This window comes from Hyperolius riggenbachi, chromosome 6 (assembly GCF_040937935.1).
Source record: "Hyperolius riggenbachi isolate aHypRig1 chromosome 6, aHypRig1.pri, whole genome shotgun sequence".
Classification (NCBI taxonomy): domain Eukaryota; kingdom Metazoa; phylum Chordata; class Amphibia; order Anura; family Hyperoliidae; genus Hyperolius; species Hyperolius riggenbachi.
In genome coordinates this window covers 209,683,403-209,971,760 of record NC_090651.1, presented here as the reverse complement: position 1 = coordinate 209,971,760, position 288,358 = coordinate 209,683,403, and the positions used below count along the sequence as shown (strand labels likewise).

The window sequence follows — 288,358 nt, the reverse complement described above, 5'->3', positions numbered from 1 at the left end:
AACGCAGACTAATGCACAGCAATACAAGGTCTCTGTGACATTAACAGTGCACACGTTGCGTTTGAGTGTAATGTGTAGCGTTATTAGAAAGTGCTGCATGCAGTGCGTTATACACGTTATTAGCTGCGTTGGACTGTTTGCACATACTCCGTAATGACTTGGAAGCCTACTTTTCATTGCCTGTATGCTCTACTGTATGCGACGAGAACGAGGCATTAAGTTGCATTGCGACTTTTTGGGGGCGTTGCGTTGTAATTTGCCTTGCAATCTTAACGTTGCATCAAAACGCAACTTCCTACTGTGAAAGAGGCCTAAGTACTGAGAGATTAAAAATGTTCCGTTTTTTTGTTAGGTCAATTAAATGATCACATCGACAATTGAACCTTCAGGTTGTGTTATGTTCACATCATTTGCTTTATCTAGAAGTTGTGATCGAACTCTGTTGCACTATAAAATACTTTCCAGATTGAGATTCTATCGATCTATCAAATAGTATGTGTGTCATACCTGGGCAATGCCAGGTCATCAGCTAGAATCTATATTCACATGAAGTGTCGAGAAAAAAAAATGACAATTGTATGTATTATGCAGAGTGCTATTAGTATTTTGTGGTGATACCAGCAAGCTGCCAATTGATGCTGCTTCCACTAACCCTGAGATTCTTGATGCCAACAACTCCTGCACTTGTTTGAGCCTCATTTTTCCATAATAAGTATTCGGCTTTTTGGTGGCATTCATGTCACCATGTTAAAAACTAGCAATCACCTGTATATGTTTATTATGCAACAATCGGTTTTGTGGGAAAAAAATAGTTCTGCTTCACACTATCTGCATGGAGTTTGTATGTGTTCCCAGTGTTTGCTTGGCTTTCCTCTGTGTTCTCCAGTTTCCTACCAATTCCACATTATATAAACCTACACAGATAGGTTGCTTGAGCTCTCTCTCTTCCTCCCCTTAAAAATGTCCTTAAACTACAATAGGAACATAAGATAATGACTGACTATGGTGAGCATTAGATTTTGCACTCTTATGAGGGACAATTATGCTGGGCATACACTGCTCGTTTCCTCCTTATCAATCGAGCCACTGATGTCTCGATTGACAATTTCCGACAGGTCCGATGACCCGCCGGATGGATACCCCGCTCGATCCCCGCGGGCGGACAATAGCGGACAATCGAGTGGAAGATGAGGAGCGCCCGCAGGGACGAGCGGGGATACGCCGGGATCGAGCCTTACTGTGTATTCCCAGCATTAGAGACATGACTATATACACTACATAGTCTCTGCACAAACTCATCCCTAGTATGCACCTTTTTAGTGGATTACTCTCCCGGTGGAGGAGAAAAACACCCCTCTATTTTTTTTATTTTTTATTTTCACATGCACTATATTTGCCAGTATTTCCCTGTTACATAATATTTTTTCTTTTTCATGTCTGCTAACTGCAGCGATTCAGGTATGTGTTTTGTATTTGAGAGTTCCTGTAACATAAGTTGAAATTGAAGAGGTACGTGCTTGATTCCTGGGAACATCAGGTCATTTACTTTATTCGTTAATTTGCAATATTCCAGCATTTCCCCTGGGGGAAAGTCACATTCTTATCCACATAAATGGCTTATGTTCTCTCCATTTTGCACTCATTGTGTTCAGTATTGTTTTCCTGCCTTTTATGTGGAAAATGTTGTTGTATTTCAGCCGGTCTCAGCTGGGAATGTTAATAAGTATTCCTCATGCTCTGGGCATTAATAGTTAACCTACATGTCCCAGTAGAGGGCCCACATCTTTGTCACTGGACTCCCTGACATTTTGTAAGATAGAGGTAGTCCTTTCTGTCCTTCTGGAGGGTCTACTCTTGTGTAATAATGTGTCTACGCTGGTCAGCCTTTTTATCTACAGGCTCGTACACACGTTCAACAAATCTGCCTGGTTATTGTCTGATTTTGGTCTGTTGGATGACAAACAGGCCTATGTATGTGTGGCAAAGACTAGTGACTGATAACTAGCAATTTTCCCGATCCACCCAGCAGCATTTCCACCTACATGATTGGGTTAATATCGGCCAAGTGTGTACAATTCGTTTGAGTGATGTGAGCTTGTTTTGATTGTGGCCATATTGTGCAGGCCATCATTCCGCATGTGCGTGCAGTATGCAAATTAGTTGATCGTTTAGTTGGTTGGTGCGCTGAAAATACAAGTCGTGTAAACATTTATTTTATGTGGTATGGGCGCTCCTCACAAAAATGACAGAATTCAGGAATAAATTATATGACCTACGCCCACCGCAATTGATCGCAGCACACAATGGGGGTATCACCTCCCTAAAGAATTTGTAATGTAATGTGTACAGCGCTCCAAGTGCGTGGGAAATGCTGGGATTATGGCTCACTGTACCCTTCTCCTATACTTCAGCAAGATATGTAGAATACAATATCATATGACAATCATGCAGCTCATGTTAGATTAAGCACAGTCCAACATTCCCTTATCCACACACTCTACTTTAGAGTCCAGCATATAGTTCCCCCAAATTCCAGATTTGCAGTTATCACACAGTTCCACAGTTAGTAGTTATACTCTCACCGATGTCCAGTGGCTGATAGCAAGATATCAGCATTCACGCTTAGCACAAATACAGGCATCAGCTCTCCTCATCAGCTTCATTCTATATGGGCTCAAACAATACAAGAAAAGCACATAGCGTAATCCAGTTGCGGCAATGCTACTTAGTGACACCCTCCACCAGTGAGCACCTCTGTGCCAGCACACACCGCTACCACAGAACTTCAGAACGCTCACCAGATTCAGAGGCTGACTGTTTCCAGATCAGCAAACACGCTTGGGTGTCATTCAGATGCCGCCTTCCGGACTTTCACTTTCCTCCTGCTCTCTCCTTCCTTAAAAACTCAGAACAAATGCCTCCATAGCATAACTCCGATTTTATTAAAACATAAAATGATAAAAGTTGCACTCACAAGTATAAGAAGATCATGCGCATATCAAAGTATAAAACTCGGCCCCTCTCTCCCATCTGCGTCTCTGCTACCGCCGTTCCTGAGGCCACGCCTGAGGCCAAGCGTGTTTGCTGATCTGGAAACAGTCAGCCTCTGAATCTGGTGAGCGTTCTGAAGTTCTGTGGTAGCGGTGTGTGCTGGCACAGAGGTGCTCACTGGTGGAGGGTGTCACTAAGTAGCATTGCCGCAACTGGATTACGCTATGTGCTTTTCTTGTATTGTTTGAGCCCATATAGAATGAAGCTGATGAGGAGAGCTGATGCCTGTATTTGTGCTAAGCGTGAATGCTGATATCTTGCTATCAGCCACTGGACATCGGTGAGAGTATAACTACTAACTGTGGAACTGTGTGATAACTGCAAATCTGGAATTTGGGGGAACTATATGCTGGATTCTAAAGTAGAGTGTGTGGATAAGGGAATTTTGGACTGTGCTTAATCTAACATGAGCTGCATGATTGTCATATGATATTGTATTCTACATATCTTGCTGAAGTATAGGAGAAGGGTACAGTGAGCCATAATCCCAGCATTTCCCACGCACTTGGAGCGCTGTACACATTACATTACAAGTCGTGTAAACAGTTTGTTGTAGGGTCAGTCATGTCGTGGAGTTGTTGTGCACTTTGTTGGACATGTGTATACACCTTAAAGAGAGTCTGAAGCGAGAATAAATCTCGCTTCAGACCTCATAAATAGCAGGGGCACGTGTGCCCCTGCTAAACCGCCGCTATCCCGCGGCTTAACGGGGGTCCTGATCCCCCAAATCCTCTCCGTAATGCGGGGGAGCGCTTCCTGGTTGGGGCAGGGCTAACCACCGCAGCCCTGCCCCACGCGCGTCTGTCAGCGCGTATCTCCGCCTCTCCCCCGCCCCTCTGTCTTCCTTCACTGAGAGGGGCGGGGGAGAGGCGGCGATGCGCCGCTGACAGACGCGACTGGAGGCAGGGCTGCAGCCGTTAGCCCTGCCTCCAGGAACGACCAAGTCTGCGACCAAGTGTTGCAGTGGGGGGTTTGGGGGGTGAAGGGACCCCCGTTTAGCGGCGCTATAGCAGGGGCATACGTGCCCCTGCTAACCATGAGCTATGAAGCGAGATTTATACACGCGCACACGCACACGCACACGCTATCCACGTAATGATTCCTGCGAATTTTATAAAGGAAAAACAGAAAATCCTATTCTAGGCAGTGGCCATTTTACCAAGCTAATGCTGACCTCATATCCTCCCTGACTCTTTTTTCCCCTCCCTTCTCTTGCTCATTGTGTATTCATTAGCTGCCTTCCTCACAGAGTCTTCAGACACTCCCACTGAGGTGTATACTAGGAAACTGCACTACATCCAGCAACGACTGGTCCATCAGACCCTCCCGCTGGACGGACGTTCAGCCGACAGTAGTGTGTGTGTGTGTACGCACTGTCGGCGGACTGATAAGGCGCTCAGCGGATCGTTCAGAAACAGCCTCATCAGCGTATACACGCACTGTCGGCTGAACGTCTGCCCAGTGGGAGGGTCTGACGGACCCGTCGTTGCTGGATGACTACAGGTGCGTGTGTATGCACCTTAAAGTATGTGATCACTCCAAACCATAACAGCAGAAAAATTTTGAATGCAGGATTAGCATCTTTATCACTTAATACACTCAGACCTATATGGAAGGGTCCTACTAATTGTCAGGGTACTACATTTTACCAAATGTGGGCCATGTTGAGATAAAACTGTCTGTAGAAAAAAGAACACATGGTTTGGGCACAGCGGCAGGGGAGTCGGGCATAGCTTCGGAGATCTCACCTTCGAACATCCCTCGCAGCCTCTTTCTACTTCCTCTCCCAGGTGTCCCTCGCGTTGGTAACTGTGCCCCATGTGTGACGTAACCACATGTCATCCCAGGTGGGGCTGGTACTAAAGCGAGGGACACCTGGGAGGGGAAGTAGAAAGAGGCTGCAGGGGATCCTGGAAGGTATGTTACTTCACTATGCCCGACTTCCCTGCCGCTGTGCCTATACCCCTGGCTACTTATACTGGAGGCACCTATCTAGCTAACCTACACTGGATGGCAACTATACTGGCTACCTATACTGGAGGCACCTGCCTTGCTAACCTATACTGGGCGGCAACTATACTGGAGGCACCTACCTAGCTAACCTATACTGGCTACATATACTGGAGGCACCTACCTAGCTAACCTATACTGGGTGGCAACTATACTGGAGGCACCTACCTAGCTAACCTATACTGGGTGGCAACAATACTGGCTACCTACACTGGAGGCACCTACCTAGCTAACCTATAATGGGTAGCAACTATACTGGCTACATACACTGGAGGCACCTACCTAGCTAACCTATTCCGGGTGACAACAATACTGGCTACCTACTCTGGAGGCACCTACCTAGCTAACCTATACTGGGTGGCACCTATACTAGCTACCTATACTGGAGGCACCTACCTAGCTAACCTATACTGGGTGGCAACAATACTGGAGATGCCTACCTAGCTAACCTATAATGGGTAGCAACTATACTGGCTACCTACACTGGAGGCACCTACCTAGCTAACCTATTCCGGGTGGCAACAATATTGGCTACCTACACTGGAGGCACCTACCTAGTTAACCTATACTGGGTGGCACCTATACTGGCCCTATACTGGCGGAGATGTGCGCCCAATAAATCGCCCATCTGCTGCGTGGATGTGGCGATTCAAGTGGGGCATTCATGCTAAAAAGGATTATTTGAGAAAAGCGGTTGAAAACTGAGACTTCAGAGTCTCTTTAAAACTAACAGTTTTGTTATATGAACCGTAGCAGTATGCCAGAGCAGTAAGTTCACCAGGCTGCCATTGCCTTTTCTCTGACAGCAGAAGATAAGAGGCTAAAGGTCTGTACACACTTGTACTTTTGCTTGACATGAACAATCTCACAAAGGTCATTTGACAGTCATTCAACAAATGCTGAACAAAAAAAGTCCAGGGGGAAGAGGCGTGAAAAGTTGTAATATTCTGGATGACAGTTTGTTGGCTGTCGCCTATATGTACAAGGGGTCCAGCATGCCAGGGGCCTCTGAAACTCTGAGGGGGAGGGTTATGAAAAACCTGTGCCCTTCCAAATGTCACTTTTCATGCAATCGCAGTTCTGTCAACTGAACAAAAATGTCCAGCAAAAGTGGTGTGGGTCTTGTTAGAGATTTGACATCAGCCATTCCAGTAAAGTTATTACATAGTTTGGTTGAATGAGAGTTCCGTCCATCAAGTTCAACCAGGTAAAACAAATATATACAAACATTGCCCTGCACCCCCACATATTCTAGTTGATCCAGGTTAAAACAAAAAATAAAACCATTATAAGGCTTAGACCAATCCTCCTAACAAGGGCAAAAACTCCTTCCCAACTTCAGATGGCAATCAGATAAAATCCCTGGATCAACTCTGTGGGAAGTTGCCTAGGAATTATAGCTTTGGATGTCTTTCAATGCAAGGACAACTCCTAGCCCTCTTTAAATGCAGCCACGACGGCTTTCTGTGGTAATGAAATAACAGAAATTGGATAAGCACCATATAACATAACATAATTAATTAGTTATGTCAAAGTCTGGGTGTTTGCACCTAAATAAGAGCCACACGCTGCAGACAAATGAGCAGATTGTGCTAATGGGTAAAATAGTATATCTTACACACCACAAGAGAAAAATTACCAAATTAAACAGCACCAATAATACCCAGCATAATTAGTTATATAAAATTACCTTCATTGCAAAAAATTCAAACACAATAAAACCATTAAAAACACCAATAGGAATTGCACTGGGTACACAATTATTACAATTAATGAAAATCAAGCGATAATTGAATCTTTGCAAAGACAGCTTGGCACCTGGGACTTGGGGATCCTTACTCCTCTACACAAAAGCACTCTTATCACTTGACTTGTCACTTTGGTTCTTATTCCCTTCAGACAATAGCAGTCTCTTGATCATTTATTCCAGCCTTTTTGGCTACTTGCACTATTAAAGAGAACCCGAGGTGGGTTTGAAGATTATTATCTGCATACAGAGGCTGGATCTGCCTATACAGCCCAGCCTCTGTTGCTATCCCAAACCCCCCTAAGGTCCCCCTGCACTCTGCAATCCCTCATAAATCACAGCCACGTTGCTGACAAACAGCTTGTCAGAGCTGGCTGTGTTTATCTCTATAGTGTCAGTCTGCTGCTCTCCCCGCCTCCTGCAGAACTCCAGTCCCCGCCTGCATCCCTTCCCTCCCTGCTGATTGGAGGGAAGGGATGGGGGCAGGGACCGGAGCTATGCAGGAGGCGGGGGAGCAGCTGAGACTGACACTACAGATGTAAACACAGCCTCACAGCACGGCTGTGATTTATGAGGGATTGCAGAGTGCAGGGGGACCTTAGTGGGGTTTGGGATAGCAACAGAGGCTGGGCTGTATAGGCAGATCCAGCCTCTGTATGCAGATAACATTCTTTAAACACACCTCGGGTTCTCTTTAAGGGTCTTTATCCCCATGCACTCATTTTGCACAGGTCCTGTTGTTCCCTATTTTTGGAAATGTACTACAATACTACGTGTTACTACATGTAACTTCAATACTACGTGTTATTTGTCACATGTTGTTTGTCACATTGATTATACCCTATTATAATATTTATTATATGGGCATATATTGTCTTAATAATTTATTCCCAATTACTGTGTGCATACTGGTTGGTTGTGTATCCCCAGATTATCGATTGATTCTCATTAATTGTAATAATTGTGTACCCAGTGCAATTCCTATTGGTGTTTTTAATGGTTTTATTGTGTTTGAATTTTTTGCAATAAAGGTAATTTTGTATAACTGATCATGCTGGGAGGTATTGGTGCTGTTTAATTGGGTACTTTTTCTCTTGTGGTGTGTAGGCTTTCTGTAGGCTTTTTAGTGTGGTGCCCAAAATTGTATCCCATAATCCAGATGTGGCCTTACAAGTTATTTTATACAAAGGGAGTAGTATACTAGCGTCTCATGATTTTATTTCTCATTTTATGCATCCCAGAATTGTATTTGCTTTAGCTCCTGCTGCTTGGCATTGAATATAGTTATTTAACTTATCAACCATATTCTCAAGTATTTCTCCAAGTCTGATATTCCCAGCTGTATGTTGTTTGTTGTATGTTGTGCTCTACCACTGGCACATCTGAGGTGCATGATCTTACATTTATCTAAATTAAATTTTAATCTGCCATATGCCTACCCATATGGCCATTCTATTGAAATCCTGTTGTAAAATGTCACTCTGCATTATTTTATATCATCCATCAGCGAAGATGGCAACATTACTCCGAATTCTGCCTACTAGATAATTAATAAATACATTGAAAATGGTTAGAGCTAGTACTGACCCTTGTGGGACTCCACTGCTGACCGTTTTATTTTGAACATTATCCATTTACCACCACTCTTTGCATTCTGTCCTTTAACCAGTTCTCTTACCTTATACAGTGTTTTTACAGTAAAGTCAAATATAGTAAACATTTGGGTATAATAAACTGTTGTCCAGATCTCGGCCAAGCACCCTTATATGTATATTGGAGTAAGGCCTGGTATAGTAAACTCTGATATAATAGAACTTCTGTTATAGTGAACCTGTTTTTGGCCCCTGTGGTATTCTGTGTCTGGCTATAGTGGAAAGTGCACGTGTCATACATTAGTCAGAGAGCTGTGGTTGGTAAGCGTCTGGCAGCAAATTGTAGCCCGATCACCATCTGCACATTACTCTGAGGCTGCGTGGATTACTTCAAAAGCACCAGTTGGTGAGGCCTATGCTTCCTGTGTAAGCTGCTGCCTGATCCGTGACTTGCTTGTGCATGGCTGCAACGCTACAGCATCATCCAGGCTGCACAGAAATGTTGAGAGGAGCACACTATAACTACTGTTCCTTCATTTACTGGTGAGATCTTTGCTTTCTTGTGCAATCTGATTAATGCATGCAAATCCCTGCATAGTTGAACATTGCATTTTGATCTAGCTTAAGGCTCATACACACATCAGACTATAGTCTTTGGAAAATGAAAGATCGCAGACCAATCTTACCACCCTTCATGTAGTATGAGAGCCATACCTTCACAGTCTTTTCTATGGAGCTGAACTCCCCATCAGACAGAAATCTTTGCAAGATGCTGCACACAAAGATGCTGTACAGACACAAAAGATCAGTATCTGCAAAAGATCTGTTCCTCCCAAAGATCCGTTCCTGCAAATTGCATTCATAGTCTGAGATCTGCAGATCATCATACACACCTTGTTTAACTGACATTCATCTGCAGATCAGACAATCATCTGCAGATCTGAAAATCCATCCTGGTGGATCTGATCTGCAGATGAATGTCTGTTAAACAAGGTGTGTATGATGAACTGCAGATATCATAGACTATGAATGCATTTTGCAGGAACGGATCTTTTGCAGGAACAGATCTTTTGCAGATACTGATCTTTTAAATGTCTACAGCATCTTTGTGTGCAGCATCTTGCAAAGATTTCTGTCTGATAGGGAGTTCAGCTCCATAGAATAGACTGTGTAGAGTATGGCTCTCATACTACATGGAAGGGGGTAAAATTGGTCTGTGATCTTTCATATTCCAAAGACTATGGTCTGATGTGTGTATGAGCCTTTAGGCACTGTGCTTGCTTGCTGAAGCATTGAAAATAAAAAATGACTCCCAGTTATTGACTGAATTAAGATACAGTACCATAGTATACTTTGTGCGTGAGTATGACAATTTCTGTCCAAGTATACTACAGCTATTGCTTTCCCAAGATCTAAATGTGCATTCACTATTTCATGAAAGCTGAGCATGTTGGTGAGACAAGACCTGTCTTTAGTGAAACCATGCTGATAAACTGAAATGAGATTATGCTGTACTATATAGCAGTGGCTGGTTATTGTAATGGTTAAAGGAAACCAGAGACACTGATGGCTAAAGTTCTGATACTTACCCGGGGGGCTTCCTCCAGCCCCATAAGCGCATGTGAGTCCCTCGCCGCCCTTTTGCGGTCTGCTGTTAAGCCACAATTGGCCCCAGGAACTGGCTCAGTCGCGTCAGTCGGGTCTTCTGTGCAAGTGCAGGAGGTACGCACATGTGCCGAAGACCACGACTGACACAACTGAACCAATTAATGGGGCTGATCGCGGCTGAACAGCAGACCATGGCAGGATGGCGAGGGTATCAAATCTTTAGCTGTCGCCATCTCCGGTACACTTTAAGGGCTCTGCCTCTGACACAGCCAACCTTAGTTTGAATCTCTGCTCTTCATTTTCAGTAAGCCTGCACCAATTCAGTAAGGAGTCCTTGTGCAAGACTCCCTAACACTGCTACTGCCTAATGAGGAAAAAAAAACAAATTGGCCTTTGCTATCTGAGAGTTTTAAACAAGTTGAACAGTTCAGTAAACCCTTCAAACTCACACGATAGGGTGGATCACGTGTATTGGTTGCACCACTCAATTTGAGGAGAGACTTCGGTAACCTAAACCCTACATGTAATCCTATAAAACAACCTCCGTCTCTGCATGTGCTTGTACAAAAAATCCTTTATTTTGACATACAAAAATGTCCAGCAATGAATAACTGTTAACCCTCCCCTCTAAAAACCGTTAAGAACCAGGTCACAACCTGAGAGCGCGATGATGATAATTCCCATTGTCATCCAGGCGGTCAAAATCTATTGAGATCGCCCAGCCGCCGCCTATGCCAATCCCATCGATCCACCAACCGCTACTGACGTGTGGGCCCACCACCGACACACACCATAATGCCTTCAATCTCACAATGTCCTCAGTATGGCCATTAAACCTCCTGTTATCTCCTGCAGAAGGGCTTAAGTTGAGGGGACTGCTTGGTACATGCAGATATGGGTAGGACAGCCACTCAGCCAAGGCTCACACCTAGAGGCATGTTCCCATGTCTGAATTGCGTACATTGCAATTCAGTCATTAAGGGGGACGAGATAATACACCCCTACAGGGGGACTACGTTTAAGATACATGGATGTCACACATGTGACTCCTCATATGTGGTGTATTGAAATGTCCATGTGGGCTTTTGTATATAGGCCAAACTACACAGAAGATGAAAAAATGTCTTTCATCACATAAACATGCCATGCGTGAGCGTCTGGTTGAACAGGCTGTCCCACACCACTTTGCTTGAAGCCAATCATCAGGTTATCCAAGTGAGGTTTATGATTATTGAACAGGTTTTACTACCTAAGAGAGGTTGTGATAGACTTTGGAGAGAAGCCTTCTGGATAAAAAAAAACATAGATACTATGGAGCCTAGAGGCCTAAATAGCAAATTGGATTTACTTCCATTCATTTCGATTTTCCTTAACGTGTGCCAGCTAAATCCTCGATTTGACAGCCAAGCCTGCTAGATTTGTGATGTTACATCTGTTTTAGGGTATTTTATGTAACTTTGATATGACCCAGCTGCTATTGCAGGCAGCATGGGCCCCTTAAAGGGAACCTAAACTGAGAAGGATATGGATTTTTCCTTTTAAAATAATACCAGTTGCCCAACTCTCCTGCTGATCCTGTGTCTCTAATACTTTTAGCCACAGCCCCTCAACAAGCATGCAGATCAGGTGCTCTGACTGAAGTCAGACTGGATTAGCTGCATGCTTGTTTCAGGTCTGTGATTCGGCCACTACTGCAATCAAAGAGATCAGAAGGACTGCCAGGCAACTGGTATTGTTTTAAAAGGAAACATCTATATCCCTCTCAGTTAAGGTTCCCTTTAAGAGGTCTTGATATGTGATATATGTTGTATGTCTCTCTGCCGCTTCCCGAGATCTACCCTCTTCTCCTTGTGCACAGTATGCATTTTTACAAGAGCTATGAGATTTTTGCGATATGTCATCTGTGTTTTTATTGAAATTTTTTTCCGATATATTAGGCCCCCTGCACACTGCATGCGATTTCAAATTTTAATCATTTTTTTTTTACATGTGATTCCGATTTTTAATCATTACTGCATGCTGCATTTTTTTCTGTGTTTTTCTGTTGATAGCATTCAGGGAAAATTGGAATGGCAAATCGGATGTGCAGTGTGCAGGGAGCCTTATGCAGTTCACCCCCTATTGGTCACCGCAGAAGCGGCGCATTTCCTTGCTAACATGACATGGAGCGCCGGCTTTGGTCTCCACTTTCCAGCTAGAGGTGGGCGGGTGTTGAAGCGATGTAGTCACGCCGGCCCACGTGACCCTGCTGTCTTCTTTCCCATTTTTGGGGAAGAAAAAGTGTCTTATATTAAAAAAAAAAGGTAATCTTGTATAGCATCTCTTTGGCTACCTTTAAATAGTTTACACACAACTGATAACCTTCCAGGTCTATAGTTTCTTGTGTAAGGGCAAAACATCAGCTGTACACCAGTCATAGGGCTGGCCCGCTTGAAAGAGAATCACAGCAAAATAAGATAAAGTGGCTTATATTGGTAACTGAACAGAACTCCTTTAATACCTAATGGGTGAATGCCATCTGGACCAGGTGCCTTATCTATTTTGCTTTTATTCAAACGTGCCTTCATGCCTCCCTGTGTCTGACAATTCATATTGAATGAGGTAGACTGTGAACGACCCAGAGCTTTATTATGAGACAAGGGCATCACCCTGGTAAAGGCAGAAGCAAAGCATGCAAGGTATTAGCAGCTAACAGTCATTGCTAGGAATCATAGGAACTGCATTTATATATAACAGGGTTTCTGTGCTACAGGCCACATTCCAAAAGCTCTGCTACTAGGATAGTTTAGTAGCTCTAGTCTAGAATGATGGTATTCAAAATTTACAATTATCTAGCAGATTTATTTATTTTAAAGTGAACCTAATCACAGATGGGTCAGGGATGTAAAAGTGTGAATTTGCAGGTGCCTCCGTAAAGTATTTAGATCATTTTATGACTACTGTCACATTATGCCATATAATTAAAAGATAAGAGAGCCAAATAGATTATACAATTAAGGTAGCCGTACATCAGGCGATGATGGGCAGATTCAACCAAGAGACAAATCTCTCTCTGATCTAATGTGATCGGAGAGAGATCTGTCAGCTGCCCTTACATCGCAGGCCGATTCCCGATCAATTCCAGCATGAAAACTTTCGGGAGTCCACCGCATGCGCCGCCTCGCCGCTGTGCCCTAGTGTATAAGTGTGCATGTGTGCATTCATACATTACCTGTCCTGGGCCACGCAGGGCCGGCTCTACCATAGAGGCAAAGGGGGCAACTGCCCCAGGGCCCTAGAGCTTGTAGGGGCCCCCAGTGGCTACAATTTTTTTTTCAAAAAGACCTTATAGTTCATGAGCAAATTGATTTTAAAGTTTCAAAGGGAAAAAAAATAACCATTTAAAAACCCGCTGACTTTAATGGTTAATAGCAAATGCACCTTAAGCGTTAGAAACCTTAAATTTGCAGGATATGTTAAGGAGATCATTGGGAATAAAAAGGAAAAAAATATTTTTCAAAAAGACCGTATAGTTTTTGAGAAAATCGATTTTCAAGTTTCGAAGGAAAAAAGTATACTTTTAAATGCGGTAAATGTCACTTTTAGTAGCAAACCTAATAGTAGTGTAATTTACATGCATCAAAAGAAAGAGCAATACATTTCCTGACGGTGTTTCCAGGGGGTCCATACGCAGCCGCAGTGCTTTGGGCAGGGATCGCTATACAGCCGCAATATGGCTGTATGAAGATCCCTGGCATTTTTTTTTTCTGTTTTCCCAATTTTTTTTTTCTATGTTTAGAGTGTGGGAATTTTTTTTTTTTCAATTATGTGGTGTCCCCCCTCCTGAAACTTTTTAACCCCTTGTCCCCCATGCAGGCTGGGGTAGCCAGAATGTGAAGCTCCGACTGATTGGGGCTTCACACCCTGACTATACTAGCTGCAAAAAAGGTCCCTTAATGCCGATTTCAGTTCCGGGGTATCTGTTGGGGGGCCCCCCAGGTTTATTTTGCCCTGGGGCCCCATTGTTGCTTAAACCGGCTCTGGGGCCACGGTGCCCGTATGCCTTATAAGTCCTCCACTCTTCCATAGCCGCATACACGCTGCAGGCGTGTGATTCATAAGACAGATGGGCACCGCGACCCAAGACAGGTCATGTATAAATGCGCACATGTACATTTATACACTGGGGACATAGCATCAGGGGTTTCATTACGTTCGTCACTCATCCGAATATCGGACGCCGTTGCTGCCGCACGCCCAACATATTGCAGCATGTCCAACCGATTAATATGACCAATTTCGTCCCAACGCTGATCAGCAGCGCTAGTTCTAATTCACCTGATGGGAAAATGTTTGCGCCGCATGATTAAAAGCTCCCAGAAGCGTTACAATGTAACGCTCTGGAACGATTTGTCTAATGTGAAAGGTATGATGAGTCAATAGACTTTTATGTTACCTTGCTTACCGCATTCCAAGTTTGTTCCATCAAAATGTACGGAACAGTTCCTAATGTGACAGAGCCATCAGCAGGGGACGCACTCGTTTTTCAGTTTTCTGCATGACTTTTCTGCACCCTATGTGTATTTGTATGCAGAGAAAAACACCTGTTTTTTCACAGCAGCTAATGTAATTGATAGAGAAAACTGACAAAATGCGCAGAATTATGTTTAAAAAATGCATTTTTTTTCTGTGCACGTAAAAAGCAATAAAAGTGTGAACCAGCCCATAGATTACCATGAATTCTCAGTTTAAATCAGTGCAAAAAACATGCATGAAAACAGTCAAGTGTGCCCCCTGCTTAAGCCAATTGCAGTTACCTCTCCTGACTCCTCCCTCTCCTGTGTCAGTGTTCAGAAGATATTGAAATTACATAAGCAAGTAGCATTTTTGAAAATTAATTCAAAATTGTCCTTCCATATTAGTTGTGAAGTGCATTGCAGTGTTGCCTTGCAGTGGTCCAGGTTTGAATCTTAACCAGGACACTATCTTCAATGTGTTTGTGTGCTTTTCCCATTTCTGTGTGGGGTTCCACCGTCACTTAGGTTTCTTCCCACTTCCCAAACATACTGATCGAATAGTAGAGACTTTAGACTACGGTAGTAAATAGCTTGTAAGCTCCTTTCAGAAACAGTTATTGCATGATTATGTGCTGTGTAAAGCACAATGGCAGCAGTATATACATATATTAACAAATGTTATGCCAGGTTCCCACCCAATAATACAGTACAGCTATCAGTTGAAGATGCTTTTTAACTATTATGTTTCTACTGCCTTTCATAAGTAGTAAGACATTTTGTTTTGCCTCCATCTGTGGTTGCAACCCTCCAAATAATCTAATCTATTTTCATTTATATCTTAGAATACTTTTACTTAATATAACTTATTAATCATATAACTATATTACATTAACACGTCTCCCAATTTCTTAAAAACAAGTCCATAATTTGATAATTAACAGCTGCTCAACAATTGCTTGAAGACTTCCTACATACTTTCTCACAGAGAACGGAAATTAGTAAAGTCTTCAGGGATTTTGAATGATCTTTGTGATGTATTACATTTTTGTGTCTTCCATTTCAGTAGCGTCTATTTCTAAAGTCACATTCTCATAATCCTGCTTAAGGTTGTCTTTGACATAATTTTCGGGGTTCAAACACAAAGCACAGTGCGGTGTTATCACTTCCACAGTCCTTCCAAAGTTGCTGAAGTCCACACGGTATTTACCCTCATTGGTTTTGGATACTATTGGAGCAAAGCGATACCCCCAAAACACTTCATCAGGGATGTACGATGTACGCACCTGGCAGGTAGCGCTTGTTGCTTCAATTGTGCCGTCAAGAAAAACCACCAGCTCAAAGTCCTGCTGTGAAATGTTATCAGCTGACATCTCAAAGAACGGGCTGTTTTCATCAATAATGTGGTAGATTGTCAGTGGAGAAACAAAAAAAAGGTTCTCATTTCCAGCGTCTACCACAAAGTCTGTATTGACTTGATCCAGGATAATGGTCTCCCCCTCTGGAGTAACAGTGGTTTTCAGCAGTTTACCATATATGTGGCTTCCTATCAGCAAGCTTTTCCTCAGATTAGCAACTCTGATCAAAAGACACAGTTTCCCTCCACGCATACTGATGGCAGCTGTTTTGCTGAAAGTCATTGTTTTTGCCCTTTGTTGGGGTCTGGAGATCTTTGCCAAGATGGCTCCGCACATGAATGCATCAATTATTATCCCTAGAATTGACTGAACAACCAGAAGGAATATTGCTGAGACACACTGCTCAGTAACGTACCTGTACCCATAACCAATGGTCGCCTGGGTCTCCAGTGAGAAAAGAAAAGCATCAGTCATACTGTCAAGATTCTGAACACAAGGGGTGTAGTTGGCACCTGGTGTAAATTGTTGAAGGTCTTTGTGCAGATAGCCAATAGTGTACCACAACAAGCCAAATAAAATCCAGCTCCCCAGGAAGGCTGTAACGAAAACTGCCATCTGATACCTCCATTTTAAGTCCAATACAGTGGTCCATATGTCAGACAAGAGAGCTAATCTGGATTGTTTTTCCACACTGCCAAAATCGATATTGCATCTTCCATCCTTAGATACCAGCCGTGTCCTGCGCCGATAATGGCCCCTCAGGCGAATGCGCAGCTTTTTCAAGAGAATGGAGAACATTCTGTCTTGGCTATTAATTGACTTGAAACAGGAGAAAGGTCAGGTTGATTACCGGTATTCCACTGGAAGAACAGTCTAGCATTGACTATGATTGTAGTATTCTAAGAATGGATCAGCAATTCTCTCCCTGAGTACACTAAATATATAACAATTGGGGTGGATGCCAGGTGTAGCTGCTCATCCTGTTTGTCCAGACAAGTATTTGAGTTTATTTCTCTACCAATCTCACCACTCTGGCAATGTGTTAACTCCTTGTCTCCGGTTTGATTGTATAAAGCAAGTTGCAAAATGAAAGTGTTGATCAACAGACATACCAGTTTAGTGAGATTGTATAATTAGCTTCTTTGTCAAAATTTGCTGGAAGTCTTTGCAGTCTAAAGTCTAATGAAATTAATCTTTGATCTCTAAGCTCAGCATTCAACTAGGGAAGCATGCCTGTAAAAAATAAATAAAAAATATAAAAATAAATAATAATAATAAATATTAATATATATTATATATTATAATTTTCTCATAATATTTGCAGCACAAGCACTCTTTTATTGTGGAGTAGACTTTAGTTTCACAGCAATAGTTTCTGTTATAAACTGTTCTATATCACCTTGCTTCGACACCACCGTCTCACAGACTGTGAGATCACTTGACTCTCAACACAGCCAGCAGGAGATAGACTTTTCTCAGGCTTCTTCAATGTTTACGTAGTTTATTCAGGAAACAGAAATACAGATAGATACATTCATCATATCCTAGCCATGCCAATCTTCATGTTGCGTTACAAGCTCTTGATTAGACTTCCTGCTGAAGTCAATCAGGCACTTCTTGCTAACCTACGTTCCACTACCTATGTACAGCATACATTATATCAGATTACAGAAAGGAAGAACATACTTAGAGGTCCCAGTCAGCCTTGCGAGCTAGTGCGAAAGTAAGGAGCAGAGTGCCCTCTCCATCGCTCACTCCGGGTTTAATACCGACTAGGAAAGAGTTAAATATGACATCATCTTCGCCATCCCCTATATCAGTCTATTGGTGGACCCACTTGTGGTGTCATCATACACACCTACTCGATTAATAATCAATGAGACATTTGACATACATGCAGGAATGTGGATATTTACAAAACATGGCTGATGTTTATTGTTCCATGCCCAGGTCAGGGAGACCTGCGGCCTTGTTCAGAGAACAGCTTCTTGGTATGTTCTAGTTCTGCTGACAGAACTGCAGATTTTCTCTCTAAAAGAAAATCCCCTTAAAGGGCAGGTCTGCTCATTAAAGAGAACCCGAGGTGGGAATTACTTTTACTATTGGGGCACAGAGGCTGGTTGTGCGCACTAAGACCAGCCTCTGTTGCCCCATCGTGTGCCTCCATGTCCCCCCTGCTCGCCGCTATACCCCCCGCATTGCTGGCGACACGCAGCGTGTCGCCAGCTCAATGTTTACCTTGCGCTGTCAGTCAGCGCTGCTCCCCTGCCTCCTCCGCATCGGCGCACCCGCCCGTGTCCCTTCCCTCCCGCTGATAGGAGGGAAGTGACGCGGCGGGTGGCGCCGATGCGGAGGAGGCGGGGGAGCGGCGCTGACTGACAGCGCAAGGTAAACATTGAGCTGGCGACACAGCCAGCAATGCGGGGGGTATAGCGGCGAGCAGGGGGGACATGGAGGCACACGATGGGGCAACAGAGGCTGGTCTTAGTGCGCACAACCAGCCTCTGTGCCCCAATAGTAAAAGTAATTCCCACCTCGGGTTCTCTTTAAGCCTTTTTGACTAACTCAGTCCAAATAACTGAGGCCTACTTAAATTATAACAATCCCCCCTAAAAAGGCTTGACCCGCAGATCCCAGCTTCTGAACCTAACCGTACCTGGTTTCTTTTCTTTATGTTTCACTTTTCGATGTTCGTGCTCACACAACTTCTCTGCTCTAGGCGGTTACCCCTTGAAGAGAGAGAGAGCACGACCTCTTGGTCTTCCTGTAACCAGGCTCTCTGGGGAGGCCCTACTTCTAAGTCCCTCTATACCACATGCTCAGCATTTGCGTCACTTGCGTATCACTCACAAACTTGCATGACCACAGAAAAGTGAAACTTGTGTGTTTATTACTCAATGGAGCAGTGCCAGGTGCTTTCTAAAAGAGCGCCTTTATACAATCAACTCCATCACTGGTACTACTGAACCTATACCCGTAACCCTGTATATCCCTTAATTTGAAAATATTGGTTCATGAGATTGTTTATGAGGCACCAATCTCTGGACCAGGTTTATTTGTTTTACGTAATTTTAACACGCAACCTCACCTGGATAATGATGCCTAAAGTTGTCATCCCCATCCAGACGACCAGTGGGTGTAGAAAGAACTTTGGAACTGCAGAGGCCCAGTCCGAGTGTCCCTGGAACATCACCGGAAACCTTTTCCACCAGGTCAGACTGGAACTCACCTGCTTATTTTTGTGTTCTACCTCGTTAAGATCACCTTGATCATGGTGAAATCTTACCTCTAACTTAGTGTACTGTTTGTTTAACCTTTGTAACAAAATGTTGTCGTCTTGGGTCCAAACCTGTTCCCCTTTGTCCCATGTCTTGTTATCTTTCAGGCTGGGAACTTCACGTGAAACTTTGAACTTTAGAGTTCTCTCAACAATTTGAGAAACACAGTCATCAAACCTGGATGACTGGATCCATATGGGATCTCCGCTCACCCAATATGTTCCCCTTGGAAACTCCCCCTTATCGGAACAATTATGAGAATATACCTTGAATGTATCCTTAGACCTTATGTTAAAAAAAACAAACCTTTCCTTCAGCCACCGGAACTATCGGTTGGGCTTCAGGGTGGATCTTTTGAATGGTAGCCTCGCATTCTGCGTTATTGAGCCCGCAGGCTTCTTCACTAAATTTGACTTGCCCCGGCCAACGCAGGTACTTCTGCAAGAATTGCCCGCATGAGGACAACTCTACTTGCTTCACCTCCCCGTCTAGCACCAAAAAAGGTTGACCTCTCAGGTCCTGGTGTAAGACACGGGTTGAGGTGGGAACTAAGGAAGTGGCGGTGCCTAAAGAAATGTTGCACCGTTTCCATTTGTTCACCCAAACATCTCGAAGCTGCCATGCAAAAGATTCTTCTCCAGAAAAATCGATATACCTCCCCTTGTCCAATCTCAGTTGCACAGGATCTTTAAGCATCTCCCTGACAAAATATGCCCCCAACTGTCCTGATTGGACCTCTTCCCCGCCTTATGTCCTGAGGCACAAAATGTACCTGAGGTCGGGAAGACTGTACTCTCTGCAATCTTTCAATTAAGAGTACCTCTTCACTTACCCAACTAGCATGAGGATAAGTGGCTGCATATGGACTGTGTAATATCATCCCCTGTGGTGACCCGTGTGGTGTGAATGGGGTTCCCTGTGTTGGCTTTCCCTCCACCGGGACCGCTCTCCCCACCCTCTTTGTCACCTGGAAATGTGGCTTGATCTCGATTTTTACTTCTTGTTTCGAGAACCACCAACCCTCGGCTTTCCAGCCTTTACGTGTGTATAGTTGTTTCAGAGGCACTCTCTGTTGGTAGCTCCAGATGTTGTCCCTTGCGTCTCTCTGGTAGGAGAATTGACGCCTCCTGCTCGTTCCCCTCCAATCTGGAACCATCTCACTCTGCATAACCAAGACAAGGTACCCCTGAATCACACACTCCACCTTTTGCATGTACCCATTGTACTGCAATGTACCTTTTAACAACTCTTTGGATCGGTGCATCGATTCTGGGAGTGTGGCATTCAATAGCAGATTTACACTGCCATTCAATTCCCACTGCCCGCACACCTGACCCTTCAGACCTTTCACCCACATTGTGCCCTGAAATTTGTTTTCTCCTGGCACAAGTGCTCTTTTCCTCCATCCCTGCATGGTCCATCTGTGCCAAGCGAAAGGAGGTGTGAAAGGATTAGTACCTTTGTCACCCAACATTAACATGCTTGGGCCTTGCATTCTCATTAACCCCTTATTATACATAAGAATGTCCTCTCTTCGTTCTCCTAGGACGAAACGCCAACCTAGGATCACCATCAGCACGGTACTCTTCATTATAAAAGCACCACCTTGGGAAAGAAAAACATTAGCAATTTGCACTATGCTTTGCTCAGTCAGTTTTTTTAGACGTTTTCCGATCTCAGGAATCTCGTGTTTTAGTCTCTTTCCAATTTCAGGAATCTCGTGTTTCTCCAAACTTAGATTGGCATCTGGAACCTTTCGCTTATCCGACTGACATCTCCATCTTTGCTGCCAGCACTGCAGCTGTCTCAATTCCATATTGCCCAACTCCTGAAATCAAAATACAAACAAATCAATTCTTCTTAATGATTTGGGATTCGCCTTGCGGCTTGTACTCTGTACACTTTAAATTGATCAATATATATCGTAATTGATCTCGTTGCTTTATGTTTCTCATGAACTCTGTTTACTCTTATTGGTAGATTGGATTTAAACTTCACCCCAGTACCTCAGTACTATCCTCAGTACTTACCTGTTTAAAATATGCTCCCACGGACTTCACCTTTGGAAGCTCTCACCTCATTGCAGCTCACTCCACATCCCCCCCCTATCTGTCCATGCGCGGCCGTCGCATGCAGATTACGGATGCCACACCTGTTGCTGCTTTGCAGGTGAGCCTGCAATGCTCTTACTCATTTTCGCATTAACTTATCTAGAACTTCATCGCGATACCAGCTCTGCTAGAAGTTCTGTGTGTTGTACCCTCTGATCAATGTTTGCCGTGCCACTACCTAAACTACAAAAAAAAATGGCTGCCTCCCTGTAGGAAGGAGCATTTAACACTTAAACTACACAGGGTGCAGGGCTAAGCATACCAGCGTCACATGCCTGTATGCAGATCCCCGAATGCCCACATGGTAGGTAGTCATATGGCAAACACCGTACTGATACACTGTCACTCTGTACATGGCAATTCTTTCATTTGTATAATTGCCCCATGAACTGCTGTCAGTTCTTGTTCTTTGTGCTACAATTGATAGGAGCTGCAAAAAACATATTTGACCAATCGGTGGACGAAAAAAAACGCACAAAAAAAACAGCCCCAGCCCAGCATAGACCTCTCAGTCAAGCTCTGGCCCTGTCCACGACAAAAACCGGAAAAAACGTTACCGCTCTGCAGCAGCGGCGATGGAAACCCGGATTGGTCAACTCCCTTTTTTCCAACTCCGGCACCCCCTTGCTGCACTGTTGGGAACTCATGCTGCAACACCCATTAAGGTGCCAAACTTACAGGAAGAATCCCATAAGCAACTCAGTACAGACCCTTTCCTGATCTGCGCTGCTACGTGTCTCCCTGCACCTAGCTGGGAAACACTTCCTATCCATGACCATGCTAGTCCAACAGCAATAGCTTGGTGCACGTATTCTGGCCTTCCTTTCCATGGACCCAGGGAAAAGCTCTGGGGAAATACTTTGAGAACCGAGACACACAGTAGAATGTCTCTGTATTTCTACCCCCCTCCCTTTCAGCTGCTCTGCCCGGAGCTGCGAGCACAGCCTGACGTGACGTGGATCCCCCAGCCCCTCCTCCCCCCTGCCATGACGTGTGGGGGCCATGACTCTTGGGGGCGGGCTCTCTCCACTGCCGCCATTTTGAGTCCTGGACTGCCAGCTAAGATAGCTGCTCCCATAGCAGCCTCTCGATCCTATAAACCTTAGGAGAGAAAAAAAACTCACACAGAACATACATTTTATGCACAATTACACAGCATCGATACACAGTGCAGAGAAAAAAAAATCAGCATTCCGCCACACACACTGTCTTCAAAACCGGAGAAACTTTGTCCCAGCTGCAATTATTCACCCAGGGACATGGAAAACTCCCTCTCTACACAAATCATCTGCAGCTTATCTCCGCCATACCTCAGAACTACTAAAGCGCGCAGCATTGCTCCAAACCACATTAACAGCTAGTACTTCTGAGACGAACATTTATCAGTCTGACGTGACTAAACAACATTAAACATATGCATACATTTAGAAACTGTTAGCAGCACTGACTGGAACTAGATAAGCTTGCACCTCTCACTACGCTATCCACTACGGACAGAGAGGAAAAAAAAACACACCGATTGCGCTCGGGAAAAAACGCCAGCTCACCGAAGAAAAAAACTTACTTCTAAGTTTTACAACTGTCTCACATTCCCTCTCCTGTCTACTCAGCTACCTCTCTTTGCCGCTGGGGACCCCCCCCCCCCCCCTGCCACATCTGGCTTCCTTCCCAGCCTCTGTAGAGAAGGGGAGAGAAGAGAAAAGAAAAAAAAAACCCAATCGACATCTTTCCAGCAAAAACATGTGCCTGAGACAAATGCAGAGATAACCACTACGTAAGTATGCAACACAGGAACATTGAATCCTAAGAAAAACATCAAAGCACATAAACTCTGAAAACAGCACTATGTATTTACATCGGAGCTGCTCCTATCCTCACCCCTCCCACCACGCACGGGAGAGATGAGAAGCCCGCAGCCTCCATGCTACAATTAACACGAAACACAGAACACATTATCCTCTCCTTGTACAATAAAGATAATGCAATATAACAACGTAAATCATACGTGCCTGATCTGCAGACTCTTCGCAATTCATCAGCTTTCGCAACTGTTCTCCTGCGAAACTTCTGTGGACTCCGGAACTCCTGAGCGTCAACTCTCTGGCCCCCACCACATTGGACCGGCTCAGGGGATCGACTTCTCCCGCAGCAAGTTGCCAGCTGGCCCCGGAGTGTCCCGCCGCTGATCCTCGAATTGCAGCCCGTGTGCTTGCTCGGCTCACGCAACGCACACTCCCCACACCACTTATCAGTCTCAGCTTGATCAGCTTTACAGTCCGCGTCTATTCCGCTTGTTTTGCTGTGGAATATCTTGAAAACTTCTACAGCCCCCGGCTCCTGTCTGCTTGTACTGCTAGACAGTGTTCAATCAGGGTTTAAATCGGCACCATTGTTATAAACTGTTCTATATCACCTTGCTTCGACACCACCGTCTCACAGACTGTGAGATCACTTGACTCTCAACACAGCCAGCAGGAGATAGACTTTTCTCAAGCTTCTTCAATGTTTACGTAGTTTATTCAGGAAACAGAAATACAGATAGATACATTCATCATATCCTAGCCATGCCCATCTTCATGTTGCGTTACAAGCTCTTGATTAGACTTCCTGCTGAAGTCAATCAGGCACTTCTTGCTAACCTCTGTTCCACTAAACTACCTACCTATGTACAGCATACATTATATCAGATTACAGAAAGGAAGAACATACTTAGAGGTCCCAGTCAGCCTTGCGAGCTAGTGCGAAAGTAAGGAGCAGAGTGCCCTCTCCATCGCTCACTCCGGGTTTAATACCGACTAGGAAAGAGTTAAATATGACATCATCTTCGCCATCCCCTATATCCGTCTATTGGTGGACCCACTTGTGGTGTCATCATACACACCTACTCGATTAATAATCAATGAGACATTTGATATACATGCAGGAATGTGGATATTTACAAAACATGGCTGATGTTTATTGTTCCATGCCCAGGTCAGGGAGACCTGCGGCCTTGTTCAGAGAACAGCTTCTTGGTATGTTCTAGTTCTGCTGACAGAACTGCAGATTTTCTCTCTAAAAGAAAATCCCCTTAAAGGGCAGGTCTGCTCATCAAGCCTTTTTGACTAACTCAGTCCAAATAACTGAGGCCTACTTAAATTATAACAGTTTCGACCTTCCCAGGTCTTTATCAAACTTCCCAGGTCTTTATCAAGTTGTATCATACAATACAATGAGACATCAATCTACACCATTTCCCCCCGGAAATGACATAATTAGCCCCTCCCACAGGAAGTGAGCAAACAAATACCATTCAAAATTAACAAAATTATGCCACATTCTTATCTGAAAAAAGTCCAGATCAAATGATGACAAGCGTCCATCCTATAGCAGTACTTATTTCACACTGTTCATCCTGCAAAATAATCACAAAAAGAGGTGCACCTCAAAATCTTTGTTTAGCCCCCTAGGGCTCAGTCTGTAACTTATCTATCCAGAATACCTCTTTCTGTTTTAGTTTCAACACCCTATCCCCACCCCTCCTCCGTTTTGGAATATGAGCAATGATCATGTAGCGCAGGTCAGTATCCAAGTGACCCTTCTCCTTGCAATGTATTGATACAGGAAGATTTTCATTCTCCTTACGTACAGTGTGCTTATGCTGTGCGATCCTATCTCCAACTCTGTGTGGTTTCCCCTATATACATAAGGTTACATGGGCATTTAATCATATAGATAACAAAAGCACTCTGACACGTAAGGAAATGCTTAATCTTAAATTCCTGGGTCCCACTGGATTTTTTTAATACATCCCCCTTTATCAAAAAATGTACACTCACTGCAATTCAAACAGGGAAAGCTACCCATGCGGGGTCTCCCTAAAAATGTGGCACGACCAACCGGGATATCCCTCCCCACATCCTCCCTCACCAGACTGGACCCGATCGTGGCATTTCTTTTATGTGCAGCTATTGGGGGGGATTGAAATTCCACTATTTCAGGATATGCCTCCTGAATCAAATACCAGTGCTTCCTGATGCTTGTCAAAACCCTGTGGGAAGAGGTATGATATTGGCATATAAAGGGACATCTTAGGGAAGGGATGTATACTTCTCCAGTGTTTCCCGAACCTCTTAACTCTTCATCCAATATCTCTTTAGGATAGCGCCTCTCCAACAACTTGTCATACATTTTCCATTTGCGCTCCTGTACTTTGCCTTCAAGCTGAACTATGTGTTCAAATCAAGTGAACTGGCTCCGAGCTACCGAGTGGAAGACATGTTGTGGATGGAAGCTATCGTAATGGAGTAATTGGTTACGATCAGTTTTTTTTTTTTTTTTGTATAGATCTATAACCAATTTACCCCGTTCCCTGTCAGCAATTACTTGTGTGTCGAAGAAGGGTACCTTAATCTGACTACAGATTAACCACTTGAGGACCACAGTCTTAAGGACCAGAACCTTTTTTTCCATTCAGACCACTGCAGCTTTTCACGGTTTATTGCTCGGTCATACAACCTACCTTCTAAATGAATTTTCCCTCCTTTTCTTGTCACTAATACAGCTTTCTTTTGGAGCTATTTGATTGCTGCTGTGATTGTTAGTTTTTATTATATTCATCAAAAATATGAATTTGACATGCATTTTGTCAAAATGATTTTTTTAACTTTCTGTGCTGACATTTTTCAAATAAAGTAAAATTTCTATATACATTTTTGTCCAAATTTATTCTGCTACATGTCTTTGATTAAAAAAATCGAATAAGTGTATATTTATTGGTTTGGGTAAAAGTTATAGCGTTTACAAACTATGGTGCCAAAAGTGAATTTTCCCATTTTGAAGTATCTCTGACTTTTCTGAACACCTGTCAGGTTTCATGAGGTGCTAAAATTCCAGGATAGTATAAATACCCCCCAAATGACCCCATTTTGGAAAGAAGATATCCCAAAGTATTCACTAAGAGGCATGGTGAGTTCATAGATTTTATTTTTTGTCACAAGTTAGTGGAAAATGACACTTTGAAACAAAAATAAAAAAATAAAAAGTTTCCATTTCTGCTTACTTGTGACAAAAAAATAAATAAATCTGCCACAGACTCACCATGCCCCTCTCTGAATACCTTGGGGTGTCTACTTTCCAAAATGGTGTAATTTGTGGGGTGTGTTTACTGTCCTGGCATTTTGGGAAGTGCTAAATTGTAAGCACCCCTGTAAAGCCTAAAGGTGCTCATAGGACGTTGGGCCCCTTAGCGCACCTAGGTTGCAAAAAGGGGTCACACGTGGTATTGCCGTACTCAGGAGAAGTAGTATAATGTCTTTTGGGGTGTATTTTTACACATACCCATGCTGGGTGGGAGAAATATCTCTGTAAATGATTTTTTTTTTTTACACACAATTGTCCATTTACAGAGAGATTTCTCCCACCCAGCATGGGCATGTGTAAAAATACACCCCAAAACACGTTATACTACTTCTCCTGAGTACGGCGATACCACATGTGTAACGCTTTTTTGTAGCCTAGGTGCGCTAAGGGGTCCAACATCCTATGAGTACCTTTAGGATTTCACAGGTCATTTTGAGGCATTTGGTTTCTAGACTGTAGTACCTGGACTCAGAGGAACTGTAGCACTCAGCGTCGAAAGTCAGTGGTAATCAGGTAAGGGATATTCCAGGCAGTAGACAGAAGAGTATCCAGTAAAAAGGCCAGTGTCAATACAGGCAGCAGACAAGGGAGTATCCAGGAAGCAAGCAAGGGTTAATCCCAGCAGAGTAGTCGAGATACAATCATGATCAGAGTGCACACCCAGCAACTAGCCAAAGCTATGCTTATCACGAGTGACGACTGTCAGCACTCTGCACATTTAAATATCAATCATTCTCCAATCAGTGGCTGACCACCTTCCACACAACCAATCACACAGCAAGGGCCTGTCAGGTGGAGATCAGCTGACACCACTCCTGTCAGCTGATTGTTTACCCTTGTGGAGGGTGTACTGCAAATGCGCCCTCCGCCTATCAGCGTGTGCAGACTGTGAGTCACTGGCAGGGCCGGCAGCGGGGAACAAGCGCCGAGACCTGGAAGTGACAGCTTCTGCCCGGGTCTCGGCGACACTTTATTATCAATAAGTACAATCCTTACAGCTCATCTGTATAATGGCCCCCCACTGCACCCAAATCAAACCCTGGAGCCAAAATCCATTACACAGCAGGTCGTTTGGCTGCTCCTACGCCCAAATTACATACGGTATCTGGTGATGCCAACCTAATAAACCTTTACTTTCAAAAAATGCTATGTTAAAGATTTTGTGCCTTCTCATATCTGTATAAAACCAGCCCAATGTAGCCTATAAAAAGTCTCTATTTTAAAACTTTCTTTCCAAATTATATATTGTGGACCTTTCAAGCACTTAGAAAACACTTCTACAGTGCACCGTACTGTACAATTTTGCTCTACTGTATACTATCAGGTAATCTTCTTCTCACAGTAGGCAGCTCAGTACATCACATTCAACTTAAAATAACAAATTATACCTGACTATGATTTCTATCTGTTCAGTTCAAGCAGTAATTGTAACCTCACTCCCAGAATAACATCTCTGAGGCTATCTGAGGTAACTGTTTGCTCTTCAGTTAGTGACTTCTGACTCATTGTAATTAGTGCTGAGGAAATAATAAAATTCTGACTAGTTTGGTATTTTATGAAGCAGAGAAGTGACCTATTACTTTTGTATAACACCCCAGTCTAATATAATACACATACTGTATATACATGTTTACCATTCAAACATTACTTTTAATACATTCTCTTTAAAAAAAAAATCATATAAAAACCATATAAAAATCAAATTCCATACAAAAATCTAATCCATGTCTTAACTTGTTATTATTATAATTACATATGTGTATGCAGTACAATCATAAATTACGTCATATCTATACACATGTCTCTATGCATCTACTGTATGTTGATGTGACATTTATAACTGGGGCATCTGTGTTGACGTGTGACATTTATAACTGGGGTATATGCATATATTATGTAACAGAATATTTAAACAAGTTATGGCATGGGATTTATTATTTTTATAAGAGAAGGTATCAAAGGTAATTTTTTTTCAATAATGGCTGAGTATGTATCTAAAACCGATTGGGTTAATGAAAGTTCCTAATTTATATTGGAGGGATCTGTGTACAATTTTAAACCTCAAAAAGCCCTGGTTTGCCAGTCCTGGGGATTTAAATTTTTCTTCAAAGTAAGACACATTTTGGGGGAATGTGTTATATTGCTTAGTAGAGCTGCTTTGGGTGAAATCTCAAGCTTGAATGTCAGCCGCTTATCTTTCAGTGATGAAACCTAGGTTTTTCACCTGTTCTACTTAAAGGGACACTTAAGTCAAACAAAAAAAATGAGTTTTACTCACCTGGGGCTTCCAATAGCCCACTGCAGCTGTCCGGTGCCCTCGCCATCTCCCTCCGATCCTCCTGGCCCCGCCAGCAGCCACTTCCTGTTTTGGTGACAGGGGCTGACAGGCTGGGGAATGCGAGTGATTCTTCGCGTTCCTGGCCACAATAGCGCCATCTATGCTGCTATAGCATATATCCTATACCATATAGCAGCATAGAGGGTGCTAATGTGTCTGGGAACGCGAAGAATCACTCGCGTCCCCAGCCTGTCAGCTCCTGTCACCGAAACAGAAAGTGGCTGCCGGCGGGGCCAGGAGGATCGGAGGGAGACGGCGAGGGCACTGGACAGCTGCAGGGGGCTATTGGAAGCCCTAGGTGAGTAAAACTCATTTTTTTTGTTTGACTTAAGTGTCCCTTTAAGTGCAATAACCTGTCAGGACAGCACTTTCAAGCACCATTATATGCATATATTACATTTAAGATCTACATTTTTATTACTGATCTGCATGCAATGTAATTAGCTGCAACTTGTTGAACATTTACCAGTGCAAATAAAAGCAAAATATTTTATATTGCCTTCCCAACTCTGTTGTCTCAGTGGCATTATATTACAAGTGCACTTGCTGGATTGCCTTTCCCCTATAACAAGTACTCAGAAGAGTTCCTCCCCCTCTCCCTCAGAAAAAAGTAAGTGACCATTATCTGGGCTCTTAGGCATGTTATGAATGATTCTACTATGAAATAATCAAGCTCTGCAACATTGTGTACACACAGGTCTAGGAAAACATTTGTATTTTGCTGATCACTATATAAATCAAAAAATACCCTCATGGTAACAGGAATAGCAGAGAAAGAACATTGGTAACTGAAAGAAAGCACTTGTGGTTCTCAACCTTTTCAGCACATGTACCTCTTTGTGGGTCATCCCTAAGGCAATGTACTCCCTATACTTTTTTTCATAAGCCTAAAGCGTATTTCACACTCTAAATGTTCTAAAGTGAAAGGCAAATAAATAAATGAAAGAAAAAAAATAAATAAATATATATATAAAATCTATCCTATCTCCTATACCTACCTACCTACACAGAAGTTAACCCATAAGTAAGCATAATTGACATTTCACCCACAAAATACCCATAATTAGGCAGTGGTTTCTCCCAAACTATTCATAATTTTGCAGCATTTCCTCCCTAAAAATACACATACAGTAATGTGGCAGCAACAGAGGGAGAACCATGCCACACTCGGGGTCCACCCTACCCTACGCCTGTGTATCACACAGACTTCCTAACCGACAGATGCCAGGTCGTCAAGCTAGGAAACCTCTCTTCACAACCTAGGATCACCAACACAGTGGGCCCACAAAGATGCAGCAATCCCCCCCCCCCACACACACAAAATACACATAATGCGGCAACATTTTCCACACAATACACATAATGAGGCAGTGTTTCCCACAAAATAGGCATAACGTGTTTCTCCCAAAATATGCATAGTGGGGCAGTTAGTGCCCAATAACATCTCTGGTGGCAGTGGCACCTGAAAATAAAACCCACTTACTCACCTGACAGATGACTCCTCTTCTCTCCTTCAGTGTCACTTGACGGTTGTCATTACAGCAGCCCTGGCTGCAAATCTCCCACGCTGACAGACAGTCCTGGGCTACAGGAAAATGGCGGCCAGAGCGTAGCACTGGAGAAACAAATAGACTCCAGTGCTGGGCTTCAGACACCATTTTCCCATTGCCCTTCTGCTGTAGTGTCACCAAGACTCCCACAGCTTCACCAACAACCGGTGGGTGGGGGGGGGGGGAGGATCAGCCATTTTGTCTGTGGCCCCTGGGGGACACAGGTGCCAATGTCAACGGACCCTAGGTTGAGAACCACAGTTTTACAGTAACTAAAACAGTGCTCTCTGGTTGCTGTTGGTTCGATCAAAAGTGTGAACCAACCTTTTGTCAATTGTGTGTTTTTAACTTTCTCACTACTTTTGTGAACGCTTCCCCACCTTGGTTATAAATTCTCTTCCATTTTGTTTTCTTGGTCTGGAATTCAGCTCAGCGTTTAACACCATTAGCCCCACAATACTTTGAGAACCTTGCCACACGCGGGGTCCACCCTACCCTACGCCTGTGTATCACACAGACTTCCTCACCGACAGATACCAGGTCGTCAAGCTAGGAAACCTGTCCTCACAACCTAGGAGTACCAACACAGTGGCCCCACAAGGATGCGTCCTGTCGCTGCGTCTGTTATCTCTATATATGAACAACTGCAGATCCATAGCCGACTCTAGCAGAGTAATCCCATTTACTGACAACACGGTCTCAACATCAAAAATGATGAGCAGGCATACCGGAACCAGGTTGATAGAATCTGTCACTGGTGCAGGGAGAATGGGCTGGTCCTAAACACCGGTGAGGCCTGGGACCCACTAGAAGCACTTTTCTGAGCACTTTGTGATTTGAAAAACTCTTGCTAATGTAATGCTATGGGTGTGATCCCACTTGAGTGGTGTGATTTTATAAAAGGCCCCCATAGCATTGCATTAGCAAGAGCTTTTTCAAATCACTAGCGCTTAGAAAGGGCTGCTAGTGGATTTGAGCCCTAAAACTGTTGAGATGATCATTGATTTTAGGAAACACGCCTCCAACCTGTGATGTTGTATATGACATAACCCTTGTGGGAGCCTCCATTTTCTGTATGATCGTCTGTTTGTGTAAGCTACCATAATAAGCAGTGTGCATTTTCATTCAATTTCCTGTAATCTGTAGTAGGAAATGTTAAGCTTGCCTCTAGCAAGAAACCTGTTAGACTATTAGCCAGCCATTGTCATGAACAGTCTGATGTGCTTGGAGCATGTCAGAAGTGAAATAAGTGAATGTTTGCATCGCTTTGAAGTCTGCCTACCAGGACAGCTAAATGCTAAAGGCCCGTACACACGCTAGACAGGCTGGATCACTCAGAAACAGCCTTATCAGTCTGCAGACAGACTGTACACACGCCGGACTGTCGCTGGAACGCCCACCCAGCGGGAGGGTCTGACGGACCCGTCGTTCCAGCCTGTCTAGCGTGTGTACGTGCCTTTAGCCTGACATCTATACAGCTACCGATTCAGCTAACCTATTGGACGCGGGCTGTCTAGTCTGTAGTAGAGTCTGCTGTCGGGAGGCTGAAAGCAGTACAGAAAACTCAGAAATTTGCATATAACAGCAAGCTGGGATGTTACAGAGGTCTTTACAGTTATGTCACCATGTGAGGACATTAGATTATTTCTGGATTTTAATATTGGGTAGCCCGAGGTTATGTTCCGTCCTATAAAAAATCAGTGTTGGATATTCAGAACTTGTACTTCTCAGGAGCTAGCCACACACTAGTGGTGCCCTGACTTCTAGTCAGAAACTGCATGCTTCTCGCAAAACCTAACTTGGACCTTTACGCTGGTAAAGTCCACTTCTGTTTTATTTCCTTTTTATTTTTTATATCAAACGGTCTTGTTGTGTGCATTTGTACTTTTTTTTTGTAAATATCTTTGTATAGATTTCTTTCTGCACTGTTCCACTTTTTGCAATATTAAATCTTTATTTCATAAGCTAGTCTTCTAAGTACTAAGCAGAGCTTTACAACTCCTAGGGCCATATGCAATTCAGTTTTCACCTAGGAGATAATTTTTCATCTTTGATTTAAAATAACTTTCCAGCACTTTTCAACTAAAAAAGTACCAAAAAGTAGATGAGAAGGCACTATCAAAATTATTTTGAGTATTTTCTAGTTTTCTGGTGGCTTAAAATGCATTTTGTTGACAAATTTAAAAATATCACTTAGGAGAAAACTCAGGTGAAAAATTGAATTGCATATGGCCCCTAGAGAGAGACTGCAGTGTAATTGTGTTACAAGTCCAGTGCCTAATTGTGTGCTCGGATTGTTCATCGATACCGTGTGAGATTGCATTGTGTGTGTGGCGTTCTCGTACTCTGGCCTAAAGCCCGTGGCTGACCCAAAGTGCACAAGTGCCAGCTTGAGTGTGAGCAGCTCGACAGCAGTGTATAAAATACTCTGAGGCCTATATGCAATTCCCCTTTTCACCTGCGTTTTCTCCTAGTGTAAGGAAACGCGGAAAAGCCGCCGCAAGTGCTCAGAGTGAGGCGGCTGTTTCCGCGTCTAACATGGCGGCACAACGTGAAGAAACCGCCGCATGGGCAGAGCGGTGGAGTCTGCGTTGGATGCAGCGGATTGTGCACATAGCAATACTACTGACATTGTGGTTGGACGCGGGGAAGCCGCCGCTTGCTTGGAGAGCGGGGGGCGGCCCCCGCGCCCGAATCAGTGGATACATTGCAAGACATGTCTGGTGTGGCTGGGACTACTAGTCCACACAGGTTCAGAAGGACGCGCGCACGCGCTGAGAGGCAGAGCTTATGACAGCCAGAGAAGAGTCAGCTGACCAGCGGGTCAGCTGACATTTTCACCACCTTCCATTGGTCCAGCACTTAGGGGTGGCGCTGGTGAGCGCTATAGTATATATACTGGATGCTGGTCATTTCTCTGGTGTCTGCCGTTGTGATCACTACGTGGTAGCACTCAGACCTTGTCTGTATCTGTGTTCTAGCATAGTTTCCAAAGGTGTTCATTGTCACAGACCGCTAGGTCGGTCTGCGGATGGGGTAAATCGATCAGCGTCAGAAATCCTCTCACACGGTCATTTGTTCATCACGAAGGGTCACCCGCGTTCGCAATTTGATGAACTGACTCGCGAAGGGAGCGTTCTGATACCAACCGAATCACTCCACACACATACAATTCAAAGATCTGCCACCAAGCGAGTTACACAGCCCGCTACTGTAATTTTACTAGGACTTCGAGAACGCTCTATTAACCCTTAGCAGTATGCAAGAATCTGGGTCAGATCGTTATGTCTGGGCCGGGTTCTCGCATACGGGTTATAAATGTATACTTCTATTAAACACAGGGTAGCGAGTTCAGGAGAATAGGTACGATTGTGTATGTTCAGCAACAGGTCATAACCGCTAAACGATTTTTAAACGTTTACTAACACAAATGCATTACATACAGTTATATACACCTATTAACATATAAAACACAGAGCTTAAAAATAAAAAGGAATAAAATCAGAAAGTTCTTACTTAGTTAGCTGAGCAGTCCATTTGAAGGATGAAGAAAATAGTCCAGTTTAAAGTAGGCATTCAGGTTAAAATCTTTGTACACAACATGCACCCGGTTCTCCTTGAGCACATGTCTGGACTTTCCTGGTAGATGGGAATTGAAGAACTGGGTGGAGTTCCTTGCAAACGCTTTTTACTGACCAGAGTTTTGGGGCGGTCACTACCTGTAAAGTAGGTGTGTTTGAGGCAGGGTTACCTCCTGAAAGTCAGGTTGCCACCCCCAGACTTGGAGCAAGGAATGTACCAATTATTAATAATTTGTGTAATTCCGCCCCAGATGGGTGCATCGCAAATGCGCGACCATATTCATAAGCAGCATGCGACTCTGTATTAAATGAGTCTATACACGCCTAGTCTGTCGAATTTGCTCTACGCAGGCCGGATAAAGTGGTTTCTATATGGATCCCTGATAGCTAGAAACGTGCACTTTAGGTGAACGATAGAACTGTTTTCTAGGTATCAGAAAATGTAATTTTGGTCTTGCTGTGCCAAACCTATTTTGAATTATTAATAAAGTAAATGTTCCCATTGTGTGAAGCTATGAGTTTTTGGAGGGAAATTTGAATCTCAACCAGTTTGAGGAGGTTTTCCTTTTGGGGAAAGATGAGCTGTAGCCAAATGGCTTCTCCCCAGGGAAGCTAGCCACGTGTGACTTTCTCTCCTGACACAGGATGTGGGGGGAAGGTTACTGCACTCAGTAAGAGAGAGGGAAATTGACATCTATTGTGCATTTACCCAAGACTGACAGGAACTGTGCACGACCATGCGAAAGTCGATGGCGATTTTGCGCACAACTTTCCGTAATGTCCGTCACATTCATGATCAAGGAACTCACACCTTAGCATTAGGAATATTGAACTGTATTATTTGTTATGACCTTCTGCCTGCCTGACTATTCCTCTGAACTCTGATTCTGTACCTTGCTATTTCTGATATCCTGTTGCCAAACTCTGCTCGTTCCTGGACTCTGTATTTGCCTCCTGATTCTGTACCTTGCTATTCTGATACTCCGTTGCCAAACCCTGCCTGTTTGTTGGATTCCGTATCTGTCTCCTGAATCTGTACCTTATCTGTCTGTGTGTTAACGACCTGGCTTGCCCGACCTCGAGAACTGGCCTTACTGTTAGAGGCAGTTCCCAGACCTGTTAGTGAGACCCTCTCACTGGTGTCACTCACGCTCTGTCCTTCCTACTCTCAGCCTAGCGCCTCCCCCGGGAGAGTCTAGGCCATCAGAAGGAACATACTTCTGTGCAGTACTCAAAGTATACTGTTGCATTGAACACTCACTTGTTATCTCAGGTGTCCAGAGGTTAGTAGATATATCTGATTATCGGTGATACTGCAGATCACCAATAATCGGGTACATTCTGTATTCTCGGTGATACTGCAGTTCACCGGTAATCAGACCCTCTCTGTGTTACACCGATCGTTACACCTAGGTGATATTTTCTTAAGTTGTCATAAAATGCTATTTAAACCACCAGCAAGCAAGAAAGTGTGCAAAATAATTTTGATGGAATCTCTACACCAACTTTTTGGTACTTTTTGAGTTGTAAAATGCTGAAAATTTCGTTTACAGAGAAGATGAAAATTATCTCCTAGGAGATAGCTCAGGTGAAAAAAATTAATTGCATATGGGCCTGAGTCTAGCAGTATTGTCCCGGACGACTGTTAGTGGTGGCAGAGTGTGGTTGAGGGGCCCTGTGTTTGCTTGAATAACTGTCTCTGCAGGTTTGTTGTGGGGCAGGTTCCTGACACACCCCACCTCCAATCTGTATAGATGGCAAGGAAGTTGAAAGAGTTTCCTGTGTCAGCCTTCTGGGCACAACCAGCTCCCTTGCACCCAGGCCACCGCTTCTTCAGCCTGCTCTTTTCAGGCGTGAGCTTTCATCTTACTTCAACTTACAAGTCAGACATTATCAGGCTTGCACTGATGCACATTGTACATAGATGCGCCCAAGTTCTTGTGTTCAGTGTGTGTTTTTTGTACAATATACCACTTTGTTTTTTTTTCTCTGCTTGTGTTGCGTTCCTTCTGATCTATTCTGTATTTGGTGTCCTGTCCTATATTTGTACACTGTACGTGCCAAGCCCAATTGCTTGGCGAAATAAAGATTCTGTTATTGAATGCCATAAGCACTTCAGAAAATAGGAATATATAATGTTCTCTCCAGCCTAATTAGCTGGGTGCTCTGTCTGGCTAATTTAGATACAGCGCACAGCAGTTAATTCAGATAGTCAGTGATTTGTTGCCCATCCATGTGGTCTTTAAGTAACTTACTTTTTACTGCTCTGTGCAGCAATACTTTGCTGTAGAAATTAGGAATTTTACACGCACGCACGCACGCACGCACGCACGCACGCACGCACGCACGCACGCACGCACGCACACACACACACACACACACACACACACACCGTCTTTAGCTCGGCTTATAAAGCCGATCAACACAGACTGGGGGCAGGAATGACTAGTATGTGACCTGTCCACGCAGGAGCAGCCTGCATTTGAGGATAAATTGGAGCTTGACAGCCAGGTTCATTTGTAGTTAACCTTTCTTCCACGGTAGCAACCATCACTTATCTTCAATGATGGCACCATCTGCTCAGCTCAAAAACCCTTGATTTCTGTTTGTGATGTTAACAATTGGTTCCTGTCATTGTTAACCTTAATTGTATAACCCAAGTTAGGCAAAAAACATGTAAACCTGGCCATACATACACACATTGATTTTGATCACTTTGATTGGATAGGTACTATTATTCTTTATTGTATTTATAAAGCACTAATATATTAAGCAAGGCTGGACAATAGGGTTAAATACAATGCTAACAAGGGGCGTCAGACAAAAATGTAGCACAAGGTTATGCAACGAAAACCGGGAACAAGATACATCATCATGTGGTTTAGGAGCTGGTCACAGAGACTGAGTAATTCAAGCCCGTGTCAATACATGGGAAAAGTGCCCAATGATCAAGTAGTACACACGCTGTGAGGACCCTGCCAAAGGCTTATCTAAAGGGAAAGTGGAAGGACACACTAGGTAGGGCTGCATAATAGGTGCTCGGCGCCGGCGGACAGAGTTAAGGTGCAATAGAAGAGAAGTGGCTCTCTATCCCTTCGGTCAGCACAATTCAATTCACACACAGCAAAATGCTCACCCTGCACTTGGACAGCATAATGCCAACTCTTAACTCCAAGCACCCCTGCGCAGTGCTTGTTCCACTGCATAGTTTTACAGTTCTATTGCTTGTCCCCTATGCCCTGTACATTTGCTTGTATCCATGTATTTCCCCATGTACCTTATGTCTGTCTCATACACTACTGCCATTGCCATGTGAACCACCAACCATTCTGGTTACATCATTTGGCGTACTTGGCACATAAAGGTGGTTCTAATCCTGAGTAGGCCGTGTTGAAGATGTGCTTCTTGATGTGTTGTATGAAGGTGTTGAAGGGGGAAAGTCTGATGCGTAGTGGAAGGGCATTTCATAGAGTGGGGGCAACTCTAGTGTCCTGCAGGCAACTATGCTGTGAGAAATGCGTGGAGCAATCAAGCAAAAATCATTGGAGGATGAGAGGTAGAAATTTGTGGACAAGCTCAGAGATGTAGATTGGGCAAGTTTTGTGCACAGATTTGTAGGCTATGCACTAATCTTGAAAATAATTCTGAAGTGGATGGGAAGCCAGTACAGGGATTTACAGAGGGGAGACGGGAGGGCGGAGAGGTGTGATTAATAGATGAGTCTGGCTGCCTCATGCATGACTGATTAAAGGGGAGCAATGTAGTTCAAGTGGAGGCCTGATAGAAAGGAGTTATGGTAGTCAAGGCAGGAGATGTTGAGGACATAGATGAGAAGCTTTGTAGATTCTTGGGTCAGGAAGGGACGCAACTTGGAGATGTTGCGGTGGTGAAAATGACTTGCTTTGGTAATGTTTTGGATGTGGGGGATGAAAGCATTGTCGAGGGTGACACCCAGGCAATGAGCCTGGGAGGTAAGGCAAATGTTTGCGTTGTTGATGGTGACTTGAATATCCATGAGGGATGTTGCAGCACGAGGTGGGAAAATTGGAAGCTCAGTTTTGTCCAAGTTTAGCTTCAGGGATCTGGCTGACATCCAGGAGGAAATAAAACGGTGGAGACCTTGTCCATGATTTTGGGGGAGAGATCAGGGGTATGGAGGTAGATCTAGGTGTCGTCAGCAGAGGAGATGACTTTGCAGATGGAGGTGTATTTTGAGAACAGTAGCGGGCCCAGTGGAACCCCATCCAAGAGTGGGTTGAGGAGAAGCCTTTGAAAGAGGCAGTGAAACAGGGATTGGAGAGGAAGGAGGGGATCCAAGCTAAGACGAGGTTGAGAATGTCCATGGACTGTAGGGATTGGAGTGGGAAAGGCTGGTCTACTATATCAAATGCATAGGACAGGTTGAGGAGGAGCAGGATGGTGTAATTGACTTTAGCTTTGGCAAGGGGTGTTCGTATTTAGCGAGCAAGCTGAAATTCAGATTGTCAAATATAGAATTGGGCCTGAGGAAATGGGTGAGGTTGGTTTGAGCAGGGCCGGCCCGCTCATGAGGCGGGGTGAAATGTTTGCCTCAGGCGGCAAACTTCTAGGGGCGGCACCTGCCCGTCCGTGGGTGCGGGGGGGCCGGGCGCCGAGCCGGAGGGGTAGCGGGCAGGACAGGGGTATTGGGCCTAGCGGTGGGGAGGGGGTCGGACCCCCCCTCCCTCGCCTGGGTCCCCCGATCTGCGCTCCCCTCCAGCTGTAATAGGAAGCAGCCGATGCCCAATAGTAAGAGGCACGGGCGGGGAAGACTCACCTTTTCCGCGTTGCAGCGTGCGCTCCACTGACGTCACTTCCTGCATCGCCATCCACTTACAATACAGTGGGCGGCGATGCAGGAAGTGACATCAGTGGAGCGCACGCTGGAACGCGGAAAAGGTGAGTCCTCCCCGCCCGTGCCTCTTACTATTGGGCATCGGCTGCTTCCTATTACAGCTGGAGGGGAGCGCAGATCGGGGAACCCAGGCGAGGGAGGGGGGGGGTCCGACCCCCCCCCTCCCCACCGCTAGGCCCAATACCCCTGTCCTGCCCGCTACCCCTCCGGCTCGGCGGCCCCCCCACGGGGGCAGGGGGGGCGGCGGCGGCAATTTCTGTATAAATTTGCCTCAGGTGGCAAAAAGTCTAGGGCCGGCCCTGGATTTGAGGCGTTTAAAGCAATGGGGAGGAGCGAGTTTAGTTGGATGGTAAGTAGGGCATAAGTGAGGGTTGTTTTCAGCGGGGGAAGTACAGTTCCCTGTTTAAAGGCTAAGGGAAAGGTCCCAGTGGAGAGAGAGAGGTTGAGCTAGCCATGAGTCGATCACTATCCAATCAAATTCAAATGGAATAGCAATCGAAAAACTAAGCCTTAATTGACCTATGGATGGGCACCTCTTATACGGGGGAACACCTTTGGCTACTTATACTTGGGGTAATGTAATTTGGCAACAGTAGTCCCCCAAACATACACAATCTGGCAGCAGTTTCCCAAAATACACTTAATCTGGCAGCAGCCGTTCCCCTAACTAGGGGTGCTCACCGCATTCCGCGGAATTCCGTTTTCCGCGTTTCTTGTTGGAAATTGGCAATTCCGTTCCGTCGCATCGGAACGGAATTGCTATAGTGCTAAGCAGAAATTCCAGAATTGCTATGCGGAATTCCGTCGGAATGCGGATTTTTTTTCAGCCAATCAGAAGGAAGACCCTAGACAGAAGCTTTTAAGTGAAAACAGGATTTCTGCATGAAAATCTGAATTTCTGCACCAATATAGTCTTAAGAAAAAACAACCAATCCTTTGTTAGCAACCAGCTCCTTAGCTACCTATCAGCAGCTACCCCACCCATTTTGTATATAAGAGTGCTGTGCAGTCACGAAGCTTGTGGGTTTCAGTCTGGTGTTGGAGAGAGAGGAGAGACAGACCCATATTAGTTGTTTTAACATAAAACACAAGTCTTTTTAAAGACTGTATATAAACCAAAAGTCTTTTTAAAGACTCTGTGAGAGAGAGTTAGTGTGAGCTATATTAGTAGTAGTACTGCTAGGTGTATTTGAGAGAGAGTGACAGTAGATTGTTAATTTGAGTGATAGATTGTAGTGTACTGTGCTAGTACTAGTTGCTGTGTGGAGAGGGTTAGACAGAGCCAGCCAGGCCGCAGGCTTAGTGTTTGACAGAGTGAGAGTGAGTTAGTTGAGTGTAGTGCAAGTTTTTTTTTTTTTTTCACCCCCTTATTTTCTGACCTGTTCTGTCGCTCATACCCCTTCAACAATAAAGTTTGTGGCCCCAAAAGAATGGAGCGAGGGCAGCAGCAATTTCCTGCCACTCCTAAAAGGAAATGGAGTGATTGTGGTGTTGGTGGAACTCTCTCTTTTCTCTTATGGTGGCCATACATGGTACCATTTTTTCATCCAATCTTACCATTTCTATGTAATATAAGGGAACTGCCTACATTATCCTTTCAATATATTAATTTAATTTACCCTTATACTACATAGAAATGGTAAGATTGGATGAAATAATTGTACCATGTATTGCCACCATTAGAGATAGACAGTTCTGATGTTCAGCAGAACATTGTACTGAACACTCCCAAGGATGTATTAGAGATATCTAATACAGAGGCCAGACTAGCTGGAGACAACCAACATAAACATGAAATTTTTTGAAAAGAAAGCAGACCAATTGGTATTAGATTAAATACACATAAGAAACCCCCATCATAAACGGCAGTTTGGAACACGGTCTATTTGGTCACAACGCCCACTGTCCAACCACTGTGGCATAGATTATTAATGTGAATATGAAGACCACCATATATGGATTCTAGATTAACAGTTCAAAAGACTGCATCAGTTAGGTAGCCTGGAATGCTTAAAAAAAAAAAGCCCAAATTGCCTCTTGGTAATAATTTGTGATGTTATTCTGATGGTAACCTCCACGGTAGGATAGAGGAGTATGCAGTAGAGCTTGCACAATATTATCAAGCGGTCAAGGAGTGATAGCAACACTTCACTTGGTGTAAGTTACTCAGTCTATATTATAATGATGCCCACTCGCAGCATCCACACTGCAGAGAGTAAACTTGTGCAGAGAAAGTCCATTGAGCAACAGTTCAGATGTCCAATCGCACTATCTTCTTTCTCAGGGACTTAGAATATATTATCAAACAAGTGTAACCATAGAAATAAAAATCCAAGTCAACAAGAGTTCCAAACTGTAAAAGTTGGTGAAAAAAGCATAGTATAGCTACCACAACGTAGGTACAGGACTGTACCGATAGAGAAACTTTTCCGTTTGGAGCCAATATGGCAAAGTGTCCAGACCTTCAGGAGAACCAACAGTGCTGGATAATGTGGGGCCGTGTGAACAGTGGAGGAAAGGCTGACCGTTTTCGCTGGGATGCCCAGCTCTTCAGGGCACTTAGCCGTGTAAAATCTGCCTCTGGGTACAGCGGAGCCACCCCACGCCATAAATGGCGTGCACGCGGAAGTGCGTCAGCCGCGCTCTGCAACGGGGCGCGGTCTATGCTTTCCACGCAGCCCGGACCATTTGCGGAAGTGATGTGGGCGGCGCATGCCCAGAGCCCGTCCCAGGTCTCTGCATTAGGTAGACGCCGACAATGAAAGGCAGGGGGCGGATGCCGGGCACTGGCTGCGCCCACAGCACCGCCCCCTTTGTCTGCGCCCATACATGACCGCTATCCCCAGGACACAGCACAACGATATTGACAATGGGAACAGGGAAAGGGGCAGGAGGGGATAAAGGGTGGGAAGGAAATAAAAATCTCTGTGTGTCCGGATCAAGGGGAAAAGACGGCCACGGTGGAGGAAAGGTCAGTTACGTGGCCGTCTTTTCCCCTAGATCCGGACACACAGAGATTTTTATTTCCTTCCCACCCTTTATCCCCTCCTGCCCCTTTCCCTGTTCCCATTGTCAGTCTCGCCCCTGCCTTTCATTGTCGGCGTCTACCTATTGCGGAGACCTGGGACGGGCTCTGGACATGCGCCGCCCACATCACTTCCGCAATGGTCCGGGCTGCGTGGAACGCATAGACCGCACCCCGTTGCAGAGCGCGGCTAACGCACTTCCGCGTGCACGCCATTTATGGCGTGGGGTGGCTCCGCTGTACCCAGAGGCAGATTTTACACGGCTAAGTGCCCTGAAGAGCTGGGTATCCCGGCGAAACCGGTCAGCCTTTCCTCCACTGTTCACACGGTCCCACATTATCCAGCACTGTTGGTTCTCCTGAAGATCCGGACACTGTGCCGTATTGGCTCCAAACGGAAAAGCTTCTCCATCAGTACAGGCCTGTACCTACGTTGTGGTAGCTATACTATGCTTTTTTCATAAACTTTTACAGTCTGGAACTCTTGTTGGCTTGGATTTTTATTTCTATGGTTACACTTGTTTGATAATATATTCTAAGTCCCTGAGAAAGAAGATAGTGCGATTGGACATCTGAACTGTTTCTGAATGGATTTTCTCTGCACAAGTTTACTCTCTGCAGTGTGGATGCTGCGAGTGGGCATCATTATAATATAGACTGAGTAACTTACACCAAGTGAAGTGTTGCTATCACTCCTTGACCACTTGATAATATTGTGCAAGCTCGACTGCATACTCCTCTATCCTACCGTGGAGGTTACCATCAGAATAACATCACAAATTATTACCAAGAGGCAATTTGGGCTTTTTTCAAGCATTCCAGGCTACCTAACTGATGCAGTCTTTTGAACTGTTAATCTAGAATCCATATATGGTGGTCTTCATATTCACATTAATAATCTATGCCACAGTGGTTGGACAGTGGGCGTTGTGACCAAATAGACCGTGTTCCAAACTGTCGTTTATGATGGGGTTTCTTATGTGTATTTAATCTAATACCAATTTTTTTAAGTGTGTTAATAAATGCTTTATATTTTTATAAATTTCACGACTCATTGAGTGCTTTGATATGCAGACCTTGGGCTGCTTTATTTTCAAAAAATTTCTTGCTCTCAAACCACTCGTGTATTGGTCTATGGACGCTTTGTTGATTTGTGGTGACTGATGTTGGTTGGAACTCATTTTTTGTATTCAACATAAACCTGAGCCATTGTTATGAAAACATTTTCATTAGAACATTAAACAATGTCCTTCTTGGAATTAGGGGGACAGTTCGTGCATATGCAGTAAAGACTGGGTTTGTCTTGATACCACGAGGGGTCGCATGGCTATGCTCGCCAATTGTAGGCTTGGGAGTATGGCTCAGATGATGTCACATTTAACTCTTTAATGACCAGTATTAAAGCAGATGACAGGCTGCAGAGAGACACTTTCAGCTTCCTGTAACTGCTGGCTTCAACCCTTTACTTTTTATTTATAATATGTCTTGCCATCTTATCTAACTGTTTGTTGTATATAGGCCATGTAGTCTAGATATCACGTAGCCTAGATGTAATGTAGGATAGACATAAGCGGAAACCTGGTTTCCATGTAAGGGAGCTAAGAGCTGCAATGCAAAGGACTTACTGCAGAACAATCTGCTTTGCTAAGATGTAACCACATGTACTGTATACTATTTACTGAATAAACTCCTAAACTTTGAAGATGCCTAAGAACTTCTATCTCCTATGCTGTTGCTGTGATGAGTCAAGTTATCTCACTTCCTGTGAGTTGCTGGTGCCGAAACAAAGGTGTAGCGTTGTTGCCAATAGCAACCAACACATAGTTTCTTACAATTGGTGCCGTGAAACCCAGTACTGTCTCGCAGAAAAAGGCAGAAAAGGGCCAGAGTTTCAGTCTATCAAAGACTTTCACAGCAAAACAAGAGAAGACGCGGACAGGCTTATCAATCAGATAAGTGGTGTGCAGGGCAGAAGGAGCCGGAGCACGGAAGTTCGAATACATACAGCGGCGAATCTCATGGACGTAATGTTTTAGCTGTGCTGTAGACACAGTTAATGCTAAAACAGAATCCGGAGGACGGAGCATTCCCGGGCAGCGGCTTGGCAAATTGCCGTGTGGGGAACTACGGATTCGCTGAGAGAGTCTCAGAAGCTCCGAGTGTCCAGAGATGTGTGAGAAAAGATTTGCCATGGCTGTATGGACTTCATTTGAAGAGCGTCTAACTTCTATCGAGGGACGTCTGATTGAACACGCAAGTATGCAGTTGAAAGTTGTGCAATTGCATGTAAGGTGTAAGTCATATGTAAACAGTGTTTTTCTTCCTCTCTCTTTCCTTCGTTCTCTCTCTGGGCAGTACTGAGCAGTGAGAGCATGGGAGAGAAGCCAGCTGTGTTCATTGCTAGTGTGTTATCTTCCTTTAAAAATTCTGCAAAGTTTTAGTGCAACATGTCATGTTATTTTCACGGTTCGAAGAGCGTAGGTTTAGCATGGTTTTATCGATAGTTGTGTGGGGTAGTACAGCGCTCCCCCCCCCCCCCCCCACTCCTCGTATTCTACAGAATGGAGGGATGTGTTATATCTGTGTGAGTGTAGACAGCAGTTCAAGGGGGGGGGGGGGGGGGGGTGTATAGAGCTACGTGTTGAGCCAGGCTGTTCCAGGCTGGCAACGTAGTGCTGCGGCTGTTGCCATTCTCAAGATAAGTTTCCATAACGAAGATCGTACCGGGCATCACGGTTTGATGCAATAAAGTTTTACTTGTTAAGGCGTTTTATTTCTGTGGAAATCTAACAGCTGTAAGTGGTTTTTTTTTTTTTTTTTCCTTTTTTTTTTTTTTCCCTTCCCCCCCCCCCCCCTCCCTTTCTCTCCCTCTTTCTTCTCATGCAAAGGAGTGTTCGGTGTGGGAATTTTCACAAACTGCTGTTATCTTTTTATGCTTTTTTCTCGCAGGCATATGATAACGAGGGTGTATATAGCTGTATGCTAATTTTCTGGAATGTGTAACTATGCTAAAGTGTCTAGTTTGCATGCAATGTTTTTTCTCTTTCCAAATGTATTAGGAGGTTGCAATGGGAAATTGCATAGCAGCCATTTTGTCTGATAGTCCATGACTCAAAATGGTGTCCCAGACGGGGGGAGGATCCCAGGCAGTCATGACAATCGTAAGGGAGAGTCTTCTGAGCCCAGGGACAATCCCACTCCCCTAGTGAGGGTAAGGGAGGGAGGGAGGGAGGAAGGGAGCGTATGTAATCCAGCCAGGCCTGTGGGAATCCACCACCGGTATTTGCTAATTTCTATGTTCTATGCTGGGCTAATGCAGGAGCACCCTGACAGGCAGGGGAGATTGTGGCGCACGACCAGTATGTGTGCGAACAAGAGGTTTTGAATCAAGTGGATATGTGTCGTTCACAGTTTAAAACTGTCAATGGGTTTGCATTGTTTTTTTTCCTTTTGTCTGTCTAGCTGATAGAGGGCTGATTGTAAGACAAATAGCAGATTTGCGGTAAGTCTGTCTGGCATGTTCCAGTTTCCAAGATGGAGACGCATTTCAGGGAAAAGCCACCCCCAACCTTCATGACGTATGAGGTTTCCGTAAGTGGGAGGGGGAGGCGAGGGATCCAGGGATCAGGGCTGTGCACACAGGCACCGTGCATGGAGCAGTTGATCGGGAGATCCATAGATGGGATCGAAACACACACACTCTACAGAGTATCTCAGATTCCAGATGATTTTCCCAGAGTCTGGTCACGGGGAAAATAATGCCAGAGATGTGCAACGGGCAGATTCTATGAGATATCATAGTTGCTCCGTGTATAGGAAGTGTCCTCCAGCAAGGTACATGGAGACACATAGAAGTCAGATATTTCCCAGGGAGTAATTTGCAAGAGCGGATCGGGGGGGGGGGGGGGGGGGCTGCGGGGGGATCTGGACAGGGTTACTTATGGGATTATTCCTTTAAAGGATACTGCAGCCGAAAGGCTGCAGAAAAATAAAACCTGCATTGTGTAGGTAAAGAAAAGGACATACTCACCGCTCCCCTCGCTCCCCGCCGTCGGGTCCCGGTCGTCAGCCACAGCTCCCGGTACTGGCCGACTCTCCTGACCCCTGACCCGGACATCTTCGCTTCTGGCGTCGCATCATGACGCCAGAAGTACGGACACTCCCCCGACTCCTGCGTGTGCGCTCCAGCGGCTCCACTATAAAGCTAGCATGAAGCAAAGATTACAGGACATACTGCGCATGTGCGGCGCAGTATGTCCGGGTCAGGGGTCAGGAGTCAGGAGAGTCGACCAGTACCGGGAGCTGTGGCTGACGAATGGGACCCGACGGCAGGGAGCGAGGGGGGCGGTGAGTATGTCCTTTTCTTTACCTACACAATGCAGGTTTTATCTCTCTGCAGCCTTTCGGTTGCAGTATCCTTTAAGTGAGGCACCTTAACGAGTGGTGCAGCATGAGTTCCCAATAGAGAAAGGGGGGAACCGTGATAAGGGTGTACCGGAGTTGGGAAAAAAAGGAGTTGATCAATCCAGGTGTCCGTCGCCATGGCTGCAGAGCGGTAAAAGCTTTTTTTCGTTTTTTTGTCGTGGACCGGGCCAGAGCTTGACAAAGAGGCCAATGCTGGGCTGTTTGTGTGCGTTTCCTCATCCACGGATTGGTCAAATATATTTTTTTTCCATCTCCTATCAAGTTTCGCACAGAACAGAACTGAAAGCAGTTCATGGGGCAATTACAAAGAAGCCAGGAATTGCCTTTTATAGATTGAGTGTATCAGTACAGTGTTTGCCATAGGACTACCTACCAAGTGGGCATTCAGGGATTCTCATGCAGGCATCTGAAACTGGCTTGCGTAGCCCTGCACCCTGTGTAGTTAGAGTGCAAAGCGCACCTTCCTACCGGGAGGTAGCCATTTCTTGTAGTATGGAAGTAGTAGCATTGGCAAACATTGGTCAGAGGGTACGACAAACAGAACTTCTAGCAGAGCTGGTTGATGATCAATGAAGTTCTAGGTAAGTAAATACGAAAATGAGTAAGACGGACAAGGTCCTTCAGCACCCAAGGCTGAGACACCAAAGTGCGCCCCTCCATCCCTCCCCCCCAGCCGTCACACACTGATTGCTACTAGACTAAGAGGAGCCCCAGGGCCCCCAACCTCCCTAATACCTTAATCTCTAGTTATCTGACTAGCAGTCACTGCCATGTATCCCCTTTTCCTATTTCTTTCTGCTTTATACACAATTGGGAATGACAACTAAATGAATTGTGCGCCCCCTCCTACACAGCGCCCTGAGGCTGGAGCCTCTCCAGCCTCTGCCTCGGCCCGGCCCTGAGTAAGAGCATTGCAAGCTCAGCTGCAGGGGTGTGGCATCCGTACTCAGTACATACTGCGGCCGAGTATGTACGGGGGGGGGGGGGGGGATGAGGTACGAGGTTGCAATGAGGTGAGAGCTTGCAAAGGTAAAGTCCGCGGGAGCATATTATAAAGGTAAGTACTTAGGACATTGTACATTAGGTAGTGGAGAGGAGTTTAGCTCCAGTCTACCAAAAAAAGTAAACAGAGTTCATGAGAACCATAAAGAAACAAGATCAATTACGGTATATATTGATCAATCTAAGGTGTACAGAGTACAAGCCGCAGGGCGAAACCCAAATCATTAATAAGAATTGATTTGTTTGTATTTCAGGGGTTTGGCAATATGGAATAGAGAAAGCTGAGATGCTGGCAGCAGAGACAGAGATATCAGTCGGATAAGCAAAAGTTTCCAGAGGCCAATCCGAGTGTGGAGAACAGCGAGATTTCCGAGATCGGAAAGAGACTAAAAAAACGGACTGAGCAAAGCTAATGTTTTTCTTTCCCAAAGAAGTGCTCTCAAAATGAAGAGTACTGTGCTGATGGTGATCCTAGGCTGCCATTTCCCCCTAGGAGACCGAGGAGAGGACATTCTCATGAACAATAAGGGGTTAATGAGAACACAAGGCCCAAGCATGTTAATGTTTGGAGAAAAAGATACTGATCCTTTTGCCCTTCCCTCTGATTGGCCCGATTGGACCGAACCGGGGAGGATGAAAAAGATCACTCATGCCAGGGGGAAACAAATTTCATGGCACAATGTTGGTGAAAGGTATGAAGAGTCAGGTGTGCTGGAAGTGTGATGTGAACGGCAGCTTAAAGCTGCTCTGGAATGTCACACTCCTGGAACCAACGTACCGATCCACAGTTTTGTTAAAAGGTACATTGCAGTACAATGGGTACGTGCAAAAGGTGGAGTGTGTTGTTCAGGATTACCTTGTCTTGGTTATCTGGAGTGAGATGGTTCTAGACTGAAGAGGAACAAGCAGTTAGCATCACTTCTCCTCCAGGAGAGATGCAGGGAACAATATCACACTCTGGTACAACCAACAGAGGGTGTCTCTGAGACAACTATACACACGTAAAGGCTGGAAAGCCGAGGGGTTTTGGTTCTCGGAACGAAAAGTAAAAATCGAGATCCAGCCACATTTTCAGGTGAAGAAGAGGGTGGGGAGAGTGATCCCGAGGAAGGGAGAGCCAACTCAGGGAACACCATCCTCACTACACGGGTCACAATACGAGACGATATCACACAGTCCATATTCAAGCACTTATCCTCATTCTAGATGGGTAAGTGAGGAGGTACTCTTAATTGAAAGTTTACAGAGAGTACATTCTTGCCGACCTAAGGTACGCATTTTGCCTCAGGACATAAGGGGGGCAAAGGTCCAATCAGGACAGTTGGGAACATCCTTTGTCATGGAGATGCTAATCAATTTCCCAGAGGAAAGAGTACCGACAGTATTCTTCTGGGGAAGGCCACAAGGGTTAGCATGGGACGTGAGTTTAATGGATCAGGGGACTTTTCGGAGTAGAGAGGTAGAATCCTGGGATACATCAGGTAGCACCCCGGGGACTCTCTATGATGGAAGGGTGATGGGACTAAAACGGGGGAGTTTAAAAATAGCGCCCTTAGTTCAGGAGGATGAAGGACCATGGACACACGGTTTTTGCATCCCACAGTCCCTAGAGTTTAAAGGTCAAAATAGATCTTGCATAATGAGAAGGGGAACCGTGACAGTAAAAGTGGTGGTTCCCATGACTCCTAAAGCTCAGGTAGTCACCCTGCCAGTGACTACCCAGGAACTCCACTTACCGTCATGTGATACACATCAAGTTGTAAAAAGTGGCCCTTTTCAGTTAAATCAACTGAGGGCAACTCCAGTTATCATGGAGGCCCAGCTTAAATTGATCATTTGGCAGATTAACTAAGAAAAGTGGGTAATATCTAATCTCTACCCTAACTGCAGCACTGTCGCTGCCACCCTGGTACAGGCTTTTATGTCATGGGCACATTCCACAGGGAATAGTGTAGCCAGAAGAAGGTCCCGGGATTTAGCAGATACAATCTTGGGAGGCATGGGCGCTGGAATGGGGGTAGCAAACAGTGTAGACATAGAAGGTATGACAGAGGTCATTCAACAATTAGGCACATTGGGACAACAGAATGTGGGTACCCAACATCATCTGAACTTGGTTTTGGAACAGTTAACACACAACACATATAAAGTTCAGGGGTACACTCAAAGGCACATTCAAATAATTCTTCAGAAGATGATTGCACATGCTAGGGGTACTGCATGGAAAACAGCATGCCTGTCAATGCAGACCGAGTTAACAGCGGATTTTAAGATAATGGCTCAAGCCTTTTCAAAAGGTAAAACTCCTTTACAGCTGAGACTTGACAAGGAGCGATTTATCGATTTTCCTGGGGAAGGATCTTTTGCATGGAGGCACCGAGATGTTTGGGTAAACAGGTGGAAAGGGTGCGACAATTCTTTATGCACCGCTACTTCCTTAGTTCCTACCGATGGAGAAACCCAGGTAGTTTTTCCAGTAGTATAGCTGGGGACACCTGTGTCCTCAGCACTTCTTACACCATGACCTGAGAGGTCAAATTTTTTTGGTGCTAGACGGGGAGGTGAAACAAGTAGATTTGTCATGCTGGCAATTCTCAGAGAAGTATCTGTGTTTGCCGGGGCAAGTCCGATGTAGCGAGGAAGCCTGCTGGCTCAATAACACAGAATGCGCAGCTGCCATTCAAAAGATCCATCCCGAAGCCAAATCAGTATCTCCTCTGGCTTACGGAAAAGTTTTGTTTTTTAAACCTGATGTCTAATGACACATCTAATGACACATTCATAGTACATTTTCATAATTGTTGACAAGGTTGATCTTCCAAGGGGAACTTATTGTGTGAGTGGAGATCACATATGGATCAAGTCACCAAGGTCACCAAGGTCAAGTCACCAAGGTTTGACTACGTCATTCCGCAAATTGTTAAGAGAACTCTAAAGTTCAAAGCCATCCTGAATGATAACACACCATGGGACAAATGGGTACAGGTTTTGACACAAGTCCACACTTTGGTACAACGGTTAAACAAACAGAACACTAAACTAGAGGTGATATTTCACCATGATCAAGGGGATCTTAAAGAGGTTGAACACAAATATAATCAGGTGAGTTCCAGTCTGACCTAGTGGAGAAGGTTTCTGGTGATGTTCCAGGAACACTCGGACTGGGTCTCTGCAGTTCAAATTTTCTTCCTACATCCACTGGTCGTAATTAGGGATGATCATTCGGATTCCGCGGAAATGCAATTTCCGAAATTCCGATCGGAAATTGCATTTCCGCATCGGAATGCGGAAATCGGTAATGCAAGTGCGTTAGGCGGATTTCCGCCGGAAATCCCGGAAATTCCGCCCGACTTTAAAATCGATTTTCTCAAAAACTATAAGGTCTTTTTGAAAACTTTTTTTGCATCTTGTTCAGGAGATTGTGTTTAATAAACCCTGAAAATTTGGTGTTTCTAGAACTTACGGGGGCTTTGCTATTAACCGCTAAAGTCGGCGGATTTTTACTGTAATGTAAAATGCAGAAAATCTGCATCTGCCTATTTTCTGCATTTACATTACAGTAAAAATCCGCCGACTTTAGCGGTTAATAGAAAAGCCCCCTTAAGTCCTAGAAGCACCAAATGTTCAGGGTTTATTAAACAGAATCTCCTGAACAAGATGCAAAAAAAAAGTTTTCAAAAAGACCTTATAGTTTTTGAGAAAATCGATGTTAAAGTCGGGCGGAATTTCCGCAATTTCCGGCGGAAATTCCGCATTGGTATGAGGAAATTGGTAGCGGAAAGCGGAATCGGTATTTGGCAATGGCGGAATGCGGATTTTACCGCCGAATCGGAAATTGGCATTTCTGACCATCCCTAGTCGTAATGATGGGGATGACAATCATAGGCATCATTACACAGGTGAGTTTGTGTGAAATTACGCAAACAAATTAGCATGGATAAGAGATTGGTGTTAGATAAACAATCTCATAAGCCAATATTTCCAAACTAAGCGACATACAAGATTAGGGGTATAGTTTCCAGCAGAACCTAGGATGGAGCTGATTGTTTGAGGCCTCTTGCACACTGCATGCATTTCAGATTCCGATTCCGCTTTTTAATCTGTTTTTACATCCGATTCCGATTCAGATTTTTAATCTTAACTGCATGCTGCGTTTTTTGATCCGTTTTTCTGTTGAATGTATTCAAGGAAAATCGGAAACGGAATCGGAATCGGAAACTGAATCGGAATCGGAAAACGGATTTGCAGTGTGCAGGGAGCCTAAAGGCGTTCTTTTAGAAGACACCTGGCACTGCTCAGTTGCTTAACAGACAAACAAGTTTCTCTTTTCTGTGATCATGCAAGTTTGTAAGTGATACGTAAGTGACGCAAATGCTGAGAATGTGGTATATAGGGACCTAGAAGTAGGGCATCCCCAGATAGCCTGGTTACAGGAAGGCCAAGAGGTCTTGCCCTCTCTTCCAGGGATAACCACCTAGAGCAGAGAAAGTGTGTGAGCACGAGCATTGAAAAGTGAAACATAAAGAAAAGAAAACTGGTGCTGTTGGAATCAGAAGCAGGGATCAATCTGCAGATCAAGCCTTTGTTTTGGGGGATTGTTATAATTTAAGTATATGTTTAGATTCGTAGACCTCAGTTACTTGAACTGAGTTAGTTAAGACTTTGATGTGCAGAATTGCCCTTTAAGGAGATTTTCTCTTAGAGATAAATAAAGACAGTTCTGATTTTCAGCAGAACATTGTACTGAACACTCCCAAGGATGAATTAGAGATATCTAATACGGAGGCCAGACTAGCTGGAGACAACCAACATAAACGTGAGCCATTGTTATGAAAACATTTTCATTAGAACATTAAACAATGTGCTTCTTGGAATTAGGGGGACAGTTCGTGCATGCGCAGTAAAGACGAGGTTTGTCATGATACCACGAGGGGTCGCATGCCCATGCCCGCCAATTGTAGGCTTGGGGGTATGGCTCAGATGATGTCACATTTAACTCTTTAGTGACCAGTATTAAAGCAGATGACAGGCTGCAGAGAGACACTTTTTCAGCTTCCTGTAACTGCTGGCTTTAACCCTTTACTTTTATTTATATGTCTTGCTATCTTTTCTAACTGTATGTTGTATATAGGCCTATGGGCCACGTAGTCTAGATATCACGTAGCCTAGATGTAATGTAGGATAGACATAAGAGGAAACCTGGTTTCCATGTAAGGGAGCCAAGAGCTGCAATGCAAAGGACTTATTACAGAACAATCTGCTTTGCTAAGATGTAACCACATGTTAACTGTTTACTGAATAAACTCCTAAACTTTGAGGACGCCTAAGAAGTTTTATCTCCTATGCTATTGCTGTGATGAGTCAAGTTATCTCACTTCCTGTGAGTTGCAGCTCTGAGTTGCTGGTGCCGGAACAAAGGTGTAGTGTTGTTGCCAATAGCAGCCAACGGATAGTTTCTTACAATTGGTTTCTTACATGTACCAGTTTTATTAAGATGAAATATGATGTTATATTTTAGGCTGTTGGGTTGCATGGTGAATAGCCATTATGTAAATTATATTATAATTGGAGAATGTATTTTTATTCTTTTGTTATGCTAATATTGTTGTGAATTGGGTATCACATTTTATTATACGTGCTCCTGAAAGGTAATTCTGATTCTCAGCAGAGATAATTTTTGGTACTTCAATGGATTTATTTATTTATTTTTATCCCATGTGGAGTTGTTGTTACCTATTGTTAATTACATGCATTCATAATGTTGCAACTAAAGTGCACGTAAAATATGATCTGTACATGTTCCGTTGTATACACATGTATCCTTGTTTTAGGCATTTTGTATTGACCTGAGGAAGCGGGCCCTGACCCGTGAAATGCATTGTCAGATTGCTTTCTGAATAAAAACTTTCTTTCCAGTTGAACTGGTGTCTGTCTATATCTTCTGGAGAGGTAAGCAATTACCTCTCTTTTTATTATATAATTTTTGAATTTGCATTTAAAAATACCAAAATAGAACATACATTGGGTACCTCCATCCTACCCACTACCAGTCAGACCTCCCTTGGAGGTAATAGCTTTGCAGTTTTTCTGGAAATGATATCATACTACAGGAGAGTGACCATCCAGTATTAAGCAGGACCTTGAGTATTGAGCAGGGACGGTTAATTCCCTGCAGGCCTATACGGTAGTTGCAGGAACTGCAACCCACCTTTTGTGAGTATATATTTATAATTGTATCCTCCCTATACCTAACGATACTGCACCATTGGGCTCCCGGTCTCTCCCTACTTCTCACCTAGGTATTCTTGGCCCTTACAAGAATCAACAAAGGAAAAAAAAAAAACCCTATAGCATTTTAGGAAAACTGAGAATGTTGGTGAGACAAGACCTGTCTAGTAAACCCATGCTGATGAATTGAAATGAGATTATTTTGTACTATATAATCTTGTATAGCATCTCTTCAACTACCTTCAAATAATTTACACACAACTGATGTAGTTTCCAAGTTCTGTTTTCTTTCCTTTCTTGAATTAAGGACAAAACAGCAGCTGTACACCAGTCATAAGGAACTGACCCGCTTGAAAGAGAATCATAGAAATTATGATAAAGTGGTCTATATTGATAACGGAACAGAACTCCTTTTTTACCTTAGGGTGAATGCTGTCTGGACCAGGTGCCTTATTTATTGTATCTTAATTTTATTTAAACGTGCCTGGCAATTCATGCTGAATGAGGTAGACTGGGGACAACCCGGAGCTTTATTATGAGAGAAGGGCATCACCCTGGTAAAGGCCAAAGCAAAGCATGGGTCCCGTAGGTTGGGCCATTTGGCGCATGCGCAGTGCGGCTGTGCGCACGCCCCCGCCACGCTCCCATGGCTGGGAGCATTCTGCACCTGTGCAGTAGTACTGTGCAGGCGCAGAACGCTCTCTCGCAGGAACATGGGGTGAGCACGGCTGGGCCGCACATGCACAGTAAGCCCAGACTGGCCTAACTTACGGAAGCTCTTAGAGGATCGAGATGGTGGGAACGGCAGCAAGGGACGGATCAGGCTAAAGGGGGCTGGAGGAAGCTCCAGGTATGTATAAATTTCTTCCACCCCCCTCTCAGGTTCCCTTTAAAATGATTTCATTATTCAGTAAAGCTTTACCCAACACCAGGGGCGTTGCTAGGATCCTAAGAGATTCAGGGCACTTTTGGGCACTCCAGTTGAAAAATGGATGTGGCCACACACCAGAATGCGGGTGTGGTCATGGGTGGAGCCAAATTTACCTGAACTTACAGCGGTCTAATTAGGCCTGCCCAGCAAAATGTTGGATGAAGCTCCCTCTCCATTAATACAAAAAAAAATGCAGCATATCACATAAATAGGCGGTGTCACTTAACTGTAGCTAGGCAGAGTTACCTGGCCTCTGTGTTGGCTGGTCTGGCTTTCTGCTGAGTGAGCTGGCCTGCTGCCAGGTTGTCTGACAGTCCCTCCATCGCATTCCCTGACCTTCTAGTGGCCCCCTACCATTTTCCCACGGCCTCCCATTGAGGCACCACCGCTCCCAGCATGCAAACCATACAGGCTCCACAGCTATATGTGTGTCCTCGCTGTTCCTGCCCCCGACCCCACCCCCAGCAGAGTAGCACAGCGGGCGGAACTACTCATATCCTCCATATGCTTTCCAAGTCTGGAGACCTCTTTTGTAGCTGGCGATTCTCCCCCTAGCTTCTGAGAATCGGATGTTTGGAGCTAGTGTCTGATTCATTCTCAGATAATAGGGGTAGAAGCTGGAAAGGGAAGATGGACCCTATTCGATTTATTTTGTCTCCTAAGGTTTCTCCTGGGAGATATTTTTTATCTTCTGTTTAAAACACTGTAACTTTTCATTACTCTGCAATTAAAAAGTACCAAAAAGTAGATGAAAAAGTCCTGCCAAAATTATTTTAAGTATTTTCTTCCTTGCTGGTGGCTTAAAAAAAGTATTGATAAGGTGCAAAAATATCACAAAGGAGAAAACTTTGGAGTGAATTGAATAAGGGCTGATGTCTGCAGAATAACCAGATCAAGCCATTCTGCCTGTGGGACATCCGGGGCACCCCAGAATAGGTCTGTGGAATGTGCCATTGATCTTTGGGGCTAGCAACGCCCCTGCCTAACTCTACTCTCACACAGAAGCCTCCCGTGGTGGTGCCAAGACCTCCTTTCCTGATGCCCTTTCAAGCATAGAAACAACATATTTGATGACGTAAAATGTGTACATACAAATGAAATATGACAAAAACTATAATGTTGCAAGTTTCAAAGCCATAACATATCTCAAATGTTGTAATGTTGAAAACGATATTTATCGGGCGTCCATTCTTCTGCTTTGGACACCGTATTAACAATCTTTGCATTAGCATCTATAGTGGTGCCCAAATTGTCCACTAGCCACCAGCGCCCTTTTCCGGCTACCCGCCTGATCGCTCCCTCGGCACCGTCCTCCACCTCCTGGATCTTCTGTAAGAGCTCCCGGTATCCCTGTCCAGTCGGGGCATGTGAAATGCGGCCATGCTTGCTCCTGCAGCCAGGAGAGTTTTGCGCCTGCGCAAAGAGCTTCCGGCGGTGCACGGCCTGTCTCCACATGTGCAGTAAGCCCCGAGTAGCCGAAGATACCGGGAGCCCTTACAGAAGATCCTGCAGGTGGAGAAGCAATCGTGGTTGGAGGAAGCCCCAGCTATGTGTGTGTGTGTGTGTGTGTGTGTGTGTGTGTGTGTGTGTGTGTGTGTGTGGTGTATGAATATATATATATATATATATATATATATATATATATATATATATATATATATATATATATATATATATATATATATATATATAATTTTTTTTTTACTTATTTTTCCTGTTACAACGCAGTTAGAATAAAATAATTCTAAGCAAAAAAGTACCCCCCACCCCCCAAGGAAAGCCTAATTGGTGGCGATAAAAAACAAGATCTAGATATTTACTGTGATAAGTAGTAGTAAAGGTATAGGCGAACTAGTAGACCTAAGCCCGTTTAATAATGGGCTCTAGGTCTGTTTTTGGGCGCGCGCGTCTACCCGTGCCCGCTCACCCGCCTCCGCCCGCTCACATGCCGCACACCCAGCCGCCCGCTCACACGCCGCCCGCTCTGCTCCCTGGCTCCGTCCCCGGGCCTCCTGTCTCTGGGTCCTTGCTGTGCACATGTGCAGTAGCCAAAAGCACGGACAACGCTACACAGAGACAGGAGGCACACGGACACAGGGGTTTTAGTATAGAGGATGAATGGAAGGAGTGCTGACAGGTGAAAATTGCTATGATTTTATAAGGGGAAAAACCCTTGGAGGTGGTGGTTAAGCAATACCAGTTAAGTCAGCAGTAGGAGGCGCCCTTGTTGTGTTGTCTGCGATTAAGTTTACATATAACACACATAAAATTGGTTGTCGATCGCCTACCTTAGGAATAGACAATCCACTCGGTAGAAAAGATGTAGTTATTTATAGGTGATAAGCACTTAGGACAACGCGTTTCGCGGCACAAACCGCTTCATCAGGTCAGTATAGTGCTGTGTGTTAGGTGTGAATATCCTGGGCGCCCAGGATATTCACACCTAACACACAGCACTATACTGACCTGATGAAGCGGTTTGTGCCGCGAAACGCGTTGTCCTAAGTGCTTATCACCTATAAATAACTACATCTTTTCTACCGAGTGGATTGTCTATTCCTAAGGTAGGCGATCGACAACCAATTTTATGTGTGTTATATGTAAACTTAATCGCAGACAACACAACAAGGGCGCCTCCTACTGCTGACTTATCTAGAATTTAGCATCCCACACCTGTGGGAGTGCTATTTTTTTGCCACAGATTTGTGACAAAAGAATTTTTCCCGAAGGAGCTGCGACCGTCTATCCCAAAGACCGAGTGGGGACGGGCTTTCCCCACACGCTTACTCGAGTGGTTGCCTCTCCAAGCAACCCACACTTGTGAGTAGTATTATTGGTATATCGTAACCAGATTGCAAAGATAATACACTATAGGGGCTCCCGGTGTCTCTGTGGTTTCTTTCTTTTTTCTGCATAGCAAGCAATACCAGTGTTCTGGCTGTCCTGCTGATCCCCTGCCTCCTAATACTTTTAGCCATACACGTAAGCATGCAGCAGATCAGGTGTTTCTGACATTACTGCATGCTTGTTTCTGGTGTTGTTCAGACACTACTGCAGCCAAAAAAAATCAGCTGGGCTTGCTAGGCAACTGGTATTGTTTAAGAGGAAATAAATATGGCAACCTCCATACTCTTCTCGCTTCAGTTGTCATTTAATAGGCTGCCACTGCACAGAGACAACAAAACATTCAATACTTTGTTAATGTTTAAAGGGACTCCGAGCAGTCCAGAAACTATGGAAAGATGCATATCATTTTAATGCTCTCTTTCTCCTCTTTCCAATGATATATAAACCGTCGCCCTACGCCTTTTAGTTTTAACTATTTTCGCGATTGAAATTGCCACGGCCGCGATTTCAATCGCGAAAATAGAGAAAACTAAAAGGCGTAGGGCGACGATTTAGGTGTCGCCAGAAAGAGGAAAAAGAGAGCTTTAAAATGATACCCATCTTTCCATAGTTACATTGTAATACACAGGACGACACTTTCCCCAGTGTCAGCAGCTCCATTCAGCAGAATGAAGCTGCTGACTTTAGGAAAAAGTTGCCCTGTGTAATACAATGTAACTATGGAAAGATGGATATCATTTTAAAGCGCTCTTTCTCCTCTTTCTGGCGACACCTAAATCGTCACCCTACGTTATAGATCATTGGAAAGAGGAGAAAGAGAGCTTTAAAATGATATGCATCTTTCCATAGTTTCTGCACTGCTCGGAGTTCCTTTAAATATACAATAAAACCATTGGTAGATTTTAGGAGTAGGAGGATAAATACAATTGTTTATCTCATCAGTTTATTTTCATATCGAGTTAACGATGTTTTGCTTTCCACTACACATGGAGCATTTATATTTGCATTTATTACACTTTCAGCATTTAATATATTTTATGGTTGAACTAAATGTTGGTGTCACAATACATGCATGTTACCCTAGCATGTACAGTAACAGTACATCTTTTTCCTGTAGCAATAGTAAGCCAGCTGCAGTTCCATCTCCCTGCAGCTCCCTCCCCTGCAGTTCCCTCTCCCTGCTTTTTAAATTATCCTTCTGCTCTACTTATCATCCCTATGCAGTGTTTTATCACATAGGGCAAAGTGCATGTGGGGTAGCCAGAAGGTATTTATTAATGTAAACAATGAGTGATCTGTAAGTCTATTGCTGATAAGAGAGCAATTTTAAGATGTTTAAACCACACCTAAATATAAGCTCATTCACATATTCATAACATGTACAATAATGGGATGGTAATTGCATAATCTGCCATTACGATTCAGTTTGACAGAAAAGGAGATGTTATCTTTTTATTGAGAAAAAATAACACTATAACACAATAACAATGCAACGTCAAATTAAAATACAGTTACACATACGGCATTTTAGAGGTTTCATAGTACCATGATAAATAATTGTTTAACCACATAGGAGGAGCTGATTACTACAGTGGTGACTTGCTAATGGCAAGTTCAAAGCTCATATAGATAAGCTCATAACTATCGGCAAAGGAAACATACCACAATTTAAATTAATAAAGTTAACACTGTGGTAAGTTACATATTGGAAACCCGAAACCGGGATCAGGTGTAAAAGACTCGCTTGGAGTCACACCTCACACCAATCCAGAATGACCATAAAATTAGCCCTAAAAGTATACCCTATTAACCACTTCAGGATCACAGGTTTTTTTCCTTCAAAAACCAAAACAACTTTAACATTTCAGCACTCCTCCCATTCATTCAGCGATAACTTTATTGTTACTTATCACACTGAAATGATCTATCTATAGTTTTTTTTTCCGACACAAATTATGCTTTCTTTGGGTGGTAGTTTTTGCTATGAATTATTTTATTTTATATGCATTGTAAAAGGAATAATAAGGAAAAAAAGAAAAAAATATGATTATTTCTCAGTTTTCAGCCATTATAGTTTTAAAATAAAATGTGCTTTGGTACATAAAACCCACACATTTTATTTGCTCATTTGTCTGGTTTATTACATTTAAATTGTGTCCCTAGTACAATGTATGATGATAATAATTTATCTGGAAATAAAGGAGCATTTTTCCATTTAGGGATTTTTAATACTTTTTCACTTATTACAAGAACTTTTTTTTTGCAAAATTAACAGTGATATACTCTCATGACATCCGTATTAGAAAAGTCCCTAAGGTAACTATTTATGTAAAAAAATAAATAATGTATTTTTTTTTTAACCACTTCAGCTCCACAGGGTTTTTTGCTTAAAATCCAGAGCAATTTTCACATTTCAGCGCTCCTCCCATTCATTCACCAATAACTTTATTGCTACTCATCAGATGTAAATGATCTATATCTTGTTTTTTTGCCACAAATTATGCTTTGTGAGGGTGATATTTGCTTTTAGCAATTATGCTATTATCTGTGCATTTTAAAGGGAAAAATGAGAAAAAAAAAGAAAAAATACACTATTTCTCCATTTCCATGCACTATAGTTTTCAAATAAACAATGTTACCATAGGTAAAACCCACACATTGTATTTGCTAATTTGTCCTGGTTATCTCAACATTTAAATAATGTTCCTAGTACAATGTATGGCGATAATATATTAGTTTCTGGTTTGTGTTTTTTGTTTTCTCATTGTACTCTATCAGTAATTAAAAAGCCCTTATCTTCATGATTAACAGTAATACACTCTCATGGCATACATATTTTAAAAGCTAAGTCCCTAGGGTAACTATGTATTCTCTTTTCAATGATGTCACTTTTGTTTTTTTTTACTAGTATTTATTTAGGGGTATAGAGTACATGTAAATAACAGTTTTATTGCTTTTCATTCAGTTTTCCGGTAAAAAAAATCACATGACTTATCCCTCAGTTGTCAAACACCACAAAATCTATTCTCTCACTTGTCACGGTTAAAATGATACCCTATATACATAATCAGATAGCTTATTGGGCATACAGCACACTGTTTACCACAAGTACGCCTATCTACTCCCCTGAGATTCAAGTAAAGTTTTGTGGGGAGTAGATAAGCGTAGCAAGGGAGGTAAAGTGGTTAACAAGTGTTTTATTTCTATAACTGTGGGGCAGGGTTGAAAGGGGTTAAATAATAAAATAAAAAAATAATAATAAACTTTCTATGTAAAACAGTATAGTGGCATAAATAGGTGTATTTTACTTTTTGGCCACAAGATGGTGCTACTGAGACCGTGTTTCTATTAATAGAACACGGAACACGGCGGAACACGGAAGTGTCGGGTCTGAGAGCTTGTATCACATTTACAAGCTCTCCGAAGACGCGGGAACAGTGATCAGGATTGAGAATCAAAAGATTCTTACATCCTGATCACAGATGGAGGGGACTGCGACGGTGGATCGACGGTAAACAGCGCGGGGATCGTGAATGCGACGGTAAGGCAGCAGTACGCATATCTACCCCCCTGATCCGCACGTGTAGTATAAAGGGGCGTGGATAGGCGTACCAAGGATCCTAAAGTGGTTAATAATTTAAAAGTTGTTTACAAACAATCCAAAAAGTCTCTTCCTGTGTCTTGGTGCCTGAGCCCACCTGTGGCTTCACTCACGATCACAGGAGAGACAAACAACTAAAAGAGGCTCCCACAACGTTGTACACTGTGGAGGAACCAACAAGGTGTGGTTAGAACAACAAGAGTGTGAGAGAAAGGAGGAACCGAACAAAAGGGGGAAAGAGAAGTAAGGGATTGTGGAGCTAACTAAAAGCTGTGCACACAATAATTATCGTTGTATGGGGTTTCGACGGATATCATGATATCTATGCAACAGGTAAGGCTATACTGCAGTCAAATTTAAAGGGCTGACAGTCATTCATATAGTTATAGTAAGGTGACCTATAGCTGCAAAGTTCTTAGGCTTATCGTCCTGGATAGCATTGATTCTATCAAAGAACAGAGCGTGACTCAATCTTGTTTCAATTTGGTCTATACTAAGGGAGTTCTTTTTCCAAGATGCTGCGATAACCTGCCTTGTAGCCGTGAGGATGTATGTGAACAACCGAAACGGTCTCTTCATCAACTGATGGGGTTTCGTACCCAGCAGTGCCACCTCGTGGGTCTTTGGGACTTGGACACCCATACAAGTGTGTATTATTTGGTATAGTCTATGCCAAAATCTGCAAGCTTTTGGGCAGGCTTATCACATATGTAGAAAGGACCCTTCTGCATCGCAGTTACACCCCTGAAAGCAGGGGTTTGCACAAGAAGGGTACCACCTTGCAACTCTGGCAGGAACGAGATATCAGTGCATCAGCACCTTGTAGTTGGTCTTGATTTTAGAAGTACTAATACAGTCAGAAGCAACTCAAATATTAGACAATTCCTTCATGTCCAGCACCATACTGAAGTCTATCGCCCATTCGGTTATATAACTGGGCTTTGAGATATCACATGGTGAGATTAAGCAGTTGCAGATCAAATAAATCAATCCAGATTGGGATTGATTTTGCGCGTATCTATTTTCAAATGCTGTTCTAGTGAGCCAAGTATCAGAATGGACCACCAGACTATGCACAAAATGCTTAATCTGCAGGAAGTGGGATGTTTCATTGTCTGGCATATTTTCGTCTCTCAGAAATAACCACATGGCTTCATGCCCCTGTCAGAAATGAGATTGTAACATGTAGTTAAACCTGCCTCTTTCCACCGGTGAAAGGCTGCTGTGCTGTGTAACCCCGATGCAAAGGTTTGATGACCCAGAAAAAAAGTCATTGGTCTATCTGGTGATAAAAGTTCCCTCTTAAAGTGATCCCAAGGGGAGAGTTATACAAAGGTTGACATATTTATTTCCGTTTAAGCAATACCAGTTGCTTGGCTGTCCTGCTGATCCTCTGCCTCTAATTTTTTCAGCCATAGACCCTGACCAAGCATGCAGATCAGTTCTTTCTGTCAAAATCTAGCAAGATGAGCTGCATGCTTGTTTCAGGTGTGTGATTCAGTACTCACTTCTATATTATTATTATTGTTATTATTATTTAGTATTTATATAGCGCCAACATCTTACGCAGCGCTGTACAGAGTATATTGTCTTGTCACTTAAATGTCCCTCAAAAGGGCTCACAATCTAATCCCTACCATAGTCTTATGTTTACGTATGTATTGTGTAGTGTATATTCAGTATTCACTACTGCAGCTAGGCTGCCAGGCAAAAGGTACTGTTTAAAAGGAAACAATATGGCAGCCTCCATATCACTCTCACCGCGGGTTTACTTTAAACTTAGTTTGTTTAACTATTAGTCTTGTGCCATAGGAGAGAGCGAGACTTTTTATTTGCATTAAAAGCAAGTCTTGTAGCACAAGAGCAACCAGCAAGGTAAAGGATAAAGAAGCTTTGTTAAAATTGTTGTTTTGACAGGTGCTATTTGCTTGAGCAATGAGATTTGTAAGGATTCTATTCCTAAGTACATCAGCTTCTAAGGTTCCCATTTGAACTCCTAGGCCGTTTAAGAATGTCTAATGTTGATTGAGGGAGAGTGATGTTAAGAGCTTCAGACTAGCTGCTGCTGTTCTGCATTTCTGACATATCCTCAAACATAATAAGCACAGAAGACTGGTTGGGCAATGCAATGAAGGGATTCATGATATACAAAAGGACATCTGCAAACAGACATAGCGTATGTTTGCTGCCCCTCATCTCCAAGCCTGTCACGAGGCAACAAGTAAGCACCATTTGCACAAAGGGTTCCATTCCCATGGTGATCAGGATTGGAGAGAGGGAGCACCCCATCTTGTACCCAGTGAAGTTTCCAAAAACCTCATATCTACTCAAAGCATTTATAGTATATGTATATGTATATGTATGTATATGTCTGTCTGTCTGATCTATCTATCTATCTATCTATCTATCTATCTATCTATCTATCTATCTATCTATCTATCTATCTATCTATCTATCTATCTATCTATCTATCTATCTCTCTATCTCTCTATCTCTCTATCTCTCTATCTCTCTATCTCTCTATCTCTCTATCTCTCTATCTCTCTATCTCTCTATCTCTCTATCTCTCTATCTCTCTATCTATCTATCTATCTATCTATCTATCTATCTATCTATCTATATAATTTTGACCCGGTAATCCAAGGGGTCCACAGGGGTGTCGCTGTCAAGCCCGCTGTAGGACCCCATGTAGTCTGCCACCATCCAGGTCAGGCGCTGGTTCTGGCTTTGATAGCCACATGCTGCTGCAGGCACCTTCTCAGTCGGCAGCTGTACCTGCGTGGCGTACAGCGCCATTGTGAGAGACAGCAGGTTTGATGGGCACCTGCTGCTGATGGACGCATGCACTTGCTGCTGTGCTGGCTGGACTGTGACAGCAGGGGGGTGGGAAGTCTGGGGGAAGGCTTCCTCCAAGCGCCGAACCAGGGACCGCAGCAAATCCTTCATTCGGCGCACAGGGTCTCCTCCTGCAGGCAGAAACTGATACAGCTTCCCCTTCAGCCGTGGGTCCAGCATCAGGGTGATCCACATGCCCTCCCGGTCCCGAGCACGCATCTGCTTGACCCTTGGGTTACTGCGCAGGCACTGCAGCAAGTGAGCTGCCATGGGGAAGAGGGCTGCCATCTCTGCTGACAAATACTCTGAATCATCACCACCAGTGCTATCCTCCTCCTCTGATTCCTGAGCCTCCCCCTGCTCTCTCCACCCCCGCTCCACTGCAGCTGCACTCAGCCATGCCCTCTCATCTTCAAGGTCAGGGACCTCCAACTCCTCCAAGTCCTCCAAGTCCTCAACCTCCTGACGCACAGAGGTGGACTGTGAAGGTTGCTGCTGCTGCTCCTGCTGGATCAAGGCTGCCTCTCCCACTTCCAGCAGAGCATCGAGGGCCTTGTCCAGCATGCACACCATGGTCACCCACTCACACAGCGATTAGGGTTGCCAGGTGTCCGGTTTTACACCGGACAGTCCGGTTTTTGTGCGCTGTGTCCGGTGCAAAAAGGCATGCTAAACCGGACAATTAAGTTGTCCGGTTTAGAGCCCCCCCCGCAGCGCAGGAGGAGAACAGCGCAGCAGAGAGAGAGCTGGGAGCAGCGGTGGAGAAGGGGGTCAATCTCCCCCCCCCCCCCTTCCCTCACCTTAGGGTGCTCTCTCTCCCCCGCTGTCTCCTCCAGGATGATGTGCAGGCTGGCGAGTGGCTGCAGGCGGAACTTACCTCTGTGTCGCTCCAGCGCCGGAAGTTCGCGTCCCGCAGCCGCTGAGATTCGACTCAAAAAAGATCCGGATCAAAGATCCGAATCATTCATGAGCCGGACAACACTAATCAGTCTGAATAGTGTTGTCCGGCTCATGAATGATTCGAATCTTTTATCCGGATCTTTTTTGAGTCGAATCTCAGCGGCTGCGGGACCCGAACTTCCGGCGCCTGCGACACAGAGGTAAGTTCCGCCCGCAGCCACCCGCCAGCCTGCACATCATATTGGAGGAGACAGCGGGGGAGAGAGAGCACCCTAAGGTGAGGGAAAGGGGGGGGAGATTGCACCCCTTCTCCACCGCTGCTCCCAGCTCTCTCTCTGCTGCACTGTTCTCCTCCTGCGGGGGGGGGGGGGGGGGGGCACCTGGCTACCTAACCTATTCTGGGCACATATAGCCCCTGGCTACCTATTCCGGGCACATATACCCCCTGGCTACCTATTCTGGGCACATATAGCCCCTGGCTACCTATTCTGGGCACATATACCCCCTGGCTACCTATTCCGGGCACATATAGCCCCTGGCTACCTATTCTGGGCACATATAGCCCCTGGCTACCTATTCTGGGCACATATAGCCCCTGGCTACCTATTCTGGGCACATATAGCCCCTGGCTACCTATTCTGGGCACATATAGCCCCTGGCTACCTATTCTGGGCACATATAGCTCCTGGCTACCTATTCTGGGCACATATACCCCCTGGCTACCTATTCTGGGCACATATACCCCCTGGCTACATATACTGGGACATTTACACCCCTGCCTACATATACTGGGACATATATACCCCCTGGCTACATATACTGGGCACATATATCCCTGGCTACATATACTGGGAACACTGGCTGTTTGTCATTATGTGCATTTACTGGTGAAAAGCTGTCTCTTATGTGCATTTACTGGTGAAAAGCTGTGTCTTATTATGTGCATTTACTGGGGAAAAGCTGTCTCTTATTATGTGCATTTACTGGCGAAAAGGTGTCTCTTATAATGTGCATTTACTGGTGAAAAGCTGTCTCTTATGTGCAGTTACTGGTGAAAAACTGTCTCTTATGTGCACTGGACCAGTACTACTGGTGAGGACAGTTAGTGACATGGCTATGTACTCTGTAATGTGCTGCAGAAGATGTCAGTGCGATATAAATACTATAAATTTTTTTTAAAAAAAGCCCATTGCTTAGCCCCACTCTACATAAAAGTGCGCTTCTGACTCCGCCCCAACTTCACCCCTAACTCCACCCCCTGTCCGGTTTTCTCCATCAGCCGACCTGGCAACTCTAACAGCGATGCACGGTCCCGGCTGACTATGTTGGTGGCCTCCAGGAAGGGTGCCACACACCAGCTGCATTTTTTCCCACTCTGCATTGAGGATGATGTCCGGGAGGTGGGTGGTACCGGTCGCGAACATGGTGGCGTCCGTGGTGGCTCTGGCCAGGTATCGGTTGACCGCCTGCCTCTGTTCAACCAGACGTTCCAACATTGCCAGGGTGGAATTCCGCCGTGTTGGAACGTCTATGTTGACAGTGTTGAGACAGTGTTGTGGCAGGTTCCAGCTCCTTCTGCACGCCTTCCAGGGCCGCTGAGCTGTTGCTGCCATCCACCAGGGAGACCTCACCCACATCCCCTGTCCGACCCACGTCCTGAACCTGGTGGTGCAGAAATTTCTGAGCACCTACCAGGGGATAGACCCCCTTTTGAAAGCGGCTCGGAAAATGGTGGGTTATTTCCGCTGCTCGGGCGGTGCGCCCAGCAGCGGAATTAACCCACTGTTTTCCGAGCCGCTTTCAAAAGGGGGTCTATCCCCTGGTAGGTGCTCAGAAATTTCTGCACCACCAGGTTCAGGACGTGGGCCGGACAGGGGATGTGGGTGAGGTCTCCCTGGTGGATGGCAGCAACAAGGTTGGCCCCATTGGCGGACACCACCTCTCTGACTCTGAGGCCGCTGGGGGTCAGCCAACTCCTCTCCTGCTCTTGGAGTTTTTCCAGGAAGTGGTCTGCCGTCAGTCTGTGCTTCCCCAGGCTGACCATCTCCAGCAGCGCTTGACAGTGGTGGGCCTTCACACTGCTGCTGAGGCGGGGGCGTTTGGCGGCGGGTTTGCCGGAGGGTGGAACCAGACCACCGGAACCTGCTGTACTTCCACCTACTGGATTGCTGCTTTGCCCGATGCTGCTGCCCTCTCATCACCCCCTTCCACCAAACTGACCTAGTGCGCCGTGAAGGACAGATAGTGGCCTGCCCCGAACCTGCTGCTCCAGGAGTCCATGGTCACATGGACCCGCACACCCACCGCATGATCCAGCCCACGCTCCACATTGGCCATCGCAAAGCAGTGCAGTGCTTTGATGGCCGTGTGTGAGAAGTAGTGCCAGCTGGGTATTTGCCAATCCGGCTCTGCAGGAGCACACACGTCGCTTCCCTCCTGCACAAAGGAGTACGGGAGGAGCTGGGAAGACATGGCCTGTGCAAGCAGGCCATTCAGCTGGCGGATGCAATGGCTGCTGGGAGGCTGAGCCCTGACCACAAAGGACTCCTCCCTCAAAAGGGACTGTTGACGTTTTTTGATTACACGGGAAGAGGAGGAGGGAGCAGAGGAGACCACTGAGGACGACTGGCTGCCTGAACAGGCCTCAGTGTCGGCAGGAGTGGCACTGGCAATGGAGGTTCTGGTGGTGCTTTTGGTTGGAACACTGCCAGCACCTCTTGAACTCCTCATGCTCATGAAGATATTTGTTGGCTAGGTGGTTGATGAAGCTGGAGGTGCCGTAGTTGGAGGGGTTGCAACTAGTGTTGGGCGAACAGTGTTCGCCACTGTTCGGGCTCTGCAGAACATCACCCTGTTCGGGTGATGTTCGAGTTCGACCGAACACCTGGTGGTGTTCGGCCAAACCGTTCAGCCATATGGCCGAACTAAGAGCGCATGGCCGAATGTTCGGCTAGCGCTGTGATTGGCCGAACGGGTCACGTGGTTCGGACCCGAACGCGCTCTGATTGGCCGAACGGGTCACGTGGTTCGGGTAAATACCCGATCCACGGCAGTTGGCTGATGGTGTAATGGTTAAGGGCTCTGCCTCTGACACAGGAGACCAGGGTTCGAATCTCGGCTCTGCCTGTTCAGTAAGCCAGCACTAATTCAGTAGGAGACCTTTGGCAAGTCTCCCTTACACTGCTACTGCCAATAGAGCGCGCCCTAGTGGCTGCTGCTCTGCTCTGGCGCTTTGAGTCCGCAAGGAGAAAAGCGCAATATAAATGTTATTTGTCTTGTCTTGTCTTGTCATTTCTCCGCCATTTGTCTGTGGGTTTAGCTTTGGGTAGGCAGGCAGGGCAGTTCTCTCTCCAGCCAGGCTAGCCAGGGTCCCCCCAGTCATTGTGTCGCTGCTGGGAACAGTAGTACACCGCTCACCCACACTATATAGCATTGTGTTTACTGCCACTCTGTGTACACCGCTCACCCACCACTGTATAGCATTGTGTTTACTGCCACTCTGTGTCTCTGCTGGGAACAGTAGTACACCGCTCACCCGCCACTGTATAGCATTGTGCTCTGTGTCGCTGCTGAGAATAGTAGTACACCGCTCACCCACCACTGTATAGCATTGTGCTCTGTGTCGCTGCTGGGAACAGTAGTACACCGCTCACCCACCACTGTATAGCATTGTGCTCTGTGTCGCTGCTGAGAATAGTAGTACACCGCTCACCCACCACTGTATAGCATTGTGCTCTGTGTCGCTGCTGGGAATAGTAGTACACCGCTCACCCACCACTGTACAATCAATTTTCTCAAAAACTATAAGCTCTTTTTCAAATATTTTTTTTCCTCTTGTACCCACTCCCAAGGTGCACATACCCTGCAAATTTGGGGTATGTAGCATGTAAGGAAGCTTTACAAAGCACGAAAGTTCGGGTCCCCATTGACTTCCATTATGTTCGGAGTTCGGCGCGAACATCGCGGCCATGTTCGGTGAACGTTCGCGAACCCGAACATCCAGGTGTTCGCCCAACACTAGTTGCAACCTCTGCTCAGCTTCACCTGGCACACGTTAGAAGTGATAAACACTGAGGGTAGATCAAAAAACTGCCAGATTGGGGATTGTAATTTTCCCTTAAGCCCTGATTGGGCTGCTGCTTTTTTTTTTCTCCCTGCGGTGGTTGGGCCTGCGGTGATTGGGGCCTGGGGTTGAGTGGTGCGGCTGGTGGTAGCGGCAGAAGATAATGCATCAGGCTGTGGGTCCCGCATTCCACGCCCACTGCTGCTCCTGCCAATGTCAGCGATGCTGATCCTCCACGCCAGACCCACGCATGCCTCCTCCTCTTTAGACTCAGAGCCAACATCCCCCTCCTGTGGTTGGTAGTCACGGTCCATCTCGTCATCCTCATAATTATCACCAGCATCATACTTCCCCCCCCCCCTCCCCCCCCTCTCAAACAATTGCTGGGATGTTGATGACCCCAACTCCTCTTCTGCTGACACCTCAGGCAAGGAATCCCCCCCCCCCCCAACAATCACCGTCACTCCTCCGCAAACCCCCAGTGTGGCCAGAATGTCCTCACAGTCAGTGGTGGTAACAGCCCTGATTGCACTCACGGTGTCTGACTCTGGACTACAGAGCGTGCTGACTGAGCTTAGGCTGCCCGCTGGGGTCGACATGATGACCGACGAGTCCCCATGTACTGCTGGGCGGCTGTTGCGGCTCCTGCGAACAGTAATGGTGGTGGGGGTGGAGGTGTCTGTTGTAGAGCTGGTGGTGGCCTGCTCATCCACCATCAGCTGCATCACAGGCTCGGCGTCTTTCTCCTCCAATTTGCGGCGCCGACCCTGCTGAAAAATGGCCGCTACACGCTGCTGTGCATCTGAAGCGTGAATCCCCCTATCAGCTAGGCGCCCACTGCATCTACGGCCAGTGACTAGCGGCGGAATGGACACTGGTGCGGCAGAACTGCTGGCGGTGACGGTGCCTGCAATGTTCCCTCTCTTGTTGCCCTTCCCCCGGCTGCCAGTACCAGCAGACATAGTGCAAGTTTGTGTGATGATGACGTCACCAGATGGATGTGGGGTACTTGCACTTTATTGAATTTGGGGTAATTGGTGTTGGACTTGAATGAATCTGCATGGAGTGACAGACAGCAGAGTAGAACACAGTTTGCAGACTAACGGTCTGTCACACACACTGACACTCAGAGTCAGCAGCACAGCAGAAATGCAGTAATCTGTACTGGTAAGCTAACACAGACATTGTGTTACTCTAACAACTAGCACTGCAGTACTAAATAACTACACAATAACACAGTAATCCCTCCCTATGCCCTAAACTATACTGTAGCTAAGGCAATAGCACAGGCCTGGCCTGTGTGCACAAACAGCACACACACAGACACCCAACTAGCAGAGCTGCTGTAGCAGAGACTGTCAGACACACACACAAACTAAAATCACAATACAACAAAGTACTATCTAAACAACAATAAAACAGTGTTATAGTACAGAGTTCCCCTCTGTGATTGGATGCTAGGGCTTCTGCTGATTGGCTCCTCTGGCTCAATGACGTCATCTCCTTAGTTAAAGTATTCGGATGCGGATATCCTGGTATGCGACCAAATATCTGCAGATAGCTATCCGGATTTGCATAGAAATCCGGAATCCGAATTGGATAGCTGAAAAAAGTTCAGATATCCGGGTTACCTGGATATCCGGAATCCGGATGAGCATCCCTACTGTTCAGTGCACCCACCTACCTACGTGAGCGCACGCAGTGTGATATTTAATACCACCAGTCACTGTACCTGTTCACGGTACCCAGACAGTTGCACCTTTGTAATACCCATCACTGCATGTACCTACCTGTTAAGTGCACCCACCTACCTACGTGGGTGCACGCAGTGTCACTGCACCTGTTCACGGTTTCTGTGTGTGTGTGTCAGGTGCACATTTGTAATTCCAATCACTGCAGTGCATACCTGTAACCTGTTCAGTGCACCTACATGAGCGCAAGCAGTGTAATATACCACCAGTCATTGCAACTGTTCATGGTACCTGTGTGTGACAGGTGCACATTTGTAATTCCAATCACTGCACCTGTTCACTGTTCAGTGCACCTACCTACATAGCTACTTTAGAGGAAGCAGTGTAATATACCACCAGTCATTGCACCTTTTCACGGTAGCTGCACATTTGTAATACCAATCCCTGCATTCCTGTTCACTGCACCTGTGTGACCGCACGCTGTTTAGTATACCAGTCCGTGCATACCTGTTAACTGCACCTGTGTGACAGCTGCACATTGTATTGTAATACCAGTCACTGCTACCTTTCACTGCACCTGTGTGACTGCACATTGTATTAGTCAAGTCAGTGCATACCTTTCACTTCATCCTCCCCGATATAGACAAAACAGGCAGAGGCAGACCCAGAGGCAGACCCAGAGGCAGACCACCCGGCAGGTCTGTTCGAGGTTGTGCTGACGTGATTTCGTGCGGCCCTGGCCCAAAGTACAGTGCTCAGAAGAAGGCACGTCCCATAAACTCCCAAGATTGTCAGGACATGGTTGACTATTTAACACAGAACACCTCATCTTCCGCATCCACCAGCGCTACTCCAAGTACCACATACGCTACATTTGACACTTCGCAGGAGTTATTTGGTGGGGAAATCACTGATTCACAGCCATTATTGTTGCTAAGCAAGTTACACCACCTCATATGTCTGAGTTAGGCGACGCTATGGACGTAAGGTGTGATGAGGAGGATGATGAAGTACCTGCTGTTGGTGCAGTTTTGGAGGTGTCTGATACAAGCGAAGCTTTGGAGGATGATTATGATGATGATACTGCCATGGATGCCACGTGGGATCCTAAGAGAGACGATGACCAAGGGGACAGTTCAGAGGGGGAGTCAGAGAGGAGTAGGAGGAAATGAGTTGCTGAAAGAAGCAGGGGGAGCTCGTCATCAGAAACAGCTGGTGGCAGTGTCTTGCGCCATGTATCGCCACCTGTGGACAGCCAGCCAACATGCCCTTCAACGTCAGCTGCTGACGCAACCATAGTGCCCACACCCCCCAGGGTGGCTCAGCGGTGTGGACATTTTTTTTAGTGTGTATGCCAAAGATCAGAGCAATGCCATCTGTACTCTCTGCCACCAAAAATTGAGCTGTGAAAGGCCAACACCCACGTAGGAACAACTGCCTTACGAAGGCACATGCAGAAAAGGCACAAACTGCAATGGGAAGACCACCTGAGGAAAAGCAGCACACAATAGCAAAGCCACCCTCCTTCTCCTCTTCCTCCTTCAGGTGCATCATCTTCAGCCGCTTTCTCCCTTGCACCTTCACAATCACAGCCTCCCTCCTCCACTCTGCCTCTCACCTTGAGCGGTTCCTGCTCCTCTGCCCACAGCAGCAGCCAGGTGTCTGTGAGGGAAATCTTTGAGCGGAAGAAGCAATTGTCTGCCAGTCACCCTCTTGCCCGGCATCTCAAAGCTTGCTTGGCAGAACTGTTCTCCCACCAGCTGTTACCATACAAGCTGGTGGACTCTGAGGCCTTCCGAAAATGTGTGGCCATTGGGACACCGAAGTGGAAGATACCAGACCGCAAATATTTCTACAAAAAGGCGATACCCAAATTGTACCATGAAGTTGAGAGGCAAGTGGTGTCATCTCTGGCACACAGCGTTGGGTCAAGGGTCCATCTGACCACGGGTGATTGGTCTGCCAAGCACAGTCAGGGCAGGTACATTACTTACACAGCCCATTGGGTCAACCTGGTGACCGCTGGCAAGCAGGGAGCACGTGGCTGTGCAGCGGACCTAGTGACGCCTCCACGGCTTGAAGGCAGGCCTGCTGCCACCTCCTCTCCTCCTGCTATATCCTCTTCGCTGTCATCCTCCTCCTCCTTGGCTAAGTGGCAGTTCAACTCTACTGGTGCTGCGATCTCCTCTCCAGCTACACAGCCCCAGCTCCCCAGGGCCTATGCTGCATGCCAGGTACGACGGTGTCACGTCATCTTAAACATGTCTTGCCTCAAAGCGGAGAGTCACACTGGAGCAGCTCTCCTGGCTGCTCTGAACAAACAGGTGGATCAGTGGCTGACCCCGCACCAACTGGAGATCAGCAACGCGTTGTGTGACAACGGCAGCAATCTCATTTCGGCTTTGAATTTTGGAAAGTTGACACGTACCCTGCATGGCACATGCGCTCAATCTCGTAATTCAGAGATTTGAGTCTAAGTACCCAGGCTTTTCAGGCGGTCTTACACGGCCATGGAACGCTTTGCCAATATTCAGCGGAGAAACAACTTGCCGGTGAGACGCTTGATTTGCGATAGCCCAACTCACTGGAATTCGACCCTCTTGATGTTTGCTACAACAGGAGAAAGCCGTCAAACAGTATCTCTACAACTACAATCAAAGGACACAGTCTGGGGAGATGGGGATGTTCTGGCCGAAGTACTGGGCACTCATGCAGGTGCATGTGGCCATTTGAGGAGGTGACAAACCTGGTAAGTCACAGTAAAGGCGCCATCAGCGACTTGATCCCATATGCCTTCTTCCTGGAGCGTGCCGTGCGTAGAGTGGTGGATCAAGCTGTGGAGGAGCATGAACAGGAACAGGAGGAAGAGTTGTGGGATCAATTCTCAGCAGAAGCAGATGATTTCTCAACACCTGCGGCAGCACGGAGGAGGAGGAGGAGGAGGAGGAAGAGTCTTGTGGGGAAGAGGAGTCAGATGATGAGGAAGGTGTTGTTTTGGAGGAGGAGGATTAGGCAGAAGAACAACCGCAGCAGGTGTCGCAGGGGGCTTGTGCTGCTCAACTTTCCCATGGTATTGTTCATGGCTGGGGGCAGGAGGAGAACTTGGATGACATCACTGAGGAAGAGCAAGAGGAGATGGATAGTACGTCTGCATCCAACTTTGTGCAGATGGCATCTTTCATGCTGTCCAGCCTGTTGAGGGACCCCATTGTATAAAAAAACTCAAGGGGAATGAGCTGTACTGAGTGGCCACACTACTAGGCACAAAGTGGCAGAGCTGTTTCCAAACTACCAGAAGGCAGAAAGGATGCAGCACTTGCAGAATAAGCTGCCAACTATGCTTTACAGTGCATTTAAGGGTGATGTCACAGCACAACGGAATAAAGGTGCCACTGCCAGTAATCCTCCTCCTCCCATGTCCACGCAGACAAGGACAGGATGCTCTAGCGATCTCATGGTGATGTCGGACATTCGGACATTCTTTAGTCCAACGTCTCGCCTTAGCCCTTCCGGATCCACCCTCCACCAACGCCTTGACCGGCAGGTAGCAGAATACCTGGCCTGTGTAGTGTGGATGTAGACACTGTGAGCAGCGATGAACCCTTGGACTACTGGGTGCGCAGGCTTAACCTGAGGCCAGAGCTGTCCCAATTTGCCATCCAACTTCTGTCTTGCCCTGCCTCAAGCGTCCTGTCAGAAAGTACCTTCAGTGCAGCTGGAGGCATTGTCACTGAGAAGAAAAGTCGCCTAGGTCACAAGTGTTCAGTACCACACCTTTATCAAAATGAATGACATGGATCCAGGAGGGCTGCTGCCCGCCCAAAGACTAAGTCAGTCCCCGCACACAGCAAGCATCTCTGCCTGCACGCCGTGTGGCTGCCTGCCCCATGATTAAGTCGGTCCCCACATAGCATCTCTGCCTGCAGGCCACTTGACTGCCTCCTCCGCCACCACTAACATGGTCCAGGAGCTATAATAACTTTTTGGTGCTTGTACATGCCTGCCTAATTTTTCTGGCTGCACTGCAGCTGCAACAACAAAACAAAAGGCATGTAGATTTGTCAATTCCCCTTCGTGATCTTTACCTTGCCGCGGTGAAGGGGCTTGCGTATAACAATGAAGCATGACCAACTGCTATGAGTGTCTCGGGGGGGGGGGGGGGGGTGGCACACCAAAGATAATAAGGTCATTGCTGCATTGTGGACAGACCAAGTTCGAGCAGCTGGACAGTCACTGCTGTTCTGTCATTGAGCTACCTCAGCCCGGCGACCATATGGGCTTGAAAACCACCATGGCCTGCACGCTGGCCATGGTGAGCACCAGTCCAGCACGGCCGTCACTACACAAACAGGTGTGTGCGGTGCGTTACACAGTGAGTTTGGTCTGTCGGTGTGAAGCAGTACTCCAATTGCACTCCCTGATTAATGTATATGTTACGGCCAGAACCCGAAGTTTGGCCACTTCTAGTTCTGGCCGGCCACTTCGGGTTCTGGCCGGCCAATGCGCGAAGTGGCCGCTGCGCTGCGGCCAATGTTAGAAATGGATTGATTCCTCTGAGGTTAATGTATCTTCTGCGCCGCAGCGCAGCGGCCAAACATATAACAACTTCGTTAATTTATTGCAGTTCAGCCGGCGGCAATGTAACAATTCAAGCCGCCGGCTTTTTCTCTGCCTCTCTCTCCTTCTCCCCCCCGCCTCTCTCTCCTCCTTCCCCCCCGCCTCTCTCGCTCTTCTATGGGCAGCCGGCGGGGACACGCGTGTCCCCCCTCCGGAGTCGTTCGTCACGGCAGGGTTATCCTGCTGTTCTTGCAGAGCGGGTGCTGGCAGAAGCGATGTCTGCAGCCTCCCCGCTCTGCTGCCCTGGCGCCACGAACGACCCTCGGGGACACGCATGTCCCCGCCGGCTGCCCATAAGAGGAGAGAGGCAGAAAAAAAAAGCCGGCGGCTTGAATTGTTACATTGCCGCCGGCTGAATTGCAATAAATTAACAAAGTTGTTATACGTTTGCCCGCTGCGCTGCGGCGCAGAAGATACATTAACCTCAGAGGAATCAATCCATTTCTAACATTGGCCGCACCGCAGCGGCCACTTCGCGCATTGGCCGGCCAGAACCCGAAGTGGCCGGCCAGAACTAGAAGTGGCCAAACTTCGGGTTCTGGCCGTAACCTATACACATGCAATATGTTTTAAAGCACTTTAGGCCTCCAATTTAGCATGCAATGTGATTTCTGCCCTTAAAACGCTGCTTTGCGTCAAATCCAAATTTTTGCCCGGGACTTTTGGCGTGTATCCCACTCCCCCATGCAAAAATTCAGATGTTAGACTCCTTGAAACATCTTTTCCATCACTTTTGTGGCCAGCATAAATGTTTCTTATTTTCAAAGTTCGCCTCCCCATTGAAGTCTATTGCGGTTCGCGGAAACCAGGCTTTTTGCGGAGGTTCACGAACCGAAAATCGGAGGTTCGAGCCATCTCTAATCGCCAGTAGCATCAATTACTCACCACATCCTCCGACTGCAGGGGGCCTCCAGGAGCAAGCCCTATTCCATCCAATGAAGTCAGGTCCATATGGAAAGTGGAGAGAGGGAAGGAGAAAAAGGGCAAAGAAGATGAAGAAACGAAAGGGAAAGAGATAAAGGGGAGAAATTGAGGGATTGACTGAGCACAGACAGTAAGGCACTCCTGTGGAATGTACAGCGGCCAACATGTGGCAGGCGGTGCCATTTGACATCCTGGCACCGTAAGAAAAGCTGTAAGGGGTGCAATGGGGACATATCTATGCCTGGGGAAACACAGGTGCATAGTGTACAATGTTTTTAGGCTATAGAACCCACCGGGAAGGAGGGAATTGTAATACCATATGCGACAACACATTTGAACATCTGAATCAACCGTTTAGGAGTGTATACAGAATGTGTCTCTACCCTTGAGGGAATTACAATACAGGCCGGATGGAGTACTAAGGGGGACAAGTCTAAGTCGAACCCAATATTGTGTAGAGGAATACGTGTTAAAAGGATCATGGACAGGGCGCAACATAAATTAGACTAGTACATATATAGAGGCCTCGTCACACCTGCAGCAAGGTGCACTGCTAGCAAAAGACTGAGCGCAGTCTCCCCAGCCAATCCTACACTTATACCACAACGAGATCTAAACCAATAGTGTTGGTGACAGGATATTAGTCCGCATATAGCAGGTTTGCTCCTGTCCAGGAGATACAGGGAAAGGGTTGCCTAGTGACGGTTGGGGTAACTTTTACTCCAAGGGTTGTAGGTTTAAAGGACAACTATCAGTTATCTAAACTTCTAAATGCCACATATATTTCCAGTAATTACTAGCAAATCACAATACAAAGGCTTTTGTTGATCTTTTCATGTTTTATGTGAAGAAAATGACATTTACAGAGAACAGTTTTCACTGTGGGCATTACTATGGAGGACTGTGTCCAGCACATCTGGCATACAGAAACCATCTTCACTGGCTCTAATACTGTGAGTATGTGTTCAGAATGATTAAAAGCAGATATATACAGATGTACAGGCCCTGCTCTTCAGATCCTTCCACTGTAGCTGACAAGACCAATCTCTCAGCTGTTCTCATGTGATCTGTGAGAAAGCGGCGTATGTGAGAAGGGCAGAAACAAACAGTAAATCATTCCTCTGTGAATAGTGACAGGGATGTGAAACCTATCTACATGGTAGAGCTCTAGCCTTGCACCAACACAAACTTTTACAAACAGCTTATAAACAAAGCATTTTTTCATACAGGCTGTTATGAGACCTTTGAAAAGCTTTCTATTGTTGCTGGCTAAAAGCTCTATAGGTATATGGGGTTTACAGAAGGACAGTTTCTTTGATGGTTGTTCTTTAAAGAGGAGTGGGGTTACAGGGGATAGTTATGCCAGAAAGACCAAGTGGAGACTGCACCAGGCACTGAAAACTGCCCATTCTAACGTTAGGAGTTACTCTCAAGTAGTGACTGTAACTATTAGTAGCTACCAGTACGTAACTACTTTAATTTAAATTTAAATTAGGAGTATCTACATACTCTTAGCTACTCATAGTTACCATCACTACTCTCAAGCTATTATTTATAGCTAACCCTGCAAGAGGGCAGAGATGATGATTTTGACAAACAGGCACTACTCCTCACTTAAAGAGCACCTCCAGCCAAGAAAAGGTTTGTATGGCAAATTGGCAATATGTATATGCATTCTATGCACTGTGTGCAGTTAGATGAATATATAAAGTTTACTTGTGGTACATTGTAGTGCATAGAACAGACTCGCATCTATATCTGTAGTAGCACTTCCTTATTTCTAAGGCCTCATTCACATTGTCTCCACACAGAAACGTATCAAATACAGGCAAAGAAGAACGCATGCATTTGTATGCGTGTTTCACATACGTTTGAGTGATTGACTGGCATGGGCTTCTGTGCGCTACACATAGACATGCATGCAAAAAAGTGTACGGATGGAACACTCTAATGTGAACGAGGTCCATAGAAAATCATTGATTTTTTTTTTTCCATAAAAAAGATTTTTATGGACCTCACAAAATGCATATTGCACGCGTTGTTGAAAACCGGACAACAACGCGTGTAATGTGAACGGGGCCTAAAGTACAACCTTAGCATGGTGTCCTCCCTTCCAACTAGGTTCCCTCCTCTGTCCTTCCCTCCCCCTGCTCTCTGCCTGCCTGGATCAAATTACTTCTCTTTTCACAGTGTGTAAGACGGAGGAGAGACAGGAGAGCTGTTGCAGCCTGTATTATCCTGTCTGTTTGCTATCATTCTTATTTCAGATGTCTGTTCTGTCTGTCTGGGTTAGATCGCATTGGGGTAGAGTTATCACATCAATTCCTTAGCATCCTTTCCACCTACGGTTTATAAAGAAAAAAAAATGCCCGGGCCCAATTTCACACCGGGGGCAGGGATTTCAAGACCATATGTGGAATATGGTCCCTGGGGGTGAGAAAATCACACTTTTTATTGTGTGATTTTATATACCTTGGCAACCTATTAGGTTTAAAGCAAACTGTAATTTATAATTTTAGGTACTGTCTAACCTCCTTGGCGGTTATCCCGAGCTAGGATCGGGGCGGAAAACCGCAGCTAAGAGCGGTGATCCCGACCTCTGCTCGGGGTAGCTGCCGGAGGCTGAATGCAGAGTATAGCGCGCAGTGGGAGCGTTTCTACATGCCTCCCGGGGATCCCGACATCGGCCGGCATTCTTCTTCCTCTCCTCCGGGGCTCTGCTTCCTGCTGGTGAGATCGCCGGCTGTCGTTATGATGACAGCAAATAGGATAGCAGGATCCGCACCGTCTAAAATCCAAATTTATTAGAACATTTTAAAATCCATAACAGGCAGTATTGAGTGTGAGCCGGGTCACCATGACGCACGGCGTTTCAGAATCTAGCTCTTTCCTCAGGTGGCTGTAGCACACACTCATGAGTGTGTGCTACAGCCATCTGAGGAAAGAGCTAGATTCTGAAACTCATGAGTGTGTGCTACAGCCATCTGAGGAAAGAGCTAGATTCTGAAACGCCGTGCGTCATGGTGACCCGGCTCACACTCAATACTGCCTGTTATGGATTTTAAAATGTTCTAATAAATTTGGATTTTAGACGGTGCGGATCCTGCTATCCTATTTGATGTTACACCCTGTGCACTCCAGGGTTGATCGCTGCACGTCAAGCTACATTGGTGCTGTCACAATTGAAGATTATACCAGTTATGATGACAGCAGGCAATTTCACTTCAGAGTTGCAGTGCCACCCGGAAGATGGAGGCCTAACTGCAGCGCTGGAGCCAGGTATTGTGAGTGATTGCTGGGCTGCTACAGATTTCCCTGGCAGCATGATTTTTTCTAGGTTTTGGGCAGGGGCGTAACAATAGACCCTGCAAGGGATGCAGCTGCATGGGGGCCCAGAAGCCGCAGGGGGCCCTGTACTGAGAGAATGACAACTAAGGGCAAGGAGACAAAACGTTTTCTGCTCTTTGGACAATTGTTCTAATGACTGCATCTGCTTAGCCACTGATAATCAATCATACAAAGTTTTGTAGACAGTCCCTATTCAGTGTGTGGGGGTAAGGGGCCCCATCCAAACTTTTGCAGGGGGGCCCAGTGATTTCTAGTTACGCCCCTGGTTTTGGGGTCTGAAAGGGTGCAAAAAAATTACACTGCTTTTAGACCCTAAAATCAGAACGCCAAGGGGGTTAAGGTGTAAGCACATGGAGTGTTAGGAGAAATCAGAAAATTTGTGCATATACAGTATAGTGAAAGTATTTCAAAAAAGGGGGATACAGTCAAGGCTGCCACTGCATGTTCTAGGTCACCATTAGTTTAAACGTCACAGCGGTGTCAAGCGTGCAGCACGGGCTGAGGGTATACTACACCACATGAGCAAGAGCTCACAAGGGGATCACTCTCTATAACACGTGTCCACTCCAAGCCTGGAGGGCCAGATCCATGCCAGTGTTTAGGATGGACCGAGAAAGAGAGAAATGTGTTCTACCTGATGGACCACACCTTTCCTGATTCAGACCCATCAATTCATTTGAGCTGTATCAAAAGTGTGTGAGGATCTTGGCCTCGTAGGAGCGGACGGTTTGACATACCTGCTATAACCTGCCTCCACCGATGCTACATGCTCGAGCAGTGCAGGAAGATAAGCATGCACAGAAAAACTAAGGTCCAGTGCTCTGTCTCCCTAACTTTGTCCAGGGATCGGATGACCAGACTATACATACACAGAGAGCCAACCTGAAGTGCATTATACATGTTCTCTACACGCCTTAAAGTGGACCTGAACTCTTGCACAGGACAGAAGGAAACCTAGAGAAACACACCCTATATGTATTTAGAAAGTTTAGTCTAATTCCCCCTCATCTGTGTCTAATCACAAGTTGTAATTTGATCTCTCCTCTAAGTCACCTGACTGCCTTGGCAGAGATGGCAGATATGCTCATTTGAAAGCACAGGATGTTATGTACGGTTTCTACCTCCTGCTTTCATGGAGGCAGACATTTTTTATGTATTGTAGGATTTGTATCAGCTGTAACAAACTGTTTTTCTTGAAAGGTTATTATGCTGTTGCTTATCTTTTAGAGCTGAGATGAAGTTCTGAGTTCAGGTCCGCTTTAAGCCTCACACAGGTTATATACGCACCACCCCAGAATTGTACATCTCCCATTATGCCATACATCTACATCCCTCCACCTACCTATCTACCCCCCTTCCCCCAAACTCCTGTTCTTGGACCCTCACCACCTGTGAGTGCAGACACTTCCCAAAAGGAAATCCCACAGCTGACAGAGGTGTGGTAAATGTGAGGAACCACAGCATCCTTTTTTACAGAAGCTAATGTAATTGATATAGAAAATGCTCATAGTGCTGCACTGCTGTCTGTTTCTTTTTCTGCTGGTGAAAAACAAGTGTCAACTGGCCCATTAATTAACATTGGTTTGCGGTTTTCCTGTGCGGAAAACTAGGCACAAAAGACAGACAAGTGTTTGAATATTGCTAGACAATGGCTGCAACCAACCCTTTCCTTCGATCGAACCAGGCAAATGCTTACTGATTAGTGGACCTAAGCCCATTTAAAAACGGGCTAGGTCTGTCACTGCGAATGCATCCGCACATTTCTGCCACACGCATGCACGCCGCGCCCGCCCACCCGCGCAAGTCTGCACGCGCCTGCCGGCCCGGCCGCCCCTTCACCCATCATCTCTTGCCGCGCATCACTCTCCCTCAGTGTTTCTGCATCCTTGCACATGCACAGAGCGCAAATGGGACACACACAGGGACATGGGATGCAGAGACATTAGGGTTTTATTATAGAGCAGGGGTCCCCAAACATTTTGGGTTGAGGGCCGGGTCAACATACTTCAGACCGCTGGTGGGCCGGAGTAAACATAAAATGATGTAGAAGTCTTTGCGGACCAGACAGTGAAGCATACCCAGGTGACAATCTGCAAGCCAATTGGACAGCAGTGTCACCTGATGTGGAATTTGATTGGAAACCAGCAAAATTTCTGCTTTCTGGCTTCCATGTGGATGGGGGGTGCTGCACTGCTATTCCATATGTGGACCACCAATATTTAAAGATGTTGCTGACTGCATTTATAAGCAATACATTTTCTGTGTGGGGGGCCGGTAAGAAAGCCTTAGGGGGCCACATTCGGCCCGCGGGCCTTAGTTTGAGGACCACTGTTATAGAGGATATGCTCATTTGGGAGTGGCTTATAATTATTGTAAACTATACACATAAACTGTTTACAGAAATCTAGCAGCCCTGGTTGACCCTTGTTGAGACACAAAACCTAAGGAAAATGGACCTTTCAATATAAAATAACTGAATTCAAAACGCTGTGGAATCTTGTGCGTTTCATAATGTAAAACTGTTGGCCCTCCTTCAAAGGGGGCTGACACTCTCAAAAAGTGAACCCCATAAATTTCTTATGCAATCTCCTTATACTGCATTGATGTAGGTCTTTGTTCATACTGTGTTTCTGTAATGTAAACACCGAATTCCCCACATTGGGGTTACATATTGCCACTTGATTATCTGTACTGTTTGATAACCAATTAAAAAAAAAAATCTTTGAAACTAAAACAAGACAAGTGTGCTCCCAGCCGTACAGATTTTCTAAGCCTTTGCAGCTGTGTCCCTCCCAAGCAAAACAAAACAAACAAAAAAACCCAATATTTTCACTACATGCCGGGCTTTAACATGAGAACAATATTATGGCTTCCTAATTGCTGTGTCCCAGGTATATCATGCTCCGCTTGAGGATTCAATAGATTGCCACATAGTGGAAATAAGCTTACAGTTCCTAGTCAAAATGTTTCATTTGCATACCTGTGCTGGGTTAGAATCGGCACAATAGCCAGACGAGCAGCATTTTTGACAATTACCGGTAATTCAAAACTGTCCTTCCATATTAGTGGTAAAGTGGATGGCTCTGTTACCTTGCATTGGTCTGGGTTTGAATCCTAGCCAGGAGGACAATGGCTATCATTCATAAAGCATTCCCGCATGCGGAAATGCTGAAAACCGATTAATTTACCGATCACTTAGCAAAGTGTTTATTCATAAAGGCTGTTACCGCATGAAAAGCGGACATTCTGGAGCAGAGCGATCAATTACCACCTTGTGCAGTGATTATGTTAACAAATGTCACCATAAATCAATTCATAAAGATTAGAGCAAGTGGTGTCCTCACTGAGATTACTCCCTTTGAGGTAGTGATAACCATGTAGAGAACAGCTTAGCTAATGATACCGACCTCCCAAGCAGCAGTTGCAGAGAGAGAAGAGCAGACAAGGCATTCCTGAATACCAAGGCTGTTTTTTTTAACCCCTTGGGTACCTGTTTTCAGATATATTTCACATCAGAAAGCCTGGCATGTGTAACATTTTTTTGAAGTTCGTCTAAGCTGCCAATTGAATAGATTGTTTAGAAAGACTTATGCTGGATACACACCATGCGTTTCCGCGTTCGATGCGTCCGTCGATTCGATTATTTCCGACATGTCCGATTCAAGCTTCAATGGATCGTTAGGTCGATTTGCCATACTTTACGTGGCAATCGACCTAAAAATCATCGAAATTTGTTCGGAAATGCTCGGAAATAATCGAATCGACGCATATCGACGGACGCATTCGACGCGGAAACGCATGGTGTGTACCCAGCATAATAGACAGATTCAGCGCAGATTCAGTGCAAACAGTGCACTGTCAATGCACATGTAAAGGGATGCTGGGGCTGCCTCTTCTATAGTAACGCTGTCTCTGGAGGAGAAAATGTATCAACTGGGCAGCTTCTCATGTTACACAAATATACCACCAGCCTACCGCCTGCCTAGTTCAGGGAAAATACCGAACTTGTATCGTAACTGTAAACATTTTTCTGAAGGAGCACACAGAAGTCTAAACTACCGAATGCGGTATTTTCCCGCACAGATTATTTTTACCGCACTGCTTTTATGAATGATAGCAAATGTGTTTGTGTACTCTTCCCATGTCTGCGTGGGTTTCCACCGGGTGCTCAGGTTTCCTCCTACTTCCCAAAAAACATACTAATAAGTTAATTGGTTTATCCCAAAAGTTGTACTTGCAGCATGGTAGGGAGTCAGGGACATTAGACTATGACTACAGTAGAGAGTAGATTGTAAGCTCCTGTCAGACAACAATCAGGGGCAAGATTATGTGCTGTGCAAAGCGATATGGAAAATGACAGCAGTATTTACATATATATTAACAATTATTATGCCAGGTTCCCTTCCAATAATACATTGATCAGTTGATGGTGCACTTTTTAACCATTAGAATTCTGCTGCCTAGTATTAAGACATTTTGTTTTGACTCTACCAATACTATCAGTGGATGTAACACTCCATATAATGTATTTACATTTACATCCTAGGGTACTGTATTTAATATAACTTAACTATATAACATTCTTACATTTTTATTATCAAAACAAGTCCATAATTTTATAATTAACAGGTGTTCAACAATGACTCTAAGTTGTTGTTTTTTTCTTTTTCTGTTTTACATTCTCACAGAGAATGGAATTTTTTTTAGTGCACTGGGACTTAGAAAAATAAATAAATTTTATATATATATATATATATATATATATATATATATATATATATATATATATATATATATTTACATTTTTGTATCTTCCATTTCAGTTGCTTCTATTTCTAATGTCACATCCTCAGATTCTGGCTCAAGGTTTCCTCTGACATAATTTTCATGGTTCAAACACAAGGCACAGTGCGGTGTTGCCACTTCCACAGTCTTGCCAAAGTTGCTGAAGTCCACACGGTATTTTCCCTCCTTGGTTTTGGATACTATTGGAGCAAAGCGATACCCCCAAAACACTTCATCAGGGATGTACGATGTACGCACCTGGCAGGTAGCACTTGTTACTTCAATTGTGCCATCAAGAAAAACCACAAGCTCAAAGTCCTGCTGGGAAATGTTATCGGCTGACATCTCAAAGAACGGGCTGCTTTCATCAATAATGTGGTAGATTGTCAGTGGAGAAACAAAAAAAAGGTTCTCATTTCCAGTGTCCACCATAAAGTCCGTATTGACTTGATCCAGAATAATGGTCTCCCCCTCTGGAGTAACAGTGGTTTTCAACAGTTTACCATATATGTGGCTTCCTATCAACAAGCTTTTCCTCAGATTAGCAACTCTGATCAAAAGACACAGTTTCCCTCCACGCATACTGATGGCAGCTGTTTTGCTGAAAGTTATTGTTTTTGCCCTTTTTTGGGGTCTGGCAATCTTGGCCAAGATTACACCGCACATAAATGCATTAATTATTACCCCTACCATTGATTGAACCACTAAAAGAAATATTGCTGAGACACACTGCTCCGTCACATACCTGTACCCATAACCAATGGTTGTCTGGGTCACCAGTGAGAAAATAAAAGCACCAGTCATACTTTGAAGATTGTTAACACAAGCAGTGTGGTTGGCACCTGGTGTAAATTGTTGAAGGTCTTTGTGTAGGAAGCTAATAGCATACCACAACAAGGCAAATAAAATCCAGCTCCCCAGGAAGGCTGTAATGAAAACTGCCATTTGATACCTCCATTTTAAGTCCAATGCAGTGGTCCATATGTCTGCCAAGAGGGCTAATCTGGATTGCTTTTCCACACTGCCAAATTCAATATTGCATCTTCCATCCTTAGATACCAGCCTTGTCTTGTGCCGATAATGGTCTCTCAGGCGAATGCGCACCTTTTTCCAAAGATTGGAGAACATTCTGTCTTGGGCATGAATTCAACTGAAACAGGAGAAAGGTCAGGCTGATTATTAGTTCCACTGGAAGAATAGTCTAGCGTAGACTTTGATTGTAGTATTCTTTGAATCAGCAATTCTCTCACTGAGTACACTCAATATATAACAATTGGGGTGGATGCCAGGTGTAGCTGCTCATCCTGTTTGTCCAGACAAGTATTTGAGTTTACTTCTCCACCAACCTCACCACTCTGGCAATGTGTTAATGTGATTGTCCTAAGTTAGTTACAAAATGAAAGTGTTGAATAATAGGCATACCAGTTAGGTGAGTTTATCTAATTAGCTTGTTGGTCGAAGTTTGCTGGCAGTCTTTGCAGTCTATAAGCTTAGTGAATCTTAGATTTCGAAGGTCATTATTCAACTAGAAATGCATGACTGTATCATTTGTATATTTGTTTGTAGGCCTTAATGGGAGGAATTAATAGATATTTAAATTATGGTGACAGGTACATACACACACGTGTGGTTGCGTAATCTTCATTCTTTGGGAAAATCGTATCTCTTTTTAAATTGTCTCTATATACAGTACATAAGTTTGTTGAATTAAAAATCCCGATGATGAAGAGACGTTAATATACCAATATTTTCCACAGTATAAGATGCTCCGGAATATAAATTGCACCTAGGGTTAGAGGGCAAAAACCAGGGGGAAAAAAGGCATCTTGTAGATGTTCTCTTCCATTTGGTGTCCCCCATGTGTCCCCTTCTGTCCCCATGCGTCCCCAGTGTGTCTCCGGCTCCCCGCGTGTCCGCTCTGCCATGTATAATTAGCCGTGTCGAAAATGTGTATCACCTAATCCATGGCTCCCTCGGTGATTGCAGACCTCTCCTGTCCTGCACCGCTCTCTCTAGCAACTGCGTCTGCTGATGACGTGACCAGCAGAAGCCAACACTAGAGGAGCCGTGCAGGAGAGAAGAGGTCTGCAATCGCTGAGGGAGCCATGAATTAGGTTAGACACTCTCCTGACACTGCTAATTATACAAAGGGGAGTAGGAGATGTCTGATGTCATGGTGGGTTACCGCTTCATGTCGGTGGGCGTTCATAAGTTGAGGATTCCCTGCATTTGGCGTGTAAAATGCAGGGGCTTTTTCTCTTCATTTTTGAGGGAAAAAAAGTGTGTCTTATACGGAAGAAAATAAGCTAACCAGTTAAACAACCAACTCATTTAAATACTGTGCGTGAACCATATCCACATTCAAGAAAAGCCGTTCAAACGACTTGTACACACATGGCCAACCTGCACGATAGTTGATCAGTTAATCCGCCGGTTGCATCAGGTAAATTGCCCAGTATCAGCCGTTCATCTAGTCATTTACCATGCGTACATACGCTAAAGCTATCGCCCAACAGACAAGATTGGACAATAGTTGGGCGGAAACGCTGCACGTGTGTATGAGTCTTTAAACTTAGACTTTCACCATTCCTAATCTCCTGCTTTCCCCTGGCCTACCAATACATTTAATTGATAGCGTTTACTGTCATTAGTTAAGCAGTCATTAGATCCAGGTATCCTTTTTACATTTCGGAGGAAGTGGGACTTCATATTAATGGTATTACCTAGCTTTTGTTGCTCTGTCAGACTTTCTCCATGACTAAAGGCTCATACACACGTACAACATAATGCATAACAAACCTCACAGCATGATCACGAAAAAAAAAAGTTTACATGACAAGTATGTACATTCATGCCAACCAACTAAACAAGCAACTCACTTAAATACTATGTGCACAAGGTAAATGACATACTGCACAACATGTCAGCATTCAAAAACAACAAAGTTGTTCAAAAGACTTGTAAACACGTGCCAACTTGCACAGTTGTTGGGCACGTTGATCCACCGGTTAGATCTGGCAAACAACCTTTATCAGTTAGTCGTCTTGTTGTTTGCCAGCCATACACATGTCCAAATATCTTCCAACAGACCAAGTTTAGAAGGTAGTTGGGCAGATTGTTTGGACATGTGTACAAGCTTTTAGGCTCGGTTCTGACAGGCATCCCCCAGCGTCTTTCAAACGCTTTTCTGCAAGTGTGCTTTCGGGGTTGCTTCTTGGGGTGCGCCATTTTTAACTCCCCTGAGGTGAAGCACTTATTGATCCTGGAAGCTACATGTTGCTTTTAGTATCGCCTAAAACATTGGGAAAAATTGGGATCAGAGCGCAGTGTTTGCGCAAACGACAAACAGTGGTAAATTACCGTATTGATATTGTCCATCTGAATGGACAGTGCTTAAATGACAAGTGCTGCAGCTGTCATTTAGTGCCACAGGACAGCCGTGTGAACCGTGTGAACAAACTCACAGGTGATTGCCACCAAATACACAATTGAAACAGCCTCATTACAATAGTGTGGGTCCGTGCACAAAGGATAACCTCTGACGATGCCGTAATGGTGAAACCTAAAAGGGTTGGAGAGCGAGCAGTAACCTATTCTGTACTACTCTGCAGCAAGCTTCTGATTGCGATCTTGCAGTAAGCACTATTCTATTGCTTGAAGTGATTTTATGAATTTGGGTCCTGTTTGCAGGGACCAACAATGTAAGTGATCCTAACAAAACTTTTATTGTGAAAATCCTATTTTACTGTGAGTTTGTTGAGCACTGGGTGACAGGCTACACTAGAGAAGCATTTAAAAATAGAAAGTAATTTATTACTACACATGATTAGAATTTTCTAACAACCACAGCTTTGCTTCACCATGTTGGTCAAACAGTAAATCCTGCAAGTAAATGCTGGTCTTGTGGTCTATTCATTCTTTGTCCAAAAGACTGCACTGTTACATATCAGTATAGGCCTGGGACGCCAAGGGTCAGGATTTTTTTTTTATTCTACAACATTCCCTAATTCAAGAACTAAAACCACATACAGACAGACCTTGCTTGTATGAAATGATTGTTGGTAATGATTATAGTTGGCAGTCTGTCTATACATATAGGTGAGGGGTTTCTTTGGTGATTCTTGTAGGGACCAAGAATACCTAGGTGAGAACTTAGTAGAGAGAGGCCGGGAGCCCAATGGGTGCTGTATCTTCAGGTATAGGGAGGATACAATTATATAGATGTATACTCACAAAGGTGGGTTGCAGTTCCTGCAACCAATGTATAGGCCTGCAGGGAATTAACCGTCCCTGCTAGGTAATCCAGGTCCTGCTGGATACTGAATGGTCGCTCTCCTGTAGTACAATAGACTTTCCAGAAAAGCTGCAAAGCTTTTACCTTTCAAAGGAGGTCTGACTGGTAATGGGTAGGATGGAGGCGCCCAGTGTGTGTTCTATTTTAGTGTTTTTAAATATAAAAAAAAATATATATCTTTGGGAGAGGTAAGTGATTAGCTCTTTTTTATTGACACCAGTTCAACTGGGAAAAAAGTTTTTATCGAAAAAACAATCTGATAACGCGTTTCACGGGTCATGACCCGCTTCCTCATGTCAATACAAAATGCCCTGATAGCATAGAGAATAGAGTGTAGGTGCCTCTAAATGCTGCATGATCCATACACTCCACTGCCCCTACACACCACTGCCTGACTTGCATATAAGCCGAAGGGATAACTTTTCAGCACATTTAATTCTGCTTATATGCAAGTACTGTATATAATGTAACTGAATATGTAAGCAAGATCAGGCATGGATTAATTTTTGAGAAAATGTATAACATTTTTAATAGTAAAGATTGGTCACAATTCACTAAGATAATGCTGGTGAGAATGAGACAAGTAAAAACTTATCACCACACTTCAATCAGTATTTTAAGTGTTTATTTATTAGAAGCTTGCCTTATTAACATGTAATGATAAGCTTTCACAGACAGTGTTGTCTTATCACACCAGTATTTATATGCATATGCTTGGTGGCTCTCTCTCCCTCCCCCTGTGTCCTTCTGCATAAACTAGTAAAAAATAAAGCAGACAGATCAGAAAGCTTGACTTGACATTGCATTCTGTAGTGACACATCACTTAAAGGAGTTATCAAGGCTAATTTTAAGAAAATAAGCAGGGATGGTCGGAGTCAGCCAGCTTCGCTACGCAATTACGCTTCGCCAAACTACGGCTTCGAAATCAAATATTCGCTTTGTATGCATTTCGTAGACTACGCGTTAAAATACGCAATTACGCTTAGTGCGAAGTGTAGTGTATGCGGACGCTTATGCCATTATGCGGAAAAATGTACGCATTAATTACTCTGCATGTGCCAGGAACTCTTCTATGTGTACATTCCCCTTTCCAATGCGTAATGTGGTAAGCATACAATCATACGTGGAAAAATAGACATGAATAACGCATTCGTAGTTTACTTCGCAATACACATGTGAACTATGCGTAGGGGCGTTAACTAAGGGTAACGATACTTCGCTACGCGTAAAATCATAAGCGTAGTTTTGAAACTACACCTATGATCTATGATGCGTAGATGTGAACTACGATGCGTAAATTCGCACTGGCGTAGTTTCTGCTCATCCCTGAAAATAAGTGCTACTTACTCCAGCCCCAATCTCCCAGCATGTCCCTCACCACAGCTCTGCCACAGCTCTCGCAGGCGCAGTACAGGTCGGCCTGACATCGCCGGGGATCGGGAGGCAGTGGCGGCGAACGACTGATGGCAGAGCTGCGGCGAGGCACATGCTGGGAGATTGGGGCTGGAGGAAGCCCTGGGTAAGTAGCATTATTTTCTTAAAATTAGCCTTGATAACTCCTTTAACAATTTGGGCCAGGTGATAACTCCTCACACAATTTACAGTTATCGCTACTATTTCTTTAAAATTCTGTTCTTGTTTTAAAGATTCAGGCAGGGAACACACTTGACTGTTTTCGTACGCGTTTTCTGCACAGAAAAACTGATAACTCATGTTAATCAATGTGCTAGTACACACTTACTGTGTTGTTCGCGCGCAGAAAAAAAACTGACATTCTGCATCCTGATTCTGCACATTTTGGCAGTTCTCTGTATCAATTACATCAGCTGCTGTGAAAAAACGCACGCGTTTTCCTGCATGGAAACACACTTAGTGTGCAGAAAAAGTATGCAGAAAAACGCACGCGGAAAACTGAAAGTCAAGTGTGTTCCCTGCCTCAAACCTAAACTTTAGAAATTACTCTATAACTTAAAGACTGGATCCTTATTTTAAGGTTTGCCTGAGGTATATTGCTTATGCTTTATCACCATGGTGATAACAGTAAAAACAGCACAGAATAGTTTTCAGCCACTTATGGCATTGTCAGCAGTATATCTACACCCCACAGGCCTTCATTTTCAGCCCAGGGGTGTACAAATTCGTCTATTGCAGCGAATGGCCGCCCCTGGCTCCCGCGCGCATTCTTGTCATCGCCATTTAGTGGGGAGATTAGTGAATGGGAATGCAGTTCCTATTCATTGATCTCAGTCCCAGTGTCAATGATCGTCGGCATCATTAAGATGCCTGCGGTCATTGTAAGAAACTAAGTAACGCATACATTCGTTACTTCCTGTTAGCGTACTAACAGTATGTACAGGAAGAAAGTGTGAGGACATTTTGTGGCCAAATAGTAAAATTACACCTACATACATATTTTTAAATACACACACACACTCACACTCACCCTCACACACACCCTCACACACCCTTACACACACCCTTACCTCACACACCCTCACACACACACCCTTACCTCACACACCCTCTTACCTCACACACACCCTTACCTCACACACCCCCTTACCTCACACACCCTCACACCCCCTTACCTCAGACACCCTCACACACCCTCACACACCCCTTTACCTCACACACCCTCACACACACCCTTACCTCACACACTCTCCAAAGTTGTAGAATATTTTGCATATCAACCATTTTAGCCGCTTGGACGTGATTGTCACGTCCGGGCGGCTACTGTAGCGCTGCTGAGCACTCCTGCACAGCCCCCCATTAGCTCGGAGATCAATGAATGGGAACATAGTCCCCATTCATTGTTCCCATTCATTGATCTAAGTCCCCAGCAGAAAGACTGAGTTTCTGAGAAAATAAAACGTTTCTCGTCCTCCCTACACTTCCTGGAAGCGAGAGCGGTTTTTGACTGTAGCCATCTTGTGGCCAAATAGTAAAACTACGTCCAAATACATTTTATATTAAACACATTATTACGTTTACAATTAACTGTTTACCTCCCACACCAAAAATTACTCAAATCAAATTTTTACTGTAGAAAAAAAAAAAGAAAAAGTTACCGAACGGTTTGAACTTTTTTCATATGCATGTGAAGATGGTGTATTACTAATATTTTTTTAAAACTATAAGCTTGTAAATAGTGATGGATGCAAAACTGAAAAAATGCATGTTTATTTCCAAATAAAATATTGGCGCCATACATTGTGATAGGGATGTAATTTACATGGTATAATAACAGACACATGGTCAAATAAAATACATAGTTTTTAATTATAGCATGTATTATTTTAAAGCTATAATGACCGAAAACTGAGAAATATTTTTGTTTCCATTTTTCTTCTTACTATTCCTGTTAAAATGCATTAACCACTTGAGGACCACAGTCTTTTCGCCCCTTAAAGAGACACTGAAGCGAAAAAAAAAATATATGATATAATGAATTGGTTGTGGACTATGAATAATTTCTAGAAGATTAGCAGCAAAGAAAATATTCTCATACTTTTATTTTCAGGTATATAGTGTTTTTTCTAACATTGCATTATTCTATAATATGTGCAGATTACACAACACTCAGCATTCAAAATGATTCTTTCAGAGCAGTCTGTGAAGTAATGACCTCTCCTCTAGCAGAGAAAAAGTAAACAGTTCACTTGCAGTTGAGATAATAAAAGTCAGATAACAGCCCTCTCCACGACTAACTTAGTCGGAGAGCTTAATGGCTTGTTTGCATAGAGATAACTGGAGTTTCTCAACTCTTCCTGTATTGGAAACAATTAGACTGATGTATCTGATCTTAATGTTTTATTTGTTAGCTGTACTACACATACAAATCATAAAATCATAATTTTTTTTTTCGCTTCAGTGTCTCTTTAAGGACCAGAGCCTTTTTTTCCATTCAGACCACTGCAGCTTTCACGGTTTATTGCTCGGTCATACAACCTACCACCTAAATGAATTTTACCTCCTTTTCTTGTCACTATTACAGCTTTCTTTTGGTGCTATTTGATTGCTGCTGCGAGTTTTACTTTTTATTATATTCATCAAAAAAGACATGAATTTTGTCAAAAAAATTACTTTTTTAACTTTCTGTGCTGAAATTTTTCAAATAAAGTAAAATTTCCTATACATTTGAGTGCAAAAGTTATCCTGCTACATGTCTTTGATTAAAAAAAAAAACCATTCCGTGTATATTTATTGGATTGGGTAAAAGTTATAGCGTTTACAAACTATGGTGCCAAAAGTGAATTTTCCCATTTTGAAGCATCTCTGCCTTTTCTAACCACCTGTCATGTTTCATGAGGTGCTAAAATTCCAGGATAGTATAAATACCCCCCAAATGACCCCATTTTGGAAAGAAGACATCCCAAAGTATTCACTGTATAATAGGCTTTGTATACATGGTGAGTTCATAGAAGATTTTATTTTTTGTCACAAGTTAGCGGAAAATGACACTTTGTGACAAAAAAAAAAAGTTCCATTTCTTCTAACTTGCGACAAAAAAAAAAAATGAAATCTGCCACGGACTCACTATGCTCCTCTCTGAATACCGTGAAGTGTCTACTTTCCAAAATGGGGTCATTTGTGGGGTGTGTTCACTGTCCTGGCATTTTGGGGGGTGCCTAATTGTAAGCACCCCTATAAAGCCTAAAGGTGCTCATTGGACTTTGGGCCCCTTAGCGCAGTTAGGCTGCAAAAAAGTGCCACACATGTGGTATTGCCGTACTCAGGAGAAGTAGTATAATGTGTTTTGGGGTGTATTTTTACACATACCCATGCTGGGTGGGAGAAATATCTCCGTAAATGACAATTTTTTATTTATTTTACACACAATTGTCTATTTACAGAGATATTTCTCCCACTCAGCATGGGTATGTGTAAAAATACACCCCAAAACACATTATACTACTTCTCCTGAGTACGGCGATACCAGATGTGTGGCACTCTTTTGCACCCTAACTGCGCTAAGGGGCCCAAAGTCCAATGAGTACCTTTAGGATTTCACAGGTCATTTTGCAACATTTGGTTTCAAGACTACTCGCGGTTTAGGGCCCCTAAAATGCCAGGGCAGTATAGGAATCCCACAAATGGCCCCATCTTAGAAAGAAGACAACCCAAGGTATTCCGTTAAGAGTATGGTGAGTTCATAGAAGATTTTTTTTTTTGTCACAAGTTAGCGGAAATTGATTTTAATTGTGTTTTTTCACAAAGTGTCATTTTCCGCTAACTTGTGACAAAAAATAAAATCTTCTATGAACTCACCATACTCCTAACGGAATACCTTTGGGTGTCTTCTTTCTAAAATGGGGTAATTTGTGGGGTTCCTATACTGCCCTGGCATTTTAGGGGCCCTAAACCGTGAGGGGTAGTCTTGAAACCAAATGTCGCAAAATGACCTGTGAAATCCTAAAGGTACTCATTAGACTTTGGGCCCCTTAGCGCAGTTAGGGTGCAAAAGAGTGCCACACATGTGGTATCGCCGTACTCAGGAGAAGTAGTATAATGTGTTTTGGGGTTTATTTTTACACATACAGATGCTGGGTGGGAGAAATATCTCTGTAAATGACAATTGTTTGATTTTTTTTTTTTTACACACAATTGTCCATTTACAGAGAGATTTCTCCCACCCAGCATGGGTATGTATAAAAATACACCCCAAAACACATTATACTACTTCTTCTGAGTACGGTGATACCACATGTGTGACACTTATTTGCAACCTAGGTGCGCTAAGGGGCCTAACGTCCTATTCACAGATCATTTTGCGGCATTTGGATTCTAGACTACTCTTCACGGTTTAGGGCCCCTAAAATGCCAGGGCAGTATAGGAACCCTACAAGTGACCCCATTTTAGAAAGACACCCCAAGGTATTCTGTTAGGAGTATGGTGAGTTCATAGAAGATTCTTTTTTTGTCAGAAGTTAGCGGAAAATGACACTGTGAAAAAAAAAATACAAATCAATTTCCGCTAACTTGTGACAAAAAATAAAATCTTCTATGAACTCATCATACATCTAACAGAATACTTTGGGGTGTCTTCTTTCTAAAATGGGGTCACTTGTGGGGTTCCTATACTGCCCTGGCATTTTACGGGCCAAAAACCGTGAGTAGTCTGGAAACCAAATTTCTCAAAATGACTGTTCCAGGGGTATAAGCATCTGCAAATTTTGATGACCGGTGGTCTATGAGGGGGCAAATTTTGTGGAACCGGTCATAAGCAGGGTGGCCTCTTAGATGACAGGTTGTATTGGGCCTGATCTGATGGATAGGAGTGCTAAGGGGTGACAGGAGGTGATTGATGGGTGTCTCAGGGGGTGATTAGAGGGGAAAATTAGATGCAATCATTGCACTGGGGAGGTGATCGGAAGGGGGTCTGATGGGGGTCTGAGGGTTTGGCCGAGTGATCAGGAGCCCACACGGGGCAAATTAGGGCCTGATCTGATGGGTAGGTGTGCTAGGGGGTGACAGGTGGTGACTGGAGGTGATTGATGGGTGTCTCAAGGTGTGATTAGAGGGGGGAAATAGATGCAAGCAATGCACTGGCGAGGTGATCAGGGCTGGGGTCTGAGGGTGTGGGCGGGTGATTGGGTGCCCTAGGGGCAGATGGGGGTCTAATCTGTATCAGTGACAGGGGGTGATTGATGGGTGATCAGTGGGTGATTAGATGGCAGAACAGATGTAAACAATGCACTTTGGAGGTGATCTGAGGGTAGGTCTGGGGCAATCTGATGGTGTGGGTGGGTGATCAGATTGCCCGCAAGGGGCAGGTTAGGGGCTGATTGATGGGTGGCAGTGACAGGGGGTGATTGATGGGTGATTGACAGGTGATCAGTGGGTTATTACAGGGGGGATAGAGGCATACAGTACACAGGTGGGGTGGGGGGTGATCAGGAGGGAGCATAGGGCAGTTTAGGGTTAAAAAAAATAGCGTCGACAGAAAGTGACAGGTAGTGATTGATGGGTGATTAGGGGGGTGATTGGGTGCTAAGTGGTCTGGGGGGTGGGCAGGGGGGGGTCTGAGGGGTGCTGTGGGTGATCAGGGGGCAGGGAGGGGGAAATCAGTGTGCTTGGGTGCAGACCAGGGTGGCTGCAGCCTGCCCTGGTGGTCCCTCGGACACTGGGACCACCAGGGCAGGAGGAAACCTGTATAATAGGCTTTGTATACATTACAAAGCCTATTATACATACGTGCAGCGGCGATCCAGGTGCTAGTAACCCGCCGGCGCTTCCGAACGGCCGGCGGGTTACAGCGCGAGGGGGGCAGAGCCAGTCGCTGGCGGCTGATTGCGTCACGAATGATGCGATCGCCGCATAACCACGCCTGCCGTCGCCTCCGCCGATGGGTGTATTGCGGTCGTTTAGGCCCAGTCTTTGCCGCCGCCCATCGGCTGGGGGCGGTTGGCAAGTGGTTAAGAAAAAAATAATTCTTAGCAAAATGTACCACCCAAAGAAAGAAAGCCTAATTTAGTGGCGGAAAAAACAAGATATAGATCATTTCATTGTGATAATTGGTGATAGTTATTGGCAAATGAATGGGAGGTGAAAATTGCTCGGATGCATAAGGTGAAAAACGACGGAGGGCTGAAGTGGTTAAAAAAAGACAATAAAAAAACCAAAACCTAAATACTATAATAGCTAAATGAATACTAAATTACTATAGAGACTGAACTTTTTTAAATATGTATGTTGTGAGAGTATATTACTGTTGTTTTTGTAAATATAGGCTTGCAATTAGTGATGGCCATAAAATGGGAAAAATACATCTTTATTTCCAAATTAAAATATTGCAGCTATGCATTGTACTAGAGAAATATTTTAAATGTTGTAATAACCAGGATAAATGGGCAAATAAAATGTGTGTTTTATCCACAGTAGAACTTTTTATTTGAAAACTATAATGGCCGAAACCTGAGAAATAATGATTTTTTTCCACTTGTTTTCTTATTGTTCCCATTAAAACGCATTTAAAATAAAATCATTCTTAGAAAAAGGTACCACCCAAAGAAAGCCTAATTGGTGGCGAAAAAAACCCCCAAGATATCGATCATTTTGTTGTGATAAGTAGCTGTAAAGTCATTGGCAAATGAATGGGATTAACGCTGACAGGTGAAAATTGCTCTATGATTAATTATTAGCTATGATTAAGGAGCCATTCTCGCTCTGATATGCGTGAGCTTTTTTATCTGTATGCTATGATGTTAGATTAAAGAATAAAGATTTTTCTACTTCACCCAACCAAACCATCTGGTGCAGCGCAATATTCCTTTGCATTTGAAAATGGCTCTGGCACAGAAGGGGAAAAAACACCTTGAAGGGAAGTGGTTCTAGATGGGAGATGATCTTAGTGAATTGTGGCCATTGATAGCCATGTTTCATCTTAAACAGATTGGATCATTGTGTACTAAAAGAGTGAATTCACCTCTAAAAGCCCTAGTTTTCTAGTCCTGGGGATTTAAATATTTCTTCAATGTAAAACACATTCTTGGGAGGGATGGCATTATAATAGAGCTGCTACAGGGGAAATCTTCCATTTATTTAAAGTAAACCTGTGAGAAACGAAAAAAAAAAGCTGCAATGTAGTATCTCCCAAAAGGGAGTGCACTTATCACGTTTTTTAAATGTTTATATCTTTTATTGGTACGACACTGAAGACATGACACTGTTATAATGTAGTCAGCGAACCGCTTGTATAACAATGCAAATTTGCTATCCCCACAAAATTACTCAACACACAGCCGTTAATATCTAAACCTCTAGCAACAAAAGGAAATACAGTACACCCCTAAATGAATGTCAAAATTGTGCCCAATGTGTCAATATTTTGTGAGCCCACCATTATTTTCCAGCACTCCCTTAACTCTCTTGGGCATGGAGTTCACAGGAGCTTTACAGGTTTCCTCTGGAATCCTCTTCCACTCCATGGCGAAACTGGTGGATGTTAGAGACCTGCACCTACGCCTTTAATTTGAGGATGCCTAATAGGGTTTAGGTATGGAGACCTGCTTGGTCAGTCCAGAAATGTTACCCTCTTTTCTTTAGCAAGACAGTGGTCCTCTTGGAGTTGTGTTTTGAGCCGGTATGTTGGAATACAGCCCTTCAGCCTGGTTTCCGAAGGGTGGGGGTCATGCTCTGCTTCAGTATGTCTCAGCATACAGTATATTGGCATCTATGGTTCATTCAAGTAACTGTAGCTCTTGCATGGTGTTATGGTTTGACTATAGGCAAGACATATTTTGTCTTTGTACTCCTCACCTTGCTTCCGCCACACACTTGAGACCATCTGAACCAAAGGAGATCTTGGGCTTATGAGTCCAGAGGATATGGTTTCAGTAATCCATGTCCTTATTCTGCTTGTCTTCATTAAACTATTTGTGGGCTTTCTTGTGCATCATCTTTAGAAGAGGCTTCCTTCTGGACTGGCACAACCGCCATGCAGACCAGTTTGATACAATGTGCAGTGTATGGTATCAGCATTGACAGGTTTAACCACCCCTACCCTTTCAACCTCTGTAGTAATACTGCCAACACTCAACTTCTTTGATTGGCCATGGCGAGGCCTGTTCTAAGTGGAACCCACTGGCGCACGGAAGGGGTTGTTCCGGGTGTCTGGAACTACCCCCTTGCACCTAGACCGGAAGTGCCTCCGGAATCTGAGCAGCGGCAGCCACTGAATGTAATAGTGCAGCTGCCGCTTGCTCATGTGTGTGCGCAGTAGGGGGGCCCGGGGCCCGCTAGCCGTGTGGGGGGGGGGAGCGCTGTCACCCTCCCTATTGAGGGACCCCCCAGCCAGATATGCTGCTTCTTCCCCGCAGCCCCGCAGTCTCCCGGAGGCAGATCAGGGCTACGGCAAGATGGCTGCCGAAGCCCTGCTCTGGAGACTGTCTCCAGTACAGGGCTTCGGGAGCCATCTTGCCGTAGCCCTGCACTCTGCCTGTCAGCGCGGGAGATGTGCTGCAGGAGGATCATCGGGGAGCTGGTGCCAGATGCCAGGAGAGGAGAAGACTTCTGTCAGGTAAGTGATTTGTTTTTTTTTTCACAGGTGCATTTTTTTTCTAGTTTCTGCTGCCCACATTACGATTTTCAGGTGTCTGCTGCCCACATTACGATTTTCAGGTGTCTGCTGCCCACATTACGATTTTCAGGTGTCTGCTGCCCACATTACGATTTTCTGGTCACTGCTGCCCACATTGCGATTTTCAGGTGTCTGCTGCCCATATTACGACTTTCAGGTGTCTGCTGCCCATATTACGATTTTCTGGTCACTGCTGCCCACATTGCGATTTTCAGGTGTCTGCTGCTCACATTACGATTTTCTGGTCTCTGCTGCCCACATTGCGATTTTCAGGTGTCTGCTGCCCACATTACGATTTTCAGGTGTCTGCTGCCCACATTACGATTTTCTGGTCACTGCTGCCCACATTGCGATTTTTAGTTGTCTGCTGCCCACATTATGATTTTCAGGTGTCTGCTGCCCACATTGCGATTTTCAGGTGTCTGCTGCCCACATTACGATTTTCAGGTGTCTGCTGCCCACATTACGATTTTCATGTGACTGCTGCCCACATTACGATTTTCTGGTCACTGCTGCCCACATTGCGATTTTCAGGTGTCTGCTGCCCACATTGCGATTTTCAGGTGTCTGCTGCCCACATTACGATTTTCATGTGGCTGCTGCCCACATTACGATTTTCTGGTCACTGCTGCCCACATTACGATTTTCTGGTCACTGCTGCCCACATTGCGATTTTCAGGTGTCTGCTGCCCACTTTACGATTTTCAGGTGACTGCTGCCCACATTGCGATTTTCAGGTGTCTGCTGCCCACATTGCGATTTTCAGGTGTCTGCTGCCCACATTACGATTTTCTGGTCACTGCTGCCCACATTGCGATTTTCTGATGACTGCTGCCCACATTGCGATTTTCAGGTGTCTGCTGCCCAAATTGCGATTTTCAGGTGTCTGCTGCCCACATTACGATTTTCTGGTCACTGCTGCCCACACATTGCGATTTTCTGGTGACTGCTGCCCACTTTACGATTATTTTCTGATGGCTGCTGGCTGCTGCCCACATTACGATTATTTTCTGATGGCTGCTGCCCACATTACGATTATATATATATATATACCGTATATACTCGCAAGCAAGCCGACCCGCATGTAAGCCGACCCCCCAACTTTTACCTAACAAAACATGAAAAAATTAATTACCCTCATGCAAGCCGAGGCCCTGGGGGAGCAGAGCAGGAGCAATGAATTGCCACCCAGAATCAGTGAGGGGTGTGCAGTGCGGACTAACCTGCTGAGGAGAGCGGCTCAGAGTGCAGCGGTGATGCGGCAGTGATCGGGCCGAAGGAGAGCGGGCAGCTGAGAGATCGGGTGCGGAGGGCGGAGATTATAGCTGCAGCTGCGAGAGCAGAGCAGATGGATGGCCACACAGAAGTCTTTTAGAGTATAGCTGCAGCCAGCCAGCCACTGGATGTCCGCGGCGAGAACAGAGCGTATGGATGGCCACACAGAATAGAAACACAGCAGGAGCGATCTTCCGTGTTCATAATCTCGCGCTTCCTGCTGTGTCTGCACCTTGTACACCCATTGGCTGGTAATAGCTGGTAATAGCCAATGGGTGTACAAGGTGCAGACACAGCAGGAAGCGCGAGATTATGAACACGGAAGAGCGCTCCTGCTGTGCTTCTATTCTGTGTGGCCATCCATCCGCTCGGTTCTCGCCGCGGACATCCAGCGGCTGCAGCTATACTCTGTGCCCTCCGCACCCGATCTCTTAGCTGCCCGCTCTCCTTCGTGACTCGCAAGCAAGCCGAGACCCCCACTTTTGGGCCACTTTTTGGGGGTCAAAAATTCGACTTGCTTGCGAGTATATACGGTACACAGGCTGTATGCAGGGGCAACTGGCTATATACACTGGCTATATGCAGGGGGATCTGGCTATATACACTGGCTATATGCAGGGGGAGGCATCTGGCTGCATACAGTGGGTATATGGGTATATACAGGGGGGGGATCTCTGGCTATATATACAGGGGATCTGACTATATACACTGGCCATATATACAAGGGGGATCTGGCGAAATACAAGGGGGAATGTACTGAACGGGGAGTTATGTGGCTATATACTATAAATGGGGATCATATGGTTACTTATCCTAACTGGGGGGGGGGCCTCATCTGGCTACCTGTGTGATAAATGGGGGTCATCTGGTCACCTATACTAAAGAGGGGTGGGGTAATTTCGTTATCCATAATAAAGGGGGGTTATCTGGCTACTTAATCACTGCCACATTATATATATTTTGGCGAAACGCTACTGCATCATGTGTATTTTGTAGGGAAACACTGCACATTGTGTGTATTTTGTGGAGAAATGCTGTGCATCATGTGGATTTTGTGGGCAAACGCATGCGCGGTAGTGTGCGTCTTGCCAAAAGAGACCTATCAGGAACCCCCCCCCCCCTTGAAAATCCTGGATTTGCCCCTGGAACCGGTCCTGTTAAACCACTGTATGGTCTTGGCCACCATGCTGCAGCTCAGTTTAAAGGTGTTGGCAGTCTTGTAAAGCAACAATTCTTCTTCTTTTTTTTTTTCTTTTTTTTAAGATCCTCAGAGTTCTCTGCCATGAGGTGCCATGTTGAACCTCCAGTGACCAGTATGAGAGAATGTGAGAGTGATATCAGCAAATTTTAAAACACCTGCTATACATTTACACTTGAGACCTTTGACACAAATACGAAATATGACCTCGGGTAGGGAAATGTCTAATTGGGTAGAATTATAACATTCTTCACTTAGGACTGTACTCTCTTTAGTTGCCAGGGTTTTCAAAATTAATCGCTATGTTAAGTTGTTTTGATGGGGCAGAAAATTTACACTGTTATACAAGATATATACTGGCTACTTAACATTGTATCAGAATATCTTATCAGTGATATCTCATCAACAGATTATAATATACTAGCAAACCTAAGCCCGTTTAAAAACGGGCTCTAGGTCTTTTTTCTGCCGCCGCCGCCAGTGCGCATGCACCCACCGCCTGCACCTGCCCGCCCACCTTGCTCCCTGGTCTTGTCCAGCTGTCCGTACTGCACACATGCGCAGTAGCAAATAACAGGGACGCAGGGACAGCTGGACGCAGCAACACAGGGAGATTATTGTAGAGGATTTACAAATAGAGATGGCCCAAACTGTTCACCGGCAGACAGTTCCTGGTGAATATATGGTGTGTTCAGCCCGTCCCCCAATACATTATAATGGAGCCAAAAATGTACCCCTCACCCCAGAATCAGCAGACACATGGCAGCCAATCAGCTATCCCCCTCCCCCCCCCCCCCCCCCCCCCCTGGACCCCTCCATCTATCAGAAAGCCAGCATAGCAACCATTTTGCAGTCTGTGTTTGGCTTCGGTGCTAGGCAGATCAGGGAGAGTGTGCGGCTGACAGGGATAGTGTTAGTTCTGTGTTCTGTGTCCTCAGTGCAGATTCTTATTGCTACCACAGTGTCCTGAACAGCTAATAGCCCTTCTTAGGGCTGGTACATTTTTTTTTTTTTTTTTGCTATTGTATTTCTGTTCTGTGTGTCCAGTGCACAAGTATACTGTTGGAAACAGGTCTGCTAGTCCTAGTAGTGCACTGACTAGATAACCTAATAATCCTTCACCACCACTTCTGGCACCTAATATCCTCTACTGTACTGCATAAGGCCTCACTGGCAGGACCTATATTTTGGGGTGATTGCACATAGCATAAACCTTTCACCTGACCTGCGTGAAGTGACAATCTGTTCCTTCCTGGCAGAGTTTTTCTGTAGCTGTGGCGACGGGGCAGCACGTGTACCCGCAGAGACAACCTGTGTGCCACCTTGGGCTTGCATGGCATAAGTTCGCCACCACTGCTCTAGATGCTTGCCTCAGTAGAGGGAAGCCTCTGCATGACCCAGAGGCTCATTCAGCCCACCAATGCTCACCAGGACCATCTTAGTCTTCACAGCCACACATGCACAGGCGCAATGATGGCCTGCACCTGTGCAGTAGCACAAGGCTGCTCGTGCATGAGTGACTCCATGCTACTGCTGTTAGCTGCTGGGGTACTGTTGACCCTCCCACTGCGGTGCGGACTATCTGAGCACAGAGTCTTAAGTGACCACGGGTCTTCACCCACGACCCCTTGAGGGGGAAGCAGGACTACAACCCCTTGAGGGGGAAGTGGATTCTTTGCTGCCTAGTGCCCACCAGGTTTCACTCAAAATAATCTCACAGTGGTTGGGAGAACAGCAGACACTAATGTGAGGAGAAGACAGGAGCAGGTCTTCAAGCCAAAGTCTAGTAACAAGCCAAGGATCAGGACAGGCGGCAGACTGGAGGTATCGGGGTCACAAGCCAGAGTTCGGGGCAGGCGGAGAGGATTCAGTTGTTGAGGTCACAAGCCAAAGGTCGGGGCAGGCGGAAATCAGAAGACAAGTGGAGGTCACAGGCCGGGGTCAAATCAGGAATCAATCAGGATAATAGAGCAAAAATTAGCAAGAACTATGAGTGTCCAACCCTTTTGTAATATCGCACTACTCCGTAAGGAGGAGCTGTACAGGTAGAAAATGTTTAAACTGTTGCAAAACAAAAAATTGAACCACCAATACTGCTGCCCGTGCTGGAAAAATACAAATTTTATTAAGTGACGCTTACCACAAATTTATGGCCATGACAAGGACAATATTATTAAAAGCTTGCCTAAAAACATGAATCAGCATGGTCAGCACATGTGGAAATAATTTAACAGACCTAGGATATGTGTAATGCAGCACTTCTCTGGTTTCGCATAAAGTCCGTGAACACGAAGGCGTGCAAGAATCTTCCTGACATGAACTCTGTGTTCCTCGAGAGAAGTAGAGAAGAGGAGTATATCATCAAGATAGACTACCATAAAGTTGTCGATAAAGTCTCTGAACACATCATTAACGAAATGCTGAAAGGTGGCAGGGGCATTACACAGCCCGAAAGGCATCACCAGGTATTCAAAATGTCCGAATCGGGAACGAAATGCAGTCTTCCACTCATCTCCAGCACGGACTCTAACTAGATTATAGGCCCCCCGAAGATCCAGCTTTGAGAAAATCTTGGCAGTGCGAAGCCTCTGAAACAAGTCTGGCATAAGTGGCAAAGGATACCGATTCTTGATGGTGATATTATTCATCTCTCAATAGTCAATGCAGGGTCTAAGAGAGCCGTCTTTCTTCTCCACGAAGAAGATACCTGCCCCGGCAGGTGAAGTGGAGGGCCGAATAAACCCCTTTTTAAGGTTCTCCTCAATATAGTCCTTGAGTACCTTAGACTCCGGTTCAGAGAGGGGATAAACTCTACCGAAGGGAATAGCTGCACCTTGTTGCAGATCGATAGGGCAGTCGTAGATACGATGAGGAGGGAGAACATCAGCTCCTTTCTTGTCAAAGACGTCTAGGAAATCATGGTAAGCAGAAGGAATGAGATTTTCTCTCGGATTCCAAACAAAAAAGACTCCCGGTTCGGGGAAAACAAAGACGGGCACAGTAACTTGAGTGGAAACTGACTTCACCCGTACTCCAATTAATCGTAGGGTTGTGGGTGCTCAGCCAAGGCATACCCAGAATGACTGGAAACAGAGGTGACGGAAGTAGATCGAAGCTCAGGTACTCCTGATGTTCCTTGAAGATGGTTACAAGTAGTGGAAAAGTCTCTGAGATGATGGGTCCGGAATGGATAGCTGACCCATCCGCCAATTGAATGGAAAGAGGATGAGACTTGTTGCGGATAGGAAGCTGGAGTTGCTGGGCCAACTGAAGGTCGAGGAAACAGGAACAAGCACCGGAATCAAGGATGGCCTTGATCTTTACGATCTCTCCTCTGGGTCCCTGCAACGAGAGGGTAAGAGGGACGTGAGAGGAGGCAGGCAGGAAAGGAACCTGGCTCAACGGGACTGGAGAGTCAAGCTTATCCGTAGGCAGTAGCGTTCCTACCTAAGGGCGCAGGGGGGCGTGGTGCACCGGGTGCCAGACAGCCAGGGGGGTGTCGCCACGACCCCCCTACACCTGACTGAGGGGAAGAGCAGCGCTAGGAGGAGGGGTGACAGCAGGGATAGCGGCGGGGAAGGGGGAAATATCCCCTCCCCCCCTCCCTCACCTGGGACCCCCTCCTGCCTCTCTTCTCCCCCCAAAAATGCGGGCAGCGGGCCGGGGGCAGTGAGCAGGCTGGCGCGGAGAATACTCACGTTACTTCCGTGTATCAGCCTGGAACGCTGCGTCGCCATCACGTGCCTCTTCTGCGCCTTGGAGGCGCAGTAGAGGCACGTGACGGCGACGCAGATGAGGGAGGGGGGATATTTCCCCCCTCCCCGCCGCTATCCCTGCTGTCACCCCTCTTTCTAGCTACACAGGGGGGAGCACTATACTACCTAAACTGGGGGCCACTATACTACCTAAACTGGGGGCAGCTAAACGCTGAAGCACCCCTTAAAATTCTCCAAGCACCCCCCAGCGTGAACTGACTTTCGGCATCTAATAGATGCCGTATCAGTTCACCGCAGTGGCAGAGCAGGGCTATAGTAAAATGTCCGAAGCCCTGCTCTGGAGACTTTGGGAGTTGCTGGCTGCAGAGGATTGTGGGAGCTGCGCACTGGACGGAGGCTGGAACAGGAGCTCTGCTGCAGGTGAGTAAATGTTTTTTTTTTTTTTTTTTTTTTTTTTTTTTTAATTTATATTAGCAGCCAGGGGTAGCGTTTATGTTCTGGCCAGGTCTGCTACACGATTGAAGTGTTTTCTGGACAGGTCTGCCACACGATTGCATGTATTTTCTGGGCAAATCTGCCGACTTGATTGCATATATTTTCTGGGCAAATCTGCCCACATGATTGCATGTATTTTCTGGGCAAATCTGCCGACATGATTGCATGTATTCTCTGGGCAAATCTGCCGACATGATTGAACGTATTCTCTGGGCAAATCTGCAGACATGATTGCATGTATTTTCTGGGCAAATCTGCCGACATGATTGCATGTATTTTCTGGGCAAATCTGCCGACATGATTGCATGTATTTTCTGGGCAAATCTGCCGACGTGATTGAACGTATTCTCTGGGCAAATCTGCAGACATTACGTGTATTTTCTTGAGAAAACCTGCACAATTATGTGAATTTTCTAGGGAAAGGGTCACCAAAACTTGGGTCCACTGTCTTTGCGTTGCACTTTTAAAGGGAACCCGAGGTGAGAATAATATTGAGGCTGCCATATTTATCTCCTTTTAAGCAATACCAGTTGCCTGGCTGCCGTGCTGGTCCTCTGCCTCTAATTCTTTCAACCACAGACCCTGAACAAGCATGCTTGTTTCTGGTGTGATTCAGTTCACTACTGCAGCCAAATAGATCAGCAGGGCAACTAGTATTGTTTAAAAGGAAATAAATATGGCAGCCTCCATATCACTCTCACCCGGGTTCACGTCAAATTACAGTTAGCTCCGCCCTCATCCGGTCATGGCCACGCCCATTTTTACCGCGGCGCGCGAAGCGCACCGCATGTTATAACGCCACCCATTTTTTTCCCCTTTACCTTTTTTGGGGGGGGGGTGGTGTCTTATAATACCCAGCACCGGGTGTCAAATGCCCTAGGTACCCCCCTGCCCGTAGGTCTCACTGGGCAGTTCAGGCGGAAATGTCCCGGGCACCACAATAGAGACAGAGGTTGGCCGTTCGTCTGCGTAGACGTTCCTCCTGAGAGATCGCTGGCCGGGCGGGGCAGGCGGAGAGGATTCAGTAGTCGAGGTCACAAGCCAAAGGTCGGGGCAGGCGGAAATCAGAAGAATAGTCGAGGTCACAGGCCGGGGTCAAATCAGGAATCAATCAGGATAATACAGCAATAGCACAACACCACAAACTGTCAGAACCAACAGCACTGCCATTGAGGGCAGTGCTGTTTATATACTGTGGGAAATTGATCTTGGTGCCAGAACTAATGCTTGCGCATGCGCAGTGCACAACACGCTATGTGTGCCGTAGACTGCGCACGCGTGCGCAACCGTTTGTGCGCGTACAGCGTAATGGCGTACGCCGTAAACCATGCAGAGGAACTACAAGACTCAGCGTGTTTGCGCGCGCGGAAGGACGTGCGCACGCAACCTCTGATGCCCGCCGGGCAGGTGAGTGTAACAACTGCACAGATGGAGGCCATCACTGCATCTGCACATTGTGTACACACACGTGCATGAAAAGGAGGTTGTGTAAACCTACAGTTAGATCCATACATATTTGGACTGAGACAACTTTTTTCTAATTTTGCTTCTGTACATTACCACAATGAATTTTAAATGAAACAACTCAGATGCAGTTGAATTGCAGACTTTCAGATTTAATTCAGTGGGGTGAAAAAAAGATTGCATAAAAATGTGAGGCAAATAAAGCATTTTTTAATACAATTCCTTCATTTCAGGTGTTCAAAAGTAATTGGACAAATTCAATAACTGGAAATAAAATGTTCATATTTAATGCTTGGTTGAAAACCCTTTGCTGGCAATGATGGCCTTAAGTCTTGGGTTCATGGACATAATCAGATGCTGGGTTTCCTCCTTTTAATGCTTTGCCAGGCCTTTACTGCAGTGGTTTCAGTTGCTATTTGTTTGTGCGCCTTTCTGGGTGAAGTTTAGTCTTCAACAAGTGAAATGTATGCTCAATTGGGGTTAAAATTAGGTGACTGACTTGGCCATCCAAGAATGTTCCACTTCTTTGTTTTAATAAACTCCTAGGTTGCTTTGGCTGTATGTTTTGGGTCTGTATCATGAAAAATGCCCAATCAATTTGACTGCATTTAGCTGGATTTGAGCAGCACCTCCGAATTTATTTGGCTGCTTCTGTCCTGTGTCATATCATCAATACAGTGTCCCAGTGCCACTGGCAGCCATGCACGCTTAAGCCAGCACACTGCCTCCACTGTGTTATAGATGCTGTGGTATGCCGTAGATAATGAGCTGTTACACACCTTATTCATACTTTTTTCCAGTCCAATGTAGCCTTTCTATTCTTGCACCTTCCAATGCACCCTCTGTACTTACTTTCATGCAGTCTTCTATTTATGGTAGACTTGGCTATCAAACTTTTCCTAAAGGCTCTGCCAATGTAAATAAATGTAACAAATTTCACAGTAGTGATTGCGATTAGCAAAATCGCAATCACCGGACATGCAGCATTTTGGGAGCGTTTGTGCTTCAATGTAAACAATTGAAATGCTGGCAAATCGCTCATGAATCGCTGCACATAGCGATATGAGTGTGATTGCAAGCAAAAATTATGGTACATTGAAAGGATCAATCAGAATTAAAATTGTAAATCGCTACACAATGGCCTCAATTCACTAAGCTTTATCAAACACTTTACCAAACATTTGATAATTTACCTCATGGGTAAAATCTCATTTTGAATTCACTAAGGTGTTATAGATCTATTGAACGTTTTATAGATAAAACATTTGATAAATATATAACACCTTAGTGAATTCAAAATTAGATTTTACCCATGAAGTAAATTATCAAACGTTCGGTAAAGTGTTTGATAAAGCTTAGTGAATTGAGGCCAATCACTGTCAAAAAGCGTACACTTTTTTTAAAATCGCTCCCAAAAGCACCAGAAAACGCTCATGAAATTGCTTACAAAACGCTGAATAAAAACGCGAGCGATTTCGTTAGTAATTTGTAGTGAGTTCCAGGCCTGAAAGTGTTGTTCACTTGGTTGGCTGTTTTGAAGGGGTTTCTCTTCACCATGAAAATGATTCTGCGATTGTCCACCACTGTTTTCTTCCATGGACATCCAGGTTTTTTGTGTTGTGGAGTTCACCAGTGCTTGTTTTCTTTCTCAGGATGTATCTAACTGCAGTGGCGTACCTAAGGAATTTGACACCCGGTGCTGGTTATTATAAGACACCCTCCCCAAAAAAGGAGCGAGTGTGGCATACTAAGTGTGGGTAATGCCAGGTATAGGTGCTCCTTGTATAGTAAAGTGGGCAGCAGTTCACCAGAAATCATAAAGTGGTCCGCATTTCACCATTAATTAATCGTAAAGTGGGCAGCATTTCACCATAAATTAATCATAAAGTGGGCAGCATTTCACCATAAATTAATCGTAAAGTGGGCAGCATTTCACCATAAATTAATCGTAAAGTGGGCAGCATTTCACCATAAATTAATCGTAAAGTGGGCAGCATTTCACCATAAGTTAATCATAAAGTGGGCAGCATTTCACCATAAATTAATCGTAAAGTGGGCAGCATTTCACCATAAATTAATCGTAAAGTGGGCAGCATTTCACCATAAATTAATTGTAAAGTGGGCAGCATTTCACCATAAATTAATTGTAAAGTGGGCAGCATTTCACCACAAAATAATCGTAAAGTGGGCAGCATTTCACCATAAATTAATCGTAAAGTGGGCAGCATTTCACCATAAAATAATCGTAAAGAGAGCAGCATTTCACCACAAATCGCAAAGTGGGGAGCACTCACCAGACAATCGCTATGTGGGGAGCATTAACCAGAAAATATTCGCTTTGTGGGGAGCACTCACCAGACAATAATCGCTATGTGGGGAGCATTCACCAGACAATAATCGCTATGTGGGGAGCATTCACCACACAAACGCTATGTGGGGAGCATTCACCAGAAAATAATCGCTATGTGGGGAGCATTCACCAGAAAATAATCGCTATGTGGGGAGCATTCACCAGAAAATAATCGCTATGTGGGGAGCACTCACCAGACAATAATCGCTATGTGGGAAGCATTCACCAGAAAATAATCGCTATGTGGGGGGCATTCACCAGAAAATAATCGCTATGTGGGGAGCATTCACCAGAAAATATTCACTATGTGGGGAGCACTCACCAGACAATAATCGCTATGTGGGGAGCATTCACCAGACAATAATCGCTATGTGGGGAGTATTCACCAGACAATCGCTATGTGGGGAGCATTCACCAGAAAATAATCGCTATGTGGGGAGCATTCACCAGAAAATAATCGCTATGTGGGGAGCACTCACCAGACAATAATCGCTATGTGGGGAGCATTCACCAGACAATAATCGCTATGTGGGGAGCATTCACCAGACAATAATCGCTATGTGGGGAGCATTCACCAGACAATCGCTATGTGGGGAGCATTCACCACACAAACGCTATGTGGGGAGCATTCACCAGAAAATAATCGCTATGTGGGGAGCATTCACCAGAAAATAATCGCTATGTGGGGAGCACTCACCAGACAATAATCGCTATGTGGGGAGCATTCACCAGAAAATAATCGCTATGTGGGGAGCACTCACCAGACAATAATCGCTATGTGGGAAGCATTCACCAGAAAATAATTGCTATGTGGGGGGCATTCACCAGAAAATAATCGCTATGTGGGGAGCACTCACCAGAAAATAATCGCTATGTGGGGGGCATTCACCAGAAAATAATCGCTATGTGGGGAGCATTCACCAGAAAATATTCACTATGTGGGGAGCACTCACCAGACAATAATCGCTATGTGGGGAGCATTCACCAGACAATAATCGCTATGTGGGGAGCATTCACCAGACAATCGCTATGTGGGGAGCATTCACCAGAAAATCGCTATGTGGGGAGCATTCACCAGAAAATAATCGCTATGTGGGGAGCATTCACCAGAAAATAATCGCTATGTGGGGAGCACTCACCAGACAATAATCGCTATGTGGGAAGCATTCACCAGAAAATAATCGCTTATGTGGGGAGCATTCACCAGAAAATAATCGCTATGTGGGGAGCATTCACCAGAAAATAATCGCTATGCGGGGAGCATTCACCAGAAAATAATCGTTATTTGGGGAGCATTCAACAGAAAATAATCGCTATGTGGGGAGCATTCATCAGAAAATAATCGCTATGTGGGGAGCATTCACCAGAAAATAATTGCTATTTGGGGAGCATTCACCAGAAAATAATCGTTATTTGGGGAGCATTTACCAGAAAATAATCGCTATGTGGGGAGCATTCACCAGAAAATAATCGCTATGCGGGGAGCATTCACCAGAAAATAATTGCTATTTGGGGAGCATTCACTAGACAATAATCATTATGTGGCCAACAGTCACCTGAAAATAAACCTGTAAAAAAAAAAAATCACTCACCTGGCCGGCCTCTGGCGCTCAGCTCCCCGACTATCCTCCTGCAGCCAAATCTCCCGCGCTGACAGGCAGAGTGCAGGGCTACAGGAAGATGGCGCCCGAAGCCCTGTACTGGAGACACAAATAGTCTCCAGTGCAGGGCTTTGGCAGCCATCTTCCCTTAGCCCTGCTCTGCCTCCAGGAGGCAGTCCCCGAGAGGCAGAAGGAGGGGACCCAGGTGAGGGAGGGGGGGAATCTGTCCCCCCTCCTCACCGCTGCCTCCCACCCCTCCTTCTAGCGCTGCTCTTCCCCTACCATGGGGGGTTGTGGCGACACCCCCTTGGGTGTCAGTCACCCGGGGCGTCATGCCCCCCCTGCGCCCAATGGTAGGGACGCCACTGCCTAACTATAAATGTTGCCACCGGTAATATTGTAGCAATTTCTCAGATGGGTTTTCCCTGTTTTCGCAGCTTGATGGCTCCTTTCACTTGTATGGAAAGCTCCTTTGACTGCATGTTGTTCACAGCAAAATATTCCACATGCAAGCACCACACCTCAAATCAATTATCTGCTTAATTGATGAGATAACGACAGACTTGCCTACACCTGCCTATAAAATAGCTTTTGAGTCAATTGTCCAATTACTTTTGAGCCCCTAAACTAAAGGGATTGTGTTAAAAAAAAATGCTTTCGTGTTTTTTTTTTTTTGTTTTGTCTCATATTTTTATGCAATAATTTGTTCACCCCGCTAAATAAAAAATGAAAGTGTGCACTACTTCTGAGTTGTTTCATTTAAAATTCATTGTAGTAATGTACAGGGTAACACTAAAAAAGGCGCCGGCAGCTAGTGGACAAAAAGGGCACCGCATTTCACTCATAATAAATATCGTTTAACCCTCCTGGCCGCGCAGGAGGATTTCTCAGGCCCTCCTGGGCCGATTTGCATAATTTTTTTTTTTTTGCTACACGCAGTTAGCACTTTGCTAGCTGCGTGTGCGTGCTGATTCGCCGCTACCTGCCATGCTGCGCCGCCCCCCCCCAGACCCTTTGCGCAGCCTGGCCTATCAGCGCCAGGCAGCGCTAAGGGGTGAACCGAGACTCCCGATGACTTCATGACGTCATCACGACTGTCGCCATGGCGACGGGAAAAGCCCTCCAGGAAATCCCGTTCTTTGAACGAAACTTCCTGATTGCAGATCGCCGGAGGCGATAGGAGCGGGTGGGGGGATGCCGCTGCACAGTGGCTATCATGTAGCGAGTCCTAGGCTCGCTACATGATTTAAAAAAAAAAAAAAAACTGCTGCGCTGCCCCCTGGGCGGTTTTTAATAGACCGCCAGGAGGGTTAATGGGCGCCGAACAGGAAAAAAGGGCGCCGGAGATTAACGTTTTACAAACGGCGCTTGGAGATTTTGGATGTTTGATAACTGTGCTTGTGGTGATTTAAGTTTAGAAAATGCGCCCGTGACGAATAACGTTTATAAAAATACTAAACATTTATCGTATTTAACTAAAACATTATTTAAAATGTTATCCCTTACTGTTTGTAAAACATTATTATTCACAAAATAAAGCGATCAGTACGTAACTTAATTTGCAATATATTTTTTACAGTCACTATTTGTAAAACATTATTATCCACATAATAAAGCGATCAGTAAGGGGGGTGGTTAGGGTTAGGCACCACCAGGGGGGTCTTGGGGTTAGGCACCACCAGGGGGGTCTAGGGGTTAGGGATAGGTACAGGGAGGGTTCTGTGTGAGAGTAGGGTTAGGTATAGTTACAGTACAATATACACCACCAGGGGGGTTAGTATTAGGCACCACCAGGGGGGTTAGCATTAGGCACCACCAGGGGGGTCTAAAGGTGCCCATACACTTGTCAGATTAGCAGCAGATAGATCATCAGATGGAATTCTTATCTATCTGATGTGTAAAAGGAAAAAATTTTTACTAGAATAGAATTCCAATAGATTTCAGTTTGAAATCTATTGAAAAACGATCTGATGGCATTTTTTTGCCATCAGATTTCTATTAGGGCCAATGCAAAATGATAAGCAATCTCAACAGATCGACCTAGATTTTCCACCCTGCCAGTTCGATGGAAATCCATTGAAATCGATCGAAATCGGCCGTCGATCGGTCGATTGGCCAACCGATTTGCAATCGATCGATCGATTTTGATCAATCAGTCGGCCAGAAAATCGGCTGTGTATGGGCCCCTTTAGGGTTAGGCACCACCAGGGGAGGTCTAGGGGTTAGGGAAAGGTACAGGGAGGGTTCTGTGTAAGATTAGGGTTGGGTATAGTTTTAGTAAAATTTTAGTATTACTTACCAATGTTTTACAACACTTATTACGAACGTAGTTATATTTATATCATTGTTATAAACCATATTTTCAGATTTAATTATAAGAATAAACGATAAATTAAGGTTATTTACAATAATATACTATTATAATGATTAAACATGTATATTATCGTTTTTTTTTTTTTAACAAACTTAATTATAAGTTTCACTTTTGAAACAGGGAAGATTAACGTTTCCACAATTGCCGATTTCATACACATTTATTTAATGATTTATAAATTTGTAAAACGTTTGTAAACGAAATACAACACAATATTTTTATAAACGGAATAACTGCTTATCGTTTACAGCTCGCGCCCTTTTTTCCCCGACACCCTTTTTGATGTACGCAATGTACAGGACCAAAATTAGGAAAAAGCTGTCTCTGTCCAAAAATATTTATGGACCTAACTGTATTCTGCAAGCCCTTGTCACATAGGTTCAGAGGATCACAGTGCTGGATCGTGGGGGTGAAGAGGATGGGGGAAGCCAGTGGATTATCTGAGGAAATGATACCTTTGGCCATTTTCCCCTACTGATACACCTTAAGCTTTTCTAATTCTTGAGCTATTGAGCTCAGATGTGGTCTGCCTATCTTTCAGCCTAACTTACCTGCTCTACTTAAGCGTAAAAACATATGAGGACTGAGCTGTCATGTGCTGTTATATGCATAAATTCTGGCTGGTTATCAAGTAAATGTACATTTTTAAGGTCTAAATTTTTACTACTGATCTGTATGCAATGAAACTCACCACAAACTATTGTACATTTGCTGTTTTACTAATAGTTAGTGCAAATTAAAGTAAAAGCTTCCCTCTCTATATATAGCGACGTGTGCAAGTGTATAACCACAAATCAGGAGGCTCTCCAGTCAGGTTTTCATGTAGCCACCCCTTCTCCCTACGATTCCCCTCTGCCCTATTATTTCCCATTCCCTATATGGCCCTTTTCCCTATAACAAGTGCCACCACCATTAATGTTATGCTGCTGAACAAATGGATACTGGCATTCTGCAGTCATGTGACAAGCAGTGCAGGGACTGAATAGGTTATTCTGACAAAGAACTCTGGTAAGAAAAAACTGCCTCCAGGTATTAAGATGACATCAACCAGAAGGCCAGTGGTGCAGTATTGTTTGTATGTGTTGGTATAATAAAGAATATACATTTTATACTTGCTAGGGTGGGTTGCAAAGAACTACAACCACTGTTAGAGCCTATGGGAAAATAACTGTTCCCATTCAGTGTTCCAGGTCTGCTCAGCAGGTTCTGGTTGGTTGCACTCCTTGGACTTAAAGAAAACACTGGGGTTTACAATAGGGGACTCCTAAGGGTATGGCTAGTCTAAAAAACCCACAGTTGGAGGAATCAAAAGACAAATGTCTGTGCACAGGATCTCAACCTTAATTGCTGCTGGAGTGCTCTCTGCTCATAGCAAGATAAGTAGAAAAAGTAGCTGGGCAGATCCAGTCTAAAACTCCGTTATTCGAAAATAGTAAAATGTTCCATACATACTTTGCCAGGAACAAAAACATGGAGAGAGGGTAGGCACGTTTAAGTCTACAGCCATTTCGCACCCAAATCTGTGGTGCTTCATCACATCAGTACATGTCCAATGTCCTGATGAAGCACCCCAGATACTGTCCTGATTGGCTGTGGTGTGTGTGTGGACAGCCACTGATTGGTGGGTGCATGGGATTTAAACCTGTCTGTGCTCTGTGATCATTGCCCGTGATAGCTTTAGCCTGCAGGTTATTGCTGGGTGCTCCTGCTTGTATTTCGCTGGTTAATATTGTTTTCTCGTGTTTTGACCTCTTGCCTGTTCCTGGATTATTCTTGACTGCTGCCTGTACCATCCTATATCTGTCCTGACTTCGCCTTTGCCTCTCTCTGTTGTACTTCGATATTCTGATACCAATCTGGAAATGTCTGACCCTGCTTTGCCTACTCCATATTGTATCTTTTTGTCCTTTGGTTACTGTGCCTGGAGTTGTTACTTATCTTGTTGCTACTTATCTTGCTGCTGGTATTATCTGCTACTAACTAGAGATGGCCCTAACCTCCGATTTTTGGTTTGCAAACCGTGAACGCGAACTTCCACAAAAGGGGTCTAACACCTGAGTTTTTGCATGGATAAGTGGGATAGACGCCAAAAGTCCCGGGGAAAAATCCTGGATGTGATGCAAAGCAGCGTTTTAAGGGCAGAAATAACATTGCATGCTAAATTGGAGGCCTAAAGTGCTTTAAAACATCTTGCATGTGTATACATCAATCAGGTAGTGTAATTAGTGTACTAATTCACACTGACAGGCCAAACTCACTGTGTAACGCACCGCAAACAGCTGTTTGTGTAGTGACGGCTGTGCTAGACTGATGCGCACCATGGCCAGAGTGCAGGCCATGGCTGTTTTCAAGCCCATATGGTCGTCGGGCTGAGGTAGCTCAATGACAGAACAGTGACAGACCAGCTAATCGAGTTTGGTCAGTCCACAATTAAGCAACACCCAAACCCCCCACCAATTCAGGAATCCGCCTGGAGTCCTGGTGGACCCTGTTTGTGGTGGCGAAGAAGGCAGTCACACGGCGTGCAGGCAGAGATACTGTGGGTGGGGACTTACTTAGTCTTCAGGCAGGCCTGTGCGTGCTTTGCAGACCAGGCATCCGTGGTCAGATGGACCCTTGACCCAACGCGGTTTGCCAGAGATGTCACCACTTGCCTTTCAACATTTACAGTTTAGGTATCACCTTTTTTGAGAAAAAAATTGCGGTTTGGTATCTTCCACTGCGGTGTGTGGCTTTGCTTTTGTGTGCTGCTTTTCCTCAGGTGGTCATCCCATTGCAGTTTGTGCTTTGTAATCATGTGCCTTCGTAAGGTAGTTGTCCCTACGCGGGTCTTGGTCTTTCCACGGCTCAATTTTCGGTGGCAGAGAGTACAGATGGCATTGTTCTCATGTGAGGCAGACGAACAAAAACATTTCCACACCGCTGAGCCCTGGGGTGATGGCACTTTGGTGGTGGCGGCCGACTGAGTGTTAAGTGGGGTGCCAGAATCAGAGCAGGAGGAGGAAGATATGTCACGCTTCCGTGCGGAAGCTGAGAAAGATGAGGTGTTCTGTGTTAAATAGTCAACTACGTCCTGACAATATTGGGGGTTGATGGCACGTGCATTCTTCTGAACACTGTACTTTGGTCGAGGGCCGCACGAAATCATGACAGCCCGACCTCTAACAGACCTGCCAGGTGGCCTGCCTCTGGCTCTGCCTTTTGTTTTGTCCATATTTGGGGGATGAAGTGAAAGGTATGCACTGACTTGACTAACCCAATGTACGTTTACAACAGGTGCAGTGAACACACACACACACACATGCACGTAGGTAGGTAGGTAGGTGGACTAAACAGTGAACAGGTGCAGTGATTGGGATTACAAATGTGCAGCTGCCTGTCACACACACACACACACACACACACACACACACACACACACACACGGACTGCAATGACTGGACGCACCCTAAAAACCTTTGCGCCGCGCGCCCAAAATGGGCGTGGTTAAGCATAGCATGGGCGTGACCATGGGTGGGGCCAAATATACATGGCCTTGGCAATAGTATAAAAGGTCTGCCAGGGGAAGTTTGAGCTCTGTTGTAGTGTATCCCCAAAAAGTAGATGTAATCTGACAGCATTTCACCAAAAATACACATAATCTGGCAGAGGTTCCTCCAAAATACAGAAAATATGGCAGTGGTTCCCCCAAAATAGACAATCTGGCAGCAGCAGTTCCCCCAATATACATATAATCTGTAAGCAGTTCCCCCAAATACGTGAAACCTGGTAGTGGATCACCCAAAATACACGTGACACCCAAAATACATGTAATCTGGCAGTAGTGGTCCCCCAACAAACACAATCTGGCAGTGGTTCCCCAAAATACACGTAATCTGGCATCATCGGTTCCCCAAAATTACAGATCTGACAGCAGTTTTCCAAAAATAGGTACCCCCGGTATAGCTAGCCAGGTCTATAGGTGTCCCCAGTATAAGTAGCCATGTGTATGTGTCACCAGAATAGGTAGCCAGGTGAATAGATGTCCCCAGAATAGGTAGCCAGGTCTATAGGTGTCCCCAGTATAGCCAGGTGTCCCCAGTATAGCCAGGTGTCCCCAGTATATGTAACCAGGTGTTCAGGTGTCCCCAGTATAGCCAGGTGTATAGGTGCCCCCAGTATAGCCAGGTGTATATGTAGCCAGGGGTATATGTGCCCAGTATATGTAGCAGGTGTATATGTGCCCAGTATATGTAGCCAGGGGTATATGTGCCCAGTATATGTAGCCAGGGGTATATGTGCCCAGTATATGTAGCCAGGTGTATATGTGCCCAGTATATGTAGCCAGGTGTATATGTGCCCAGTATATGTAGCCAGGGGTATATGTGCCCAGTATATGTAGCCAGGGGTATATGTGCCCAGTATATGTAGCCAGGGGTATATGTGCCCAGTATATGTAGCCAGGGGTATATGTGCCCAGTATATGTAGCCAGGGGTATATGTGCCCAGTACATGTAGCCAGGGGTATATGTGCCCAGTATATGTAGCCAGGGGTATATGTGCCCAGTATATGTAGCCAGGGGTATATGTGCCCAGTATATGTAGCCAGGTGTATAGTGGCCCCAGTATATGTAGCCAGGTGTATAGTGGCCCCAGTATATGTAGCCAGGTGTATAGGCCCACTTAGTGGACCACAAAAAAAAAATTCACAAGAACAACATTAGCTCTCAAAAGAGCTGTTGAGGATGAGGAGTGCTTTTTAGCAATAAGTATCAGCAAGAAAGAGCAACCTAACAAGCCTAACTGTAGCCTAACTAAGCTTTCCCTAATGTCTCTGCAGCAGCTTTCCCTTCTCTAATTACTGCAGGCACACGAGTGAGTCCAATGCCTGACGCTGCCTGCCTTTTATAAGGGGGAGTGGGGCTCCAGAAGGGAGTGTAGCCTGATTGGCTACAATGTGCCTGCTGACTGTGATGTAGAGGGTCAAAGTTGACACTAATGATGCACTATGGGGGCGAATCGAACTTCCGGAAGTTCGCCGGTTAACATTCGCCGGCGAACAGTTCGGGCCATCTCTACTACTAACTCCTATTGACAGCTGCCTGTTCACTGCCTGGTTGTGTCATTATCCATGTTCCTAATGTGTGGTTCTGGTGGCCTTTTGGCCTTTTTCTCCCCTTCAGCTTCTTTACCTTAAGCCCCATCTACACAATACGATTCTTTGTGCGATTCGATTCTGATTCTATTTATGATCCGATTAAATTCGACATGTCCGATCGGGATTCGATTCAATTTGCCATTGTTTAGCAATGGCAAATCAAATTGAAATCAAATCCCGATCGGACATGTCGGATTTAATCGGATCGTAAATAGAATCGTAATCGAATCGCACAAAGAATTGTATCGTGTAGATTGGGCTTTTCGCAATAAGTCATTGGTGCTAACGAAGTCAAGTAGACATGACTTTGGTTGTTAAGCGGGGGCACGCCGCTAGAGATGAGTGAAAATGCAAATATTCTTTTCGCCAAATTTTTGCGAAGATAAGTAAAATTTTCGCTTCGATAAGCGAAATTTCACTTGAATATTTTAGCGGTATTTTTTCACCTAATGTTTGCAGAATTTTGCGGTTAATAGCAAAACCCCCTTACGAGCTCGAATCACCAATTTACAGGGTATGTGGAGGGGGACAGTGGCTACGAAAGGAAAAAAAATCTTCCAAAAAGACCTTATCGTTTTTGTGAAAATCGATTTTAATCTTTCATAGGAAAAAAGTATACATTTAAATGTGGTAAATGACAGATAATGTAGCAAACCTAACGGTAGTGTAAATTTACATATATCAAGAGAAAGAGCAATGAATTTCATAACGGGGTTTTCAAGGGGTCCGCAGTGCGTACGGATCTCCTGGAAACCCCTCGTTTTGGCCATGGATCGCTATACATCCACAATATGGCTATATAAAGATCCCTGGCATCTTTTCCTTTATTTTTTTTATTTTAATTTTTTTTTTTTTTATGTTCAGAGTGTGGGAAATATATTTTTTTTTAAATGACGTGTCGGGCCCTCTCCCGAATCTTTTTAACCCGTTGTCCCCCATGCAGGCTGGGATAACCAGAATGTAAGCCCCGGCCAAGTGGGGTTTTGCACCCTGAGCTATACCAGCTCGAATGATCCATGGTTAGAGATGACTCGAAACTCCGATTTTGGATTCTCGAACGCAAACTTCCGCAAAAGTTCGAGGTCGGGTGAACCGCCTTAGACTTTGATGGGCAGGCAAACTTGAAAAACTACAAAAACACTGTTTTTGGCCACAAAAGTGATGGAAAAGATGTTTCAAGGGGTTTAACATCTGGAGGGGGGCATGGCAAAATGGGATACACGCCAAAAGTCCCTGGGAAAATTACGGATTTGACGCACAGCAGGGTTATAATACCTAAAGGACAGAAATCACATTGCATTCCTAAATTGGAGGCATAAAGTGCTGAAAACATATTGCGTGTGTGTCAGCAGGTAGTGTAAGTAGTGTACTGCTTCACACTGACAGTCCAAACTCACTGTGTAACGCACCGCAAACAGCTGTTTGTGTAGTGGTGGCCCTGCTGGACTAATGCGCACGATGGCAAGAGTGCAGACGATGGCGGTTTTCAAGCCAATATGGTCGGGCTGAGCTAGCTCAATGACAGAACAACAGTGACTGTCCAGCTGATCGAATTTGGTCTGTCCACAATGAAGCAACAACAACCTTATTATCTTAGGTGTGCCCCCCAACACACTCATATAAGTCATTGCATCATTGTGATACGCAAGCCCCTTCACTGCAGCAAGTTAACAATCACAAAGGGGAATTGACACATGTACATACCTTTTGTTTTGTTGTTGCAGCCGCAGTGCAACCAGAAAAATTAGGCATGTACACGCACCAGAAAAATTATTTTATTAGCGGCCTTAAAAATTCAGGAATCCACCTAGCGTCCTGGACCCTGTTAGTGGTGGCGGAGAAGGCAGTCAAGCGGCCTGCAGGCAGAGATGCTGTGTGGGGACCGACTTAGTTTTGGGGCAGGCAGCAGCGGCCGGCAGGCAGAGATGCTGTGTGAGGATCATTAGTGGTCACCATTAGTCAGTCCCATCTTTTTCATCCAATCTTTCCAAATCTATGTAGTATAAGGGTAAATTGAGTGAATATACTGAATGGATACTTCAGGCAGTTACCTTATATTACATAGAAATGGTAAGATTGGATGAAAAATATTGGATCATTAGTGGCCGCCTTTAGCCTTCGGGCAGGCAATCACAGGGCGTACAGGCAGAGATGCTGTGTGTGGGGACTGACTTAGTCTTCGGGCATGCAGTAGCACTCCGGGATCAATTCCTCATTAATTTTGATAAAGGTGAGGTGCTGAACACTTTTTTTGACCTAGGCGACTTCTCTTCTCACTGACAATGCCTCCAGCTGCGCTGAAGGCCCTTTCTGACAGGACGCTTGAGGCAAGGCAAGCCAAAAGTTGAATGGCAAATTGTGACCGGTCTGGCCACAGGTCAAGTCTGCGCACCCAGTAGTCCAGGCGTTAATCGCTGCTCAGAGTGTCTATATCCGCACTTAAGGCCAGGTAGTCGGCTACCTGCTGGTCGAGGCGTTGGTGGAGGATGGATCCTGAAGGGCTAAGTCGAGGCATTGGACTAAAGAATGTCGGCATGTCCGACATCACCATGAGATCGCTAAAGCGGTCTGTCCTTGCCTGTGTGGACATGGGAGGAGGCGGAAGATTACTTGCAGTGGCACCTTTATTCAATTGTGCTGTGACATCACCCTTAAACGCACTGTAAAGCATACTTGCCAGCTTGTTGTGCAAGTGCTGCATCCTATCTGCCTTCTTGTAATTTGGTAACCTCTACACCACTTTGTGCTTATACCGAGGGTTAGTAGCATTGCCACCCAGTACAGGTCATTCGCCTTGAGTTTTTTTTTTTATACGGGGGTCCCTCAATAGGCTGGACACCATGAAAGACCCCATCTACACAAAGTTGGATGCCGACCTACTAGCAATCTCCTCTTTTTTTTCCTCAGTGATGTCAGGTAAGTTCTCCTCCTCCCCCCAGCCACGAACAATACCACGGGAATAGTGAGCAGCACAAGCCCCCTGCGACACCTGCTGCCGTTGTTCTTCAGCCTCCTAATAAAAAAAAAAAACCTTCCTCATCTGACTCCTCTTCCCCAGATGAGGACTCCTCCTCCCCCCTCCTCTGTTCTGCCGCAGGTGTTGATGACAAATCTGGTTCTGGTCGTGATGTTTCCAACAACTCTTCCTCCTCTTCCTCCTCTTCCTGTTCACGCTCCTCTACAGTTTGATCCACCACTCTACATACATACTCCAGGAAGAAAGCATATGGGATCAAGTTGCTGATGGCGCCTTCACTGCGACTCACCAGGTTGGTCACCTCCTTAAACGGACGCATGAGCCTGCAGGCATTATGCATGTGTCCAGTACCTCGGCAACAAAATCCCCAGCTTTCCAGAGCCTGACCTTTGAGCGTAGCTGTACAGATAGTCATTGACTGACTGCTTTCTCCTGTTGTAGCAGGCGGTCAAACATGAGGAGCGTTGAATTCTAGTGAGTCGGGCTATCGCAAATCAAACGCCTCACTGGCAAGTTGTTTCTCTGCTGAATATCGGCTAAGCGCGCCATGGCCGTGTAGGAACTCATGAAATTCCCACACACCTTTTTGGACTGTTTCAGGACCTCCTGTAAGCCTGGGTACTTAAACACAAATATTTGGATTATAAGATTCAGCACATGTGCCATGCAGCGTACATGTGACAACTTTCCCAAACTCAAAGCCGACAGGAAATTGCTGCCTTTGTCACACAACATGTTGCTGATCTCCAGTTGGTGTGGGGTCAGTCACTGATACACCTGTTTGTTCAGAGCAGCCAGGAGAGCTGCCCCAGTGTGACTCTCGGCTTTGAGGCAAGACATGTCCAAGATGGCGTTACACCGTCATACCTGGCATGCAGCATAGGTCCTGGGGAGCTGGCGGTGTGTAGTTGGAGAGGAGATCACAGCACCAGTAGAGTGGCACTGCCACTCAGCCGAGGAGGACGATGACAGCGAAGAGGATGTAGCAGGAGGAGAACGAGAGGAGATGGCAGCAGGCCAGCCATGGAGGTGTCACAACTAGGTCCACTGTACAGCCACGTACTGTACTCCCTGCTTTCCAGCGGTCACCAGGTTGACCCAATTTGCTGTATAAGTAATGTACCTGCCCTGACCGTGCATTGCAGACCAGTCATCCGTGGTCAAATGGACCCTTGACCCAACGCTGTGTGCCAGAGATGACAACACTTGCCTTTCAAAATCACGGTACAGTTTGAGTACTGCCTTTTTAGAAAAATAATTGCGGCCTGGTATCTTCCACTGCGGTGTCCCAATCGCCACAAATTTTCAGAAAGCCTCAGAGTCCACCAGCTGGTATTGTAACAGCTGGCGTACCCTCGTATGCGTCATCACGTAGAGGACGTGAGGTCAGAGAAAGGGCGGAAGTACCACAAGGGTACTACCGCTGAACCGCCCGCTGCCCGGCCTCAACGCGGCTCCTAGACTAGTCGGACTCCTCCACTCATGATCCATCTCACCACAGCCAGCCAGCCCACCACTAGTAGGTAACTTTCCGCAAACTTTTTTTATGGGGAAGCGGGCAGAGGGGGAAGCGCTAGCGGAGGGGGTGGGGGGAATTCCCCCCCCCCCCCCGCGATCGGGGCATGCTCCCCCCTTATGCCTGCGACCCCATAGGGGGCCGTATTCGGGCGAACAGGGCCCTGTTCGGCCGGGCATTGAGTAGTTCGGGCGAACCCGAACTAAAAGGCTGAACACCATCAGGTGTTCGGCCGAACTCGAACATCACCCAAAAAGGGTGATGTTCTGCAGAACCCGAACAGTGGCGAACACTGTTCGCCCAACACTAGCGACCAGGAGGATTATTATAATTCTTATGAATTTTGGGGAGAGTGTATAGGATAGGAATCCTAGGGGAGTCCCTATTTAGATATTTCTTCAGATCTCTATCTATAATTCCACTGGCCTCTGCTTCATCCAAAATTTTACTGATCTGTATTTTGATTGCAGCAGTGGGGTCATATGTAGTGTTGGGCGAACACCTGGATGTTCGGGTTCGGGAAAGTTCGCCGAACATGGCCGCAATGTTCGGCATGTTCGGGCCGAACCCCGAACTCCCCGAACATCCCGCTTTTGGGGGCCCTATGGAGTCGCAGGCATAAGGGGGGAGCATGCCCCGATCACGGGGGGGGGGGGGGGGTCGGAAATTCCCCCCACCCCCTCCACTAGCGCTCCCCCCTCTGCCCGCTTCCCCATACAAAAGTTTCAGGAAGTACCGGTCCGGTGGTAGTGGGTGGCTGGCAGTGGGCGGCACTGTGAAGTGAGTGACTGAGGAGGAGGAGTCCGGAGAGTGACGCGTTGAGGGAGGCCGGGCAGCGGGCGGTTCAGCAGTAGTACCGTACTACTGCTGAACCGCCCGCTGCCCAGCCTCCCTCAACGCGTCACTCTCCGGACTCCTCCTCCTCAGTCACTCACGTCACAGTGCCGCCCACTGCCAGCCACCCACTACCACCGGACCGGTACTTCCTGAAACTTTTGTATGGGGAAGCGGGCAGAGGGGGGAGCGCTAGCGGAGGGGGTGGGGGGAATTTCCGACCCCCCCCCCGCGATCGGGGCATGCTCCCCCCTTATGCCTGCGACCCCATAGGGGGGCAGTATTCGGCCGAACAGGGCCCTGTTCGGCCGAACAGGGGCCCTGTTCGGCCCTGTTAGGCGGACAATTAGTAGTTCGGGGCGAACCCGAACTTAAAAGGCCGAACACCATCAGGTGTTCGGCTGAACTCGAACATCACCCGAACAGGGTTCGCCCAACACTAGTCATATGTGATTTTCTCGTAAACCTGTACATCATTCAGCTGTCTTAAAATTTCATTCCTATACTGTGTTATATCCATAATAACCACCGCTCTACCCTTATCAGCTGCTCTTATTGTGATTAGTGTTGGGCGAACATCTAGATGTTCGGGTTCGGGCCGAACAGGCCGAACATGGCCGCGATGTTCGGGTGTTCGACCCGAACTCCGAACATAATGGAAGTCAATGGGGACCCGAACTTTTGTGGTTTGTAAAGCCTCCTTACATGCTACATACCCCAAATTTGCAGGGTATGTGCACCTTGGGAGTGGGTACAAGAGGAAAAAAAAATTAGCAAAAAGAGCTTATAGTTTTTGAGAAAATCGATTTTAAAGTTTCAAAGGGAAAACTGTCTTTTAAATGCGGGAAATGTCTGTTTTCTTTGCACAGGTAACATGTTTTTTGTCGGCATGCAGTCATAAATGTAATACATATAAGAGGTTCCAGGAAAAGGGACCGGTAACGCTAACCCAGCAGCAGCACACGTGATGGAACAGGAGGAGGGTGGCGCAGGAGGAGAAGAAGGCCACGCTTTGTGAGACACAACAACCCCGGCCTTGCATGAGGGCAAGAAGCGTGCGGATAGCAGGCTTTGTACCGCCATGCAGTCATAAATGTAATAAAGATAAGTGGTTCAATAAACAGGGACCACGCGGCAACGCTAACCCAGCAGCAGCAGACGTGATGGAACAGGAGCAGGCGCAGGAGGAGAAGGCCACGCTTTGTGAGACACAACAACCCAGGCCTTGCATGAGGGCAAGAAGTGTGCGGATAGCAGGCTTTGTACCGCCATGCAGTCATAAATGTAATAAAGATAAGTGGTTCAATAAACAGGGACCACGCGGCAACGCTAACCCAGCAGCAGCAGACGTGATGGAACAGGAGCAGGCGCAGGAGGAGAAGGCCACGCTTTGTGAGACACAACAACCCAGGCCTTGCATGAGGGCAAGAAGCGTGCGGATAGCAGGCTTTGTACGGCCATGCAGTCATAAATGTAATAAAGATAAGTGGTTCAATAAACAGGGACCACGCGGCAACGCTAACCCAGCAGCAGCAGACGTGATGGAACAGGAGGAGGCGCAGGAGGAGAAGGCCACGCTTTGTGAGACACAACAACCCAGGCCTTGCATGAGGGCAAGAAGCGTGCGGATAGCATGCTTTGTACCGCCATGCAGTCATAAATGTAATAAAGATAAGTGGTTCAATAAACAGGGACCACGCGGCAACGCTAACCCAGCAGCAGCAGACGTGATGGAACAGGAGCAGGCGCAGGAGGAGAAGGCCACGCTTTGTGAGACACAACAACCCAGGCCTTGCATGTGGACAAAAAGCGTGCGGATATAGCAGCAATGCTTTTTGCCGCCATGCAGTCATAAATGTAATACAGATGAGAGGTTCAATAAACAGGGCCCGGAAACGCAACACCATCCCAGATGTTCATTGGTCATGTTACTTGGTTGGGGTCCTGGAGTGTTGCGTAGTCATTTCCAATCCAGGATTGATTCATTTTAATTTGAGTCAGACGGTCTGCATTGTCTGTAGAGAGGCGGATACGCCGATCTGTGACGATGCCTCCGGCAGCACTGAAACAGCGTTCCGACATAACGCTGGCTGCCGGGCAAGCCAGCACCTCTATTGCGTACATTGCCAGTTCGTGCCAGGTGTCTAGCTTCGATACCCAATAGTTGAAGGGTGCAGATGGATGGTTCGACACAGCTACGCCATCTGACATGTAGTCCTTGACCATCTTCTCCAGGCGATCGGTGTTGGAGGTGGATCTGCACGCTTGCTGTTCAGTGGGCTGCGGCTGCATGGGTGTCAGAAAATTTTCCCACTCCAAGGACACTGCCGATACCATTCCCTTTTGGGTACTAGCTGCGGCTTGCGTTGTTTGCTGCCCTCCTGGTCGTCCTGGGTTTGCGGAAGTCAGTCTGTCTGCGTACAACTGGCTAGAGGAGGGGGAGGATGTCAATCTCCTCTCTAAAGTCTCCACAAGGGCCTGCTGGTATTCTTCCATTTTGACCTGTCTGACTCTTTCTTCAAGCAGTTTTGGAACATTGTGTTTGTACCGTGGATCCAGAAGGGTATAAACCCAGTAATTGGTGTTGTCCAGAATGCGCACAATGCGTGGGTCACGTTCAATGCAGTCTAGCATGAATTGAGCCATGTGTGCCAGAGTCCTACCAGAATCCTCATCATCCTCTTGTGAGCGTTGTGATAGTTGTTGTGATGCATCATAGTCGTCACCTTCCTCCTGGTCTGCTTCTGCTGACCATTCGCGTTGAATTGTGGAAGTCCAACGTGCACCGCTCTGGCCCTCGTCAGTGGTGGCATGAAATTCCTGCTCCAACTCCAGCTGTTCCTCCTCCTCTTCTTCGTCATAGCTGCTGGGGCCAGCGTTCCCTGAGGCGGATGGCCTGATGTTGGTACCATCACGCTGATCGTTTTCTCCTTCAGATTCCCCCAGTTGCATCATGACAGCTGTTTCCTTGATTTTTAACATCGACCTCTTCAGTAAACACAGCAGTGGTATGGTAATGCTGACTGAAGAGTTGTCACTGCTCACAAGCAACGTGGATTGCTCAAAATTTTGGAGGACTTGGCAGAGGTCCAACATGTTGGCCCAATCGGATCCACAGAAGCTTGGCAGCTGGCCGGATGCGCCTCGGTACTGCGCCGTCATGTACTGGACCACTGCACTCTTCTGCTCGCAAAAGCGGGCTAGCATGTGCAGCGTAGAATTCCAGCGCGTAGGGACATCACACAGCAAGCGATGGTGGGGGAGATTGAAGCGCTCCTGCATCTTGGCGAGTGCCCCCGAAGCAGTACTGGAATTTCTACAATGTTTGGACACTCGACGCACCTTCAACAGCAGATCGGGCACGCCTGGGTATGTCCTCAGGAACCGCTGAACTACTAGGTTCATCACGTGCGCCAGGCAAGGGATGTGTGTCAGCTTAGCCAACCTTAAAGCGCGAATGAGATTACTCCCATTATCACACACAACCATGCCCGGTTTCAGGTCCAGCGGTGCCAGCCACAAATCCGTCTGTTCCTTTATTCCCCTCCAAATTTCCTCCCCTGTGTGCTGCTTATCCCCAAGGCAGATTAGCTTCAGCAACGCTTGCTGACGCATGCCAACAGCTGTGCTGCACTGCTTCCACGATCCTACTGCTGCTGGGTTAGCGTTTCCGGATGAGGTACAGCTTTGAGATGCGTTGGAGGAGAAGGAGTCAGAGAGGTAGGTGCTGCTGTTATCCAGTGGGAGGGACGGCGGTGCAGCTGTTTGTGGCGTGGGCAACACCCGTGCCGTAGCAGGTGAGGAATCGCTGCCAGGCTCCACAAGGTTCACCCAGTGCGCGGTAAGGGAGATGTATCGACCCTGGCCGAACGCACTCGTCCAGGTGTCAGTGGTGAGGTGAACCTTGCAGGCAACGGCATTCTTCAAGCTTCGGGTTATTTTGCTGACCACGTGCTCATGCAACTCAGGCACTGCAGAGCGTGCAAAGTGGTAGCGGCTGGGAACCACGTAACGTGGGATGGCCACTGACATCATGCCCTTGAAGCTGTTTGTCTCCACCAATCGATATGGCAGCATTTCGCAGGCCAGAAGCTTGGCTATGCTGGCTGTTACTGCCACGGCCCGGGGGTCATTTGCTGGCAATTTCCTCTTGCGCTCAAACATCTCCGACACAGACAACTGAACCGTAGCGCTGCACACGGAAGGGCTGTTGGTTGTTGTGTTTGATGAACACTGGGAGACCTCAAGAGCACTACTCCGGAAAGTGACAGTGTCAGCGTCGTCTGATGTTTGTGAATGTTGTGAACCACGCAATGGCTGGGCTACTGCTGCTGCTGAGGCGGGTCTGGTGAACCCAAGGGAGGCAGTGTTGTTTCTGGTACCCTGTCCTGACGCGTTTGCCCAAAGAGTGGGATGTTTGGATAGCATGTGACGGCTCATGCTGGTGGTGGAGAGGTTGTTAATATTTTTCCCCCTGCTCAGGCGGGTCTTGCACACCTTGCAAATCGCCATGGTAACATCCTCAGTGCAGTCTTCAAAGAAAGCCCAGACTTTGGAGCACCTGCCTCCTTGCTGGCGATTTCTGTTTGCTCCTCTTTTGCCTCTCACTTGAACTTCCACGCTTGTGGTGCCTGAAATTGCGCGCCGCCTACCTTGTGGCACAAGGCGAACTCGTGCAGCAGTGTGTTCTTCAACAGACTCATCTGTGCTGCTGCTACGACGGCGATGTTCTCGTTCACAAACAAAATCTGGGTCTCTGTCCACATTGTCCATACCCTCCTCTTCCATCTCCTCAAACTCGTCATATGTCATTGTGGGCCACCGCCGTGGAGTAGAGCTCCCCACAACAACCTCTGCGCAGCACACTCCAACGTCGTCTTCCAGATCTTGTCGGCCGACCTCCTGCAATTGCAACCCCTCCTGCCCAAATTGCTCTGGGATTTGGGTTTCCGAGTCCTCTTCGGACTCGCCTCGTATTTCAGTGCGCGGTACATTTCCCACAGTTAACGGTTGTGAATCCAGGCACAACATTTCTGGCTGTTCCTCCATTGACCTTTGAAAGGTGGAAGTTTGTTGGGCTGGGAATAGCTCCTGCGAATACCCCATTGTGTCCTGAGGTAATTCATCGGACTGGTTATCTGGCAGTTGTGTGCGTGGTGTCGCTGCCGGTTGTGTCAGCTTTGTGCCCACTGGCTCCTTGTAACTGGCTGAGGACTCGGACCTCGTGCGTGATGTGCTGGTGCTGCTTAACCCACTGCTGGACGCTTGAGAGGTCATCCAAGTAATTATCTGGTCCTGTTCTTTTGGATTTGTGAGGGTTGTTGTCCTGGACAACATGGGTGGTATTGAGTGGGTTTTCTTGGGTGCTCCCCTGTGGCCTGTACGTGAACCGTCAGGGGAAACACCTCTTCCCTTGCCCCTCCCTCTTTCACCGGATTTCTTCCTCATTTCACTTATCCTTACAGTACACGCTGACTGGCAGCAGTACAGTGGCAGTACAGAAATGCTATACAGTACCACTATTCCCAGCAGCGACACAGAGCACAATGCTATACAGTGACGGGTGAGCGGTGTACCACTATTCCCAGCAGACACAGAACAGTGAACAGAATGCTATATAGTGTGGCTGAGCGAGCGGTGTACCACTATTCCCAGCAGACACAGAACAGTGAACAGAATGCTATATAGTGTGGCTGAACGAGCGGTGTACTACTGTTCCCAGCAGACACAGAACAGTACACAGAATGCTATATAGTGTGGCTGAACGAGCGGTGTACTACTGTTCCCAGCAGACACAGAACAGTACACAGAATGCTATATAGTGTGGCTGAACGAGCGGTGTACTACTGTTCCCAGCAGACACAGAACAGTGAACAGAATGCTATATAGTGTGGCTGAGCGAGCGGTGTACCACTATTCCCAGCAGACACAGAACAGTGAACAGAATGCTATATAGTGTGGCTGAGCGAGCGGTGTACCACTATTCCCAGCAGACACAGAACAGTAAACAGAATGCTATATAGTGTGGCTGAGCGAGCGGTGTACCACTATTCCCAGCAGACACAGAACAGTGAACAGAATGCTATATAGTGTGGCTGAGCGAGCGGTGTACCACTATTCCCAGCAGACACAGAACAGTGAACAGAATGCTATATAGTGTGGCTGAGCGAGCGGTGTACCACTATTCCCAGCAGACACAGAACAGTGAACAGAATGCTATATAGTGTGGCTGAGCGAGCGGTGTACCACTATTCCCAGCAGACACAGAACAGTGAACAGAATGCTATATAGTGTGGCTGAGCGAGCGGTGTACTACTGTTCCCAGCAGACACAGAACAGTACACAGAATGCTATATAGTGTGGCTGAACGAGCGGTGTACTACTGTTCCCAGCAGACACAGAACAGTACACAGAATGCTATATAGTGTGGCTGAACGAGCGGTGTACCACTATTCCAAGCAGACACAGAACAGTGAACAGAATGCTATATAGTGTGGCTGAGCGAGCGGTGTACCACTATTCCCAGCAGACACAGAGTGGCAGTAAACAGAATGCTATATAGTGTGGCTGAGCGAGGTACACAGAGTGGCAGTAAACAGAATGCTATATAGTGTGGCTGTGCAAGCGGTGTACTACTATTCCCAGCAGACACAGAGTGGCAGTAAACAGAATGCTATATAGTGTGGCTGAGCGAGGTACACAGAGTGGCAGTAAACAGAATGCTGAGCGAGCGGTGTACTACTATTCCCAGCAGCGACACACAATGACTGGGGGGGACCCTGGCTAGCGTGGCTGGAGCGCGAACTACCCTGCCTGCCTACCCAAAGCTAAACCCACAGACAAATGGCGGAGATATGACGTGGTTCGGGTATTTATTTACCCGAACCACGTGACAGTTCGGCCAATCAGAGCGCGTTCGGGTCCGAACCACGTGACCCGTTCGGCCAATCACAGCGCTAGCCGAACGTTCGGGGAACGTTCGGCCATGCGCTCTTAGTTCGGCCATATGGCCGAACGGTTTGGCCGAGCACCGTCAGGTGTTCGGCCGAACTCGAACATCACCCGAACAGGGTGATGTTCTGCAGAACCCGAACAGTGGCGAACACTGTTCGCCCAACACTAATTGTGATTGATTTATTAGATGCTAAAGACATAATAGCTTTACGTTCCTGTGGAGAGAGGTTATTAGTAATATGTTTAACCCTTTTGAATTCAAATTCTGATCTCAATGCCTTCACGTCAGCGTTTACTTTTTCTATATATGAACTAATCACCCCATGAGAAGACGGAGTGAAAGAACTAGTGTTCCTAAGACCCCACTCTTTTAATTTAATACAGTCCTTATTGGATTCATGGCCATATTGGGGATTGCTGAAAAGTCCACTACTAAAGAACTGCTTGAGTTTCAGAGTCCTGAAAAATTTGGAAAGTTCTAAATCCACTTGGAAAAAGTCCGGGAAGTTAGTAGGACAAAATGAAAGCCACCGATTGAGAACTTGATGTTCCACATCACTTAACGTATATGTTGAAATATTCACTACAAGGTCACCTGGAATTCTTCCTCTCCTCAATTGCATCCTGTTGATGCCTTTCTGTTTCCCTTTGTTTTTTCTTTTGATATCTCTTTCCTCCCCGCCGCTTGTGCTGTCTGACTGTCCGGTTTGTTCGTCCGTCGTTGGTAAAAAATCTGATGATTGGTCATCTCCATTCTTTGGTACACGAGGTTTTGGATTTTTCTTAGGGTTTTTAGGATTCACCGGTCTGGGGTGCCTATTATATCCTTCTCCTTGCCCCCTTTGCCACCTATATACATAGCCCACAGTGTAATCCTGTGTATCTCTATGGAATTTTCCCCTCTTTATCTCCTCCAAGGAGACCTCGTATTCCTTTATTAACAATGTGAGATGCTCTCTATATTTGTCAAATTCGTCCTTCTCCATCAGTTCAGCCAGTGTAATTGTTAGGGTGGAGATTTATTTATCAATTCTAGGTAACTCTTTCATGATTTCTTCTACGGTACAGAGTATCGCATCAAATGCTGCACGATTCCAAATCAGTTCCAATCTGGCACAGTAATCCACATTCTTAGGAAATGGTATAGGGGCCACCTGTGCCCGGATGTTCCTTGGAATCTTGCCAACCATATAGTATTCCCCTAACGTCTTAGCGTGAAGTTCCAATTCAACATATTTCTTTTTAAGATTCTCCAATTCTCGTTTCGTAACTTTAAGATCAGGTTTTTTCAGGAAACCTCTACTTCCGGGGACCAGTGCCACAATATTGGCTGCTTGCTCATGGGAATATGCAAAGGACTTGCTAGATGCCTGCACCCCAAGGTCCTCCATCGTGCGGTGTACGACACTCCTGTCAGCGTATAAATTCATAATTGTCACTGCACCGATGGTAATTTGATGTGCTGCAATCACCTCTGGAGTCACAAGTTGTCTGTCAATTACTCCATCAGATTCGCACCATCTAAAATACTTTTATTTAGCAATCTTCTTTAAAACGTTACAACATGTTGAAAGTCCACATGTGGGTGTGCACCATACGATGACGCACAGGCGTTTCGGGCCGTCCTCGGTCCTTTATCAAATCATGACAGACCCACATTAACATCACATATAAACCTAAAGGAAGTACTATGACTGGTCGAGGGGGTGTCAGATTAGATAGATTAGAGAGAATACCCTGTGTTATGACATATAACGTATTATCAGATCAGATTGGACATATTATCAACAGACATTGGCCTCTGTTAAGACAGGGATTACCAACTGTAAAAGAGTTTCATGATTTACCACTATTATCATACAAAAGGGCACCGTCACTTCGGGACAAATTGGTCAAGAATGATTTGGGCCCTGAAAGAGTCCCTATTATTAAAAGGAATGGTTTATTTCCATGTTTAAATTGTCATTTGTGTAGCTATGTGGTCAAGGGGGATACTTTTACCCATCCCAGCCGGGGGACTAAATAAAATATTAAAGGTTGTTTTAGTTGCGACTCTAGGTTTGTCGTATATTTACTTAAGTGTCCCTGCGGACTGGGTTATGTGGGTAAGACTGCTCAACCCCTGAGAGACCGCATAGCATCACACAAGTCCAATATTAGGAACAAAAATCGGGAACTTTCTGTCTCAGAACATTTCTGTGTAAAACAACATTCTCTATCACAATTGAGGGTTCAGGTAATTGAGGGGATACCTATCCTACGAAGAGGGGGGGACAGAAATAAACTTTTAGCATTAAGGGAAAACTATTGGATCAATAAGCTTGATACTCTTGCACCAAAGGGTCTAAATAGGGATTACGACTTAGCTACATTAATTTAAATTTTGGTTTTCCCCTTTAATGATTGTGATTTCTCTCCTATAGGTTATAAGACCGTGGTATGGTGGAGGTTCCGGACCGGTGGGGTGAGAGGACAGTATTATTATGTTTATAGTTATGTATATTTAGTGTTTTATGCTCCGGCACCTGTCCGGTCCGGTGTCCTCTGCCATCTATGGTTATGGCACAGTTGGGGTGGGTTGCCCGCCTTCTCTGCATCCACGTGGCTAGTTTACATATAGACGCGTAAGTTTTGTTTTGTTTTTCACGTATCTAGGGACGCTCTGTTTACAATGCACCATTGGGTGCTTTAGGGTGGACGCTGTCGGCGATGTACTGATTGGCCGGGCGGGACGCTTTGTTTACACTGCACCAATGGGTGCTTTAGGGCGGACGCTGTCGGCGATGTACTGATTGGCCGGGCGGGAGCACGTGATGTGATGATGCTCCTCGCTGCGAGTCTTTGAGCGGACGCCGTTGGGGCTTCACGCATTGGTGAGGAGGAGCGTGTGACGTGGTCACGTGCTTCTCTCCCTAGACTGCAGCTGCGGCGGACGCTGTCGGCGCATTTGCTATTGGTCCCTACACACGACATGACGTAGGTATATGTATTGGCCGCTGTTCGAGATTGCCTATTTTGGCCTCTCCAATGTGGATGCGGGGATTGCGGATACCTTCTCCTGGCCATACATAAGATTAGTCCTCAGACGGACGTTGTAGGCTGAATTCTGATTGGTATGTGCCGGTTAGGTATAGATGCTCTTACGTGGACACAGTGAGCCTTATAATAACTATCTTTCCCTGGTATTTTGTACAAGAGGAAGGTTAGTGGTGAGTGTCCAGCTTATAGATTTATGGCACACATGAAATCTTGGGAGATTAACACTGTCTTTGGGGATTTTTAATACCATTGCATATGATCTGTTTTCTGATTGGTGCATTCACATTTGATCAATATGTATATATGCTAAGTAGCAGTTCTCTATGTGGTCCTCTCTTGGGCTTTATATAAGTGAGTTTAGCAATGTGATGTTAATGTGGGTCTGTTATGATTTGATAAAGGACCGAGGACAGCCCGAAACGCCTGTGCGTCATCGTATGGTGCACACCCACATGTGGACTTTTAACATGTTGTAACGTTTTAAAGAAGATTGCTAAATAAAAGTATTTTAGATGGTGCGAATCTGATGGAGTTATTGGGAACCCACGTGACATCCATGGCAGTATCCTCATCATCATTATCAACATCATATTCATCCTCCACAGCTTCGCTTGAATCCGAAACCTCCAAAACTGCACCAACAGGTACTTCATCATCCTCACACCTTACGTCCATACTGACGCCTAACTCAGACATATGAGGTGGTGTAACATGCTTTACGCCTTCATCTTGTAACAATAATGGCTGTGAATCAGTTAATTCCTCACCAAATAACTCCTGCGAACTAAAAAGGTGGAGGGCGCTATTGTAGACTTACTTCAGCTCCCTATTTCACCTGCAGCTAACCGGTCACGTGTGGGATCCCACTGACCCACACGAAACAAAGAACACTAATATTGAGCAAGAGACCAATTGCGCTGGGTATAAATAATCAATATTCTAGAAGAACCATCAATAATAATAGATGCTTATACATAGAGTTAGTGCCTTAAAACATATATACAGTTTTATTCTTATAAAAACATGTAGCTCATAAAATATACTCGTAAAGTTATATTATATACTATGACATTGGAACCAATATAATCAATAAAAATACTTTGAAAATATCACATTCATCAACTCAGGCACACTCAGACCCTCCAATGTGTACAAAAAATTGTATAAAGTGGATATGTGTGAAAATTATGAAAATGGGAGGGGGTCCTGTAAGGGAGAGAGGGGTTTGGGTACGTATAGCTTGTTTAGTATTAGTAGGTTTTAGCAGTGGATGTGGATTTATGGTAGAGGCTCAGTGTATTGAGAGGTATCAATAGTTGTTGCACACAATTCCTCTTCAGTGATCTTGTCTGTGTATATTGTCTTTCCTTTGTTTTCCCCGTTAAGGTAGTTTGTTTATAACTGTAGCCGTTTTCCTACCATAAGGATATTCCCCTTACGTTTAGTCCTACTGGTTGGTATAGTACTGGTTCAGTAGTCAGTGACATAAAGTTCCTTCCCCCTGCCATGGCACTATCCAGTATATCTTTCAGGAGCGTTATACTTTTGGGTGTAATGTTGTATACTCACGCTCCCCTCTAGGTTTCTTCTAAGTTACGGTAAAGAAGTGTCCAATCCGCGAGTTGGAGCCCCGGCCGGCTGCTCTACAACTCGTAGTAGCTCGCGTCTCCCGTGCACTCCTCTGTCACTGCGACAGTAAAACACAGTAGCAGTTCCGGGTGGCCGCTAGTTCAGTTCCGGTGACGTCACCTATTGCCCGCGTCTCCTGTTGCGTGGTTACCACTATGCCCCATCAATTCACGGACTTTGTAGAAGTCGTTTCTCAAGCGTTTAGGGTGGTATACCGTGTTTCTTAGTGCAATTCGGTTTCCCACGTGGATTTACTGAAGAGCTGACGCGTTTCAGCGGTCTACGGCCGCCTTTATCAAAGCCAGTAAAGTGTGAACTGCCGCCTGGGAGCTATTATAGTCTGAACGCTCCCTCCCACATTGATTGAAGTTTCTCCAGGTCACCAGATGTCTTTATTGTTGTTGTTAATCTGGGAATGTATGGACTCCAGTTGGCGAGTCATCTGAAACTTCAGGCTTTCCCAGTCCAATTAAATTAATGGTGCAGGACAGGAGGCGGAGTAGTTGCTCAGAGGAACCAATCAGAATCCTTGATCTTGATATCTGCTTCAGCTTTCTTGGTACTGGGTTTGATCTATCCAGTGGGGTAGACTGCTGACCAGACAAATGGTAGATTGCCTGAGCTCCTCTTGCCTGCAGCAAGTGCCCAGAACAGAGCCTGTACAGCAGCAGCACTCAGTCAGTCACACACAGAAATAACTACTCTCCCTTACAGGACCCCCCCCTCCCCCATTTTCATCATTTTCACACATATCCACTTTATACAATTTTTTGTACACATTGGACGGTCTGAGTGTGCCTGAGTTGATGAATGTGATATTTTCAAAGTATTTTTATTGATTATATTGGTTCCAATGTCGTTGTATATAATATAACTTTACGAGTATATTTTATGAGCTACATGTTTTTATAAGAATAAAACTGTATATATGTTTTAAGGCACTAACTCTATGTATAAGCATCTATTATTATTGATGGTTCTAGAATATTGATTATTTATACCCAGCGCAATTGGTCTCTTGCTCAATATTAGAACTCCTGCGAACTGTCAAATGGAGCGGATGTGGTGCTAGTCGTAGCAGTGGTGGCTGCTGGCTGAGTGTTCAGTGGGGTGCCAGAATCAGAGCAGGAGGAAGAAGATATGTCACGGTTCCATGCGGAAGCTGAGGAAGATGAGGTGTTCTGTGTTAAATAGTCAACTACGTCCTTGGGAGTTGATGGCACGTGCCTTCTGAACACTGTACTTTGGTCGAGGGCCACACAAAATCACGTCAGCACGACCTCGAACAGACCTGCCGGGTGGCCTGCATCTGGCTCTGCCTCTGCCTGTTGTTTTGTCCATATTGGGGGGGATGAAGTGAATGGTATGCGCTGACTTGACTAATACAATGTGCAATCACAGATGCAGTGAAAGGTATACAGTGACTGGTGATATAATACAATGTGAAGTCACAGAGATGCAGTGAAAGGTATACACTGACTGGTGGTATAATACAATGTGCAGTCACACAGATGCAGTGAAAAGGTATGCACTGACTACTGGTATAATACAGTGTGCAGTCACACAGATGCAGTGAAACTGACAGCTGGTAAAATACAATGTGAAGTCAGAGGTGCAGCGAAAGGTACTGACTGCTAGTATATTACAATGTGCAGTCACACAGATGCAGTGAAAGGTACTGACTGCTGGTATAATACAATGTGCAGTCACACAGATGCAGTGAAAGGTATACAGTGACTGCTGGTATAATACAATGTGCAGTAACAGAGATGCAGTGGAAGGTATACAGTGACTGGTAGTATAATATAATGTGCAGTCACACAGATGCAGTGAAAGGTATACAGTGACTGGTGGTATAATACAATGTGCAGTAACAGAGATGCAGTGAAAGGTACTGACTGCTGGTATAATACAATGTGCAGTCACACAGATGCAGTGAAAGGTACTGACTGCTGGTATAATACAATGTGCAGTCACACAGATGCAGTGAAAAGGTATGCACTGACTGGTGGTATAATACAATGTGCAGTCACACAGATGCAGTGAAAAGGTATGTACTGACTGGTATATAAAACAGTGTGCAGTCACACAGATGCAGTGAAAGGTATGCAGTGACTAGTGGTATAATACAATGTGCAGTCACACAGATGCAGTGAAAAGGTATGCACTGAATGTGCTGGCCTGGCACAGTATAGCAATTAGCAAGGGCCGGCTGCGACAGACAGGGCTGTATATGCAGTGTCAGTGGCACAAAAGAATAAAAACACATCACAAGAACATTAGCTCTCCAGAGCTTTTTTGTGGTGCTTTTCAGCAACAAATATCAGCAAGTAGCAAGCTAACAAGACCTAACTACCGCTTTCCCTATCTCTCCAGCAACCTCTCCCTTCTCTCACTAGCAGCAGGCAGCAGACAGAGTGAGAAGATGGCCGAACCAGCGGCGTTTTTATAGGGGGATGGGGGTCCAGGAGGGAGTGCAGCCTGATTGGCTGCCATGTGTCTGCTGACTGATGTAGAGGGTCAAACTTTAGCTCAATGATGTGGTATAGGGGGCGGGTTCGAACACGCTATATGTTTGTGGTTCAACGCGAACCCCCGTTGTTCAAGTTTGCCGGCAAACCGTTCGGGCCATCTCTATACATGGTATTGGGGGATGAGGTGGAGAGGGGCGGCCAAGCCATCCCCTCCCCCTGGAGCCCTTGTCCAATCCACGGACAAGGGGCACCGGAGGTGGGAGTCGCCAATAGGGGTGCTCACCGCATTCCGCGGAATTCAGTTTTCTGCGATTCCAGTCGGAAATTGGTGATTCTGTTCCATCGCATCGGAACGGAATTGCGATAGCGCTAAACGGAAATTCCGGAACTGCTATGTGGAATTCCGTCGGAATGCAGATTTTTTTAAGCCAATCAGAAGGAAGACCCTAGACAGAAGCTTCTAAGTGCAAACCGGATTTCTGCATGAAAATCAGAATTTCTGCACCAATTAAGAATAACCAACCAATCCTACGTTAGCAACCAGCTACCTAGCTACCTATCAGCAGCTATCCCACCTATTTTGTATACAAGAGAGGTGTGCAGTCAGGTAGCTTGTGGGTTTCAGTCTGGTGTTAGAGAGAGAGGAGAGACAGACCCATAGTAGTTGTTTTAACATAAAACAAGTCTTTTTAAAGACTGTATATAAACCAAAAGTCTTTTTAAACACTCTGTGAGAGAGAGAGTTAGTGTGAGCTATATTAGTAGTAGTAAGCTAGGTGTATTTGTGAGAGAGTGACAGTAGATTGTTAGTTTGAGTGATAGATTGTAGTGTAGTGTGCTAGTAGTTGCTCCAGAGCCAGCCAGACTGCAGGCTTAGTGTTTGACAGAGTGAGAGTGAGTTATGTGATTGCTTATGGCCCATTTCCACTATCGCGAATTCGCATGCGTTTTTCGCATGCAAATTCGCATAGCAATACAAGTGAATGGGACGGTTTCCACTTGTCAGGATTCCTTTACGTTTTTCTGTGCAGAAAATATTCGCATGCCAGAGCCATCATAATTTGCATATCGCATGCCGCTATGCGAATCACATACAATATATTTGATAGGAAATTCGCATGAGGTTTGGGTATGCGAATTCGCATGAAAATTCGCATAGAAACAATGGAAAAGCACACCAGCACTGCCATGGTTAAATTCGCATACATCGTCATCCATGTGAATTTTCATGCAAATTTTTACCACGCCGATTCGCACCGCACAAGTGGAAATGTAGCCTTAGTGATTGAGTGTAGTGCGAGTTTTTTTTTCTAACTTTTTTTTTTTTAGTTTATTTTATTTGAATGATTTATTTTCTTTCACCTCCTTATTTTCTGATCTGTTCTGTCGTTCATACCCCTTCCCCAATAAAGTTTGTGGCCCCAAAATAATGGAGCGAGAGCAGCAGCAATTTCCTGCCACTCCTAAAAGGAAATGGAGTGATGGTGGTGTTGGTGGATCACGTCAAGTACGTGATCAGGGTGAGGGTGGCAGCAGCAGCAGGAAGTGTTCCCCCCCCCCCCCCGGTCAGCGATGTCTTGTCTTCCCTTTGTTCGCAGCATGCAGGAAAATTTTGACAGAGCAGGAGGCGCAGAGAGTTGTGGATTAGGAACCCTCTACCCAGTCTGAGGAGCTTGAAGCTAGTTGCAGCAGCACCAGTAGTGGCCGCCAGGTTCCTCATGACCAGAACCCGACCGCAGCTGCTTCTCTTGACGAGGTTGTTTCCTCCCAGTACTCCGCTCCAGAAGTAAAGCACACCTACATCGCTGAGAGAGATGTGGAGAAGGTTTGGGAGGAGGCATTGGAGAGGACCATGGGACCAAGCTCCCAAGAAGTGGTGGGTTCTGTGGTGACCGAAATGGTCACTGTGTTTTCTTCATCCAGTGTCACCAGTCAACATCATCCTCACCACCACTCAACTACAGAGGTGTTTGGTGGCCAGGTGGAGGGGCCAGAAGAGTCACTTATTGAACTGGATGTTATTTTGAATGATGAGGTGGCTGATCGAACGTGGTTGCCTCCTGTTGGTTTAGGCATTAGCAGGCGTGAGCAGCTTGTAGAAACAGAGCAGAAGGTTGACCAGCAGCCTGCAAGTGCTTTCCCGTCTGTCAGTACCCACCACCAGTCCAATGCTGAGCATCGAGGTGCTAGAACAGGTCGCACCACTGTTCCACGTGCACGCATGTCACCTGCAGGGAATTATTTTACTGTTCTGGAAGAGGATGAATCCAGGGCAGTCTGTTCTGAGTGCCGTAAATCGGTGAGAAGAGGCAAATCAGGCACCAGGTTCGGCACTTCAGGGCTGATAAGCCATTTGCGCAACCACCACAGACGGGAGTTTGAATATGTAAAAAATTACAATCAGATGGGTGGAGGAAAAGCAACAGGCCCCTCCTTTTTTTTTTTTCTACTCGTCCTGTCCCCTATCCAACCTGCTCAGTCCCATTCTACTTCAAATCCCTCTGCATGCCAGGCCGGTAGAGGACTCCAGACCCCGACAAGCACCTCATCATCACCCTTGTTGGTTTCCTCTGAATCGCCAGTGTTCCAGCGTCAGGCCTCTGTGCCAGGAATGTTGCAGAGGAAGCGGATGCTCCCTGCAAGTGATCCTTTTGTTGTGAAAAATAATGCACTCCTGGCAAGGCTGTTGGGCCAACAGCGACTGCCCTACCAGTTTGTGGACTGTGCCCCCCTCCGCAGACTGATGAACAGTGTTGCTTCACAATGGCGGATCCCCAGCCGTCCTCATTTTGCCAGGAATGCTATCCCTGCCCTTCACCAGCACATTGTGGAGTGTGTCGGCTGGTCTATGTATCACGCTGTCGGTGGCAAGTTGCACTTTACTATGGATGGCTGGAGCAGCAGGCATGGGCAGGGAAAGTATCTAACTTTTATCGCCCACTGGGTCACCCTCCATGGTGCTGCTGAGGAGGGTGCAAGATCTGGGGCATCTCAGCTGGTGGTGCTGCCACGTGGGTTGAAGGGGAGGCCTGTTCCACTTCCCTTGCTACCTGTTCTGTCCAAGGCCAGTCTGGCGTTGCTGAGCCTCCCAGAAAGTGGTCCCGCTCCTACACTGGTCTGCAGTACCATTGATGCCAAGCAGTGCTGAAACTGGAATCCATGGATGAGAACAGGCAAACCGGATCTGTAATCGTTACAGCCTTACACGATCAGATTCGGCAGTGGCTGACCCCCCGAAAACTGGACACAGGTGTAGTGGTGTCTGATAATTGTGCCAACATGCTGGCCGCCGTTTCGGAAGGTGGCTACACTCACATTGCTTGGCGCACGTCTTCAACCTTGTAGTCCAGAAATTTCTACAAACTTTTGAGGGGTTGAAGGATGCTGTGGCCTCAGCACGAAAAGTGTCAGCCCACATCCGTCGCTCCGCAACTGCCACCGTGGCCATGAAACTGCTGCAGCGCCGCCATAGCCTGCTGCAGCACAGGCTTATTTCTGATTGTCCGACACGGTGGAACTCCACCCTCCACATGCTGGAGAGGTTGTGGGAGCAGCGCATGGCGGTCAGGCTATACCTGTCTGAGACATCTTTCACCAGAACAGGGCCACTGGACTACATTACTGGGGACAAGTGGCAGCTGATTGGACAGGTGTGCAAAGTGTTTGAGCAGGCAACAAAAGTGGTCAGTGAGGAGCACTGCAGCATATCAGAGGTGCTCCCTCTTGTCTTCATGCTGGACAAGGCTCTTGACAAACTGCTTGAACAGGGGGAGGAAGCCCTACTGAACAGTGGTCAGTCAAGTGGGGGAGTGAGTGGGCTTGCTCCAGTCCTGGATGAGGAGGCAGAGCTTGTGGAAGCGGAAGAGCCCATTGTCCGGGGGTGGGAAGAAGATTCAGATGATGTGGAGCTGGAGCATGACGACAGTTCTGAGTCTGACAGCCAGGAAGAGTTGCTAAAAGGCAGACATCTCTTCCCTATGGCTGCACATATGCTCCAGTGCTTTTGTAAGGACCTCCAGGTTAAAACTCTAAAATCAAGGTTCAACATGTGGGTGGCCACCATCTTAGATCCCCGGTGCAAGAGGAAAATGCACTAGTTCATAGCCCCCTCCCAAGCAGATGCCAGGATGAGCCAGATCCAGGATGCCCTTCTTCGTTGGGTAGAAGATGCATTTCCTGCACCTGCATCCCGGGCCCAAGCTACCAAGCTCACTCAGCAAAGGTCTGGTGGTCCCACTCCCTGCAGCAGCACCAATAGCCAATCTGTGAACCTGCTGAGTATGCTGAAGGAATTTTACCAGCCAATGCCAGATACTCCCTCTAGCAGCAGCACCACCAGCGGACAAAGTGGTCACCGCCAGCAGCTGGCCCGTATGGTGAATGATTACTTGGGGTCGGCTAGTGCTCCAGACAATATGGAGCGTAATGATGACCCCATAGAGTATTGGACAAAACAACTGGATACCTGGCCTGAACTCGCTCAGTGGGCACTGGAGGTTCTTGCATGTCCGCCGCCAGTGTTCTTTCTGAGCGAGTATTTAGCGCTGCAGGTGGGGTGGTCACCGACCAACGGACCCGTCTGTCCACAGACAATGTGGACATACTAACGTTCATAAAAATGAATGAGTAATGGATCAGTGACAATTACAAGGCTCCTCTCACTGATTCATAAGAGAATGAGTCCTATATTCAATAATAAGATGACTACAATAATTTGCCTACGACAACTCCTAAATAATTTTTAATGACTGCAGTGGAACCACCTCTAGGTCCCATGGTCTACGACAACTTCTGCTGCACAAAAAAAAAAAACAAAAAAAAAAACGGTGGAACAGCTACTAGGTCCCATGCCTACGATGTTTCAAAAACGAGGTTTCAAATTAGATTACTGAAATTGTACCGCCGGAACGCGGAATTCCACAAAATTACGCCGGAATGTAACGGTTCCGGAATTTCGTTCTGACGGAATTCTGAATTTCCGTGGAATCTGAAATTGGCCTTTCCGATCATCCCTAGTCGCCAACTCCCTGTGGGGTCCATGGTGGCATTTAGGAGTCCCCTTTAAGAAGGGGACCCCAGATGCTCACTCCCCTCCCAGGAGAAATGAGAATAGGGGTACAAAGTACCCCTTACCCATTTTCATAAAGGGTTAAATGGAATAAAAACATGACGAAGACAAAAGTCCTTTATTAATCTTAACCGAGTAACCAAGCAGCTCAGGGTGACCCAAACCACTAAGAATGTATAAGGGGATAAGAGACCAAAAAGCCGTCCTACTAATAAGCAATGCTTGGTGGAATTTGCCTTCTTAAAACAAGGAAATTTGCAATAATTCAGCTATAAGTGAACATTTGTGGTTACCCACAATGCACCACTACTGAATATGCAAATTATCCCTTTTTCGCCCTTGTAAGCAAGGCAAGCATCCAGAACCGCTAGTGTATAGCAAACTTATAGCTTTAAATATTACACAGCCACACCAACCCCACTTGTAGACAGCCTGTTTCGGACTTTTGGCCCTCATCAGTACATTGTAGGGCTTGATATGGCTGTATGGGATAGGGCTTGGACCAGTACAACAGAGTAACCAAGCAGCTCAGGGTGACACAAACCACTAGAAATGTATAAGGGGATAGAGACTGAAAAGCCCTCCTACTAATAACCAATGCTTGGTGGAATTTGCCTTCTTAAAACAAGGAAATTTGCAATAATTCAGCTATAAGTGAACATTTGTGGTTACCCACAATGCACCACTACTGAATATGCAAATTATCCCTTTTCGCCCTTGCAAGCAAGGCAAGCATCCAGAACCGCTGGTGTATAGCAAGCCTATAGCTTTAACCAGAAATACTTACCTGTACCTTTAAAAAAAAAAAAATTCCCCACGCCAATATCCCCCGAAAAGGTCCCACGCCAATATCCTCTATCTTGCAACCTTCTTCTATTATATCTTGATTGAAGATCTCCTCCGGCCGCCGCCGCTCCCCGCCGACAGCTCTAATCATATCACTAATCATAGCAGAGCTCAAAGCATCTTTGAATTTGGTTCCAAGGCTTCCCATTGGACTATTAATAGACCAATGTGGAGCCTTGGAGATAAAATTCAAAGATGCTTTAGCTCTGCTATACTAAGTATAGCAGAGCTGCGTCTCACTCTCTGTCCTCCCAGCTCTGCTCTCCTCCCCGCCCACCCAAGGGGTTAAAAAGGCTCGGGAGGGAGGACCCCACAATTTATTTATTTTTTTTAATTTCTCACCCTCTCGAAATAAAAAAAAAAAAAAAAAAAAAAAAGTTTGAAGGAGTTCTGTGGAGGGTGAAAAAACAAAACAAACCTGACACTTTCCTGGGACTTCAATCGCCCCCCTGTAGCTGCCATGCCCTGCGCCGTCCTACAATCGTCTGTTCCCCGCCACCGGTCCCGTCAAATTATTCGCATCTCTGGGAGCTTACTGCGCAGGTCGCAGTACGAGGTTTTCTTGCACTGCGCCTGCGCAGTAAGCTCCCGGATATGCGAGCGGGAGCGAGCAAGAGCGACCATGACAGCGCAGCCACAGTCTACATAGAGGAATTATTACACCTGGAACGGCAGCGGGGAATGGATGATCGTAGGAGGACACAGTGGGACATGGCAGCTACAGAGGGGCTCTTGTGTGTATAGGTAGAGGCGCTCCACAACCTGCTGCTGTACACCTGTGCTGCTATGACCAGGATAGATCAAATCTCCTCAATACAGCCAATTATTCAATGCCACAGCGCCAGGGACTCGGTTGATGGTAAACACTCTAATCCACCTCATTTTATCTGTTTCATTGATGTGCCTTGCATGGTGAAATAAAAGCTGATATATCCACTGAGGGAACGTCTCTTCTGCTTCTCTGTTTTGTGCACCAAGTCACATAGGAGGAGAGCAGACGTAGGAGCTATCCCTGGAGGTGGATTAGAGCTACAGAGGGGCGATAGAAGCCCCAGTGTCAGTTTTGTTTTTTCACCCTACAATACCCCTTTAAAAAAATAGGAAAAGTTGCCACTGATACAGCCATATTACAGCTTTATAGCGATCCCTGGTCAAAGCGTGGTGGCTCCGGAGGGGTTCCAGGGGGTCCGCACTTGAAAACCCCGTCATGAAATTCATTGCTCTTTCTTTTTATATATGTAAATTTACACTACCATAGGTTTGCTACAGTATCTGTCATTTACCGCATTGAAATGTATACTTTTTACCTATGAAACTTTAAAATCGATTTTCACAAAAACTACTGTATAAGGTTTTTTTGGAAGATTTTTTTACCTCTTGTAGCCACTGCCCCCCTCCACATACCCTGTAAATTTGGTGATTCTAGCTCGAAAGGGGGCTTTGCTATTAAACGCAAAATTCGGCAAACTTTAGGTGAAAATGAGAGCATTTTTGCCTATTTACATTAACTATCTCGAAAGCAAAACTCGCGAAAATGTAAGCAAATTTTTGCAAAAATTTGGCAAAATCGAAAATGACATTTTTGATGCGAAAATGCCTTTGGCGAAAATTTGCAAGCAACACTGTGAGCCACATAGGGCAAAGACTGCCGAGGTAGATTAGGGCATAGTGGCTGATTGTAAGGTCGGGAATCCACCGAGCCTCACACATATATACACCTGATATCAGAAATCATTTTTATTTTTTTTAGATAAATCTGACAGATGCAAGTTAAATTACACTGAAATAATACCTTGTATGATAAAAATAAATAGCTGTTACCTTCTGGATGAGCCTTGTATAAGAGCGTCATCCTAGTTCCTAACTGTCCCTCTTTGGGAACCCAGTCCCTTTTGTTCCTCTTTCTTCCTCAGGACCAATGTGAAGAATCTACTGTATGTATGTATCTACAGAAAAATGTGTTTGACTCTAAATCTTTATTCCCATCCTTTAAATTGATACATTTCTTATATTCAAATGTTAATATGAAGGAAAATGAATCAGGTTAGAAAGGACCAGTGTGGATTGAATGACCAAACATGTTTTTCTTATGAAATCTTTATGGTATGCGTAACTAGGGGTGTGCCAGGGGTGTGGCTTAAGTGTCCCTCTTATCTCAAAAAGTTGGGAGGTATGGTGTCATTTTTATTTATAATCGCACAAAATCTTTAACATCTTCACTTCCAAGGGCTGTTTTAAATAGGTATTTGCATTGCATGTGCAGATGAATGTTGTTGACAAGCTCTATTTTCAAAGCATGAACTCCCTAACAGTAGGCATATGTCCAGAGATGATATAACTTAGTATAACTTTGTGAACATGTAGGGGAAATATAATGTAATCTTAATATAATATCGCCCTATTTATCATACCTTGACTTTTTTCTCCCTTTTTCTAAATAAATACAAGTGAGACGTATTCAGCAGCTGTGAGTAAACAGAATAACAGAATGAAACAAAATAATTCAAAATACTGGGTTGGGAATAAATTAACATTTGTATTCTATATGTATTCAGATTTAAAGCTTACCCATAGAGACATGTGAGATGAGATAAACATTTACCCATATAGTACTATTCCTACTAAGAAATTTTTGGAAGTCCCTTTGTTTTCCAGTACAGCAAGAGTAAAACAAATGTTGAATTATCTATGCAAAATAGCTTGTCAACAGTTTGTCGAGTTCAGTCCGGTTTCCTGAAAAGTGAATAGAAACCAAAACAGCTCAAACAGTGAAATAAGGATTTTAATGAGGTTTCACTGCAGGAACATTTACAAGATTATTAGTTCAGTATCCTTTTTTGCTAAACAAAGCAGAATGTGGATTATAAACCGCAGCAGTAATTCAATCTTAAAGTGGATCCGAGATAAACTTTAACACATTGCATAATTGTGTTCCTTTCATATAGTTTATAGGGCATTCCTCAAGCTAAATACTTTTTTTGTTATGTTTTAATACTCTGATTCCCTATAAACTAAACTAGCCTCGCCCACAGCTTTTCAGAGAGCCTTGGCACTGTAGCAAGAGCTCATGGGAGCTCAGTCTCGGCAGAAGGAGTAGGAGGTTACTAGCCATTGATTTCAGAGGCAGCTGGGAGGAGGAGAGCGGATTAAGGATTAAACTGCAGATGCTATGAGCTTGCCTGTGACAATGTTTATAAACAGATCATGGCTACCCTCCTTGTATCACAGCAATAAATGATCATAAACTTTTGCCGCTGTTTGCAGCTAGATTTGCTGTGTAAACTATCCAAACTTTAGATAAGATATATAGACAAGTTACTTGTTATAGTTACTTTTTCATCTCGAATCCGCTTAAAAAAACGGTATAAAACAGAAAATAAAAGTGGGACTCTTTAACCACTTCCCCACCCCCGGGATGAGTAACTACGTCCCTACAAAATCCCATATCTCCATGCAGAGACATAGCTACTACGTCCCTTCCCACTACACCCACCCCCCCCCACGATCGTTATCGTCAGCAGTCGTTAGCCGTAACTGAGTTCCCATTCATTGATCTAAGTCCCTGTGTGAATGACCACTATTAGACGGCGTCGCCATTCACAAAAAAAGATACTTGTACATTCACACATTACTTCCTCTTTGGGTAGTAATAATATGCATATGGAAGTTATGCGCGAGGACATCTTGTGACCAAATAGTAAAATTACATCTACACGCTTATTTTTTTTTTTCAGAAGACTTTTTTTCACATCTGAAATTAACCACTTACCTCCCACACTCCCCAATAGTTACCCCTCAATTTTTTTTTTGTGTAGAAAAAAAAATTGCAATTAAAAAAAATATAAAAATTACCTTAGGGACAGGACTTTTTAAAGATGTATGTCAAGAGGCTATATTACTGTTACTCAAAACTGAAAAAATGCACCTTTTTTTCCAAATAAAATATTGGTGCCATACATTGTACTAGGGAAAAATGTTAAACCTTGCAATAACCGGGATAAATGGGCAAATAAAATGTGGGTTTTAATTATTTATGTATTATTTTAAAACTATAATGGCCGAAAACGAATAATTTTTTTCAAAAAAAATATTTCCTGTTAACATGCAAATGGAATAAAACAATTCTTAGCAAAAGAGTACCCGCTCCCCCAGAGAGCCTAATTTGTGGCAAAAAAAACAATGTATAGATTGTTTTGTTGTGATAAGTAGTAATAAAGTTATAAGCGAATACATGGAAGGAGCGGTGACAGTTGAAAATTGCTCTGGTTTTTTAAGGGGAAAAACCCTTGGAGGTGAAGTGGTTAAACACTATAAATGTTCTATTTATCATTCATACTACTTTTGGTCTCTGAGGAAGCAGGATATTCTGTGAAACGGCTTTTAGGCCATCAACTCCTTAATGCCTATTACTCTGTGTGCAACTTGTCAATAAATCTTGGAAGCAATTGTTTTTTCTACTGTACTTACTGCAATCTACAATTGGTGGTGCACACTACAGTTCCAAGGGCAAGCTGCTGTGCAATTAGCCAGCATCGAGTGCCAGCCTTCTCCTGATCTCCTGTCTTGAATCATGCATATAATGCCATATGATAAAGGTTAAATGCCTAATTATTCTGCTGACTGTGCACAATGATATGCTTTTCTGTAGGCAAAATGGGTCATAATTTAGCAGTTTTAAATGGTGGTGCTCCAGTTTTCTGGCCATGCCTACTCAATCATGTCATGGGGAAACGCTGCTTTCGTGTGTGTGTGTGTGTGGTTTTTTTGTGCCTTATTATGTGTGGGGTTTTTCTTTGAATGGGAGGAATGTTGTCGAATAACCTTTAGGGTCACGTTGCCAAACTGTGTTTTGGGCGGAAACTCCGTCCCACTGCCTTGAATTACACTGTTGCATTAGTTAGCCTCGTCCACATCCCATCATGGCCACACCCATTTCCCACTGCGGCGCAACTCCTTTCCCCCCAAATTTTGCAGCAACGAGGCTAGTCTCCGAACCCCTCAAACACCCACCCCTATCTTAAAAAAAATAAATGGTGGGAAGGGGGTGGTCAATACATCAGCATTGGGGGCCATGTGCAATTACCTTTTTCACCTGAGTTATATCCTAGGAGATAATTTTCATATTCTCTTTTAAGCAAACTTTTCAGCACTTCACTATTGAAAATGTTCCCAAATGTTGATGAAAAAGTACCATCAAATTTATTTTGAGTATTTTCTTGCTTGCTGGTGGCTTAAAAGGCATTTTATGACAAGATGTGAAAATATCACCTAGGAGAAAACTCAGGAGAAAGTGTCGAATACCCGAGCTACGTCACTGCCTCCAGGTACATCTGAAACATTTATATCTTTCGAGAAATCGTTTATTCCTTAATCCATATTATTCCATTTTCTAGCGTTAGCATACCTGGGGTATTTTACACCAGGTGCTGATCATTTAGAGACACCTCCATATCAACAAAATGTGTTTTGAGGTGGCGGCCATGGCAGCATGTGGGTAGTGCTAACTGTAATATAACAGTGTAATGCAAAGTCAGTGGGGCCAGAGTTTCCTTCCAAAACACAGTTAGGCCAAGTGACCGTAAAAGTAATTAGACAAACCCCCCCCCCCCCTACATAAATAACCCAAACCCATAAGATAGTATTTCTCCCATGATGTGGTTGCACAGGAGATTCCTATCATGGATGTACTGTACAGACGATAAATCTGCAGAAACTGTGTGATGCTGTTGTGCAGTATGCCATGATGGATTATGATTATGACAGTTCTAGAGGCAAAAACCTAATAAAAGGCAAGTGTCACTGCTTCCCATGTCGTCCGTCAGTGCTTTTTGTGCACTGCGCATGTGCAGGGATGCAGAGACACTGCCAAGAGCCGGATGGGGCCAGAAGGGGCGGGCAAGTGTGCGGCGGGCATGCCCGCGACGGGTGCGCGCATTAGGGACAGACCTAGCCCGTTTTTAAAGGGGCTTAGGTCCACTAATGTGTGTGTGTGTGTGTGTGTGTATATATATATATATATATATATATATATATATATATATATATATATATATATATATATATATATATATATATATATATATATGCCGTTACAGCTGCTACAAATCCCGCAATAAATCTGCAGTGTCTGTCCTGCTTTCATGGATACAGACATAGGGTTAACATCCTGTGTTTACAAATTAGCTGCTCTATCATGGCATAGGAGATTCCTGAGCTGACACAACTGAGACCTCAAATTACTGTAGTGATTAGTCACAGATGAGGGGGAATTAGACAGGCTAAGCTCTCTAAATACTGTACGTACAGCGTGTTTCTCTTCTATCCTCTCCACTTTAAGGGCCAGAGCCCTGTTTTCCCTTTGTAAACCGTGATTACTGTGATTGGTTTACAGCAATCAGGACAGGTTGCGACTGCATCGGGGCCCTTGGGCCAGAGGGGCCGTGAAGGGCCCTCCCTCAACTTCAGTATTGGCTCTCTATTCGTCCTGTGCTCATAATAATCACTTCTATAGATACGTTGATTAGTGGTAATCCTTAATAAACTGTTCCCCATCCCCTTCTTGCACCTCTGACACTGTTGTTGCCATTGGCAGGTTTTGGTGCGCCGCATCAATTATTATGTATAGAGTGCTTGGAGGTCCCCAATGTAAAACTTGCATCAGGGTCCACAGCTCCTTAGCTACGCCACTGAATCAGGAGGTAACAAGATAATGAAATTGGCTCTTGACTGAGATGCAGAGCTCTGCTGTCAGCATGACAGCAGAGCAATCGGGCTGCAGTGTTGCAGTATCGGCATGTATGATGGAAACTGGGTGCAAGTGGAGTGGATTTAAACCCTGGCCGGCTTAGATTATTATTATTATTATTATTATTATTATTTAGTATTTATATAGCGCCGACATATTACGCAGCGCTGTACAGTGTGTATATATACCGTATATACTCGGATACAAGTCGACCTCATGTATAAGTCGACCCCAATATTTGACCCTTTTAAACAGGAATTTATTAATTACTCAAGTATAAGTCTGTACAGCCAAGTTAAGGGCTGTGTGGCCCTTCTAGCAGTGTGGCCCCTTTGTCCCCCTGGCTGTGTGGCCCCTCTAGTAGTGTGTCATCTGTGTCCCACTGGCTGTGTGGCTTCTGTGTCCCCCTGGCTGTGTGGCTTCTGCTGTGTGGCCCCTGTTTCCCCTGGCTGTGTGGCCCCTGTGTCCCCCTGGCTATGTGGCTCATGCTGGGTGGCCCCTGTGTCCTGCTGGCTGTGTGGCTCCTGCTGTGAGGCCACTGTGCCCCCCTGCCTGTGCAGTCACTTGTGGGCAATACCTATCCCCTGTCTCCCCTTCCCAGCAGTGTAAGCAGACAGCTTGCTAAAAAGCCCCGCTCCCTCCCACCACCATGCAAAGAGGCCTCTTCTCTCTACCTCTCCCCCCTCTGTGTGATCTCTGAAGCAGAAGCCATCACTCACTGAGATATCCCGGCCCTGCAAAGCAGACAGTTTACTGAAAATCCCCCTCCCTCCCACCACCAGCAAAGGAGCCTTTTGTCTCTACAGTATCTCTCTCCCCTGTGTAATCGCTAAAGTGGAAGCTTCTCGCTCACTAATCCATCCGAGCAGCGAGCGCAGCCCTCTTCTCCCTGTATTCACGCTGGGCTGTATGTATAAGCTACAGCGATGTCATGTGATACATGAAGTCACATGACATCAGGACCCGTAGCTGTGAGCTGATGCACACACAGCCCAGCCAGCATGAATACAGGGAGAAGAGAGTTGCGCTGGGATGGATTAGTGAGTGAGAAGAAGCTTCCACTTTAGCAATTACACAGGGGGGAGAGATAGACAAGAGGCTCTTTTGCATGGTGGTGGGAGGGAGGGGGATTTTCAGTAAGCTGTCTGCTTTGTATTACAGGAAGGGGGAGAGAAAGAGGTGCCTCCCCTATTCCTGGCTATAAGTGGGGAAATTTTGGACTATCTCACTTTTATACTTTGAGTCAGTCCAAAATTTCTCGACTTATAGCCGAGTATATACGATATATATATATATATATTCTTGTCACTAACTGTCCCTCAAAGGAGCTCACAATCTAATCCCTACCATTGCCATATGTCTCTATTATGTAGTGTAACTACTGTAGCCTAGGGCCAATTTTTAGAGGGAGCCAATTAACTGATCCGTATGTTTTTAGAATGTGGGAGGAAACCTGGAGTGCCCGGAGGAAACCCACGCAGACACGGAGAGAACATACAAACTCTTTGCAGATAGTGCCCTGGCTGGGATTCGAACCAGGGACCCAGCGCTGCAAGGCGAGAGAGCTAACCACTACGCCACCGTGCTACCCCATGATGATGAACATAAACAGACGTAGATTTCAAGTAGACTGGTCCGGAACCAGTTAAAGTGGACCTGAACTCTTGCACAGCACAGAAGGAAAACACAGAAAAATGCACCCTGTACGTACTAAGAGTTTAGCTTGTCTAATTCCCCCTCATCTGTGTCTAATCACAAGTTGTAATTGGATCTCTTCCCTGTGTCAGCTGACTGCCACAGCAGATACACGCATTTGAAAGCACAGGATGTTAACAATATGTCTGCTTCCATGAAAGCAGGAAGCGAAACACTGGACATTTATTTCATGATTTGTATTAGCAGTAACAAAGAAATGTTTTTCTTTAAAGGTTATAATGCTGTTGCATATATTTTAGAGCAGAGAGGAAGTTCTAAGTTCAAGTACGCTTTATGATTACTGGCATTAATGCAATTCACATATCAGCTTGAGTAACATGCAACATAAGTAATGCATATATATAGGGCTTTAGGCAATTGGTAGAAGTCGCTGCGTAAATTGCATAAATGCTGGTAATCTTAACGTGCACTATCTGCACATGTTAAAATTGATATTCTTTTGTGAATCAACCCTAAATTCTACATGATTGTCATGTATTTCAAAGTTTAATGAAGGAGAAATGGTCAGACCGATGCTATATCAATCCTTGTTCCCCAACATCATGCTTACCCTGTAGACTCCTTGTTTGTAGATTCCATGTTTCACGTTCCTGGAAGAAGCATGCAGCAAGACGTTGGAACTCCTGATCTGAATACTTGTTCTGGGTCAGGAAATTAGGAGACATGAATTCAAAACTGGCTTTCCATATTAGTGCAGAGACACATTGCAGAGCGCTTTTCGATTCGTTTTAGTCTTTAAAAACATGCTCCCATTGACTTGTATTAAAATTGCTCCACAATCAATGGCAGTGTGTTTTTAAGAATCGAAAATGGATTGAAAAGCACTTCCGCATTATCTCTCTGCCCTCAGTGGTGATGTGAATTGCTGAGTTGCAGGGGCCTCATTTTTCAATTTTGGCTATAACACTATCTGCATGGAATTTGTATGTTGTATTTTTACCTCCCTAAAATTGGCATTAGACTGTTATGGAAAGTAGACTTACGAAAATAACTAGGTTGTGATTTCCTCTAAAGGATAGTTGAGAGGGAAAATGTAAGAACTGTATGAATGTACATTGTCCTACCAGGTTCTCTTACAGCAATGCAACTTTTTGAGTTGAGGGTACATATTTTAATTAACAGTTATAAATCTACTACATTCACAAGTAGTAACATTTTTTTTATTTTATTTTGTCTCTACCAATGCTATTATTTGTAACATGTCACAAAATCAATTTATGTTAGCTTACAGTACTCTAATGTAACTTAGGCTCTGTCCACCTTCTCTATATACCAAGTTGACAATCAACATGAAAAATGATCATCAAGATACAGATTATGGGGGTTGGTTACATTTTTATGCAGGTTAAAATTGGAACGTTTCTTAACAACTACTGCAAGCTACACGGCAACAAAATGTGCACCAAGATGGAAGAACATGCAATCCATTGATCATCTCTGATTAACAGGTATTTGATAATGCCTTAAAGTCTTGCGTATATACCTTCTCACAGAGAATGGAAATAATTATAGTCCTCTGGGACTTGGAATGATCATTGGTCATTTTCCTTATAAGTAATTAGAAATATATATTTTTACATTTTTGTGTCATCCATTTCAGTTGTTTCTGGTATCTCAGTAACAACAAAGGCCATATTGTCATAACCCTGCTTAAGTTTGCCTCTGGCGTCTTTTTCATTGTACAAACAAAAAGCACAGTGCGGTGTTGCCACTTCCACAGGCTTGCCAAAGTTACTGAAGTCCACACGGTATTTACCCTCCTTGGTTTTGGATACTATTGGAGCAAAGCGATACCCCCAAAGCACCTCTTCAGGGATGTAAGATGTGCGCACCTGGCAAGTAGCACTTGTTGCCTCAATTGTGCCATCTAGGAAAACCACCAGCTCAAAGTCATGCTGTAAAATGGTCTCGGCTGACATCTCAAAAAAAGGGCTGTTTTTATCTATGACATGGTAGATTGTCAGTGGAGAAACAAAAAAAAGGTTCTCATTTCCAGCATCCACCACAAAGTCAATATTAACTTGATCCAGGATAATGGTCTCCCCCTCTGGAGTAACAGTGGTTTTCAGCAATTTACCATATATGTGGCTTCCTATCAGCAAGCTTTTCCTTAGGTTAGCAACTCTGATCAAAAGACACAGTTTCCCTCCACGCTTACTGATGACAGCATTTTTGCTGAAAGTTATGGTTTTGCCCCTTTTTTTCGGTCTGGAGATCTTGGCTAAGATGGCACCACACATGAATGAGTTAATTATTACCCCTAGAATTGACTGGACAATTAGAAGGAATATTGCTGTGCCACACTGCTCTGTCACAAACCTGAACCCATAACCAATTGTCACCTGGGTCTCCAGTGAGAAAAGAAAAGCAGCAGTCATGCCATTAAGATTCTCAACACAAGGGGTGTAGTTGGCATCTGGTATAAATTCTGGAAGGTCTTTGTGCAAGTAGGCAACAGCATACCACAACAAGCCAAAGAAAAACCAGCTCCCCAGGAAGGCTGTAACAAAAACTGTCATCTTGTATCTCCACCTTAAGTCCAATACCGTGGTCCATATGTCAGCCAAGTGAGCTAATCTTGATTGCTGTTCCACATTGCCAAAATCAATATTACATCTTCCATCTTTAGATACCAGTCGTGCCCTACGCCGATAGTGGTCCCTCAGGTGAATGTGCAGCTTTTTCTGGAGATAGGATAGCATTCTGACATGAGAATGAATTTGCCTGAAACAGAAGAAAAGGTCAGGTTGATGATTAGTTCCACTGGAAAGCAGTCTAGCTATGTTCATAGTATTTTAAAGGAGGATCAGCATTTTTTTCACTGCGTACACTGCGTATATAATAGTTGGGGTGGATTCCAGCTGTCGTTACTCATTCTGTTTGGTCAGAGAAATATTTAAGTTTATTTCTCCTCCAATCTTACCACTGATCTATATTAAGTCTCCAGTTTCATTGTCCTAAGTTACTTTATTTATAAATTGAAAGTGTTGGTTAACAGACATACAAGTTAGAAGAGTTTGTTTAATTATTTGTTCTGTCAAATTCTGCTGGCAAGTTCAAGGAAGGCATAGCTGAAACCTTTATACCGGTAAATGTTTTTTGCATACCTTAATGGGAGGATTAGGCCAGTTAATAGATATTTAAATTACGATGGCAGGTATATACAGTTTGTAAATCAGGGTTGCATAATATTTATTATTAGACTGGTTAGTTTTAGCTTTGTGTTGAAACTGCCCATTGTTCTATATATTCGTAAGAAGAATTGTTAAAATGTATAAAACAAAGGTGCACCTTAATTGCTTTGAGTTCCAGTGCAGAATGTCTACCAGTGCATCTCTACAAGGAAACCAATCACCTTTGCAACTGCACAGTAGTGTTTAGCCCCCACAATTTACTGAAATCATCCCCTCAGCATGGTAATCCATTGGAAATGCTATTAAAATGTTTCTACTTTTTTTTATGGAACTCTGAGTACTTTCTTCAAAAATGTCATCTCTTCAGCTTGGGGAATGATGTTTTTACTCTTCCCCTTTACTGCAATGTTTGCAAATGGCTGAACAGACAAAAAAAAAAACATGTTTGGGACACAAGTCATTTGTCAAGTGCCACACTTCACAATCCTATTAACACAATAAAATATATGTTCTTCAAATTAAGTTTTCAGACATTTTCCGAAGAAGACCTAGAATGTCGCTTCATGACTGACTGTGAGAGTGAAAGGAACCGAGTTGGGGCAGCATGTGAGAAGGTCCATTAACTGTGTATTTAAGTGGATAAGGAAGTTAAGTTTCTTCACAAAGTGGCATGTGTAGGGTTGCAGTTAGCCTCCTTAGTGTATTTGGGAAGAAGCACCACATTTGGGTGCCAGAGGCGCCCCGGAAGTTTGGGGGATGCCTAAGTTAAAAGCCACAATTAGCAGCTACTGCAGGAAATTTGCCTGCCCTCAAAAAATATCGGTTACAAATAGCCACTTTTTAAAAAAATGACAGCTGCAAATAGCCACTACATAAAATAGCATCTACAATTGGCAGGTGCAAGCAGTATCCCTGGCACCCGACTGAAATAGTGGTGGTAGAGGTAGGCTACGATGTAGTAGAAATGGCACAGAGTTTTTATCCACTGGCTCTCCCCCGTTAGCCAGGCTGGGCTGAGCCGTGCTCTGTTACTATAGTAACAGAGCGCGACTCAGCCCAGCCTGGCTAACGGGAGAGAGCCCATAGATAAAAACTCTGTGCCATTTTGACATCTGGAAATGTGTGAGTGAGCATTTTTAATAAAGCTTAAGTGTTTTTAAACTGATTTACGCTATGGGAGGTTTTTAATTTGAGGTACATAGACAAGTAACAAGTGGACTGTGCACAGTGATATAAAGACCAGGACCTGAGGTGCTGAGGTTCCCTGGAATAGAGCGCTATCTGACTAGTCTTACAGTGGTCACACTGCATTTGGTGAGTGCGTTTCCTGTTGGGTGTTTTGGTGGTGGAACACTGAGAAGAAACTGCACTAAAGAGCTTTATCTACTTGAATTGATTCGCATTAGAATGGACTATAGAATGGATTATGTGCGCTGAACTGTGAATATATATTTTGTGTGAAGTATTTGCTATACTTAGTGAGAGCGCACTCCATATGGACTTTTATAGGAACCAGAGCGCTTTGAACCAATATTGATATGATGTAGTAGAACTCTACAAGGATTGTGGTTGTGTGATTTCGAGTGGCTTTATAGCCGCTGGCTTGGAGCAGTAGTGCACCATGCTAAATAGTAAGCGAACCTTTGGCTTTTTAATTACCAGCCTGGCTTAGCTGGTAAATTACCAGGTTAGGGTTAGAAGTAGGTAGGGGGTGTTTCGTTTTAGCATAAATTGTGGGTGGAGGTTAGTGTTAGGAGTAAGTGGGGGTGGTTAGATAGGGGAGCATTAGTGTGTGAATTAGACTATGAAGGGTTAGTAGAATATCGGTATAGTTACCGATATTCTACTATCAGGGATAGTAGAATACCAATATTCTACTGTCGGTATTACCAACTTGCAGAAAATATTTTACTGAACTGTTGCCTATTTACCAGGAAATTTGTCAAATTTCACCCAGTCTCTGCATCGTTGGGTCATTTATCAGGTTTCTGGGTGAATTGATCCAATTTTCAGCTCATTTCCAGCACAGGCAAATGCATTTATTTATTTATTTATTTATTTATTTATTTTACCGAGTGCAAACACAAGCAAGAATACCTAGAGGGTAAGTTGAGTAGGGAAGAAGTTTACAATAGCACACCTACAGTGGGGTGATGGTAGTGATTACCCCATCCTTTAAGCCTCCCAAAACACCTGACTTTGATATTGGTTCTGCCTTCATCAATGAAGCCACATGCAGTCTCATTTATCAATGAAGCCCATGCAGTCTCGCCCCCCACGGACATCTATGTCAGTGTCAATGGTACAATAATCCGCCCATCTGCTTCCTGGGTGTCACCTTGGACTCAGCCTTCTCCATTACCATCCCCATCCAAACCTTTGCTAGGGCCTGCAATTTCTATTTACACAACATCACGAAGATCTGTCTCTTCCTGACGCCAGGCACTGCCAAACTCCTTGTCCATGCAATCATTATCTCCCAACTGAACTACTGCAACACACTCCTGTCAGGCCTCCCTCAGAACTGCATTGCCCACCCTACAATCCATCATGAACGCAGCAGCTAGACTAATCTACTAATCACACTGTTCTGTCTCTACTACTCCCATATGCAAACCCCTTCACTGGCTTCAAATTCGCTTTAGAATGACCTACCACTTAAGGACCAGGGGATTTTTGGCAGATCTGTGCTGCGTGGGCTCTCCAGCCCACAGCACAGATCACGTTTGAGGCAGGGCGATCAGACTTCCCCTCTCAGTGTGGGCGGCACAGGACAGCGATCCGTCCTGCACCTCCTCTAATAGGCTTTAGCTTATCAGACGGCGGCGATCCCCGGCCAATCAGAGGCCGGGGATCGCCGATCTCCTTTATGGCGCTGCTGCGCAGCAACGCCGTATGAATGTAAACACGGGATTTCTTCACACGTGTTTAGGCTCGCAGGCTGTTCACGGAGACAACCAACGTGAACTGACATGGAAAGGCCGCTCGAAAGAGCGGCTGTTTCCATGGAAACACCACTTCGACCTGCCGATGCCTATCAGCGTTAGGTGGTTAAGATCCTATGTTCGCGGAAAAGCCGCCGCGCGTTCTGACAGCAAGGCGGCTGATTCCGCATCCAACGAGGCGGTTTGCACGCGGAGGCGTGCGTCTGGTAACATGGCAGAACGCGGAAAAGCCGCCACATGTACTGACAGCGAGGCGGCTGGTTCCGCGTGCAGCACGGCGTTTTGCATGCAGCAGCCTGCCTCTGGTGTGGCTGAGTCTGTTAGTTCACACAGGTTTAGGAATACGCGCACGCTGAGAGGCAGAACTTTTATGACGGCCAAGAGGGGACCAGCTGACCAGGCTGGTCAGCTGACGCCAGAGCAAGTTTCTATTGGTCCATCACTTAGAGGTGGCGCCAGAGAGCGCTACACTATATATAGTTGCTGCTGGCCAGTCACAAGTTGTCTGCCGTTGCGAACACTACGTGGAAGCACTCAGACCTTAGTCAGATCCTGCAGTGTGTTTGAACCAGGTGGACCTGGGAATTCACACTGAGCCAGATTACTTGTATTGTATTCTGTTTATGCTTAGACCAGTTCCAGGGTGTAGAGACCACGGACCTCACACCCAGACTAGGGAACCTGTCTTATCAATCTTATGCAGGAGAACAGAGGCGCCAAAAGGATAAAAGGAAGCTAAATGAGCTTAAAAACCAAATTCTTGGTAAATAGAGGAGGTAGTGGTGGACTTACCTCCTCCAAGTAGACACACAACGACTGTAGTAAACACAGTCAATATATTTTATTTATGAACTCCAAATATGCAACGCGTTTCGCAGGTTTGATCCCGCTTCATCAGGCAATAACAACGGAGCAATAGCATATGTGGTCAGTAGAAGAGCCAGGCACCTCACAGAGGTGTTCTCCTGCATAATATTGAGTCCACCCTGGGTGGAGGGTTGAACCCCCTTTTTCTCATCTACAGAGAGCGACTTCTTATTCCTGAGTGGGGTCAGGAAAATCTCCCCACCTGCCTTTACAGTGGTTGCCTAATGGTAACCCTGGTTTGTGAGTATTAATATTTACTCTATCTAGTAACCATTTACCAGTACGTATTACACTATTGGGGCTCTTGGCGTTCCTTGTTTTTATGTGTTATCAATCTGTTATACATCAGACTAGTTCCAGGGTGTAGAGGCCACGGACCTCACACCCAGACTAGGGAACTTGTGTTACCAGTTTGTTATACATCAGACTAGTTCCAGGGTGTAGAGACCAAGGACCCCACACACCCAGACTAGGCATTGTTTGATATCTGTTATGACTTATTGCTTTCCTGACTACTCCTCTGATCTCTGATTCGGTACCTCGCACATCTGATACTATGTTGCCAAACCCTGCTTGCCTTGGATACCGAATCAGCCTTCTGTCTATGTACCTTATCTGAACGTGTGTTGCCGACCTGGCTTGCCCGACCTCGAGAGCTCTCTCTACTATTAAGAGAGAGTTTCCAGATCACTCAGTGACATTTGTCTTTGTCACTCACTCTCTGGACCTTCCTTCTTCCAGCCTGACTCCGCCCCTTGGGGAGTCTCAGGCTACTGGAAGGTTTCCTTATCTTTAGAGCAGTATTGCCCATACTGTCTCTAATTTCCTGTGCTATACTCAAAGTACTACCGTTACACCAAACACTCACATTATCCAGGTGTCCAGAGGTTGTATTATCGGTGATTCTGCAGATCATCAATAATCAGGTATATATCTGTATTCTTAGTGATACTGCAGATTACCAATAATCAGATTCTCTCTGCGTGCTGACACCGATCGTTACAGTTTGGCCTACAAATCTACATCACTGACCTGGTCAGCAGATATACACCTGGCCACCCACTTTACTCCTCCAACAACCTACTCCTAACCACCCCAAATATTTTGCGCTTTCATGCACAACTACAGGGTTTCACTAGAGCTGCCCCATCCTATGGAACTCTTTCTCACTGCCCATCAGGCTTGCCCCCTCCTTCAAAACCTTTTAAACAAGCCCTCAAAACTCACCTCTTTAAGGAGGCCTACCCCACCTCAACGCTGCCCTAATTCTCTCTGCCATGAACCTCTCAATGCTTCCCTCCTCCTTTTGTGCCACCACCCCCTCCATATAGATTGTAAGGCCCCATTTACACTTAATTAGTTGATACGCGTTTTTTTTTCTTCTGCATAGCAGTGCATTGTGAAAAAGATTTCAGTGAACACGCGTTAAAGAGAACCCAAGGTGGGATTTACTTATGCTAGTGGGGCACAGAGGCTGGTTGTGCACACTAACACCAGCCTCTGTTGCCCCATGGTGTGCCTCCAAGACCTCCCTGCGCGCTGCTATACCCCCCGCAGTGCTGGCGACACGCATCGTGTCGCCAGCACAATGTTTACCTCTCGCCTGTCAGCGCCGCTCCCCCGCCTCCTCCGTAACAGACAGGCGAGAGGTAAACATTGTGCTGGCGACACGCTGCGTGTCGCCAGCACTGCGGGGGGTATAGCGGTGCACAGGGGGGTCTTGGTGGCACACCATGGGGCAACAGGCGCTGGTGTTAGTGTGCACAACCAGCCTCTGTGCCCCACTAGCATAAGTAAATCCCACCTCGGGTTCTCTTTAAGTGTAAAAGGTGCCATTGGGAAACATGGGACTTACTTTGAAAATCAGTTAGTCTTTCTTTCAGCTACAACTGAGAGCAACTGATTAAGTGTAAACGAGGCCTAAGCCTTTGGCAGGGCCCTTTCTCCTTCTGTATTATACTTGATTGTGCACTCTACCCAGAATAATGTGCACTTGTGTTATTGGGACTACCACTCCTGTATGATCTGGCATTGTATTATTACCTGTATTGTGGTTTTTATTTATGTAAAATACACAATAATATGCATAACATAACCACAGGTTATTGTCCTCGCAGGGACAATTCCAAGTGTTATCGCAATAACAGACAAGCTGTGTATAGCACTATATAACATATTGTAAGTAATAGAACACAAACTGAAAATAACAAAAGTTGAAGCGTATACCTTGATACCTAGGTCCATAAGAGCATTAGCAAGGAAAAAGTGTTATCTAGAGAATTTATTTGAATCCACTGAAGAGAGGTGGACAGTGTTGCCCACCGCCCGTAAATTTACAGGCAGCCCGTAAATTTTGTTACAAATTTTGCTGCCCGTGAATTCCGTAAGGAATTCAGCAGCGTCCGTAAGGGTGGCCTATCAGAGCACTGTGAGCACTGGGGAGCAGCACAGAGAAGAGGGAAAGCTGTGGGATCAGCGGGGAAGGGCGGACGTCCCCCCCCCCTTCCCTCACCCTAGGGCTCTTCCTCCCTCGCTTTCCCCAGTCCAGAACTTGTGTGGCAATTAGCAGTGGGCGGAACTTACCTCCATCTCGCTCCAAGCGCCGGATGTTCTGGTGCCGCAGCCGCTGCTCTGGTCTGGACCAGAGTAGCGGAAAATGATAAGTTCCTCCCGCTGCCTGCCAGCCACTCAGCGCACTTAATTCCGGAGGGGGGAGAGCGAGGGAGGGAGAGCCCTAAGGTGAGGGAAGTAGGGGGGAGATGGTCCCCCTTCCCCACTGTGCCCACAGCTCTCCCTCTTCTCTGCGCTGCTCCCCTCCTGCTGGGGGGGGGGGGGGGCACCTGGCTACCTATTCTGGGGACATATACACCTGGCTACATACACTGGGCACACATACCCCCTGGCTACATATACTGGGCACATATATCCCCTGGCTACATATACTGGGCACATATATCCCCTGGCTACATATACTGGGCACATATTTCCCCTGGCTACATGTACTGGGCACAAATACCCCTGGCTACATATACTGGGCACAAATACCCCTGGCTACATATACTGGGCACAAATACCCCTGGCTACATATACTGGGCACAAATACCCCTGGCTACATATACTGGGCACAAATACCCCTGGCTACATATACTGGGCACAAATACCCCTGGCTACATATACTGGGCACAAATACCCCTGGCTACATATACTGGGCACATACACCCCCTGGCTACATATACTGGGCACATATACCACCTGGCTACATAAACTGGGCACATATACTCCCTGGCTACATATAGTGGGCACATATACCCCCGGCTACATAAACTGGGCACATATATCCCCTGGCTACATATACTGGGCACAAATACCCCTGGCTACATATACTGGGCACATATAATAGTTACTTGTGCTGCTTCAATAAAGTGAGTGTATATATATATATGTATATATATATATATATACACATCTAAATAACATCTATGCTGTAAGCTGTGTCACTAATAGAGATGATCAATGAGATGGAAATAATTCTGCGTTGATGTTGTTTTATGCAAATGTATGCACTACCTTTGCTCATGAAACCAAATAATTTGATAGGTATTTAAAACTTGGTTTGGTGATTACGAATTAAAGGGTACCCGAGACGGATGAAAAGAAAAATTTTATACATACATGGGGCTTCCTCCAGCCCCCTTCAGGCTAATCAGTCCCTCGCTGTCCTCCACCGCCTCCTGGATCTTCTGCTATGAGTCCCGGTAATTCAGCCAGTCAGCGCAGTCCGGCCGCGTGTCGCTCCCACAGCCAGGAGCATTCAGCACCTATGCACTAGTGCTGCGCAGGTGTAGTACGCTCCCAGTGGTGGAGTGTGTGCATACGCCCGACTGGCTCAAGTACCTGGACCCATAGCAGAAGATCCAGGTGGCGGAGGAGGAAAGCGCGAGACTGATTAGCCTGAAGGGGGCTGGAAGAAGCCCTGTGAATGCATTACACTTTAATTTCATCTTTCTCATGCTTACTTTATTACACAGTAGTACTCTACACATGCACTCTCCACAGAGCTGCAGGGAATCCACTGAGAATGTTGTGCACATTGAACACAGAGGTGTTGTCTGGTTCAGATTGCACATGAAGAATGTGAAATAGAGGAAGAATAGCCTCATTCTCCTGCAGAGTACCTGCACACCACTCTTACATGTACCCACAGTTCTATTGCCAAGGACCTGATCCTGGTTCAGATTATGCATGAAGAATGTGTAATAGGGGAAGAATCCCCTCATTCTCCTGTAGAGTACCTGCACATCACTCTTACATCCACAGTTACATTGCCTAGGGCCTGATGGATGTTATTTGTTCCTGTCTATACTTTCTACAAGTACACTTACCAAGGACTAGTTTTAGTCTAGGACTAAAAGTGTTAGAGGCAGAAGAGTGAGGATGACGTCGTCAGCAAACAAAGAACATTTGTAGGTTAAGGATTCAATTTGTATTCCCAATATATCCTTGTCAGATTGATACAATTAGTGAGGGGTTCAATTAGTAAGGCAAACAGGCCTGGAGAAAGAGTGCAGCCTTGACGGGTGCCTCTGTTGACCTGAAATGGGGTTCTGCTAGTGGCAGATAGCTTTAAACAAGCAGATGGAGTTGTATATAGACATGTAAGGGCCGTGAGAAATTTACCAGACATGCCATAATGAGTAGGGATGATCAATGAGATGCAAATTGTTCTGAAATTGTGCACATTTTTATGCAAATGTATGAAGTTTGAAAACGGACCAATCAATTTAAACCCAGGTTTAAATTGTTCCATTTTTTTGTTCCATTTTCAAGCTGCATATATTTGCATACAAATTTGCATACATTTGCATCAACTCTGAACAATTTGCATATCTGTGATCATCCCTAACAAGGTAGGGCGTTAAATAGCCGAAATTGTCAAAGGATTTCTCCATGTCCAGTGAGACTAAAAACATGGGGAGTTTGTTAGTGTACATACTTTTGCATGTTCAACATTTTCTGTTGATGTTTTTGGCTGGCTGTCTATGCAGGACAAATCCTACTTGATCTTTGTGTAAGATGTGAAATAATACTCTGTTATGTTGATGCCAAAATGGAGGTGAAGATTTTATAATCGGTGTTCAACAGAGTTATGAGCCGATAGTTTTGTGGTAATAGTGGGTCTCTAAGTTTTGGTAGTATTGTAATAGCTGCTTGGCAAAATTCTAGGGCGGGAACATGGCCATCTAATATAGATTGAAAACATTTGCATCAGTGTGGTGGTAATATGTCAGGTCATTTTTTTAAAATAAACTGCAGTGTAACCATCGGGCCCTGGGGCCTTACCCATCTTTAGTTTTGCTAATGCTGACCAGAACCTCCTCCATTTTAATAGTAGTATTCAACTAGAGATGAGCGTAATGACGTAATTACGATTTCGCGAAATTTCGCGTAATTAGTGTAATTTCGATTATGGCCGTAAGTACATAATCGTAATGAAGAAGGATTTCGCGAAATTTCGCGTAAGCGTAATTTTCGCGTTACAGTGGGTATTACGAAATTAATGCGTATGGCCATGCTCCCAAGCGGAAAAGTTGACGCATGGATCAATGTTAGGTAGCCGCCGACTTTAAGGGTTAATAACAAAGCCCCCTTAAATGCTAAGAGCCTCAAATTTGGAGAATATTTTAAGGAGATCAGGAGGAATAAGAGGAAAAATGTTTTTTCAAAAAGACATTATACTTTTTGAGAAAATCGATGTTAAAGTTTCAAAGTAAAAATGTATACATTTAAAAACCCGCCGACTTTAACGGTAAATAGCAAAGCCTGCTTAAAGTTTAGGAACACCAAATTCCTAGGGTATATTAAGGGGATCCGTGGGAATAAGAGGAAAATTTTTTTTTTCAAAAAGACCTTATAGTTATTGAGAAAATCGATTTTTAAGTTTCAAGGGCAAAAATGTCTTTTAAATGCGGAAAATGTCAGTTTTTTTTGCACAGGTAACAATAGTGTATTATTTTCATAGATTCCCCCAAGTGGGAAGAGTTTTACTTACTTCGTTCTGAGTGTGGGAAATATAAAAAAAAAGGATGTGGGGTCCCCCCTCCCAGACCTCTTTAACCCCTTGTCCCCCATGCAGGCTGGGATAGCCAGAATGCGGAGCACCGGCCGCGTGGGGCTCCGCACCCTGACTATACCAGCCCGCATGGTCCATGGATTGGGGGGTCTCGGAAGGGGAGGGGCAGCCAAGCTTTCCCCTCCCCCTCCGAGCCCTTGTCCAATCCAAGGACAAGGGGCTCTTCTCCACCTCCGATGGGCGGTGGAGGTGGAGGCCGCGATTTCCTGGGGGGGGGGGTTCATGGTGGAATCTGGGAGTCCCCTTTAAAAAGGGGTCCCCCAGATGCCCACCCCCCCTCAAAGGAAATGGCTAAGGGGTACAAGTACCTCTATACTCATTTCTCCTGGAAGAGTTAAAAGTAAATAAACACACAAACACTTAGAAAAAGTATTTTAATTGAACAAAAAACATCACCACGAAAAAAGTCCTTTAATATTCTTAATTAACCAATAATACTTACCTGTCCCTTTAAATAAATGATCCCACGCAATATCCTCGGAAATGTTCCATAAGTTACAATGTAACAAAGTTATTAAAATGTAACAACTTTGTTACATTGTAACTACGCCGCACCCGACGTCACTCGCTGCTCAGCCGCCGCAGCAATTACGCGTCCGTGCAGGACGCTAAGTCCCCGCAGCTCCCGCTGTCCACCCCGCCCACATCTGTCACCCACATGTCACCCACATGTGGGTGACATGTGGGTGACATGTGGGAGAGGCGGGGAGGGCAGCGGGAGCCGGCGGGGACTTAGCGTCCTGCACGGAGTCCGGACCCGACAGAGCTCTGAGCTATATAGCTCAGAGCTCTCTAAGCATCTTTGTATTTGGGTTCCAAGGAGCCCCATTGGTCCTTAGCAGACCAATGGGGTTCCTTCAAATCAGAAGGAACCCCATTGGTCTGCTAAGGACCAATGGGGCTCCTTGGAGCCCAAATACAAAGATGCTTAGAGAGCTCTGAGCTATATAGCTCAGAGCTCTGTCAGGTCCGTGCGGCGGCTGAGCGGCGAGTGACGTCGGGTGCGGCGTAGTTACAATGTAACAAAGTTGTTACATTGTAATAACTTTATTACATTGTAACTGATAAAACATTTCCGAGGCTATTGCGAGGGATCATTTATTTAAAGGGACAGGTAAGTATTAATGGTTAATTAAGAATATTAAAGGACTTTTTTCGTGGTTATGTTTTTTGTTCAATTAAAATACTTTTTCTAAGTGTTTGTGTGTTTATTTACTTTTAACTCTTAAAGGAAATGGGTAAGGGGTACAAGTACCTCTATACTCATTTCTCCTGGGAGGGGTGGGCATCTGGGGGACCCCTTTTTAAAGGGGACTCCCAGATTCCACCATGAACCCCCCCCCCCCCCCCAGAAAATCGCGGCCTCCACCTCCACCGCCCATCGGAGGTGGAGAAGAGCCCCTTGTCCTTGGATTGGACAAGGGCTCGGAAGGGGAGGGGAAAGCTTGGCTGCCCCTCCCCTTCCGAGACCCCCCAATCCATGGACCATGCGGGCTGGTGCTCTGCATTCTGGCTATCCCAGCCTGCATGGGGGACAAGGAGTTAAAGAGGTTTGCTATTAACCGTTAAAGTCGGCGGGTTTTTAAATGTATACATTTTTACTTTGAAAATTTAACATCGATTTTCTCAAAAACTATAAGGTCTTTTTGAAAAAAAATTTTTTCCTCTTATTCCTCCTGATCTCCTTAATATATTCTCCAAATTTGAGGCGCTTAGCATTTAAGGGGGCTTTGCTATTAATCCCTTAAAGTCGGCTGCTTTTTTATATTATACGGAGCGTTACGGTTTAACGCGAAATTACGGTACCGTTTAATGCGAAATTACGGCATGAACGAAACGTGAAATTACGCGTTGAAAATTACGCTTACGGTATTTTCAATTACGATTTTAATGGCAATTACGCTACCGTAATTTCGCATCGTAATCGCAAATTTCGCATGCGTAATTATAGTAATGCGAAATTACGAAAATTTCGGCTCAACTCTATATTCAACGTGTCTCTAGCCTCTTTATTGACAGACTTGGTGATATGCTTTTCAAGGTAACTATGTATAGTTGGAGCGGGTATATTGGTAGTTTGTGCCGCATAGAGGGATTTGTAATAGTTGTGAAAGACGCTATAACTTTTATCTGGATGGTAGTTGGTGTGCCCGCATGATCTTTGACTGAAATCCTGTTAGAAAGCTCAACTGATCTGAGTTTTCTGGCAAGTCACTCAGGGCAGCCATCAGACACTGCAGTGAGGGGCCCAGTGCTTCTGGGGGCCCTGGGCCCCCCCAAATGCTGGAAGGGCCCCATGTGCTAGCTGCGGGCCTGTGGATCACTAACCAGCACACAGCGTTCTAGCACTGATGGAAGAGTGACATCAGCGCTTGAACGTGGGGAGCAGATGAGGCACTGGGGCACCACCTTTATGTGGCTACAGGCTACCTATACTGGGCCACCACCTATACTTGGCTACTTATACTGGGGTGCCTATAGCTTGCTACCTACTACCCTACTGGGGGCACCTGTACCTGGCTAACCTATACTGGTGCATCACCCATACTAGGCTACCTTTACTGGAGGCAACTATATCAGGCTACCTATACCGGGGTACCAACTATAGTTGAATACCTAACTAGGCTACCTATATTGGAACACCATCTATAGATGGCTACTTATACTGAGGGGACCTATACCTGGCTAGGGCGGGAGGGGGGCGAGCTGAGACAGAAGGGGACAAGAGGTAACATGGGGATAAGAGGCACAGGGGGAAAAGAGATGAGATGGGAACACGAGGTCACAGAGAGGAACACAAAAGAGGCACAAACTGAGGCGAGACAGAGGGCGGACAAAAGAGGCACAGGAAGAAAAGAGGGGGACAAAAGAGAGAGGATGAGAACGAACCTACAAGTCCCTATCTCATTGGTTAACCGGAGACTACCTGTATTTTGCAAGTATTTGGCTCTACCCACAACATGCCATGGTCACACCCACTTTTTGCCACATCACGCTGTGAATTTCTTCAGTGTCGGAGCCATGCACATTTTTTCGCCGCAGCGTACTTTGGGCACGGACACGGGGGTGAGGTGGCTAGTGGGCAGGAACAGCAATCAGTGGGTGGGCCCAGGGAGGGGGGCCCAGACCTGATGATGTGTGAGGGGCCCCAAAATTTATGATGGTGGCCCTGAAGCCACTTATTCGGTTTATTCATATATCTGTACTGCTGGGCTTTAGTCCATTTATAAAACTTCTCAGTTTGCTTAGATAAAACATCTAAATGCATCCTGAGGTCTTTGAACTGCTTTTTGAGAAATAATGATTGGGAATGTTGATTAGCAATACATAAAGATTGAATCTTGTGTCTAAAGGTACATACACACATCAGACCATAGTCTTTGGAAAATGAAAGATCACAGACCAATCTTACCACCCTTCATGTAGTATGAGAGCCATACCTACACAGTCTTTTCTACGGAGCTGAACTCCCCATCAGAAAAAAAATCTTTGCAAGATGCTGCACACACAGATGCTGTACAGACACAAAAGATCAGTATCTGCAAAAGATCTGTTCCTGCCAAAAATCCATTCCTGCAAATTGCAATGATAGTCTATGAGCTCTGCAGATCATCATACACACATGATTTAACTGACATTCATCTGCAGATCAGATCCACCAGGATGGATTTTCAGATCTGCAGATGATTTTCTGATCTGCAGATGAATGTCAGTTAAATCATGTGTGTATGATGATCTGCAAATCTCATAGACTATCATTGCAATTTGCAGGAATGGATTTTGGGCAGGAACAGATCTTTTTGCAGATACTGATCTTTTGTGTCTGTACAGCATCTGTGTGTGCAGCATCTTGCAAAGATTTTTTTCTGATGTGGAGTTCAGCTCCATAGAAACGACTGCGTAGAGTATGGCTCTCATACTACATGAAGGATGGTAAGATTGGTCTGTGAGCTTTCATTTTCCAAAGACTATAGTCTGATGTGTGTATGAGCCTTAAGATTCTGTTCTATCACAGAACCTTGCTTTTTTGTATGGCCCCTTGCCTAATGAACTCACCTCTAGCCACTGCCTTGTGGGCTAACCAAATGACACTAGGCAAGACTCCTGAGGTGACATTTTCAGTAAAATAGTTATGTACAGTGTAAAGAACCGAGGGTTTAACTGTTGGGTCTGTTAACAAGGCTTTAAGTCTCCAAGCGTGTTTCTCCATATCTGACTTGCCAGTTCTAAAGCTTGTAATCACCAAATCATGGTCTGACCATGCCCAGGGAAGGTGTCATGCATGTACCAAATTGCAGAGGAACATCAACGTAAAACATCACGTAGTAAATTTGTTAATGCAAATTGTATACTGCAGAGTAACAGGTGTACCCTCGTTTGTTACCGTGGAATTCACGGCATGTGTTGGTTAATGTGTAAAGGGCAATGAGATACTTCAAGGTATTTAGGGCAGTTTTTTTTTTTTTTTTTTTTTTTTGTAAGGCCGAGGATTTACTATTGTATCCGTCCAGTATACTGTTAAGAGCTACATTAAAGGCACCCACCGTAATAAGTATATCAAATTTAATTGATAAGACGGTATCGGAGAGACTATTTAAAAGCAGAGAAAATGTGCTTTTTGGGGGGGGGGTATTAATTAGACAAACAATCATTGTTACCATGCAAAGAGCCTTGTAAAATGGAGAATCTCCCTCCTGAGTCAGGGATGTGTACCATATTGGTAAGGGGTGACAAATTGTGCAGTAGCGTGACTACTCCTCTGTGTTTCTTACCCACTGAGGCTAGGAAATTTCGAAAAAAGCTCCTATGGAAGTACTTTGGGTAGAATTGAGGCATGAAACGCGATTCTTGGATAAAACTCACATCTGGGTTGTGCTTTAAGTAATCTAGCAGGGCCTTCCTTTGTTTCGGAGGCAAATTTACACCCCTGCAATTATGCAATACCATTTTGAGCATGGATAAATGTATGTAAATTAGCATATACAGTATATAGCAGGACCTAGGGTATAGAAACTGTTGTGTATTTTATTGCTTATTACCTATATTGTGTTGTCGGTTAGCCCTGTTATTGTCTGTAATCTTATGTTAAAGTTTAGTCCTGGGTAATAGGTTGGTGCTATATAAATCCAATAAATAATAATAATTATGAGCCATGGCCCATATATAGCAAGCTGGTGCTTGGTGTGATAGCCGAATGCCAGTTTCCAAACCAATCTATGTAGCCGTAAATCTGCTGCTTGATTAAATTAAAGGCATGTCTGGTGTCCAAATTCAACATGTAGCAGAACAGTCAATGTCTAAATCAGAGAGTAGATCTATTTGGATGCACTTGTGCCCAATTTATATCAGCCTTTTAGCTGTTTCATAACCCAATGTCCATGCCCAGATTAAGGTATACAGCTGCAAATCCAGTTCTTGTCTACATAATAGCGAAGAGGTGGCACCAAAATCTAACACTGCAGCTAATAAACCAATGCTCAACCAACTCTTAAACTACGTATTTGTCCAAGTTACAAACTTGGTATTGCCAAGCCAATAACCAGTACTGGGAATATGGTGATGCCATAATCCCATGTACCAAGTTTAACAGCTTTCAAAAATGCTTTATGTTAAATAGAGCTTTTCCTTCCTTCCTTATATTTCACTGGGCAAAATTGTGTTCAATTATCAGGAAGTGGCAGCTATATAAAAAAGCTCAATGTTGCCTAGAAATGGTCACCATTTAAAGAGGAACTGTTGTGAATATAACAATTAATACATTTGCTTATTTTTTTACAATATTCATTTATAAATTATTTTGTCAGTGTTTGCCCATTGTAAAATCTTTCCTCATTCCATGTAAATTCTTAAATTTATCACAGGTGGTGACATCTTTAGTCCTACTAGGTGCATCTCTGCAGAGTGGGGATTCAATGCAGCAGCAGTGGTTAAATACCAATATACAGCAATATATAGATATAGAAAGTTTTTCTGATGCTGAAACCAGAAATAATGTAATATGAATAATATACCATATTCTATTATAGGTCACTACATTGCCTCTTTAAAACCACTTAATGACCGCCTAACGCCGACAGGACATGTCAGTTCACGGAGGGTGTCTACGATCGCGGCTCGCAGGCTAAATGTAAACACGCGGGAAGAAATCCTCTGACAGCCCATAGCAAGAGGGAGAGGGAGAGAAGGGCTGAGAGGGCGGAAATCGCTGAGGGGGCTTTGAGGAGCCCCCGCCCCCTCTAAGCAGAATTAGCCGGCGGCGATCAGACCCCCTCAGCAGGACATCCCCCTAGTGGGGTAAAAAGGGGGAAAGTCTGCTCGCCCTAGCTCAATCCTGATCGGTGCTGTGGGTTGGAGAGCCCACGCAGCACCGATCATAGGAAAATCCCCTGGTCCTTAAGTGGTTAAAACTAGTGTTGGGCGAACAGTGTTCGCCACTGTTCGGGTTCTGCAGAACATCACCCTGTTCGGGTGATGTTCGAGTTCGGCCGAACACCTGACGGTGCTCGGCCAAACCGTTCGGCCATATGGCCGAACTAAGAGCGCATGGCCGAACGTTCCCCGAACGTTCGGCTAGCGCTGTGATTGGCCGAACGGGTCACGTGGTTCGGACCCGAACGCGCTCTGATTGGCCGAACTGTCACGTGGTTCGGGTAAATAAATACCCGAACCACGTCATATCTCCGCCATTTGTCTGTGGGTTTAGCTTTGGGTAGGCAGGCAGGGTAGTTCGCGCTCCAGCCACGCTAGCCAGGGTCCCCCCCAGTCATTGTGTGTCGCTGCTGGGAACAGTAGTACACCGCTCGTTCAGCCACACTATATAGCATTCTGTGTACTGTTCTGTGTCTGCTGGGAACAGTAGTACACCGCTCGTTCAGCCACACTATATAGCATTCTGTGTACTGTTCTGTGTCTGCTGGGAACAGTAGTACACCGCTCGTTCAGCCACACTATATAGCATTCTGTGTACTGTTCTGTGTCTGCTGGGAACAGTAGTACACCGCTCGTTCAGCCACACTATATAGCATTCTGTGTACTGTTCTGTGTCTGCTGGGAACAGTAGTACACCGCTCGTTCAGCCACACTATATAGCATTCTGTGTACTGTTCTGTGTCTGCTGGGAACAGTAGTACACCGCTCGTTCAGCCACACTATATAGCATTCTGTGTACTGTTCTGTGTCTGCTGGGAACAGTAGTACACCGCTCGTTCAGCCACACTATATAGCATTCTGTGTACTGTTCTGTGTCTGCTGGGAACAGTGGTACACCGCTCGTTCAGCCACACTATATAGCATTCTGTGTACTGTTCTGTGTCTGCTGGGAACAGTGGTACACCGCTCGTTCAGCCACACTATATAGCATTCTGTGTACTGTTCTGTGTCTGCTGGGAACAGTAGTACACCGCTCGTTCAGCCAGACTATATACCATTGTTTACTGACACTATATAGCAGACTATATAGCATTGTGTGTACACCGCTCAGCCAGACTATATACCATTGTTTACTGACACTCTGTGTACACCGCTCAGCCAGACTATATACCATTGTTTACTGCCACTCTGATTCTGCTGGGAACAGTAGTACACCGCTCGTTCAGCCACACTATATAGCATTCTGTGTACTGTTCTGTGTCTGCTGGGAACAGTAGTACACCGCTCGTTCAGCCACACTATATAGCATTCTGTGTACTGTTCTGTGTCTGCTGGGAACAGTAGTACACCGCTCGTTCAGCCACACTATATAGCATTCTGTGTACTGTTCTGTGTCTGCTGGGAACAGTAATACACCGCTCGTTCAGCCACACTATATAGCATTCTGTGTACTGTTCTGTGTCTGCTGGGAACAGTGGTACACCGCTCGTTCAGCCACACTATATAGCATTCTGTGTACTGTTCTGTGTCTGCTGGGAACAGTAGTACACCGCTCGTTCAGCCACACTATATAGCATTCTGTGTACTGTTCTGTGTCTGCTGGGAATAGTGGTACACCGCTCGTTCAGCCACACTATATAGCATTCTGTGTACTGTTCTGTGTCTGCTGGGAACAGTAGTACACCGCTCGTTCAGCCACACTATATAGCATTCTGTGTACTGTTCTGTGTCTGCTGGGAATAGTGGTACACCGCTCGTTCAGCCACACTATATAGCATTCTGTGTACTGTTCTGTGTCTGCTGGGAACAGTAGTACACCGCTCGTTCAGCCAGACTATATACCATTGTTTACTGACACTATATAGCAGACTATATAGCATTGTGTGTACACCGCTCAGCCAGACTATATACCATTGTTTACTGACACTCTGTGTACACCGCTCAGCCAGACTATATACCATTGTTTACTGCCACTCTGATTCTGCTGGGAACAGTAGTACACCGCTCGTTCAGCCACACTATATAGCATTCTGTGTACTGTTCTGTGTCTGCTGGGAACAGTAGTACACCGCTCGTTCAGCCACACTATATAGCATTCTGTGTACTGTTCTGTGTCTGCTGGGAACAGTAGTACACCGCTCGTTCAGCCACACTATATAGCATTCTGTGTACTGTTCTGTGTCTGCTGGGAACAGTAATACACCGCTCGTTCAGCCACACTATATAGCATTCTGTGTACTGTTCTGTGTCTGCTGGGAACAGTGGTACACCGCTCGTTCAGCCACACTATATAGCATTCTGTGTACTGTTCTGTGTCTGCTGGGAACAGTAGTACACCGCTCGTTCAGCCACACTATATAGCATTCTGTGTACTGTTCTGTGTCTGCTGGGAATAGTGGTACACCGCTCGTTCAGCCACACTATATAGCATTCTGTGTACTGTTCTGTGTCTGCTGGGAACAGTAGTACACCGCTCGTTCAGCCACACTATATAGCATTCTGTGTACTGTTCTGTGTCTGCTGGGAACAGTGGTACACCGCTCGTTCAGCCACACTATATAGCATTCTGTGTACTGTTCTGTGTCTGCTGGGAATAGTGGTACACCGCTCGTTCAGCCACACTATATAGCATTCTGTGTACTGTTCTGTGTCTGCTGGGAACAGTAGTACACCGCTCGTTCAGCCACACTATATAGCATTCTGTGTACTGTTCTGTGTCTGCTGGGAACAGTAGTACACCGCTCGTTCAGCCACACTATATAGCATTCTGTGTACTGTTCTGTGTCTGCTGGGAACAGTAGTACACCGCTCGTTCAGCCACACTATATAGCATTCTGTGTACTGTTCTGTGTCTGCTGGGAACAGTAGTACACCGCTCGTTCAGCCACACTATATAGCATTCTGTGTACTGTTCTGTGTCTGCTGGGAATAGTGGTACACCGCTCGTTCAGCCACACTATATAGCATTCTGTGTACTGTTCTGTGTCTGCTGGGAATAGTGGTACACCGCTCACCCGTCACTGTATAGCATTGTGCTCTGTGTCGCTGCTGGGAATAGTGGTACTGTATAGCATTTCTGTACTGCCACTGTACTGCTGCCAGTCAGCGTGTACTGTAAGGATAAGTGAAATGAGGAAGAAATCCGGTGAAAGAGGGAGGGGCAAGGGAAGAGGTGTTTCCCCTGACGGTTCACGTACAGGCCACAGGGGAGCACCCAAGAAAACCCACTCAATACCGCCCATGTTGTCCAGGACAACAACCCTCACAAATCCAAAAGAACAGGACCAGATAATTACTTGGATGACCTCTCAAGCGTCCAGCAGTGGGTTAAGCAGCACCAGCACATCACGCACGAGGTCCGAGTCCTCAGCCAGTTACAAGGAGCCAGTGGGCACAAAGCTGACACAACCGGCAGCGACACCACGCACACAACTGCCAGATAACCAGTCCGATGAATTACCTCAGGACACAATGGGGTATTCGCAGGAGCTATTCCCAGCCCAACAAACTTCCACCTTTCAAAGGTCAATGGAGGAACAGCCAGAAATGTTGTGCCTGGATTCACAACCGTTAACTGTGGGAAATGCACCGCGCACTGAAATACAAGGCGAGTCCGAAGAGGACTCGGAAACCCAAATCCCAGAGCAATTTGGGCAGGAGGGGTTGCAATTGCAGGAGGTCGGCCGACAAGATCTGGAAGACGACGTTGGAGTGTGCTGCGCAGAGGTTGTTGTGGGGAGCTCTACTCCACGGCGGTGGCCCACAATGACATATGACGAGTTTGAGGAGATGGAAGAGGAGGGTATGGACAATGTGGACAGAGACCCAGATTTTGTTTGTGAACGAGAACATCGCCGTCGTAGCAGCAGCACAGATGAGTCTGTTGAAGAACACACTGCTGCACGAGTTCGCCTTGTGCCACAAGGTAGGCGGCGCGCAATTTCAGGCACCACAAGCGTGGAAGTTCAAGTGAGAGGCAAAAGAGGAGCAAACAGAAATCGCCAGCAAGGAGGCAGGTGCTCCAAAGTCTGGGCTTTCTTTGAAGACTGCACTGAGGATGTTACCATGGCGATTTGCAAGGTGTGCAAGACCCGCCTGAGCAGGGGGAAAAATATTAACAACCTCTCCACCACCAGCATGAGCCGTCACATGCTATCCAAACATCCCACTCTTTGGGCAAACGCGTCAGGACAGGGTACCAGAAACAACACTGCCTCCCTTGGGTTCACCAGACCCGCCTCAGCAGCAGCAGTAGCCCAGCCATTGCGTGGTTCACAACATTCACAAACATCAGACGACGCTGACACTGTCACTTTCCGGAGTAGTGCTCTTGAGGTCTCCCAGTGTTCATCAAACACAACAACCAACAGCCCTTCCGTGTGCAGCGCTACGGTTCAGTTGTCTGTGTCGGAGATGTTTGAGCGCAAGAGGAAATTGCCAGCAAATGACCCCCGGGCCGTGGCAGTAACAGCCAGCATAGCCAAGCTTCTGGCCTGCGAAATGCTGCCATATCGATTGGTGGAGACAAACAGCTTCAAGGGCATGATGTCAGTGGCCATCCCACGTTACGTGGTTCCCAGCCGCTACCACTTTGCACGCTCTGCAGTGCCTGAGTTGCATGAGCACGTGGTCAGCAAAATAACCCGAAGCTTGAAGAATGCCGTTGCCTGCAAGGTTCACCTCACCACTGACACCTGGACGAGTGCGTTCGGCCAGGGTCGATACATCTCCCTTACCGCGCACTGGGTGAACCTTGTGGAGCCTGGCAGCGATTCCTCACCTGCTACGGCACGGGTGTTGCCCACGCCACAAACAGCTGCACCGCCGTCCCTCCCACTGGATAACAACAGCAGCACCTACCTCTCTGACTCCTTCTCCTCCAACGCATCTCAAAGCTGTACCTCATCCGGAAACGCTAACCCAGCAGCAGTAGGATCGTGGAAGCAGTGCAGCACAGCTGTTGGCATGCGTCAGCAAGCGTTGCTGAAGCTAATCTGCCTTGGGGATAAGCAGCACACAGGGGAGGAAATTTGGAGGGGAATAAAGGAACAGACGGATTTGTGGCTGGCACCGCTGGACCTGAAACCGGGCATGGTTGTGTGTGATAATGGGAGTAATCTCATTCGCGCTTTAAGGTTGGCTAAGCTGACACACATCCCTTGCCTGGCGCACGTGATGAACCTAGTAGTTCAGCGGTTCCTGAGGACATACCCAGGCGTGCCCGATCTGCTGTTGAAGGTGCGTCGAGTGTCCAAACATTGTAGAAATTCCAGTACTGCTTCGGGGGCACTCGCCAAGATGCAGGAGCGCTTCAATCTCCCCCACCATCGCTTGCTGTGTGATGTCCCTACGCGCTGGAATTCTACGCTGCACATGCTAGCCCGCTTTTGCGAGCAGAAGAGTGCAGTGGTCCAGTACATGACGGCGCAGTACCGAGGCGCATCCGGCCAGCTGCCAAGCTTCTGTGGATCCGATTGGGCCAACATGTTGGACCTCTGCCAAGTCCTCCAAAATTTTGAGCAATCCACGTTGCTTGTGAGCAGTGACAACTCTTCAGTCAGCATTACCATACCACTGCTGTGTTTACTGAAGAGGTCGATGTTAAAAATCAAGGAAACAGCTGTCATGATGCAACTGGGGGAATCTGAAGGAGAAAACGATCAGCGTGATGGTACCAACATCAGGCCATCCGCCTCAGGGAACGCTGGCCCCAGCAGCTATGACGAAGAAGAGGAGGAGGAACAGCTGGAGTTGGAGCAGGAATTTCATGCCACCACTGACGAGGGCCAGAGCGGTGCACGTTGGACTTCCACAATTCAACGCGAATGGTCAGCAGAAGCAGACCAGGAGGAAGGTGACGACTATGATGCATCACAACAACTATCACAACGCTCACAAGAGGATGATGAGGATTCTGGTAGGACTCTGGCACACATGGCTCAATTCATGCTAGACTGCATTGAACGTGACCCACGCATTGTGCGCATTCTGGACAACACCAATTACTGGGTTTATACCCTTCTGGATCCACGGTACAAACACAATGTTCCAAAACTGCTTGAAGAAAGAGTCAGACAGGTCAAAATGGAAGAATACCAGCAGGCCCTTGTGGAGACTTTAGAGAGGAGATTGACATCCTCCCCCTCCTCTAGCCAGTTGTACGCAGACAGACTGACTTCCGCAAACCCAGGACGACCAGGAGGGCAGCAAACAACGCAAGCCGCAGCTAGTACCCAAAAGGGAATGGTATCGGCAGTGTCCTTGGAGTGGGAAAATTTTCTGACACCCATGCAGCCGCAGCCCACTGAACAGCAAGCGTGCAGATCCACCTCCAACACCGATCGCCTGGAGAAGATGGTCAAGGACTACATGTCAGATGGCGTAGCTGTGTCGAACCATCCATCTGCACCCTTCAACTATTGGGTATCGAAGCTAGACACCTGGCACGAACTGGCAATGTACGCAATAGAGGTGCTGGCTTGCCCGGCAGCCAGCGTTATGTCGGAACGCTGTTTCAGTGCTGCCGGAGGCATCGTCACAGATCGGCGTATCCGCCTCTCTACAGAAAATGCAGACCGTCTGACTCAAATTAAAATGAATCAATCCTGGATTGGAAATGACTACGCAACACTCCAGGACCCCAACCAAGTAACATGACCAATGAACATCTGGGATGGTGTTGCGTTTCCGGGCCCTGTTTATTGAACCTCTCATCTGTATTACATTTATGACTGCATGGCGGTACAAAGCCTGCTATCCGCACGCTTCTTGCCCTCATGCAAGGCCGGGGTTGTTGTGTCTCACAAAGCGTGGCCTTCTTCTCCTCCTGCGCCACCCTCCTCCTGTTCCATCACGTGTGCTGCTGCTGGGTTAGCGTTGCCGCGTGGTCCCTGTTTATTGAACCACTTATCTTTATTACATTTATGACTGCATGGCGGTACAAAGCATGCTATCCGCACGCTTCTTGCCCTCATGCAAGGCCTGGGTTGTTGTGTCTCACAAAGCGTGGCCTTCTCCTCCTGCGCCTCCTCCTGTTCCATCACGTCTGCTGCTGCTGGGTTAGCGTTGCCGCGTGGTCCCTGTTTATTGAACCACTTATCTTTATTACATTTATGACTGCATGGCGGTACAAAGCCTGCTATCCGCACGCTTCTTGCCCTCATGCAAGGCCGGGGTTGTTGTGTCTCACAAAGCGTGGCCTTCTTCTCCTCCTGCGCCACCCTCCTCCTGTTCCATCACGTGTGCTGCTGCTGGGTTAGCGTTACCGGTCCCTTTTCCTGGAACCTCTTATATGTATTACATTTATGACTGCATGCCGACAAAAAACATGTTACCTGTGCAAAGAAAACAGACATTTCCCGCATTTAAAAGACAGTTTTCCCTTTGAAACTTTAAAATCGATTTTCTCAAAAACTATAAGCTCTTTTTGCTAATTTTTTTTTCCTCTTGTACCCACTCCCAAGGTGCACATACCCTGTAAATTTGGGGTATGTGGCATGTAAGGAGGCTTTACAAACCACAAAAGTTCGGGTCCCCATTGACTTCCATTATGTTCGGAGTTCGGGTCGAACACCCGAACATCGCGGCCATGTTCGGCCTGTTCGGCCCGAACCCGAACATCTAGATGTTCGCCCAACACTAGTTAAAACCCCTCTTTCCAAACTATATTTGTGGGCCATCCAAGTATTTAGGATGGACTGAGAAATGTGTTCTATTTGATGAACCACACCTTTCCTGATTCAGCCCCATCAATTACCGTACTTTTCAGAATATAAGACCCTCCGAACTGTAAGACACACCTAGGTTTACAGGGCTAAAAACAAGGATAAAGGAGATCAGAGGAGGACATGGAGACAATACAGGAAATCCCTGACATCGCATTGGGGTGTTGGTTCATATTGGCAGGTGATGGTAAGCCAGGGACTCCATTTTTGGAATATAAGACCCAGGGACTTTTTCTCCCACTTTCTGTGGGAGAAAAAGTGCGTCATCTATTCCAAAAATTATAGTAATTTAAACTGCCCAAAATGAATAAGAACCTCTGCCCTTGAGGACTGGAGTTTGACATGCCTGATCTATAGGGTCACTTACTCTCCCCAGAGTAGGCAGCCCAATAAAAACCCTTCAACTAAAAAATAACGGATATCCGAATATGATTTCCATCTATCTTTAGCAGTAATTGTTACTTCAGTCCCAGAATAACACCTCTGAGGCTATCTGAGGTAACCATTTGCTCTTCAGTTAGTGACTTATGACTCACTGTAAGTTGTGATGAAATAATGAGGAAATTAGTTTTCAACCTGGGGTGCCTTTAGCAAGGGGTGTGGATGAAATACTTTGGCAGAAATATAACATGAACGAAAGTCATGAAAATATAAAATTCAACCTAGCTTGTTAATTTATTGAGCAGTGATGTGACTTGTATTCACTGCAAACCTACAAAGTGCTGATCTCCAGTTCACACTAGAGATCATATCCAGTGCAGAATGTCATTTAGAAATAATTATACAAGAATTTGCTATATTTACCTTTACTGATCTAATTACAAAGCTGATAAATTTGACATTGGTGTTGGTTGTAAGAGAGTTAGATTTGGTTGAAAAAAGATATCTGTCCAAGTCCAACCATAATAATAATGTAATAAGTAACATTAGGTACAGTGGGATGCGAAAGTTTGGGCAACCTTGTTAATAGTCTTGATTTTCCTGTATAAATCGTTGGTTGTTACGATAAAAAATGTCAGTTAAATATATCATATAGGAGACACACACAGTGATATTTGAGAAGTGAAATTAAGTTTATTGAATTTACAGAAAGTGTGCAATAATTGTTTAAATACAATTAGGCAGGTGCATACATTTAGGCACTGTTGTCATTTTATTGATTCCAAAACCTTTAGAACTAATTATTGGAACTCAAATTTGCTTGGTAAGCTCAGTGACCCCTGACCTGCATACACAGGTGAATCTAATTATGAGAAAGAGTATTTAAAGGAGTTATCAGGCATATTTAATGAAAATAAGTGCTACTTACCTGGGACTTCCTCCAGCCCCAAGCTCCCAGCATGTCCCTCGCCGCAGCTCTGCCCACAGCCGTTCGCCGCCGCTGCTTCCCGGTCCCCGGCGATGACGTCAAGCCGACCTAGAGGTCGACCTGGACTGCGTCTGTGTGAGCGGCGCTGTCAATCAGTACTTCTGCGCCAGCTCAATAAGCGCCGGTCCATGTGGTGATAATTGACAACGCCGCTCATGCAGGAGACCGGGAAGCAGCGGCGGTGAACGGCTGCGGGCAGAGCTGCGGCGAGGGACATGCTGGGAGCTTGGGGCTGGAGGAAGCCCCGGGCTAGTACCCCTTTTTTTCATTAAATATGCCTGATAACTCCTTTAAGGGGGCCAAATGTAAGTTTCCCTCTTTTAATTTTCTCTGAAAAGTAGCAACATGGGGGTCTCAAAACAACTCTCAAATGACCTGAAGACAAAGATTGTTCACCATCATGGTTTAGGGGAAGGAAACAGAAATCTGTCTGAGATTTCAGCTGTCTGTTTCCACAGTTAGGAATAGGAACATATTGAGGAAATGGAAGACCACAGGCTAAGTTCAAGTTAAGGTTCGAAGTAGCAGACCAAGAAAAATATCGGATAGACAGAAGCGACGAATAGTGAGAACAGTCAGGTTCAACCCACAGACCAGCACCAAAGACCTACAATGTCATCTTGTTGCAGATGGAGCCACTGAGCATCGTTCAACCATTTGGCACACTTTACACTAGGAGATGCTGTATGCGAGAGTGGTGCAGAGGAAGCCTTTTCTCTGCCCACAGCACAAACCGAGCCGCTTGAGGTATGCCAAAGCACATTTGGACAAGCCAGCTTCATTTTGGAATAAGGTGCTGTGGACTGATGAAACTAAAATTGAGTTATTTGGGCATAACAAGGGGTGTTATGCATGGAGGAAAAAGAACACAGCATTCCAAGAAAAACACCCGCTACCTACAGTAAAATGTGGTGGTTCCATCATGCTGTGTGGCCAGTGCAGGGACTGGGAATCTTGTCAAAGTTGAGGGACGCATCGTATCCACTCAGTATCAGCAGATTCTGCAGACCAATGTCCAGGAATCAGTGACAAAGCCGAAGCTGTGCCAGGGCTGGATCTTTAAACAAGACAACGACCCTAAACACTGCTCAAAATCCACTAAGGCATTCATGCACAGGAACAAGTACAACGTTCTGAAATGGCCATCTCTGTCCCCAGACCTGACTATAATTGAAAATCTGTGGCGTGAGTTAAAGAGAGCTGTGCATGCTCGGAAGCCACCAAACCTGAATGAACTAGAGATGTTTTGTAAAGAGGAATGGTGCAAAATACCTTCAGCCAGAATCCAGACTCTCATTGGAACCTACAGGAAGCATTTAGAGGCTGTAATTTCTACAAAAGGAGGATCTACTTAATATTGATTTCATTTATTTTTTGTGGTGCCCAAATTTATGCACTTGCCTAATTTTGTTTAAACAATTATTGCACACTTTCTGTGAATCCAATAAACTTAATTTCACTTCTCAAATATCACTGTGTGTTTCTTCTATATGATATATTTAACCGCCATTTTTTATCGTAATAACCAACGATTTATACAGGAAAATTATGATGATGGTTGCCCAAACTTTCACATCCCACTGTACCATTCTGCCCTGCACCCTCACATATCCCAGTTGATCCAGGCAAAAAAGACAAGAAAACCCCTATGCAAGGCTTTGGCCAATTAACCTTTAACTCCTTGCAGACAGGTGCCTGGCTCTTCTACTGACCACATGTGCTGTTGCTCCATTGTTATTGCCTGATGAGGCGGGATGAGGCGGGATCGAACCTGTGAATTGCGTTGCATATTTGGAGTTCATGGATAAAATATATTGGACTGTCTTTACTACAGACGTTGTGTGTCTGCTTGGAGGAGACAAGTCCACCACTGCCTCCTCTATTTACCAAGAATTCGTTTTTTAAGCTCATTTAGCTTCCTTTTATCCTTTTGGCACCTCTGTTCTCCTGCATAATATTGAGTCCACCCTGGGTGGAGGGTTGAACCCCCTTTTTCTCATCTACAGAGAGTGACTTCTTATTCCTGAATGGGGACAGGAAAATCTCCCCACCTGCCTTTACAGTGGTTGCCTAATGGTAACCCTGGTTTGTGAGTATTAATATTTACTCTATTTAGTAACCATTTACCAGTACATATTACACTATTGGGGCTCTTGGTGTTCCTTGCTTTTATTTCCTTGCAGACAAGAGCCTTTCTGCTGCCACTCGGAGAAATCATCCAAAAACACAGTCCAATACCACTGCTATGCTGATTACACACAGCTATATATGTTATTTAAACCTGACATGACAGACCCCGTTCCAAAAATAAAAAAAACTGGCTTAAACTAAATGCTGACAAAACCGAGGTTCTTGTCTTCGTTCAGCGCCCAACAGCAAAGCAGCTCCAGGCACCGACAACATTCAACACCACTGAGGGTAGGGAACTCAGACCTTTCTAGCTCCAACACTGTGTGCAGCTTGTATTTACTGATTGAAGGGGAATTAAACTTCAGGAATCAAATTTAAGCTGTTAGGAAACATTCCTTCTTTCACTTCAGGCGTAGTGCAAAATTAATCATCTCACTCTTTCAGAGGATCTCTCAACCCTAGTTCACGCTTTGGCTTGGCTGGACTATTGATATGCCCTCTATGCAGGCCTTCCAAATAAAGACCTACACTGCCTGCAGCTAGTACAGAATGCTGCTGCAACACCGTTAACAAGCCAATGCAGCCATTGCCACATAACACCAATCCTTTGCTCGCTACACTGACTACCAATAAAATGGAGAATCCTTTCCAAAATTGGCATACTAACATTCAAATCACTACACAATCTAGGCCTTGTATACCTGAAGGATTTGTTGCAACTGCGTTACACCTCCCACAACCTCGGATGAAAAGGATCCACTAACTTGACCACCCCCAGAGCTCAACTAAAAACCTTTGGAGCCAGAGTGTAACAATCAGTGGCGTAACAGATGATCAGATCGTGCTCTATCAGAACCGCAGTCAGTATTTTATTCAGAGTGTGATCACAGGTGTATTGGTGCACAGTAATAACAGGAGTACTCCTAAAGTGATAGCCCTATAGGCTGGTGCTATCACTATGCACAGAGTGGTCGTACAAGCTAGGTCGGCAACGGGTCGGTCAGTAACAGTACAAAATCGTCAGGCAATATCGTAGTCAAAATAACAGGCTGAGGTTTGGCAGCAGATCAGATTAGCAAGGTACAGAATCGTGAGGCAGAAATCGGGGTCAGTAATCAGGCAGAGAATCGGCAACAGATCAGATAGGTACAGTACAGAATCAGGAGGCAGAGAGCGGAATCAGAGGTTCAAGCTAGAGGTCATACACAGAATATCAATTTACAATAATAGTAATAATAATAATCCTAAGCTATGTGTGAATCCCCGGGGTTCTGCCGGATCAAACACACCAGGATCTGACTAAGGTCTGAGAGCTACCACTGTGATGTATTGGCAAAAACAGACAAGGAGCAAATGAGTAGCAGGTCCTAATATACTAAGGACCATCCGAACGGTGCCGCCCAGAAGCCCAGCCAATCAGCGTGCAAGCAGTTGTCAGCTGACAGGCTTTCGGGGAGCATAAGTGCGGCGGCGGTCCGCGCGCACGCGAGCCTGACGCTCGACCACATTTTGCAAGAGACTGGACCTCCCTGATGTCGGCGGGAGGCCTGGAGATTCCCGCCGCGAGATCAGATGCGTAAGCGGCGGCTGCGCCGCTATCCGCATCATAAACAGCCGGCATGACATAGCGCTTTCTGTTATGCTGCCCCTAACCTGTGGAATGCCTTGCCAAACTTAAGACCGCGCCAACCCTGAACACATTTAAATCAAAGCTGAAAAGCTACCTGTTTAGTCTGGCATTTATGATTACATTACTTTTCCCCGTGTACACATCACTATGTTCTGATTTGAGACAAGTTTATGTGTCATGGAAGAGCCGTGAAAAATGCAATCACAATCGTTTTTCTGCACCAATTGTCGTTAATGGAACAAATCCAAATAGTATGTTTAGGTCCTAGCAGACTGCAGCCTTGTGGGTCTTCCTTTGGGAATCTGGCATATCAGCTGATAAACAGAGCTTTCTTTTCATGAGGTCCCTTTTTGTCTTTGACTGCCCCAATGTTTGTTTAATTAACTGGTTCAAAAGACATTCCTTCAGGGACCAATGACACCGAGGCGTGAAAAGCCTTCACCAGCAGCAACCCCAAATGGCAAAGCTGTTACTGGCTTCCTTTATGGACAGGATAAACCCAGTAGGAGATCAGACTTGCTGATTCCGCTGGGGGCAGATGGAAAATAAATGTATTATATGATTTTTGCTTATTTACAGAATACCGTACCTAGGATAGTTATGGTAGTTGTATCATTTGGTTTGTGGTATTTTGCTGAACATTTTGATACCAGATTAAGGGGCAAGGGATGCGTCACAACCAAGTTATTGAACTTCTCAGGAACTGGACCTCCTATGGTAGTCAAGTTTGAGATCATAAGAATTGTCATATTTTGAGCATTATGAATTTGTTATCAGTACAAATATGGCATTTATCGTTTCTGACTTAGTGTTCCACAGTTAAACCTAAAAATCTCTCTCCAAGGAGATGGACTGTGATTGGTTTGTAAACCGGAGGGGGCAGGCGTTTGTCCCATCCCAAAACTAGTTTCAATAAAACCAGGATGCATACAGATAGGGGAAGTCCTCCACTTTAACAATGTAAAGAGAGCATGTTGCTGGCCTGAGGACTGAGCCAGTGGCCGTCTTGGATATACTTTGACCTGAAACAAAGGAACTTAACTTGCTTTCCGGACATATTGCATCGGAACTTAAGTATTCGTTTTCTTCTTTCCTTTTTATTTTACACTGGGTTATTTTTCTCCTTACTTGTTTAAACGATTTTCTGTATATGTTAATTATTTATATTGCATTTATAATAGACTTCTAAAAGTCACTTATTTCTCAGCTACACCTACTATTCAGCGACACAAAATGAATCCTAGCTTTCTGAATAGTCGCTACTACGGTTCATTATCGTCAGATTAGGGTGTCTTAACCGTTTTTATTTGCAGGTCTTAGAATCAGTTAGAATAGGTCCTCTGTCCTGCTACAGAGGTGATGGCAGTTTTGTACCCTGAAATAGTGTGCAATTTGTGTTACTGTAACTCGCAAGCTCCCTTCTAGCTTGTTTGTGGCCAAATTCCAACGGGTTCAACTCATCCATTGGGTCCAAGAGGTTGGACAATCTGTGGGTTGAAATACATTAGAAGGCACTGAGCAGTCCGGCCACTAGGGAGCCTGTGATATTATGCGCTTTGGGTCCTACGGGAGAAAAGCACTTTACAAATGTTTTGATGTTGTTGTCCCTTTAAAGTGAACCTAAGGTAAGAGGGCTCTGGAGTCTGCCATATTAATTTCCTTTTAAGCAATACCAGTTATCTGGCTGTCCTTGTTGATTTTCTGCCTCTAATACTCTTAAAGGGAACCAGAGAGGAATGTTAATAAAAAATAGAACAAGCTTTTATACATACCTGGGGCTTCTTCCAGCCCCATAAGCCTGGATCGCTCCCACGCCGCCATCCTCCGCTTCCTGTATCGGCGGTACCGGGTCCCGTCACTTCCGGCGGACGCGGCCAGTTGTCCGCATCACAGGGGCTTCCTCCATACCCGTATGCATGAGGCTGTGCAGTAGGCAGCCTCATGCGTACGTATAAGGAGGGAGCCCTGTGTGATGCGGACAATTGGCCATGACGGGACCCGGTACTGGCGGATCCAGGCAGCAGAGGACGGCGGCGTGGGAGCGATCCGTGCGTATGGGGCTGGAGGAAGCCCCAGGTATGTATAAAAGCTCCCCCCAACATCTCTGGTTCCCTTTAAGGGGCCCATACACTGGTTAATTTCAGCCATCAATCGATCGACTGATTCTATAGAATTGATCGATCAGAAATCAATTCTTTCAAATCTATCAATCGATTTGCGGCCGATTTTGATGGATTCGATCTATCTGACAGGATGGAAAATCTAGGTCGATCTGTTGCTGGTAGCAAATCCATGGCCCATAGAGTTGCATTGCATCTAATGGTCTAACAATGCATTTAGATACATTTCCAATAGATTTAATTCTGAAATCTATTGGAAATCTGTTCCTAGTGTGTGGCACACATCAGATAGTTTCCTATCAGATTCAACTTGACAGGCATCTGACAGAAATCTATCGAATGGTCGAATATGCTGCAAATCTATAAGTGTATGGCCACCTTTAGCCATAGACACTGAACAAGCATATGCAGATCAGGGGTTTCTGATCATATTGTCAGATCTGACAACATTAGCTGCATGCTTGTTTCTGGTGTTATTCAGACACTACTTCAGCCAAATATACCAGCAGGGCTGCCAGGCAACTGGTATTGTTTACAGAGGCGTAGCTAGGGCTTTCAGCGCCTGGGGACAAAGACTATTAATGCGCCCCCTAAGGTGAAGGGTGCGCCGCACCAAAAAAGGGGCGTGGCCCCATATATTTAAATGTGGGCGTGGTTATGGGTGGAGCCAAATGTGCAGGAAGTTAGCAGGCTCACGCTCACCCACTCTCCCTCAGTATGTACCTTCCAGCATGTTCCAAGACAAATTGAGCAATCATGAGCCCCCCCCCCCCCATCAAGACAAATTGAGCAATCATGAGGCCCCCAACATGACCAACTCAGCAATCATGAGGCCCCAAACAAGACAAATTCAGCAATCATGAGGCCCCCAACAAGACAAATTCAGCGATCTTGTGGCCCCCAACAAATCATGAGGCCCCCAACAAGACAGATTCAGTAACCATGAGGCCCCCAACAAGACAAATTCAGCAGTCATGAGGCACATAAATAGACAGCATTTCACATAAATAGGCAGATGCCCCCTTAATATGGTAGACACCTCTCACCTGGCAGCAGTTCCCCAAAATACACTCAATCAGCAGTGGTTCCCCAAAAATAGGTAGCCCCAGGTCTATAGGTGTCCCCAGAATAGGTGGCCAGCAGTATAGATGTCCCCAGAATAGGTGGCCAGTGGTATAGATGTCCCCAGAATAGGTGGCCAGCGGTATAGATGTCCCCAGAACAGGTAGCCAGGGGTAGAGATGTCCACAGAACAGGTAGCCAGGGGTATATGTGCCCAGTATATGTAACCAGGGGTATATGTGCCCAGTATATGTAGTCAGGGGGTATATGTGCCCAGTATATGTAGTCAGGGGGTATATGTGCCCAGTATATGTAGTCAGGGGGTATATGTGCCCAGTATATGTTGCCAGGGGGTATATGTGCCCAGTATATGTAGCCAGGGGGTATATGTGCCCAGTATATAGGCAGCCAGGGGGTATATGTGCCCAGTATATAGGTAGCCAGGGGGTATATGTGCCCAGTATATAGGTAGCCAGGGGGTATATGTGCCCAGTGTATGTAGTCAGGGGGTATATGTGCCCAGTATATGTGTAGCCAGGGGGTATATGTGCCCAGTATATGTGTAGCCAGGGGGTATATGTGCCCAGTATATGTGTAGCCAGGGGGTATATGTGCCCAGTATATGTGTAGCCAGGGGGTATATGTGCCCAGTATATAGGTAGCCAGGGGGTATATGTGCCCAGTATATAGGTAGCCAGGGGGTATATGTGCCCAGTGTATGTAGTCAGGGGGTATATGTGCCCGGTATATGGGTAGCCAGGGGGTATATTTGCCCGGTGTATAGGTAGCCAGGGGGTATATGTGCCCGGTATATAGGTAGCCAGGGGGTATATGTGCCCGGTATATAGGTAGCCAGGGGGTATATGTGCCCGGTATATAGGTAGCCAGGGGGTATATGTGTCCGGTATATAGGTAGCCAGGGGGTACATGTGCCCGGTATATAGGTAGCCAGGGGGTATATGTGCCCAGTATATAGGTAGCCAGGGGGTATATGTGCCCAGAATAGGTAGTCAGGTGTTCCCCCCCCCCCCCAGCAGGAGGAGAGCAGCGCAGTGGAGGGAGAGCTGTGAGCACCTTAGGGGGCTCTCCCTCGCTCGCTCTCCCCTCCAGAAGTAATGTCCGGGTGGCTGGCTCACCTGGGGGCTCCACGCATGCACCGGGCTGGGCTGGCTCGCTGGCTGGCGGCGCCGCCTCTTCTGTGCTGACTTGCCGCCCTGCGCAGCGTTCCACTTCTATATGGACGCTGCGCAGCGGTGCGGCGGGCGACCATCCATGACGTGTGACGTCAGTGACGTCACCCGCTGACTGCGCGGATGGGGATATCCGGATTCCGGGCCGGCTGGCAGTGAGCGCTGCCTAGCAGCGCGTATCGATAAAAAACAAACAAACACTGCAGCTGAGCTGGGGGCGCCCTTGGGGACCTAGCGCCCGGGGGCACCCGTCCTACCCCGACCCCCCCTAGCTCCGCGCCTGATTGTTTAATAGAAAACTAATATGGCAGTCTCCATATCTTTCTCACCTTGGGTTCACTTTTTAAAGACCAAATGCTTATTTTCATTTCTCAATCACTGTGATTGGCTCTCAGTGATTGGGAGGACAGGAGCTAATGAAAACAGCTCCTGACTGAGTTACGGAGCTTAGCTGTCTTTAGACAGCTGAGTCCTGAGCTGGTGGGGACGTGCTATTGTATTCCATGTTTGGGATTGGGCATCAGTAAAACATACTGCATCAGGCCTAAGCAGCCACAAGTGCAGTGTAGTTTTAATTGCATGCAGTTCTGAAACGGCTAAGGGGGGGGATCACATGAAAAGGGCGCCTGAGCTGCCTGTATGAAAAGGGCGCCTCCATAGACCTCAATGTTATTTCTGCAACTATCGGCTACAAGATGGTGAAAAAGGTGCCCGAGTTTTGATATAGACCCATAATTTATTTGGCTACTTTCGGCTACAGTGGGGCGCCCCTTTGTAACCCATATTTTTTTTATTCGGCTGAAAGGTTTTTGGCTACAGTAGGGCACCCCTTTGTAGCCCATAGTTTTTATTCTGCTACAAGGTTTCTGGCTACAAAAGGGCGCCCTACTGTAACCCACATTATTTTTTCAGCTGCAAGGTTTTGTGCTACATGGTTTTTGATTCTGCTCCAAAAGGCACCCTTTTGTAGCCCATATTTTTTATTTAGTTACAAGGTCTTCGGCGACGGCTACAAGTTTTTTTGATTCGGGGTGCAGGGGGGGATTAGGCATCACAAGCGGGGGGAGGGGGGGGGGTCTTAGAGTTAGGCACCACCAGGGGGGACATGGGGTTAGGCACCACCAGGGGTGTCTTACGCACCACCAGGGGTGTCTTGGGGTTAGGCACCACCAGGGGTGTCTTAGGGTTAGGCACCACCAGGGGTGTCTTAGGGTTAGGCACCACCAGGGGTGTCTTGGGGTTAGGCACCACCAGGGGTGTCTTGAGGTTAGGCACCACCAGGGGTGTCTTGGGGTTAGGCACCACCAGGGGTGTCTTGGGGTTAGGCACCACCAGGGGTGTCTTGGGGTTAGGCACCACCAGGGGTGTCTTGGGGTTAGGCACCACCAGGGGTGTCTTGGGGTTAGGCACCACCAGGGGTGTCTTGGGGTTAGGCACCACCAGGGGTGTCTTAGGGTTAGACACCACCAGGGTTAGGCAACACCAGGGGAGGGTTCTATGTGAGAGTAGGAAGAAGTTAGGTCATAGTAATCACTTTTCTCAGCTATATCTAGAGCCCTTTTATAGCCCAACAAATTTTGCATAGAACAGCAACCTTTTTATAAACTAAGACAAGTTTTTTTTTTTTGGCTACACCAGGCACCTTTTGTAGCCGAATATGGCATATATGGGCTACACCAGGCACACTTTGTAGCCAAATTTGGCATATATGGGCTACACCGGGCGCCCTTTTTTTCCAGGCATCCTTTTTAAATACGCCTAAGGGGAAATTTTCTTCCCGCAATGCTTGTTTTTTGCTTTTGTGATAATTTAATTTGGGTCTTAATTTGCATTACAATTGCATATCAGAATAGACAGTTTAATGTGATTTAATGTAATTTGCTTCTATGGACTGAATTTTAACCCTCCTGGTGGTCTAATGTTTTCCGCCAGGAGGCAGCGCAGCAGTTTTTTTTTTCTTTTTTTTTTAAATCATGTAGCGAGCCCAAGGCTCGCTACATGATAGCAGCTGCTCAGCGGCATCCCCCCGCCCACTTCGATCAGGAAATCCCGTTCAAAGACTGGGCAGGATGACGTCACCGACGTCTTCGGGAGTCCCGATCCACCCCTCTGTAGCCAGGCAGCGCACGGGGTCTGGGGGGGGGGGGGGGCGCGCCGGAGCGGATAGCGGCGATCGAGCGCGTGTCGGTGGTGATCGGTGTGCTGACGCAGCTAGCAAAGTGCAAAATTAAGCAAATCGGCCCAGCAGGGCCTGAGAAAACCTCATGCGCGGCTTACCCCAAACTACGTTCGGGGTTACCGCCAGGAAGGTTAACAGTGCTGAAAATGTAGCAAGTGAGTGGAAAAATATGGCTTCTTCTGTTTTGTATATAAACCTTATGAAGTTGTTTTTTTAGGAGTTAGAATGGTGGAAATTAGTAAAGCCAATTCACCCTTATAGTATAAAACTTAACTTGACTTGTAGAGCAGTTTGATATGTTGACCCAAGCCAACAGTCCCAAGGCACTCTGCCAACAGATTGGAAATGAATGGAGTGGTTGCGTGCACTAATGAAATATTGTGACACATCTAGCTGGTTGTCAGCGCATGCACAAGACACTTTGGACCTAATTTAGTAACCATTATTGCTAGCAATAAGAGCCCGCAATAGCAAAATGTAGGTAAACATTTTATGCACTAATTTCAACAGGAAAAAAATCTGGCATAAAATTCAATAAAAAAAGAAATAAATTGCAAGAAAGTAATAGTATACCTTTTTAACTTGCAAGCATTCCTAATGCTTAAAAGGTCCCACATCCAAGACAATTATACCAGAGCTTTTTGTGGTGAATGTAATCTGTTTAGGATAGTGCACACATTTTTTTTATCAAGATTGGGAACTTTAACACACCAATGTATTACATGTATGTAATGGATTGCGGAGATGCCGCCGCGCGGTCTGGCAGTGGGGCGACTGTCTCCGCGTTCAGACCGGCGGTTTCCGCACAGCAGCATGCGTCTGGTTTGCCTGGGCCTTTTAGTGCACACAGATGGAGAGCTATACGCTCGCGTGCTAGAAGGCAGGCCCTTTATGCCAGTAGGAGAGGGATCAGCTGATCCCAGCGCAGTTACTGATTGGCTGAGTGGTGCAGGGCGGCGCTGAGGAGCACTGCAGTATATATAGATCTTGCTGGTCAGTCTCCGGTTGTCTGCCATTGTGAATACTTATGTGTGAGCACTCAGACCTCAGTCAGATCCCCCAGTGTGTTAGAACCAGGTGGACCTGGGAATTCACACTTAGCCAGATTACTGCTGTTATACTGTAGACCAGTTCCGGGGTGTCGAGACCAAGGACCTCACACCTCAGACTAGGACTGTGCTTTATATCTGTTATGACTATTTGCTCTGTCGACCTCTCTCTTGCTTTCTGATTCGGTACCTCTGCATATCTGCCTACCTGTTGCCAAACCCTGCCTGTACCCGGTTACCGAATCAGCCTTCTGTCTCTGTACCTTATCTGCTCGTGTGTTGCCGACCTGGCCTGCCCGACTCTCCAGGCTGTCACTCATCCCTTGAGTGCTCAGTCTATCTGTACTAGCTGTGACACTATTCCACCAAGTGTCAGTTAGCTATCAGGACTCCTGCCCCACAGAGAGTCCAGCCTGCTAAGCAGCCAGTGGCCTCCACTCCTCTGGAGTCCCCTGGCTGCAGTACAGTCTATTATCTGATCACCAAGTATCACTGATTGCCAGGTTCTATCTAATCCCTCTCTCAAGGAGATAGTCCCTGCACACCCGAGGGCCACCTGCTCCTCAGGTGATTCCTGGCCGAGCTGCCTGTGTCTCCCGCCTCACGGGAGATAGCCTACAGTTACAACAAACACTTACTCTTCATTAGATGTCCAGAGGTTAGTCATACTTGTATTATTGGTGATTCTGCAGATCATCAATAATCAGATTCTCTCTGTGTGCTGACACAAATCGTTACAATGTAAGCATGCAAAACCACAATTATACCACAGGATTATTTACAAGGACTGTGAAATTGGAAAGTCCAGGTTTGCCGCCAGTCAATATATCAATCCAGGTGTTGAAAATAAGTATTCCTATGTAAACAAGAGGAGACAAAAGGATGTGGGGCAATCTATACTTGAATCAGCAGAGAAAGCGTTACATTTTCTCACCACATCCAGTCGCTGAAATCTTCTGTCACAGGTCTCAGATGTGCTCCATTTTGTGGAAGAAGGATGATGTCAGACAAAAGAAGTACAAAGAGGCAGGATTGGGCATCAACAGTAACCGTATTGTGACTTTAATTGGTCAGGATCACAGAACACATTTAGGCAGCACATTAGCAATCAATGTCTTGGTATCTTAATACCTCGTGAACAGTACATGCTGGTGTCACTGGCATGGGAGTAGAGGTAGGTGCTGGGGCCCAAGCAGGACAAAATGATGGCCGGTTGCTTGGTCATGTTTACATCTGTGGGTTTTAAAATGATAGCTAGTACATCTACGACAACAAACTAATTGTGGGGACCTAGCCTCACAGCTAGCGGCATCTGAACAGATGCTGAAAATGGACTATTGACAGGAAGGCAGGGAATGTGTTCATAATTGTGTGGAAGCAAATAAGGTTCCTAGGTGTATACCCTAGAGATGGCTTGAACCTCCGATTTTAGGTTCGCGAACTTCCGAAAAAGTTCGCGTTCATGCAAACTTTGCGAACTGCCATAGACTTCAATGGGCAGGCGAACTTTCAAAACTTCAAACATTCATTCTGGCCAGAAAAGTGATTGGTGGAGTGGCATACACAAGTCCCGGGGACAATCAGGATTTTAAGCACAGCAGCGTTTTAAGGGCAGAAATCACATTGCATGCTAAATTGGAGGCATAAAGTGATGTATACACATGCAAGATGTTTTAAAGCAATCAGGTAGTGTAATTAGTGTACTGCTTCACACTGACTGACCAAACTCACTGTGTAACGCACCGCAAACAGCTGTTTGTGTAGTGATGGCCATGCTGTACTGGTGCGCACCATGGCGAGAGTGCAGGCGATAGCGGTTTTCAAGCCCATATGCAGGGGCGTAACTAGAAATCACTGGGCCCCCCTGCGAATATTTGGATGGGGCCCCCCCCATAGGTGCCAAATAATCGTAATGGGGCAGCGTTTCACTGTAAATTAATTGTAAAGTGGGCAGCATTTTACCAGAAAATCGTAATGTGGGCCAGAAAATCGTAATTTGGGCAGAGTTCACCAGAAAATCGTAATGTGGGCCTTTAGAAAATCATAATGTGGGCAGAGTTCACCAGAAAATCGTAATGTGGGCAGAGTTCACCAGAAAATCGTAATGTGGGCAGAGTTCACCAGAAAATCGTAATGTGGGCAGAGTTCACCAGAAAATCGTAATGTGGGCACCAGTCACCAGAAAATCGTAACGTGAGCAGCAGTCACCAGAAAATTGTAACGTGGACAGCATTCACCAGACAATCGTAATGTGGGCAGCGTTCACCAGAATATTGTAATGTGGGATAGAAAATCGTAATGTGGACAGCATTCACCAGACAATCGTAACGTGGGCAGTGTTCACCAGAAAATCGTAATGTGGGCAGCAGAGACCAGAAAATCGCAATGTGGGCAGCAGACACCAGAAAATCGCAATGTGGGCAGCAGACACCAGAAAATCGCAATGTGGGCAGCAGACACCAGAAAATCGCAATGTGGGCAGCAGACACCAGAAAATCGCAATGTGGGCAGCAGACACCTGAAAATCGTAATGTGGGCAGCAGACACCTGAAAATCGTAATGTGGGCTGCAGACCCCTGAAAATCGTAATGTGGGCAGCAGACACCTGAAAATCGTAATGTGGGCAGCAGACACCAGAAAATCGCAATGTGGGCAGCAGTGACCAGAAAATCGCAATGTGGGCAGCAGTGACCAGAAAATCGCAATGTGGGCAGCAGACACCTGAAAATCGCAATGTGGGCAGCAGACACCAGAAAATCGTAATGTGGGCAGCAGACACCAGAAAATCGCAATGTGGGCAGCAGACACCAGAAAATCGCAATGTGGGCAGCAGACACCAGAAAATCGCAATGTGGGCAGCAGACATCTGAAAATCGCATTGTGGGCAGCAGACACCTGAAAATCGCATTGTGGGCAGCAGACACCTGAAAATCGTAATGTGGGCAGCAGACACCTGAAAATCGTAATGTGGGCAGCAGACACCTGAAAATCGTAATGTGGGCAGCAGACACCTGAAAATCGTAATGTGGGCAGCAGACACCTAAAAATCGTAATGTGGGCAGCAGACACCTGAAAATCGTAATGTGGGCAGCAGACACCTGAAAATCGTAATGTGGGCAGCAGACACCTGAAAATCGTAATGTGGGCAGCAGACACCTGAAAATCACAATGTAGGCAGCAGACACTAGAAAAAAAAATGCACCTGTGAAAAAAAAACAATTCACTTACCTGACAGAAGTCTTCTCCTCTCCCGTCATCTGGCTCGCAGCTCCCCGAGTCCTCCTGCAGCACATCTCCCGCGCTGAAGCCCTGTACTAGAGACACAAATAGTCTCCAGTGCAGGGCTTCTTCGGCGGCCATCTTGCCGTAGCCCTGCTCTGCCTGCCGGAGACTATGCAGGCTGCTGGAGCGGGGCAGCGGGGAATGAACTGGCGCAGCGTCTATTAGGCGCTGTGGCCAGTTGAGCACCTTGCTGGGGGGTCCAGAGCAGTGCTCCCCCCGCGCACAGTGAGCGGGCCCTAGAGCAGCCCCGGGCCCCCCTGCGGCTGAGGGGGTCGCATCCCCGGTCGGTACGCCGGTGCCCATATGGTTGCCGGGCTGAGGTAGCTCAATGATCGAACAGTGACTGTCCAGCTGATCGAATCTGGTCTGTCCACAATGAAACAACGACCTTATTATCTTGGGTGTGCCCCCCAACACTTTGATATAGCCGGCGGTCATTGCTTCATTGCGATATGCAAGCCCCTTCACCGCGGCAAGATAACGATCATAAAGGGGATTTGACACATGTACATGCCTTTTTGTTTTGTTGTTGCATCCGCAGTGCAGCCAGAAAAATTAAGCAGGCATGTACACGCACCAGAAAAAATTGTTTTTGCTAGCGGCCGCTTCTAGCAGCGGCCTTAAAACTTCAGGAATCCACCTGGAGTCCTGGACCCTGTTGGTGGTGGCGGAGAAGGCAGTCAAGCGGCCTGCAGGCAGAGATGCTGTGTGATGACAGACTAAAGGTGCGTACACACATGCGACTATAGTCGTTTGTAATGATCGTTCCCCGATCTTTACCGACGATCGTTACAAAAAACGAACCACCGACTATTAAGGCAAACGACGAACGAGCCAAATTGCTACAAAAGAAAGTTCTGTCTCGGCGGATTTTAACCAACGACGATCGTTTGCAAAAGTAGTACATCGTTGGAAACGGTCGTTCGTACTAGGCTTGACATGCGCATTTCACAATTTATCCGTGAAACTTCTCATTTTTATGCGCAGGCGCAATAGTTGCTTTACGTGATGTAACGTTCGTTCTAACGATCAGATCGTTACACACCTTTTAAAACTAACTTTACTTAGGTCGTTCTTTCATCAATTAAAAGTTCGTTCGTCGTTCTCAACGAACGAGCGTTGTCGCATGTGTGTACGTAGCATTAGTCTTGGGGCAGGCAGTCATACGGCATGAAGGCAGAGATGCTGTGTGAGGGGACTGACTTAGTCTTTGGGCGGGCAATCGCCCTCGGGTATTCATGCCTCATTCATTTTGATAAAGGTGAGGTACTGAACACTTTTGACCTAGGCGACTTCTCTTCTCACTGACAATGCCTCCAGCTGGGCTAAAGGTCCTTTCTGACAGGACACTTGTGGAAGGGCAAGCCAGAAGTTGGATGGCAAATTGTGACAGCTCTGGCCACAGGTCAAGCCTGCGCACCCAGTAGTCCAGGGGTTAATCGCTGCTCCGAGTGTCTACTGTATATCTGCAGTTAAGGCCAGGTAGTCGGCATTCGCGGAGGGTGGATCCGGAAGGGCTAAGGTTGGACTTAAGAATGTCTGCATGTCCGACTTTACCATGAGATCGCAAGAGCACACTGTCCTTGCCTGCTTGGGCATGGGTGGAGGAGGAAGATTACTGGCAGTGGCACCTTAATTCCGTTGTGCTGTGACTGACATCACCCCTAAATGCACTGTAAAGCATAGTTGCCAGCTTGTTTTGCAAGTGCTGCATCCTTTCTGCCTTCTGGTAATTTGGAAACATCTCCGCCACTTTGTGCTTATACCGAGGGTCTAGTAGTGTTGCCACCCAATACAGGTCATTCCCCTTGAGTTTTGTTATACGGGGGTCCCTCAACAGGCTGGACAGCATGAAAGACGCCATCTGCACAAATTTAGATGCAGACGTACTATCCATCTCCTCTTGCTCTTCCTCAGTGATGTCAGGTAAGTTCTCCTCCTCCCCCCAGCCACGAACAATACCACAGGAAAGTTGAGCAGCACAAGCCCCTTGCGACGCCTGCTGCAATTGTTCTTCCACTACCTAGTAAAAAACACCTTCCTCATCTGGCTCCTCTTCCCCACATGACTCTTCCTCCTCCCCCGTCCCCCTCCTCTGTGCTGCTACAGCTGTTGAGGAAACCTCTCGTTCTGCTGATAATTGATCCCACAACTATTCCTCCTGTTCCTATTCCTGTTCACGCTCCTCCACAGCTTGATCCACCACTCTACGCACGGCACGCTCCAGGAAGAAAGCATATAGAATCAAGTCGCTGTCACCTCCTCAAACGGCCGCATGAGCCTGCAGGCATTTCGCATGAGTGTCCAGTACTTTGGCCAGAACAACCCCATCTCCCCAGAGCATGTCCTTTTACTGTAGTTGTACAGATATTGGTTGACGGCTTTCTCCTGTTGTAGCAGGCACTTAAACATCAGGAGCATTGAATTCCAGCGAGTCGGGCTATCGCAAATCAAGCGCCTCACCGGCAAATTGTTTATCCGCTTAATATGGGCCAAGCATGCCATGGCCGTGTAAGACCGCCTGAAATGCCCACACACCTTCCTGGACTGCTTCAGGACGTCCTGTAGGCCTGGGTACTTGCACACAAATCTCTGAATTATTAGATTCAGCACATGTGCCATGCAGGGTACGTGTCAACTTTCCCAAATTCAAAGTCGAAATGAGATTGCTGCCGTTGTCACACACCACGTTGCCGATCTCCAGCTGGTGCAGGTCAGGCACTGATACACCTGTTTGTTAAGAGCAGCCAGAAGAGCTGCTCCAGTGTGAATCTCAGCTTTAAGGCAAGACATGTCTAAGATGGCGTGACACCGTCGTACCTGGCATGCAGGATAGGCCCTGGGGAGCTGGGGGTGTGTAGTTGGAGAGGAGATCGCAGCACCAGTAGAGTAGCACTGCCACTCAGCCAAGGAGGAGGAAGAGGACGACAGCGAAGAGGATGTTACAGAAGGAGAAGGAGAGGAGGTGGCAGCAGGCCTGCCTGCAAGCTGTGGAGGTGTCACAACTAGGTCCGCTGTACAGCCACGTACTCCCTGCTTGCCAGCGGTCACCAGGTTGACCCAATGGGCTGTGTAAGTAATGTACCTGCCCTGACCGTGCTTTGCAGACCAGGCATCCGTTGTCAGATGGACCCTTGCCCCTACACTGTGTGCCAGAGATGACACCACTTGCCTTTCAACTTCATGGTACAGTTTGGGTATCTCCTGTTTTGAGAAATAATTGCGGCCATTCAGGCTACACTAAGCCCTGGAGCCCCCCCCTTATATAAGGCCGGCTCGCTGGCCAAGACATTCACTCGTGTACCTGCTGCAAATGGACAGACTAGGGAGAGCTGCTGCAGATTTTTTTCTCCTAAGGAAAGATTAGTTAGGCTCTTGGCTTGCTCCTGGCTGATTGTTATTGCTAAAATAGCACCCCTCAACAGCTCTTTTGAGAGCCCTAATGTTTTCCTGATGTGTTTTTTTGTGTGTGTGTTGCTCACTGCCTCTGACATTATACAGCCCTATCTGTTGCAACTTGACCCTGGTAATTGTTATTACTGTGCCAGCCAGGCCCTGTCTAACTATCTATACTGGGACACCTACCTATGCCTACCTAACTACTGGGGCACCTACTTACCTATACGGGGACACCTACCTACCTATACTAGGGGATCTACCTATGTCTACCTACCTATACTGGGACTCCTACCTATGCCTAGCTAACTACTGAGGCACCTACATATGCCTACCTACCTATACTGGGACTCCTGCCTATGCCTACCTACCTATACTGGGACTCCTACCTATGCCTAGCTAACTACTGAGGCACCTACATATGCCTACCTACCTATACTGGGACTCCTACCTATGCCTACCTACCTATACTGGGTCTCCTACCTATGCCTAGCTAACTACTGAGGCACCTACATATGCCTACCTACCTATACTGGGACTCCTGCCTATGCCTACCTACCTATACTGGGACTCCTACCTATGCCTAGCTAACTACTGGGACACCTACCTATGCCTACCTACCTATACTGGGTCTCCTACCTATGCCTAGCTAACTACTGAGGCACCTACCTATGCCTACCTATCTATACTGGGATTCCTACCTATGCCTACCTACCTATACTGGGACTCCTACCTATGCCTAGCTAACTACTGAGGCACCTACCTATGCCTACCTACCTATACTGGGACTCCTACCTATGCCTACCTACATACAAGAAGATAATAAGGTCGTTGCTTCATTGTGGACAGACTAAATTTGATCAGCTGGACAGTCACTGTTCTATCATTGAGCTACCACAGCCCGGCGACCATATGGGCTGGAAAACTGCCACGGCCTGCACTCTGGCCATGTTGCGCATCAGTCCAGCACGGCCGTCAGTACGCAAACAGCTGTTTGCGGTGCGTTACACAGTGAGTTTGGTGTGTCAGTGTGAAGCAATACTCTAATTACACTCCCTGATTGATGTATACACATGCAAGATGTTTGAAAGCACTTTAGGCCTGCAATTTAGCATTCAATCTGATTTCTGCCCTTAAAACGCTGCTTTGTGTCAAATCCAGATTTTTCCCCGGGACTTTGGGCATGTATCCCACTCCGCCATGCCCCCCTCCAGGTGTTAGACCCCTGGAAACATGTTTTCCATCACTATTGTGGCCAGCATCATTTTTTCTATTATTGAAAGTTCGCCTCCCCATTAAAGTCTATTGCGGTTCGCGAAGTTTTCCGCGAACCGAACCTTCGGCGAAGGTTCGCGAATTTTCGGTTTGCGACATCACTACCGCTCAATCTGGCTGTAATGGTCCTAGGGGAGGGAGGATCCAGCCATAATGGATCTGGGGCACCATGGCAACAGGTTTGGGGGTTATGCCCCAGATCAAAACCCCTAGCAACGCGAATGTGAAAAAGCCAATATGATTCGATCATAGTTAAAGGATCTGTCAGTAAAAATTGATGTATGGCCAGCTTTAGATTAGGGTTACTAATAACAAGATTGGGGTGATTAAATTGTGAGGGGGGGGGGGGGATAAAGTAGAGTGACAGAGAGAAAATGGGAGAGGCAGAGAGTGGAGAAAAGCTGAGAGCGAGGGAACAAGATGTTTGCCTCATCAGGATTGCACTTTTATTTAGCTTTCCTGTATAGCAAGAAGACACAGCCAGCCAGCACTAGGAGAATGTGGGAAACAAAGGTGAATGAGGGAGAGAGACTGAGAAAAGCCTGTGATGGAGCAGATAGCTTTTCTGTATTGCAGCCACATCACACAAAGGCTACTTGCCTGCAATATGACTCCTGTCTCTTCCAATCTTTCTCACAAGTCTGCAAGCAGCCCTCCTGGAGTCTAGGGACTGTCTGCAAGCAGCCCTTCTGGAGTCTATGGACTGTCAAAAACTTTTCAACCTAGACAATACCTTGTGTACTGTAGCTGTGCACATGCAGTCGTTTCAACAATGGTGAGAGACCAGACAGTTTTTTTCCCAAGGACCCTGCTGGCAGGCCTCTGCTCTTCATCATGCTTTGTATATTTACCAGCTTGCCCGCCCTCTAATCACTCTGTAATTGGGAGTTTATTTCCCTCAGCCAGCTAGCCTAGTGGTTTACATTGCCTTATACAAAAACCTGAATGCACCAGGCACTGTACCAGCCCTAAATCATTAAATAAGAGGCAGCCTGGGGGAAATTTCCCCCCTTCCCCCTGGCCAGTCCTCCCCTGGGGATGCCCTGGGTAAGTGAAACTTTTTTATTTTAAAAGATTTCCTTTAAATTGCAAAAAGGCTTGTAAAGAATCAATATTAATTTCTAGCAATCGTCAAAAAAAGGTTCATTATATTATTTTAAAATTTGGGTAAACTGGATCTTCCAAATTCTTAAAATATAGTGCAATGCACCTGACAAGGTATCTTCACCAATATTTTAAAAGGCGTGTGAACAGTAATTACATTCACATGCTATATATTATTATTACTTCTTATGATTAGTCATTAATAATAATCATGTGTGATAATTATTGTTATTGTTATAATTAGTGGTAAGTAACTTAAGTCTGGTGTTGATGTTTATCTTTGAGAGCAAAGCTAAAGTTGTGCAGTCTCTTTCTGATTCCTGCACGTTCGCATCAACATTAGCAAGATCCTCTTGCATGTCCCGTGATGACATTTTAGGAATTTTGGAGACCTTTTTAACATCTTTTGGTCTGCTTTTAGGGTGAACTTACTTGGGTGGCAAGACCTGGGCATGTTGACAGTTGTTTTGAAAGTCCTCCACTATTTTCCAGACAGTGGAATGGCTTTTGGTGGAATGGCTGGAATGGGATTACAAATTCTCTTTAGATTATTTTCCTTACCAGACTTATGAGCTGCTACAGTCTTCTTTCTGAAGGCCTCAGGGCCCTTTTCCACTGCCCTGCATTTTGCGATCTGATTCCAGTTGCTAACAGATCGCAAAATGCAGGGTACAGTAAAACGAATTGAAACGGCAGTGGCCATTTCATTAGTGCGATCAGATTGTGGTGCGATTTTGTCCCAATCACAGTCGTCCTCTTGCAGCATTTTGGATACGATTGAGCTCTTTATACTGAATATAGTAGCTCAAGCGATCGCAAATTGGTTTGAAACGCTATCGCAGCACAATTGTGATTGCATTTCATAGTGGAGAAGAGCCCTCAGACAGTTTTTTGGATCATCTCACCATTGTATTCACCTCAACAGTCAGGAGCACAATTAAAGGGACTCTGAGCAGTGCAGTAACTATGGAAATATGAATACCATTTTGAAGCTCTCTTTCTCCTCTTTCCAACAATACATAAACCGCCGCCCTACGCCTTTTAGTTTTCGCTATTTTTGAGATAGAAATCGCGGCAAATGTGATTTCGACCGCGAAAATAACGAAGACTAAAAGGCGTAGGGCGGCGGTTTATGTGTCGTTGGAAAGAGGAGAAAGCTTCAAAATGTTATGCATCTTTCCATAGTTGCTTGTATTTCACAGGACGACTTTTCCCCTTTGGGGAAAAGTCGTCCTGTATAATACAAGCAACTATGGAAAGATGCATAACATTTTGAAGCTTTCTCCTCTTTCCAACGACACATAAACCGCCGCCCTATGCCTTTTAGTTTTCGATATTTTTTGCGATTGAAATCGTAGTGGCCTTGATTTCGATCACGAAAATAGGGAAAACTAAAAGGCGTAGGACGGCGGTTTATATATCGTTAGAAAGAGGAGAAAGAGAGCTTCAAAATGGTATGCATCTTTCCATAGTTTCTGCACTGCTTGGAGTCCCTTTAAAGAGACACTGAAGCGAAAAATAAAAATATGATATAATGAATTGGTTGTGTAGTACGGATAATTACTAGAAGATTAGTAGCAAAGAAAATACTCTCATATTTTTATTCTCAGTTATATAGTGTGTTTTATAACATTGCATCAATCTTTAATATTTGCAGTTTACATACTACTCAGCATTCTAAATGATATTTTCAGAGCAGTCTTGTGAGCTATTGACCTGTCCTCTGGCAGAGAAAAAGAAACATCTTCACTGACAGTTGAGATAATAACCTTCAGAAGACAGCCCTCTCCACGACTTTGAAAGTCGTAGTGCTTAATGGCTTTTTTTGCATAGAGATAACTGGAGTTTAACTCTTGCTGTACCGGAAACAATTAGACTTCTGTCTCTGATCTTAATGTTTTATTTCTTAACTGTACTACACATACAAATCATTATATCATAATTTTTTTTTGCCCTTAATGTCTCTTTAACTACTGTAAATGTCTGAGGTTTAAATAGGGCAAACTTTTTTCAAAATGCTGAAGTTTTTTCAAAATGCTAGTAAAAAAGATCATGAATACCTAATGTGATACACCTGTTTGTGATTTGAGCTATTTTAACTGATAATAAATGTCGGAGTCTCTTAATTTATTCCTCACCAGAAATAGTAGAATTACATTTTACATAAGATTTTGAAAAGTCTCTTCTTCAGTTTGTATAGTTAAGCTGTATTACTTGAATCTCCCAGTATTGGATGAAATAAGTCCAGGAACCATAAATGCAAAAAAGGGCGCTGAGGAAATTTGGGTGCACGAAAACCTGATAGTAGAATATTGGTAAATTTACATAAAGGACAACTAAAGTGAGAGGTGAAAAGAGGCTGCCATATTTAATACATGTTAAACAACACCAATTGCCTGCCATCCTTCTTATCTTTCATGCATTAAGGTCATACACACATCAAACCATAGTATTTGGAAAATGAAAGATCACAGCCCAATTTTACCCCCTTCCATGTGGTATGAGAGCCATACCTACACAGTCTATTCTATGGAGCTGAACTCCCCATCAGACAGAAATCTTTGCAAGATGCTGCACACAAAGATGCTGTACACATGCAACAGATCAGTATCTGCAAAAGATCTGTTCCTGCAAAAGACCAGTTTTACTGCAAAATGCATTCATAGTCTGATTTCTGCAGATCATCATACACACCTTGTTTAACAGACATTCATCTGCAGATCAAATCCACCAGGATGGATTTTCAGATCTGCAGATGATTGTCTGATCTGCAGATGAATGTCAGTTAACCACTTGCCGACCGCACACTCATAACGTGCGTCGGCAAAGTGGCAGCTGCAGGACCAGCGACGCAGTACTGCGTCGCCAGCTGCAGCCTAATTAATCAGGAAGCAGCCGCTCGTACGAGCGGCTGCTTCCTGTCAAATCACGGCGGGGGGCTCCGTGAATAGCCTGCGGGCCGCCGATGGCGGCTCGCAGGCTAGATGTAAACACAAGCGGAAATAATCCGCTTTGTTTACATTTGTACGGCGCTGCTGCGCAGCAGCGCCGTAAGGCAGATCGGCGATCCCCGGCCAATCAGCGGCCGGGGATCGCCGCCATGTGACAGGGGACGTCCTGTCACTGGCTGCACAGGACGGATAGCCGTCCTGTGCAGCCCCGATCACCGGGGGAGGCAGCAGGTAGGAGAGGGAGGGGGGAATTTCGCCGCGGAGGGGGGCTTTGAGGTGCCCCCCCCCCGCCACCCACAGCAGGCAGGAGAGATCAGACCCCCCCAGCACATCATCCCCATAGGGGGGAAAAAAGGGGGGCAATCTGATCTCCCTGCCTGCACCCTGATCTGTGCTGGGGGCTGCAGAGCCCACCCAGCACAGATCAATCAAACCAGCGCTGGTCCTTAAGGGGGGGTAAAGGGTGGGTCCTCAAGTGGTTAAACAAGGTGTGTATGAGGATCTGCAGATCTCATAGACTATGAATGCAATTTGCAAGAATGGATCTTTGGCAGGAACAGATTTTTTGCAGATACTGATCTTTTGTGTCTGTACAGCATCTTTGTGTGCAGCATCTTGCAAAGATTTTTTTTCTGATGGGGAGCTCAGCTCCATAGAAAAGACCGTGAAGGTATGGCTCTCATACTACATGAAGGGTGGTAAGATTGGTCTGTGATCTTTCATTTTCCAAAGACTATAGTCTGATGTGTGTATGAGCCTTTGGTAGTGTCTGAATAATGCACCTTAAACAAGCAAGCAGCAATTGCAGTCAAACTTCAGTCAGAAACAACTGTATGCTTATTCAAGGTCTATGGTTAAACGTATTATTTATTTATTTATTATTATTTATATAGCGCTGACATATTACGCAGCGCTGTACAGTGTATATATACATATATATCTTGTCACTAACTGTCCCTCAAAGGAGCTCACAATCTAATCCCTACCATTGCCATATGTCTATATTATGTAGTGTAAGTACTGTAGTCCAGGGCCAATTTTTTAGAGGGAGCCGATTAACTTATCTGTATGTTTTTGGAATGTGTATTAGAGGCAGAGGATCAGCAGGACAGCCAGGCAATGTACATTGTTTAAAAGAAAATAAATATGGTAGCCTACAAATCCCTCTCACTTCAGTTGTCCTTTAAAGAGACACTGAAGCGGAAAAAAAATGATGATATTATGATTTGTATGTGTAGCACAGCTAAGAAATAAAACATTAAGATCAGATACATCAGTGTAATTGTTTCCAGTACAGGAAGAGTTGAGAAACTCCAGTTGTTATCTCTATGCAAACAAGCCATTAAGCTCTCCGACTAAGTTAGTCATGGAGAGGGCTGTTATCTGACTTTTATTTTCTCAACTGTTCCTGGACTATTTACTTTTCCTCTGCTAGAGGAGAGGTCATTACTTCACAGACTGCTCTGAAAGACTAATTTTGAATGCTGAGTGTTGTGTAATCTGCACATATTATAGAATGATGCAATGTTAGAAAAAACACTATATACCTCAAAATAAAAGTATGAGAATATTTTCTTTGCTGCTAATCTTCTAGTAATTATTCATAGTACACAACCAATTCACTAGATCATATTTTTTTTCGCTTCAGTGTCTCTTTAATATTGAGTCAGGCCCAATTGGCTGATTTATGACAACTGGAGCAAATGGGGAGACAATGTAAGTGTCTCTGCATTCAGTTTAATTCTGTAATTTATTTCCCTTCCCAGTAGAGGTTGGCGATTGTCAGCTGAAATCAGATTGCTAAAAGCAATAATTGTAGTTTCTGCAGTTCTTATGGCTGTAAATAAAACTACCATAAGTAGATGGTCAGTTTAAATGATCTATGAAATTGATAGTAAAATTGCTCAAATTGAATACAAAAATACTACTGCATTCCATTGAGCAACATGGAACTGATCCATACTTTCTAGCACAGTCAATAAAAGGATAATTTAGATGCTTAAAATGACAACTGTAACAAGAGGGATATGTTTAGAGGCTGCCATATTTATTTCCTTTTAAACCGTATCAGTTGCCTGGCAGCCCTGCTGATCTATTTTGCTGCAGTAGTGTCTGCATCACACCAGAAACAAGCATGTAGCTAATCTTGTTAGATCTGACAATAATGTCAGAAGCACCTGATCTGCTGTATGCTTGTTCAGGGTCTATAACTAAAAGTATTAGAGGCAGAGGATCAGCAGTGCTGCCAGACAACTGTTATTGTTTAAAAGGAAATAAATATGGCAACCTCTATTTCTCTCATTACAGTTGTCCTTTAAGTTGCAAAACAGAATGTGATTGGTGCTGCTTTATTTTCTGTACTTGGGCATTCGTTTTTGTGTACAACCACCGTTCTAGACCATATTGTACTGAGAAGCAGCAAGAACAGGACTGATACAGAAAAGTCTACATAATGCTATTGTATGTAGGAAAAAAAATCGGTGGATAGGTTACAAAGGAATTGAGCACTGGGTAAAGTGTAAACAGTTGTTTCAGGTATTTTAATTATATCAGTTAGAAAAATATTTCGGTATTCAGGTCTTAGACGCAATAAACAGACACATAACACAAAAACCTATTATAGTAAATTAAAAGTTTAGAGTGAAATATTAACCCAGTTAATGGTGTACAAGTTTTCTTACTAACCTTTGTCCAACTCTATTTTTATCATGGAAAATTTCCATTGTGCAGAAAACTCAGAAATCCGTGTAAATACCATAAACTTATTCAAACTGTTTACCCATCAATGGGTTTGTCATGGTGTTCAGCCAAACATCCCCACCACACTGTGCAGCCTAAGGACTCAAAAAGATGCTGGATGGTTACTATAGGTATTTGGAGTCATGCAGGCTGCAATGCATCTGGCAGTAACTGACTAGTGCATGGTGGTGCATCAGGCCATTGAGCATCTTTATCGAGGTGGTCCCAAATGTGTCTGATAGGAAGGTCTGGGGAACTGAATGCAGAGACAAGGGTTAGTAGCTCAAAAAGTAGGCGGCAACTATCTGCCAGTCAGTGCAAGGCTACTGTTGGTACTCCTGTGCAAACTGCAACTGTTTTTTGCAGTAAACCCTCAGGAGCTTTGGTATAGTTACCAGTTGACTTTCCCAGAATCCCATTAGCAACAGGGTTTGCTACAGTCATTTATGATGAAATAATCCTGTCCAGCATCAAGCATTCAAATACTTATTCTTCAATTTAATAATTCTTTGAACACATACAGTAGCAAGAAAAAGTATGTGAACTATTTGGAACTATATGGATTTCTGCGCAAATTGGTCATAAAATGTTATAGTTATTTGGGTTGAAAAAAGACATACTGTACGTCCATCGAGTTCTGATCTGATCTTCATCTAAGTCACAACAATAGACAATCACAGTCTGCTTAAACTAATACCACACAAATAATTAAATGTTTCTGTGTTTTTTATTGAACACGCCTTGTAAACATTCACAGTGCAGGCGGAAAAAGTATGTGAACCCCTAGACTAATGACGTCTTCAAGAGCTAATTGGAGTGAGGTGTCAGCCAGATGGAGTCCAATCAATAAATTAAGATTTGAGGTGTTGGTTACAGCTGCATTTCCCTATAAAAAACACACACCAGTTTTGGGTTTTCTTTTCCCAAGAAGCATCGCCTGATGTGAATGATGCCTTGCACAAAAGAGCTCTCGGAATGCCCACGATTAAGAATTGTTGACTAGCATAAAGATGGATGGGGTTATAAAAGCATCTTCAAAAGCCTTGCAGTTCATCAGTCCACGGTAAAATGTCTAATGGAGAAAGTTCAGCAATGCTGCTACTCTCCCTAGGAGTGGCCGCCCTTTAAAGATGACTGCAAGAGCTCAGCGCAGAATGCTCAGTGAGGTGGGGAAGAATCCTAGAGTGTCAGCTAACGACTCACAAAAGTATCTGGCATGTGCTAACATCCATGTTAGCGAATCTACGACACATAAAACACTAAACAAAAATGGAGTTCATGGAAGGATATAACAGAGGAAGCCACTGCTGTCCCAAAAAAACATTGCTGCATGTTTAAAGTTTGCAAAAGAACACCTGGATGTTCCACAGCAGTACTGGCAAAATATTCTGTGGAGATATGAAACCAAGGTTGAGTAGTTAGGAAGAGACACACAACACATTCGTCTCAATTCACTAAGCTTTATCAAACACTTTATCAAACGTTTGACAATGTAATGGGTGAAATCTAATTTTTAATTCACTAAGGTGTTATAGATTTATTGAAAGTTTTAACGATAAAACATGCAATAAATATAGAACACCTTAGTAAATTCAAAATTAGATTTTACCCATGAGGTAAATTCTCAAACATTCGATAAAGTGTTTGATAAAGCTTAGTGAATTGAGGCCATTGGGCTCTATTCACAAAACTTCTCATAAATGACTTAGTTATCACCTAATTAATAAAAATAACCTTTCAGCACATTTAGAAGCAAAAAAATCACTCAAAGTAAGTTGTGTCTGATTAACTCCATTTCAATATTACTTTTCTCATCTTAATTATATTATATTTTTGCTCTTTGGGAGAGTAAAAATGTAACATAGATACGGTGAAAACAGAGGAAAACAGACTAAAAAGCTTTGTGAATCATGCCTTTTGTGTGGAGAAAAAGAGGTACAGCACACCAACATCAAAACCTCATGGCTGTGGGGGCATCATGGTTTGTGGTTGCTTTGCTGCATCAGGGGCTGTCTGGATTGCGATGATCGAAGGAAAAATGAATTCCAAAGTTTATGAAGACATTTTGCGGGAGAACTTAAGGAGAATCTGTATTGTTAAAATCGCTCAAAAGTAAACATACCAGTGCGCTAGGGGACATCTCCTATTACCCTCTGTCACAATTTCGCCGCTCCTCGCCGCATTAAAAGTGGTTAAAAACAGTTTTAAAAAGTTTGTTTATAAACAAACAAAATGGCCACCAAAACAGGAAGTAGGTTGATGTACAGTATGTCCACACATAGAAAATACATCCATACACAAGCAGGCTGTATACAGCCTTCCTTTTGTATCTCAAGAGATCATTTGTGTGTTTCTTTCCCCCTGTTCTCATGCACTGAAGTTTAAGGCTGCTCGTTTCTTCTTGCAAACAGCTTTGCCCTTGTTTGTAATTCCTCAGTATGTGAAAGCCCAGCCAGCTCAGAGGACGATTTATCCAGCTTGTAAAATATAAGAGAGGGAAGAGAGAAGCTGCTCTAACAGGCAGTGTGCATAAAGGGGAGTTCATAGCAGAACCACAACACTGAAGAACTTGGCAGCCTTCCAGACACAGGCCGACAAGTCTGACAGGGGAAAGATACATTGATTTATTACAGAGACTGTGATAGCAGAAAGTGTTGCAGTAAGCCAGAACACATTAGAATAGCTTTTGGAACTTGTAGGATGATAAAAAACAGGATGCAATTTTTGTTACGGAGTCTCTTTAAGGCCATCTGTCCACCAGCTGAAGCTCAGAAGAAGATGGCTGTTGCAACAGGACAATGACCCAAAGCATAGAAATAAATCAACAATAGAATGTCTTAAACAAAAGAAAATATGCCTTCTGGAGTGCCCCATTCAGAGTCCTGACCTCAGCTTTATTAAGATGCTGTGGCATGACCTCAAGGAAGCTATTTACACCAGACATCCCAAGAATATTGCTGAACTGAAACAGTTTTGTAAAGAGGAATCGTCAAGAATTACTCCTGAGTTATTGCTGCCAAAGGATGTTCAACCAGTTATTAAATCCAAGGGTTCACATACTTTTTCCACCTGCACTGTGGATGTTTACATGGTGTGTTCAATAAAAACATGGAACAGCTTCTCAAGATCCGCACCATCAATTATCCATATTTATTAATAACTTAAATCATATAAAACCTGGTAAAAACAGCATGGGTTGGTTACAGATGATGCACAGGCGTTTCGGACCATCGCAGTCTGTTGGTAATGATTTGACAAAGGACTGTGATGGTCCGAAATGCCTTTGCGCCATGCTGTTTTTACCATGTTTTATATGATTTAAGTTATTAATAAAGTTCGACAATTGATGGTGCGGATCTTGAGAAGCTGTTGCAAGCACTTGTTACTCCAGAGTGAATCGCTGCACATCATACCACCATTGGTGCAGAAGCAATTTTGATATAACAATAAAAACATGGAAACATTTAATTATTAGTGTGGTATTTGTTTAAGCAGACTGTGATTGTCTATTGTTGTTACTTAAATGAAGATCAGATCACATTTTATGACCAATTTGTGCAGAAATCCAAATAATTCCAAAGGGTTCACATACTTTTTCTTGCTACTGTATATTGTAGTATAAGCAGTATGTGTACTTGTATCTCGGAAAGGGGTAGGTTGCTGCCCGAAGCAATGGACTGCAGTTTCTTGTTCATTCATGATGGAAGGCAAACCGATATCTGCATTTCTTAATTTTGACACAAAATTTTTAGCCAAGGCCTTTTCTTTAGGGTTCAAGAACTGTAATTTACCATGACCAGTTGGGCTCAGACTGTCACTGTCATTATGTAGCCGAACAATATATACTTTAACTGGATTGATGAATAGTTATAATAGAATGTGGTAGTAGACAGGGCCACTTTAAGGGGCCCTGTGGCCCTGGTGCAAACTATAGTGTTGGGGTACCCCAGCGCAAAGCTTCCCTCCCCCCCTCTGCTCCCCGGTGCCCTGCAAGCAGCCATAAATACCTATTAGTCCCGGCGGGTGAGCGGTCGGGCATTGGCTGTACTCTGAGACACGCTGTCTCCCTCCCACTCTATGACCCGGCACGTCATTTGTAAACACGCGCCAGGTCATAGAGTGAGAGGGAGACAGCGTGTCTCAGAGTACAGCCGCTGCCCATCCGCTCACCCGCCGATACTTATAGTTAATTATGGCTGCCATTATAGCTGCAGGGCCCCGGGGAGTGGGGGGAGCAGGCAGAATGGAGCCAGGTCGGCGCTGCGGGGGCCTCAGTAGAGGTTGGGGTCCTGGGGCAAATGCCCCCTTTGCCTCTATGGTAGCGCCGGCCCTGGTAGTAGATAAGGCAAACTATCTGATATCAATCATTTATCAGGTCTACTACATTGATCCAGTAGTTTTATACAAGATTTCAACAAACAGTTACTGAGGTCTGCATAGGCCTTTAAATATGACAAACTTCCATTTCTGTCTGCTGTTTCAGAGCAGATAATTGTACTGTACAGCAATGTCAGGTGTTGAACTCCAGCCTTTTGAGGGCTATATCCATGCCAGTGTTTAGGATGGATTGAGAGATGGAGCAATGTGTTCTAATCCATGAACCACACCCTATCCTGATTTAGTCCCATCAATTAATTTGAGCTGTGCCAAAAATGTGAGGACCTTGGCCTTGAGGACTGAAGTTTGACATCGCTGTTTGCCTTTTTATCTTTGTGCCCCTCCTGTTTGCAACTTAATGAGCATGCTTACCTTTAGGTGGATTCTGTAGTGGTGTAATACAGTAAAGGTCTAATTATCTACTGCTGTAAACTTTGCAGTGAGTGTATGACTCATACTGGATGCAGTCAGTGTGCTCTGAATGAGAAACAGTAGCAATTTCCTGGCAGTGTCATGAAGAGAGGCCCCCTGGCACTGCTGATACTGTGGCTTCTTTACTGAATGAAGACAGTTTGCATGCGTACAACAGCAATACAATGACACATACCAGTTTGAAATGTCAGGCATTGGGTGATGGGCATGGGACAGTTTAACAGCCATTTGTACTGGTATGCAATCCTTCCAACACAACCTAAGATGAAGTGTATGCCAGCTTGAAACGATCGACCAAAATGACACTAGGCAAAGCACTGGGCAGAATTAGAAATTAAAGTTTCTGATTGCTCCTGTCACGCCTCTGCAGGAGGCAATGAAGGTCCAGGCTATTAAAAGGGGGCAGCAGGAAGGCAGTAGTCCTGAGTTGGTGGGGAGGGAAGGGCTACAGGTGGGGCTTATATGGGGAGGGGAAAGACTTGTTGCTTAATTCTGATGCCTAAGGGCTTTTACCCGACTACTTAATTCTGATATCTAGGGGAACACATCTGCTTGATTCTGATGTGTGCGTACAGCTTCTTATTTCTGATATCTGGTGGGCACATACAGTATATTCCAGGGGAGGACCTTTTGGCCTGGAGTGAAAACACAAACTAGAGGCCCATTTTCACAGCAGCCCAAGCCCAAATGTTCCATGCCTTGTTTACCTGCTTTTTACTGGTGGTCAGTGGCCTCTCTGTCTACCTACTTCACTATAGTATGACGCACTATAGAGATGGCTCAAACGGTTCACCGGCGAACTGTTCGCGGCGAACTTCCGGGGTTCGTGATCGCGGAGAACTTCGAACTTCACCGGAAGCTCGATTCGCCCCCATTGTGCATCATGAGGGTCAACTTTGACCCTCTACATCACAGTCAGCAGGCACATTGTAGCCAATCAGGCTACACTAAGCCCTGGAGCCACTCCCCCCCCCCCCCCTTATAAAAGGCAGGCAGCATCAGCCATTTTACTCACTCGTGTGCCTGCAGTAATTAGAGAAGGGAAATCTGCTGGAGACTCTCATAGGGAAAGATTAGTTAGGCTCTTGTAGGCTTGTTAGCTTGCTCCTTGCTGATTCTTATTGCTAAAAAAGCACCCATCAACAGCTCTATTGAGCTAATCTTGTTCTTGTGATCTATTTTTTTTTTGTGTGTCCCACTGACACTTGTGTTGCATAGACAGCCTTGGTAATTCCTACTGTGTGTGCCACTGCCAGGCCCAGCACATTCAGTGACTGCTACCTGTGTGTGTGACAGGTGCACATTGTAATACCCACTGCATATACCTAACTGTTGTTCACTGTGCACCCACCCACCTACATGAGCGCACGCAGTATCTCTGTGCCTGTCCAGTACCTGTTTGTGTGTGACAGGTGCACATTGTAATACCCATCACTGCATATACCTACCTGTTGTTCACAGTGCACCCACCTACCTACATGAGTGTATGCAGTGTGATATACCACTCCGTGCATACCTGTTAATTGCACCTGTGTGACTGCACATTGTATTAGTCAAGTCAGTGCATACCTTTCACTTCATCCCCCAGATATGGACAAAATGGACAAAACGGGTAGAGGCAGAGGTAGAGGCAGACCCAGAGGAAGGCCACCTGGGAGGTCTGTGTGAGGTAGTGTTGATGTGATTTTGTGCGGCCGTGGCCCAAAGCAAAGTGCTCAGAAGAAGGCACGTCCCATCAACTCCCAAGTTTTTCAGGATGTAGTTGACTAACACAGAACACCTCATCTTCCGCATCCCCCCAGCGCTACTACAAGCACCACAGCCGCTGCATTTGACACTTCGCAGGAGTTAATTGGTGGGGAATTAACTGATTCACAGCCATTACTGTTACAACCAGATGAAGGCGCTAAGCAAGTTACACCACCTCATATGTCTGAGTTAGGCGGCGACACTACGGACGTAACGTGTGAGGAGGAGGATGAAGTACCTGCTGTTGATGCAGTTTTGGAGGTGTCTGAGGCAAGCAAAGCTGGGCAGGATGATTATGATGATGACGATGATACAGATACTACGTGGAACTACGATGAGACAAGATGACCAAGGGGACAGTTCAGACAGGGAGCCGGAGAGGAGTAGGAGGAGATGAGTTGCTGAAAGAAGCAGGGGGGGGCTCGTAGTCAGAAACAGCTGGTGGCAGTGTCCGCCGCCAGCCAACATGCCCTTCAACGTCAGCTGCTGATGCCACCATAGTGCCATCACCCCAAGGGGGGCTCAGAGGTTTGGACATTTTTTAGTGTGTCGTCCGTAGATCAGAGCAATGCCGTGGAAAGCCCAACACCCACATAGGGACAACTGCCTTACAAAGGCACCTGCAGAAAAGGCACAAACTGCAATGGGAAGAGCACCTGAGCAAAAGCAGCACACAAAAGCAAAGCCACCCTCCTTCTCCTCTTCCTCCTTCAGGTGCAGCATCTTCAGCCGCTTTCTCCCTTGCACCTTCACAGCCACCTTCCTCCACTCCACCTCTGCCCTTGAGCGGTTACGGCTCCTCTGCCCACAGAAGCCAGGTGTCCGCTGCCACCAATGATTGCAGGAGGGGGAACGCTGAGAGGAGAGCCCGAGGTGAAGGAGGGGGGTGGAATGTCCCCCCTCCCCACCCATCTGCCACACTCTCCTCTTATGCTGCGACCCCTCCTGCCCCCAAAAGTCCCTGAGCGGGCCCTAGGGGGCGTGGGCCCCCCCCCCGCGATGGCAGGAGTCGCATCCACTATTGTTGCGCCAGTGTGTATAAGGCAATGTGAACCACTAGGCTAGCTGGCTGAGGGAAATAAACTCCAATTACAGAGCAATTAGAGGGCGGGCAAGCTGGTAAATATACAAAGCATGATGCCTGCCTGCAGGGTCCTTGGGAAAAAAGACTGGTCTCTCACCATTGATAAAATGACTGCATGTGCACAGCTACATAAGGTATTGTCTAGGTTGAAAATATTTCAACAGTCCCTAGACTCCAGAAGGGCTGCTTGCAGACTTGTGTGAGAGATTAGCAGGGACAGGAGTCATATTACAGGCAAGTAGCCTTTGTGTGATGTGGCTGCAATACAGAAAAGCTCTCTGGTCCATCACAGGCTTTTCTCAGTCTCTCTCCCTCATTCACCTTTGTTTTCCCACATTCCCCTAGTGCTGGCTGGCTGGCTGTCTTTGTGCTATAAAGGAAACTAAATAAAAGTGCAATCCTGATTAGGGATGGTCGGAAATGCCAATTTCCGATTCCGCGGTAAATCCGCATTCCGCCATTACCAAATACCGATTCCGCTTTCCGCTACCAATTTCCGCATTCCGATGCGGAATTTCCGCCGGAAATTGCGGAAATTCCGCCCGACTTTAACATCGATTTTCTCAAAAACTATAAGGTCTTTTTGAAAACGTTTTTTTGCATCTTGTTCAGGAGATTCTGTTTAATAAACCCTGAAAATTTGGTGTTTCTAGGACTTACGGGGGCTTTGCTATTAACCGCTAAAGTCGGCGGATTTTACTGTAATGTAAATGCAGAAAATAGGCAAAGCTTGGTCCTGAGCTGCTTGGTTACTCTGCAGAAAATAGGCAGATGCAGATTTTCTGCATTTTACATTACAGTAAAATTTTCTGCATTTTACATTACAGTAAAAATCCGCCGACTTTAGCGGAAATCCGCCTAATGCACTTGCATTACCGATTTCCGCATTCCGATGCGGAAATGCAATTTCCGATCGAAATTTCGGAAATTGCATTTCCGCGGAATCCGAATGAGCATCCCTAATCCTGATGAGGCAAATATCTTCTTTCCTCGCTCCCAGCTTTTCTCCACTCTCTGCCTCTCCCATTTTCTCTCCTCTGTCACTCTCTACTTTATCCCACCCTCACAATTTAATCACCCCAATCTTGTTATTAGTAACCCTAATCTAAAGCTAGCTATACATGCATGGATTTATTTTTTTTTGCAGGGGGGCCCCGGGGATTTCTAGGTACGCCCCTGCTTATACAAAAACCTGAATGCACCAGGCACTGTACCAGCCCTAAATCATTCAATGGGAGTGAGGCAGTCTGGGGGGAAATCTCCCCCCTTTCCCCTGGCCAGTCCTCCCTTGGTATATTTTTAATTCTGGTATTTGGGTCTACACAGCTGCTTAAAACTGGTATCTAGCGGCACATGATTGCATCGTGCAGCTTACAAATAAAAACTTTCACTTAATCTGTCTGAAATCGAACCACAATGGGCCATGTAAGATTGTGTAAGAGTAAATTTAGCTGGAATCATCAGTGGCAGACTGACGATGGAGTAGTAGCTTTGTACTGCATCAAGCAGCACAACATCACTGTAGACTAGACATCATCAGGCTTCATTCAGATTAAAATGATTATAATCTGTAGTACCGTGGTGTGGAATGTACAGCATTTCTTAAAGTGAACCCGAGGTGAAAATAAACTGATGAGATAAACAAATCTATCCTCCTGCTTCTATATTTTTTTTCTTTAGATATCCCATGGTTTTATTTTATATTTAAACATAAAGTAGAATAAATGTTTTTTGTTATGTCTGCTCAGTGGCAGCCTATTAAGTGTACTTAACCTCCCTGGCATTCTGATTATTTTCAGATTTAGAGTGTAAAAGCCGTGCAATTTTTTCATAAGCTTTTAGGCTCTAAAAACAAAATTTTAAAAAAACAAAAACCTACCACCGAGAGATCTGCAGCAGCTTCTGCATACAACTTGGGCAACTTTGAGATCCTGGGATTTTGATGCAACTCCTGCTGATTAAGGTTATTATGCAATATTGCCAACTTTTGTATGTATTTGTGTATTTTTCAATGTATGTGTAAGGCTTTACGTCCATTTTTTGCATTTAGGCTGCAGAGCTCCTGTTGTCCTGCAGGGGGCGCGAAACCTTTGGTGTACATGTTACAGTATTATTCCATTGTGTACATGTGTATAAAGATACGCATATATGTGATCGTTTACGGAAGTTGGGTATGCGTGCGGATATATGCGTTGGGCGGAAATGACTGGCTAGAATGTTTTTTCGAACTGAGTGCATTCCAGCCCTTTGATGCATTACTGCTCTGAGCTGTGGATTTCCGTGCCGAGCCTGACTCGGGATTACCGCTAAGGAGGTTAAATTTAAATACATGAGTGCCTGTAATTTGCTTATCAGTAATATTTACTATATTCCCAACAAGGTACAGACAAGACAGAAGCTGTCACTTCCATACCTAAAAATTAACTTTCAGGCAACAAAATAAAACCAGTAAAACAGCGTAGTAGTTAATGTTTTGCACTGTACAAACATATGTTTATCTCACCATGTCACATGTTGCCTTGGGTACACTTTAACGAGGCTTTGGACTAGTGAATGTCTTTTGCCATTACTACTAGCCCCTTTCTCAGTTTCATGCTGGGCACAGATCCAGGAAGGATGGCACAGTGCCCTCCAGATCAATAGTTTCCAAAGTAAACACTTTCTTATCTGCTTTGCTTATGCACTGGCATGCCTGCCCCACTCCTTTTGTCCAAACTAAGTAAAACGTTCTGTGATAAGAAACAGCTAAAGAAAAAACATTTCATATAATGGCAGTACAAAAATCTCCAGCCCAAGCTCAATAAATACAGCCACTTGGTTTAATTGTAGATTTCTTACACCCTTAGCATTGCATTTGTTTTATCTGCTTTGTAGCAGGATGTTTAGTGCTTTTGCTCATTGATGAGCTATCATTCTTTTTTCTTATCCCTACCCCTAACCACCTCCCTAATGTACACCTCTTCCTCTATTTATAAAGCCTAGAACACGCATATATGAGGCATGCACGGTGGCATAGTGGTTAGCGCTCTTCCCTTGCAACTTGCACTGGGTCCCCGGTTCGAATCCCAGCCGGGTCAACATCTGCAAGGAATTTGTATGTTCTCCCCGTGTCTGCGTGGGTTTCCTCCGGGCACTCCTGCTTCCTTCCACGTCCCACAATCCTACAAATACGTTTATTGGCTTCCCCCTAAATTGGCTATAGACTATGATACATGTACTACACGATACATACATAGACATATGACTACAGTAGGGATTAGATTGTGAGCCCCTCTGAGGGACAGTTAGGGACAAGACAATATACTCTGTACAACGCTGCGTAATATGTCAGGGCTATATAAATACTTAATTAAATAAAAATGTCTTCCAGTGAGGATTGGAAACAGAGCCCCTAGGTGACATGGAGGTCCAAGGCTGTACAGATGCATCACCATCTTGCAGGTTAGTGACATGCTCTGTTGCTAAGGTGGGGCAACGGAGCGGTGCTAGAGTGGCATCATGTGGTTGGCGTGGTTAGTGAGGAGAACAATGCTCTTGGCCGAAACTGCTGTGCACGCGCTTCATTCTTGCCAGAGACGGTCATTATTATCAGCCTTTGCAGGGGCAAATGCAGGATTTTTAAGGGGGGGGATTCTTGGAAGGTCCAGAAGCACTTATGTCCCCGAGTGCTTCCGAATACAGGTGGCTCCATACTGCCCATGCACAAAAGTGCGTTGGCGTATTACGGAGCTGCCTATCTTTGAAAGTACTCAAGGACACTAGTGTTTCTGAGGGCTTCTGGAAGCCGCAAATTTGAACAGGGGACAGCGCTGGAACAACTCCCTGAGAGAGGAACGGGAGATAGACTTAGTTTGGACAATTCAGTGGAATATGTCACATGTCACATAGCGCAAGCGATACCTATATGATGCAGGGATATATGCATTTGCGGAAGATAGCGGCGCTATATAAATACTTAATAATATTAATTTGCCTCACCAGGATTGCACTTTTATTTAGCTTTCTTGTATGACAAGAAGACACAGCCAGCCAGCACTAGTGGAAGAGGGAAACAAAGGTGAATGAGGGAGGGCTGGTGCACACCAAGAGGGCTTCTGAGCGTTTTTCAAATCAACATTGATTTGAAAAGCGCTTGGCTAATGTTACCCTATGTGGGTGTTCCCACAGCAGCGTTGTGATTTTTTTCAAAATCGCAGGTATACCGCATGTAGCATTCTTTTTGAGTGATTCATTCAGAAATCGCTCTGAAAATCGCACTCACTAATTGCTAGCGATTGCTATTGTTGTTTTGGCGTGCACTAGCCCAGAGAGAAGAGGAGTGGAGAGAAATTGAGAATAGCCTGAGATGGAGCATTATCTGTATTGCAGTCCCACATCACACAGAGGCTACTTGCCTGTAATAGGACTCCTGTCCCTGCCAGTCTCTCACACAAGTCCGAAAGCAGCCCTCCTGGAGTCTAGGGACTGTCAAAAAATGTTCACCTTGTTTAACAAGATGCAGTCATTATGACATAGGTGAGAGACAGATTTTTGCCCACGCACCCTCCAGGCAAGCTCTGCATCATGCTGTGTATATATACTAGCTTGCCTGCCCTTTAATTGCAGTTTTATCAGCTAGCCTAGTATTTTGCATTGCCTTACAACAACAAACCTGAATACACCAGACACCAGCCCTAAATCACTGAATGAAAGGGGGCCTGGGGGGGAGATTGCCCCCCAGGTGGAGTGGAGAGACTGAGATAGAGCAGATAGCGTATCTGTATTGCAGTCCCACATCACACAGAGGCTACTTGCATGTACTGTGTCTCCTGTCCCTGCCAGCCAAATCCAAAAAAGCTTTATTGGCAGAACCAAATACATTTAGCATTGCCAAAGCAAAAACAAAACATTAACATGGTGGGGAGGATTGTGGTAATAGGGGAATGATATAGGTATACCGTCCATAGGGGTGTGGAGAATGTAAGGTATGGTCAGCCTCTCACACAAGTTGCAGGCAGCCCTCCTGGAGTTTAGGGACTGTCAAAAACTTTTCAACCTGTGAAATACCTTATGTAGCTGTCTACATGCAGTCTTTACAAAAGGGAAAGAGCTGAGTTTTTCCCACAGACCCTGCAGGCAAGCCTCTGTATATTTACCAGCTTGTCTGCTTCAGCGATTTCAGGGAATTTTTTTTAAAGGTACAGGAGTCTCAGGGGGGAGTTCCATATATCCAGAACCCCCGTCTGGATACGCCAGTGCTTTGCTGAGTTTCATATAGCATGTGTATGGAGCTTAGGTCCTCCCTGTTTCTTAACCCCACTGCCCCCTTGTGTTAATTCATAAGCCTAGCCTTCCCTTAAAATACAGTACTTTTCTGCACCTAACCCAAACTTTTAACTTTTCTTATCTAGATTTATTCGGCATGACACCCCCCCCCCCCCCCATCCCTGTCCCCTAACTCCTCTAAAATAGTGTCTAACCTTAAACAGCGCCACAGAATATGTTGGCACTTAATAAATAATAATATTTATTATTTCTTTATGCCCCTGAAGTCTGAAACAGGCTGCCTGTATGTGGGGTTGATGTGGCTCTGTAAAATTTAAAGCTACAGGCTTGCTATACACCAGCAGTTCTGGCTGTTCTGGATGCAAACCTGGCTTCAGGGGCATAAAGAGATAATTTGCATATTCAGTAGTGGTGCATTGTGGGTAACCACAGATGTTCACTTAAAGCTGAAATATTGCAAGTACCTTCTGTTTTAAGAAGGCAAATCGCACTAAGCATTGCTTTTTAGTAGGAGGGCTTTTTGGTCTCTTTTAATCCCCTACACTTTTCCTAGTGGTTTTGGGTCACTCCAAGCTGATTGGTTACTCTGTAAAACCATAATAAGAATATGGGCTGTTTCCCACTACAAGTGCTTTTGCAGTGATTTGCTGATAGCCAGTGATTCAAAAAGCACTTCGACTATATACAATAATCCTATGACAGTATCCACACTAGAGTGACTTTTTTTTTCTTAAGTGTGATGTTGCCTTCTTAAAACAGAAGGTATTTGTGATAATTCAGCTTTAACCATTTAAGACGTTTGGACGTAGCTGATAAGTCCAAAAGGCTGCCCCTGTTGCTGCTCGTTATTCTCACCGCCACCCGTTAGAAAGATTGCTGGCTTTCTATCAGAAGCCGCAATCTTTCTGAGTTACACATGCATGTTGCACTTCCTGTAACCGTAAATCGTACGCTTACAGGACGTCTAGAAAAAAAGACTGTGGCCAAATAGTAAAATTACACTACATACATTTTTGTTTTTAATAAGCATACCCCCATTTCACTTATAATTAACTACTTACATCTCCCATCTGCCATTAATACCCAAATAAAAGTTTTAATAAAAAAATAAAAAATTAAAGTACAATTACAAAAAAAAAAACATAAATGAGTTACCTTAGGGTCTGAACTTTTTTAATATGCATGTCAATACGGTATATTACTATTTTTTTTTTTAATTATGAGCTTGTAAATAGTGATGGAAGCAAAACTGAAAACATGCACCTTTATTTCCAAATAAAATATTGGCACTATACATTGTGATAGGGACATCATTTTAAATGGTGTAATAACCAGGACAAATGGGCAAATAAAATGTGGGTTTTAATTATGGTAGCATGTATTATTTTAAAAATATAATGGCCGAAAAACAGCAATAATTTTAATACATTTTTTTCTATTTTTTTTCTTAATATTCCAGTTAAAATGCATTTAGAATAAAATAAATCTTAGCAATATGTACAACCCAAAGAAAGCCTAAATGGTGGCGGAAAAACAAGATATAGAATATTGTGATAAGTAGTGATAAAGTTATTGGTGAATTAATGGGAGGTGAATGTTGCTCGGATGCATAAGGTGAAAAAACACTGAAGGCTGAAGTGGTTAGAGGATCTGTTATTTTAAAAAACAAAAACCCCTAAGGGATAGGAGTCGCCTGTGCAGTACAGCGGGATCCGATCAGGCTCGGCTATTTCCGCCTGAGCCTGATCAGAAACGCCTGCACCTGCACTGGAGTCGGTAAGGTAAATATTGCAGGCGCTACTGCCAGCGTTGGATCGGTGCTGCATAGGAAGACGGGGGAGGCCTCATTAGGATCCAGAGGCTTCCCCCTCCCGAGGTAAGTATCCCTGAGGTTTTTATTTATTTTTTCTAATTACAGATCCTTTTTAAAGGGTTACTTAGTGCTGATAAACACCACAAGAGCTTTTTAAACGCTAGAGATTTTAAAAGCTCTTGCTAATGGAATGCTATGGGGGATTTTTACAAAATCACATCGCTCCAGTGTGAACACACACACATAGAATAACATTAGCAGGAGCTTTTAAAATCACAAAACGCTTAGAAAAGCTCTTGTAGTGTGAACAAGCCCTTAGGCTGCTTTCACAGTGGGACGTTACAGGTGCACGTTAGTGCAGCCTGTAACGCTCCCCCAACGCACAGCAATGTAACACAAGTGGGCTGTTCACAGTGCCCACGTTGCGTTGCATGTAACGCTGCACGTTGTAGTGAAAGTGCAGCATACTGTGCGTTCAGACTGTTTGCACATGCTCAGTGGATGGCGGAGAGGAGGCAGGGAGATGCTGCTACAGTAGCCGCGCATATGGCTACTTAATATGCACTGCAATGGCGGCCGCTGATTGGCCAGCGGGACCACATGATGCGGAGTGTCTCGCTCCACATCATGTGGTCCCGCCGGCCAATCAGCGCCACTGTGGGAGACCTTATGCGGATAGAGCTGCCTAACGCGGCTCACTCTAACGTCCTCTCCCGCACCACCATGCGTTGCGTTAGGGGCACGTTATGCGACCATAACGTCCCCTAAAACGCAATGTCTTAGTGTGTAAGTAGCCTAAAGGCTAAAAAAAATTAGTTTTACTCACCTAGGTCTTCTATCAGTCCCCTGCAGCCATCCTGTGCCCATGCAATTTTGCTCGGATCCTCCTGTCCACTTCATATAATACATTTTTTTTATTCAAATCACTATGTATATTGAGGCGTTTAACAAAAAACAAAAAAACAAATGTATACTTTTTCCTATTGTCAAGTAGGACCGGCACCACTGCAGAAAGTAGTATCAAAGCTCTTTTATTACATCAAACACGGCTCAGCAATGACAGACTCTGTTTCGGGCTATGCCCTTTATCAAACTGCAACAGGCTGTTGCAGTTTGATAAAGGGCATAGCCCGAAACAGCGTCTGTCATTGCTGAGCCGTGTTTGATGTAATAAAAGAGCTTTGATACTGCTTTCTGCAGTGGTGCCAGTCCTACTTGACGTTTGGATTACTGTGGGCCTTTGTGGGCACTCAGACCTTGACCTTGGCACCCTGATACTTTAGTGCTGTGGTGCTCCCTTCTGCATGTCGTCGTTTACTTTTTTCCTATTGTAACTTTAAAATTGATTTTCTCCAAAACTATAAGGTCTTTTTGAAAAATTATTTTCCCCCCCGTTATACCCACTGTTCTCCTTAACATACTCCGCTAATTTGGTGATTCTAGCTTGTAAGGGGGCTTTGCAATTTACCGCAAAAATCACAGACATTAGGCGAAAATAAAGGCTAAAATATTCGGGTGAATTTTCGCTTGTCGGAGCGAAAATTGTACTTATCTCGGCGAAAATAATATTTGCATTTTCGCTCATCACTGCTCTTGAGCACTCCAGCCTAAAAATGGGTAGGGCCATGCAACATAACGTGGGTGTGGTCATAGGTGGAGCCAAATTTACATGAACTTAACTGCAGACTCAGTGGGCCTGCCCAGCAAATGTTGGATGAAGCCCCCTCACCAATAAAAAAAAAAAAAAAAAAAAAAAATGCAGCATATCACATAAATATGCAGTGCCACTTAAACATAACTAGGCAGAATTACCTGGCTTCTGTACTGGCTAGTCTGCTTTCTGCTGGGCTGGCTGGCCTGCTGCCAAGTTGTCTGGCAGTTCCCCCCCCCCCCCCCAAAGCATTTCCTGACTGTCGTGTACCCCCTCCCATGCTCCCATTGAGGCACCATAACTCCTAGCATGCACCCATAGAATAACCACAGCTCCCTGCATACCCCCATAAAGGCATCTCAGCATCCAGTATGGCACCACAGCATCCAGCATACCCCTATTAATCCACCACAGCTCCCAGCAAGCCCCCATAGAAACTCCACAGCTCTGACTCTGCCTGGGGGACATCCAGAGCACCCCAGAATAGATCCGTGCCATGTGCCATTGATCTTTGGCTAGCAACGCCCCTGCCCTTCTCCATCCATCTCACAGAGGCCAGAACCTGGGCACTGCAGTGAAAAGATAGATGCAGAGATTGACTCTACTGCAACTCTAGTGTCAGTAGAGCAGCAGTGGGGCTGGCAGATGAGATTTGACCATGGAGAGCTACAACATTACTGGTGGGCAGTAATTAATGAATGAGTGATGACACGCAGTGCCAGCACGCTCAATATGAAGTGCAGCCACGCACTGTTATAAACTTGCAGACTGATCTGGTGTGGGACTGACCCCTTCTGAATAGGGATGGTAAATGAGATGCAAAAAAAAAATCTGAATTGAAGCAGAATATAATTTTCTTGTGCGATCGTTGACCCTTCAGTCCCCAATAGCATCAGAACACAGCAGTTAGCCAGAAGGCTAGCAATGTTTCTGGGCAGCATCGGTCTCTGATTTTTTTTTTATTTTTTTTTGCATAAGGTATTGTTTTAAGATCCCCAATGGATGTGTGTACAGTAGGCAGCTTAACATTCGGGCCTGAGGCAGCAGCTCTAGAAACATAATGATGTTAGCAACAGTGCTATCTCTGAAAATCTACAAGTCCCAGCATACACCTCAGTGCTTTCTGTGATAGTCATCCTCTCAACCTCACCCTGCATAAAGATTTTTCAGTGCTGAGCAATCTAAGCACATACCTCCCAACTTTTTGACATAAGAAAGAGGAATACTTTAAACGGGATCTCCATGCAAAAACAAAAGAAGAAAAATCTGTCAGCTCTGCTGTATTGAAAAGTTATATTTACCTCCGTCTTGTCCCACGAAGCTGCCCTGAAGACCCCCGCATTCAGGGGTCTAGTCCTGGAAAAAGAGGTGAGTGCACTCACTCTAATAACTCCTGCACAAAAAATGGGCGTGGTCAAGCATACCACGGGCGTGGCCATGGGTGGGGCCAAATATACATGACCTTAGCAGTGATGTAAAAGGTCTGCCAGGGAAGTTTGAGCTCTGCCGTAGTGTTTCCCCCAAAAATAGATGTAATCTGACAGTATTTCACCAAAAAGACACATAATCTGGTAGAAGTTCCTCCAAAATACAGATAATATGGCAGTGGTTCCCCCAAAATAGACAATGTGGCAGCAGCAGTTCCCCCAACATACACATAATTTGGAAGCAGTTCCCCAAAATACGCAAAACCTGGCAGTGGATCACCCAAAATGCACGTAACACCCAAAATACATATACTCTGGCAGCAGTGGTCCCCCAAACATACACCATCTGGCAGCAGTTCCCCAAAATATACGTAATCTGGCAGCAGCAGCCGTTCCCCTAACATACACATAATCTGACAGTTGTTTCCCAAAATACATAACAGCGGTTCCACAAAAATGCAGATAATCTGACAGCAGTTCCCCCAAAATAGGTACCCCCAGCATAGGAAGCCAGGTCTATAGCTATCCCCAGTATAAGTAGTCATAAGTATGGTAGTCCACCGTATATGTAGCCAAAGGTATAGTTGTCTAGTATATGTAGCCAGGGGTATATGTGCCCAGTATATGTAGTCAGGGGTTTAGTAGTCCCCAGTATATGTAGCCAGAGGTTTAGGTGTCCAGTATATGTAGCCAGGGGTATAGGTGCCCGGTATATGTAGTTAGGGGTATAGTAGTCCCCAATATATGTAGCCAGGGGTATATGTGCCCAGTATATGTATTCAGGGGTATATGTCCTAGTATATGTAGTCAGGGAGGTATATGTCCCAGTATATGTAGCCAGGGGGGTATATGTCCCAGTATATGTAGCCAGGGGTATATGTCCCAGTATATGTAGCCAGGGGTATATGTGCCCAGTATATGTAGTCAGGGGTATATGTGCCCAGTATATGTCGTCAGGGGTATATGTGCCCAGTATATGTAGTCAGGGGTATATGTGGCCAGTATATGTAGTCAGGGGTATATGTGCCCAGTATATGTAGGCAGGGGTATATGTGCCCAGTATATGTAGGCAGGGGTATATGTGCCCAGTATATGTAGGCAGGGGTATATGTGTCCAGTATATGTAGCCAGAGGTTTAGGTGCCCAGTATTGTAGTCAGGGGTATATGTGCCCAGTATATGTAGGCAGGGATATATGTGCCCAGTATATGTAGTCAGGGGTATATGTGGCCAGTATATGTAGCCAGGGGTATAGGTGCCCAGTATATGTAGCCAGGGGTATAGGTGCCCAGTATATGTAGCCAGGGGTATATGTGCCCAGTATATGTAGTCAGGGGTATATGTCCCCAGAATAGGTAGTCAGGTGTCCCCCCAGCATGAGGGGAGCAGCGAAGTGGAAGGAGAGCTATGCGGACAGCGGGGAAGGGGGGGCCATCTCCCCCCCCTTCCCTCACCTTAGGGCTCTCCATCCCTTGCTCTCCCCTCCAGAACTAATGTGCGGGCGGGACTTACCTCTTCCTCGTTCCGGCGCAAGAGGGAGCTATCCACTGCCGCTAGTCTGGTCTGGTCTAGACCAAAGCAGCGGCATGCAGATCTTACCCGGGTCGAGGAAGAGGCAAGTCCCGCCCACTGCCAGCCGCCGCACATTAGTTCTGGAGGGGACAGCGAGGGATGGAGAGCCCTAAGGTGAGGGAAGGGGGGGGGGGGGGAGATGTCCGCCCTTCCCCGCTGTCCGCACAGCTTTCCTTCAACTGCGCTGCTCCCCTCCACACTTGCCAGGGTGGACGGCGTCCACCCTCTGAAAAAAGCATGTGGACGTCGTCCACCCGCGTCCACGCCCCACTCGACCCCTGCCCGCATCACTACACTTCACTGCAGTAAATAGCTTGGCTTTTATTTGGGAGGATAGAGGGGAGGCGGGGCCAAGCGGCAGAAGTGTAGTGATGCAGAGTCTTCATGGCAGCTTCGTGGGACAAGGCGACGGAGGTAAATATAACTTTTCAATACAGCAGCGCTGACCGATTTTTTTTTTTTTTTTTTGCATGGAGATCCCCTTTAAGACACACACCCCTGCCACACCTCTAACCACATCCACACCACACTCCTTGCCATGCATATCGCATTGAATTCAGAACAAAAAGATGTAGTTTTATTATTCAAACCGCACTGGTCCTCTCTATCAACAGTAGTTTTCCTTCATTTTAATTTTAACATTTGAAAACATAAATGTATCAATTTAAATGATGAGAATAACATTTAGAGATACAGATCTATCTTTACATAGATCTGTAAATCAGTCTTGAAAGAGGGACAAATGAGGAAGAAAGAGGGACAGGGGGATTTGGTTCCCAAAGAAGGCTGTCTTTCCAAAAGAGGGACATTTGGGAGCTATGTAAGCACTAGCCAGCTGAGAAGGGCATCACCAGCGGTGTTAACTGCCTCATTAACTCTTAAACACACACACGCACACCCATATGTACCACCTTGTTGTTTTTTTTATTCAGCAAATTATGATGTGCATTCAAGTTTAGCAGAATACTGTAGCTTGTGATAGGAGACACACATGCTTCTAAAAGGTACACTGCTGGCTAAGCTGACATGTTTCTATGAATGGCTGGAAAACTAGGATGTCCTTTTTTCCCTTGACGTTTGGCCCTCAAAACGTCATGACCGAGACCTCAGACAGCTCTTGACATCTTGTTGCTAAAGACAGTCTCCTCACTGAGCAAGGGACACATATAATAAAGCTACACTTCAATGCCTACTAATAAAGTCTGTATGGACATTGAAACCAAACCAAAAGGACACCTAAGTATTTTTGGTACTCGCATATTATGCCTGTGACCAGCAGTTGCTCTGTATTTCCCCTGCAGGGAAGCCTACTGTCAGGGGCGTTGCTTGCCCCAAAGATCAGTGGCATGTGCCCCAGATCTATTCTGGGGTGCCCGGATGGCCGTCAGGTAGCGGGCAGCAGTACTCACCTCCGGCCGCTTGGTCTCCAGATTCTGCAGACATCTCCTCCTCTGGGCTTCTTTCCCTTCTCCACCACAACACTCAGCATGCCCAATAGACGCACCCCTGTACCCAGCATGGCACCACACAGGGAATCTATGTGGGCCTACTAGGTGCTGTGGTGTCATGCTGGGTGCTGTGATGCCTTTATGGGGGCATGCAGGGAGCTGTGGTTCTACTATGGGAGCATGCTGAGACTTGTGCTGCCTCAATGGGAGCGTGGGAAGGGAGTCCAATAAAAGGTCAAGAAACATTGTGGGGATACTACCAGACAACCTGGCAGCAGGCCAGCATGTCCAGCAGAAAGCCAGACCAGTCAGCACAGAAGCCAGGTAAGGGCTGGTGCACACCAAGGGCTTGATTCACAAAGCGGTGCTAACCTACTTAGCACGTCTAAAGTCTTTAGACGCGCTAACCAGGGTGCTAAGTAGGTTAGCACCGGATTTCTCAATCAGATCGCGTGCTAACTTTGAGCGCATAAAGTTTTACGCGCGCTAAGTCCCATAGGCTTTAATGGGCACTTCGCGCGGAGCGCCCTGCACTCTGTGCAGTACGCGCGTAAAGTCTTACGCGCATAAAGTTTTGCGCGCGTAAAATTTTATGCGCAAAAAGCTTGTTTAGACGTGCTAAGGGGGTTTTCACAGGCATGCTAAGTTAGCACCGCTTTGTGAATCAAGCCCCAAGCGTTTTTGGTAGCGTTTTCAAAACTGCCGTCCACTATTCCCTGGTCACCCGTCTCCCGCACTCCCCGGACACTCTCATCTATGCAGGTTTGATCCATCCAAATGTGATTTGATGTGAATGTACTACTGCAATGTTTTACGGCAAGATGCTGCATTAAAGAACTTAAAGGGATTGGTGCCCAGTCTGTCTTCATGCATGTATACTACTAGACTGTTGTTCACAGAAATTGATACCGGTGCACATCCTGAGTTCCAGCTATACGCCATCTATTTGAGTGTCTTGAAAAGGGGAAGTGTTTACTGAATATCAAGCAAGTGCAGAGCCTGCCCCTCATGTGCACGGACTGGGTTTGAGTGCCGAGTGTTTTTTCACTGCCCTATATTGTACCGTTTTCAAAACTGCTGCCGCTTGTGAAAACGCTTGGCTAATGTGTCTCTATGGCATGGTGCACACCAGCGGTTTGAGGTTTTTAACAAACCGCAAACGTGGCTCCTGAAGCATTTTTGCGGTTTGCAGATGCATTTCTCCCTCAATGTAAAGTATAGGAAAGTGGAAAACTGGTCTGAAATACGCTAGATCAGAGCTGTTTTCCAAGCGTTTTTTGTTACAGAAGCTGTTCAGTAACAGCTTTACTGTAACAATATATGAAATCTGCTACACAAAAAAAGCTCTAAAAAACGCTAGGCATGTTTAGAAAACCTCTCTAAACATGCGTACAATCGCTCTGAAAATCTGCTTCAAAGACCTCTAGCATTTTGTGGATCTGCTAGAGGTTTTTTGGTGGTTTTGCTCAAATGTAAATAAAAGCTGAGAAATGTTTTTGTTCCACAATAATGCCTAACTCCAGCCCCGTTTCTATGGGCGTGCGATACGTGCAATCGGCCGGGGCACTGGATTGTTGTGGCAGGAGCTGGGCGCAGAGGTAGTGGGAGCGGGTAGAATAATAACTCACCTTTGTTCAGCCGATCCCACGCTGCTTCAATGTACTTCCTTTCCCGACATCTGTCTCAGTAACAGCGCCTCCTGTGATGATGTTCCGCATGTCAACACAGGGGGCGCTGTTACTGAGACAGATGCCGGGAAAGGAAGTACATTGAAGCAGCGTGAGATCGGCTATTCTGCTGAAGAAAGGTGAGTTATTACTATTAAGCCCGCTCCCACCACCACTGCAGCACCTACAGATCTAAGCTATACTGCAGCACCTACCTACCTATTGTATGCTGCAGCACCTACCTACCTACCTAACCTATACTGCAGACACCTACCTAACCTAATCTATACTGCAGGCACCTACCTATCTAACCTATACTGGCACCTACCTATCTAAGCCATACTGCAGTCACTTACCTACCTAACCTATACAGCAGTCACTTACCTACCTAACCTATACTGCAGTCACTTACCTACCTAACCTATACAGCAGGCACCTACTTATCTAAGCTATACTGCAATCACTTACCTACCTACCCTATACTGCAGTCACCTACCTAACCTATACTGGCACCTACCTATCTAAGCTATACTGCAATCACTTACCTACCTAACCTATACTGGCACCTACCTATCTAAGCTGTACTGCAGTCATCTACCTATCTAACCTGTACAGCAGTCACTTACCTACATAACCTGTACAGCAGTCACTTACCTACATAACCTATACTGCAGTCACCTATCTAACCTATACTGGCACCTACCTATCTAACCTACCTAAACTATACTGCAGTCACCTACCTATCTAACTTATACTGCAGTCACTTACCTACCTAACCTATGCAGCAGACACCTACTTATCTAACCTATACTAGGGGCATCTACCCATCTAACCTAAACTGCAGGCACCTAGCTAATTAACACATACTGGTGGCACCTACGTAGCTAACCTATACTGGGCACCTATACCTGGCTCCACGGTGGGGGCAATTTTTACACCCTCGCCCTGGATGAAATTTAGCCTAGAAACTGCCCTGCCTAACTCTGTCTAGTTATGTTGAAGTGACACTGCCTATTTATGTAATATGCTGCATTTTTTTCTTGTATTAATGGAGAGGGTGCATCATCCAACATGGCAGGCCTACTTAGACCGCTGTTAAGCTCATTTGGCTCAACCCATGAACACACCTCAGAATTTCTGCTGGGGGGCCCAGTGGGTCTTAGTTACGGCTCTGGTCTATCGCTATTATTAGAGGCAGAGTATCACAGTAGCTAGGCCACTAGTATTGCTTCAAAGGAAGTAAATATGGCAGCCTCCATATACCTCTCACTACAGTTGTCCTTTAATGAAAACTGTACCAATACAGAATCCTGTATCCATTCCAATACATATCGAATACCAAAGTAATACGCTGTTTGCTTTGCTGCAACTTGAATATCCTTGAATTTGATTGGACCTCCTCTCTTTTTTTTTGTTACATAGAAAGGATTAGAATCACAGCTACACTGCTGATCTGGCGTGTGAGGTTGTGGTCTAGTAAAAAGAGAAAACCCTTGGGGGCAGATATCTGTGTGTGAGCCAGAATTACTTAACACCTTTAATATGGCTGGAACTTTCTGTCCCCTGGAAACGCAATGTGCAGAGTGAGGCTGATTGATTGGCTGTCACATATAGTAATTCTAAACCTTAAAGCAATCTTTGCTACACCTACCACCATGCTTCCGAAAAAGAAACATAATTAAAGATACAGTAGCATTACAGAGGTGCAGCGTTCAACAATTTGAACAATGACACATCAATGTAGGTATGCATGAGACAATTGATCTTTATTTAATGGCTAATGTTTTATGGATATTTCAGAGCATGGAAAATTGGCTGAACAATTTTAAATGATTTATTAAAAGGTAAAAACAATAGTGCATACATATTTACAAACAAAACAAAACAACCTTGGCAAATAAGCAAAATGTCATTGTGAACTAAAAAGTATTAGACATTTAAGGCATATTTATGGTGTACCCGAAGGGAACCTTAGGTCAAAAACCAGATACCTACCTAAGAAAAAGAAGCTTCCGCTTCCTATGGAGGCTTCCCATGCCATCTTTCGGGGCACTATTACTGGTCGCGGACTCCCCAAAGAAATTTTACAAGAGCTTGTGAAGTTTCTGACTGCGCTCCTTTTCATGCACAAACACAGCCATATTGAACCTTTGTGAGCACAGCCTTCCCTGCGCAGTACTCGTGTGGCTGAGCTCACACTGATGTATGAAGAGGAGCATGGTGTGGATCTTCCAGAGGGTCGTAGCAAGTAGCAGTAAGGTGAAGAGGACATGGGAAGTCTCAGGAGAATTGCCTCTTCTTAGGGTGGAATCTATTTTTGACCTGAGGTTCGCTTCAATCCATTTTCCACGATTCCCAAGATCCACTGCTGTGTGAAAATTGAGGCTATTGAGATGTAGGTGGATGTGCAGAGCCTTACTGAACTTTCTGATCACTCTCGAGAGGCTCCGTTTTTTCATGCATTGCTCTGGTAGAGGCTGCCAACGTTAGTCGACAACCTTTGACCCAGAGGTACTTTCTCTGCACATACGCAGAATGTCATATGTCATATCCAACCCAGGGCCGGTTCAAGTAACAATTGGGCCCTAGGGCAAAATTAGCCTGGGGGCCCCCCAACAGACACTCCGACCAAAAAGCGCCATTAGAGGCCCTTTGTTGCAGCCAAATTTCCCTCCTGGGCCCCTGAGCTGGCTGCTGTCCCTCCCCCAATCACTTCCCAACTTAACAGACTCTGCAGAGTCCCTGGGGAGCAACAGTTAAGATGGGGGAGGGACACCTGGGGGGCCCCTACAGGCCCTCGGGCAATTGTCCATTTTTTTCCTATGGTAGCTCCGGCCCTGATCCAACCTCTGTGACCACGCTCTGCTTTCTCCTGCGATGTTAGCGAGCACGGTCACAGAGGTTGGATCTGACATACTGCAGATTAGGTCATTAGTTGGCAACTTACTAAAGTTGTGGCGTCTACCGGAGCAATTCACAGAGAAACCAAGCCTCTTAGGAGTGATCAGACAGTGTGGTAAGGCTCTGCACACATGGGTGTAGTGGGTAGCTTTCTCACCTTGCAGCATTGGGTGCTTGGTTCAAATCTCAGTCAGGGCACTATCTGCACAGATTTCGGATGTTCTCCCCATGTCTGCATGGGTTTTGGCACTGTGGATTCCATCTCTATCCCAAAAACATACAGATAAGTTAATTGGTTTCCCCCTAAATTGGCCCTAGACTATGATGGACATATGACCATGGTAGGGATTAGACTGTGAGCCCTTATGCGGGCCAGTTAAGTGACAAGATTACTTATGAACACCTGTAGTTTTGAACCACTGCCACATCGGGATTCCCTGCATGTGTCTCCCAGTGTGTGTCTGCTCTGTGGTCCGCTCCCCTTCCCCTTCCCCTTGTGTTTCCTCTTTATCCCCCCCCCCCCCCAATTGAAATTAGCAGTGTAGCAGGTTTTCCCTAATCCAGCTGGTCCTGCGGGTATCACAGACCTTTCTTCACTTCTGCACTTCTCCTCTAGTAACGACTTCTGCTGATTGCACCATCATCATGGGTCTGCAATCCCTGCAGGAGCTGCAGGATTAGGCAAGACATGCACTACACTGCTAATTACACCAGGGGGGAGGGGGAGTGAAGACACATGGGGGCATACAGGGGACACAGGAGGACACCAAATGGGGGAGAGCATCTACAAGGAGCTTCTGGAATATGGACGCATCAGGTTTAGAATATATATTTTTCCCCTGGTTATTGCCCTCTAAACCTAGTCGCTTCTTATATGGTGGAAAATACGGGAATATATTCTGTACAGAGCTGCAGAAGATGTTGGTGCAGTAAAAATACTAAATATTAATACTCACACCTCTCTATAACCTCTGTTTTCGCACAGCGGCTCTATTCTGGGTATCCTTTCAGTTTCAGATCCACAAAAAAATGTACCTTAAAGAGGAACTTCAGCCTAAACAAACATACTGTCATTAAGCTACATTAGTTATGTTAATTAAAATAGATAGGTAATATAATCTCTTGTTTTAAAAGAACAGGCAAATGCTTGTGATTTCATGGGGCAGCCATCTTTTTGGTTGAAAGGAGGTAACCGGGAGCATGAGACACAGTTCCAACTGTCCTGTGTCCTGATCTCCCCTCCTAGCTGCGCATGCTAGACAACGAGAACAACCTCAGAAATCCCAGCATGCTTTGCACAGCATCAGGGGAAAAACGCCCGGGCAGATTGCTTTGATTGGGCGGAGCTTAGCTTCTGTGCAGCTAAAGATGAGGCTTGGGTAATAAAAACAAAGTTCTGATACTGTGAAACTGTCAAAGAAACACCAAGCCTTTTCAGCGCTGCTTAGCAGATTTTAGTCTAGAGGTTAACTTTAAAGGAAACCTAAACTGAGAGGGATATGGATTTTTCCTTTTAAACAATACCACTTGCCTGGCAGTCTTGCTGATCTCTCTGGCTGCAGTAGTGACTGAATCACAGACCTGAAACAAGCATGCAGCTAATCCAGTCTGACTTCAGTCAGAGCAACTGATCTATATGCTTGTTCTTCTGGGGCTGTGGCTAGTGTTGGGCGAACAGTGTTCGCCACTGTTCGGGTTCTGCAGAACATCACCCTGTTCGGGTGATGTTCGAGTTCGGCCGAACACCTGACGGTGCTCGGCCAAACCGTTCGGCCACATGGCCGAACTAAGAGCGCATGGCCGAACGTTCCCCGAACGTTCGGCTAGCGCTGTGATTGGCCGAACGGGTCACGTGGTTCGGGCCCAAACGCGCTCTGATTGGCCGAACGGTCACGTGGTTCGGGTAAATAAATACCCGAACCACGTCATATCTCCGCCATTTGTCTGTGGGTTTAGCTTTGGGTAGGCAGGCAGGGTAGTTCGCTCTCCAGCCACGCTAGCCAGGGTCCCCCCCAGTCATTGTGTGTCGCTGCTGGGAACAGTAGTACACCGCTCGCTCAGCCACACTATATATAGCATTGTTTACTGCCACTGTGTACCTCGCTCAGCCACGCTATATATATAGCATTGTGTTTTCTGACACTCTGTGTACACGGCTTAGCCTGACTAATATAGCATTGTGTGTACTGCCACTGTGCACCTCGCTCAGCCACGCTATATATAGCATTGTGTGTACTGCCACTGTGCACCTCGCTCAGCCACGCTATATATAGCATTGTGTGTACTGCCACTGTGCACCTCGCTCAGCCACGCTATATATATAGCATTGTGTTTTCTGACACTCTGTGTACACGGCTTAGCCTGACTAATATAGCATTGTGTGTACTGCCACTGTGCACCTCGCTCAGCCACGCTATATATAGCATTGTGTGTACTGCCACTGTGCACCTCGCTCAGCCACGCTATATATAGCATTGTGTGTACTGCCACTGTGCACCTTGCTCAGCCACGCTATATATAGCATTGTGTGTACTGCCACTGTGCACCTCGCTCAGCCACGCTATATATATAGCATTGTGTTTTCTGACACTCTGTGTACACGGCTTAGCCTGACTAATATAGCATTGTGTGTACTGCCACTGTGCACCTCGCTCAGCCACGCTATATATAGCATTGTGTGTACTGCCACTGTGCACCTCGCTCAGCCACGCTATATATAGCATTGTGTGTACTGCCACTGTGCACCTCGCTCAGCCACGCTATATATAGCATTGTGTGTACTGCCACTGTGCACCTCGCTCAGCCACGCTATATATATAGCATTGTGTTTTCTGACACTCTGTGTACACGGCTTAGCCTGACTAATATAGCATTGTGTGTACTGCCACTGTGCACCTCGCTCAGCCACGCTATATATAGCATTGTGTGTACTGCCACTGTGCACCTCGCTCAGCCACGCTATATATAGCATTGTGTGTACTGCCACTGTGCACCTCGCTCAGCCACGCTATATATAGCATTGTGTGTACTGCCACTGTGCACCTCGCTCAGCCACGCTATATATATAGCATTGTGTTTTCTGACACTCTGTGTACACGGCTTAGCCTGACTAATATAGCATTGTGTGTACTGCCACTGTGCACCTCGCTCAGCCACGCTATATATAGCATTGTGTGTACTGCCACTGTGCACCTCGCTCAGCCACGCTATATATAGCATTGTGTGTACTGCCACTGTGCACCTCGCTCAGCCACGCTATATATAGCATTGTGTTTTCTGACACTCTGTGTACACGGCTTAGCCTGACTAATATAGCATTGTGTGTACTGCCACTGTGCACCTCGCTCAGCCACGCTATATATAGCGTTGTGTTTTCTGACACTCTGTGTACACGGCTTAGCCTGGCTCTATAGCATTGTGTGTACTGCCACTGTGCACCTCGCTCAGCCACGCTATATATAGCATTGTGTTTACTGCCACTCTGTGTATACCGCTCAGCCAGACTATATACCGTTGTTTACTGACACTCTGTGTACACCGCTCAGCCAGACTATATACCATTGTTTACTGACACTCTGTGTACACGGCTCAGCCTGACTATAAAGCATTGTGTGTACTGCCACTGTGCACCTCGCTCAGCCACGCTATATATAGCATTGTGTTTTCTGACACTCTGTGTACACGGCTTAGCCTGACTATATAGCATTGTGTGTACTGCCACTGTGCACCTCGCTCAGCCACGCTATATATAGCATTGTGTTTACTGCCACTCTGTGTACACCGCTCAGCCAGACTATATACCGTTGTTTACTGACACTCTGTGTACACCGCTCAGCCAGACTATATACCATTGTTTACTGACACTCTGTGTACACGGCTTAGCCTGACTAATATAGCATTGTGTGTACTGCCACTGTGCACCTCGCTCAGCCACGCTATATATAGCATTGTGTTTTCTGACACTCTGTGTACACGGCTTAGCCAGACTATATAGCATTGTGTGTACTGCCACTCTGTGTACACCGCTCAGCCAGACTATATAGCATTGTGTTTACTTCCACTCTGTCTCTGCTGGGCCTGGGAACAGTAGTACACCGCTCACCCGCCACTGTATAGCATTGTGCTCTGTGTCGCTGCTGGGAATAGTGGTACTGTATAGCATTTCTGTACTGCCACTGTACTGCTGCCAGTCAGCGTGTACTGTAAGGATAAGTGAAATGAGGAAGAAATCCGGTAAAAGAGGAAGGGGCAAGGGAAGAGGTGTTTCCCCTGACGGTTCACGTACAGGCCACAGGGGAGCACCCAAGAAAACCCACTCAATACCGCCCATGTTGTCCAGGACAACAACCCTCACAAATCCAAAAGAACAGGACCAGATAATTACTTGGATGACCTCTCAAGCGTCCAGCAGTGGGTTAAGCAGCACCAGCACATCACGCACGAGGTCCGAGTCCTCAGCCAGTTACAAGGAGCCAGTGGGCACAAAGCTGACACAACCGGCAGCGACACCACGCACACAACTGCCAGATAACCAGTCCTATGAATTACCTCAGGACACAATGGGGTATTCGCAGGAGCTATTCCCAGCCCAACAAACTTCCACCTATGAAAGGTCAATGGAGGAACAGCCAGAAATGTTGTGCCCGGATTCACAACCATTAACTGTGGGAAATGCACCGCGCACTGAAATACAAGGCGAGTCCGAGGAGGACTCGGAAACCCAAATCCCAGAGCAAGTTGGGCAGGAGGGGTTGCAATTGCAGGAGGTCGGCCGACAAGATCTGGAAGACGACGTTGGAGTGAGCTGCGCAGAGGTTGTTCTGGGGAGCTCTACTCCACGGCGGCGGCCCCCCACAATGACATATGACGAGTTTGAGGAGATGGAAGAGGAGGGTATGGACAATGTGGACAGAGACCCAGATTTTATTTGTGAACGAGAACATCGCCGTCATAGCAGCAGCACAGATGAGTCTGTTGAAGAACCCACTGCTGCACGAGTTCGCCTTGTGCCACAAGGTAGGCGGCGCTCAATTTCAGGCACCACAAGCGTGGAAGTTAGAGTGAGAGGCAAAAGAGGAGGAAACAGAAATCGCCAGCAAGGAGGCAGGTGCTCCAAAGTCTGGGCTTTCTTTGAAGACTGCACTGAGGATGTTACCATGGCGATTTGCAAGGTGTGCAAGACTCGCCTGAGCAGGGGGAAAAGTATTAACAACCTCTCCACCACCAGCATGAGCCGCCACATGCTATCCAAACATCCCACTCTGTGGGCAAACGCGGCAGGACAGGGTACCAGCAACACTGCCTCCCTTGGGTTCACCAGACTCACCACCAGACCCGCCTCAGCAGCAGCAGTAGCCCAGCCATTGCGTGGTTCACAACATTCACAAACATCAGACGACGCTGACACTGTCACTTTCCGGAGTAGTGCTCTTGAGGTCTCCCAGTGTTCATCAAACACAACAACCAACAGCCCTTCCGTGTGCAGCGCTACGGTTCAGTTGTCTGTGTCGGAGATGTTTGAGCGCAAGAGGAAATTGCCAGCAAATGACCCCCGGGCCGTGGCAGTAACAGCCAGCATAGCCAAGCTTCTGGCCTGCGAAATGCTGCCATATCGAGTGGTGGAGACAAACAGCTTCAAGGGCATGATGTCAGTGGCCATCCCATGTTACGTGGTTCCCAGCCGCTACCACTTTGCGCGCTCTGCAGTGCCTGAGTTGCATGAGCACGTGGTCAGCAAAATAACCCGAAGCTTGAAGAATGCCGTTGCCTGCAAGGTTCACCTCACCACTGACACTTGGACGAGTGCGTTCGGCCAGGGTCGATACATCTCCCTTACCGCGCACTGGGTGAACCTTGTGGAGCCTGGCAGCGATTCCTCACCTGCTACGGCGCGGGTGTTGCCCACGCCGCAAACAGCTGCACCGCCGTCCCTCCCACTGGATAACAACAGCAGCACCTACCTCTCTGACTCCTTCTCCTCCAACGCATCTCAAAGCTGTACCTCATCCGGAAACGCTAACCCAGCAGCAGTAGGATCGTGGAAGCAGTGCAGCACAGCTGTTGGCATGCGTCAGCAAGCGTTGCTGAAGCTGATCTGCCTTGGGGATAAGCAGCACACAGGGGAGGAAATTTGGAAGGGAATAAAGGAACAGACGGATTTGTGGCTGGCACCGCTGGACTTGAAACCGGGCATGGTTGTGTGTGATAATGGGAGTAATCTCATTCGCGCTTTAAGGTTGGCTAAGCTGACACACATCCCTTGCCTGGCGCACGTGATGAACCTAGTAGTTCAGCGGTTCCTGAGGACATACCCAGGCGTGGCCGATCTTCTGTTGAAGGTGCGTCGAGTGGCCAAACATTGTAGAAATTCCAGTACTGCTTCGGGGGCACTCGCCAAGATGCAGGAGCGCTTCAATCTCCCCCACCATCGCTTGCTGTGTGATGTCCCTACGCGCTGGAATTCTACGCTGCACATGCTAGCACGCTTTTGTGAGCAGAAGAGTGCAGTGGTCCAGTACATGACGGCGCAGTACCGAGGCGCATCCGGACAGCTGCCAAGCTTCTGTGGATCCGATTGGGCCAACATGTTGGACCTCTGCCAAGTCCTCCAAAATTTTGAGCAATCCACGTTGCTTGTGAGCAGTGACAACTCTTCAGTCAGCATTACCATACCACTGCTGTGTTTACTGAAGAGGTCAATGTTGAAAATCAAGGAAACAGCTGTCATGATGCAACTGGGGGAATCTGAAGGAGAAAACGATCAGCGTGATGGTACCAACATCAGGCCATCCGCCTCAGGGAACGCTGGCCCCAGCAGCTATGACGAAGAAGAGGAGGAGGAACAGCTGGAGTTGGAGCAGGAATTTCATGCCACCACTGACGAGGGCCAGAGCGGTGCACGTTGGACTTCCACAATTCAACGCGAATGGTCAGCAGAAGCAGACCAGGAGGAAGGTGACGACTATGATGCATCACAACAACTATCACAACGCTCACAAGAGGATGATGAGGATTCTGGTAGGACTCTGGCACACATGGCTCAATTCATGCTAGACTGCATTGAATGTGACCCACGCATTGTGCGCATTCTGGACAACACCAATTACTGGGTTTATACCCTTCTGGATCCACGGTACAAACACAATGTTCCAAAACTGCTTGAAGAAAGAGTCAGACAGGTCAAAATGGAAGAATACCAGCAGGCCCTTGTGGAGACTTTAGAGAGGAGATTGACATCCTCCCCCTCCTCTAGCCAGTTGTACGCAGACAGACTGACTTCCGCAAACCCAGGACGACCAGGAGGGCAGCAAACAACGCAAGCCGCAGCTAGTGCCCAAAAGGGAACGGTATCGGCAGTGTCCTTGGAGTGGGAAAATGTTCTGACACCCATGCAGCAGCAGCCCACTGAACAGCAAGCGTGCAGATCCACCTCCAACACCGATCGCCTGGAGAAGATGGTCAAGGACTACATGTCAGATGACGTAGCTGTGTCGAACAATCCATCTGCACCCTTCAACTATTGGGTATCGAAGCTAGACACCTGGCACGAACTGGCAATGTACGCAATAGAGGTGCTGGCTTGCCCGGCAGCCAGCGTTATGTCGGAACGTTGTTTCAGTGCTGCCGGAGGCATCATCACAGATCGGCGTATCCGCCTCTCCACAGAAAATGCAGACCGTCTGACTCAAATTAAGATGAATCAATCCTGGATTGGAAATGACTACGCAACACTCCAGGACCCCAACCAAGTAACATGACCAATGAACATCTGGGATGGTGTAGCATTTCCGGTCCCTGTTTATTGAACCTCTCATCTGTATTACATTTATGACTGCATGGCGGCAAAAAGCATTGCTGCTATATCCGCACGCTTTTTGTCCTCATGCAAGGCCTAGGTTGTTGTGTCTCAAAAACCGTGGCCTTCTCCTCCTGCGCCTGCTCCTGTTCCATCACGTCTGCTGCTGCTGGGTTAGCGTTGCCGCGTGGTCCCTGTTTATTGAACCACTTATCTTTATTACATTTATGACTGCATGGCGGTACAAAGCATGCTATCCGCACGCTTCTTGCCCTCATGCAAGGCCTGGGTTGTTGTGTCTCACAAAGCGTGGCCTTCTCCTCCTGCGCCTGCTCCTGTTCCATCACGTCTGCTGCTGCTGGGTTAGCGTTGCCGCGTGGTCCCTGTTTATTGAACCACTTATCTTTATTACATTTATGACTGCATGGCGGTACAAAGCATGCTATCCGCACGCTTCTTGCCCTCATGCAAGGCCTGGGTTGTTGTGTCTCACAAAGCGTGGCCTTCTCCTCCTGCGCCTCCTCCTGTTCCATCACGTGTGCTGCTGCTGGGTTAGCGTTACCGGTCCCTTTTCCTGGAACCTCTTATATGTATTACATTTATGACTGCATGCCGACAAAAAACATGTTACCTGTGCAAAGAAAACAGACATTTCCCGCATTTAAAAGACAGTTTTCCCTTTGAAACTTTAAAATCGATTTTCTCAAAAACTATAAGCTCTTTTTGCTATTTTTTTTTCCTCTTGTACCCACTCCCAAGGTGCACATACCCTGTAAATTTGGGGTATGTAGCATGTAAGGAGGCTTTACAAACCACAAAAGTTCGGGTCCCCATTGACTTCCATTATGTTCGGAGTTCGGGTCGAACACCCGAACATCGCGGCCATGTTCGGCCTGTTCGGCCCGAACCCGAACATCTAGATGTTCGCCCAACACTAGCTGTGGCTGAAAGTATTAGAGACACAGGATCAGCAGGAGAGTCAGGCAACTGGTATCATTTTAAAAGGAAAAATCCATATCCTTCACAGTTTAGGTTTCCTTTAAGTGAATCAGCCAGGAGCGCTGCAAATCTGACTTTGCAAACCTTTCATGCTCATACCTCTTTTTTAATGAAGGCTCCTCTATGGGCCATTTTACAGGAATAGATTTTTCCACCCCAATGGTATTAAAACTTTTCCAGAAAAAAAGATGTAATATGGCACTAGCAATGTGATGCATTGCATTTTTTGTAGAAAGAAGGCTGTAACATAATTTTAGCTTTTGACTATGTGATATGCATCTCTCTCACTTTTTCCTTATAAAAAGTTTTTTAAACTGTGTTTTTTAAAACTACAAAGGAAAAAAAGAGGATACCTGTTAATTTTAATGATTTCAGTATTCATTAAACTGGAATGTAAACAGTGTGATACAGTATTAAGAATTGCTCATGTGTAGCAGAGATCCTGGAGGAACATAGATGTGTACAGCTGATTTGCTGTGGTCACTTCCTGCTTTTACACACGATTTATGACTAGTAGAGTAGAGCTCTCCAAGTCTCTCACCTGATCACATGCTGCTCCATGAGTTCTGCTACACATGAGCAGTTCTGCTTACTATATCTCACATCTACATTCTAGCATAATGAGTACAGAAATCGTTAAGATGCCAAAAGCATCCTCCTGAATCATTCCTTTATCTTGTAAATTGATTTTTAATGCTTTGTACTCATTGTACTCCACTACAAGTGTCTTTGGATAGAATGTTGTGTTGTGACTTGTACACAGAGCCTTGGTTTGTAGATGGATTGTACTGGACTGGAAATTGTAGACCACTTAATGGCACAAAATTGTAATTTGTATTGAGATTATTTTTATCTCACACTGCTAGTATTATGTATTTATGTCGCACTGACATCTTCAGCACGGGTGTCCCACAGTGTCTCGCTAAACTGCTGTTCTGTTAGCAAGCAGAAAAGCATTTGGCAACCTTCAGCAATGCTTCCCATAACTTGTGGTTTTTAACCCCTGCAGGGTGGACATGGAAGCACAGTGCTTTGCGATCCTGGAAGCTACATGTATCTTCCAAGCATAAAGGCGATGACGGGAAAAATCGGGCTTGAGCACAGTGTTTGGGTAAACGCTGATGCTGACACTATCAATTCATTTAAATGAGCGCTGCAGCTGCCTTTTAAAACCGCATAGAAGCCTATGTGAACCGGTCCTCACTCTCTGAGTACAAGAACGTTGTAAATATATCCACTTTTTTTCATTCTGCATACTGTACTTACTTCAAATGTCTCTGTTGGTTCACTGGAAACACTGGAAGAGCAATTTTACATATTATAAATGCTTGTTTGTGATAGATTTGCTTTAAGGACGTGTCTGCATGTAAATAATCTATTTATTAACTTGCGGCACATTTATCCTAGGTGGTACTTCTGATGGCATCAGGGCATTCTAACTGTCATTACATCAGAACATGCTTTGAGTTTTAGAAAACATCATATATTAATAAAGCTGTTTAAGTATTTATTTACTTAAAAGCGTAAGAGAATGTTTAAAAGGCATTTACGGTATACCTAATTTGGATATACGGATAATAAATGTACATGTCAAGGGGTGCTTGAGATAACGTGTCTCATTCCAGGAGGTAATTATTAAGAGTTGACTGTTATAAAGGCAAACCTAGTTCAAAACTCCAAGCTCAAATATTTTCTTAGTTCTTTCGTAGGCAGGAAAAACAAGATATTGTAAAAAATTATACCTTTTAGTGTTTGACTGGTAAAATGTTCACAATGCTGCGTAATATGTTGGCACTTTATAAATACAAAAAATAAATAATGCAAGTTTTTGAATTATGAAACTTCTCAAGAACTTAGTCTCTTGTAGGCATGCTCTCCAAATTCGCGAATTTATGTACCCGAAAATTCGGGTCAATTTTCATGGTTGCCGAATTCGAATCCAAATCAGAATTGTGATACTTTGAATTCGAATCTACCCGAATAGTGCCTCTCAAATTCGGCCGAATGAGTGGAAATTTGGAAAAAATTTGTGTTCGGAAATTCGGGTGTCTTTTTTTTTTTTATTTAAAAGAAACCCTTCTCCTCTCCTTCTCCCTTGTCTTGTCTTATCTCGTCTTGTCTTCCAGGGATTTGTAGGATGTCAAAAGCCAGCTCGCATACATTGGCCATGGCCAGGAATCAAACCCAGGTCAACTGCTTGGAAGGACGCTATGCTCACCATTTTACCACCAACACTGCCTGCTGAAGCCAGCCTAGCATGTACCATTGTGATATACCTTGAATCTACATGGCTATCTGGGGTTCTCTTCGGACAACTGTTGAACAAAAAAAGGCAAGGCCAGCCCTGGGTGGGCTTGAACCACCAACCTTTCGGTTAACAGCCAAACACACTAACCAACTGCACCACTCTGGGATGGCCTTGTCTTTTTTGTTCAACAGTTGTCCGAAGAGAACCCCAGATAGCCATGTAGATTCATCTCTCTCTAGTGCAAAGTGGTGCAGTGGAAGTGTGCTGAGCCCATAACCCAGAGGTTGATGGATCAAAACCATCCTCTGCTAGGCATGATTTCATTTTTGCACCTTACTTTATTGAATGGGCAAAACTGTTTCCATAGCCCTGTAAGAGAAAGTGAAGCAGTGGCTGTGTGCACATTCTCTGTGGTGCAGTTGGTTAGTGTGTTTGGCTGTTAATGGAAAGTTTGGTGGTTCAAGCCCATCCAGGGATGGCCTTGCCTTTTTTGTTCAACAGTTGTCTGAAGAGAACTCCAGATAGCCATGTAGATTCAAGGTATATCACAATGGTATATGCTAGGCTGGCTTCAGCAGGCAGTGTTGGTGGTGTAATGGTGAGCATAGCTGCCTTCCAAGCAGTTGACCTGGGTTTGATTCCTGGCCATGGCCAATGTATGTGAGCTGGCTTTTGACATCATACAAATTCCTGGAAGACAAGACAAGAGGAGGAGAGGAGAAGGGTTTCTTTTAAATAAAAAAGACACCCGAATTTCCGAACATGAATTTTTCCCGAATTTAGTTACTGAACCCGAACCGAATTTGAATTCGAATCGAATTCGGTAGGTGTGATCGAATTCGAATCCGAATTTGCCCCAGAGCCGAATTCGAAAGTACCCGAATCGAATTTTGGTATATTCGAGCAACCCTGGTCTCTTGTAGGCACTCACTTGTACACATTACTCTGATGTGTGTAAGCTCATTGATTAGCTGATGTTACATTACTTTTAAAAGAGAACTCCAGACTTTGCCATTGGGAAGCATACCTATGCTTGTGAGTATGGTTATGTCTTTCATACAAGTCTGTCCTGCAGCTGTTGCTCGATCTAGTTGCTTAAAGAGATAGTCCCCTGGAGGTTATTCATATCTTTATGCTTTTCTTGTCTAAAAACTATCATAGGATATTATAGTTGCTCACCCAAGCAGTTCAGCCAGAAGCGCTAACAAGAGAAATGTAATGTGAGAAACTGCCAGGGGACTGTCACTTCAAGCTCGAAGATGCATTTACATCCACTAAAAATGGCAGTGGATAGAGCTCTTTTTGATGTACCTTTTTCAGGAGTTTCATCTGCCAGTTGCTGCTGCGATCAGACTTTCAGAGCAGCAAGCTGCAGTATTTCCAGATAGTTCTCTTTTTGCTGTCCTTGCAATAAAAACAAATGAATAAAAGGCTTAGCACTGCAGAACATCAGCAGCTCTGGTCACAGAGCCCACTGATAGGCATCTCAGCTGGACTGATTATTAGTCTTGCATGTGTAACATACTTTAACTTACGGTAGCTGTCAGACTTGATATTTAGAATCTATGATTATCAGATATATTGTAATTATTTTGGCTTATTAATGGGTTATAAGTGATCACTTTTCCAACTTTTAGTATTAGGCAGCTTTCTTATTCACTGTTGTGTATTGTATTATCAACAAGGAATTGTAAGTGTAAAAAAATTGCTTTGTTTGTCACACTTCACTGTTATTCTAAAGGAGTGGGGATTTTATTTTCTGCAAACTTTTATTTGATAAAGATGACCTATAACTCAGGGGGTCTATTCATGAAGAAGTGGTGATCTGATAGACTTTGTTTTCCAATTTTAAAAGACCCATTTATAAAAGTGGCAGTAAACTAAGCACAAGATTTACAAAGGTGGCACTCTGCCTAAAGGTGGCCAATACATGGTACAATTTTTCATTTTTTGCGATTAGATAATTTAGTTTGATTATTCCGTTAGATTGAATATAAAGATTTTTCCAGCATGTCCGATCCGATTTTTCTTTAAAAAAAACGGGATAAACGTTCGAATTTCTTGATCGAAAATAATATATATTTTCATTTTTCATTAGATTCGATCATTTAGATTGAATAAACGGGAAAATCTAATTTTTTTATGGATTCATGTATGGGCACCATAAGGGCCCTTATACACCTAATCAGTTGGTCTCAGTTTTAACTGAAAGAAAACTGATTTTCAAAGTAATGTCAATGTTTCCCTATGGCCTCTTTTACGCTATACACGTTTTAACTGAAAGCTTTTTCTTAATGCATTGCTATGGAAAAAACGCGTACTAACGCATACCAACGCATTAAAGCAGGCCCAAACCAAATTTTTTTTAATTAAAAATATTTAGTTGCAATACTCTGACACATACAAAGATAAATAAACACTCCTTCAAACCTATAATCATTTCAGTGCATGCTTTTCACCCTTCTCTTTTCATAACGAGATTTATACTGGGGGCAGCCATTAGCAATTCCTCCATTGCCGGACACCCCCAACTCCACCAGTTTGCCGGATTTTGTCCCGGCAATTTGAAAGGAAGGGAGGGGTTACTCCAATAAATGTAAAATATGTTATATCTGTCATCATGCAGCTGAAAAAAGGCTGCTATTTATTATTATAATTTAGAAAATAGATTTTATTTCTGAAATCTTGTATTTTTCATTTGGGTCCACTTTAAGTGTAAAAGGACCCCTTAGTGGTCACCATTTTAATGGTTTACCCGTTTCCTGTGATAGCCACCAGTGGTGCTCAGCAGAGCTCGAATATTCGAGTAGCTCGAATATTCGAGCTCTTTTTCAGCTATTCGAGCTCGGAATTCGAGCTCCGAATAGCTGGAGCTATTCGAATGGGCTATTCGAGTGAACTCGAATAGCCCATTCACTATTCGCGCTATTCGAGCTAACAGCGCTATTCGAGCTCGAATAGCGTCATAGCCCAGATTGATGTCCTTAGAGCCAATCAGAGGGCTCCCAGGCCCTCTGACGGCAGCCAATCACTGAGGGGGACCCTGGCCAGCCCCTACCCTATAAATAGCGGCCGCCATGTTCCGTTTCTCCGTCCTTGCCCGACTTTGCACAGAGAGAGATCTGCTCCTTTGTGCGTTGGCTTAGCAAGAGCTTTATTGTGGTCATTTACCTAGCGTTTTTGCTCACATACACCTCCTATATACACCTATATTGTTGTTAGTTAGATAGACATTGTATTTTAGTTAGTAGCTTTTGTGTTCCATAGAGAGAGACAGCTGCTGCAGGCTTACAGCTTTAGGCCTCAGGGCCTTGCCTGTGTGGGCAGCTGTTCTCTCCTGTCCTCTATTTATTTCTCATCTATACCAGTATTTCTGCTGTCCTTTAGTACTGATTGATTGTATTTTGTATTGTAGTTATATACTGTAACTGTACTAGGACACTCACTCAGTCACTGTTCATAGGCTACTAGCTCCTGCGTGTGCGTGCACTCACTGTCTGTGTACTGTACACACACTCTATTTCCTTCTGAATAGTTATATACTGTAACTGTACTAGGACACTCACTGTCACTGTTCATAGGCTACTAGCTCCTGCGTGTGCGTGCACTCACTGTCTGTGTACTGTACACACACTCTATTTCCTTCTGAATAGTTATATACTGTAACTGTACTAGGACACTCACTGTCACTGTTCATAGGCTACTAGCTCCTGCGTGTGCGTGCACTCACTGTCTGTGTACTGTACACACACTCTATTTCCTTCTGATTACTGATTGATTATTGTAATTTCTGGTTGTACTTACTGTTACTACTTACTGTACTAGTAGGGACACTCAGTCACTGTTCATAGGCTAGCTCCTGCGTGTGCGTGAACTCACTCACTGTCTGTGTACACACACTCTATTTCCTTGTGATTATTACTACTGATTATTGTAACTTCTAGTTGTACTTACTGACTCTGTTACTACTTACTTACTGTACTAGACACTCAGTCACCTCGCCCACCAACCCACTCCATTAAAGTACCCCACTTTTCACCCGCCCTTTTAAAAAACTTTTGTGTTTACGCCCAAAACATCGAAGATGTCTGGAAGTGGAAGCCAGTGCGGTTTGGACAAGAGGAAGGGCAGCAAGGGAATCAGGAGGAGAGGGAGCAGCATTGTGGCAAGCCGCGGGCGCAGCCGCGCCACCATGCACAGTTCCGCAGTAGCAGCAGCAGCGTCAGTGGCTAACATTCCTCCTATAGCCACTGGCCGTGGACGCCTTGGGCGCCGCCCAGCAGGAGCATCTGCAACTCACGCTGCAGAGACACAGCAGCAGCAGCGTGTAGCACCTGCTCCGATTTTCCTCCAGCTGGGTCGGAAACGTCTCATTGAGGAAAAGGATGCAGACACTGTGGTGCAACTGATGACGGAGGATGAGCAGCCCGCCATCAGCTCTGCATCCGAGGCCTCCACCCTCACCACCACCACCACCCCTGTTCGCAGCAGCCGCCCAGCAGGGCCTGGGGAGGAGGCCAGTTCACCGTCAGTCGCCGACCTGTCACTCAGCACTCTTTTGACCCCAGGCATGATGAGTCAATTGTCTGCTGTTGTTGGCGATTTGGAGGAGGAGATGCTGATGGGCACTTTGGGGGATGAGGGATTGGACAGCAAGACTGTGGCGACAGTCAAGCAGCCCATCCATGCATCAGAAGAGGAGTTTGGGGGGTCATCATCCCAGCAGGACATGTTTCAGGAAGGGGAGGATGATGATGACACGGTGACAGACAGAGACTGGGTGCCACCAGCTCCAGGGGATGTCGTCATCAGCAGCTCTGAGGAGGAGGAGGAGGATGCGCTTGTGGGCCTTGCAAGGAGGCGCATTATTGCAAGCATTGGCAGCAGTAGGCAGGTCCCCCAGCCTGCTGGTGTCTCAGGCTCAGCAGCAGTAGCAGCAGCATCTGCCAGTACCACCACCAGCCGCACCCAAGCCCCCCCCCAACCACCACAGGGAGACAGGCAGCAGCGGTTCCATGCCGTAGGGGGTTGTTTTTGTCACCAATCTGGCGCTTTTTCACCATGCCCACAGTGTACAGCAAGTACGCCACTTGCAACCACTGTCAGCGGAAGTTGAGCAGAGGTGCAGACCCCTTAAAGTTCAGCACCAGCTCGCTCATCAACCACCTTGCTGCGAAACATTTCCACCAGCATGAGGAGTTCCAGAGGCTGAAGGCATCTGGTGCTGGCAGTGGCACCACACCCATCACTGCACAGCCTTCAGCAGCAGCAGCAGCAACAACAGCAGCCACCCGCCCTCCTGCTCCTCCAGCAGCACCAGCAGGAGTGCGGAAACGCACTGCTCCTCCCCCCTCTGCAACTCCTGCCGCCGACACTGAGGCCTGTTCTGGCAGCCAGTCCTCAGTGGCCTCCTCTGCTGTGTCTGCTGATTCCCGTGCCAGCAAAAGGCCACGCCAGAGCCTTTTGAGCGAGTCCTTCCAGGGGGTGGTTAGGGCTCTGCCTCCCAGCAGCCGTCGCGTGCGGCAGCTGAACGGCTTGCTGGCACGGGCCATGTGCTCCCAACTCCTGCCGTACACGCTCGTGCAGGAGGGGAGCAACATTCGTGCGCTGCTTGCTTGCGCAGCCCCAGACTGGCAGCTCCCCAGCAGACACTTCTTCGCCCGCAAGGCCATTCCTGCACTGCACCGCTTTGTGATGGCCAATGTGGAGCGAGGGCTGGAGCACGCGGTTGGTGAAAGGGTCCACGTCACCATGGACTCCTGGAGCAGCCGCTTCGGGACAGGCCGCTACCTGTCCTTCACTGTCCACTGGGTCAGCTTGGTGGAAGGGGGTGAGGATGGGAGAGCAGCAGCGGGCACAGCAGCAGCAGCAACACAGTGGGTGGTGCCACCCCGCAGGGTCGGGGGAACTGCAGCAGGTTCCTCCGATCCTCTGCCATCCTCCAGCACACCTGGCCAAACCCCCCGCCTCAGCAGCAGCGTGAAGGCCCGCCACTGCCAAGCGCTGCTGCACTTGGTCAGCCTTGGGAAGACCAAGCTGACGGCAACCCATGTGTTGGCCAAACTCCAGGAGCAGGAGAGGATTTGGCTGACCCCCAGAGGCCTCAGAGTCGGAGAGGTGGTGGCCGACAATGGGGCCAATCTGGTTGCCGCAATAGACAGGGGAAACCTGACCCACATCCCCTGTCTTGCCCACGTGCTGAACCTGGTGGTGCAGAAGTTCTTGCGCACCTACCAGGGGATGGGCGAACTGCTGGAAACGGCAAGGAACGTTGTGCGTCACTTCCGGCGCTCGGCTGCAGCCTGTGCGAGCCTGGAAGACGTGCAAAAGGAGCTGGAGCTGCCACGCCATCGGCTGATCCTTGACGTTCCAACTCGCTGGAACTCCACCCTGGCGATGTTGGAGCGTCTGGTTGAACAGAAGCACGCTGTCAACCAGTACCTTGCCCAGGCCACTGTTTCCGCCGCTCAGAGAAGGGACAAGACCAGCAACATCCCGTCCATCGTCCCCGATGATGACTGGAGGCACATGCAGCAGGTGTGCTTAGTGCTGGCTCCCTTTCTGCAGGCCACTAACATGGTGAGCAGGGACCATGCTATGGTCTGCGAGTGGGTGCCCCTGGTTTGTCTGCTGAACAGGGCCCTCGATGCTTTGCTGGAACAGGGAGCGGCAGCCTTGGACCAGCAGGAGCGGCAAGCAGCTGCACAGTCCACCTCTGAGGGGGAGGAGGAGGAGGACTTGGTGGAGGTCCCTGACCTTGCTACTGATGAGGGGGATCAGCACAGCGCAGCTGAGTTGGTGCGGGGGTGGAGAGAGGATGAGGCGGCAGAGGAGGAGGATGAGGAGGACAGCACTGCCGTCGATGTGCCAGCAGACATGGCCCGCCTCTTCCCAATGGCAGCGCACATGCTGACGTGCCTGCGCAGGGACCCCAGGGTGATCCAGATGAAGCAGAGGGAGGACATCTGGATCAGCATGATGTTGGACCCGCGCCTCAAGGGGAAGTTGAGCCAGTTCCTGCCGCCTGCAGGAGGAGACCCAGCGCAACAAATAAGGAGCTTGCAGCAGGCCCTTGTTGAGCGCTTGGAGGAAGCCTTCCCCCAGCCTTCCACCCCCACTGTCCAGCCAGCACAGAGGCAGCAGCAGGTGCCTGCATCCAGCAGCAAGCGCCCCACAGACCTGCTGTCTCTCAGCCACGAGCTCTACAGGACTGTAGAGGCTCCGGCAGCAGTGACTAGAGAGGAGGTGCATGCAGCAGCATCCTCCTCCGGTCACAGCCAGCGCCTGACCCGCATGGTGGCTGACTACATGGGGTCCTACAGCGGGCTTGACAGCGATGCCCCTGTTGATCCCATGGAGTATTGGGTCAAGCGCCTGGAGATCTGGAGCGAGCTGGCGCAGTACACCCTGGAAGTGCTGTCCTGCCCCCCTTCCAGCGTGCTGTTCGAGCGCTGCTTCAGTGCAGCTGGTGGCGTGGTCACCGAGAAACGCTCACGTCTGTCTCACAAGTCTGTGGACAGACTGACGTTTCTCAAGATGAACCAGGCGTGGGTGGAAGGCGAGTTCCTGGCCCCTGTTGTCGGCGAGAGGGGGACATGAACCGGCTGCCGGAACTTAGAACCATCGTTAATGTGCCTTACCACCCTTTACCACCTCCTGGCTCCTGCTCACTAAGCCAGCCTGGTTCACTTTGACTATTACGTCGCCTGCAGCCACACATTTTACAACTACAGTGGGCTGCTGTGTACTGCCCTTCTGCTGTCTGTCTGTGTTTCCCACTGCCAGGGTACACAGATTTACCTTCTGCTGCCACTCTGCCACCAGCTATTACGTCAAAAAATAGCTATATCTGTGTAATTGGTTGTAAAACCAAAACTACAAAACCATAAAAAAAAAAAAGGTTTAATTTTTCTGAGGTGCCCGGGTTGAAAACTGTGTTGTCCCAGTTGTGTATTGGACACGATGTGGGCTGCACGACCGCTGTCTGGGACCTCCTGCCTGCTGTGTTTATTTACAGCCCTGGTATCACCCGCTAGGTACCAGGGCTATTATGTCACGCTGCCTGCCTGCTGCCACACTCACACTACTCCTCCATTCCTCCTGCTGCGGCTGCTGTCTGTCTGTGTTTCCCACTGCCAGGGTACACAGAATTACATTCTGCTGCCACTCTGCCACCAGCTATTACGTCAAACAATAGCTGCTCACATTACTCCTCCATTCCTCCTGCTGCTGCTGCTGTCGGTCTGTGTTTCCCACTGCCAGGGTACACAGAATTACATTCTGCTGCCACTCTGCCACTAGCTATTACGTCAAAAAAATAGCTATATCTGTGTAATTGGTTGTAAAACCAAAACTACAAAACCATAAAAAAAAAAAGGTTTAATTTTTCTGAGGTGCCAGGGTTGAAAACTGTGTTGTCCCAGTTGTGTATTGGACACGATGTGGGCTGCATGACCGCTGTCTGGGACCTCCTGTTGTGTTTATTTACAGCCCTGGTATCACCCGCTAGGTACCAGGGCTATTATGTCACGCTGCCTGCCTGCTGCCACACTCACACTACTCCTCCATTCCTCCTGCTGCGGCTGCTGTCTGTCTGTGTTTCCCACTGCCAGGGTACACAGAATTACATTCTGCTGCCACTCTGCCACCAGCTATTACGTCAAACAATAGCTGCTCACATTACTCCTCCATTCCTCCTGCTGCTGCTGCTGTCGGTCTGTGTTTCCCACTGCCAGGGTACACAGAATTACATTCTGCTGCCACTCTGCCACCAGCTATTACGTCAAAAAATAGCTATATATCTGTGTAATTTGTTTTACAAACAAAACCAAAAAACCATAAAAAAAAAAAAGGTTTAATTTTTCAGAGGTGCCCGGGTTGAAAACTGTGTTGTCCCAGTTGTGTATTGGACACGATGTGGGCTGCACGACCGCTGTCTGGGACCTCCTGCCTGCTGTGTTTATTTACAGCCCTGGTATCACCGCTAGGTACCAGGGCTATTATGTCACGCTGCCTGCCTGCTGCCACACTCACACTACTCCTCCATTCCTCCTGCTGCTGCTGCTGTCTGTCTGTGTTTCCCACTGCCAGGGTACACAAAATTACATTCTGCTGCCACTCTGCCACTAGCTATTACGTCAAAAAATAGCTATATCTGTGTAATTGGTTGTAAAACCAAAACTACAAAACCATAAAAAAAAAAGGTTTAATTTTTCAGAGCTGCCCGGGTTGAAAACTGTGTTGTCCCAGTTGTGTATTGGACACGATGTGGGCTGCACGACTGCTGTCTGGGACCTCCTGTTGTGTTTATTTACAGCCCTGGCATCACCCGCTAGGTACCAGGGTTACTATGTCACGCTGCCTGCCTGCTGCCACACTCACACTACTCCTCCATTCCTCCTGCTGCTGCTGCTGTCTGTCTGTCTGTGTTTCCCACTGCCAGGGTACACAGAATTACATTCTGCTGCCACTCTGCCACCAGCTATTACGTCAAACAATAGCTGCTCACATTACTCCTCCATTCCTCCTGCTGCTGCTGTCGGTCTGTGTTTCTCACTGCCAGGGTGCACAGAATTACATTCTGCTGCCACTCTGCCACCAGCTATTACATCAAAAAATAGCTATATCTGTGTAATTGGTTGTAAAACCAAAACTACAAAACCATAAAAAAAAAAGGTTTAATTTTTCAGCGGTGCCCGGTTTGAAAACTGTGTTGTCCCAGTTGTGTATTGGACACGATGTGGGCTGCACGACCGCTGTCTGGGACCTCCTGCCTGCTGTGTTTATTTACAGCCCTGGTATCACCGCTAGGTACCAGGGCTATTATGTCACGCTGCCTGCCTCATTGACTGCCTGCTGCCACACACTCATCCTCCTCCTCCTGCTGCTGAATTTACCTCCTGCTGTCTGTGTGTTTCCACTGCCAGGGAGCACATACAATGGCGCTTCCAACATGCGTGCGCCACCAGCTATTTGTTACGCTCTTGCCACTTTGCCAGTAGTTATTGGCAATAAATGTTGATAGTTACATTTATATACAGTAGCGTTGATCAGCAGGATCACCATGTGGCATTTGCCACTTAGAAAGGGGAGAATACCGCTGGTTTACCATAGGGTAAAGTTGGGAAAAGGGTGTTCATTCAAAGACTCTTCAGTTACATATTGCCATAGATTCCCATGTTATAGCTCAGACCAGTGCAGTGCATTACTGTATGATGCATTATGAAACAGGAGTAGGCACTCTAAAAGTGTCCACTGCCCACTAATGGAAGCATATTTTCCTCAGATTTTTCAATCAAAATTGTACAGAAGACCATGCACTAAGTATATGAAAGCCCTATAATCATGTTTATGCAAACAATCAATAATTACCTTCAGATTACCATACTTTTGATCCCGCAACTCTAATAGAATGATTGCAACCAATGAAAATATTTTACCGTTATTCGGTGTCTTTACTTACAGCGCATACTAACAAAGGTCTATGGCAATTGTAAGAATGCATACTGTGTGTTTTTGAACATTTTATCATATTTGTTTTATATTTCACAAGTAACGTTATAAAAAAAAATTACTCATGCTAAAATACATACTGGTATATAAAAGACATTGAGAAAATGCAGATAACGCATTGTGACACATAGAATAATGTGTAAATGCATACAGATGTGTGTGCTTATATCTGCTGCATCAGATCTATGGTGTGAACAGACCCAGAGTACATGATACTAGACAAATGATTTCTCCTGCAGGCTCGTGAGGCACTTCACGTGTACTGCATAGAGATTGTTCCCTTCTCTTCACAAGCAATACATCACTCAGTTGTCTGCTTACTATGTTGCAATCATGCAAGCATAACTGATTACTTGATATACTTCACACCTCGGCCAGTATTAGTGGTTTATTATTTCCGTAAAAGTTAACAAATGTCATGTACCACAGCTCAAGATAATTAGTTTGTTTGTTCTATAGAATAACCTGACCTGTCTATCACTGTTTAAAGAAGTTATGCTCTTATCTTTTTTTATATTTCAGGTGTCTATTGTTACTAGCATATTCTGTAGCCCATTATAAACCGCATCCGACATAAAAGAGATTAAAAAGCAGCATTTCTGCTACAGTCTGGTCCTTACATAGTTAACCTGCCATTTGGTTTGTGGTGAAGAAATACAAACTTCTCACACAGCTTGGCTGAGCCTGAGACTGGAATCTTACACCTCTGTGCGCCAAAACAAGACTGGTACCTAGTCATCCAAGGTTGTTTGGTCCAAGGTTTTACTTTAACACAGGACCCCTTCCCTCTGTGTAGCAAGTTAGAATGTTTTCCGTTATGTAAGCATGTTGTATAATGTCCTGCACTACACACTGCAAGATTTGGTGCCATAGCCTTTCACTACTCCATTAAGAAGATATAAGTACTGAAGAGCCCTATACACATCAGATATACCCTAATTGATTGTCCAAAAAAGGAAGAAACACATAAATGCACACAATGTGTATCCTGCCAATGAGAAAACAACGGTGCCATATATCCTATAGTAAGGGGCTCATCCACATTAACAAAGTACAAAAGTGCATAGAAAAATGCATGCATCCTTGGATGCATTTTTTGTGTGCTGCTTTCTATGCCAATGCTTTTTCTTTTCAGTATCTTATAGTCACATGAATTCATTGCAGAAGTACTTGTGAAAAATGAAGCAATGTTGCAAAGGTATGGGGGAGGGGTGGTGGGGGCATGGTATGTGTGTCCTTAAAATGTACCCCTATGGAAAACCGCATGCATTTGCTGAAATGCATGTTAATGCGTTCAGTGTGTGTGTACCATCCCAGGAACTGCAGACGGTTCCCTGCAAGCATTTTGACGCACAATATGTGCGGGGTTTTTTTGTCTGCAATACCACGCATGCGTTTTCTTTTTTGTCTGCGATACCACGCATGCTGTTTTATACAGTAGCCAGCCATTTCAATCAGGTTTCATTGTGTGGAAAAGTAGTGCAGGTTTTTTTTTTTAACACTCAGTAGAATCGCAGCTGTTTCCTGAAAATGCAGTGGCCCCATAGAATGTCATTACATGTGTTTTCACATGGCAGCAAAATGCTGCTGAAATGCAGTTGTGAGATTGCTCCCTAAATGACAGTCCAACCATATTGTTTTGTGCTGTACCCTTCTAGTAAAGTGTTACTTACCTCTTGCCTTGTATGAGCAGATGTTCACACCTCCTCCTTCAGATATGGAATTCAGGTGTGAAAGGATTTACTCCCTCCTGGCTGGACAGGACTCTCTGCTATGCAGGTGTCACAAGGTTTGACCCTTTTTATATGCAAGTCAGTTCCCTATGTACCAGGCTGAACTGAAAGAGGGTGGGGGAGAAGGCTAGTAATAAATGTTACAGCTTTCACTTTGCCAAACCTATACAATCCTGCATACTGTTTTGCATACATTTACCTGTAAAGCCTTTCTAAAGTGCATCAGTTTAATTTAGGCTGTTGGTCAACAATTCAAGCAGCAAGTATTGTATTTCTAACTGAAAGACTTTACACTGTGGACAAATAATTGAAGACTTAAAAAAAACAAAAAAACTGTCCTTTACTGTAATTGTTATGATGATAGCACACATTTATTGTATAATTGCATCTGAAAAGCATACACAGCAGTGAGTGTATTGGTCTACAGAGTGTTATGCATAGGGGTGTTAACATCTATCTTTGCCATAAACAAGTTTGCAATCTGTTATTTCTCCTACTCCTATTAAATCACACATACTGTAAATACAAATGTTATGGCTAGCTTTATCTGACACTATTTGCCCTCTCAAATTGTTATTAGACTGTTGGAAGAAATGTGAGGGAGCATCAAAATGAAGTGTAATACAGAGGGGAAAAAGAAGTATTGTATATGCAAGCTTCATAATGATGGCATTTTCTATGGGCCCTTGCACACTATGTCATGCTGCGGTACTGTTCCCACCTGCAAAGGCTATGCAAGTCACTTCGTGCAATGTGACACACTGTGCCAGATGTATCCAAAGAGCTACAATGTCAACGCAAAGGCAGCAGCTCATTACTGCATGATCCGTGCCTACCGCACAGATTATGCAGTAATGCAAGTCAATGGCCGACGCAGGTAGTGTGCATGACGGGAACACGGTGTAATGCGGAGCGGACTGACAGGAATTCCGGCAGTGACATACTTCTTGCCCAGCAGGGAGTATGCCACTGGAATAATTTCCATTTTATTTCACTAAAGGAATCTAATGGGATCATTTCCCTTGTATTTCACTAAAGAAAAATAAAATAATTCCTGAAGTTGCGCTCCTAATCTTTACTTGACTGACAAGCTTATAATTTGACATCTCCAATTGCTGATTCATACTGCCATTTTCTATGCAATTTACCACCTGTCTTTACCAGTGCTTTTCAACCCCATACTAAAGAGGAACTCCAGGCAAAATGTTTCTCCCCTCCCCCCTCAAAAAAAAAAAAAAAAAAGCATATTGCACCCAAATATGGGTACATTAAAACACATCCCCAGGCACAGATCCCAAAAATAACACGTATACCATTAATGTTATTATTCTGTATGTATGGAGAACTGATATTTTTCACAGTGCTTTTTACAGAGTACAGTCATGTTGCTGACTGTCCTCCGAGAGACTTTAAACTATAAGTATGGTAGGATTAGATTGTGAGCTCCTCTACCATATTATTATTGTGTATTTTATATAGTGCTGCCACTGTCACAAAGGAATGATTCTCACAGTGAGAGACAGCTACATGGGGAAAATGACATTGAGGGCAAAACGTGGAGGGGAGAGACAGCTTCTGAATGGGCTGGGTGCCAATAGTACATAAACCTAGAAGATAATCTGTCCCAGACTGTGGTGCCACAGACACATTCACTTTGGTTTCTGCTGAGCTGCACTTGGTAAGGAAGGAAGAAAGTGTCATGATGCCTTTGCCTGCAGGAAATGCAGTGACAAGATGGCAAGTAAATCCATCTAGTTGACTTTTGTTCCTACGCATGAGAATGTTTAGAAAATATGGGAGAAATGTGCTTGTCACCCAAAATGGTCATGAATTATTGGTTTGGTTGTTAGAGGTATTTTGTTCATGCCCAATGTACGATTGAAATCTCTTAATAGCATTGATCTATTTTCTGCAGTGATGCTCAGATACCCCCCAATCACGGATTCAACTATTCGGCCATGATTGAAAAAAATCCGGAAATTCCGTGATTAATTCCGGATTTGAAACGAACTCGCAAATTCGAACCCAGATTTTTTCTGTGAATGAGGCAATCACGGAAATTCATGGCCATGATCACGGAAATGATCATGGAAAAGCGTTTTAGCTAACAGCAAGGTCCCATACATGCTACAATCCCCCAAATTACATGGATTATAAAGGCAATAAGGGGCTACAATTTAAACAAAAAATGCGGCTATTAATTGGTAATAAGTGGTTTTAAACAGGAAAATACTCTTTAAGCAATCACAGAGGTGAAGGTGAGTCCCAATGGCACCTGGCGGTGATGGTACCACTGGAGGAGGATGAGTGGCTGACGCCACAAAAACACCCGGAGAGGTTTTTGTGAATGTTTTCTTTTTTTTCCCCGTGCAGCGATAGCAATGACATGACAGCAGAGTTGTTCCTGGCCGATGGTGGCGGGAACGCAAACTTTGGTAGTGAAATAGAACATCAGTTGCAGCAGGATGAGGACTAAAGCGGTCAGTGCGGCAGAACAATAACTACCATGGCACCTCACTGGTGGTACCACAGCATGATAATGCTGCCCAAAAAATTACATGCATCCATGGCTCCCATCCGTGGGTGGATGTCACAGCAAGAGTGAGGCTGCTGCTGCTGAGAGTGCTGCTCACAGCAGAGGTCTGGGATAAAGTAATAATGGGCTGCTCCTCCATCATCAGGTCCATCAATGCCTGTGAGTCTCTCTCCTGAATGAGCACACAGCGACCCAAGGTGCTAAAAATGGGCGACACCGGTGTTGGCTGACTCCGCACAGGCTGTGCTGCTGATGGACACCTCTCTGCTGCACCCCCTACAGCTGAGCACCCTCTCCTTGGCAGTGGATCAGTCCCAGTAGTGGCGGAGGCAATGGCACTCCCTCTCCTGCCACACCCACGACCCATGCCAGACATGTTGTATACTATGCACAAAATTTTGAGGTGTAGAAAGTGTACTGCTCTTTACAGTCAATACATGTGTGTGGGCCTGGGGACAGACGGAATATAACAGGGCTTTTATTGATTTTTCAGAAAAGAAAAAAAAAAATATTGAACACAGTAAAATAGAACACGAAAATCAGTGGACAGCACTGTGGTCTGCCTGCACTATGCGCACAGCAATCTAACCGGCTGCACGCTAGTAGCAAAGTACAAGGTCACTGACTAAACTTAGAGACTGAACAACTGTGGCAGTGACTGCAACTAACTGAAGTTGATCACTGTCTGGCTGGCTTAGCTAGCTAACAAGTACACAGTAATAGAGCAGTAGAATCAGTGTGAAGTTGAACCTGCCTGCCTGCACAAAGCACAGCAATCAGTACACTCTCTCACTGACAACTACACTGACTACAACTAACTAACTTAAGTAATCACTCATTGGCTAGCTAGCTGATTACAAGTATCAGATACAGTATAAGGGCAATGTAAGGACTGAAAACTCTCTTGCTGATGTACAACATGGCCTGGAGATGATCCTCTCAGTGCCACAGAGTCTAGCAAGGAGGGAGCTCTGGAAATGGCCCCCACTTTATATACAGGAGGGGAGGGCAGAGCCTCCCCTCCTATGATTGGTTGCTAGGGCCTAGCTGAGGACCTCTTATTGGACCAGGGATGTCATTTTTGCCCATTTCCACCGCAGTCACGACCGTAACCAAATTCCGAATATTTGCAATCACGGAATTTCCGTGGCCGATTTCCGTGATCCAGAATCGATCACGGATTCAGAAGTCGAATAGTGAAAAAGTGCTTGTGAATCACGGCTATTCCGTGATTACGGAAATTATCCGAGCATCACTAATTTTCTGTACCTTGGCCTGCACTGCTTTTCATGCTTCTGCTTTGTAATTACATATACTGACCATGCTGCATACCTGTATTGTAATTATCTGTATTGCTGTTGTTTATATTGGTAAATTTGTGAGATGAACATTTTATATTACATCCCAGTAGATGAGGGCACTTTATAATAATAAAGATAATCTTATGTATAGTAATTCTTGTTCCACTATGTCCAGTAATGATACAATTTTAGCGAACAATTGACTTTTCAATACTACCATTGTGTTTGAATTTAAACAATCGATCAGGCCCATAAATGGTATAAAAATTAACCAATCCGATAATTTCAAACGGAATTGAGCCAAAAACGGATTGATTAAATGATAAATTGATCGTTTTTGATTGGCACCATCAACACCAGGGTCGGATTTACCATAAGGCACTGTAGGCACGTGCCTACAGGCGCATCATGGGGCAAAGGCGGCACCCCTTATGTATGTACATACAGCTCCCCTAAATGTACAGGCTACAGCAAAAGCGGGGAGCGCGCAACCCCCCACCCCGGGCCGCCTACCCGCTCTCAGTGTGATCGGTTCTCCAATCATGCACGCAGCACGCACTTTAGCTTTTTTTATGTGTGCAGCGTGCCAGCGTATCCATCAGTGGAAGCAGGTAACCAGCGGTGGTATTCATGCATGTTGATAGTGCTGCCTGCCTCCCCAGTCCCTGCTCGCTCTTCAGTAGTAAACTTGCTGCCCCCTACGGGGGCGGTCGGGAGGTCTCCAGAGCAGGCATGGACAAGTCACAGATCAGCTGCAGCTGCCTTCTCCTTCAGCTTGGCAGGCTGTCAACAGGCGCTTCACGCTGCTGCAGCTCCAGAGTGTGTCGACCGTCAGTCTCTGGTTGTATTTCCCCCGTTTTGTGGGGGTTTAGTGACGGGAGGTCTGTGTGTTGGTGGTGTGGAGTTTATTGGGTGGGAGGGGGAGGGTCTGTATGTGTTGGTGGTGTGTTTTATTAGAAGGGGGGAAAGCAAGGGTCTGAAAGGGAGCCCGTACCCACAACACTATTTTTGTGGCTTTTTTTTACGGTGACTTTTTTTTCACGCTGAACAATCGTTTCACTAATGTCCTGCAATTGTGACTGGGATGATGGATCCCTCTGTGGACCATCGCTCCAATCCCCATGGACTCCTGTGCAAAATCCTGCAATCACTTTGTCTCGTTCACCTCGGCACTTGTTCCTGTGGTATGCGATTACGAAAGATGGATTGGGGATTTGCTCATACAACGCCCTTGCCGCAGATCCTCATTCCATCTGCAGGTGAGTATTTAGCTTAAAGGGACCCTGATCTCTGAAAATGAAATTTGGACTTATCTGACACTTTCTCCAGTCCTTCGTAGCCCGGGAGGACCCCCGGCATCCTCCTGGTCCCTTCGGTGGTCCTGGTCCCAGCTCTGGTAATCCGGCAATTTAGGCTGAAGTCCCCAACGCGCCACCACGCCGGCCGGTGTAAGAGTCCTACACATGCACAGTTCTCTAAGACTGAACTGCGCATGCGCAGGACTCTTACGCTGGCCAATGTGATGAAACGCAGAGGGGGGGGGGGGATGCCGGGGGACCTCTCGGGGTACGGAGGGGCTGAAGGAGTCGCTTTAACTAAGACTTTCTAACTACAAGCGTTTATACTTACCTGGGGCTTTCTCGCCGTCCCTCTGGTCTCGTGTGTTCCTCCCTTTTGGCCTGGTTAAAGTGGAATATAACCCAGAATTTCTTCTTTGCTCTAAAAGATTTACAGCATATAATATACTAACACAATGTTGTTGTTTTTTTTTTTTTAGTAAAACAGCATTCAAAGGGTTACATCACAGGGCTGACTCTTTCTTCTGCAGGGAGAACCCGCATCCAAACTGCTTGTAATCTTATCTTGTGTGCACATTCTTTAAGGTCTGCAGACTGATACGGCTGTTTCTGAGCGATCCGCCCGGTGGATCACTCAGAAACAGCCATATCAGTCCGCCGACAGACTGTACACACGCCGGACTGTCGCTGGAACGCCCACCCAGCGGGAGGTAACGACGGACCCGTCGTTGCCTGCAGTCCGGCGTGTGTACGGACCTTTACTTGATACATTTATATAAACATTCTCTGACTGTGCAGGACTTCAGCTGATGAGTCCTGAAGTGAAAAACAAATCAGAAATAACTGCTGGCAGCATTTACAACAGAATGACAACCGTTATAAATAAAATGCACCAGCAGCTTTCAAAGTAAATGAACTGAACTTTGGGAAGTTATAATATCTAAATGAATATTAATACTTGTGCACAAAAGCAAATATGATAATTGTATGGGTTATAAAAAGTAGGAAAAAACATTTTTGTTGACAATTTTGTGAGTTTTAAACCGCTTTAAAGCCGCGATTGGGCCTAGTCGTGCTCCACTGTGCATGCACAGTTGTCGCAAACTACCAGGCTGGACAGGGAAGGAACGGGAGGGAACAAGAGGATTCGAGGGAGCCCACGGCCTACAGAGGGCTGGAGGAAGCCCCAGGTATACATGCTTGTACTTAGAAAGTTTTGGTTCTTGTCTAGGCTGCAAGCTGCCTTTATACAGGGTGGTGTGCAAAGAAACGGCCCTTGCTACCTTCTACAAGCACGAGTTTACATGCAGATGCTGGCCCTTACCTGTGTGCCTCTTGCTCAGTCTCAGCTGTGTGTGTGTCCTCTCCAGCTTTGTTAAAGCCTGTGTCGCTTACTTTACTGCTTCATTGGTAATACTCTAATACGCAATTGCAAGCGATTCAGGCGTCAATAAAGCCGAAGAGGGCACACACAACAGGGATAGGGCAAGAGGTGCATAGGGACAAGCCTGTACATTCATGCTTACGACAGGCAGCTGGGTTGGTCTTTTGTGATCCACCCTGTACTTTATTAAGGCAGTGGAGGGAGTTGCCACCAAGGTCCACAGTAAGACTTTATAAGGGGAAGGTATCATCTGGGCCACAGTCAGGCAATGGCGTAACCATAGCCTCCACTACTATGACTGCAGAGGAGGGCCCGGGGGACTAAGGAAGTCCACCTCTCTCCCTACTGGATAGGAGAGTAGCAGAGAAATACCAGCTCTGGGTCCCCCTTTCTCTTCTTCACTGCCGCCATTCAGTGTGCAGCAGCATTCCTCCTTCAGGGTCCCAAATGCATGCCATGTGACATCAGGAGCCTATGTAGGAACATTGCTGCATGCTGAATGGCTGCAGTAAAGAGGAGACCAGACTACCTAGACTTCAAGTAGGTATTTGTGGTCCACTGCTTTGCAATTCAGATGGAGGGGGGGGGGGGGGGGCAGGTGACCCCCTTTCTCTGTGGTGTCTGGTATTCCAACTTTATATTGGCCATGCTTACCAAGGGGTTGAGGGGAGGTATTTTTATACTGGTAACACTTACTAAGAAGAAGGGGGGAGATTTTTATTTTGATCACTCTAACGGTGGAGATTAACAAAACCATTTTATTTCTTAAGAAAAGGGGCGTGCTTTGGGGGTGTGGTTTAGGGTGCCAGAACATCTGTGCCTATAGGCTCCTGAGCTGTAAATCCAGCCCTGATCAACACTATCTGATCGATTGGATGGCAGATCATTAGCTAAATTGTATCGTTAATGGGCACATACTGTATATGCCTATCAGTTCTGACCATCATCATGTATGGTTACATCTGCTTTGTTTTTTTTTTTATTAGCAACTACAGAAATGCATCAGTTACCTCATGATAATAACCAAGAGCCCAGTCAGTGATGGCATAATGGCATGATTGTAGTGTCCAGTGCTCTGAATCATTGCAGCTTCCTGTTAGAGAATCAAATCTTTTTTTTCACATTGGCATCTATGGCTTTAATTCACAATAATAAGCAGAAAACAATTGATTTTACTGAAGTTTTTGTCAAATTTGTCAAAGCTATGGAAATTTGAAATTACCGACTAGTGAGTTAAATTATCAGCTTGTGCGGTAAATACCTTATAAATGTCAATTCACAAAGAATAACGCACGTTAAAACAAATGATATTTTACCTCTAGCCTGGAGCTGTCAGTAAATAGCAAACAGCCATTCGGAAAGTGATCGAAGGGAGGAAACCAAGCACAGAAAAGGTGAACACTGATCAAACTATTCAGGAAAATAATGAAGAACACATTTCCCTACAATATTACATAGTGATTAAAAGTTAACATACTACTGTCATGGTTTTGAGCGGATACTAATGTTTTGGTAATTTTATGTACCTTGGACCTGCACTTTACTTGTCAGTATAATAATACAAATAAGAAAAAATGCCATCTCTTCTATACCACATCTTTCATCCATTTTCAATGCATTGTAATAATCCATCAAATACCGAATGAAATGCTGCATGATATCCTAAAATAGCAAATTAAATACTGGATGAGGTAAACATCTTAGGCCGCGTTCACAGTGGGACATTGTATTGTGTTCCCTGTATAACAGGTAGGCAACAGAACCATTAAGTCAGACGCACGTTACGCATGCTTCACTGTACCGGTTATCATGCATGTTTAGCGGTAACGCACTGCACTAAGTGCATTACTATACTGTAACCTTTTACACTGCAACGCTGCCAGGTGGTCATTGCAGTGCGGTAAGCCGCGGTACAGCGGTCTGTTGTTGCTATCACCAATAAAACCATAAAGAGCTATATTGACGTTGTGTGGTGCCGGCAGAGCAGGGACAAGGTCCTCCAGTACCCAAGGCTGAGACACCAAAGTGCGCCCCTCCATCCCTCCCACCTCAGCTGTCACACACGGATTGCTAATAGACTAAGAGGGCCACAGGGCCCACAACCTCCCCAACACCTTAATATCTAGTTATCTGGCTTGCAGTCACTGCTATGTATCCCCTTTTCTTATTTCTTTCTGCTTCATACACAATTAGGAATGACAGCTGAATGAATTGTGCGCCCCCTCCTACACTGCGCCCTGAGGCAGGAGCCTCTCCAGCCTATGCCTCGGTCCGGCCCTGGGTGCCGGGCCTTTGTGTGGACTTGATACGGTGACCCCTTGGTACCGGGGTGAGGACTTGGGCACACCATCTTTATTTGAACCCGGAAGTGTGCTCCTGCATGCTTGTGATATAGTGAATACTTAATAAAAATATTTGTATTGCATGAGATAAATTACCGTACATTACATTTTTACCACACAACACGAGGGTGGTTTTACACTGGGTGGCAATTGCACTGCGCTTGCGCTGCGGTAGCTGAACGACAAAGCTCTACTGCACTGTCTCCCTATGAAGCATTCACACTGCAGCATTGTAATCGCAAAAGCACTACACACCATTTTGGGAGCAACTGCGCTGCGATTCTCGCTACTGGAATGAGACTCCTAAGTGCAACCTCTGAAAAATCTTACTGAAAAAATCACATTGAAGCCATACATGAATTAAAGCCAATGTTACTGCTTATTATGCCATATACCAGCAACGTAAATGTAAAAAGCAATAGAAATTTCAACAAAGTTTTATTTTGTACTGTAATTATAACACAATAGCTATAATTGCAGATATTTTTTCCTTTTTGGCAATCGTCTTCTTAATCTCCTTAATCCTTAGTCCAAAAAAATATATATATATATATATCAGATTATGAGAAGAGTAATCATTGGGAAACATGGAAGTGTTACTGAAAAATGGGCCTATTTCCAAGTTACTCTATATGTTGGCCCATAACGGGGATATTATGTCCTCCCTCTCAGGGCAAGATGTAGTGAGTTCAGATGTCTCCTGCCTTGTCTTATTGTCCCATTAATATTGATAAGGAACTATTTTATGTTGTGTCAGAAAATCACATGCCTGTCTTACCAGCATGAAGGTTTTTGGAGTGGGGGATCACACGTCCCTAGTTCCAGCAGGCAGTTTGTTGGAACACTTTGTTGGTGTTAATTGCTAGTATATAAGGTTGTATGCGATATGTCACCTCTCTCAGCAGGTGGAGGACTCTGTAATGCTGCACACAATGATTTAATCCCATTGAGTTTCTGGTTCTGTAATGCTGTACACAAAGCAGCAGCATCATCACACTGTGATCAGAAATGTTGCATGATTGTATTCAAGAAGCAATGTGAACACACACAGCTGTGGGGTGTAAACTGGCTATGCCTGAAATCACTGCCTCTTGCAGAGTCAAACTGGAGGCTTATCTTTACAGGTGGATGTTGGTATTTTGATTACTTTCTCATGCGAAATATGCTTCCAGTTGCATTAATTCAAAGAGCTGCTCTGAGAAATTTGTGCACTCTTATTTGCTATATCTTCCCATGAGAGAAATTTACTCGGGACAATCAGTTTTGCAGATAAAAATGATTACAAATCCTTCATGCTACTCCTGTCAACTTATCGCCTCTTTTTCACTTTAGAGCTTCAACTTTATTCCCTACCTTTGGGGAAAGTGCTGCAGGAAATCTGGTAAAACACTTTTATTTCGGGTACCTTTAAAACTAAGTTTAAACGATCTGTCGCCATAATTTTTAGGGCTGGTTCACACTATGAGAGCTTTTCTGAGTGCCAGTGATTTGAAGCAGGGGCGTAACTAGATTTAATCGGGCACCCTGCAAAAATTATAGCACGGGGGCCCCCTTGGTCCGCGAACCCCACGTGATCGGGAACTGGCAAATGGCAGCAGAGAGTGTTCTGTTGTGAAGCAGCATCTAGTAGCAGGAAAAAAATTCACATGCTCCTGCACATGGTTTTTGTGAGCGAATAGGGAGGTTTTTTGCTAATTGGCTACACTTGCAGTTTGGGAGAGGGAGGAGGAGGGGCCCCAAAAGCCTCTGGGCTCCTCTGAGATGGCAGGGGTGATTGCTATGCAAATGATTTGAAAGCCTTATTCACAGTGGGACGGTGCATTGTAATGCGGCGTTAAAGTCGCAATGCAGCATTACAAGCAACGCAAACAAGGCACATCAACACTGCATTACCGTCGCATACAATAGCTACAGTAAGGCATACAGGCAATGAAAAGTATGCTTTCCTGTACTTGGTAACAGCCCCGTTTCTATGGGCGTGCAAATAGTGCAATCGCCCGGGGTGCTGGATTGAGCGGCAGGAGGAGGGATGCAGCAGCAGGGGGAGCGGGCATAGTAGTTACAACTCACCTTCCGCCGCAGATCCCCTACTGCCTCTATCTCCGTCCTCTCCCAGGCATCCATCGCGTTGGTAACAGTGCTCCCTGTGATGACTTGACCCCATGTCATCATAGGGGGCGCTGTTACCAATGCGACAGTTGCTGGGACAGGAAGGAGATAGAGCCTGCGGGGGATCAGCGGCGGAAGGTGAGTTGTAACTACTATATCCGCTCCCCCCACCGATGCGGGTCACCTACCTATCTAACCTTTACTCAGGACACCTACCTATCTAACCTATACTGGGGGCACCTATCTATCTACCCTATACTGGCGGCAACTATGCTGGCTATCTATATTGGAGGCACCTACATAGTTAACATATACTGGGGGCACCTACCTATCTAACCTATACTGGGGGAACTTACCTATCTAACCTATACTGGGGCCACCTACATTATCTAACCTATACTGGGGGCTCCTACCTATCTAACCTATACTGCAGGCACCTACCTAGCTAACCTATACTGGGAGCACCTACCTATACTGGTGGCAACTATACTGGCTATCTATATTGGAGGCACCTACCTAGTTAACCTATACTGGGGGCACCTACCTATCTAACCTATACTGGGGGAACTTACCTATCTAACCTATACTGGGGGGACCCTACCTATACTGGGGGCACCCTCTGATGCGGCGGGTTGCGGCGGAGCGGCGGCGATCGTAAGTTACACGCAGCTAGCAAAGTGCTAGCTGCGTGTAACAAAAAAAATTATGTAAATCGGCCCAGGAGGGCCTGAGGAATCCTCCGCGGCAGGTTACCCCGAGCTGAGTTCGGGATAACCGGCAAGGAGGTTAATAATCATGTGATTTTACAGCAATTTAAGTCCAAGTAAGTCCATTGAAAGGGTGCCATTGGTGGGGTTGCAAGATCAAGAAGGACACTCTGGGGACGGGGGGGGGGACCCTGCCAAAGGCTTACAATCTAAAGCGGAGTGGGGAGGAACACACTAGGTACAGCTTCGGAAAAAGGTGCTCGGCTAAGAGCATTAAAATGAACACGAGCTGAAATTAAACGGATGAGATAAACAATTACCGTATTTTCCGCCATATAAGACACTACAAAATTTAAGACGCTTCTACGTTTAGAGGGAAGAAACCAGGGGGAAAAAATATATAACCTAAACCTGGTGCATCCATATTCCAGGAGTGTCTTGTAGATGTCCTCCACCAAATGATGGCCTCCTGTGTCCCCGTGTGTCCTCCTATGTCCCCTCCTGTATCCCACATCTCTTTCCCCACCTCATCCTGCCTCCTCTCATATCCCCATGCCTTCTCCTGTCCCCCATGACTCTTCCTCTATCCCCCATGCTTCCTCCACTCTCCCCCATGCCTCCTATCTATGTGTCCCTGCTGTGGCTGTCCTCACCCCCCCCCCCCCTCTTGTCTCTCCTCCCTCCCCTTTGAGTCTCCGGGGCCCCCATGCAAGCAGCCGCTTACCTCCCCAACATGCCCACGGAGATTGTGCAGCTTCTCCATGCAGCTTCCTCTAGTGCCGGCTGCTAATGATGCATCATTGATGGTGCGTCATTAGCAGCTGGCACTAGAGGAAGCCACACGGAAGCTGGATGTCTTCAATCTCCATGGGCATGTTGGTAAGCCGGTGCCACTCTAGCACCGGGGGCCCAGAGACTCGATGGGATAGAGGAGAAGCAAGTTGGAGGGGGGGGGGGGGTGGAAACAGCCACAGCGAGCACGAAGGCAGGGTATCCCCGATGGCGGCGGGTCAGCTGTTTGTATCGGTGGGCGTTCGGAAGTCAGAGATTCCCTGCCTTTGTCGTATAAGACGCAGTGACTTTTTCTCCCCATTGTGGGGGGAGATAAAGTGCGTCTTATACGGAGGAAAATACTGTAAGTACTGATAAAGTTATTGTCAGATGAATGGATGCAGAGCTGAAATGTGAAAATTGCTCTGGTGTTTAAGGGCAAAAACTCTTGGAGGTGAAGTTGTTAATCATTTCGATATGTTAATAGTGAGCTGCATGTCAGTGTTTAGTTGGTATTTAAAAAAGTATTCAAAGCCAGTGCTGCATGTATATTCATTGTTGGTCGGCTAAAATGATTCACATGCATGACCCTTTTATTGCTGCATATGTCTCATTTTTTTTTCCTGCATATGATTCAGACAGCAGCTTATTGATTTCAATGCGTGCACTGAAGTGGTGCGAATCCTTCCTTTGTGGAAACAAGTTAAAATCTCCTTGTTTTATGGTCTTCTAAAGATAATTTGTATACAACTTCACCGTTAGTTAGTACCTCCACCAAAACACCCGTCAAAATGTAGGCTTACTGGAGAAAGTAAAGACCCAGTGTAAGGTCCGCCGGTGTATGCCAGCGGTGGAATGCCGAGACCCGAGCTGCAGCTCTGACTTTTCTCTCGGCAAGCCTCAAACGTCACTAGAGAACAGGAGGCTTCTCAGAACTCATTGGTCAGGCGGAGGACGCGCCCTCAGTACGCGCTCCGCCGATATAAACAGTGACATTGACTTCCCTGCTTGCGTGTCAGCTGATAGCTGACATGCTGGAATTCTATTGGTTTGTTTTCAATTCTGCTTTCTGTTGATTGGCTAGTCCTAGTATTTAAACTTGGTGAGCGACCCAGTCATCGCCCATGATAGCATTAGCTTTGGCTTGTTGCTGGGTAGCGCTCACTGTCTGATTCCTGTTGCTGACTATTGCCTTGTATCCTGACCATGCTCAACCTCTGATTGAATCCTGTTGCCGACTATTGCCTTGTACCTCGACTACGCTGTCTTGCCATCTGGATTGACCTCTGCTTGGATACGGATTTGCATGAACTCTGCCTTGACTGACTTTGGCCTGCCTTGGAAAGTGTCTATCTGGTCTCCCTCACCGCCACCAGGAACTCCTGACACTTCTGCTTTTTGGCTCACTCGTCTGGATAGCCTCATCTCCTAGGCTTCAGGTGACTATCTTGTATATTCATATCTACTGTGCCCAGTATTGCATTGCCACGAATATTCAGGTTGTCTGGTGATTAGCTATCTGTCAATCTGTATGCTACATCCACCTGCAGGGTGTATTGTAGTATTGTGTTAGGTAGGAGTTTGCACAGGTGTTACGGGCTGGGCTCTGGGTCAATCATATGAGCATACAGCTTGACCTGTGGTTATTGACCAGACAAGCCTGACAGTATTACGGGCCAGAAATCCCCTTTTTCAAAATGGATGATAACGGGGATCGTCCACAAATGGAGGTACTTATTGACATGGTATCTCAACTTACAAAATCCAGTGACAATCTATACTGATCATAAGAATCTTGAATACATTGAAAATGGCAAGAGATTGAATTCTCGACAAGCCAGCTGGGCGTTGTTCTTCTCCAGGTTTAATTTTTATATCACTTATAAACCTGGCTGAAAAAAACATCAAGGCTGACCCCTTTGTCAAGATGTTTTGAAAAAGGGAATTAAAGTATGGATCTTGTGTCACGGAACAGCCGTGAGAAACGCAGGTGAATCTGGAGAATTCAGTCGATTTCCTGATCGCTCCCTGTCGGATCTGTGCAGTCGTGCAAGCAATCAGAAAACGACTTATTTGTGTTTTTAAAACCAGACATCTGTTCCCCTGTGAGCAAAGCATTCCCCTCACCCCTCAGGAATGCCTGACCCCCCCCCCCCCCTCAGGAATGTCACACTGGCCACATTCCCTGCAGGGACCAGCTCATTCCCCCTACAGCCAGATGTCTCCATGAAAAGGGCTAGGAAGCTGGCTCCCCAGGGGGGCCCTGAGGAAGCCAGCATCTCCGGCACCGACCAGGACAGACCTGAAGGCATGTGATGTATGGTTTCTTGTCGATTATATGGCGACTGTACATCGCACAGCTATAAAATTCATATAGTCTGATTCAGTAAAATCTGGCCATCGTGCTGATATGAAATTCATCGCGATAGCCCGTCCGGTTATTGAGGTATGACCCTTCTCCAGAACTGGGTCCGCTGCACTAGCCATGTCTGATGTCATATTAATCTGTATTTTCCGACAAGTATGAATCTATTATCCACCTAAATATGACTTGTATCGTTTGTGAGTTACGGCATTTTATAAGTTTAAACCCAAAATCTCTCAGAGGGAAGGAACTGTCATTGGTGGGTAATTTAGAGGGGGCCAGCATTGCCACACCCCCAAACCAGCTTCATCAAAAGCATCTGCGAGGGGATCTTCCCTCATTCCTCCATTTTCCACCTTCATGAACGCGCGGCCACCTGAGGAACAAGTGGTGGCCATTTTGCTTGGACTTTACCAAGGACTTTGATTCTTCCCACAAAAGGCCATCTTTCCATGAAACTAAGTATTTTTTCTCCCTTTCTTTTGTTTTTCATGCTGGCTATTAATGTTTCAATAATTGTTGATTTTAATAATTGTCTGTATATATTAATTATTTATATTGCCCGTGAATAAAGACTTTATCAAAGTCATTCACTGTTCCGTTACCCTGCTTCTCAGCCGCACAAAGTGAACCAGACTTCTGAAGAGACGCTACTATTGTACTGTTGTTAGCTAGACAGAATACAGCGTGTTTTAACCGTTTTTATTTGCAGGACCAGCCAGTCAGTCAGTCGGGGCCACTGGCCCATACCAGGGGTGGTGGCAGATACCCTGAAATAGTGTGTAAAGTTGTAATTACCAATCAAGCACCTTAGAATAAACCACTTTGAAAATTGTTTATTCCTTGTGATTATAGAGCGTTGATCTTTAAACAATTTTATGAAAGTAAGTCTGCAGGTCATTCTGTTGTTAAAGACTATTGATCTTTGCAGAAGAGATGTTTGGTGGCCCTCTCTCAGTAAGGATATTGCTGCTTTTGTTAGGTCATGTTCTGTCTGTTCCCAGAGTAAGGTTTCATGGGTCACACCTCAAGGTACCCTGTTACCATTACCTATTCTTGAATAAGCCTGGACACATACTGTAGTGTACATACATGGATTTTATGGTTGATTTTAGTTTCTCAGGGTAAAATTGTTATTTGGGCAGTGGTGGACAGGTTTAGTAAGATGACTCATTTTGTACCTCTTCCTAAACTTCCATCAGCTAAAGAATTAACTCAGATCTTTGTTGAGAATATTTTTAAAATGCATGTTATTCCTAAAAACATTGTATCTGATAGGGGGTGCAATTTGTTTCCCAGTTTTGGTGTGCTTTTTGTGACAAATTAGGTGCTTCTTTGTCATTTTCTTCTGGTTTTCATCCTGAATCCAATGGTCAAACTGAAAGGATGAATCTGTCCCTGGAACAATACCTGAGATGTTTTGTTTCAGATTGCCAAGAAGAATGGGTTTTTGCCTTTTGCTGAGTTCACTATTAACAATCAGATTAATAGTTCTACAAAGAAGTCTCCTTTTCAGATCATGTATGGTTCAAGTCCTAAGTTCAATGCACTGTCTGGTGTTTCCAATTTTCCTGAGTTAGAAGAATGGTCCTCAAGGTGTAATCAGATCTGGAAACAAGTGCAGGATAACAATAAGGGCCCGTTTCCACTATCGCGAATCTGAATGCGTTTCCTGCATGCAGATTCGCACAGCCAATACAAGTGGATGCACCTGTTTCCACTTGTCAGATTTCCTAAGCGTTTTTCTGTGCAGGATTTTTCTGCATGGCAGAGCCCTCAGAATTCGCCTGCGTGTGGAATGCATGAGAATCACCGCTAATGTATTTAATAGGTAAATCGCCTGCGGCTTTGGTATGCGAATTTTCATGCGAATTCGCATGGAAATCAATGGAAAAGCACACCGGCACTGCCATGGTTAAAAACGCATACAACGTCATCCATGCGAATTTTCATGCGAATTTGCATACAACCGCATGCAAAATTCGCATCCGCATGCGAATTATTACTGCTGCGATTCATACCGCACAAGTGGAAACGGGCCCTAAGAATGCTGTGAATAGTCAGAAATCGCTCTGATATGCACCGTACTGTTGAGGATGAATTCATGCCTGGGGATTTGGTATGGGTCTCTACTTGTCACATTCTTTTACGCCAGCCTTCAGCTAAGCTGGGACCCAGGTTTTATTGGTCCAAATCTTGTTGTTGAAAGGATTAATCGGGTTAGTTATCGAGTCAAATTGCCCAAATCCATTAGAGGGGTCAACTAATTATAATTCTTCTGTCCCACCCCCTCCCCCCATTTGAAGTTGATGGTGAGCAAGAATTTGAAGTTGAGAGAATTCTTGATTCCCGTTTTTTGAGAAATTAATTACAATTCTTGATTGATTGGAAGGGATATGGACCAGAAGAAAGATCTAGGGTTCCTGCTAAGCAGGTTCATGCTGATTTAACAATTAAAGAGTTTTATGAGAAATACCCTGATAAACCTGGGGTGGAGTGTCTGGAGTCCACTCCTAGGGGAGGGGGTACTGTAAGGTCCGCCGGTGTACGGAATGCCGAGACCCGAGCTGCAGCTAGGACTTCCGGGTCGCTGTCGTCACCGGAGCGCAGTAGGCCTCTCAGAGCTCATTGGTCAGACGCAGGACACGTTCTCCGTACGCGCTACGCCGATGTAAACAGTGACACTGACTTCCCTGCTTGCATGTCAGCTGACACACTGGAATTCTATTGGTTTGTTTTCAATTCTGCTTTCTGTTGATTGGTTAGTCCTAGTATTTAAACCTAGACATGGATTTGCATGAACTCTGCCTGCACTGACTTTGGCCTGCCTTGACTACGCTATCTCTGGAAAGTGTCTATCTGGACTCCCTCACTGCCACCAGGAACTCCTAACACTTCTGCTTCTTGGCTCATTCATCTGGAAAGCCTCATCTACTAGGCCTCAGGTGACTATCTTGTGTATTCATATCTACTGTCCACAGGGGCGTAACTAGGCCCCACCGGGCCTCCCTGCAGAATGTCATTGCGGGCCCCCCCCCCTCCCTGGGGCCCACTCGGGCCGTTTTGTGGGGGCTGGAGGGGTGGCAGCATGAGGGGAAAGCCTTGGCCACAGTCGGCGGGGAGAGGGGAAGTTCCCCACCTCTCCCTCACCTCGGGGCTCTCCCCTCTGCGCTTCCCTCCAGCTAGTTACAGTTTGGGCAGTGGCCAGCGGGCAGCAGCGGCAAGATACATACCTTCTTCCTTGCGTTCCACCGCATACTCCTCGCTCTAGCGGCTGACGTCACTTCCGGAAATGACGTCAGCTGCTAGAGCGAGGAGTATGCAGTGGAATGCAAGGAAGAAGGTATGTATCTTGCCCCCGCTGCCCACTGCCCAAACTGTAACTAGCTGGAGGAGAGCGCAGAGGGGAGAGCCCCGAGGTGATGGAGAGGGTCGGAACTTCCCCTCGCCGACTGTGGCCAAGGCTTTCCCCTCATGCTGCCACCCCTCCAACCCCCACAAAACGGGCCCCAGGGGGGGGCAGGGGCTGCAGGGCCTATTGTTACGCCCATGTCTGTGCACAGTATTGCATTGCCATGAATATTCAGGTTGTCTGGTGATTAGCTATCTGTCAATCTGTATGCTACATCTACCTGCAGGGTGTATTGTAGTATTGTGTTAGGTAGGAGTTTGCACAGGTGTTACGGGCTGGGCTCTGGGTCAGTCATATTAGCATACAGCTTTGACCTGTGGTTATTGACCAGACAAGCCTGACACTCAGATTATAAGGTCTAGGTGTTTGAATGTCACTACCAGGCAAAAGGCGAAGTGGAGGTACCGACTAACGCTGAAGTTTTATATACAAATATAATCTGAAAATCAGCACACATCTTAAAGGGCAATGTAATATAGCATATAGTCTTTCAAACTTCACTACAGTGTTTTCAAACTTCATATGCTCTTTGTGGCCACCATCACCCAAGCAGTAAAAAGGCATACTGTACCAAATGCAAAAAAAACACATTATAAGGTTGTGTGTCTCGCGTGAGTATTAGAATAACCAGCTGCAGTCCGCCCAGGATCTACTCGTATTACGATCCCTCGATCCAGATGCGTATGGTGACCGGAGTGATACAATATAAAAGACAAACAGCAACTCTAAGTGTACACCGCCTATTAAAAGGCCAATCACATAAACCATAACATTATAGATAAAAAAACTTGCATACGGGGCCCAAGACATGGGGACCCCGGTATAAGTTGTGCACATGTTCTGGTCAACAGCATAAGGTTGTTAAAAGCTGCCGCCCGTCTCCTTGCTGACCGGTTTCGCAGTCTAGCATCATCAGGGGATCCTGGCTCTAGGGTACATCTTGCTTTGGATATGAACAAAACTTTAGACACTGTCTCCTGGCAGTACCTACTTGAAGTCCATTCTGCATTTAGATTTGGAGGAACATTCAGGAAATAGGTAAAGCTACTGTATACGGAACCTCATGCTCAGTTGCCGTTAAACGGTCAATTATCTGCTCCCTTTAATATTGGTAGGGGCACCAGGCAAGGGTATCCTTATCCCCCCTGCTTTTCGCCCTAGCTATAGAACCTTTAGTGGCGTATATTCTGAAGGACTCTGGTATTGAAGGCTGGGTTATTAAATGGGTGCATGAAAAATAATTATCTTTATGCAGATGACTTTTTGTTGTATTTGTATAATCCTGGAGCATCATTACAAAGCGTGCTGTAGGTTTACGATCAGTTTGGGGATTTATCTGGATTGCATGTGAATTGGTCCAAATCTATACTTCTTCCTGTTGATGCACTTCCCCCCCCGACACATTGCCCATGGATTTGCCTTGCAGGTTAGCTCCTCCTTCCCAGTACCTGGGTGTTGTGATTACCACGCGCAATGAGGATTATATACAGCATAACTTACTTCCTGTGTTAAACAGTATAGATGATAAGCTTAAAAAGTCTTCTTTGCCTCTGGACCTTATGGGATGTGTTAATACCGTTAAAATGATAATAGCTACTAAGGCTTTTTATGTGTTGCTCCTGTCTCCTGTCTGGATTCCGAAGTCGTGTTTTGCTAAATTAAATGCCCTGGGTTAGAGTTTCTTATGGGCAAACCGAGCCACTAGACTATCTATGGATACACTGCAGTTACCGGTAAGTAAGGGGGGGTCTCGCCTTCCCTTACTTTCAGTTATACAATTATGTGACTCAGCTTACTTATGTGTGTTGGTGGATTCACGATGGGGACGATGCTTCTCTGGATGCAGAGGCAGACATGGCATACTCATATGAAAACCATTTGCAAGCCACTGTCTCCAGTCTGGATTATGGTTTCTTCTGAAGTTATAGGTGGTCTCTCTCCAAAAAATAAGACTTCTGGATATATAGGGAAGTATCCTAGGGATCTTCATCAGTTCAATACAGTGTCAACAGGTGAACACTATAATGGCTTGGAGCACTCCAAACAATTATAGTGCTCACCTGCAGACACTGTATTCACCTGAGGAAACAGGCAACACCCCTGAAATGCATTGTCATGTTAATTAATTGAATCCTGTTTTTTTTAACCTGCTTGCCGGTCATCCCGAGCTGAGCTCAGGGTAACCTGCGCAGGAGGATTGCTCTGGCCATGCTGGGCTGATTTTCGCAATATTTTTTTTACTACACGCAGCTAGCACTGTGCTAGCTGTGTGTAGTACGCGATCGCCGCCGATTCGCCGCTACCCGCCGCAACGCCCCCAGACCCCTTGCGCAGCCTGATCAATCAGTGCCAGGCAGCGCTGAGGGGTGGATCGGGACTCCCTCTGATGTCCCGACATCGATGACGTCATCGCGATCATCGCCATGGCGACGGGGGAAGCTAAGCAGGAAATCTCGTTCTGAATGGGATTTCCTGCTTGCACAGATTGCCAGAGGCGATCGGAGGGGGTGGGGGGATGCCACTGCTCAGCGGCTATCATGTAGCTAGCGCTAGGCTAGCTACATGATTGAAATAAATTGAAAAAGTGCTGCGACGCCCCCTTGCCAACATAATTTGAACAGGAAGGAGGTTAATGATTGTCTTCTATTGAGGTAAGCCACATAGTACAAAAACTTTGAAGTAGTTTAAAATGTACCAAGTTTTCATGGGTCGCATTCTCCCTCCCCACTGTACATGTGTACAGAACATTGGGGGTGATGTGGTAATGAATGATCTGTGGAATGTTTTTAAATTCATTAACCAAGAAAAGTGCAAAGAATCTTGGAGCAAATGTGGAACAGATCAAACAATAAGAATTCAGCTGTTAAAAAAAAAAAAAAAAATCATGACGGTTGATCCTGTTGCCGAGAGGGAACCTGAAACGAGAGGAATATGGAGGCTGCAATCTTCAGTTTCTTATAAAACAATGCCAGTTGCCTGTGAGCTTTTGGCTTTATTTGAGTCAAAAACATGCACCAAACATGCAACTAGGGGATTTATACCAGTTGATCTGCATGTTCTTTCTGGGCCAGTGACTTCTATGTATAGAGGCAGAGCATCAGCACAGGAATCAGGCAACTGGCATTGTTTATAGAATGAATATGACCGCTTCCATATTCCTCTCACAGATTTTTTTTTTTGTTGCCTTTGTATAGCCCTTCTATACTGCAATATGTAACAGGCAAATGTGGCCGTCTCCTGCATGTGTATGATGATGGTCGGTTCACACGTGTTTCCATAACAAATCAAGTTTATTGTGGACCATCATCAGACAGGTAACAAAGAATTTGTATATAACTTTTACAGTGCGTTACAGATCAGGGTATAGAAGGAACAAGTACAGAGTTGTAGGTTTAGTCATTATCTAGGATTATCTATCACTGTGTACATAATTACAACTCAGTGCCCAGGATATAGAATGGACATACATGTTTAGCCTTAGGCTCACATACAGAATATGTTGAGACACTGAATAGTGGTGACCAATTGTGGTCCACAAGGCTCGACTTGTAAAACCAGTAACCGCTCTTTTAAGAGAGCAAACAAAATAGTGCTTATGTCAATATAAGATTTATGGGGATTGTCCATCCTCCAATTCAGGAGGAAGGTTCAGTTTACACCCACCTCACTTTTTCTCCATCAAAGTCAACTAAGGTCGCCCTGTCTAAGTATGTACAGAGTCCATCCACTTCGCCCAGATTCTGTTAAATCGTGGTAGAGCCCCTCTATTTTGATATATTGCTTTCCTGTAGGGTAATGTAGTATTCACTGCTCGTATCCAGTCCGAGCAAGAAGGGATTGTTGCGGTTATCCAACTTTTGGTTAGCGTTTTCCGCGCCATATGTAATACTTCAATTATAAATTGTTTAGAGTATTTATCAGTGATTGTATTGGAAAACAAATTCAGTAGGCAATGTTTAATATCGCAGGTTACTGGGCACCCCATTCGATCATTAAGGAATTTAACAATCTGCAACCAATATAAATTCACAAAGGTACAGGACCACATCATATGTAGGAAAGTTCCCTTCTCTATTCGGCACTTTGGACATAAATCATCTACTAGTGGTTTAAATTTGCTTAAACGTACTGGGGTCAGAAAGGCTCTGTATAGTACATAGAGATAAGTCAAGCGGTCAGGTAAGTGCGGGGAGACCCTGGTTACACGAGAGGACATCCTCCCATTCTTCATCAGCAACACCTCCTGCTTCTCTATCCCAGAAGATTTTCCGTTGAAAGACTCTTCGAGTGGCAGAAGGCACCATCATAGTATTGTAGAACGCTGAGATCACCTGTCTAGAGGAGCTACTTTTTAAGATAGTCAATATAGTGGAATCTTCAAATGTTTGTGGGAATACTCTAAACTGACTAGTAATTGCATGTTTTAATCTAATAAATTTATAGTAGGCTGTATTAGGTAGGTTAAATTCAACGGCCAACTGTGTGAATGTCTTTAGAGTACCACTAACAAACAGTTGATGAAGAAATAAGAGACCCTTATCTATCCACCATAGCGCGTCATCAAGCTTGTTCAATTCAGGTAAAAGGTTATTCTCCCAGAGGGGCATAAACTTAAATGTATCCTCTAGTTGTAAAAACTTATGCGCCTGGTCCCATACTTTAAGTATCTGTATTAATGTCGGGGGCAGAGTCAAGCTTCTCACTATACCTTTCCATACTTTTAATGTATTATAAAAGGGGTCTTGATGCGAGACTGAGAGTTGTGAGAACAAAAGGAGTTGCAAAGACGTTTTACCTTCTCTAAAACCATCATATAAATGAGAGAGTTGGGCAGCTAGGTAATAAAGATGGCAATTGGGCAAAGCTATCCTTCCTAGATCTTTGGGTTGCTGCAAGGTTGGTAGCGAGAGTCTATGGCGACTTTTGGCCCATATAAATCTGGTGAGATGAGAGTGGAGCTTAGCAAATACCGACGGTTGTAGAAATACAGGGGAGTGCCAAGTTACATATAATATTTTAGGCAACAAGATCATTTTAAACAGATTGGCTCTTCCCGTGACATTTAAGAATAGCTTTTCCCAGGCTTTCAGCCTATTATCTACATACGCTAGTAATGGGTTTAGATTCAATTCTACGAATTCACTAGGGGAACGTGACACTATCACTCCAAGATATTTAAATGTACTAACCCAGATTAGGGGGGAGGAGAGATGTTGTTTTGTTGGGGCAAAATGGTCCACTGGCAGAATGACCGATTTGGACCAATTTATCTTTAAGCCAGAGAAGGTACCGTGTTCCTTAATAATCTGTAACGCTCCTGTCAAAGAGTCACCAGGATCTTCAAGGTACATAAGCATGTCGTCCGCATAAAGACTGACCTTGGCTTCAAAGTTATTTCTAATCCAGCCTCGAATACCAGTGTTAAGTCGGATTTTGACAGCCAAAGACTCTATCGCCAGGTCGAATAATAATGGAGAAAGAGGACACCCCTGTCGGGTGCCTCTTTGTAGCTGAAAGGAGGGAGAGAGCCATCCATTCACTTTAACTCTGGCTTGTGGACATGTGTAGAGTAATTTCACCCAACCTATGAAAGAGGGACCAAATCCAAATCTGTGCAGGATCGCAATTAGAAAATCCCATTCAATGGTATCAAATGCCTTTTCGGCGTCTAATGATACTATAATACGTGTTCCCACATTAACATGTGAAGCTTGCAGATTGAGATACAACCTGCGAAGATTAAGTGCAGTGGAGCGACCCGGCACAAATCCAGACTGGTCCCTATCCACAAGCTGATTCATTACCTGGTTAAGACGTCTAGCTAGTACTTTTGCAAGAATCTTGGTATCATTTTGGAGTAATGAGATTGGGCGATATGCCTCACATCGTGTAGGGGGTTTATCTGGCTTAAGAATAAGAGATATTATGGCTTCTCTCATTGTGTCTGGGAATTTAGCTGAATCTAAAGAGGCCTTATATAATGCTAGCAACTTGGAAGACAGATAGGGCGCATGGGTCTTGTATAGCTCAATGGGCAAACCGTTCGATCCTGGTGACTTAGACGAGGGAAAAGAGGAGATTGCATCTTCGATTTCTCGTTCTGTAAATGGTTCATCTAGTGCAGTTGTTTGTTGAGGTGTAAGACATGGCAATGTAATAGTATCCAAATAGGCAGAGATCTCAGCGTCTGATCTGTTAGTTTGCTTCGTATAAAGAGTACTATAATATTCTACAAATCTATTTAATATCTCATCAGGGGAATTACAAAGGGTGCCCGTTTTATTCTCAACAGCTAGTATTACCTGTGGGGTTTGTTGTTGTCTAGAAATCCTAGCCAACAAAGAACCACATTTATCACCATTTTCATTCCAATTCTGCTTTGCAAATAATATCTTACGATTAGCTTTCTCAATCAAGAGTTGTTCATATTCACTCAGCTTTAGTCTATATAGAGTTTCTGCTTCAAAGTTTGGATTTTTAGAATAATCTAATTCTGCCAAATGCAATGCGGCAACAGCGTTTTTTTCATATGCAGCGGAATTTGACTTTATCACTTTTATTGCTGCTGAGACTCGATCTCTAATATGCAATTTAGCAGCACTCCATATATACGTAAAGTTTGTTGAATCACCTTGATGAGCAAAGAAAGTATCTAATTCCCTTTCAATGGATAATATATCCGTAATTTTTGTCAACCAAAATGGATGAAGCTTCCACAGGTTAGCTTTAGGCGGAAATAGCCAGGAGATACATACTTTACAAGGAGAATGATCTGATAATACTGCAGGCAGATATTCAACAGTAAGCACGTTAGGTAGTAGCAGAGAGTTAGCCATTATATAATCAATTCTTGACCGAGAGTGATGTGATGCGGAGAAACAAGAAAAAGCAGCCTTATTGGGAAATTTAGAATGCCATGTATCCTCGATAGAGACTAACTGAAGCATTTGCAGTAGTTTAGATGGCCTATTTGAAACTCCTGGATTGGGGGTTTTATCCAACACAGGGTATAGTACATAATTAAGGTCTCCCAGCAATATGGAGGACAGATGTGGATAAGACGTTATAAAATCCATGGCTTTCCTAATGACGTCATAAGCAAATGGTGGCGGGATATATATTGCCAATATTAATATCGGCACATTATAGAGCAGACAATGTAAAAATACATATCTGCCCTCAGAATCCACTATTTTAGAAATCAGCTGATAGTGAGCTCTTTTCGTTATTAATAAAGACACTCCTCGTGAATGTGAAGTAAATAAAGAGTTATAGTGCCAGCCAATCCAAGGACGGTGTAATGCAAATGGCATAGATTCATCTAAGTGAGTTTCTTGTAATGCAATAATATCCACGTCTGCCTTCCGTAGGTAGTCTAAAACCACTGACCGCTTGACTTTATCTCGTATTCCTCTCACGTTCCATGTGAGAAAAGATACCTTAGAAACCGACATTGCAAGGGGAGTGAGCAATAATAGAGACTAACATATGTTGGTGAACCGAAGTGGGTGTAATGAACCTTCCAGACAGACTGTAGCACTTTAACATAACAAAACAAATATAAAAAGACCCCATTGTACCATGGGAGTGAATCACGGAACTTTGTGCTCTTGGCATAACACGTAGACCAGAGCTTATTCCAAATGTAGCCGCCGGGCGGAGCGCATGCGCCCACCACGGCCACAAGCAGCAGAACATCCGCCACCGTGCGGCCAGCATGGGCGCACGCAGTCCACCCGGGGGGGGGGGGGGAGCACTCCTGGGAGTGATCATAGCCAGAGTACCACAGTGTGCTTCAACTCACTTGTTTAGGCCGCAAAGTAATAATACTTGAGAGAACCTATTAATAAAAACTTTTAACAGAACAATCTTGAGAAAGGGGGGGAGGGCGGGGGGGCCCGGACCACCCCACCCCCCGCAGACGGCGGGGAGCCCCGGGCCCCCCCGCCCACCCCCCACAACCATCCCCGGGCAGCCACCCCCCCCCCCACAACCCCACTCTAAGCAGTATAAGTGCTATTCTGCAGACATTAACACATACATTATCCACTAGGGAAGAATGGGAGAGGCAGGGGGAGGGAGGGGAAGAAGGAGAGGTTTCCCTGCATAGAGAGACACATCCAGCATAGTTGATCTTAAGCACCAGAACCCAGCTCCAGCACACAAAACATCAAACTAAAGTGTCAACTATACTATTGCAGGATTTATGGTTCTAATCATTATAGAGGCACGGAGATGCATTTATATTCAGGACACTGCGGTTTCAGCTGGATCATAACAGGGCTCATCCGCATGTCTATCGCGCTATGGCTCGTCAGTGGGAGAACTTTGTGACGCAGCAGGTCTAGAATCCAGCCATGTTGAGACATCCGCTGCGTGATCAAAAAAGTGCGTTTTGCCATCCACCAGTATTCTAAGGCGAGCAGGGAAAAGCATTGAGTATTTATAATCCAACAATCTCAGCCTACGTTTGACCTCCTGGAAGCTGGCACGCTGCTTTTGTGTTTCCACACCAAAGTCAGGGAAAATGGAGATAGATACATTATCAATGGTGATATTCCCTTTCTCTCGGGCCAGTCTTAGCACAGTGTCTCTATCCTTAAAATGTAAGAGTCTGCCGATGGAAGTGCGGGGATTGGCACCTTGAATGGGTTGCCGTGAAGGGATGCGGTGCGCCCGTTCTACAGAGAAAGTTTTGGTAAAGGCATCTGCTCCATATTCCGACAGCAGTAAGGACTCAAGATAGGCCGCAGGGTCGTCTCCCTCGGTCTTTTCAGGGAGGCCTACAAGCCGGATATTATTCCGGCGAAGCCTGTTCTCCATATCTTCTTGTCTAGATATCACTGACCTGATTTGTAGCTGCATAGACCTCATGTCTTTAGGAACATGGCGTACATCGTCCTCCAGTTGAGAAATGCGCTTTTCAGTCTCCGCCACGCGGTCTCGCAGGTTACCAATGTCTGCTCGGAGGAGTTGAAGATCCAGCTTCACCTCATCCACCTTTGTGTTAAAGGTTGCCGTGAGGGTGGTCTGGACTGCTGATAGCGCCTCCAGTATTCGAGCGGTCTCCGGGTTCACCTCTCCTTCCTCTTCCACCACAGCTTGGGCGCCATCTTGGCGCCTGTACTTATCCAGCGGGCCTGGGACTTTATCCTTGTCCTTTTTGTCCGACTTTGCAGGACCCATAGTTACGATAGGCGAGTCAGGGAGGCCAGGGGGACCCACCCGGGTGGTATTGCAGCGTGTGTGTTATCTCAAGTAGGAGGATTAAGCAGGATTATATCGGCCTCAGACGGGAGCTCCAGAGAACACGTCCGCTCACATGCCTCTTCCGGCCACGCCCCCCCGGTTCACACGTGTTTAAAAAAAAGTATCTGTGGCTCCGTATTTTGGTCCGGACCAAAACCGGAGCCACAGGCACCAATGTTAAAAATAGCCGTCTTCACACACTTTAAAAAATGGATCCGCGGGATCCGGTTTGAAAAACTGAATGGAGAGTCCGAATTTGCTGGGACTTCACGGACCACAGATACATGGAGGGGTAGTGAAGGCAATACAAAAACAGATCTCCCTTTACACAGGCTACTTTGCAGACGAAAATAGAGGGAAAACCGGATTGCCTACTGCCTGTTCCTTCCCTCAACGTCATCTTTGCGGGCCTCCCCCCATAGGTTGCCCCCAGGTGGCCTGGAGGGGATAGCAACCAGGAAGGGGGGCAGCGGGCACAGCGGCGGGGAGGATCCCTCCTCCATCACCTGGGTCCCCCAGTCCCCGCTCCCCGTCGAGCTAAGCAGTGAGTGGGGAAGCAATTTCTTACTTCCTTTCTCCGCTCGCCGCATGACTTCCTGCAATCCCACTGAAGTATAGAGGGTGGCACTGCAGGAAGTCACGTGGTGAGTGGTGGAACCCAAGGAAGGTAATTGCTTCCCCGTTCGCTGCATTTGCAAATAGCTGGAGGGGGAGCGGGGAAGGGGGATCCAGGTGAGAGAGGGGGATCCAACCCCCCTCCCCACCACTGTGCCCGCTGCCCCTCTTCCTGTCTGCTACGCCCTACAGCTCGACACCGCCCCCCCCTCCCCACGGCCAGGGCTGGGGGCACGTTTTTTAAAACGCAAATGGACTTGAAATGTATGCTGCAAAAGGGCGGCACAGATCACGGATTGTGTTCTGTAATCATACCTAGTATGGACCAAGTGTGATTCATCCTTTATAGAAACAAGGTTTTTGAAACATTAATTACATTTTCATAAATGTCTTTTTCACATGTATAAAAGCATTAAAAAGCAAGAAAGTTCTACTGCATTTTAATTCTGATGATCTCCCAAATTTGATCAAATTTAAGTTTTGGCTTTGTTGGAAAAAGGACTTGATAGTTCTGGCAGATTACTTTAACAGGCATCAGTGTACTGCTGTGTACTCCTGTGACGATGTTGCATTTTATCTGCTTGATAAAGGATTTGTTTAATCCTGAAATGGATTTGTGCCATTCGTCATAGATCATTGTGGGGCAATTAAAGGACAAATGAAGTGAGAGCGATATGGAGGCTGCCATATTTATTTCCAGTACCAGTTGCCTGCATCTACTGCCAGTTGCCTGCATATACTGCTGAGCCTCTCCTTCTAATACGTTTAGCCATAGACTATGAACAAGCATGCAGCATTGTCTGGTGCGATTCAGACACTACTGCAGCGAAATAGATCAGCAGGGATGCCAGGCAACTGGTATTGCTTAAAATGAAGTAAATATGGCAGCCTCCATATACCTCTCACTTTAGTTGTCCTTTAAACTTTAACTTAACGGATTTTTGTTTGTAATGTATACAATCATGTTTTTACTTTTCAGCTCCATAGTTTGTGACAGTAGCTCTTGTAGTGGCACAGCTAAGATTTTTTTTCTGTGTCCATTTTCTCTGTTGCTGAACAGAGACTGAACGCATGGGATACATTACTGGAACAATTTTCAAAAGTGATCTGACGAAGGCGTGGAACGCCGAAACGCGTCATGACGTCCTAGGCGCAGGGCAGCTGCCGACACACTCCCGTGCTCCGCATCCTGCTGGCGCCATTTGATCCTTAGGATTACCACATCTACTGGCCATAGTGTGGAGGAGCCAGACTGGTGAACTTACATCTCGGACACGGTGATCCATCATATTGTGATAAGCTTGTTTCATTTTTAACATTGTAAGTTTTAACTTGTCTTTGTGCGAGAAGCATAATTAAATAAGGTAATGCACTAGAGAGCGCTCCTCTCCTCTTCTTTTTCTACATTACTGGAACAATTGACTTTCATTTACATATATACTCGATTATATACGTATTTTTTTTTCTTAAAGTTAAAAGTTGGGGGGTCGGCTTATACTCGGGTCGAGTGTAAGCCCCCCCCCCCCGCTTTTAATTTAAAAAAAATGAAAAAAAAGTTTGACTTGAGTATAAGCCGGGGTGGAAAAAGCCACAACCACACCACCAGTGAAAGTCATTGCCGACCACAACCATACATTTAAAAAGCAGTATAAATTCATCAGATTTCAATAATAAGCCAGGACATAGACCTACAATAGACCTACAATGGAGATGGACATGTAAAGAACTCCTGTTGTAAAGTTAAATCTGGTATACAGATAAAGCAAGGAATGCAGAGCCACATAGTTATAGATCTAAAACATGATATAGGAATGCAAGGATTCTCACCCTTCAGTAGACACTGTACCTGTATGCCTTCCAAGGCTACAACTTAAGATGAGGTTAGCTGGGACCTTCCATAGAAATGTCTAGTGTGTGGTCTCCCTCAGATGATGCACCACTGTGCATATAGTGGGGGCACGGTGAGGGTTACTCAAAGTAGTGACTCGAGTATAAGCCGAGACTTGTGGGCTACTTTTTTGGCCCCAAAATTAGGTTTATACTCTAATATATACAGTACTCTAAAATTAGGAACATTGCATGTACTGCGTTAAAAAAGATCACCTGTTTGGACTGCCACGACAATTAGACTTTCTTTCAGTGTCAGATCTGTATATGACAATGAAAATTGGGCCACAGTGTTTTATGACATGCTGTACAGACTGTTAAGAGGAAGACAGCTTCTCTATAATCTAACACTTACCTCCCAGTCCGGAATATGCCCTTTGCAAGGCTTCCTGAGCTGTGTCTGTGAGAGTAGTTTGATCTGATGATAGTCTAGTCTGTAGTGTTTTACATATTGGTCAAATGCATCTTTCTCAAGGCAGTCTACATCATTTAAAATGTTTCATTAATGCTCTGCAGATTATACTGTGATTTTCCAATCTATCAATAAGGAAGTATCACATTTTGCAACAGATCTTAGCCAAAAAAACATATAATCGTCTTCATGCTTAACTGCATTTCCCACGTCTGTGTTTTTTTGTGGATTAAGCTTGCTACTATTGACACATAGCAAAGTTTAGCTAGTACACCATGGTTGGGTCACATACTGCTTACTTACATTTCTGTTTATCTTCCCATAGGGAGGTGTCAGAAAGCATACTGAAATCCCAGGCTTCTACAGTCATTGCTGAACAGCACTAAGTACTGTAGTACTGTTTGTACATAAAGCAGAGCTAAAATCCAATAAATAAAGCTGTTCAAAACCTGTCAAAGTCTCAGTAGTAGCACTGTTTAAAGTCTTAACTTTTAAAATGTGAAGGCTGTATGCAGAAAATTGTTTGGAAATAGTCTAGTGCTGAATGACCTCTGCTTGGTGATTTGTGTTGTTAAGGTCATTGCTCTGACACCTATTGAGTTCCAATTTACATGTTTCACAATGTAATTCAGAAACTGCTCATTACATTTGTGGACCATATTATGTTCTTTCCAACAGTAGGATTTTAAACATTGTTATTGCAGTGACTTTTGTGATTGTGCCAACATGATTTATTTTTCTTTTTTATACTTAAAGAGCAACTATCAAAGTTAACTAAAATTCTAAATGCCATATATTTCCAGTAATTACTAGCAAATAGCAATACAAAGGCTTTTTTCATCTTTTCATGATTTGTATGAAGAAAATAACATTTACAGAGCACAGTTTTCACTGTGGGCATTACAATGGAGGTTTGTGTCCAGCACATTTAACATACAGAAACCATCCTCACTGGCTGTAATACTGTGAGTAAAATGTGATCAGAATGATAGAAAGCAGAAATATAGCTTCAAATGTGTGTAAATAATCAGCTGCAGCAGCTCTGTGTGCCGGATCCTGTGTCTCAGTGTAAATTTAGTGGCGGTATCTGGCGGGTTCTCAAACTTTACCCAGATGGTCATTGGATGACTGAGATTAATAAGGGAAGTGGGTAGAGCCTATAATAGCCAAATCAAAATTCACCTGTTGATTTTCAAGGGGAATATTTAAATTGCTGCCATTTTTTTACACTGTTAATAGCAGATGCCTCAAGCCTGTTACAGTTGGTATTGGGTGACTGGGATTCAAATGGTGGAGGGGGAGGAGCCACAAACAGCCAATCTGATTTAATTTCTATGGGAATATACAAATTATTGATGCCAAAGTCCCCAAAGCTCACAAACTTGGTCATTGAGTGTTTGTGTGCAAGGGTTAGAAAAAGTGGGTGGAGCCAACACCAGCCAAATACATACCCGGGCAACGCCGGGTCATCAGCTAGTTGCATATATTTACTGACTGGAGAGAGGTCTCTAATGGCGGACCCAGGCTGTTGGTAAGGGGGGGGGGGGTGCTTGAGTACTTCACCTACTGACTGATGTTTAGGGTGGCATATATAGTGCCAGATACTGCCACTACAGATGTTGGTTTTATGCACTTTTCCAACTTTCACCTAAGACACATTTCACTAAGACACTATTTTGCAATTGCAAGGCAATTGTTACAGAATTTGTTTTTAAATTAATAGGATGCTGACATTTTATTGCAAGTTATTGAAGGCTCCGCAGAGGCCCTCTTTCCTCACTTCTACAGGAGCAGTACTGTTTAGAAAGAACATTTGTCCCTCTAAATAGGAAACTCTCCTCCGATTTACTATTCATCACCCATAGCTAAATGCATATTGTGTTGGAAATCCAGTTCTTAATTAACTGGCATCCTTTGATGAAATTGCGTGTCTTATCTCAATCATGGGAACCCCTCCATACACCCTGTGTTCCTACCAGATAATCTAAGTAACTAAATAGGGACTAACATTTGTCTGGAAATATTTCCATAATAGGGAATGCCTGCAGCCAATTACCAGTGTCTGAGGATGAAGTGGAAGTCTCCTTTTCTCATCTTTCTCCTTTCTATATATCATTTCTCCCTCCCCTATACCCATCTGTCGATATTGCATCATTCATGGGAAAGTAATGGGAAAATGTCCACACATTCCCATTTCTAATTTGTTTCCTTAGCTTTCAATTGTCTCATAGTCCTATGTAAATGTGTAGCTGGCCTGAACCTCCGATTTTCGGTTCGCGAACCGCGAACTTCTGCAAAAGTTCGATTCGCGCAAACTTTTGCAAACCGCAATAGACTTCAATGGGGAGGCAAACTTTGAAAACTAGAAACATTTATGCAGGCCAAAAAAATGATGGAAAAGATGTTTCAAGGGGTCTAACATCTGAGTTTTTGCATGGGGGAGTGGGATATACGCCAAAAGTCCCGGGGAAAAATCTGGATTTGACGCAAAGCAGCGTTTTAAGGGCAGAAATCACATTACTTTCCCATGCTAAATTGGAGGCCTAAAGTGCTTTAAAACATCTTGCATGTGTATACATCAATCAGGGACTGTAATTAGTGTACTGCTTCACACTGACAGACCAAACTCACTGAGTAACACACCAAAAACAGCTGGTTGTGTTGTGACGGCCGTGCTGGACTGGTGCACACCATGGCGAGAGTGCAGGCGATAGCAGTTTTCAAGCCCATATTGTCGCCAGGCTGAGGTAGCTCAATGACAGAACAGTGACTGTCCAGCTGATCGAATTTGGTCTGTCTACAATGAAGCAATGACCTTATAATCCTTGGTGTGCCACCCCTCGAGACACTCATATAGCTGTCGGTCATTGCTTCATTGTGATACGCAAGCCCCTTCACCGCGGCAAGGTAACAATCACGAAGGGGAATTGACACAT

General features: G+C 45.5%; 3 protein-coding genes across 3 annotated transcripts; all 3 read right to left on the bottom strand.

The window, feature by feature from the left end:
- Nucleotides 1-15,541: 15,541 nt before the first annotated feature.
- LOC137522120 (ATP-sensitive inward rectifier potassium channel 1-like) lies at nucleotides 15,542-16,752 on the bottom strand. Its single transcript, XM_068242149.1, has one exon. It carries the CDS (start codon nucleotides 16,655-16,657, stop codon nucleotides 15,542-15,544), a length of 1,116 nt encoding a protein of 371 aa, XP_068098250.1. The 5' UTR covers nucleotides 16,658-16,752.
- Nucleotides 16,753-83,945: 67,193 nt separating this feature from the next.
- Nucleotides 83,946-85,167, bottom strand: LOC137522119 (ATP-sensitive inward rectifier potassium channel 1-like). The gene has a single exon (XM_068242148.1). The coding sequence runs from the start codon at nucleotides 85,059-85,061 to the stop codon at nucleotides 83,946-83,948; it is 1,116 nt and encodes a 371-aa protein (XP_068098249.1). The 5' UTR covers nucleotides 85,062-85,167.
- Nucleotides 85,168-153,291: 68,124 nt separating this feature from the next.
- LOC137522642 (ATP-sensitive inward rectifier potassium channel 1-like) lies at nucleotides 153,292-285,428 on the bottom strand. Its single transcript, XM_068242721.1, has 2 exons — nucleotides 285,366-285,428; nucleotides 153,292-154,441 (listed from the first exon to the last, which is right to left on the bottom strand). The coding sequence occupies exon 2, from the start codon at nucleotides 154,417-154,419 to the stop codon at nucleotides 153,292-153,294; it is 1,128 nt and encodes a 375-aa protein (XP_068098822.1). The 5' UTR covers nucleotides 154,420-154,441; nucleotides 285,366-285,428.
- Nucleotides 285,429-288,358: the final 2,930 nt, after the last annotated feature.

Coding starts and splice junctions, on each gene's coding strand:
- LOC137522120 (XM_068242149.1), bottom strand. CDS start 16,657: ATGTTCTCCATTCTCTTGAAAAAGCTGCGCATTCGCCTGAGGGGCCAT.
- LOC137522119 (XM_068242148.1), bottom strand. CDS start 85,061: ATGTTCTCCAATCTTTGGAAAAAGGTGCGCATTCGCCTGAGAGACCAT.
- LOC137522642 (XM_068242721.1), bottom strand. CDS start 154,419: ATGCTATCCTATCTCCAGAAAAAGCTGCACATTCACCTGAGGGACCAC.